The 241580-nt window shown below is 32.5% G+C and overlaps 6 protein-coding genes and 2 long non-coding RNA genes across 11 annotated transcripts; all 8 read right to left on the bottom strand.

Annotated features, from left to right (window-relative positions):
* Nucleotides 1-17306: 17306 nt before the first annotated feature.
* On the bottom strand, nt 17307-19999 carry LOC139512199 (potassium voltage-gated channel subfamily A member 7-like). The gene has a single exon (XM_071299616.1). It carries the CDS (start codon nt 19647-19649, stop codon nt 18207-18209), a length of 1443 nt encoding a protein of 480 aa, XP_071155717.1. The 5' UTR covers nt 19650-19999; the 3' UTR covers nt 17307-18206.
* A 5139-nt stretch (nt 20000-25138) lies between these two features.
* Nucleotides 25139-25744, bottom strand: LOC139513508 (uncharacterized). The gene has a single exon (XM_071302134.1). The coding sequence runs from the start codon at nt 25742-25744 to the stop codon at nt 25139-25141; it is 606 nt and encodes a 201-aa protein (XP_071158235.1).
* An 8672-nt stretch (nt 25745-34416) lies between these two features.
* LOC139513401 (uncharacterized) lies at nt 34417-69268 on the bottom strand. Its single transcript, XM_071301872.1, has 23 exons — nt 69106-69268; nt 67672-67881; nt 66281-66490; nt 64890-65099; nt 63489-63707; nt 61469-61675; nt 59881-60072; nt 57142-57386; nt 55560-55882; nt 54778-55052; nt 53657-53868; nt 50036-50198; nt 48545-49696; nt 47914-48105; nt 46950-47194; nt 45650-45972; nt 44890-45164; nt 43766-43977; nt 40427-40589; nt 38937-40088; nt 37943-38503; nt 36077-36382; nt 34417-35602 (listed from the first exon to the last, which is right to left on the bottom strand). The coding sequence occupies exons 1-23, from the start codon at nt 69266-69268 to the stop codon at nt 35283-35285; spliced, it is 7530 nt and encodes a 2509-aa protein (XP_071157973.1). The 3' UTR covers nt 34417-35282.
* Nucleotides 69269-73077: 3809 nt separating this feature from the next.
* LOC139513322 (coadhesin-like) lies at nt 73078-95409 on the bottom strand. The gene is made up of 9 exons (XM_071301749.1): nt 95379-95409; nt 94395-94517; nt 91084-91260; nt 83567-83776; nt 82140-82349; nt 77412-77621; nt 76019-76228; nt 74628-74837; nt 73078-73445 (listed from the first exon to the last, which is right to left on the bottom strand). Exons 1-9 carry the CDS (start codon nt 95407-95409, stop codon nt 73192-73194), a joined length of 1635 nt encoding a protein of 544 aa, XP_071157850.1. The 3' UTR covers nt 73078-73191.
* A 10608-nt stretch (nt 95410-106017) lies between these two features.
* Nucleotides 106018-174184, bottom strand: LOC139482136 (mucin-6-like). 4 transcript variants are annotated; one of them, XM_071265825.1, is made up of 42 exons: nt 174053-174184; nt 171628-171750; nt 164549-164601; nt 163870-164043; nt 160697-160906; nt 158698-158907; nt 158177-158386; nt 157086-157295; nt 156094-156303; nt 154897-155103; nt 152959-153150; nt 151054-151245; nt 149939-150183; nt 148350-148672; nt 147750-148024; nt 147337-147548; nt 146961-147123; nt 146085-146276; nt 144769-145013; nt 144204-144526; nt 141912-142186; nt 140940-141151; nt 140450-140612; nt 139937-140128; nt 138036-138280; nt 135729-136051; nt 135201-135475; nt 131876-132087; nt 130930-131092; nt 129671-129862; nt 129039-129283; nt 128262-128584; nt 126617-126897; nt 125921-126132; nt 125255-125411; nt 115150-116205; nt 114131-114433; nt 111980-112258; nt 109943-110218; nt 107903-108100; nt 106809-106968; nt 106018-106175 (listed from the first exon to the last, which is right to left on the bottom strand). In XM_071265825.1, the coding sequence occupies exons 1-41, from the start codon at nt 174115-174117 to the stop codon at nt 106814-106816; spliced, it is 9771 nt and encodes a 3256-aa protein (XP_071121926.1). In that variant the 5' UTR covers nt 174118-174184; the 3' UTR covers nt 106018-106175; nt 106809-106813. The 4 variants fall into 4 exon arrangements, with proteins under 4 accessions (XP_071121926.1, XP_071121941.1, XP_071121933.1 ...); XM_071265840.1 differs by having other exon boundaries at nt 110078-110218; XM_071265832.1 differs by having other exon boundaries at nt 109943-110215.
* A 15533-nt stretch (nt 174185-189717) lies between these two features.
* On the bottom strand, nt 189718-193826 carry LOC139482167 (uncharacterized). Its single transcript, XR_011654785.1, has 3 exons — nt 193277-193826; nt 191932-191979; nt 189718-189951 (listed from the first exon to the last, which is right to left on the bottom strand). It is a non-coding gene; the product is annotated as an uncharacterized lncRNA (long non-coding RNA).
* An 11201-nt stretch (nt 193827-205027) lies between these two features.
* LOC139482174 (uncharacterized) lies at nt 205028-208872 on the bottom strand. Its single transcript, XR_011654786.1, has 3 exons — nt 208199-208872; nt 206321-206362; nt 205028-205484 (listed from the first exon to the last, which is right to left on the bottom strand). It is a non-coding gene; the product is annotated as an uncharacterized lncRNA (long non-coding RNA).
* Nucleotides 208873-221447: 12575 nt separating this feature from the next.
* On the bottom strand, nt 221448-241204 carry LOC139482158 (uncharacterized). Its single transcript, XM_071265860.1, has 6 exons — nt 241070-241204; nt 238883-238996; nt 229496-229569; nt 228972-229136; nt 226547-226649; nt 221448-221797 (listed from the first exon to the last, which is right to left on the bottom strand). The coding sequence occupies exons 1-4, from the start codon at nt 241120-241122 to the stop codon at nt 229039-229041; spliced, it is 339 nt and encodes a 112-aa protein (XP_071121961.1). The 5' UTR covers nt 241123-241204; the 3' UTR covers nt 221448-221797; nt 226547-226649; nt 228972-229038.
* Nucleotides 241205-241580: the final 376 nt, after the last annotated feature.

Here is a 241580-nt window from a genome sequence, read left to right as displayed (position 1 = left end):
TCATAGGGAAGTTAAATTATTTGTAAGACTCTTAATTACTGTCAGTAGAAAGTCTATTAAGAGTACAATCTTGATATGCTTATTTTTTCTAATTCTGATCATTAAATTGCAGTGGTATTTTTAGGCATGGTGTTTATACATAATCGATCCAAAATAACTATGAAATTACCTAAACAATTATATAAACCCTATTATTTAAATGACTGTAGATTTACATTCAGCCTTAGTGGTTTGAAATGTTAGATTTTTCACCAACAAATTCTGAAAAGAACTTTAAATTTTGTTTTATTATTCTGTAAATAAAAAAAAAATACTTGATATGGTGTCAGGTCAAAATGTGGAAGAGATTTTGAAATCAACTAACTGTAAAAAAAAAATATATGCTCAATACAAATGTATAATTAAAATTTTCTTTAAAATCAACTTTAATTTAAAGAGAACTGGAGATAGAGTTATTTAAATTTCATTTTTTAGTTTAGAATAATAATGTTAAATAAATTAAAATTCTGAAATGAATATTTTGAAAAGGCCTTTTATTGATGTCAGAAAAAGAACATTTCATTTTATTTTTATTTTTCAAAATATCATTAGATAAGTAGCATACTTAAAGAGTAACTATTTTACCTCTGCATATTTTAACCATTACTCAGCTTGAAACATGATAGAAATGCTCTTCAAAATCTTGCATTCTACTTGTTTGTATAACTTGTTTAAATATATTTTGAGACAATGTATAGTTTTTCTCTATGTACTGCAACTGTTCCATAAGCAATGTTTTGGGGTGATTATTCCAACATATATATATATATTAATTTACGGTAGATAGATAGGCGTGTTGTTTTTTGTGTTTACTATTGGAGGTGTGTGGGGGGAGGGGGCATGCCAGGCAGTGAGTAATGAAAAGAGATATAGGATCACTTCAATACCCCATTTGTTTTACAATAATTGTTTATATATTCTTCAACATAAGATTGAAAGACAGACTACCCTTAAGATTTTGAGAATCCTGAACAGCTGAGGTGTAATTGAGTATAAAATTGTCTTAAAAGAGACATATATAGCATTTAGATTCGATAAAATCAAACCATACAAAACCACAGAATATCAGAGATTTTAAAGTTATTTATACTCATCATCATAAAGAACAAGTCAGGCGCAGATCCAGAGGGGGGTTCCGGGGGTTGAATCCCCCCCTTTTTTTGCATTTGAATGGGGACATGTAATTGGACCCCCCCCCCCCCCCCCCCTTTGTCCTGGGTTAGGAACCCCCCCTTTTTAAAATGGCTGGATCCGCCCCTGCAAGTTTTGTCTTTTGTGATTCATTTCTTATGTTTAAGTGCAATATGATTCGTGTTTTAACCAGATTGTTGATATTCATTAACCATGATTGTTATACTGATGTATATGTGATAAATAAAGGCAACTACCATTATTCATTAGTTGTAATTTTATTCATGGCCATGTCGAATTTCGAATTTAATTGTTAGGCTGGAGTTAAATTTCTTTAATGAACAACTAAATATTAACTTAAGTAACCTATAAATACAACCAAAAATAGTAATGTTTGTTAATTAATTTTGTAACTTCTGGTGTATGTTAATTTTGTAGATCTTGTAAATGATAAAATATGGTCAGCTTTTTGTCCTTATCACTTTACCTTGTTTTCATTTTCCTAATCCATACATTGCGGAGAATACTCATTGGAGGATCCAGAAATTTTTCATAAGGGAAGGGGAGGCACTTACTGCCATAAGAGAGGGTCTGCTCCAGTCATTCCCTAAATTACCAACGAAATTTTCCCCTTTGTACGCTTCTGATACCCATGATTGGATTTGTTCCTCAGCAGCAAGCTTAACACCAACAGTATCTTGTATGTGGATTTGCTGGTGATAATATTTGTTTTTCTCGGATATGGTAGGATTTTTATTTCAAAAGTCACTGTCAAGATTAAGCTTTCAGGATCAAGAATGTTGCTCAGAAACCATAATTATAAAATTCCCAGATATTGTGTAATTGCAGATGTGACAACTACTGATTACTGAGCAAGAACAAAACCCATACCTTATTGTAATTAGGGTCCCGCCTTTAGGGGGGTCACCCTATAGTGATCAGTCTGTCCGTCCGTCCGTCTGTCCGTCCGTAACACTTTAACTTTGTGTCCGCTTCATATCTAGAGAACCATTATGATTTCATACTTTATACTTTACATGTTTATTAACCACCACCAGAGGGCGTGTCATGATGTATGTACAACTTCCTAGGTCAAAGGTCAAGGTAAAAACACTTTGGTTTCAGTTGACAACCCTGTGTCCTGTGGTGAAGATCGTGTCCGCTCTATATCTTGAGAACCGTTATGATTTCAAAGTTAATACTTGACATCCATTTTAACCAACACTAGAGGGTGTGTCATGATGTATGTACAACTTCCTAGGTCAAAGGTCAAGGTCAAAAACTTTGGTTTCAGTTGACAACCCTGTGTCCTGTGGTGAAGATCGTGTCCGCTCCATATCTAGATAACCGTTATGATTTTATACTTAATACTTAACATGTTTATTAACCAACACCAGAGGGTGTGTCATGATGTATGTGCAACTTCCTAGGTCAAAAGTCAAGGTCAAAAACTTTGGTTTCAGTTGACAACCCCGTGTCCTGTGGTGAAGATCGTGTCCGCTCCATATCTAGATAACCGTTATGATTTTATACTTAATACTTAACATGTTTATTAACCCACACCAGAGGGTGACATGATGTATGTACAACTTCCTAGGTCAAAGGTCAAGGTCAAAAACTTTGGTTTCAGTTGACAACCCTGTGTCCTGTGTCCGCTCCATATCTAGATAACCGTTATCATTTCAAAGTTTATACTTGACTTGTAAATAAACCAACACCAAAGGGTGTGTCATAGTTTATGTACAACTTCCTAGGTCAAAGATCAAGGTCAAAAACTGGTTTCAGTTGACAACTCCATGTCCTATGGTAAAGATACAAATTTTTAATGCACATTATTCACAGCGGGGCCCACAGAGATGGCTCCCATCTCAATGGTATCTAGTTTTATTAAAGTCTGGGATAAATAGGATAAACTAGATATCATTGAGATGGAAGCCATCTCTGTGGGCCCCGCTGTGAATAATGTGCATTAAAAAATTGTATCTTTACCATAGGACATGGGTTTGTCAACTGAAATCAAAGTTTTTGACCTTGACCTTTGACCTAGGAAGTTGTAAATAAATTATGACACACCCTTTGGTGTTGGTTTATAAACATGTCAAGTATAAACTTTGAAATGATAACGGTTCTCAAGATATAGAGCGGACACGATCTTTACCATAGGACATGGGGTTGTCAACTAAAACCAAAGTTTTTGACCTTGACTTTTGACCTAGGAAGTTGCACATAAATTATGACACACCCTTTGGTGTTGGTTTATATACATGTAAAGTATAAACTTTGAAATGATAACGGTTCTCAAGATATAGAGCGGACACGATCTTACCATAGGACATGGGGTTGTCAACTGAAACCAAAGTTTTTGACCTTGACCTTTGACCTAGGAAGTTGTACATAAATTATGACATACCCTCTGATCTTGGTTTATATACATTTCAGGTATAAACTTTAAAATGATAACGGTTCTCAAGATATAGAGCGGACACAATCTTTACCATAGGACATGGGGTTGTCAACTGAAACCAGTTTTTTACCTTGAACTTTGCCCTAGGCAGTCGTTCATAAATTATAACACACCCTCTGGTGTTGGTTTATATACAAGTCAAGTATAAACTTTGAAATCATAACGGTTCTCAAGATATAGAGCGGACACGATCTTCACCACAGGACACAGGGTTGTCAACTGAAACCGAAGTTTTTTTATTTTGACCTTTGACCTAGGAAGTTGTACATACATCATGACACACCCTCTGGTGGTGGTTAATAAACATGTAAAGTATAAAGTATGAAATCATAATGGTTCTCTAGATATGGAGCGGACACAAAGTTAAAGTGTTACGGACGGACGGACGGACGGACAGACTGATCACTATGGATGGACGGACGGACGGACAGACTGATCACTATGGATGGACGGACGGACGGTACGACGGACGGACGGACGAACAGACTGATCACTATAGGGCGACACGCCTAAAGGCGGGGCCCTAACAATTCAAAAGAGAAAAAAAACGTGAAATCAGAGACATATATACACAGAGATTGGCAACTGTAACAGTGGTCAGCGATCGAAATTCGATCAAGATTTCGCGGAGTTGCCAATCTCTATATGAAATCAATCAATTATAAGCTATCAACATTGATGAACATTCATGTACACGACATGAAAGCAACCAATCAATTAACTTGGGTATGATGTGTCTCAGAATTTTTGTTATCTCTCTATCTAAAGATGTAGAATATTGCAGAGTATGGGGATAGGGATGCTAGTAAGTAATCTGGTGACAGCAACAGTATTAACCATTGGTATAAAGCTACCCATTTCGGAAAGTAGAAGACATTGATACTTCATATCTTGTATTATTCGTCTAGCATGTCTGTTGTTCTTGACCTCGTTTTTGTCGAGCCTGCAACTTTTGTTGCAGAAAGCACCACATAGGGATGGAGTTCCGGCGGCGCGGCGTCGTTAGCTAACTTCTTAAAAGCTTTATATTTTAGAAGGTGGAAGACCTGGATGCTTCATACTTTGTATATAGATGCCTCATGTTACCAAGTTTCCGTCAGTCACATGTCCAATGTCCTTGACCTCATTTTCATGGTTCAGTGACTACTTGAAAAAGATTAAGATTTTTTGTAATGTGAAATTCTCTCTTATTATAAGTAATAGGATAACTATATTTGGTATGTGCGTACCTTGCAAGGTCCTCATGCCCGTCATACAGTGAACAAAGTTAAGTTTTGGTGGTCAAGTCCATATCTCAGATACTATAGGCAATAGGTCTAGTATATTCGGTGTATGGAAGGACTGTAAGTTGTACATGTCCAACTGGCAGGTGTCATCTGACCTTGACCTCATTTTCATGGTTCAGTGACGTGGTTATAGTTAAGTTTTGTGTTTTTGTCTCTCTGTTTTTCATATACTGTATGCAATAGGTCTACTATATTTGGTGTATGGAATGATTGTATAAAGGTGTACATGTCTAGCTGGTATGTGTCATCTGACCTTAAGCTCATTTTCATGGTTCAGTGGTAAAAGTTAGGTTTTTCAGTTTTGGTCTTTTTATCTAATACTATATGCAATGTCAACTATATTTGGTGTATGTAATATTTTATGATCTATATGTCAGTCGCTCAGATTGAACTTGACCTTGACCTCATTTTCATGGTTCATTGCTCAGTGTTAAGTTTTTGTGTTTTGGTCCGGGGTTTTTTTAAAACTTTAAGCAATAGGTCAACTATATTTGTTGTATGGAAGAAGTGTTAGCTGTACATGTGTGCCTGGCATGGTACATCTCACCTTGACCTCTTTTTCATGGTTCAGTGGTCAATTTTTAGTTTTCTGGGTTAATGTCAAGTTTATGTTTAAATTGTAATAAAGCTTTATATTTAGGACTATCAACATTAATATCAAAGATTAGTAAAGAAGGCGAGACATTTCAGCGTGTGCACTATTGTCTTGGTTCAGCGACGGTTTAAAATAATCTGTTTTATGATAAGATTTTTTTCAAGTATTAGGTCAACTTTATTTGGTATATATATTCATTGCAATGAATATAGAATTTATGTCCGTCTGGTAGGGTTCATGTGACATTGACCTATTTTTTCTATAGTTCATTTGTCAATGTGTAGTTTTCGTGTTTTATAGCATAGAAATAGAAAAAGGTTGAAATGTCAGAGGTATAAAAACTTTATGAAATATATGTAAACGAAACTGGTTTATTCTCTTCAATACAATTGTCTACGGAAGCCGATAAGGGCCATTCAAAAAAATATTTTATACGACATTACGACATAGCACGTAATAACGACATCACTATGTCGTAATTTCGACATAACATGTCGTTAAAACGACATTGCTATGTCGTAATTTCAACATAACATGTCGTTATAACGACATCGCTGTGTCGTAATTTCGACATAACATCTCGTAATTACGACATCACTATATCGTAATAACGACATAGCTACGACATAGCTATGTCATATAAACGACAGCGCTATATAGAATGAAATTCAAAACAGTGTAGCTGTGGCCATTGATTGACACATTAAATTCATCCATTGACTGGGACAATTTACGTGAACGTTTGTCTGTAACGACCACTGTTCACGACGTACCTACGATAGACATTTAAACTGTGGGGTCACCAAAGGTTTCTTAACGCCTTTAATTATAAAATAATTCGAAAAATTATTCAGGAATAACCTTAATGTTTTGATTTATATAATATATATAAATTAAAACATCGTGTTATTTCTGATTAATTTTTCGAATTACTTTATTTATGTGTTGAGAACCTTTGGTGACCCCATAGTTTAAGTGTCTTTAAAAAGTACATATAGTGAGCAGTGGTCGTTACATACAATCGATCACCTAAATTTTCCCAGTCGAAGAATGAATTTAATGTGTCAATCAATGGCCACAGCTACACTGTTTTGAATTTCATTCTATATATAAAAGAATATGTATTATGATTGTCAATATTTTGACCTTTTTATGTCTTTTTTTTTAATCTTCGTTGCTTGACTTTAACGGTTCAGATTAAACAAAAGGCTCAATCCAGAACAACTTATAAAGTTTTTACACTGCAACTATCGATGGAGGACAAGACATTTGATATTGCAATTGATTATTTTGGTAGTTTCTTATTTTTATCCAGTGTTGCTGTATGTATAGAAAATGTATTAAATTTGATGTAACAATACAGTTAATGGTATGGGAGTCTAAAATAAAAATGATAGAATTTGTTCATACTTTGCCAAAACGTTGTATCTATTGATACATGTTGAAAAATATAATAAAAATGATAGGTCACCGCGCATTTTCTCAAGCTACAGGACGGGACAAAATGACACATTTTGTATGGATTATACAGGAAAAAAACACCATTTTGTGATTAGAAACTAAACAAAATGATAGAATTGTTAAATACTTCAAGAAAAGATAGCTTTCAGACACTGCTTTGAGAACATCTAAAGAAAAGATAGGGTCACCGTGCGTTTTTTTCCCGGCTTAAATACAAAATAGGAAAATTCCATACAGAATCCTTCAGAAAATGCACTTTTTTTTAAAGAGTTACCTCCCCTTAAAATGCCAATTTAAAAAAAAAATAAAAACAACCAAAAATAATTAACATTTGCAAAAATATCAATATTTAGAAGTTATATTCTTATAAATTGGTACTTTTAAATGAAAATGTACATTAAACATCTGCATTCCTGCATCAAATTTTGCTAACTTGATGGAAAATCTGGACCTTTGATTCTCTGTTTTTTACAATCCAAGATGGAGGAAGACACCCATACCACCTTAAGTCTAAGTTTCAGAATTAAAAGAGTACATAATTATTGTTTAATCTGTTCGGGATTTTCCTTTTTTCTTGGTGGATGAAGCTAAATTGTCTCAACAGTTATTGTAAAAATATCAAGTTTCAAAAATGAAAAAAGACCTGACCAATTAGTTATATAGATTTTAATTCTTCTTAAGGGATCATGGTTTAACAAACTTATTACGTCTTTTTGAAATACACATGTATATCAGTAAAATATAGTTGTGATAAAGATAAGATAAGGGGGATTATATATGATATAAGGTTGATTTAAAACCAGATAATGGTCACCGATCAGCAAAGAAACAGAACAAAAGTCAAATTTAATAATGCCACCAGATATTCATGTCAAACAGATAAAATAACAGTTTAAACAGATTAAACTAATTAATTCGTTAAGTCAACACATTTACTCAAATCTGCCATTGTGGGATCACCATTTTTGTTTATTTTTCTCATAAGGCCCTATATAATTTTTATGCTTGAGGCTCAGTCAACTGAGTTAGAATTTTTTTGTCTAGTATCCCAGGCTTTCAACGTATTGTTTGCAACAGAATTAGATCTTTTATTATAAATCTCTTTGTACGTTATTTCAATGTCGCCTAAGTACAAGGTTTCACTCAGTTGAGTGTCTGTGCGCATTCTCACAAATAAAGGCATACCAGAAAGTGACAAAAGGAAGAACAACAAAAGCGCTGTTCCTTTGATATATTGCTTATTTCAAAAAAAATAATCAGTAAACTATAGTCTCATCTAAAATCGTCCCAATATCCATAAGCTATTGAAAGGCTGATTTTGATTTTGTGAAAAATTTCTAGATATTAACCAACCTCTTTTATATGAAATAAGAAAGCTTTTAATTTGACTGATGGAAGCACAGTACCACAGGCACTTGTATCTATCCATGGGAAGGTCGACTATCCATATAAATAGAATACCATGTGAATGGGAATCCTTCAGTTGAATTAGAATGCAAATAAACGCATCATAGATACATGTACCAGGATTGAAATTTTATATTTACGCCAGACGCAAGGATAGCTGATATACAAAACTAAAACCTTGCAAAACTCAATTCGTTTTTAGCCATGGCGTTATCAGGTGGGTTTTTTTTCGACTGATGCATGAGTTTGAATGTTCTTCTGGTATCTTTTTCCTTTCTTTTAGATTCAGAGCCGATAATTGAGCTACATGTATCTGCAAATGTACTTTGGCGATATTAATAAAGCACTGGTTTACAGCGTGATGATTCTTTGGCAATATTATTGGATTCACTCATTTCTGTAGGACATGCAAACCCGACTGCTATGGTCCTGGCCGCAATATTTTATCGGTCTTGTCATTTTCCCCGGAATGTCCGTGTGGAGCCGGTATTCGCAGCCATTACTAGAACTCTAAAATGTGTTTCACATACATTTACCTTTGTACATTCTTTTGCTTTAAATATTCATTTGTGAAAAATATAAGTCGTAAATTAAACATCAAACATATAAACTGTAACTTGAATATTTTAATACAATGTCATTTAAAAGTCATAATTTAAGACGATAAAAGTTATGCAAAACTATGGACGGTCCCGATTTGTTCTACATTTTTTGACTGAGTATATTAAAACGGGTTATAAATATAATTCGCACTGCGTTCCTCAGCCTTTTACAAACAATCATCTCGAAACGTTCTCTTGGAGTATCTCTTGTAATATTTGCCAAAATTTGTTACGATTACAGGCACGGGAAAAGAGAGGGCTAAGATCCCGCACAAAACTGCTAATGTACCAACAAGTTTACCAGCGGGAGTTAGCGGATACATATCACCGTACCCAACTGTAGTCAGTGTCACAACCGCCCACCAGAAGGCGCTTGGTATACTGTCAAAATGTGAATCTTCACCTCCTAATTCCGCATAATATATAGCACCCGAAAATATCACTATACATATTCCAAGAAATACAGAAAGCATGAATAGTTCCTTCCAACTTGTTGATAAAGTTTTTCCTAGAAGTTGCAGTCCAACTGAATGTTTGCCGAGCTTTAGAATACGGGTAACACGTAAAATTCGTATGACGGAAATAGCACCTGTATTCTGTGCAACCCCACAATCATTTGTTATTAAAAATAATGTAATGAATAAAATGAACGGCAATATTGCAGCAAGGTCAATCCAGTTCAGAGTGTTTTTTAAAAATTGTACCTTAGATGGACACACTATAAAACGCAATAACAATTCCAAAATAAACCATGTCATGCAAAAGGCTTCAATCACAAACAGAGGATGCTTGAAATTTGGCACGTTAATGTATGCGGTTTCATTCCTTATTTCAATAGACGCGTTCATACAAATACAGTTTTTAAACATCGGCAATGTCTCTATACAAAAGGTTACTATGGAAACTGTTACAAACAAAACAGACAAAACAACCATTACTTTGGCGCCAACAGAACTATTTGGATATTCCATCAAGAGCCATAACTTAGCCGGTAAATTCCCAGATGGCAAAAGTGGTTCTGTTTCATCTGGTGGGAACCCTTCCTTCTCTTTATAAGCTTCAACAATTTCTTCATCGAGTTCATAAAATTTAATTTCTTGCAGGAACACATCAGATGGCACCTCTGGTGGTCGTTTCAGACGCCCACCACTCTGATAGAAATAAAGAATAGACTGAAACGTCAATCTATGACGATCAAAGAAAAATTCATTTCTTTTTTTGTCCCAGTAAAAGCATCTTTTAGTTCTATCCCCAAGTAAAGTGTTGGGATATCTATTCAATGTTTTGATTTGGGTCTCAAATTTCAGTCCACTTACATTTATAATAATACGTCGGCATTCCTCGTCAGTACACATGTGAATATCACTGTCCGTTTCATCGCTCAATCCACATGATACAGCTTTTTCGATTCCGCCAAGAAAACAAATTTCTTCTCCCATATCTTTAACACATCCGCTATCGTGATCCATTTTGTGTGTTCATACTTGTTAAGTAGACAATTCACCTGATAATTATTACCTGCTATATCCTCAATATATATTGTATGATAAAAGTGTGTTCACCCACCCATGATTAAAGATAGGGTAGCAAACAAGTTGGAGTCTTCTTATCCCGGTAAAATATTTCTTACAAATATTTTTAGTTCGTCTTATAACGAGATATACAATTATATTTAAATGTTTTGAATTGAAATACGTGTAAAGGTATAAAAATACAAAATTGTACAAAATTAATTGCTTCAGTGTATTCACTCGTATAATCCTTTTTGTAGTTCATTTAATTTAGCTCTTCAAGGCCGGTTTTCTTTAAAGGGATATAAGCTTCTATGTATTAAACAGAAATAAAGCGTGATTTTGTTTGTTGTTTCAATCATTTGTATCAGCAGATTTAAAAATAATATTTCCTGATTGGTTTGGTTCAATTGTGAAAAAGAAGAAGTGAGAGAGAAAAACCCACCACTGATGCATTATTTGCTTGCAAGTCAAAATCGACCTTATATTACTGCACGCGCTTACCTGTGACGTCTTTTCGTATGTTATCATGGTTTACATCACAGCTGTTAATATTCATAATTACAATCGGGTAACATGCCCATCGACCATTTTTTACGTTTTCTAGCATGCTTTAATCAGGGGCGGATTCAGGCTTGAGCGTGGTAGACGTGCGTCCCCTAAAATAGCATGGGTTCTCTTCAGCTCAGTAGAAGAATATATAGATAATTTTACCTCCAAAATTTTTTTTGAATGTTTGCGACCCCTTAATTGAATTAAAATCCTGGATCCGCCCTGGCATATGACTATATAGAGTTACCAATATCTTAACTATTCATTCAATTTTTCAACTATATCGCGTGGAGAACACTCAACATAATTTGAGTGAAAGATCAATTACTCTTTTCACACAATAAACCCCTTAATTAAGAAAGATCTCATACTGAATTGTTCGTTACTTACCTTACAATTTTCAAAGATTCGCTAATTCAATTATTAAAATTTGCTTGAAATCGAAATGGCTTCATTCAATTTTGGGACTCTTTAATCGCGATTGGTTAACATTTCATTCTATTCTTTATTCATTTTTCAGAGTGTTCCCGCAATAAATCAAATTTTATGCTCACGATGAAGAAATTGTGTGAGTCAGTGAGTTCATAAACATTTGTCATAATACTAGTACTCAAGAATAGTAACTTAAAGGTATAAAATTGTAGTCTTCACATGTTAGAGAAGACAAAATGAACATAATGCTATTGTAATTTTTAAAGACCTGACATTTAGGATATATAATGTGAAAAACGGAGATAAATTGAATAGATATACACACAAAAAAACTATCGAAAAAAAGTTGCAAAGCCATTTAGAAAAAAACTAATCAGTGTAACTGTTAAATGTTTTTATTTTTTGGTAATTGATGAATGTGATTTATGATGAATATGTTAAATTATGCTATCAAAACTATGTTGTAACATTCATAAGTATTAAACATATCTTTTCATTATAGATCTATCATTTATCAAAATACTATTTACTAGGAAAGAGATGTACCCATCGATGACACAACTATGCATAGTAAAAACACAAAAAGCAAAGGAACAGCTTTTTTTATTGCTGTTCTTCATCGCATAGTCACATTGAGGCCTTCAACATGGAGCAAAATAACTCTCACCTCACTGAGAGTTTAAGAAACCCCCACTTGCACCGGTATGAGCGTACGTCTTTGCAAACTGACGACCATTCCACAATTGTTAATTGAGGAACATAACCATGGAGTAATATCATAAAAAATTGAGTCTGTAAAAAAAATCAAATACATATTTACAACAAAATAGTTCTTACGCATATATCAGTATGTAAAATATATTTTGATAATAAAGGTATGAAATTAAATTACTAGCGATTTTTAATGATACAAAACTGTTTAAATGAATTCATAAATTGTGGGCATTTATTGACTGTTTCTCAGTTATAAAGACTTGGTACCACGTTTGGTGAATCCAAAGTACGATCTGATGTGTAAATAATCATGCTTTATTTAACCCGCCTGTATTAATGTTTAAAAGTGACAAACAAATAACGTAGAATTAGAACAAAGACTGAAGGACGGTGTGCGTCTGATTGAAATTTAATTACAAAAAAATGCTTCGCTGAGCGCAGCTGGATACGACCGCAGAGGTCCAACCCTCAACAGTTGGGACAAAAAATGAACACAATATTCACGCTTGATACAGGTCTGAATTTGGATTGCAATTAAATATTTGACACATAATAGGTTTCTGACACAGAATAACTGTAGTCAAAGAACTTTGAGTTGGTTATAGGATTAGAATTTAAATTCAATTTTCTGTGTTCGTGCAATACACTATGCTGTTACGAATTAACCCCCCCCCCCAAAAAAAAATTAAATAATTGTTTATTGCCCTTTTTTTTGCTTTTGTGCAATACATTATGCTGTTGTGAATTGACCCCCTAACAGCACCTGTATTGTTGACTGGGGTTATTGTTCGCGAAAATGAGATGTATTATATTGGCACAAATGTAATATGGTTTGTGGCACAATGAAAGAGGTTTTTTTTTTTTTGCGAAAATGTAATGTCAATTGGCACAAAAGCATAAAACTGCTGGCCAATCTTACTACGTTTACCTATCACAACTCGTTTGCTATGGCCGTGTCTGTAAGGATGTTATAGATTTCAATGAGCGAAATCTACATAGTAGATACCTGGCGAAAAATTAAGCAATTGATCTCGTTACCAACAATAAATTTAAACTTTTACCTTCCGCAATTTTTCCATGTCTACAAAGATTTTGTTTGGAAGCTTGTCCGCACCTGTATAATTATTTTGTTAAACGGGATATCAGAACGGTGATGTCGTTTATAGATCCCGTAAAATTAAATACGATCCACTTATAGTTTGGCATTGCATAAGTTCAAGCGTAACTCTGATTGCATATTATCTCTTTACATTGAAACCGTTGGCTGTGCTCTGATTGATACTTAAATCTGGGAAAACATTATTTATGTATATGTTGTTTTAAGCTTTAAACTAGCTTTCAGTAACTGCGAGTGCTCTTGTGTCGCCGATATATGTTTAGTGCTTTTATGTAGATAATTTTGTACTTCGTACCGATCTTTTTAGCAATATGCAACGGATTTTTACATTTTCTTCTTTTGTCGTGCTATACTAACACCACTGTAACAGGTTAGAGGAGAGTTGACCGCTCACAAACATGTTTGAAACTATCATATTCTTTATGGACCTGTCCCGAGTCAGGCTGTCACTCATTGGAGGTTCATATCTGGTTCATATCTGTGATATATGTTTTTTTTTGTGAATTGTATTATTATAGATTAAAGTTGGCAGTTTAGAAGATACTTAAATCGTAAGGCATAGAGAAATTATAAAGTAGTAAATGATTATCTCTACTTCGGTTGTTCTACCACTTAATATCTTAAGACTTTATCAAACTTCACCAGTGTCTGAGCAGAAAGTTGATAAACCAGGGTTATGTCAAAGAGCGCCTCCTCCTTTTTCTAAACAAGATCATCGGATGATACCAAGACCTTGTTGATAAATATTCCGTATCAACTTCACAAATGATTCATGATGGTCTTGGAGTACTGACGTTGCTTATCATCTTGATTACAGGTTATAGTGTTCTTTTTAATTGTCTTCGTATATTTCTTACCTTTATTAAGTCCATTTTTGTAATATACGTTTGGTGTGGCTCGGTATTTATACATCCCGCCTTGTGTTATTGTGCTATGGTCATCTTTTGTAGTCTTGTATTTTTATTTTTGCGTAAGTTCTTTGTCTAGAGTGTCTATATGCATTTTGTTTTAATTTGTTGAAATAATTATTTATTTGTATGGTGATTGTGATTATAAAACAAGGTTGATTGCTGATTTTTGACAAGTTTGTTTTGCTATCATATTGTTGTCAATATGAATTATTGGAATTCTGCGATGCGACTTTCATACAAGTGAGAGGTTTAGCTAGCTATAAAACCAGGTTTAATCCACCCTTTTCTTTATGAGGAAATGCATGTAAACAGTCAGAAATATGACAGTTGTTTGTCATTCGTTTCATGCGTTTGAGCTTTTAATTTTCCATTTGATAAAGAACTTTCCGTTTTGAATTTTTATTGGAGTTCGGTATTTTTTTGTACATATACTTTTAAAGGAACGTATGGAGAACATTCCTGCAGCCAAATTATTGACACCCTTTAAGAGGGCGAAAGATACCATAAATCGAAAATAAACTGACAACGCCATGGCTAAAAATGAAAAAGACAAACAGACAAATAATAGTACACAATAAACAACATAGAAAACTAAAGACTGAGCAACACAAACCCCACCAAAAACTGGGGGTGATCTCATGTGCTCTGGAAGAGTAAGCAGACCCTGGTCCGTATGTGGCACCCGTCGTGTTGCTCATGTTATTACAAATCCGTTAAATAGTCTAATTCTGTAACCTGTACTCATAAAGGTAAAATAAAGTATAAAATTTCTTTTGACTTTCAATACTGATTACTTATATTTTGCCATTGCACAATGTCATGCGTTTTTCACAGACTGTTTACGACTTATACACACTACAAATAAGTTGGATTTGAGTAATTGCTACTTTAGCCTAGGAGAACATTATTTATTTACAAGTTGCAATTCGCTTTTAACCTATTTTCAGTAACGGCAAGTATACTCTTATAATGGTGTTTTTTGTTCTTTGAATACATTTTACTTCTTTTTATGAGTCGTACCGATCTTTGGAGTTAATTAATACCTGGATACAGGGAATACTGAGCGTTCACAAACATGTTTAACCCTGTTACATGCTTAATGTACATGTACCAAATAAAGGCAACCGTAGTATACCGCTGTTCGAAACTCATGAATCGATAGAGAATCAAAACAAATCCGGGTTACAAACCAAAACTGAGGGAAACGCATCAAATATTAGAGGAGAACAACGACACAACATTAAAATGTAACACACACAGAAACGAACTATAATATAACAATGGCCATTTTTCTGACTTGGTACAGGACATTTGAAGAAGAAAAAATGGTGGGTTAAACCTCGTTTTGTGGCATGCCAAACCTCCCGCTTTTATGGCAATGTTAAATATAACATTTAAATGACAACATTACATGTTAAAATAGATATAGGAAGATGTGGTGTGAGTGCCAATGAGACAACTCTCCATACAAATAACAATTTAAAAAGTAAACCATTATAGGTTAAAGTACGGCCTTCAACACGGAGCTTTGGCTCACACCGAACAACAAGCTATAAAGGGCCCCAAAATTACTAGTGTAAAACCATTCAAACGGGAAAACCAACGGTCTAATCTATATAAACAAAACGAGAAACGAGAAACACGTATATATTACATAAACAAACGACAACTACTGTACATCAGATTCCTGACTTAGGACAGGTGCAAACATTTAGACTACAATTATACAAATAAATGGGAGAACTTATAGAGTGGGGCGCTCATATTCGCCGTGGACACAATTTCGCCGTTTTATGAATTTGAGGTGTTAAAACTTCAAAGGTTGGTTGAAATGGAAGAAATATGCCGGGAAATTATATTTTTATAAAAAATATGATTATTTTTGAAAATGAGACTAAATTTCGGCATTTACCGCAAAGGACCGAAAAACGGACAACGATTTTCAGTCAATTTCCTGAATGAAAAAAACGATTCAAAAGAAGTATTTCTTAGTAATTCTTTGACTGGTTGCCCTATACTTCAGTTTTTTACACCTTTCAAATGTCTGCTATTTATCTATTATAATGAAATTTATTTGATAAATATTGTTCAAAGCTGCAGTTATTTGGTTTAAATTAGATGTGTAAAAACGGCGAATATGTGTCCCCCGTTGACAAAACATTCGGAAATTTCAAACACTCTTTAAACACTTCAGATGATTTTTCTAAAACAAACACGTTTTAAAGCTAAGAATATTTTGCATGTGAAGTTATCTTCATATAGAACTATCAGTATACTTCAAAAACATAAAGACCTGAACATAAACCGAAGAAAACATGGAAAGATATGGCGAAAATGAGCACCCCACTCTAGGACAGAGAAACACACGAATAATAGCTAACAAAAGGTACCAGGTTTAAAATTTAATACGCCAGACGGTCTTTTCGTCCACACAACTTCAAGACTAACCAGTGACACTCGGATGAAAAAAGTTCGAAAGTCAGGAGCTTGTAGTTCAGTGGTTTTCGTTGTTTTACGTCTGTCATATTTGTTTTCGTGAATTTCATTGTAAAAAATCAGGCCGTTAGTTTTCTGATTTGACGTTTTTCACATCATTTCATGTCAGAGCGTTTTATAATTGACTATGCAGTATGGCTTTTCTCATTTTTGAAGGCTGTATGTATGGTTACCTCAGATGGTTACCTGTAATTACTTCAATCCCCCTTTTGGCAATAATCGGGAACTTGCATGACATAATTTACACTGTGGAGTAAAGGAGAACACCCCTGGCTTTATATAAATTCCTCGGTGAGATGGGTATATAATTCACTTTTTCTACAGTCATTAGATTTTTTGAACCATCTGAGTGAACATTCAGTCAATGCTGTCATTATCTTATTGGACTATCTTGACACATTTTGAATTTTTTACGTTTTTTTTTTTTTATCAAAATCTTACGAAAACTTTTTAAATTCGACTGTTGACTGTCCACACGGTTACTAGGTATAAACCTGTGTTGTAAGCCAAATTTTGCCGTACCTTTGTTGATAAAGCAAATAACACGGAAGGGAAATTTAAAATAGCACAAAGAGACGAAAATAATTATAAAACTTTAACCTGCAAATTTATTTAATACTAATTGGTAAATCACATTCGAGCGACATTGTAGTTTTCAATGACATTTGTAATATATATCATTTCGACATACTTCAAATCCACACATTTTCTTTTATCCAAATGTAAGTATAAAACATGTGCAGCTATAGTTATAAAAAGTTTTTCATCTGACGATAAAAATGACAATTGTCCTAAATATAATATATTGTAAAATTGCCAGAAGTGTTTAAATAATGTGTTTATCTGAAATCTTAAATGAAAATACACGAGACTCATTCATAACTTAAACAAATATAAATTTGATGAGTTTTTCTTTTTACAATTCGTGTGAAATGAAATGTACATTTCCATTTACGTCAGCACTTTAGCAGTACAAGTCATTATGTATGTATGTAATAATTAAAGCACAAAAATAAGACGACATTATACTGGTATTATACAAAGTTTTGACAAGGAAAACCTTTATTACTACTTAAATATCATTTAGCAAATAATGCCGAACAATAGTAACCATGCGTGTGACGTAATGTTTTTGAAACTTTCGCTACGAATAACAGGATTAGAATAATGTTGAAGTAAACTAATTATAACAAAATAATCCGTAAAAATTAAAATGGTAATACAGCTAAGTTTAATATACTGAAATATTAATCTTGCATAATGAATTCCTGATCAAACATGAATTAAGATAAGTTTGATGCTGGTGAATTATCTATTTTGATTTTATTCTCATGCATATTAAAGTTTCCTTATTTTGATTTTACTTTCTTATATATAAATGTTTTCGTCCAGTTTTCACTCGTCAAAATAAACAATAGATGAATTTCAAAATAAGCATTCAAATAAATTATACCATTTTAAGTGTATATATTGACAGACATTCAAATTTCAAAAGCCACCTCTACCAGTTGATGCGCGGTAATAGTTACTAAAATTTGTAACAATAACAGGAACTGGCAATGCAATTGACAGCAATCCACATAAAACTGCCAACGTGCCGATAATCTTTCCAAAAATGCCAACCGGATACATATCTCCGTACCCGACAGTTGTCATGGTAACGACTGCCCACCAAAACGATCCCGGAATGCTAGTAAAGTGCGTGTTTTCTTGAGATAGTTCCGCATAGAAAATAGCACCTGAAAATATAACAATTCCTATTCCGAGGAAAAGAACGAACATCATTAGTTCTTGTACACTGTCTCTTAAAGTTTTTCCTAGAAGTTGGAGTCCTTCAGAATGCTTGCTCAATTTCAGTATCCTTGCAACTCTTAGAACCCTAAGAACTGATATAGCACCAGTTTTTGACGATCCCTCACATTCTCCAGTTATAAACAGCATGGCTAACGATACAACAAACGGCATAATTGAAACTATATCAATCCAGTTGACGAAATTCTTTATAAAAAGTACTTTAGAAGGACAACTGATGACTCTAAATATTAACTCTATAATGAACCACGACATGCATGTTGCTTCTATGATAAAAAGAGGCTGCACAAAGACAGGAACCTCTTTACGAGAGGTTACATTTCCAGGATGAATCTGTGTTACATTTGTACACCCCATATTTGCATACTGAGGTAAAGTTTCCACACAAAAATTGACAACAGAAACAACTATAAAAATGACGGATAACAATGCAAAAATTTTAGCAAGTATTGAGCTCGTTGGGTATTCAAAAAGTTCCCAGATCTTTCTTTGAAGAGGATTCTTTGGCATTATTTCATGTCCAGTATCTTCAATTAAAAATCCTTCAGATTCCTTATAAGCAGTAATAACAGTGGCCCCAAGCTCGAAAAACTGCAACTCGGTTAGAAAAACATCAGTTGGAACTTCAATAGGTCTTAAAAGCCTACCGCCACTTTGATAAAAATACAATATAGCGGGGAAACTTGGTCGATGTCGATCAAAGAAAAATTCCTTCCGCTTAGTATCCCAGTAATATTCTCTTTTAAACTTATCTCCAAGAAGAGTGTTCGGAAGTCTATTGAGTGTCCGCAGTTGTGTTTCAAACTTTAGACCACTGACATTGATAATAATCCTTTCGCATTCTTCTTGTTTGCAATTATGACCATCCGTTAAACTGGTAGTTTCCAGGAACTCTGGCTTTTCTATCAAACAAACGGATTCATGGTCAGAATCAGGCTCACATCTTTCAGGAATAAGTTCGGACCGTTTGGAATCACATGATGCGTTCCGGCGATGTTTTCGCAAAAAATGTGGCGAATGTGGCGAATGGTGATGGTAGTCCGGCGAAAGATACCCATCTCGCCCTACTGCAATTGAACCCCTATGCTGATGTGTTTGTGTTTGGCTGATCACGTGCATTGCTAAACAAATTCTTCTTCTTCTTCCGGTAAGCGGCCACCGTCAACTGGTTGACTATTCTTCCACAATTACAACTGTTGTATCTAATTCTCCCCTAAACGAATAAGAAGGTATATAAATGTATATCACTGTATAATAAACTGTATCTTCGACGTCACGTTCACATAATAAATACTCCTTTATCCATTCATAGATGTCATTAAAAATGTATACACCAAAATTGAAGAACTTCAACTTATAATCATTGAATTCGGTATAAAAAGACTCTGAGTATTTCTATTTTGATAATAGTCCTATTGAACACCCGTTTAAAATTTGGCAATGACTGTTTGTCTTCATGTAATTTATTTCGCTGGCGGGTTTTAAATGGTTTTAAGTACACATATTTCTATACAGGGGAAATTAAGTAACCAATTCAAAAGTATGTTACGCGTATATTATATACCTTTAAATATTCATTCTCCTGGATTAAGGTTTAACTGGATTATTTAACAGTAAAATGGATTATAAATTTATATTTTACTATATGACGATTTCGTATGACCTTAAAAAAAAGCAAAAAAGTATTCTTATAGAGGAATTTGCCAAAATTAAATAACACCGTTATGTATTAAATATCAAGTTAAAATTTATCGTGAAATTATAAAATGTATATATATCATATGTTTCAACTACCGGGCAAAGTTGACCTTAGATGAATTTAAATTTTACTTTTTCCATTTTTTTTGGTATTTATTATATAGCTCTGTAACGGTTCTTGATATCATTGTTAAATATTCGGTTTTAAGCGTTCTTGCTGAAGGTTAATTCAGAAAAGCCATATGACGAATTGTTATTTTCTTTTTGAACTCCGGACAAACTATGAAGGTTTGGATGGAGAGTCCTTTTTGAATTATTTAATTATTCTATGTAATTTTCCCTTTTTTTAGTAACTTTTCCCCTTTATTTTCTATTCTTTATATTATGTTAGCGTTCCAGTATTCTCTATTCTTGATATGTTATTCTATTATTATTTATTTTTTTTATATAATTTTTATAATTTTTTTCTCTCTATTCCAAATTTAATTTTGTAACCATTCATTCTTCATTCTGCTATTGCTCTCTGTTATGTACTAGTATATACAAATGTATACTCTATCCAGACACTCAGCTATTCAGAACATTATCAAGCAAAAAAAAACTTTAATATTTTAATTCTTTTTCTCATGTAGAACATTCCTTTATTATATAATTCAAAACACGGATACTGTTTGAATGTTGATTTCTCAAAAAAATTAAATCATATACACTTGAATCAGATTTAGAAAATCATAAGTAGGGTAAACAATAGACCGTCAATAGAAAATTTAAGAGATTTGTGTTTGCCTTTGAAACTGTACATTGACTTTATGATTCTGTATACAAAATTCGTGTTAATAAGTCATGTTTTCTGTTTCAAACGTAGAACTCAATTGTTATGTGTATATATATCTATATATCAGGGATGTTTGACAACTCTGCAATATCAGAAATTATGGTATGAGGAGAATCAAACAATCTTGGTCAATAAAAAATCAATTGAATTTCTAATTATCAAGAGTTAAGATAATTATAACGATTTGAAGTATACTTTGAAATGCACGTTCAAATACAATATAAAAAGTTTATCACGGGTTTTAGAAAAATTATGTAAATTCATAAATGTGAAAGTCAGTCCTCCAAGTTAATTTCATTGTATTGTTCACACATACTTGTTATAAGTTTACCTTATAGTTATATTTATGTATGTTCTCTAAAACTATGTAATTGTAATTTTATGAGAAATAAAGTATTCGCATTCGTAAAGTATTCGTACACATTCTTATGAGTTGCGTACACAAAATGTATCTTAGCTCGCCGGATTACTAACTATAATTGCCTAGCATTACATATGTGATTAACTAGAAACTGACAAAAAGTGCTAATGATAAGATATAGATTTTATATAGAAAGTGACAAACGGATTAAAAGTACATAATGTTAATTCATGTAACAAGCACATACATGTGAATCGAAACCTATTAGATTAAGTGGCTGAACTTGACAAAAATGTCCGAATGATAAAAGTTAAAGAGTCCACAGAAAAGTTACTTTTATTATTTAACATAAGAAATACATGAACAATTATCGCTGTCACACATGCACCACTCTTTTATTCTCTAAGTAAAATTGAGAATGGAAATGGGGAATGTGTCAAAGAGACAACAACCCGACCATAGAGCAGACAACAGTCGAAGGCCACCAATGGGTCTTCAATGCAGCGAGAAACTCCCGCACCCAGAGGAGTCCTTCAGCTGGCCCCTAAACAAATATATGTTACTAGTTCAGGGATCAATGCAGCGAGAAACTCGCACACCCGAAGGTGCGTATTATTATTTGCACCAAGATGTTGTACAATGAGTTGGATACCCTGCGTTTATCATGCTTTCTAATAACAGATGATAAAATCGCTGAAAGACCCCCCCCCCCTCCTAAATTGTTGAAAACTATCATCCTGCATTGACACTGATATCTTGGTCACCAATTCGGGCTAATGACCTCAACATTTCCTTTTTCAATCTTGCCTTATTTCTTGTATTTAAATGACATTTTCTTTTTTTGGATAGACAAATAAAATTGAGAAAGGAAATGGAGAATGTGTCAAAGCGACAACAACCCGACCATAGAGCAGACAACAGTCGAAGGCCACCAATGGTTCTTCAATGTAGCGAGAATTCCCGCACCCGTAGGTGTCCTTCAGCTGGCCCCTAACAATATGTATACTAGTACAGTGATAATGGACGTCAAACTAAACTCCGAATTATACACAAGAAACTAAAATTAAAAATCATACAAGACTAACAAAGGCCAGAGGCTCCTGACTTGGGACAGGCGCAAAATTGCGGCGGGGTTAAACATGTTTATGAGATCTCAACCCTCCCCCTATACCTCTAGCCAATATAGAAAAGTAAACGCATAACAATACGCACATTAAAATTCAGTTCAAGAGAAGTCCGAGTCCGATGTCAAAAGATGTAACAAAAGAAAATTAATAAAATGACAATAATACATAAATGACAACAGACTACTAGCAGTTAACTGACATGCCAGCTCCAGACCTCAATTAAACTGATTGAAAGATTATGTCTTCATCATATGAATATCAGACACAATCCCTCCCGTTAGGAGTTTAGTATCATACTATCATAAAATATATGAGAAGAACATAACCCGTGTCATGCCAATAACTGTTTAAAAAAAAAATGTGTTTAGTTCCGATGCAAAGACCCTATAAGTGAATCAATATTAAAGTCAAAATATGCATTCTTTAATGACCTGACAACAGTATCGTAACTATATCCCTTCTTAATAAGTCTGTTTAAAGGTTTTGTAAGCTTTTGAGGTGCTTTTGTTGGGAAAATGTGGTTGATTACATAGGAAATCACTCTAGCATAACTGTAGCGAGCCTCCTCTTATGGCATTCATTCAGTGACACCCCGACCCCATTATAAAAAAATCTGGCTCCGCCACTGAACCCTGCCTAACATGATATATCTGTTTAATCACACCGAATATCAACAGAGATGGTTAAGTTTACAAACGTTAGATATTTAATTCCACCATTCTAGTGTTAAAAGGGCATACGATACAGTTACAGGGGAGGTAATGACGTTGATAACGTAAATTGTTATTTTCGCAACGTCAAACTACGACTTATCGGGAAAAGATTCAGTTTTCGACTGATTTTTATCATTCAAACTTATTGAACTTGAAAACGAGTTCATGGACCCCTCTTTTTCAAAATGCCATTTGGTTTGATTACGCAAGAAGATTATTTGTGCCAATTTTCATGAAAACGTAAATAGTGCCTTTTTTTAAATTTGATAAATATACAGCAAAAAATAATTTTTTTTTCTACATTCATGAACATTTGATGAATATGAGTTATTTCTGAATAAAAAATGTATAAATTGAGGATACTTATAAAATACAGAAATTACAAATTATTTAACGAAAAACAATTTGTGTTTATCTTTTAAAACAAAAAAGTTATGTCTTTCTTTCGAAAGGGAAAATACGGCCACAAATCCGAATTTTGAGCAAATATACAAAATTTTGACATTTTACGCAAAAAATAGCATATGAAGGTGTATTTTTTATTACATATTTGGATTCATTTTTTTTTAAAGAATTCTGCCCTTCTCCTCTCAGTTCTAATGACTGTTTTAAAAAGTTTTTTTAATACATTATACAGGAGTTTAGCTTGCCATTCACTTTTTATTCTTGGGTCCGAGACATAAAATAACGAGAAGGTAAAATAAAATTTAAATAGATAATTCCTTTTGTTAATTTACATTGAAGGAGGAAGTGTTTTTCACCCTCCATCATGCAAGTGGCATATTTTCATATTCTATCCTTTCTAGGATAAATCACAGGTCTTTTCCTATTTCTTATCCATGGTCACGACTTCTCAACAATATGAAGCATTTTCTTGAAGTAAAGTAATTGGAAGCGGAAAAAAAACTCCAATACATGTAAGGCTATGAACTAATCAAAACCTAAGATATATGCATATTCGTTGCTCTCTATTGAACTTATGGACACTTTGACTTGTCTAATGTTTCCAAATTTGTTTTTCGCAATTTGTTTCGTTATAATATATGAAGTTAGTTTTCTCAATTGACCTGTTCAAGTTCATTTTTTTCATGTTGATATGTTTATCATAGTTTAGACTGTAAGGTTGTCTTTAATTGCTTACATCCATTTCATTTGAACTTTGTCGGAAAGTTGTTTCATTTGCAATCCTTTTTTAGCTCACCTGGCCCCAAGGGCCAAGTGAGCTTTTCTCACCACTTGGCGTCCGTCGTCCGTCGTCGTCGTTCGTCGCCGTTAACTTTTACAAAAATGTTCTCCTCTGAAACTAGTACTGGGCCAAATTTAACGAAACTTGGCCACAATCATCATTGGGGTATCTAGTTTAAAAATTGTGTCCGGTGACCCTCCAAACAAACCAAGATGGCCCCCATGGCTAAAAATAGAACATAGGAGTAAAATGTATATTTTGGCTTATAACTCTGAAACCAAAGCATTGAGAGCAAATCTGATATGGGGTAAAATTGTTTAATAAGTCAAGATATATCTGCCCTGAAATTTTCAGATGAATCTGACAATGGGTTGTGTGGTTGCTGCCCCTGAATTGGTAATTTTAAGGAAATTTTGTCCGTTTTCGTTATCTTGAAAATTATTATAGATAGAGATAAACTGTAAACAGCATTATCTGTATCTGTATCGTTACGTCGAAGGTACCAATACTGGCTTTTACTCGACGGGAGAGAGAGCGCATATTGTCGGCGTTGGAGAGCTGTTTTCAAGCTCTCAACTGATTTGGCGCACACTATTTCTTCTTCCAGTTGGGTCCAGTGAATCACAGTCTTGACAAAGAATGAGTTCTTTTAAAATTGCTCAGTTTTACAGTTTGTAGTTTCAATTGCCTATGAATTGTTTTTTACTGAGTTGCTCACTATGTTTGTGTTTTCAAAGTCTACAAAGCGTGTCGGTTTGATTGTCCTTTTGGTTTTGTTTTTTACCAAAAATTCGTCAGGTTTGATAGCTGGGACCAAACCATCAACCACTTTGTACAGAAATACCAGTCTTTGGCTTGTTCTTCTGGACTGTAGGTGTTCAAGTTCCAGTACTGTTGGCATTTTGGTGACCGATCCTTCTTCTCTTGATTTATAATCCCCTATGATGAATCGAGCTGCTCTTTGGATTCTTTCTAATTGGTTGATGTTGTTTGATGTATAAGGGTCCCATACAATTGCCCCATATTCCATCGTAGATCTCACCAATGAAATGTATGCTGTTTTCTTGCAGTCTTTTGGGCAGAATCTTAGATTGCGTCTAAGAAAGCCTAGTGTAGAATTTGCTTTCTTAGTTACATTTGAAATGTGGGTGGTCCATTTCAGATCGTCCGATATCTGTAGTCCTAGGTATGGATTGTGTTTGACCTGTTGGAGTATGTGTCCATCAAGGGTATAGAACTTCTGGCTTTTGTTCTTAATGCTCAGGATGTAACATTTCTTTGCATTGAAGCGCATACCCCAGTCTTTGACCCATTTTTATAGGCTAACCAGATCTTGTTGTAACAGTGTGTGGTCCCGTTGTGTTTTTATATTTCTGTATAGCAGACAATCATCAGCAAAAAGTTGATTTAACTGAGTCCGGGAGATCATTAATATGACAGAGGAAGAGAAGGGGGCCGAGTACGGTTCCTTGTGGCACTCCTGAATCCACTGTAGCTTCTTCAGATTCCTCTCCGACAATGACAACCTTCATCCTTCTCTGAGTTAGAAACATTTCTATCCATTTATTCAGTGGTCCTCTCACACCATATTCATCTAGTTTGTGCAGGAGTTTGTTGTGTGGAACTGTGTCAAATGCTTTGAAAAATCCAGGATAGCAACATCAATTTGGTTACCAGCATCTAGTGATTTCATGAAGTCGTGCAGTGTGACTAGTAGCTGTGTTTCATACGAGTATCCGGATCTGAATCCATGGTTGAATGATTTTAGTACCCGGTGTTTGTCTAAATGGTTTAGTATGTGCTTACAGAAGATATGTTCAAGTATTTATACACGGCACAGATGTTGGTGATACCGGTCTATAATTTTCTGGTGCATGTTTGTCTCCTTTTTTAAAGACGCTCGATATGTTAGCGTTTAACCAGTCTCTTGGCAGTTCTCCAGTATTTATTGACTTTTGGTGTATTATTGAGAGTCCTGGTGCAAGTTGTTTTGAGCACTCTTTGAGGATTCTATTAGGTATACCGTCTGGTCCTGAAGCTTTTGATGGATTCAGTTGCCTGAGTAGTTTTTCGACTCCTTCATGTTTTATTTCGAGGAATGGGATTGAGTTCTTTATGTGCTTTGTTGTTTTCGGCAGTGTTTTGTCGTTGTCCCTTGTGAACACTGATTTGAATTGTTGTATCAGTAGTTCTGCCTTCCCTTTACTACCATTCACTAGTTGCCCATTGCTTTTCAAAGGTGATACTCCAATGTTGTCTTGTTTCCTAGATTTTATGTATTTCCAAAAAGGTTTTGGATTGTTGTTTTCTAGTCCCTCCATTATGGTGTTGTTGATGTATTCCCATTCAGCCTTTCGGACTTGTCTTTTGCATTCTTTTTGAAAGTGCCTGTAGTTTGACCAGTTCTTTGTTCTCTTTGCTTGTTGGTATAGCCTGGTTTTCTTTTTGAACATTTTCCTAATTTTGTGATTTATCCAGGGTAAGCTTGTTTTAGAGCGGATGAGTTTTGATGGTATGTTCTTGTCCAAATTAACGTATAGTTCGTATTTAAATGTGTCCCATAATTCTTGTACTGTGGTGTTGTTTTGGTTCATATCCCTGATTTTGTTGGAAATGTATCCAGTTCTTCATGGAGATCTTCCCATTTTGCTTTCGAGTAAATGTAGCATTTACGTGGCCATTTACTCTGGTAGTGTGGTTTTGTATCACAGTCTGTTATGATCATGTCATGGTCAGATATTCCTGGAGCATTTGTTGATGTTTTGATGAGTGATGGGTTGGTGGTTAACACTATGTCCAGTAGATTTTCACCTCTAGTTGGTGTTTCATGGATCTGAGTGATCGAGTGAGACATTAGGACTTCCATAAGGGCTTTTTGTATTTCTTTATCTTGTGCGTTTGGGTTTATTGACATTGTGTTCCAATCAATATCTGGACAGCATTAATGTTCAGCAAAGTAAGATCTTCAAATAAGTCAACATGATCAAAATGGTCAGTTGACCCGTAAAGGAGTTATTGTCCTTAATAGTCATTTTTTACCAATTTTTTGTAAATTTTTGTAATCTTATACAAAAATCTTCTCTGAAACTACTGGACCAAATTTAACCAAACTTAGCCACAATCATTATTATGGTATCTAGTTTAAAAAATGTGTGCGGTGACCCGGACAACCAATCAAGATAGACGCCATGGCTAAAAATAGAACATAGGGGTAAAATGTAGATTTTGGCTTATAACTCTGAAACCTAAGCATTTAAAGCAAATCTTACAAGGAGTTAACTTGTTTATCTAGTAAATATCTATCTGCCCTGAAATTTTCAGATGAATTGGACAACTGGTTGTTGGGTTGCTGCCCTCCAATTGGTATTTTTTAAAGAAATTTAGCCGTTTTTGGTTATTATCTTGAATACTATTATAGATAGAGATAATCTGTAATAAGCAATAATGTTCAGCAAATGAAGATCTACAAATAAGTCAGCATGACCAAAATGGTCAGTTGACCCCTTAAGGAGTTATTGCCCTTTATAGTCAATTTTTAACAATTTTCATTAATTTGGTAAATTTTTAAAAGTTTTTACAAAATGTTTTCCTCTGTAACTTAAGGGCCAAGTTCATTACAGATAGAGAAAATTGTAAGTTGCAAGAATGATCCGTAAAGTGTGATCTACAAACACATCACCATCACCAAAACACAATTTTGTCATGAATCCATCTGTTTCCTTTGTTTAATATGCACATAGACCAAGGTGAGCGACACAGGCTCTTAAGAGCCTCTAGTTTTATATACACTAGATATCACTGGAATCAGAATGTTCTCTAGTTTATAATAAAATAAAAATAAAGTGTACTTTTGATATATTTAAAAAAAATCAATCCTAAGAACATGGGTGGGGGGAGGGAAGTCTAATTTGAACATAAAAAAAAACCTGAAATCAGGCCATGTGCATACCCATGAAGACATGATACCTGCACATTTCACATAATCAAAACTGTACATGCAATTTAAAGGTTTTTACCTGGCCTTTCAAAAAAATCTTGTTTCAGGGTACAGTCTCTCCTGCTCCGAAAAGAGCTACAGTGGCTGAAAATAAGTTTTCCATTTTCACTGCCAAAAAAAAACCCAGGATGTTTACAGTTGTGTCTCCCCTAAAACATGTATATTTAATACAATTTCTTAATGATTTTAATCATTCAACCTGTTTTAATTGAAAGTTAATTATTGTAACTAATATTTACAATCAAATACAAAAAACATGATACTTTTTCACCAATTAAGTATATAAAGGGATTTCCACCATGGCTATTTTTAGTCGGGGAATAACCCCTAGTTTTATAAACGAAATAGTTTATAGCACCCCTAGACTCTCTCTCTCTCCTCTCCTCTCTTCTCTCTCTCTCTCCCCTCTCCTCTCTCCCCTTTCTCTTCCCCCCCCCCTCTCTCTCTCTCACAGACACAAAGTCACACTGTTACAGATTGAGAGAAAGTAAAAAAGAGTGTGAGAGAGAAAGTAAGAAAGAGTGTGCAAGAGATAAGTGTGAAACATAGACCATGTAGACAGTGAGAAAAAATTGAAAAATTCAAAGAGAGTCTTAAAGAATAAAGAGAATGAATGAAGATAGAAAGAGATCTGTTCCTAAATAATTTCTTCGAAGCCAGAAGAAATTACACCTTGTAAAGCAGTAACAGGTTCTCCTCCGTCGGCGCTGTAAATTATAACAGTCCATTGGCGAGAACACCACTGCCTACCAGAATTTTGGAAGAATTGACGCCGTAACCTTCAGTTCCCGTCATTAGGTCAGAGCGCACCCCTACACATTGAAATGAATCCTTTTATCTAAATAAGAATATAATGCAATTTTCGGTGTTTTTTATTTCTGAGTCTTGCAATTTAACTTTTGGGAAGGAACTCGTTGATATGTTAATTGTATTTTGTATATAAATAGTTTATCACTCTTTTGAATTTATAAGTTTAATAGAGTAAAAAATGTTTTGTTTTTCAAATATTTTAAAATAATTCAAATGAACATGATAATGGGTGGTAACTTCAGTTTTTAAATATTTGTACTACAAATAAAATATAACACGTGTTTTCCAGTCTATTCAAGTGAGATAATTGAATAATTAACACAAAACACAAACAACACTCACTTTTAAATTACCTAACTATATAAAAATGAGGAGATGTGGTTTAAATACCTATGAAATAACTATTCGCCAAAGTGCAAATGAAGTGGATGTAAACAGTTTACTATATCATGTCAAAGGGATTTTATTAGAATTACTAGAACACTTCCGTGATATCGCGGGTCCGTGACTGAATTAAAGTACATGTATATAACTATGCGTAAGACATAAACGATATAACGCAAATCAAAATGTGTTATCAGTGTACAAGCGGACAGTGACACAAAACGGAAGTTGCTGATCTGTCCGACGGCGATCGGCTCGTTGTTTTTCAAAAAAATATAGAATATCAACACAAAGTGTCCCATAATGGATTGTTCAGCAGCTCAAGGTAAGTGAATAACTACAATGATGTATTTTTGACCATTTAAAGCTTATTTTATGCTTTTAGCATCAACCGTCTTTTTAAAATAACTCCTGATCATGAAGAGGGGTCAAAATTTTGCGATTTTTCGAGTCATAAATCTTAACAAAACTCCGAAAATTCAAACATTTTCAAGATTTTTAATCGATACATAGTTGAATAATCATATTCCGCATACAGACACAAAAGTTTGGTTCATTTTTTTTTATTATATTGTCACAATTGAATCTTTTCTATTCAAAGTGTACTGTCCGCCTCGTTGCCACCGTATGTTTTCATACTGTCCGATTCGTTGGTCATATTCATGATCGATATCTTAAGCAAAAGTAAGATTGAAACATGCAATTTATCCACATTTAAACTTTATTCAACACAGATACTGTCTATGATTATATATGGAAAATATTTATAGATTATATATTCAGCTTGGATCTCGTGTCAATTAAAGGGGGACATTGGTCACTTTTCCAGAACCTTTACTCATGTCTGCTGCTCGTATTCATCGTTTGCGGACCTTGTGAAAGCGTTTTTGAGTTATTGTTCGAAGTGTGGACGACGGACAGACAGACAGACATACAGACAGACAGACGGACGGACGGACGGACGGATGGACTGACGGACGGACAGATAGACGGACGGACGGACAGACGGATAACGGTACGGCGTATACAAATGCTTACATGCTACAACCAAGTTCAACACAGCAAATATAAAAGAATAGTCTTTAAAAAAAAACACCATTAAACACTGGCGAACAATATTCCCTTATACAATGTTTCGTTGATTTTCAAAGTATTTTCAAACAGGAAATAGGTGAATGGCAAATTAACGACAGTGTAAAATTTGTTTTTAAACAGTATGTTACCGGCCCCTGTGTTAGCATGCAGATTTGAAAATAACTTACACGCTACAACTCACAAAATTAATCACAAGGTCCACATTTAATGTAAAATAATTCTTGTTTAAAGATGATCAGAAAACTTTGGTAATATACCAAAGTATTTCGTATGGTTTGACGGACGGACGGACGGACGGACGGAGTGAATGACGAAGTATAGCGGTTACGAGACTTTCTTTCACTTCGATGACGCAGGTTACAATCAAGATATAGATTTAGATATGGTCATAAAAGATTTACTTAAAGCATATGACCAATAAGAGGCGGATCCAGATTTTATAAAAATAAAAGGGGTCCCACTAATGTTTGCATCAAGAATGGAGGAGCGGACACAAAACAAGTTGACCCGCAATCTCTGTAAATTTTAAATGAAATTAAAACCGATAAGGATGGCCTGGGGGCCCACGCCCGTTTTTGTTCAGCTTATGCCATGTTGGTATACGGCGTGTAATGTTTAGAACATAATAATATTTGATAACTTCATTGATTTATATTTGATCAATCGTTCAGCATAATTATCAAAGCATTTATATATATTTTTATCACACATTTTGAACTGATATGTATGCTTTTGCATGGTCAGATAAAGCAGGAAGTTAAAGTTGGCTATTTTCCAATATCCATATCAGCCCCCGAAAATCCATATCAGCCCCTGAAAATTGATATCAGCCCTTGAAATCGATATCAGCCTTTGAAAATCGATATCAGCCCTTGAGAATCGATATTAGCTTTTGAAAATCCATATCAGCCCCAGTAAACTTGGAAATATGTGATAAATAGATCATGACATGTCATTTTACATATCGGCCCTGGTTTCAGCCTTCGACCCATATCAAGCCCTCGGGCTAAAGCCCTCTGGCTTGATATGGAAGTCTAGGGCTGATACCAGGGTCGATATGGAAAATGCCATGTAATAATTTAAAATTATCGTGTCCTTTTCTTCACAGACATTTCAAAAGGAAAATACGCTCTTACTTTGCATCCGTGATCAGACTTTAACATTTCGATCATAATGTATACTATAACATAGATGTAATCGTAGGTACATGGGGACGGGTATTTTTTGCCCCATATTTTCCATATTTGTTAATTTCACTGATATTCGTGTTTTTTAAACTTACAAAAATATAATTCAGGAGCGGATCCAGAAATTGTTAAGAGAGAATTCATACCCAGATGAAAGATTAAAAAAAAAGTAACTAGGGTTCCCAACCCCGGACCCCCGACCGCCTGGATCCGCAACTGCCTAAGCGATTACAAATACATGTATTAAGTAACGTGAATGTATTCATATTAATTTATTTAATCGATGATTTGTACATATAAGAATTGAATAATAACTCATACAGAATAAATGCAAGTTATGATAAAAAATTTAACAAGAAAGGCTTCACCGCATACTTCATGTTAAATGTGTGTATATAAGTATTCTTACCTCTACTAAGGCAATAGGAAAACAAACTCATGGACCATTCAAGTACACCGTAACTTTTCAATTGATTCTTTTTGACTTGAATTCCAAGCCATGAGATTTGTTTGATTATTGGTGAAATAAGACGCAAACTGGGTGTAAAAAACTATTGTTTTGATTTTCTGTGTCAAACGTTTATAAATATAAAAAAGAAGATTTGGTGTAATTGCCAATGAGACAACTCTAAACAAGAGAACAAATTAAATGACACAGAAATGAACAACTATAGGTCACCGTACGGCCTTCAACAATGAGCAAAGCCCATACCGCATAGTCAGCTATAAAAGGCCTAGAAATAACTTTTGTTGCATGGTTGTATTTTTCATGAAAAGTTATTACCCCTATTTATGTTTTTAAGTGATAAAAATAACAATGTTCCACATGAATGTATGAATAAATATACCATAAAAATCACCTACGTGCCCCATTTTCCTAAAACAAACTAGAGAAACGTATATTAAATTTTCATGTGCATGCATTAACAATGCTTTTTATATGTAATAATCAGTAACATTTTATAAATGTTGATATTTCCTAGGAAATCGGTCATGAATGTGGATAAATTGCATGTTTCAATCTTACTTTTGCTTAAGATATCGATCATGAATATGACCAACGAATCGGACAGTATGAAAACATACGGTGGCAACGAGGCGGACAGTACACTTTGAATAGAAAAGATTCAATTGTGACAATATAATAAAAAAAAATGAACCAAACTTTTGTGTCTGTATGCGGAATATGATTATTCAACTATGTATCGATTAAAAATCTTGAAAATGTTTGAATTTTCGGAGTTTTGTTAAGATTTATGACTCGAAAAATCGCAAAATTTTGACCCCTCTTCATGATCAGGAGTTATTTTAAAAAGACGGTTGATGCTAAAAGCATAAAATAAGCTTTAAATGGTCAAAAATACATCATTGTAGTTATTCACTTACCTTGAGCTGCTGAACAATCCATTATGGGACACTTTGTGTTGATATTCTATATTTTTTTGAAAAACAACGAGCCGATCGCCGTCGGACAGATCAGCAACTTCCGTTTTGTGTCACTGTCCGCTTGTACACTGTGATACAGATGAAAACAGCATCAAAAAATGTTCATGAAAAACCTAAACGATGGATATCAGCTGTTATTGAAATAAGTTGAAATTTTAATGGAATCCTTTGTGCCTCATGACGCAACTTTTGTTTAATTTTCGTGGTTTTCAATTTTAGTACTACAGGGCTGTAGTACTTGACTTTATATTTTGAAAGAATGGAAATTCCTGAAAAAAACGTGTTACAAATTAGAGAGCCACCAAATGTATAGTTTCATATCCACAATCAACCTAATAAGGTAATAAAGTATCTGATTATCTTTTTGGAACCACAATGCATTATTACCATCGGTAATTAAAATGATCTCATCTCAGTTTCATTACTTCGCAGTCACAATCAGAAGAAGACATTTGGTAGAAAAAACTAGAGATATTCGCATTTATTTTGTAAATACTAATTAGAATAGAAAACCAAATTCGATCCTTCAACTGTATTCTTATCCCACCTTGAATGGTAACACAAATATAGCAATAGTGTTGTATCGTAATCTGAGCTCAATAAGCATACATGTATAGTTGTAGATGTTCCTGATGTTTTAGTGTTCATAGTGTACTGCAAGTAACTTCTCATTGTGAGCTCTGTAGAGTTTGACAATAAACCAAGTGCATATACATATGCCTAGAAGCAAGAAACAACCTAAGACAAAACTCTATAAAGATGACCAAGTGTGTGCACAGCTCAAAAATGATACCATATAATCTACTATAAGGCCTAACAGTTACTGAGTACTGTATAGACTCTGCTTAGTATCATCCTATGCATTGACATATACCCCATATTTGCAAGGGAGTGCAGCTTCTCATATACCAATTTCTACATTTACATGTATGGATAGTTTAACGACGGATCTTACCACTAGTTTAGTAATAAGAAAAGTGATGTCGAATTACTATTCTGATTCTCTAATTATATCGCTCCCTAATGTAATAATTAGACAAAACTAAAGTAGTTAATAATTTCTATTAATAAAACACATAATATCAAAATATTTACATACACAATAAATCACTCAAAATTACTCTAGTCAAAAAGATCATACTATATTACATAACTTCTTAATACAAAATAACTAAAAACTTATACTTGATTTGGGTTTGGGGCAGACACAGCATTTTCTAAATTACTGACATACTTAAACTCGGTGTAGCAGCTATTGGAAAGCTTTTAGAGCATAAGAGTAGGTGTTTACTCACTGTAGCTTAGGCTACAAGATCCGGAATAACAATGTCAGTAATGCACATGGAAGTAATGCTCAACTCGGTGTAGTTAGCTACAAGAGCCGGAAGACAAGTGTGCTACAAGAGCCGGAAGAGCATTACTTCAAATTGATGTGGATGAAGATAGCAAAACTGCTAGACAATTTTAATAGCCCATTCAAATATTAATGTACATGTACTGTACATGGAAACAAATGAAAACTACAGAATTCAGACGGATTCATTTGAAAGCGATTATTCATATACAAACAACATATCCTATATGGGCAAATATCGGTACCTGTCTCAAAAAGTTGAAATGATAATGAACATTTTCGATATTGTTTATTTGGCATTATAAGCAATTAATTAAAAGACGATTTTACATAAAATGATAACTTGCATTTCTTCACGATTTCGAATTTCGCGCTTTTGCTGTTGAAAAGACATCAGGATTCAACACTTCAAAAGGGATGCGCGCAATTGCGTTTCAAACAAAACTTATCCAAACTTGAAGTAAAATTTATCTTGATTTATTACATAAAACTAATTCTAATGTACAATTGCTTTAAATGTCTTTAGAATGTAATTTTTATTTACTTCATCCGATTAAACTTAGAACTGACCTCCATTAACTATAAGCCTTGCATGTGTACTGATTTGTGTTCCTGCATCATTGGTCCCTTGACAAAAATAGTCCTGTTCATCATCCTCCACAATACTTTTGATAGTTAAATGCGGAAGAGTAGCAGAATTTACTATATTATATTTGCTTCCAATAGATATTGTTGTCAATGTGCCGCCTGTGGTGAGTCTCTTTAACCAAGACCATGATGTAGCCTGGGGAATACCAGTTATAGTACACTCAATCGTGTACGAGATGTCTCCGTAAATAGCAGTGCCATTTGACGGATTTACTGATATTGTTAGGTGCTCTAAAAAATAAAAAGAATATGTAAAACTTTCACTGGAATTCACTTTAAAATAAATTCAGGACTCAGCACAATAAAAAAAAATGTTTAAAATTTGCAGTTTTATTTTTCTCATAAAATTTGGTAAACGACTTCAAAAGTCTTAATACTCCTGAAATTTATCTGGATTTTTCAACCTGTTATAATCATTGAAAAATGTTTCTATCGAAACTTCTTTGGTTGTTTCTATCGGAATTTCTTTGGAAACCAGAATCTTGAATCATCATTTTTGTATCTTTATATTGAAAGATAAAAATGATCACTTTATGTAAGTCATAATTTCTCTTTCTGACATGATGTGTAATGGTAAAACGATAAAAGGGACAAACAAACCAAATAGATTGAGATTTCTGAAATGAGTTCAAAGTAAAATACCGTTTTTCTCGTCATATGAATTTGATATAGCACTTTACATTGACATTTCTTATATATACTCACGAATGAATCTAAGAACTGAAGATGAGCTGTTGCTTGTTCCAACAGCATTTGTAACAAAACATTCATATGTACCACCATCAGACAATTGAAAATCTAGTACCGTTAAGGAAGGATTCCGAATGGTGCCACCGGAATATTCATCTGCATTGCTTATGTTTAAGGAATTTGACTTATTAGAACCAGTTGGTGTGAACAACCATGTAATGGACGTAGCTGTCGGTATTCCAGTTACATTACATGTGATTAACTGAGATTGTCCCTCAAGGACATCAACATAAGCTGGGGAAATAGTAACATTCAGTAAATCTGAAAAGATAATGGAGAGTGTTATTAAGATACCAACACGAATTAATCAAAAGACAATTTCACATTTTAATGACCTTTACTTCTCCAAAATTTTGGCTTTGACACTTCTGTTGTTGAAAAGACCCTACGTGTCAACTCTTCAAAAGAAAGCATGTAATTGCATTTAAAAATTTGCAGTAAAGTGTATCTTAATTATTCATATAGAAGTGATTGTGTATGCAATTCTTGTATTTATTTGTAATGAGAAACTGTACAATAACATCTAAGTAATATATGGTGTCTCACATTAATTTATTTTTCTATCAATTGGATTTGACTTTGATATGGTTTTGATTATAACAGAAAGTTAAAATGTGTACCGATTTTTTTATAATACCTATCATTCTGTTCATTTTGCACACATTGTTACCAATGTAATTGAATTCTATACGAAGTGAGAGGTAAAGCTATTTATACAACTATGTTTACTAATCAGTTTTCTTAAATGGAGGTGACAGTTGCTTTGCATGTATTTTAATGGATTTGAGTGTATGATTAGCCATTTAAGAAAGAAATTTCATTTTTTAATTACCCCTTACATACACAGAAAGAGTTCCATAAAATCTTACTTGAGGAATACTAAAAAAAAATCATGATTTAAAATTCCTATGGAGATTTGCATTGAGAAGGGAGATAGCTCTGCAAAAAAGGCAGAAAATATCAATAAAAATTGATACAAAATTATAACTTTACCGCTTCAATTCTACGGAATATATTTATCCTTGATATCTAAGGCGTCTTTAGAGTATACCAAACAACTATTAAGGTGTTTTCATATCTTTTATTAAACTACAATCTAAATTTTGTAATTCATTAGTTGACCTTCAATTGAATTTTTCAACATGTCAAGGTAAAGAATCTCAAACTTAATAAAAATATTAAAGCATATATTCTTCTTTTTATGGTTTAAAGTTTCCTTTAACAAGGTAGATGCTGAACAAATATACTGGACAGATATAAACAATACCAAATTTCATATTTTTTTAGGTGGTTACCTAGCCACAAATTGGCCTTCTCTTTAAAGAAAAATGCACTAAAAAATTTAAAATTTTAATATATTTCGGTTTGTACATTTCATGAGCAGAAGATTATATAATATAGTCAAATATTTCCAACAAAAAAAAGACTCAATTTTTCGGACTTATCTCCCCTTGCAATGTTAATTTGAATTTGAAATTAAAAATGCTGTAATTGAGTTTTCTTCAAGTTAGATTTTATGAGATTTTTCTCTGTGAATATTTAGGGCTTAATGCTATAGATTAGAACTAAAACATTTTCTGTTGCAATTAGTTTGAGGTTAAAACTTAGTTTGACTCGACTATCGGCTCAAGTTTAAAATTGTTCTGTTTTAAAAGAAGCTTGTTGTGTTGAAAAGACTCAGGCGTTGTTCCAGCTACTTATTTTGAAATATTTGAAGCAATAATTTCATTTACAGATGCCATTTATTGGGATGCACATTTCTTCGAGTCGTGACGATAAAATTGATTTTACTGTTAGCACGGATCGCTTGAAAACAAGTACCTTTTTCTGTTGTTGTTGATGTTGTTGTTGATTTGGCTTGCAAGTCGTTATCTGTTAAAGTTGTTTGCATCTCCCATACATTTTCCATTTCTGTTACGGATTCATTCAAATTCTGTCGAGTTAATGCAGCTTTGGTTATGCTTTTGGGTGTAGTAATAGTTCTTTCAGCTTCTACTGTAGTGTTATCTAGAAAACCAAGTTTTCTGATTGCAGTTGTGTCAGTCGGTTCCTTCGTTGACACATCGTTAACATTCTGTGTCGATACGAAAGGATTTACGATTGCTGTCTTTTGAGGAGAGACACTCGATGTCTTAAATTCGTTTGTGATTGGCTTTGATATGGTTGGAGTGTTTACAATATTTTGATTTATTGTACATATATTGGTATTGCAATCTTCAAATATTATATCCTTATCAAGTCCGGTACAATTTTTGCCACCATGCACAGGTCGAGATTTCGTACAATTTCTATACCGGATTCTCTCTCTCGTACCTCCACCACAGCTTCGGCTACAATGAGTCCATTCTGACCATGATTTTAATGATGACCACTCGCTATCTACTATAAATAATGATCAAAGTCATATTACAAAGACTTCTGACGTTCGAGCATACCTATAATATTTACACATGTTAAAAGCTGTAAGAAAAAAACCAAATTTTCCGTTAGCTACAATTTTAGAATAATAGAGCTTTGAAAAGTGCTTGTTATTCAATTTTCGAATATCATTTAATGAGATGAATTTAAAAAAAAGTACACAACATGTATTCCATCCTTAATTAGAGCAACTGTTATAATTTTCCTTAACAAAATTAATATTATTTGATGAAGGAGTTAACGAAATGTTCCGTTTCCCATATGTCACAAGCTCCATTAAAAAAAATCATGATTTCAAAGTGAACACATTCTGAATACAAAAATGCAATCTGTTTTTGAAAAGGAATAAGTAATACAAAATAAATCCAAACTAGACAAGGGTACTTTTTCAATATACCTGATTCTGATACATCTTGGGGGATTGTAAACATATGTAGCGTAGACGATCTAGTTCTCTGTTTTGTATGGTCTATGATAAGAGAATATGGTGTTGTGTTAATTTTTGAGGCTGCGTCTATACCAGACATATCTGTCGTTGTACTCAATGTTATATTATTTGTTTTAAATGTTGACCTAGCATTAAGCTGAACCTTTTCTTTTGAACTTATCGTGGTTTCACCTAGAGTGTTTGAGGTGAAGTTATAATTTGTAATCCTAACCGAATCATTTGTTATTTCATATTGGTTTTTCTGGTTTTCATCTAGATTGACAGAGGTAGCAACAATAGTTTCTATTCGTTGGTTCTCTGTCGGTAAATTAAAACTGTGTGTTGCATTTTCGTGTCCTTTTGTATTTTTTTCCACTGGAGATTTTCTATTGACAAGAGTCGTTTTTGTTGTTATTAACTCAGTTAGAGCTCCTTCAGATGTTAAAGACGTTTGTTGAGTTGAAAAACTATTTGACTGTTGGGTCGTAGTTGCTTCTAATGTTTGATCCTCATTTATGTTTGAAAAATTTCCAGTAGTATTTTTTGCTTGAGATGTCGAGTACTTGGTTGAGTGTTCTTGTAGAATGCTTGTTACAGGGGTAAATGGCGATAACGTGTCATTCACTGTAACATTATCTTCTTTTGAGGTCGATTCTGCTTCCTGTTTTTCTGTAACTGATTTAGTCAAATTAGATGGGGTTGTTCCTACAAGTTTTGTTCTGGATGTGGTTGTGATTGCAGTGTTTCTAAAAACGTCAAATTCTCTTGTAGTAATTTTGTCTGTTGTTGCTTTTGTAGACATTTCTTGATCATATTGATTCGTTAATCTGTCTTTTGATGTGAATGGATTTGCTATCGTAGTTTTTTGAAGAACGATTTCAGATGTTTTTAAGTCGTTAGATATTCGCTTTGGAACAGATGCTGTGTTTACATCAGTATATGCCTTATTGGATACATAGTTCTGTGTGGCCTGAGTGGAACTTGAATTTGGAATACTCTCTTTTGATTTCACCGAATTATCTGGTTTTCCGAGTAACGACTGTCTTTGTGTTACTTGTTTGCGTATCACTAATAAAACATTTTGATTTTTCGACTGATTTGGTTTTGTCTCTGTATCACATGCTATAAGAAATAAAAAGGTTATTGAATAACAAAAATGCAATTGACTATTACATTTTTTGCAGTGAATGAACATTCCTGGGTTTATAAGAATTAAAAATACATTTAATATAAATATATATGATGCGTCCGATACACTTTTCTTTAAATAACTTAAAAAAGAAAAAAATATTTTTATTTACTTAATGCTATTAAACTGATTGAGACAACATTTTCTTTACAATTGGATATGTATGCATAAAAACTTTTCATATGGTTTAACATAAATGGATGAGGACCATTTATTACAATATTGTCTTTGAAGACAGAGCTGATTGTCAAAGTGCATAAAATAAACTTACTGGAATTCTTAGTACAATCATATATTCCAAAGTCGTTTACTGTACAACATTCATCTTCTTCACAGATTTGCGTTGCCTGCGTAGTTACCAAGTCAAAACTTCCATTTACCAAGTCACATCTTTGTGACACAATACAGTTACCTTTTGGATATGAATCGCCTACCTACAATGATATAAACAATGAACATAAATTCCGATTCAAAGTGGCAGCATCCACAAAATTTCGTCCTCCGAACGTAACAAATATGTTGTCAATCAAGAAATCAAGCATCTTGATAATATCAGTTTCAGAGAATTTTTTGTTCGAATCAGAGTGATCCTTTACAAAGTAGGATTTATCCCTCCCTAAGACAAGATACTTGTATCTACGTTGGCCATTCTTTTTTACGAAGCAAAGCAATACCAACTCTTTCAATTTGTCTTTTAGTTTGGAATGTGGAATACTAGTGTACATAGTAGAAAAGTCAAATGTTTTAATACTGTTACAAGATGAAAGAGAGTTAGATTGTATGTACTCTAAAAGATCTTTGGAATTTTTAAGTATCCACATCTGATTCACGCCCCCTCTAGAATAGGCAGTTTCACAATAACTTTGAAGCCCGTCTTTGATTGCTGATAATATAGATGTTAATAATTTAGAAAGAGGTTTCGTGGAGCACTTGGAAGACCCAGCAATATACCGTTGTTTGTAAGGACACTTATGTAGTTTAGGTATCCAATACAGTGATGGCAGATCCAGTTCTTCATCTTTGGTTGAAATTCCAAAGGAACACAGAACAGACCTATGATTATCCAGAATTTCTTCTTTGGTAAGTGTCGTGAGGGTATATGTTGAGTTTCCAAGTGAATTGTCAATACCTAATTCGTTTATCAAGCAGTTAATGTAATGAGTTTTACATACAAAAACGATGTTTTTTGGGGCTTTATCTGCGGGGACAACAACATAACTTTCTATCAACTAATTTTTGGCGTCCATAAAATTTGCGTAGTGATTATTTCAACTTTACTACTTGGAACTTTTGATGTCAAAAGTAAAATAACAAAAATACCGAACACCGAGGAAAATTAAAAACGGAAAGTCCCTTATCAAATTGCAAACTTCTTGAAAGCTATTACAATCCAATTTTGTTTGGATAAACAAGTGCTATCAATAATAAGGAATATGTACTGTATAAAGTTAAATCACAAAAATACTGAACTTAGAGGAAAATCAATTCGGAAAGTCCATAATCACATGGCAAAATCAAATAACAAAAAACATCAAAAACGAATGGATAAGAACTGTCATATTCCTGACTTGGTACAGGCATTTTCAAATGTAGAAAATGGTAAATTAAACCTGGTTTTATAGCGCTAACCCTGTCACTTTGATGACAGTCTCATCAAATTCCGTTATATTTACATTGATGCGTTAACTAAACAGACACAATAAATAAAATAGTCAAAATATGGGAACATCAGTCATCAACGTACAACAATTTTAAAACGAACAATTTAACAGAACAAAAACATCTATCTACAAACACATTCCTTGATTCGTGTGTCTGACGTCAGAACATTTTATACATCACATAGATTTGTCGTTCAATGTGCTTACAAACAATTTTAAAATTTACCTAGGCAATGTTAGCATATAGTGTTAAAAAATCAAAAGTATGTAACAATAAATTTCAGAAACTGTAACACCTGTGCATTTTATTAAGTTATAGTAATGAAAATACCAAAAATATGTTAACCTATTAATAAAAATATGAGTATCACAAAATGAACCATAAGGTTTACATAAATACATTTCATTCGTATTTTGATTACAAAATTTACTTTATCATTGAAAATAATGCTATATCACGGTTTTTATGGGGAAAACATCAAATTTGCCTGTTTGAAGAAAAATGTTTTGAGTAACATATGTAAACATCCTGCGTATGACAGTCGGTGAAAACAAACGAATTGGATGAAAAAAAATCAAATGTTGGGGAAGAAATGCGTCATTAAACAAAGGTAATTTTCCCTGAAAAAAAAAAGAAGTTAAATTCACTTTGAACCAATGTTGTCAAAATCATTAAAAAAGAGAGAAGATATCGAGCAGCAATCTTAAGTGATTAGTTATTTCCAAACAGACAAAATTTCAGGGCTAAATAGAAACATTAAAAAGAAGTAGAGTTTACAAAAACCTTCACAAAAAATAATAATTGGGCATTTCGGACTCTTAAAAACAAAACAATAAAGGCGCAAATTTATAGGAATTGCCAGCAGTTTGTGCTTAATTTTAATAACTGTTGATTAATGTTCAAACTATGTTTATAAGTCATAAGTCGTAAACATTGATAAGTCGATTGTTTAACACTTTAGATTGGTCACCACTGTGGTCATAAACCCTTGGTTAATATAAATAATATAACCTTAAAATATGATCTCTGAAAAAACACTAAATATTCGGTTAACAAAATAAACCAGATTTGAATGTAAAGACGAAACATCTTAAAGGGGCACTAGCTACGAGATATATAAAAAATCTAAAGTATAATTTGTTTTTGTTCAATCAATAATAAAAGTGACATAGTGAAATAATAATTCGCTTTTAGCAGCCAAAATGGTTCAATTTTGTCAAATTATGATAAATAACATTGATAATGAATTATTCACTTGCAAGTAATCAGTATTCATGTGAACTTCAGTTTAACCCCTTAACTAGAGATGGACAACGCATGCATTATACGCGTCCTGCTTAATTAAGGGAAAGAATGTCAACATTGAAAGTGAAACAAAGGTAAATCATTCAATGACTGATTCGATCCATAATTTTTTTTCTTGTACAGGTAAAAACGATGAGTTACATATACTTTTAATTTATAAAATAGAATTAAACAGACCGATAAAAGTTGACCTAATCTGTTTATATTTATATTTACATCGTTTATATGGTAATCTCAGGTCAACTCGATAGTTAATTAGATGGAGTATAGACTAAAATACACACGAAACGAAACTACATATTATCGACCCTATGCTCTGTAAACTGCTTACTTTAGACTTTTTATAGTTCGGATAATTGTTAACATTGTTATGAATAAAACATAAGAATTTGAGTCAAATCGGTGACCATGAATTTGACAGCTAGTGCCCCTTTAAACGTTTATTTTCAAATATAATATATGTCAAACAATTATCACGAGAAATTAAAAAAAAAAAAAAATTCTAATAACAAAAAAATATTTCAATATTTACTATTAACTTGAAAGGCAAACGTTTGGTTATCAGTTCAAGACCGATATATTTCTGCAGGTTTTGTTCATAGGTTCAATTTCTTATAAAAGCACTAATCAAAGTAACACTTACTGCTAATTTTGATGATATGCCTTCAATTCTTAGATCACATGACCCGCAATTGTCAATAAAAACACATTTACCGCCATTCAAATATGTTTTATCTGGACATGTGCAGCCGTCAACAGGTGGATCTTGACAATTCTGTGTAGATCTTGGGTTCTCACATGTATTGGTACAGGAAACGGACGTATTATACACAAACTCCCCTGTGCAATTTAGGGCTATAATATGCAATGGTAGATTTTATTATTAGTTGATAAATTATAAGCATAACATGTTCATATAATGCGTATAATAAGAATTCTTTGTGTGCGAAGGAACAAGCTGTGCAATCGAAATTTCACTTTCAAAAGGCGAGCTTAAATATATATATTTCTACATTTGTTTTCATGTTTGAATTTCCTCGTGCATGTCTCTGTTTGTATTAGATGAGTTTAGTTTAAACATATTTATTTAAAGTAGATTGGGAAAAATGTTTTGTAACTTATATTAATCCCTTTCAACTTTGCGGGTGCGAGTGCTGCCTTGTAGCGACATTAGCCTGCTCTTTTTTTGAAATCTATAAGGGTGTCTTTTACGTGCAAGAGATATGGCTCTCTCTTAACAAGGGTCAGCCTTTTATCGATGGACTATCATCGTTTCCTCAGGACTAACAGAGAACAAAACTGACGGTTTGAAATATCAAAAGTTACGAAAACAAATATAACAGACATGAGAGTCGAAAGATACCAGCTACCTTATAGATAGAAATCGGCTACCTACAATGATTGAAACAACTAGACCCCTTGCTCCTTTTTCAAAACGGAAATGATATACTCTTTTACGGAAATGTAAACATAATTATATTGTCTTTTATTTGACAACTGTCGTGTTCTTCATGTAAGTATGTAAGTAAAAATTTGGTGACGTCATATTCGAAAAATATGACGGCATTGTGGTCAAAAACAATTGCAATATTTCAACATGAGGGTAATTTCTGTTCTCGAAGCAGGTCTTTTTAAATCAAAAGAAATATTCGCTTTCGATTTTGAGCCTATATAATGAAAAGCTTGTCTACAGTGATGTGAAGTACATGTCTGTCTACGTCATTATTTTTTTTGGCAAACATTTTCTTTTAACAGTTAAAAACTTGCGACAAATTTTTGAGGTTCTCCATTTCACCATATATCCATGTTGACTACATTCATATGCTGTATGCTGTAATGTTGGACAATGGGCATTTTCGTGATCAGAGAAGCAAACATCAAATTCACAACTAGAGAACATCTTGGAAAAATCTACTTTCTTTGATTCTTTACAAATCTTAAATGGACTGGATTTTGACATAAGGTACCAGCAACGATCATCCTTCATAGCTCGTACTTTGTCTTTTAGCGAACATTTACTTTGGTCATAAACACCAACTAAACTGTTGAGAAGATGTAACATTAACACGATGCCAGGTACATTGTATTTAATAACTTTACCAGATGACCACTCTATCAAAATATTAAATCCAAAACTATATATACTCACTGTTTCAATCGCTTGTAATTGCTTCGTAAAATATCAAATCAATATATAATCTCTAAATATTTTCAGAACTTGAACTCTTATACGTGATGCTCACAATATTCGTTTTGTAAAGAAATATTAAGGTCCATGTTATTCTACGTCAACGAGTACTAATACAGCTGTGACGAACAATAAATTAAGAGGAAAAGTTTACTGTACAAAGTCATCAGTATGACAGTGTTTATCTATTCAATTGATGTGTTTGAAGTTTTGATTTTGCCATTTGATTAGGGACTTTCCGTTTTCAATTTTTCTCGGAGTATTTTTCTATTCTATTTTTTACTTAAACATGATTAAGATATTAAACGCCAAATAATAAAAATTCCCTGAAAATCTTACTTAATTAATGGTTGTTCACCAGCTATCGAATCTTTGAAACTTTTTGATACGCCTCCGTTGTCAACCCATTCCTTCTCAGAAACAACTGTTACGGACTTGGTCTGGTAGTCATCTTGTTTATTCCCATTACAGTTTCCACAAAGACCAGTTAACTTTCCAGCAAAAAGATTTTTAGAAACCTTTACGTTGATCATGTGATCACCATCAAACTGGACGCGTATGTTACATTTGGAATGAATTGCTGTGATGAAACTACCACTTCTCGTTATCTCTATTGAGCTGTTTATCAATAAAGTTGGTAATTTTATAGCAATACCATTTAACTGAAAAATATGTTAAACATAAATGGTGTGCATTTTTACTGAATATGAATATTCGAATATTTTAAAAGTGCTCCTTTTAGAAATTTTTGATTATGTGTTGTACGTTTCTAAATGTAAGTCTTCAGATGTTTAGCATGTTTCTTTCTACATAACTGAGTACGTTATTAGTGGCGAGCTTACTATTTATTATTCATTCATATTATAGCAATATTACCGCGAGACAAGTGACATGATTCTGCTTTTTTTTTATCAACTTTCAATTGACATGTAGCCATTTTCTAATACTAGTATAATGTGTTTGTTAACATTTTGTGGTAATGTTTGAGTAATCACTAAAAACGTTACAGACTTTGGAGTTGGTTTTGGCATAAAATCTCTGTATAAGAGTTTACCACATATTTTCCCAATTTGCATTATGGCAATCTTGTCCACACTGACTCACACGTGTAATCATTGAATGAGAATTATCAAGAAGATAAGCTCGACTTTTATGAGATAACAGCATTTTCAAGACAGCAAAAGAGAAATATCACAAACACAAAAAACAAAAATAAAAAACAATCACAGAAAGAGAATTTCTTTGCAATAATGACAAAGAGATGTTGATGTCTTTAGTAATTGACTGATCATACCAAATGCTGTTTTATAGAAACTTCTTCAAACATGTTTTGAGCGTGTCAATTCATTTTTACGCATTTATCATTTGCAGAAGTCTGGCACTACAGAAAAGCTGGCATACATATATTGATGCAGTATTGACTCTCAAAGTGTTTCTTCTATCGTATATGTTTACCGTGTGTGCATGGATTTGATCTGTAAAGGCATTAAATTGACGTTACTTTTAACCCAACATTTTTATATTTTCTCCGCCATGAAAACATGCATCTTTCTTTAAATCACAAAAAATACTAGTAATTGTGCAACTGAGTAACGTGGTTATAACATTTATATGTTGTAAATTAGAAAAAAAAACTTACTAAAGTAGTGTCATTTTGTAGTATTCGAATTGAGGTATTCCCAATAAAAAAGTCAACTAATAATGTGGTGTAATCATGCATGTAGCCATATCTTTTCTTGTCTTTCGTTTCAACTTCAAAGAAGCATGGGTCAGTAGGTATTGTAGACTCCCACATGGTATATTTAGATGTTCTAATAAAATGCACATCTGCACCATCTGAAGTGTAGTAATGGAGTCCACCGTACCTTGAACAAGTGCAAAAACCTAGAAATTGCAATAACATATTGACAGAAAATAATATAAAACAATAAACGATTACAAGCGTTAGTGTTTGATCATTGTTGAAGGCCTAGTGGAAAGCTGTAGCTGTTCACTTCCATATCGTTAGTGTTTGGTTGATATTTGTTTCTTTTGTCATTATTTTACATTGTAATAGTCAAATCGGGGAGACTGAAATCCATCGGTTGTATTTGACAGCGATTTTTAAGTTATTACTCACTAAACCAACATTTATTAGTTCATTGGTTTAATTCTTTTGAATAGTGTCGTATATTTCCCAAGCTCTCAATACTTTAAAAAAAACTTTATAAAAATGATAAGATATATGATTACCAAGAAGACAACTCACCATCAGAAACCAAATGACGAAAACTAGCAACTATAGGTCAACGTATCGCCTTCATTATGAACAAAACCGATGGCACATTGTAAGGTAAAAGGCCGAAAATAATATGTTTAACTATACGGCATTGATTTGATCATTTTTAATGGCCAAACGGTTGACTGCAAATGTTCACATTCCTTTTAATTGATTTTGAGTTCCATTTATTGTATAACCACTATACAACATTTGCAAACATTCTTATTGTATTAACCATCATACAACATTTGCATAATTTTCAAAACACAAGGAAACCGAGGGTAAATAAAAATCAAATGACCGTTTTTCAAATTATATTAAAGTTGGTTGAGTAAATACTTACTTGTACATATATTGGTATTGCAATCTTCAAATATTATATCCTTATCAAGTCCGGTACAATTTTTGCCACCATGCACAGGTCGAGGTTTCGTACAATTTCTATACCGGATTCTCTCTCTCGTACCTCCACCACAGCTTCGGCTACAATGAGTCCATTCTGACCATGATTTAAATGATGACCACTCGCTAGCTACTATAAATAATGATCAAAGTCATATTACAAAGACTTCTGACGTTCGAGCATACCTATAATATTTACACATGTTAAAAGCTGTAAGAAAAAAAAAAATTTCCGTTAGCGACAATTTTAGAATAATAGAGCTTTGAAAAGTGCTTGTTGTTCAATTTTCGAATATCATTTAATGAGATGAATTTAAAAAAAAGTACACAACATGTATTCCATCCTTAATTAGAGCAACTGTTATAATTTTCCTTAACAAAATTAAAATTATTTGATAAAGGAGTTAACGAAATGTTCCGTTTCCCATATGTCACAAGCTCCATTAAAAATTAAAAAAAAATCATGATTTCAAAGTAAACACATTCTGAATAGAAACATGCAATCTGTTTTTGAAAATGAATAAGTAATACAAAATAAATCAAAACTAGACAAGGGTTCTTTTTCAATATACCTGATTCTGATACATCTTGGGGGATTGTAAACATATGTAGCGTAGACGATCTAGTTCTCTGTTTTGTGTGGTCTGTGATAAGAGAATATGGTGTTGTGTTAATTTTTGAGACTGCGTCTATACCAGACATATCTGTCGTTGTACTCAATGTTATATTATTTGTTTCAAATGTTGACATAGCATTAAGCTGAACCTTTTCTTTTGAACTTATCGTGGTTTCACCTAGAGTGTTTGAGGTGAAGTTATAATTTGTAATCCTAACCGAATCATTTGTTATTTCATATTGGTTTTTCTGGTTTTCATCTAGATTGACAGAGGTAGCAACAATAGTTTCTATTCGTTGGTTCTCTGTCGGTAAATTAAAACTGTGTGTTGCATTTTCGTGTCCTTTTGTATTTTTTTCCACTGGAGATTTTCTATTGACAAGAGTCGTTTTTGTTGTTATTAACTCAGTTAGAGCTCCTTCAGATGTTAAAGACGTTTGTTGAGTTGAAAAACTATTTGACTGTTGGGTCGTAGTTGCTTCTAATGTTTGATCCTCATTTATGTTTGAAAAATTTCCAGTAGTATTTTTTGCTTGAGATGTCGAGTACTTGGTTGAGTGTTCTTGTAGAATGCTTGTTACAGGGGTAAATGGCGATAACGTGTCATTCACTGTAACATTATCTTCTTTTGATGTCGATTCTGCTTCCTTTTTTTCTGTTACTGATTTAGTCAAATTAGATGGGGTTGTTCCTACAAGTTTTGTTCTGGATGTGGTTGTGATTGCAGTGTTTCTAAAAACGTCAAATTCTCTTGTAGTAATTTTGTCTGTTGTTGCTTTTGTAGACATTTTCTGATCATATTGATTCGTTAATCTGTCTTTAGATGTGAATGGATTTGCTATCGTAGTTTCTTGACGAACGATTTCAGATGTTTTTAAGTCGTTAGATATTCGCTTTGGAACAAATGCTGTGTTTACATCAGTATATGCCTTATTGGATACATAGTTCTGTGTGGCCTGAGTAGAACTTGAATTTGGAATACTCTCTTTTGATTTCACCGAATTATCTGGTTTTCCGAGTAACGACTGTCTTTGTGTTACTTGTTTGCGTATCACTAATAAAACATTTTGATTTTTCGACTGATTTCGTTTTGTCTCTGTATCACATGCTATAAGAAATGAAAAGGTTATTGAATAACAAAAATGCAATTGACTATTACATTTTTTGCAGTGAATGAAAATTCCTGGGTTTATAAGAATTAAAAATACATTTAATATAAATATATATGATGCGTCCGATACACTTTTCTTTAAATAACTTAAAAAAGAAAAAAAATATTTTTATTTACTTAATGCTATTAAACTGATTGAGACAACATTTTCTTTACAATTGGATATGTATGCATAAAAACTTTTCGTATGGTTTAACATAAATAGATGAGGACCATTTATTACAATATTGTCTTTGAAGACCGAGCTGATTGTCAAAGTGCACAAAATAAACTTACTGGAATTCTTAGTACAATCATATATTCCAAAGTCGTTTGCTGTACAACATTCATCTTCTTCACAGATTTTCGTTGCCTGCGTAGTTACCAAGTCAAAACTTCCATTTACCAAGTCACATCTTCGTGACACAATACAGGTACCTTTTGGATATGAATCGCCTACCTACAATGATATAAACAATGAACATAAATTCCGATTCAAAGTGGCAGCATCCACAAAATTTAGGTTTTGAGGTGATCATTGAACATCCGTATTAAGTTATTGATAAAATGTAAATATATTGTATGTCATTGTTAGGATTCCAAAGAAACGTAATTACAAGTAAACCCATATTTTTCGGTGTTGATAAGACCATAGTTCATCAATTGTGTATGAATGTGTACTTTATTACAAAGTATATTCGAATTGAATACGTTTCATTTGTGGAACAAATATTTTCAATTAATTCACATGTGTGAACTATAGCTACCTCACGTATCTCACGACTTTACATTGCAATTGAGCAAACAAACTCTCCCCAGATTCCTAAGTTCAAAAACACATCACTCCTTCTAAAATCAACTGATATTTTTTTGTGGATATAGATATAGAAAGATGTGGTATGAGTGCCAATGAGACAACTCAATGAGATAAGGATGTTCTTATCACAAGCAGAAAACCCTAGCCGTATTTGGCACAACCTTTTTCAACTTTTGATCCTCAGTGCTGTACAAATTTGTACCTTTTTTTTTACTTTCGAACTTTTATATCTGGGCGTCACTGGTAAGTCTTGTGTGGACAATGCGCGTTTCTGGAGTATTGAATTTTAAACCTGATGCATTTTTATTATCTATTATTCATGTGGTTTTTTTTGCCTTATACTTCTCCTATTTATTTGTATTGTAGTCCTGTAATATTATGTTGTCATTTTAATGTTATATTTAACATTGCCATTAAAGTGCGAGGTTTGATAACTATGTACACCACTGGGTCGATGCCACTGCGGGTGGACGTGTCGTCCCCGAGGGTATCACCAGCCCAGTAGTCAGCACTTCGGTGTTGACATGAATATCAATTATGTGGTCATTTTTATAAATTTCCTGTTTACAAAATTTTAATTTTTTCGAAAAACTAAGGATTTTCTTATCCCTGAAATAGATTACCTTAGCCGTATTTGGCACAATTTTTGGGAATTTTGGATCCTCAATGCTCTTTAACTTCGTATTTGTTTGGCTTGATAAATATTTTGATATGAGCGTCACTGATGAGTCTTATGTAGACGAAACGCGCGTCTGGCGTACTAAATTATAATCCTGGTACCTTTGATAACCATTTGACATGCCACATAACCAGGTTCAACCCACCATTTTTATCTTTAAAAATGTCCTGTTCCAAGTCAGGAAAATGGCCATTGTTATAGCATAGTTCGTTTCTGTGTGTGTAACATTTTTACGTTGTGTTTCCGTTGTGTCGTTTGTTTTCTCTTATATTTGAGTGTGAATTTACATTACTATAAGACGTGTCACGGTACTTTTCTATCCCAATATTAAATTCATGTATTTGGTTTTGATGTTATATTTGTTATTCTCATCGGATTTTGTGTAATGCTTAGTCCGTTGCTGTGTGTGTTACATTTTAATGTGCCGTTGTTCTCCTCTTATATTTAATGTGTTTCCCTCAGTTTTAGTTTGTTACCCCGATATTGTTTTTTGTCCATAGATTTATGAGTTTTGAACAGCGGTATACTACTGTTGCCTTTATATATAACATAACTTTCAATCAACTAATTTTTGACTTCCTTTAATTTGCGTAGTGATGATTTCAACTTTACTACTTGAAGCTCTTGATGTCAAAAGCAAAATAACAAAAATACAGAACACCGAGGAAAATTAAAAACGGAAAGTCCCTTATCAAATTGCAAACTTCTTAAAGCTATAACAATCCAATTTTGTTAAGTTAAACACGTGCTATCAATATTAAGGAATAGAACTATGTACTGTAACACCTGTGCATTTTATTAAGTTATAGTAATAACAATACCAAAAATAAGTCAACCTATTAATAAAAATATGAATATCGCAAAAAGAACCTTAAGGTTTACATAAATACATTTCGTTCGTATTTTGATTACAAAATGTACTTTATCATTGAAAATAATGCTATATCACGGTTTTTATTGGAAAAAACATCAAGTTTGCCTGTTTAAAGAAAAATGTATTGAGTAACATATGTAAACATCCTGCGTATGACAGTCGGTAAAAACAAATGAATTGGATAAAAAAAAAAAAATCAAATGTTGGGGAAGAAATGCGTCATTAAACAAAGGTAATTTTCCCTGAAAAAAATCAAGAGTTAAATTCACTTTGAACCAATGTTGTCAAAATCATTAAAAAAGAGAGAAGATATCGAGCAGCAATCTTATGTGATTAGTTATTTCAAAACAGACAAAATTTCAGGGTTAAACAGAAACATTAAAAAGAAGTAGAGTTTACAAAAACCTTCACAAAAAATAATAATTGCGCATTTCGGACTCTTTCAAAAACAAAAGAATTAAGACGCAAATTTATGGGAATTGCCAGCAGTTCGTTTCAATAACTGTTGATTAATGTTTTAACTATGTTTATAAGTCATAAGTCGTGAACATCGATAAGTCGATTGTTTAACACTTTAGATTGGTCACCACTGAGGTCATACACCCTTGGTTAATATAAATAATATAACCTTAAAATATGACCTGACAGCACTAGGTACGAGATATATAAAAAATCTAAAGTATGATTTGTTTTTGTTCAATCAATAACAAAAGTGAAATAGTGAAATAATAATTTGCTTTTAGCGGCCAAAATGGTTCAATTTTGTCAAATTAGGATAAATGACATTGATAATGAATTATTCACTTGCAAGTGAATAATTCGACCTAATTCAATCCGTATTCGTGTGAACTTCAATTTAACACCTTAACTAGAGATGGACAACGCATGCATTATACGTGTACTGGTTATTTGAGGAAAAGAATATCAAAGAATGTCAACATTGAAAGTGAAACAAAGGTAAATCATTCGATGACTGATTCGATCCACCATTTTTTTTCTTGTACAGGTAAAAACGATGAGATACATATACTTTTAATCTATACAATAGAATTAAACAGACCTATAAAAGTCCAATGGCACAAGTTGACTTAATCTGTTTATATCTGTATTTATATTTACATCGCTTATATGGTAATCTCAGGCCGTTTCGATAGTTATTTAGATGGAGTATAGACTAAAATACACACGAAACGAAACTACATATTATCGACCCTATGCTCTGTAAACTGCTTACTTTAGACTTTTTATAGTTCGGATAATTGTTGACATTGTTATGAATAAAATATGATAATTTGAGTCAAATCGGTGACCATGAATTTGACAGCTACACTGTAGTGCCCCTTTAAACGTTTATTTCTAAAATATTATATGTCAAACAATTATCACGAGAAATTAAAAAAATGTTTTCTAATAACAAAAAATATTTCAATATTTACTATTAACTTGAAAGGCAAACGTTTGGTTATCAGTTCAAGACCGATATATTTCTGCAGGTTTTGTTCATACGTTCAATTGCTTTTAAAAAGCAAGAATCAAAGTAACACTTACTGCTAATTTTGATGATATGCCTTCAATTCTTAGATCACATGACCCGCAATTGTCAATAAAAACACATTTACCGCCATTCAAATATGTTTTATCTGGACATGTGCAGCCGTCAACAGGTGGATCTTGACAATTTTGTGTAGATCGTGGGTTATCACATGTATTGGTACAGGAAACGGACGTATTATACACAAACTCCCCTTTGCAATTTAGGGCTATAATATGCAATAGTAGATTTTATTATTAGTTGATAAATTATAAGCATAACATGTTAATATAATGCGTATAATAAGAATTCTTTGTGTGCGAAGGAACAAGCTGTGCGATCGAAATTTCATTTTAAAAAAGCGAGCTTAAATATATATATTTCTATATTTGTTTTCATGTTTGAATTTACTCGTGCATGTCTCTGTTTGTATTAGATGAGTTTAGTTTAAACATATTTATTTATGGTGAATTGGGAAAAATGTTTTGTAACTTATATTAACCTCTTTCCACTTTGCGGGTGCGAGTGCTGCCTTGTAGCGACATTAGCCTGCTCTTTTTTGATATCTATAAGGGTATCTTTTACGTGCAAGAGATATGGCTTTCTCTTAACACGGTTCAGCCTTTTATCGATGGACTAGCATCGTTTTCTCAAGACTAACAGAGAACAAAACTGACGGTTTGAAATATCAAAAATTACGAAAACAAATATAACAGACATGAGAGTCGAAAGATACCAGCTACCTTATAGATAGAAATCGGCTACCTACAATGATTGAAACAACTAGACCCCTTGCTCCTTTTCAAAACGGAAATGATATATTCTTCTACGGAAATGTAAACATAATTATATTGTCTTTTATTTGACAACTGTCGTGTTCTTCATGTAAGTATGTAAGTAAAAATTTGGTGACGTCATATTCGAAAAATATGACGGCATTGTGGTAAAAAACAATTGCAATATTTCAACATGAGGGTAATTTCTGTTCTCGAAGCAGGTCTTTTTAATTCAAAAGAAATATTCACTTTCGATTTTGAGCCTATATAATGAAAAGCTTGTCTACAGAGATGTCAAGCATATGTCTGTCTACGTCATTAATTTTTTTGGCAAACATTTTTTTTAACAGTTAAAAACTTACGACAAATTTTTGAGTTTCTCCATTTCACCATATATCCATGTTGACTACATTGATATGCTGTATGCTGTAATGTTGGACAATGGGCATTTTCGTGATCAGAGAAGCAAACATCAAATTCACAACTAGAGAACATCTTGGAAAAATCTACTTTCTTTGATTCTTTACAAATCTTAAATGGACTGGATTTTGACATAAGGTACCAGCAACGATCAGCCTTCATAGCTCGTACTTTGTCTTTTAGCGAACATTTACTTTGGTCATGAACACCAACTAAACTGTTGAGAAGATTTAACATTAACACGATGCCAGGTATTTAATAACTTTATCAGATGACCACTCTATCAAAATATTAAATCCAAAACTATATACTCACTGTTTCAATCGCTTTTAATTGCTTCGTAAAATATCAAATCAATATATAATCTCTAAATATTTTCAGAACTTGAAATCTTATACGTGATGCTCACAATATTCGTTTTGTAAAGAAATATTAAAGTCCATGTAATTTTACGTCAACGAGTACTAATACAGCTGTGACGAACAATAAATTAACAGGAAAAGTTTACTGTACAAAGTCATCAGTATGACAGTGTTTATCTATTCACTTGATGTGTTTGAAGTTTTGATTTTGCCATTTGATAAGGGACTTTCCGTTTTCAATTTTTCTCGGAGTATGGTGTTTTTTCTATTCTACTTTTTACTTAAACATGATTAAGATATTAAACGCCAAATAATAAAATTTCCCTGAAAAGATTACAAGCTGTATTTGTACATTTTCTTACTTAATTAATGGTTGTTCAACAGCTATCGAATCTTTGAAATTTTTTGATACGCCTCCGTTGTCAACCCACTCCTTCTCAGAAACAACTGTTACGGACTTGGTCTGGTAGTCATCTTGTTTATTTTCATTACAGTTTCCACAAAGACCAGTTAACTTTCCAGCAAAAAGATTTTTAGAAACCTTTACGTTGATCATGTGATCACCATCAAACTGGACCCGTATGTTGCATTTTGAATGAATTGCTGTGATGTAACTCCCACTTCTTGTTATCTCCATTGATTTATTTACCAAAACAGTTGGTAGTTCAATAGCAATACCATTTACCTAAGGTGGAAGTACGACAAGCAGTTGTGTGAATTACAAGGTAAACATACAAAAAAAATTCAGAGTTCGTTGCACAACTTTCTCAAATAGGGTTTTTGCCATCTTTATTGAAAACTATGTATATCTGTATATTCATTTAAGGAATGACTGTAATATTTGTTCTGTCTGTGAAGATGTAAATAGTTATCAAAGGTATTAGGATAATAATTTAGTACGCCAGACTCGCGTTTCGTCTACATAAGACTCATCAGTGACGCTCATATTAAAATAGTTATAAAGTACAAAGTTGAAAAGCATTGAGGACCCAAAATTCCAAAAGGTTGAGCCAAATACGTCTTCGGTAATATATGCCTGGGATAAGAAAATCCTTAACTTTTCCAAAAATTCAAAGTGTGGTACTAGTAAACAAAAAATTTATAAAAAAAGACAATATAATTGATATCCATGTCAACACCGAAATGCTGACTACTGGGATGGTGCTACCCTCGGGGACGAAACGTCATAAATGTAATGCATACTTGGTAGCTTGCGTATTGGGTTATTTAAAAATGTACTGTTGGGGTTATATCGAATTGACAGAAACATTAATATTATAGACAATCCTTATAATATAGTTCGAAATTACGTTTTAACATTGGTTTACCATTATGGAATATCCGTTTCAAAGATGAAAGCGGATATGTTCCTTATATCGTAACTACAATCCCGTTCCCTTTTCATGGAATTATATTTATTACCATGTTATTACTACCATGAGAAACACGACGGGTGCCACATGTTGAGCAGAATCTGCCGTCCTGCCAACTATTGGTTCGTGTTGCTTAGTCCTTAATTTTCTGTGATGTGTTTTGTGTACTATAGTTTGTCTGTTTTAAAACATGTTATCATGTGTTTCATGTCATAGATACAAAAAAGTTCATTTCCTAAAATCATTTAATTTAATATGTATCTTTTTCGTTAAATGTTTATTTATACAAAACAAATCCTTCAAAAGCAAAATGGTACGAGAACCTTCTGTTGCAAAGTACTGAAATGAAGACATAATATTCTTGGTTTTAGTTTGTAACACCGATTTGTTTTTTCTCAGTCGATTTATGACTTTTGAACACAAGTCAAGTCAACTTAATTTTACTGAATTGACATTTAAGGATGTTACATCAAACAAAACAAAACAAGATAGCCAGTTTTTATTGAGAACGTTATAAACTAGACTATCACTAAGGTATTACATTCAGATGTAATAAACAAACAAAACTTACCATAGTAACAGTGTTTTGCAGTATACGAATTGTTGTATTCACGATATATAAATCAACCAACAGAGGGTAGAAAGAAAGCAAATAACCATATCTTCTTTTGTTTTTCGTTTCGACTCTAAATGAACACGGATCATTTGGAAATGTAGACTCCCACAAAATATATTTAGATGTTCGCATGAAATGTAGATTTGCGCCATCTGGTGTGTGGTAATGGACACCGCCGTATCCTGAACATATGCAAAAACCTATAAATAAAAAAATACAAAACATGATTTATTTGAAATTGGAATATTCAGGGTTTTCGTAGTGGAATTTTGTTTATTTATACTTTCGATTTAAGAATGTTCACTTTTCGAAAAATCGAAAATCTTATCAGCACAAAATACACTGAATTGTAACGCTGTAATACATGTTTTAGTCCTTTTTACTGATACAAAAGAAATTTCCGGAGGAAAATGAAGCGAGTATTTGATATTTTATTTAACCATTACCAGAAAACACGAATTTGATGCAGTTTCGCGGTTTATGAAAGGATACCAGGTTTATAAGTTCAGTCCCATTTATAACTTAAAAAAGTTTATTATTGTAAAGATAATTTCATATATCTAAATAAATTTCAAATATAGAAATATTTTTGTGGTTTTGTACTTATTTATATCTGGGAATAGTATATATGTTCCTGCTTATATTAGAGTAACAATCACGTCTTCCCCTGTTTTTCTCTGTTAAGGGCATACGATACAGTTTTGATCCCGTATTTACAGTTTGATGAAAATTTCCATATAGGCTAATTTTGGGTTATTAGATCAAATATGTAATAAAAATATACCTTCATGTGTTACTTTTTGAGTGAAATAAGGTCGACATTTTGTATATTTCTTCAAAACTCGGATTTGTGGCCGTATTTGTCATTTCGAAAGAAAGACATAACTTTTTGTTTTAAGAGATCAACACAATTGTTTTTTGTCAAATAATTTGTAATTTCTGTATTTTATAAGTATCCAAAAAATTTATGCATTTTTTATTCAGAATTAACTCATATTAATCAAATGGTCATGAATTGAGAAAAAAAACGTCATTTTTTGCTGTATATTTATCAAAATTAAAATAATTGCACTATTTACAGTTTTATAAAATTTGTTTTTTAAAAAAGGTTTATAATCATTTCCCTGCAAAATGAAACAAAATGTCGTTTTACAAAATAGGGGTCCATGCTCTCGTTTTCAACTTAAATCAGTTTGAATGATACAAAATCAGTCGAAAAATGCATCTTTTCCCGATATGTCACAGTTTGATGTCGCGAAAAAAACATTTTACGTTAGCAACCTTATTACCTCCCCTGTACCTGTATCGTATGCCCTTAAAAGCATATCTATCTAATCATGACTGTATTGATTTCTCTGATTTCAAGGTGAATTAACCGTATTATTCGAAATACACAATTTATTCAAGAGGTAAACAAAACTTTATTCGATTAGCGTAATTAATTATAGAAGTGACATGCTAACCTTAAGTTGTAGCAATAGCTCAATGTAATTTTTCAACCATGTAAACAAAGGTTCCCAACATTTAATCTGAATATGAACCCAGCTGTTTTAATATTTGGCTGTTTTCTCCTTCTTTGGCCGGATTATTGTCTCGTGCACATTCGCCATTTCCATTCTCAATGTTATCCACTGCATGTGAATCGCCAAAAAATTTAAGAAGACCCAATTTCTTTATGATGCATACGATGTAGTTACATTTCTAACTTAATAGAGAGGTGGAAGAAACCAAATAGATATTCAAACTTCGAAAACGAACAGACATGTGACGAAAAAAACGAAAAATAACCATAAAAGATACAGTCTACTGCACACAACATTGGAAACATAAGCCTGAGCAACAGGAATCCTCCCACCAAAAATCGAGGATGATCTCATTTGCTTCAGAAAGTTTAAAAGATCCTGCTATACACGTGACATACGTAATTCATTGCAACAATGCAATAAAAGGTGAAGGCCGTACGGTAAAATATTATTGGGTTTAGTGTTATGATACCACATCTTCTTATTTGTAGTTATATAAAAAAGCAAAAGAATGGCTAAGATCGTCATTTTAATATCACCTACAAAAATTAACTGACGATTTCGATCAAGTTGATCTATTTATCAATCCTTTTTTGTTAATTATTTTTCTCATATAATTTTTCTTTCGATACCTACTTTTGTGCTGAGATAAATTATCCTTGATATGGTCATATTTATAAATTAACTGTTTACTTTTGAATTTTTGAAATACTAAGGCTTTTCTACCTCAGGATTAGATTACCTTAGCTGTATATGAAATTTTGGTTCGCAATGCTCTTCAACTTCGTATTTTACTTAGCCTTTTTAATTTTTGGAATTTGAGCGTCACTGATGAGTTTATAGTAGACGAAACGCGCGTCAAGCGTAAATAAAAAACTTAATCCTGGTATCTATGATGCGTTTATTTAGTTAGTATATTGTTATCAAAGCCAGACGCGCATTACGTCAACAGATGACTCATCAGTGACTCTCAGGTCAAAATGATAAATAAACACGAAGAAATAAAAATAGTTATTTCAGCGTAATAACTCCTATCCTAAAAGGAGTCGTCTGACGATTTCAACAATATTTGTTCCTAAAATTTTTTTTTGTAAAGGTAAACATACAACGAAAGACGTTAAGTGATAAGAATTTCTAATAAGATCAGAACGCTGGTTTAATAAATACTTACTTTGACATTTCAGTGTATTGCAATCTTCAAACACGACACTCGTATTAAGTCCATTGCAGTTTTTGCCACCATGCAAAGGTATAGGGTCTGTACAAGATCTTAATCCGCTCCTCTCTCTTAGTCCTCCACCACAGCTTTGGCTACATTGAGTCCATCCAGACCATGATTTGAAAGGTGTCCAACCACCATCAACTACAAATATCGATAAATATCAACTAACTAAGGTTCTTTACCTACAAACTTATATCTTCTAGATTATCATTCAATTGATACGATATTCCCGTGCTTGCATTTCCTATCATGATTTTCTTGATAGATGGTTGCTGCTCACAAGGAAGCTATTAAACCAAGAGTTCCAAATGGTGAAGTTGAAATCATCCCTTCGTAAATTTTACGGACGCCATCACGAGTTGGTTGACCGTTATGGAATAACCGTTTCACAAATTATATAGGATATGTTCCTGACGTCGTAACTACAATCCCCTTCCCTTTCATGAATGTGACCTACCGAATTAGACTATTTACCGGATTTGTTATCACATAAGCAACACGACGGGTGCCGCATGTGGGGTTCGTGTTGTTTATTCTTTAGTTTTCTATGTTGTGTCGTGTGTGCTGTTGTTTGTTTGTCTTTTTCATTTTTAGCCATGGCGTTGTCAGTTTGTTTTAGATTTATGACTTTGACTGTCCCTTTGGTATCTTTCATCCCTCTTTTATCAGTTCTACGATATAATTTTCTAGTCGACAAATCCTGTCTAATCTATTGAGTTCATGGAATTGTTTTTGAAAATGATGGGTTTTTTTTGTGTGCAAATATGAAACATGGCTTCGTACAAATTTTTTTACAATTATTTTAGACTTTCAGTTGTGTTTTCCTTTTTCATATAAGAATATCCTTTCGAAACGATTTTTTGGGGAATATATAAAGTCAACAGTACTATACCGCTGTTCGGAAGTCATAAATCGAATGAAAGATAACAAGACAATAACAATCAAAACCAAGGAGTAAACAAAGACGCATAAAACCAAAGGACATGTTCATCAACAGTTATAAATAATAATTTAGAAACAACACGAACTCCACTAAAAACCGGGAGTGAAATCAGGTGCTCCGGAAGGGTAAGCATTTCCCGCACCGTATACGGCACCCGTCGTGTTATTTCTTTGTTAAGTTCGGTAATGCTGGAAGGTTATTACGACTCGGGAAGAATATCAAATCCGGGTTTCAAAATAAAACCGATGGAAATACATCAACAATAAGAGGGAAACAACGAAAAAACAAAATAAACACTACTGTGCAAAAAAAATCAAACGACAATGTAACACGCACAGAAACGAACTCTAAGATAACAATTGCCATTTTCCTGTCTTGGTACAGGAAATTTTATAAACAATGGTGTGTTGAACCTGGCTAGCCGAATTGCACGCTTTTATGGCATTGTTTAATTTAACACTAAAATGACATCATTACATGACAGAATTCAATACAAATAAATGCAAGAAAATTCAGGACAGAGAAATACACAAATAAACAATACAGTAGTACATTTAGACAATATAATCACAGAATAAAATACTAATACATTACTAGGACAATATTGTCTGTTGCACTCTTCAGTTGAATTTTCTAGGGTCAAGCCGGAACAGGATCTTCCATGACATGCGGGTGATGGATAATTACAGAGCCTCTCTCTGGTTCGTGTCCTTGTTGGTGATATTGAACCATCTTCCCTACATTTTGATGAACAGTTAGTCCATTTTGTCCATGTTTCCCATAATCCCCATCCACCATGTACTAAAACAAGTAACTTATATTTTAATATTTTTATGTGAAATTTATTTTTTACTTTCTTTGACGTTACATTATGGATAGAGATGCTACTGTCAAATACATTTAAATAAATATCGATTTCTTATTAAAACAATCAAAAAGTAGTATATTTGTCGATATTAGTTATCAATTTTAGATATACATATATTTCATATAACTGGAATTGTGAATATATTTTAAGTAGATCATAGGTATATATTTCTTGAGTTCGAATTTTTTTTACTTTGTCAAAATAAAGATTTTACTATGGTTTTTTTTCAAAAATATTATAAAATTTAAAAAGTATGTGTTACAGTGCTATTTTTAAGCAAGCAGTCGTTGCTTAAATTTGGTTAGATTGTTAATAAAAAAAAACCACATTTGTGTGCATAAAAAAAATATCTATGAGATAGAATTTAGAAATAAATTGTGAAAAGATAGGTTTCATAATATTTTATAAGAAAAAAAAAAATGGTGCCACCGAACTTGTTTTCTTGCTACAAATAAAAATTAAAAATTTACCCCTATCAGTCCAGTATATAATTTTTACTAAAAGAGTTATCTCCCCTAAAATGGCTTATTTGGAAAAGAAATGAGAATAAAAACTCAAAATTGGATATAAGTTTAAATATTTTGAGTTTAACAATAAATCACCAAGTTTTCTTTATATAAATAAACAGTCTAACCAATAAATTGCAAATCTTGTCTCCTAATTTGCAGGTAACTAGACTGATTTTGTACTGTGATTATACAATCCAAGATGGCGGTATACCATAAACAACCTCTTCAAATGTTCTTCTGAAAGATCATTCGTTTGCATCGAAGTAACGTTTTCAATCTACTGGATTCGTATTGATTGGTTAAAAAGTGAAAATGCTATATGTATAAGCTAAAATCTAATAAAAAAAAAATCTTTCTGCTTCTGCGAATACTCTTAAAATTTGATAAGTGAAGTCATTTCCAATTGATTTTACAGTTTGTTCATACGCTTTGTCTTGTTTTTACAGATAAAAAGAGGGTTGAGCACTCACGCACAATGTGTTTAGCCACTGCCACATTCAACATGTGCTTGTTTGAAAGTCAGGAGCCTGTATTAAAGTGGTTGTCTATTTGTTTTTGTTAATCGTTTTGTCATAACTCATGTAGTTTTTTCGTTTGATGAATAGTTTCACAGTTTGCAATGTCGTTGCTTTTATAGCTGACAATACGAGGTATAGTGACCTATAGTTATTCTAACTAGCTTTATCTTGTCAGTTCACTTATTATCAATCATACCACATCTCTTTTTTTTGTCATGTTATCGAAATTAGATATGAATATAGAAAACATGTTCAAGTAAAGACGATTACACGATTTTTCATAATTTTCACAACTTATTCAAGAACACATGCACATGCATTACAATGTCAGGCTACTGATTTTTAAATCACCGAGGTTGTATTTCCAAGTACTGCTATTTCTACATCCTCATTTTGTGTATATATTAATCTTTATAAATGTTAACTTTATACAAACTTCTCAGCTACGAGATTTTGTATATTTTGAAAGGTATTCCCCTAATAAAGTTGACCTTAAAAAATTGTGTTGTCTCTGATTATTCAAACAATTTCGATTTTCAGATTGTTCTTTTGTGATCAAGTTTTATTTATAATTTATCTATAAAATGATTTTAAAAAAAGAAGCATGTGACGCAGCAAGACTTGTATCTTATGAAAAATATATGATCACATTTTAAGACGTGTTCATATACTTTTCCATAACCTTTTGTTGTTTCTATTTTTATAACACTGATTAATACCTATATTCAGTATGCAATATTGTGTGTTACATGTTGTTGATTCTGTGACATTCCCTGAGCCAGAACATAAACTGCCATTACACGCAGGACTCGGGTTGTTACAATCTCTGTAACGAATTCTAGTCTTGTTAGGGTCTGTGGATGATCCACATGGTTTACATTCAGCAGTACAATTGTCCCAGCTTCCCCATTGGTCCCAACTACTCCATCCACCATTGACTGTGACAGAGAGGTGGAAAAGAAAAACAACAGTTTACAAAAATCAAAGAAAACCAAAGGCTGATTAACACGAACCCACGAAAAACAGGATATGCTTAGTATATAATAAGTGGCTTACAATGTTGGTACAGTGCTAATAAACAGAACTTTCGAGAACTTCTTGTACCATCTTGGTAATAATTGGATCTTAAATTCACACCGTCAACGATGGCGATCTTGAATGAGCATGAATTCTTCACTTGGGAAAACGTTCGACTTTATACTCATATGATAACGGTATATGAAGGACGGATTATCGGCACAATGTCGTCGAAGGAAAACGTCGTTGTTCTTAATTGCAAAAACCTATGTGGTGTTCTGCAGTCCGTGGAAAATTGAAGGTATTTGTTGGGGTTCCAAGTATCATGTTCTAAAAGTGGATATACGTACAATCGTACAATGGTGAATGGGAAATCAAACACTTCTAAACGACATAGCGTGGATGTTATGCTCCTTGTAAAAAGCAATTGAGAGATAGTGTTAAAATAATCATACATTTGACGTATATAGCGACATATGTGTTTTATTGACGGGATCACAATAAGATAGATATTAAAAAGGGCAAATTCTACATCATAATCATCATCATATTTTATCATTGTTTTTATTACAAATTTCATCATTTTGTCATTTTCTCAAGTTATGTAAAATAAAAGTTACGATTATTTGCACACACTTGATATAACTCTACATAATTATGCAGTTCCACCTTAGGTCTTACCCCCAAAAAACTATTGATGAAAGATAGGAGTGAATAAATATTCCTCGGATTTTTTTTAAAGGCATAAAGGTTTAGCAAAAAAATACCGAACTCAAGGGAAAATTCAAAACGGAAAGTCCCATTTTAAATGGCAAAATCAAAAGCTAAAACACAAGCCAAATGTCATATCTATTTCGGTATGAAGAAAATGGTAGGTTATACTGGTTCTAAAGCTAGTTAACCTCTCACTTCTACGAAAGTGCCATACAATTCAATTATATTGACAACAATTTGTTGAAAACAAACAGACATATTTGTTGTCCATAGGTTGGTGTCTCTTTGACATATTCCTTAGGACATAGGAAAAAAATGTCAAAAGAAGGGATACAGCATGCAAAGTCAACATTGTGAATAGTTTAGACATATATACAATTTAAGCTTACCAATGCAGTATTTTGTGTTACATGATTTTGATTCAGAACTATACTCTGATCCAGAGCATAAACTCCCATTACACGCAGGTCTCGGGTTGTTACAATCTCTGTAACGAATTCTAGTCTTGTTAGGGTCTGTGGATGATCCACATGGTTTACATTCAGCAGTACAATTGTCCCAGCTTCCCCATTGTTCCCAACTACTCCATCCACCATTGACTGTGACAGAGAGGTGGAAAAGAAAAACAACAGTATACAAACAACAAAGAAAACCAAAGGATGATTAACACGAACCCACGAAAAACAGGATATGCTTAGTATATAATAAGTGGCTTACAATGTTGGTACAGTGCTAATAAACAGACCTTTCGAGAACTTCTTGTACCATCTTGGTGATAATTAGATCTTAAATTCACACCGTCATCACTGGTGATCCTGATGGTGCATGAATTCTTCACTTGGGAAAACGTTCGACTTTATACTCATATGATAACGGTATATGAAGGACGAAATATCGGCACAATGTCGTCGAAGGAAAACGTCGTTGTTCTTAATTGCAAAAACCTATGTGGTGTTCTGTAGTCCGTGGAAAATTGAAGGTATTTGTTGGGGTTCCAAATAGCATGTTCTAAAAGTGGATAAACGTACAATCGTACAATGGTAAATGGGAAATCAAACACTTCTAAACGACATAGCGTGGATGTGTTTCGCCTTGTAAAAAGCAATTGAGAGATAGTGTTAAAATAATCATACATTTGACGTATATAGCGACATATGTGTTTGATTGACGGGATCACAATAAGATAGATATTAAAAAGGGCAAATTCTACATCATAATAATCATCATATTTTATCATTGTTTTCATTACAAATTTCATCATTTTGTCATTTTCTCAAGTTATGTAAATTAAAAGTTACGATTATTTGCACACACTTGATATAACTCTGCATAATTATGCAGTTCCACCTTAGGTCTTACCCCCAAAAAACTATTGATGAAAGATAGGAGTGAATAAATATTCCTCGGATTTTTTTAAAGGCATAAAGGTTTAGCAAAAAAATACCGAACTCAAGGGAAAATTCAAAACGGAAAGTCCCATTTTAAATGGCAAAATCAACAGCTAAAACACAAGCCAAATGTCATATCTATTTCGGTATGAAGAAAATGGTAGGTTATACTGGTTTTAAAGCTAGTTAACCTCTCACTTCTACGAAAGTGCCATACAATTCAATTATATTGACAACAATTTGTTGAAAACAAACAGACATATTTGTTGTCCATAGGTTGGTGTCTCTTTGACATATTCCTTAGGACATAGGAAAAAAATGTCAAAAGAAGGGATACAGCATGCAAAGTCAACATTGTGAATAGTTTAGACATATATACAATTTAAGCTTACCAATGCAGTATTTTGTGTTACATGATTTTGATTCAGAACTATACTCTGATCCAGAGCATAAACTCCCATTACACGCAGGTCTCGGGTTGTTACAATCTCTGTAACGAATTCTAGTCTTGTTAGGGTCTGTGGATGATCCACATGGTTTACATTCAGCAGTACAATTGTCCCAGCTTCCCCATTGTTCCCAACTACTCCATCCACCATTGACTGTGACAGAGAGGTGGAAAAGAAAAACAACAGTATACAAACAACAAAGAAAACCAAAGGCTGATTAACACAAACCCACGAAAAACAGGATATGCTTAGTATATAATAAGTGGCTTACAATGTTGGTACAGTGCTAATAACAGACCTTTCGAGAACTTCTTGTACCATCTTGGTGATAATTGGATCTTAAATTCACACCGTCATCACTGGTGATCCTGAAGGAGCATGAATTCTTCACTTGGGAAAACGTTCGACTTTATACTCATATGATAACGGTATATGAAGGACGAAATATCGGCACAATGTCGTCGAAGGAAAACGTCGTTGTTCTTAATTGCAAAAACCTATGTGGTGTTCTGTAGTCCGTGGAAAATTGAAGGTATTTGTTGGGGTTCCAAGTAGCATGTTCTAAAAGTGGATATACGTACAATCGTACAATGGTGAATGGGAAATCAAACACTTCTAAACGACATAGCGTGGATGTTATTCTCCTTGTAAACAGCAATTGAGAGATAGTGTTAAAATAATCATACATTTGACGTATATAGCGACATATGTGTTTTATTGACGGAATCACAATAAGATAGATATTAAAAAGGGCAAATTCTACATCATAATAATCATCATATTTTATCATTGTTTTCATTACAAATTTCATCATTTTGTCATTTTCTCAAGTTATGTAAAATAAAAGTTACGATTATTTGCACACACTTGATATAACTCTGCATAATTATGCAGTTCCACCTTAGGTCTTACCCCCAAAAAACTATTGATGAAAGATAGGAGTAAATAAATATTCCTCGGATTTTTTTTAAAGGCATAAAGGTTTAGCAAAAAAATACCGAACTCAAGGGAAAATTCAAAACGGAAAGTCCGATTTTAAATGGCAAAATCAAAAGCTAAAACACAAGCCAAATGTCATATATATTTCGGTATGAAGAAAATGGTAGGTTATACTGGTTTTAAAGCTAGTTAACCTCTCACTTCTACGAAAGTGCCATACAATTCAATTATATTGACAACAATTTGTTGAAAACAAACAGACATATTTGTTGTCCATAGGTTGGTGTCTCTTTGACATATTCCTTAGGACATAGGAAAAAAATGTCAAAAGAAGGGATACAGCATGCAAAGTCAACATTGTGAATAGTTTAGACATATATACAATTTAAGCTTACCAATGCAGTATTTTGTGTTACATGATTTTGATTCAGAACTATACTCTGATCCAGAGCATAAACTCCCATTACACGCAGGTCTCGGGTTGTTACAATCTCTGTAACGAATTCTAGTCTTGTTAGGGTCTGTGGATGACCCACATGGTTTACATTCAGCAGTACAATTGTCCCAGCTTCCCCATTGTTCCCAACTACTCCATCCACCATTGACTGTGACAGAGAGGTAGAAAAGAAAAACAACAGTATACAAACAACAAAGAAAACCAAAGGCTGATTAACACGAACCCACGAAAAACAGGATATGCTTAGTATATAATAAGTGGCTTACAATGTTGGTACAGTGCTAATAACAGACCTTTCGAGAACTTCTTGTACCATCTTGGTGATAATTGGATCTTAAATTCACACCGTCATCACTGGTGATCCTGAAGGAGCATGAATTCTTCACTTGGGAAAACGTTCGACTTTATACTCATATGATAACGGTATATGAAGGACAAAATATCGGCACAATGTCGTCGAAGGAAAACGTCGTTGTTCTTAATTGCAAAAACCTATGTGGTGTTCTGCAGTCCGTGGAAAATTGAAGGTATTTGTTGGGGTTCCAAGTAGCATGTCTAAAAGTGGATATACGTACAATCGTACAATGGTGAATGGGAAATCAAACACTTCTAAACGACATAGCGTGGATGTTATTCTCCTTGTAAACAGCAATTGAGAGATAGTGTTAAAATAATCATACATTTGACGTATATAGCGACATATGTGTTTTATTGACGGAATCACAATAAGATAGATATTAAAAAGGGCAAATTCTACATCATAATAATCATCATATTTTATCATTGTTTTCATTACAAATTTCATCATTTTGTCATTTTCTCAAGTTATGTAAAATAAAAGTTACGATTATTTGCACACACTTGATATAACTCTGCATAATTATGCAGTTCCACCTTAGGTCTTACCCCCAAAAAACTATTGATGAAAGATAGGAGTAAATAAATATTCCTCGGATTTTTTTTAAAGGCATAAAGGTTTAGCAAAAAAATACCGAACTCAAGGGAAAATTCAAAACGGAAAGTCCGATTTTAAATGGCAAAATCAAAAGCTAAAACACAAGCCAAATGTCATATATATTTCGGTATGAAGAAAATGGTAGGTTATACTGGTTTTAAAGCTAGTTAACCTCTCACTTCTACGAAAGTGCCATACAATTCAATTATATTGACAACAATTTGTTGAAAACAAACAGACATATTTGTTGTCCATAGGTTGGTGTCTCTTTGACATATTCCTTAGGACATAGGAAAAAAATGTCAAAAGAAGGGATACAGCATGCAAAGTCAACATTGTGAATAGTTTAGACATATATACAATTTAAGCTTACCAATGCAGTATTTTGTGTTACATGATTTTGATTCAGAACTATACTCTGATCCAGAGCATAAACTCCCATTACACGCAGGTCTCGGGTTGTTACAATCTCTGTAACGAATTCTAGTCTTGTTAGGGTCTGTGGATGACCCACATGGTTTACATTCAGCAGTACAATTGTCCCAGCTTCCCCATTGTTTCCAACTACTCCATCCACCATTGACTGTGACAGAGAGGTGGAAAAGAAAAACAACAGTATACAAACAACAAAGAAAACCAAAGGCTGATTAACACAAACCCACGAAAAACAGGATATGCTTAGTATATAATAAGTGGCTTACAATGTTGGTACAGTGCTAATAAACAGACCTTTCGAGAACTTCTTGTACCATCTTGGTGATAATTGGATCTTAAATTCACACCGTCATCACTGGTGATCCTGAAGGAGCATGAATTCTTTACTTGAGAAAACGTTCGACTTTATACTCATTTGATAACGGTATATGAAGGACGGAATATCGGCACAATGTCGTCGAAGGAAAACGTCGTTGTTCTTAATTGCAAAAACATATGTGGTGTTCTGCAGTCCGCGGAAAATTGAAGGTATTTGTTGGGGTTCCAAGTAGCATGTTCTAAAAGTGGATATACGTACAATCGTACAATGGGAAATGGGAAATCAAACACTACAAACGACATAGCGTGGATGTTATTCTCCTTGTAAAAAGCAATTGAAAGATAGTGTTAAAATAATCATACATTTGACGTATATAGCGACATATGTGTTTTATTGACGGAATCGCAATAAGATAGATATTAAAAAGGGCAAATTCTACATCATAATCATCATCATATTTTATCATTGTTTCAATTACAAATTTCATCATTTTGTCATTTTCTCAAGTTATGTAAAAGAAAAGTTACGATTATTTGCACACACTTGATATAACTCTGCATAATTATACAGTTCCACCTTAGGTCTTACCACCAAAAAACTATTGATGAAAGATAGGAGTGAATAAATATTCCTCGGATTTGTTTTAAAGGCATAAAGGTTTAGCAAAAAAATACCGAACTCAAGGGAAAATTCAAAACGGAAAGTCCCATTTTAAATGGCAAAATCAAAAGCTAAAACACAAGCCAAATGTCATATCTATTTCGGTATGAAGAAAATGGTAGGTTATACTGGTTTTAAAGCTAGTTTACCTCTCACTTCTACGAAAGTGCCATACAATTCAATTATATTGACAACAATTTGTTGAAAACAAACAGACATATTTGTTGTCCATAGGTTGGTGTCTCTTTGACATATTCCTTAGGACATAGGAAAAAAATGTCAAAAGAAGGGATACAGCATGCAAAGTCAACATTGTGAATAGTTTAGACATATATACAATTTAAGCTTACCAATGCAGTATTTTGTGTTACAAGATTTTGATTCAGAACTATACTCTGATCCAGAGCATAAACTCCCATTACACGCAGGACTCGGGTTGTTACAATCTCTGTAACGAATTCTAGTCTTGTAAGGGTCTGTGGATGATCCACATGGTTTACATTCAGCAGTACAATTGTCCCAGCTTCCCCATTGTTCCCAACTACTCCATCCACCATTGACTGTGACAGACAGGTGGAAAAGAAAAACAACAGTATACAAACAACAAAGAAAACCAAAGGATGATTAACACGAACCCACGAAAAACAGGATATGCTTTGTATATAATAAGTGGCTTACAATGTTGGTACAGTGCAAATAAACAGACCTTTCGAGAACTTCTTGTACCATCTTGGTGATAATTGGATCTTAAATTCACACCGTCATCACTGGTGATCCTGATGGTGCATGAATTCTTCACTTGGGAAAACGTTCGACTTTATACTCATAAGATAACGGTATATGAAGGACGAAATATCGGCACAATGTCGTCGAAGGAAAACGTCGTTGTTCTTAATTGCAAAAACCTATGTGGTGTTCTGCAGTCCGTGGAAAATTGAAGGTATTTGTTGGGGTTCCAAGTAGCATGTTCTAAAAGTGGATAAACGTACAATCGTACAATGGTAAATGGGAAATCAAACACTTCTAAACGACATAGCGTGGATGTGTTTCGCCTTGTAAAAAGCAATTGAGAGATAGTGTTAAAATAATCATACATTTGACGTATATAGCGACATATGTGTTTTATTGACGGAATCACAATAAGATAGATATTAAAAAGGGCAAATTCTACATCATAATCATCATCATATTTTATCATTGTTTTTATTACAAATTTCATCATTTTGTCATTTTCTCAAGTTATGTAAAATAAAAGTTACGATTATTTGCACACACTTGATATAACTCTGCATAATTATGCAGTTCCACCTTAGGTCTTACCCCCAAAAAACTATTGATGAAAGATAGGAGTAAATAAATATTCCTCGGATTTTTTTTAAAGGCATAAAGGTTTAGCAAAAAAATACCGAACTCAAGGGAAAATTCAAAACGGAAAGTCCGATTTTAAATGGCAAAATCAAAAGCTAAAACACAAGCCAAATGTCATATATATTTCGGTATGAAGAAAATGGTAGGTTATACTGGTTTTAAAGCTAGTTAACCTCTCACTTCTACGAAAGTGCCATACAATTCAATTATATTGACAACAATTTGTTGAAAACAAACAGACATATTTGTTGTCCATAGGTTGGTGTCTCTTTGACATATTCCTTAGGACATAGGAAAAAAATGTCAAAAGAAGGGATACAGCATGCAAAGTCAACATTGTGAATAGTTTAGACATATATACAATTTAAGCTTACCAATGCAGTATTTTGTGTTACATGATTTTGATTCAGAACTATACTCTGATCCAGAGCATAAACTCCCATTACACGCAGGTCTCGGGTTGTTACAATCTCTGTAACGAATTCTAGTCTTGTTAGGGTCTGTGGATGACCCACATGGTTTACATTCAGCAGTACAATTGTCCCAGCTTCCCCATTGTTTCCAACTACTCCATCCACCATTGACTGTGACAGAGAGGTGGAAAAGAAAAACAACAGTATACAAACAACAAAGAAAACCAAAGGCTGATTAACACAAACCCACGAAAAACAGGATATGCTTAGTATATAATAAGTGGCTTACAATGTTGGTACAGTGCTAATAAACAGACCTTTCGAGAACTTCTTGTACCATCTTGGTGATAATTGGATCTTAAATTCACACCGTCATCACTGGTGATCCTGAAGGAGCATGAATTCTTTACTTGGGAAAACGTTCGACTTTATACTCATATGATAACGGTATATGAAGGACGGAATATCGGCACAATGTCGTCGAAGGAAAACGTCGTTGTTCTTAATTGCAAAAACATATGTGGTGTTCTGCAGTCCGCGGAAAATTGAAGGTATTTGTTGGGGTTCCAAGTAGCATGTTCTAAAAGTGGATATACGTACAATCGTACAATGGGAAATAGGAAATCAAACACTACAAACGACATAGCGTGGATGTTATTCTCCTTGTAAAAAGCAATTGAAAGATAGTGTTAAAATAATCATACATTTGACGTATATAGCGACATATGTGTTTTATTGACGGAATCGCAATAAGATAGATATTAAAAAGGGCAAATTCTACATCATAATCATCATCATATTTTATCATTGTTTCAATTACAAATTTCATCATTTTGTCATTTTCTCAAGTTATGTAAAAGAAAAGTTACGATTATTTGCACACACTTGATATAACTCTGCATAATTATACAGTTCCACCTTAGGTCTTACCACCAAAAAACTATTGATGAAAGATAGGAGTGAATAAATATTCCTCGGATTTGTTTTAAAGGCATAAAGGTTTAGCAAAAAAATACCGAACTCAAGGGAAAATTCAAAACGGAAAGTCCCATTTTAAATGGCAAAATCAAAAGCTAAAACACAAGCCAAATGTCATATCTATTTCGGTATGAAGAAAATGGTAGGTTATACTGGTTTTAAAGCTAGTTTACCTCTCACTTCTACGAAAGTGCCATACAATTCAATTATATTGACAACAATTTGTTGAAAACAAACAGACATATTTGTTGTCCATAGGTTGGTGTCTCTTTGACATATTCCTTAGGACATAGGAAAAAAATGTCAAAAGAAGGGATACAGCATGCAAAGTCAACATTGTGAATAGTTTAGACATATATACAATTTAAGCTTACCAATGCAGTATTTTGTGTTACAAGATTTTGATTCAGAACTATACTCTGATCCAGAGCATAAACTCCCATTACACGCAGGACTCGGGTTGTTACAATCTCTGTAACGAATTCTAGTCTTGTAAGGGTCTGTGGATGATCCACATGGTTTACATTCAGCAGTACAATTGTCCCAGCTTCCCCATTGTTCCCAACTACTCCATCCACCATTGACTGTGACAGAGAGGTGGAAAAGAAAAACAACAGTATACAAACAACAAAGAAAACCAAAGGATGATTAACACGAACCCACGAAAAACAGGATATGCTTTGTATATAATAAGTGGCTTACAATGTTGGTACAGTGCAAATAAACAGACCTTTCGAGAACTTCTTGTACCATCTTGGTGATAATTGGATCTTAAATTCACACCGTCATCACTGGTGATCCTGATGGTGCATGAATTCTTCACTTGGGAAAACGTTCGACTTTATACTCATAAGATAACGGTATATGAAGGACGAAATATCGGCACAATGTCGTCGAAGGAAAACGTCGTTGTTCTTAATTGCAAAAACCTATGTGGTGTTCTGCAGTCCGTGGAAAATTGAAGGTATTTGTTGGGGTTCCAAGTAGCATGTTCTAAAAGTGGATAAACGTACAATCGTACAATGGTAAATGGGAAATCAAACACTTCTAAACGACATAGCGTGGATGTGTTTCGCCTTGTAAAAAGCAATTGAGAGATAGTGTTAAAATAATCATACATTTGACGTATATAGCGACATATGTGTTTTATTGACGGAATCACAATAAGATAGATATTAAAAAGGGCAAATTCTACATCATAATCATCATCATATTTTATCATTGTTTTTATTACAAATTTCATCATTTTGTCATTTTCTCAAGTTATGTAAAAGAAAAGTTACGATTATTTGCACACACTTGATATAACTCTGCATAATTATACAGTTCCACCTTAGGTCTTACCACCAAAAAACTATTGATGAAAGATAGGAGTGAATAAATATTCCTCGGATTTGTTTTAAAGGCATAAAGGTTTAGCAAAAAAATACCGAACTCAAGGGAAAATTCAAAACGGAAAGTCCCATTTTAAATGGCAAAATCAAAAGCTAAAACACAAGCCAAATGTCATATCTATTTCGGTATGAAGAAAATGGTAGGTTATACTGGTTTTAAAGCTAGTTAACCTTTCACTTCTACGAAAGTGCCATACAATTCAATTATATTGACAACAATTTGTTGAAAACAAACAGACATATTTGTTGTCCATAGGTTGGTGTCTCTTTGACATATTCCTTAGGACATAGGAAAAAAATGTCAAAAGAAGGGATACAGCATGCAAAGTCAACATTGTGAATAGTTTAGACATATATACAATTTAAGCTTACCAATGCAGTATTTTGTGTTACAAGATTTTGATTCAGAACTATACTCTGATCCAGAGCATAAACTCCCATTACACGCAGGACTCGGGTTGTTACAATCTCTGTAACGAATTCTAGTCTTGTAAGGGTCTGTGGATGATCCACATGGTTTACATTCAGCAGTACAATTGTCCCAGCTTCCCCATTGTTCCCAACTACTCCATCCACCATTGACTGTGACAGAGAGGTGGAAAAGAAAAACAACAGTATACAAACAACAAAGAAAACCAAAGGCTGATAAACACGAACCCACGAAAAACAGGATATGCTTAGTATATAATAAGTGGCTTACAATGTTGGTACAGTGCTAATAAACAGAACTTTCGAGAACTTCTTGTACCATCTTGGTGATAATTGGATCTTAAACTCACACCGTCATCACTGGTGATCCTGATGGAGCATGAATTCTTTACTTGGGAAAACGTTCGACTTTATACTCATATGATAACGGTATATGAAGGACGGAATATCGGCACAATGTCGTCAAAGGAAAACGTCGTTGTTCTTAATTGCAAAAACATATGTGGTGTTCTGCAGTCCGCGGAAAATTGAAGGTATTTGTTGGGGTTCCAAGTAGCATGTTCTAAAAGTGGATATACGTACAATCGTACAATGGGAAATGGGAAATCAAACACTACAAACGACATAGCGTGGATGTTATTCTCCTTGTAAAAAGCAATTGAAAGATAGTGTTAAAATAATCATACATTTGACGTATATAGCGACATATGTGTTTTATTGACGGAATCGCAATAAGATAGATATTAAAAAGGGCAAATTCTACATCATAATCATCATCATATTTTATCATTGTTTCAATTACAAATTTCATCATTTTGTCATTTTCTCAAGTTATGTAAAAGAAAAGTTACGATTATTTGCACACACTTGATATAACTCTGCATAATTATACAGTTCCACCTTAGGTCTTACCACCAAAAAACTATTGATGAAAGATAGGAGTGAATAAATATTCCTCGGATTTGTTTTAAAGGCATAAAGGTTTAGCAAAAAAATACCGAACTCAAGGGAAAATTCAAAACGGAAAGTCCCATTTTAAATGGCAAAATCAAAAGCTAAAACACAAGCCAAATGTCATATCTATTTCGGTATGAAGAAAATGGTAGGTTATACTGGTTTTAAAGCTAGTTAACCTCTCACTTCTACGAAAGTGCCATACAATTCAATTATATTGACAATAATTTGTTGAAAACAAACAGACATATTTGTTGTCCATAGGTTGGTGTCTCTTTGACATATTCCTTAGGACATAGGAAAAAAATGTCAAAAGAAGGGATACAGCATGCAAAGTCAACATTGTGAATAGTTTAGACATATATACAATTTAAGCTTACCAATGCAGTATTTTGTGTTACAAGATTTTGATTCAGAACTATACTCTGATCCAGAGCATAAACTCCCATTACACGCAGGACTCGGGTTGTTACAATCTCTGTAACGAATTCTAGTCTTGTAAGGGTCTGTGGATGATCCACATGGTTTACATTCAGCAGTACAATTGTCCCAGCTTCCCCATTGTTCCCAACTACTCCATCCACCATTGACTGTGACAGAGAGGTGGAAAAGAAAAACAACAGTATACAAACAACAAAGAAAACCAAAGGCTGATAAACACGAACCCACGAAAAACAGGATATGCTTAGTATATAATAAGTGGCTTACAATGTTGGTACAGTGCTAATAAACAGAACTTTCGAGAACTTCTTGTACCATCTTGGTGATAATTGGATCTTAAACTCACACCGTCATCACTGGTGATCCTGATGGAGCATGAATTCTTTACTTGGGAAAACGTTCGACTTTATACTCATATGATAACGGTATATGAAGGACGGAATATCGGCACAATGTCGTCAAAGGAAAACGTCGTTGTTCTTAATTGCAAAAATATATGTGGTGTTCTGCAGTCCGCGGAAAATTGAAGGTATTTGTTGGGGTTCCAAGTAGCATGTTCTAAAAGTGGATATACGTACAATCGTACAATGGGAAATGGGAAATCAAACACTACAAACGACATAGCGTGGATGTTATTCTCCTTGTAAAAAGCAATTGAAAGATAGTGTTAAAATAATCATACATTTGACGTATATAGCGACATATGTGTTTTATTGACGGAATCGCAATAAGATAGATATAAAAAAGGGCAAATTCTACATCATAATCATCATCATATTTTATCATTGTTTTTATTACAAATTTCATCATTTTGTCATTTTCTCAAGTTATGTAAAATAAAAGTTACGATTATTTGCACACACTTGATATAACTCTGCATAATTATGCAGTTCCACCTTATGTCTTACCCCCAAAAAACTATTGATGAAAGATAGGAGTGAATAAATATTCCTCGGATTTTTTTTAAAGGCATAAAGGTTTAGCAAAAAAATACCGAACTCAAGGGAAAATTCAAAACGGAAAGTCCCATTTTAAATGGCAAAATCAAAAGCTAAAACACAAGCCAAATGTCATATCTATTTCGGTATGAAGAAAATGGTAGGTTATACTGGTTTTAAAGCTAGTTAACCTCTTAGTTCTACGAAAGTGCCATACACTTCAATTATATTGACAACAATTTGTTGAAAACAAAGACATATTTGTTGTCCATAGGTTGATGTCTCTTTGACATATTCCTTAGGACATAGGACAAAAATGTCAAAAGAAGGGATACAGCATGCAAAGTCAACATTGTGAATAGTTTAGATATATATATATATAATTTAAGCTTACCAATGCAGTATTTTGTGTTACATGATTTTGATTCAGAACTATACTCTGATCCAGAACATAAACTTCCATTACACGCAGGACTCGGGTTGTTACAATCTCTGTAACGAATTCTAGTCTTGTTAGGGTCTGTGGATGATCCACATGGTTTACATTCAGCAGTACAATTGTCCCAGCTTCCCCATTGTTCCCAACTACTCCATCCACCATTGACTGTGACAGAGAGGTGAAAAAGAAAAACAACAGTATACAAACAACAAAGAAAACCAAAGGCTAATTAACACAAACCCACGAAAAACAGGATATGCTTAGTATATAATAAGTGGCTTACAATGTTGGTACAGTGCTAATAACAGACCTTTCGAGAACTTCTTGTACCATCTTGGTGATAATTGGATCTTAAATTCACACCGTCATCACTGGTGATCCTGATGGAGCATGAATTCTTCACTTGGGAAAACGTTCGACTTTATACTCATATGATAACGGTATGAGAAGGACGGAATATCGGCACAATGTCGTCGAAGGAAAACGTCGTTGTTCTTAATTGCAAAAACTTATGTGATGTTCTGCAGTCCGTGGAAAATTGAAGATATTTGTTGGGGTTCCAAGTAGCATGTTCTAAAAGTGGATATACGTACAATCGTACAATGGTAAATGGGAAATCAAACACTTCTAAACGACATAGCGTGGATTTTATTCTCCTTGTAAAAAGCAATTGAGAGATAGTGTTAAAATAATCATACATTTGACGTATATAGCGACATATGTGTTTTATTGACGGAATCACAATAAGATAGATATTAAAAAGGGCAAATTCTACATCATAATCATCATCAAATTTTATCATTGTTTTTATTACAAATTTCATCATTTTGTCATTTTCTCAAGTTATGTAAAAGAAAAGTTACGATTATTTGCACACACTTGATATAACTCTGCATAATTATGCAGTTCCACCTTAGGTCTTACGCCCAAAAAACTATTGATGAAAGATAGGAGTGAATAAATATTCCTCGGATTTTTTTTAAAGGCATAAAGGTTTAGCAAAAAAATACCGAACTCAAGGGAAAATTCAAAACGGAAAGTCCCATTTTAAATGGCAAAATCAAAAGCTAAAACACAAGCCAAATGTCATATCTATTTCAGTATGACGAAAATGGTAGGTTATACTGGTTTAAAGCTAGTTAACCTCTCACTTCTACGAAAGTGCCATACAATTCAATTATATTGACAACAATTTTTGAAAACAAACAGACATATTTGTTGTCCATAGGTTGGTGTCTCTTTGACATATTCCTTAGGACATAGGAAAAAAATGTCAAAAGAAGGGATACAGAACTATACTCTGATCCAGAGCATAAACTCCCATTACACGCAGGTCTCGGGTCGGTTCAGGATCTGTAACGTAATCTTTTCTGGTAAGGGTCCGATGACTGTCCACATGGTTTACATGCGGCCGAATAATTGTCCCATTTTCCCCATGAACCCCAACTACTCCATCCAGCGTTTACTGTATAAAATATATATTACTGTACATAAAAGTCACAATGAAAATGTCAGCAAATATCACAATCTATTTCTTATGGAAAGCCGTTTCCGAGTACTCTTCCCATAATGACTACACATTTGCTATTATTGGTGTCAAATCTTACTTTTTTGTAGCCAAAAACCACATGCGTTTAAGAAAACCTTATCATAACATTACAACAAACAGCATTGAAAAAGATGCAAGCAAAATCGGGGAAAAGGTTGGATATTCTGTTTACATAATAAACGAGTGACCGAACAAAACATAATTCACGAACAGGTTGAATATATTTCTATTTTGGGATTCTTCGATTAGTTGTTCTTTTTCTTATATTGACTATGGTGAACTTTTTAATGGGAATAAAGTATAAAATACAAGGAACTATATCACTGTCGTTAAAATTTTGTTTAGATGCAACATCATAGACAATGTCCCATTGTTGTAGGATGTCAGAGGAATGAGGTTGTCAGATGCATTTTACATGTATCTTTAAAATTTATACAAAGCTCTTAAGGAGAACATACAATCTAAGATTCCTCATCTTAATAGTATTAAACATTTGACTTTTCTACACTATACACAAGAATTTCTCATTTCGAACTAAAATACAAAGGTATAAGGGTCGATTTTGGTCTCAAATTTCAGGTTCATTTGACGAAAGATTTTGGACACGTTTTAAACAATTAAGTGTCTATTCTAGTTGATTCAATTAGTTTATGTGAAAGATTTTAACTGATTTTATCATTATAAACGCTCCGATTCAGGCTAAAATATGAAAAATCTATCAAATATGCCAAAAATTGTCACTTTTCAGATGGTTTTTGTCAAAAATGAAAGTGGCCGCATCCGTGTTTATCCTCAACCTTCATATATGTTAATATGTATTATCAACAAATACAACTTACATTTCAATGTTAAGAATTAACACAAATGCGGCCACTTCATTTAAGACGGAAACCGACTGAAATTTAACCAAAATGCTAAAATTGTGAAGATTTCAGTACTTAAGCATGACTTAATGATGCTAGTACCCGATATATGTGTCATATATGGTAAAAAAAAAAACCAGTTCATATTTAAGTAGCAGGCGCATTCTACTTTCCAATGAATACTAAAAGTTTACATTTTAACAATTTTGTAAAAATGCTATATGTTGGGGCCAAAAAGGGGTCTTACTGGACCTACTCCTTTAAAGTATTGGTTTTCATAAAAAAACAAAATGATCAACAAAGATCTTAGGGAGAGAGAAAACATTACTTTGTAATATATCACTCTTATTCATTAAAAAAATATCTCAAGATTCTTGATTTCTGGAATAAAAATATATTTGTTACGTTTGGGGTCGAGTTTTCCAACAAACGATCGGTTTTCCAATGAAATCATACGTACTCTACTTCTTGCCGACTTGTTCTTTTATTCATATGAAGCTCATTTCATACATAAATTTCTTATGAAGAAAGTATCCTTTAAAATCACTTTCCGCTTTAAAGATGATATTCTCTCACTTAGAAATTCAAAATTTGGTGACTATGTTGAACGCATCTATCCCATCGACCTGATGAAGGAGAATTCACAGAAACATTTAATTCTGGCTTATATCTTGGCTTACATATAGAACATAACAATAGAGTTGAGTTGAAAACAAAACTACAAACGAGTTGAGTTCAGCTTCCCAATTTTGAACTTTCACTTTCCATGTAACAACATTCCAGCAGCGACTTTCTACTGAATATAAATCTCCCAATTGATACGATATTCAATGGCTTGTATTTCCTATCATGATTTTCTTGAAAGAGGGTTGCTGCTCACAAGAAAAATATAAAATCAAGAGTGCCAATAGGTGAAATTGAAATCATGCCTCCGTAAACTTCACGGACATGTCAACCGTTATGAAATATCTTTTTTATAGATGAGGACGGATATGTTCAATTTGTCAACTAGAATTCCGTCCCTTCCCCTCTGAATTAGATTATCACGTAGTATGTACTATCCTAAGCAACACGACGGTTGTCACGTGTGGAAGAGGATCTGCTTACCCTTCCGAAGGTTTAACTAGTTGTTGATTTGTATTGCTCTTTCTTCACTTTTGTTTTGTTTCGTACCATAAAATTACTTTAGCTGAATATATGGCAATTAGTTAAAAATTAAAAATAAAAAGATACATGTATACAAATATAAAAACACTTGTAATTGATCAAATCAAATGCCAAATTTTTTCCAAAAGAATTTTCATAATGATTCTGTCTAATGTTAAAAAATTGTAATGTTTAACAGCATCTGATTAAGTGATGCAAGTGGTTAAGATTTTTTTTTATTTAGAATGTCGTTTTATAGCAGTAGTATCACGAGACAACACTTGTAGAATGCTCATAATACATATATGTGATATTATAGACTATTTGTTCCAAGGAAGAGGGACAGATACTAAAGTTGTAATCAAGTAATAATTCGAATAAACATAAACAAAAAGAACAAAAACGAAATGATAAATGGTACACACATCACTAAACCTATACTCATTGCAAGAAAAGTTCTGACACATTCGCAGTTAAAGACGACACATTGATTCTAGCTATGGCAAACAAGAGACTCTCAAGAGACAACAGACGACCGACGGCAAGTGATGAGAAAAGCACACTTGTCCCTCTGACCAAGGTGAGCTAATGAACATGCATGTGTTCATCTGTGACCAAATTTTAAATAACGTCTAACAAATAATTGCGTCCGGTAAACTTCCTAAGGGATGTCTTCCTAATTTGCCATTTGTATTCTCTGAAAGAAAAAACTATCTATCATGAAATTCTTTATAGAATAGCAAACCCTGTAATATCGGATCAGCTGGCAGATACATACTCGATGTGTAAGTACTACTGGAAAACTAATACACCGAAATGAAAAGTTCAACGAAATGGAATGTTCACAGTCCTCTCTACTTCTAAACCTAATATAATTGTCTATTGTAAGTCGGGATTACATGTGTTCATTATTTATTAGTAGTAGTATTACTATATTATCAATGGGCACCAAACGCAGAAAACAGTTTTTTTTGTCTTGATTATTATGTTCCATACACCGCGAATAGTTATAGAAATATATAATACAAATATGTATTATAAGACGTCTTCGTGTAATTTTAAATAACGTTAATTATGGATTTAAGATTATAAAATAATCTAGCTATATTTACAACATCAGCTTACCAATACAATATTGTGTGTTACATGATTGTGATTCAGAGATTTCTCCTAAACCAGAGCAATCATTTCCGTTACAAGCAGGTGTCGGGTTGCTACAGTATCTCAATCGGGTTCTGTTCTGAAAGGGGTCGGTGGATGTTCGACATGGTTTACATTCAGCTGTACAATTGTCCCAGCTTCCCCATTGTTCCCAACTACTCCATCCACCGTTTACTACAAATATTTAAGAACATTCATGTGCCATACGTCTTGAAAGATAAGTATTATGAAAGTCATAGATAAAGGATTCCCACTTATGTTCCAATTAGAACAGAAATGCAGATGAAAACTTTGTACCATTTTGATGGTTATGTTTATTCATATATTCAACTTGAAACAAGTACTGTGTGGCTCAATATTATAGAAGATGAATAGAATGTTGCAATTCGGTTACAATCATATATTATCAAAGGTTCCCTTAACTAGCAATTGCTTTTTGTTGGAACCAGGTTTAATATATACAAAATACACTTTATTGATTCATCTGAAGGTTTAAAACTATTATGCTCGAAGAGGAGGTGACGACAAAATGCTTGAAATAACAAAAACATAATTTCAGCTCCATCACATTTTAAAATGCGGAAGATAAAGTAAACATTCGCAAAGATAAAAAGAATGTCTCTCGTTTGTTTTTCAATCAAGTTCTAAACTGAGTGTGACGCTCTTTGTTTATTTCTAAATGTTAGTCTAGATATAAAAGAGACTGACCTTATATCTGTGACCTTAAGTAAAGTGTATACATACAATGAATATAGCCACAAGCATAAGAATGATTTAGTGAGAAAACATCCCTTATAGTCGAACATAAAGTTAAATGATAGTGATTCTTGTCATCCTACAAAAACAGCTCATGCGTAAAGTACACTAAGTCTACATAAAAATACATGAATAAGTCGAAAAGAAAATGAGCACAATTGGTGCCTATAGGAATGCTGATAGTTTGAAAATACGTGTATAAATAATGCTATCAATAAAAAAAATACCAAGTTTTGGTAAGTTTAATAGTTTATGAGTTGCTTTTCACAAAAACATAATTCGTCCTTCCATGAATATATCTAGCTGAAACAGCGTTGCCAATTGTGAGAAGACAAATTTTGGTACCGATTCATCAACAATCAGTGATTTGGATTACTTGCATATTCATGATAATGTCCAAAAGTGCTTTTAATTCAGTCCATTAGTTATATATAATCTTATTGGCCTATAGAACGAGCAGGTAATTTTTCTGCCTCCCAACATAATGAGGGTGTTGCGTAGGTTTTTTTAAATACTCCCGGAGGTGCAGATATAAACAGTTTATGAAAGTTCTTGTCTAAACATTTATTCTTTTTTAATTTTACTTTGAAAAAAAAATCGGATATTCAAAACACGTATTTTTAAACTTGTAATACTTTTACAAAAATGCGTATTGCAATTGATATCCTTGTATTGTTGAGAAGATCCACTGCAAGAACGTCCTCCTTTACTAGGGTAGGGTTTTGAACAAGAACGGGTTCTATAGTATTTCTGTTTCGGATACTGGTATGATCCACATGATCTACATGTTGCTGAACAACCACTATATTCATTCCAAGATCCCCATCCACTCCATCCGCCATGAACTAAAGAAATGATTTAGAACTAGTACAAATCAAGTATAGAAAATCAAAATACATCAGCAATATTTATATATGTTGATAGAAGACAAGGGTGCACATACATGCATCTCTATAAAAAAAAAGAAACATAGATTATTATCCGATGTAGGCTTGGATAGCGAAGCAAACAGTATATAAATGTACACATAAACAGTGATGTCAGAATATAACTTTAAAAAAATGATTCTGATGAATATATTAATAAAAAAAACTTTTTGAAAGCACTTAGTTATAATTTTCAAAATAATTACGGATACATATATTTGTTTTTATTGTTTTAGGTTTGAAGTTAACAGGAGGTAAAGAAAATTGAATATTTAAATGATAAAAAAATTAGCATGGTAATTTCATTATCTGGTAAACAAACTAGATATGATAATATAACAATATTTATCCATCATCTATTATATACCTGGGTCATTATTAAAAAAAACATGCAAATATATGTTATTTGGTCTTTTTAAGTAACAGACATGAAAGTATAATATCAAAAACAACACTTGTATATGTTAGATATGAATATTTTGTGATACACAATATACAGTTTACAGTCTAAATGTTTTCTGAAACCCTTGGATACAGCCAGAATTAACTGTTCTATCATACCTTTCAGACCTAAAATAGGACTATTATACATATAATTATTATTAGGATTTATCTCTATTTATGGCATTTTGATACATACAAACATTTTTTTTAATGATTTGGGATGTGTACGCTGGTTTTATAATAAAAAAAAAACACAAAAAGAAGAGTCTCACTTTTATAAGTCACCGTTGTAACCGAAAGGCAAAGGGGTTTGGTAAGAGTCATCCTTCTCAAGATTTCAGCATATACAATAGTTTCTCCTTGAGCAATGTTACCTGTAAGCATGTTATGCAAAACAAACCCAAACAATCTGTGTTAAAAATTAGTGAAAAAATCTTAAAAGTAAGAAAAAGGTATATCGCAGATGAAAATAGTGTCAATGGTGTACCCTTATAAAATCATTTTCCGAAGACTTTTTTTTAATTTGAAGAAAAGATATTGAGTGTAAAAACACACACCAGGGACAACATAAAAAAATAGGTTATTTTTCAAGGTCACAGTGGCACCCAAAATACCTTTATGTTTTTCCAATAACTAGGTTTGTAGTCAGGTTAGGCCAACTAAAATTAATTAGTAGATTTTCATCCAAAATTTGGAAATAAATGGAGCGGGTGGCAGGATTTAATTTTTTAATTTTTATTTCTTATGAAACCCTCTTGTGACGTGTTCTTCAAATATGCAAGTGTAATGATAAGCTTATATCATGTATATAAATGTATTTCAAATCATAACCTGCATAAAAATCTCTAATTGGCAACCACTGTTCTACATGTAATTGCGGATTTAGAAATCTTAACAGCAAAAACAAAAAAGACTGCTCTCTTCAGTTGGACTACCTTCACCAAATTTATGTGACTTTCTAATCGACGTTTTTTTTCTCGTCTCCATTAAATGAAACAAATATGCAACTAAAGAATTACGAGTACAGAATAAAATGAAACATTTATGAAAACAATAGGGTTGGTGCTTTTATGGTTCTTCTTATAGATGTAAATATATTTAATATGTAAAACATGAACTAAACCAAAAAAGAGAAGTTGTTAAATGGCTCTATTGAGGGTATTGGGACAGAAGGTGTTTGCTGATTGTATACCAAAAAATAGCCATGGGTAAATCTAAGCGTATGTTTGTCGACTTTTTAAACTCAATATACTGTCATAAATCTAACAAGTTCGTGCTTGTGTCATTTTGTTTATACAGTGATGTTTTTGTACCAATGTGTTTCAATATTCTTGTTCTTTGGGTATAATTCACAGTCCAAAATTCCGGCCACAAAGTCATTTTATCAATAAATAAATCAACGTTTTCTAATCACAGAAATTTGTGTCATGCCGCAATTTGCCATCTTGGACAACATTTTACTTGTAACACAATTATTTCATGCCCTTCTCGATAATCAATCTCTATTCTCGGGAGACGATTTTATCATCATAGAGCTACAGAATCTTTTTTAATTACTCCAAAAAATACGACAGCCGAAATTTGAAACAGGAAGTTTTGAAGGAAACAAAATTATTGACGGTTACCGGAAACGGAGATGAACAAAATCCGGAAATCGTTAATTTTTCAAAAATAAAAAAAATCGGGGCAGGACGATTTCAGAGGGGCGGGCGGGGATGACAATCTATCAATTAATTTTAATTGACCTTACTCATGTTTTTTTGTTGTTGTAAAAATGTACTTCTAATCATTCTGATCATTTTCTGTGCTTTATTTTGTATTTCATTTGATTGTATAGGCACCATGATTGATTAATAAAATTATCTTTTCTTTTCTTATCTTATAGAATAGGGAAATGGAGCACTTATTTTGCAACTATATCTAAATGTATACATCTAAATCATTGTAGTTACTGTCAATGGTGAGACCACTTTAATAAAGAAACACTATTGACCAGTTTTGTAACTTCACTGAATATATTATAACAAGTAGCATTTTTAGTGTTCCTTTCATGTTTAACAAGCGAGACATCATAGTATTTATGAAATATAATTCTTATTTAACAATGTTTTAACAATATAATGTTTCACCTGTACTAGCATATTAATCTATTGTAATAAAAATTCATAATATCTAATAAAATTTGTAGATTTAGCTAACAAGGTCCTTATATTTGTATAAAATAACATTTGTTTATAGTGAAAGATGTTTTAACGTTAAATAAGCTACAATTAAAAATTGCTTTCTAGTCCCTCTCTGTGATTACCTGTCGAGAACTTTGGTTCATTTCCCAATCATTCTATCATGAAGGGAAGATAATTATTACGATTTTTAATCATAGTCTTTTTCAAAAATGATGAACGGTTCTTTATATTGGTATGTAATCATTTTAAACGTTTCAAATTTATGAAATTATTTTCGTACATCAATGTTTTTGATACACCAATAACAAAAACTGAAATATATTCAATTGATACATTTTGTAACTATTCAAATTTATATCAGAAACCTAAACTTAATTATAAAATAATGAACCTGTTAAAGGGAGACAATACTCGCATAACTTTTTCGAATTGGCACATAATAGAACGATATGTCACTCTTGCATACAAATGGCACATCAATATAATTAATTAACTGTGCAATCGCGCTCCACCTTCAATGATGATTCTAAATTATAAATATAACCAAAAGTTGTTAATCTATAGATAGTAAAGACTAATGAAATCTAACCCACTGTTAAAATATTTCTTTGCATTTTTTTAAAACTTCCTCAGTAAAATGCTTGAGCCACTTGACTTTCATAGCTCATAATTAACGTTTTTGCACAATATCTAAATAAAATAGCGAAAGATTATTCGCTTCTCAAAGTGTAAGACGCAATAAAAATCGTATGCTTGCACCATCTTACCCAAAAACAGATTTAATTAAGTTCTGAACATTTCGACATTTCTTCGTTAAAACCGGTTTTAAACAAATCACAAGTACGTGTTAAGATCCGACTAAATACCCATATCCCGATATCGTCAGGTTAATTTGCTACCTATACAAGGTATGTTGGTAACACCAAGGACTATGGCAAGCCGTTCTCGTCAAAACCATGTTTAAACCCTTTTTTCGAAAAAAATACACACTGAGATTTAAAAACCTAAAATAACACACTGAGAAATCGAAATTACACACTGAGATTTAAACAAATAAAAAACACACTGAGAATTCAAAATTACACACTGAGATTTTAAAAAGACACACTGAGATGAAATAAATTGAAAAACACACACGAGAAATGTTAATTACACACTGAGATTCCAAAAATACACACTGAGATTAATATGCAAATTACAAATGAATATTCATGAGATGAATAAATCAACAGATAAATATCGTGATCTCAAGAACTCTTGTCATAATAATGAAATGTGATTCCTTCAACCAACATTCGTAATAAATTTCAAGACTTAACATCGCTCATATTCATAGAATCATATTCAAAACAGTGTAGCTGTGGCCATTGATTGACGACCTTAAATTATCCCATTGACTGGGGCAGATTATGTGAACGTTTGTCTGTAACGACCGCTGCTCACTATGTACTTGTTAAAGACACTTAAAGTGTGGGGTCACAAAAGGTTCTCAACACCTAAATAAATAAATTAGAAAAACTAATCAGGAATAACACGATGTTTTGATTTATATCAATAATATAAATCAAAACATAAAGTTATTCCTGATTAATTTTTCGAATTATTTTAATATTAAAGGCGTTAAGAACCTTTGGTGACCCTACAGTTTAAATTCTATAATAAGTAAGTAGTGAGCAGTTGTCGTTACAGACACACGTTCACCTAATCTGTCCCAGTCAATGGGATAATTTAAGGTCGTCAATCAATGGCCACAGCTACACTGTTTTGAATATGATTCTAAGTTTGTTGCCTATAATTCAGATTATTACTACCAGTGTATCGGATTTTTTTTTAACTTAAAACCGTTTAAGCATGGGTCCCTTTTTAAAAGTCTTCAAACTGTTACCCTGATTTCGCAAGGTAATCTTTTATAGTTTTGTTGCGTTTATATGCTATAGACACTTGAGTAAAAATTTCACTGCATTCTTTGTTTTTTTGCAGATTGTTCCAATGTTTTCTTATAATTTCAATAAAGTTTTTCACCATTTGGTTATATTATATAATAAGAGTAAGTGGGTAATTTTTTGTTCTTGTATTTCTAAAGGTTTTTTATAAATAATTTGGAACCAAATCGAAGGACTTACGAGTTCTGTCCCCTAGTTTTGTTAAGCTTGTAATAGATTCAGATTAAGTATGCTAATTAGATATGTGCGCATAAAAAGTGCCCACAAATCTCAGTGTGTAAATTTAAATTCTCAGTGTGTTATTTCAAATTCTCAGTGTGTATTTTCAGTTTATTTATTCTCAGTGTGTCTTTTTGAAAGTACGTCTGAGTCAGTGACAACTCTACAACAGATGTATCCATCGGATCGCCATCAATGATGGTGATACATGGCTGTGTACATAATGTATATACAACTCGTCTAAACATCAACCCAACAATGTTAGATCTGTAAATTTGCTTTCGCAAATATATATATATATATATACAACTCGTCTAAACATCAACCCAACAATGTTAGATCTGTAAATTTGCTTTCGCAAATTTTTGGTTCTTCCCTCGGCGGGATTCGAACCCATGCTACTGAGATATCGTGACACCAAATCGCCTGCACTGTAGCCGTCCCGCTAGACCACCCGACCACCTGGGCTTCACTAAAATAAAGCTTTCGGTGGCCGTGTGTTACCTTTCCTCGTCAGTTTTAATATATATATATATATATATCCGTCAATAAGACAGTATTAACGCCAAATCACAGAAAGCATAAAATACTGATCTCGTTTGATATATCCAACACTAAAACCTGTCGTTAAAAGTAATACAATGTAGCATTGTGTCATGAATAAGCATTTGTAATGTCAATGTTTTTGTTTTTTAGTTATTGAATAAAACGAAAACTTCGTTATAAATACGATAACACAATTATTATACTTTCCAAATGTGCCCCTCCTGTAGTTTCGCCAGGGCGTAAAAAGTGGCAGAAGATACAAAAGGCTCACTAAAAACATTCAAAGGTCAAAGAAAATACTACCATTCCATGTAAAAAAAAAATCCTAGAGCTTCTCAAGAGCCTGTGTCGCTCTCCTTGGTCTATATGCATAATAAACAAAGGACACACATTACAGACAAGAATAGAATTCATGACAAAAATTCTTTGTTTTGGTGATGATGACTTGTCTGTAGATCTACATTTACTGAACATTCTTGCTATTTACAATTATCTCTATCCATAATGTTTTGTCCAGTAGTTTCAGAGCAAAGGATTTTGGAAAAAAATATGAAAAATTGTGAAAAATTTGCTTTAAAGGGCAATTACTCTTTATGGGGTCAATTGACAATTTTGGTCATGTTGACTCATTTGTAGATCTTACTTAAATGAACAATTTTACTGTTTACAGTTTATCTCTACCTTCATAATATTCAAGATAATAACTAAAAACAGTCCAATTTCCTTAAAAGGAGAAGGTCCGGTAAGGACTCATTTTGGCCTCAAATTTCAGTTTCATCTGACGAAAGATTTTGACCACTTTTTAAACACTTAAGTGTCTATTTCACTTGATTCAATTAGTTTATGTGAAAGATTTTAACTGATTTAGTCATTAAAAACGATCCGATTCCAGCTCAAATATGAAAAATCTACCAAATATGCTGAAAAATGTCACTTTACAGATGGTTTTCTGTCAAAAATGAAAGTGGCCGCATCCGTGTTCATCCACAACCTTTATATATGTTATGTATTATCATAAAATACAACTTACATTTCAATATTAAGGATGAACACGAATACGGCCACTTTCGTTTTACACGGAAACCGTCTAAAATTTAACTCAAATGCTAGAATTTTGAAGATTTCAGTGATTTAGCATGACTTAATGGCGCTACAACCCGATATATGTGCATTGCATAGTCAAAAACAGTCCATATTTATGTGGCAGACGCATTCATCTGTCCAATAAATAACTAAAAGTTTACATTTTAACAATTTTGTAAAACTGTTATATTTTGGGGCCAAAAAGGGGTCTTACCGGACCTACTCCTTTCCAATTCATGGACAGCAACCCAACAATGGGTTGTCTGATGCGTCTGAAAATTTCATGACGGATGCATTTTTTCCCCATGCACAATTTTATTTTAATGGTTTAGTTTCAGAGATATAAGCCAAAAACTGCATTTTACCCCCATGTTCTATTTTTAGCCATGGCGGCCATCTCTGTTAATGGCCGTGGTCATCGAATACATTTTAAAATCTATATGCCCATATTAAATAAGTTAATTCGTAAAAGGCGTGCTATATATATATATAACGTGTAAATGTGAGGCAGATCTAACTGTAACTGGTGTTTACTTATTCAGAAGAAGAAATTCAAAATTTCAATTTAGCCCGAAGAAATAAAATTCGAGAAACAGAAGTGAAACAAACTGATCACACTGACCTTTGGAGTCAGATGAAAACCGAAAAGATCACATTTTATTTTATTTCAAATTCATCCAAGTGAACCATTAGTATAAATCTGCAATTACTTCTCTATAATAATATCGTATGCCCTTGAAATATCGAAAGACCTATCTACTTGAAATCAAAATGGATAAAGCTTATAAAATTATGTAAATATACTCACTGCATTTCTCGTATGTATAAGTTGATGTCTGACTCCCTCTAGACCCACAGTAGCAACAGTCGCTGTCAGAACTGCCACAAGTTTTATATTTATATCTGTACCTGATTGGATTAGAACTGGAATCTGAACAACTTCCCCAGCTTCCCCATGATCCCCAACTGCTCCAACCCCAGTAACCTTAATATAAACATACATGAATCAACACATTATAATCAAAATTCAAAAATCTAATAGACTCCTTTAATTCAAGATGTCTTTTGAAATTCGGGTGAAAAGATCATTTGACTAACATTTATCAATGCACGCAAAACTCACATATGTTGTGATTTGATAAATATAAATTAATATGGTACGATTTGTATACTTAAATGTCTTGAGAAATATTCGCTATCATACAATTAAAGACGGGGGAAAGGAACTAACACATTGTTATGGTAGTACTCTCTAATCAAAGTACTGAAGTACTGAACATCGGATGACCGCAGGTTCTTGTGGATGGTCAAAAGCACATGTCACAGAAACAGATCACATCTCTATACCTGAAACTTGGGTTAATTTACAGAGATATTTTTTTCTGATACAAGTTCGTGCTTGGATGATGAATAAATGACAGGAAATTCAACCTCACCGTAATAACTATTATATTGTAGTGCAATAAATCAGTATACCTTGGACTATCATACTTGTATAATAATAGTCGTAGAGAATACACTGGTTTGTTAATATATATATTATTAATATTACGATTGCATGTATGTACCGATTATCAGGTTGTCTGCATGTTGATATCGTAAAATATCAGCTGCGAGACATAATATTAAGCTTTTTGTCGAGTAAGCGCAGCGAACGAGACCAAAAAGCCTTCATATTATGTCGAGCAGCTGATATTTTACAATATTAATATGCCGATTACCTGATAATCGATTTATCGGGCTACATTTGCGTCTTTTGGAAGTATTGTCTTAGTTTCACCAGCAACCGGAAGTTGACTTGATAAGTTCGGGTCAAACTTATCAACGTCGGTTCAAACATTATGACGTCGCTGATATGTCCGGGTCAAAGTTATTAAGGCCAGGTCAACGTATTTGACGTCACAAAGCCGTGATATGGAGTTTTATTAAGAGCTGAGCAGATTGATATAGACAGTTGGACGACCGATAAATATCATTTTCATCTATTTGCATATATGATAATTCTATTCTACTATTATTATAGTGCAGTGCAAGTGCATGGTGGACACTCTTCTGTAAAAAAAATCAAAGCCTTAAAGGTTGTAAAAGCAATTGCTGCCATGTTAATGTTTTGGGACACTTTTATTTTTCATCTACATATATAAGAATTAAACCTGACAGGACATGGTTGTCTAGTGAAAAGCAAGAAGGTTTTGACTTTATATCAATAAAAGACTTAAGCAGGAAATCATTTGTAATATGTTCTATATTTCACAAGGAGACAACAAGTTTACCAGGCTAAAGTTGGGGGTAATTATGGATTATCCCCTGGTAGTGTTTGTAACTGGGCGGTCTCACTAATTAGTGACAACAAGAATTTTAGCGAATAATTACTTTTATTTATTTAATTTTAACAATTTTCATAATTAATTTAAATTAACCATTCATTTAAAATATTTCACCTGTCGAGACGCTAATGTTGAAAAATGGGACAGAAATAAAATAACTTACAAGACATAAACATGTAAAAAATAATTAATATATATTTCAGCCAGAGACATATATACGTCTCTGTTTCAGCTTACTAAAAATATGTTCATAGTGTTACTTTGACATCATTTCTTAAAACTAAGTCCCACACATAATTGTTCATTTGATATGTGTCATCCTCATGCGGTACGAGAAGTTTTCATGTCGCTAAATAGTCTTCTTGTCGCTTAATTTATTCTTCTTGTCCGTTCTTGACGCTTCTTGTCGCTAAAAGTTCTTCTTGTTGTTATTAGTGAGACCGCTATTTTTAGATTACAGGTGGTCATTTACACTACACGTATAACCTGTGTAGTGATTTTTATTTTACGATAAATTTATGAATGAACGATAATTTTATGAATGAACAAGAGCACCTGACCTCTTTCTGAAACACCAATTAAACATATAAAATCGTATTTATTAAGATATAATTCAGTCAAATTTTCACCACTAAATCAACAACTGAAATGATTCCATATTTTGTTGAAACATCGTACAACCGGAGAACAGAAATCGCAGGTATGAAAATGCACTTTTTTCACTGGTGTTGAAAACCCAAAACTAATTTGACTAGAATTTATGAATGACGGAAATTTAAGCGATAACAATACATCGGAGTGACCTCAAGGTCATCCTCTGTAAAAAGTATCACAAAGGATGACACATATCTAGATCCTCCACTTCGTACGATATTTTATTTGAGAAGAAAAAAACTTACTTGGACAATCGTTGTATGTATAGCAAGTATCACTCACACTATAGTAAGTGTAGCTGAAATATGAAAAGTTATATATTTGACTGTTAACAAAAACTATCCAGACTGAGAGATCTATAATGCTTGACACGATAGAATTGATAAACATGTACATATACCAATAAAATAAATTACAATACACAGGTTTTAACTCCAATCATCATAAGATATAATAAATAGGAAAAACTGTTGGAGTATCTAAAGAAAAACATTATGCATATATGATTTAGAATAATCTCACCAAATTAGACCGTGGAAAAAACCGCGTAATTGAAAACATGGGTCAAATTTATTTTTTTGAAAAATGATGACAAAGTTTTAATTTTTAATATCGATTTTAGAATTTTAGGGTATAATATGATTATTGAAAGAAATAAATCACCAAAATAAAATGAAAAAAAAATAATCGCGTATTTGTCCCGATTTTGGTTTGGTACATTGTATCCAATTTCATTATACATAAAAAAGAAATGAAAAACGGCAAGATAAACAAACACAAATAATGATTAATTTGGAGACGTTATTTTTTTTTTAAAGGAAAACGTTATTCATGATCCACATTTAAAACAGAGCTATAAATTATTTACCTTCAAAACAAAAATAGAACTAGTTTGTCTTTGTCTGATGGATAAACATGGGCATATTAAATACAAGATAAACATGGTCTTTTTCATATTTGCATTTGATGCAGGTATATATATAACTGGAAAAAGTAAGATCACAAAAATACTGAACTTAGAAGAAAATCAATTCGGAAAGTCCATAATCACATGGCAAATTCAAATGGACAGTTTTTAATGAATAGGTATAAGTGCATAGCATTATTTTCATTAAAACTTTTTACCTTTTATACTTACCTATGATGTCTGAAACATCTTTTTTTCCAAAGCCAACCACAGTGCTGAGAGTGAGTCCACTGTGAACTTCTTTTTCTATAACAAGTATAACTACTTCTATATCTTTCTGAGCATCCTGCTTCACTAAAATAGAACAATTTATAGCGTTTTAAAGATCAACTAGTGATCCACAATATAAAAAAACCAAGATTCCTCTGCATATTACGGAAATTGATACATACACGTCTGATATATAAAAGCGATGTGGGAATAACAAGAAGTGCAATGGAGACTGCACCTTCCGAACATAATTAATTGGGATATATGTATACTCCATATGCTGGCGCTGATATAGATACACAGAAATGGAAAGTTCACAATTGAGAAGCTGAAAACACTTCTTTTGTCGTAAAGTTTTGTTTTCAACCGATTCACATTGTCATTTTATAGATGTTAGTCAAGATATGTGTAACAATTTATTGTATCTGTTGTATCTTTGATCTCAAGTACGATGGTATAGATGCATTCAATTCACATAGTCACAAATCTTTGAAATATTCAGGGAAATGTGCATCTAGTACCGTTGATGTTATTATAAACACTAGGTCGATACCCCTGTTGTTGAATTCTTAGTCACCGATAGTATAATCAGCCCTGTCAGGGGGGTCCCAACCCAGAGTAAGGGGGTCCAAATATATGCTCCCATTCAAATGCATTGATCGTCCCAAAAAAAGGGGATTTGACAGTAAAGACTATTGCATGACCAAGCTTGAATACAATATATATCTATAGTTATTTCCAAATTAGCTAACAATTATATTTCAAAACAAATTATTATTTGTAGTACAGCTTTTGCTTGAATTAGACAAATTGATAACAAAATATAGAAAAAAAATTCTTTCTAAAGGTAATTTGCTAAACGTATAATATGTAAATCTGTTGCAATAAATGAAAGCAAGAAAACAACTCACGTATTATCCAAAACAGTGCAAATTAATACCATACAAATAAAACCAATCTCTAAAAAGAATTGCATGTCTTCTAACAGAACGCAAGAATAATATGTATTTCAGATCGACTTTATTCACGTGACCAGCTTACATGTATTTATATCTTAAAGTTTTAAAATCGGTCAAATAGTAATATGAGTATGAATATACGATATAAGCCTAAAAAAGAATTGTAAACGAATGATAATTTTGACATAGAATACATATATGCATGTTTCAAGATATCTTACATGGATCATGGGGAAGAAGCCTTCAATTTGCAAATTTTATGATATATAAATGGATGTTCTATCAAAGAGCAGTATAACAGTGTAAACATGTAAAAAAATTCTTAAATCTAATATGAATGATCAAATGAAATACTACCTTTCGCACCCAAGTAAAGAAAAAAAAGGTAAACCAAAATTTAGAATAAGCGATCATTGTCTCTTAATAGAAACTGGACGATATACAAAAATACCACGAAATGAAAGAAAATGTTAAATATGTAATATCTTTTTTTTCTTTAACTTAAAATTAATAAAAATAAAAGAGAAATCTTTCTAAAATATTATATACAAAAAATGTTAGTTTTAATACACTTAATTTACTGATAAACTCGTGATTATACTAAATCCATCAACACCAAATGTTATAAAAGCAGTTGTTTCTTTTATTAAAGAGTCATTGCAACTGAGGAAAGGAGAACAATAACTGTTTTTATCATATCTATTATAATATTGTCGATTTTTCGTTATGTTTGTTTTGTCTATGTATTTGCCATAACCAAAATTGGTTTTTGTTTGTTTTGCGAATAAAGAATTATATAAATCAAGATAAATCGAAACAAAAAATGAGATTTCAATTTTTTTCTCAAGTTGTACGTGATTAAAACAAATTTGCCATATCAAATTGATATAATTACATCAGATTATGTTTCATTATAATACTTTATTCTGATTGCCTAACTGCACATCACGTGTTATTCCTTAGGCAATTGCATTACTCAATAATTACATTAGATGTATGCTTCATTGTGATACTTTATTATGATTGGCTAATTGCACATCACGTGTTATTCCGTAAGCAATTGCATTGCTCAATAAAACTTTTCAATCATGATAACACGTGGTCCCACAATAAAGTGCACAGGTGAATTAAATAAAACAATAATAAAATTCGTGTTTTCATGATCATTGCTAAAAAAAATTTGTAATTATGAGTATTGAATGCTTCTTTTTGTAACTTCATAGGGTTGTAAAAGCGTTGACCGTGCGCACATTTTTAGTATGAAGCGCTTCCGCGCTTCATACAAAATGTACTTCGGTCAACGCTTTTACACCCCAATGAAGTTACAAAAAGAAGCATTCAATTCTTAAATAAAACTTTTCATTCAAAATAACACGTGGTCCCACAATATAAAAGTGCACAGGTGAATTAAAAAAACAATTATAAAATTCGTGTTTTCATGATCATAGCTAAAAAATGTAATTATATGTATTGAATGCTTCTTTTTGTAACTTCATTGAGGTGTAAAAGCGTTGACCGAAGTACATTTTGTACAAGTTACAAAAAGAAGCATTCAATTCTTAAATAATGAAAACAACAAAGGAGAACAGAAAGCGTGCCAATATATCGCTCCACACGGGACATTGGGTTAAACATCCACCCTTCGCCTGTTAGTTACTGATATTTATACATGATATAATGATTAGTGCTTATAAATGACATAAAATCATCAAAAATCTACAGGAACAAGACGAAAATAGACCAATGAAAATACAGTAACATTGTAATATTCGAATTGAAGAAAATAACAATGACATTAGTTTATCAAAACAAAAACCAATTATCCGGATCTTTTAACTCCTTAAAAAAGGAAGGGATACATAAAAAGTGTCTCATAAAAATCATAAATGTTTAAGCTATTTCAAACAGCATGCAAAAAGGGGGGAAAAGAAAGAAACAAAACTATAAACTCATTATTTAAATGAAAAAAAGATTTTTTTAATGCCCGCGTCACACTGTCCCGATTTTTATATACGATGGACATCCGAATGCGAAAATTGTAAGTTCGTACGAAGTTGGTCCCGATCTCGTTAAAATACCAAAAAGTGACCGAAGCAAGTACGATGAATAACGAAGTCTATACGATGGTGCCGAAATTATATACGATAGCAAAAGATGGACATACGAAGGTTAACCGAAGACGGGTATTTAAGCTTCATATCTCAGCCGAAGCCTACACGATGGATCACGAAGGCTACACGATGGATTACGAAGGCTACACGATGGATTACGATGATGGTGCGATGGCCATACGATGTCTAAAAGATACGAACAGAATTTCGACAACATATCGTTTCTGTACAAGTCTGCCATGCATGGCGGGAAATCGATCTTTTTGTCTAATTCTTATAAAACTTAGTTTATTATCCCCTCGCCTACTACATGTAAGTTGCGTGTAGATACAATTGTTATGGACACTCTAGAACCAAAATACTCAAAACTTGGTATGGTGTTACTCGTTAAGAATATCTTAAGCGCTATTGACTTTAAAGTTCAAAGGTCAAGGTCACAGTGGCAGTTGTATTACAAGGCAATATCGCCCTTGTGGACACTCTAAAACCAATATGCTTCAAAAGATTTTAACCACATTTGGTTTATTGTTCCTCCTTGTAATGATCTGACATTTTTTACGTTCAAGACCAAAGGTCAAGGTCATGCAGATGGACTTGTTTTTTCTCCTTGAAATAGCATAATACACAGGAAATTGGTTGCTCATTTTTAACCTGCTGGTTCTAAAGTCCAGTTACTGAATGTTATGGTGATTTCTAAAAAATTAGTTTATGTATCAAATATGCATATTCTATTTACAATTTTCTGCATGTGTCATATACAAATATAGTGTCCATATTTGTCCCCAATATGGTACATACGAGGGGATGCCACGCTCGGCATTGCCTTGTTTGAACTGTAGAATGTGTGCACTAGTCTGAATAATCACCCATATTATGCCCATGTTTACTGATCTATCTTAAAGGTAAGGTAATGGGTTCGTTGGTCCCTTTTAAGAAGAAAAAAAAGAGCTCTTTCCAGGAGAATATCATAATAATATAGACAAAAGGAAGGATGTGGGGAAAGCAACAAATGCGGAAAAATATGACATATAGAAAACAAAATGGTTATGGAGTAAACACTTGTGTGACAACAACTCAGACGATACATAAAAAATCAGAAAAAGTTGGTTTCCCTATATACGTGTACCTGCAGTGTTGGTGTACGAGGCGCGTTTATGATTTTCATTATGTCACTTGATATGAAAAATTGACAAAAAATAATATTTTACTTGTAAAAGTAAATCCTGAGCCTGTAATAGCTGCTCTTCTTGTTCCATTTGAATTAATAGAAACAACGCTGTCGCCTTTCTTGTTCTCATAGAATCATATGATATGAGCTCCATATTTTGTGAACGTCTTTCTTAACTGTCGTATTAGACTGACCAGTGCATATCGCGGATGGCACTTTAAATGTATTTTAGCGCAAAAAAATTAACTTTTACATTTAGCTGGATTTATTGCCGTCGTAGTTCCATCTTGTCGCCTTCGTACTCTTATTCGATGGCAACACGACGGGATTACGAGGTCTTCACGAAGTCGTGTTGCCATCGTACGACCTTCGGGTATCTTCGTGATTCATTCGTATAGACATCGCAATGTCAAAACTGCCCGATGGAAACGATGGAAACACGAATGCAATACGATGTGCAAAGATGCATTCCTGGTGACATTACGATGGCGAGGATGGTGATACGAACTCAATACGAACCCTCAACATCGGACGCACCTTCGGTGATTTTTTAACATGTTAAAAAATTTAGAACCCTTCCCGAAGTTGTCCCCGAAGGCTAGAAAAAGTGGCCGATGGTTAAAGAAGGTTAAAGATGGCACTACGAATAGCCCGATCTGGATACGATCAGTCCCGATTTTGAAAATTTCCATTATCGTGTTGCCATCGGCGTAAAACTCGGGACAGTGTGACACGGGCATAATGAAAAAACACACCCCTATTTTGATTGGATAAAATCACGACCAACCAAAGCAAGAATAAAAATTCATCTCAGGATATACATGTACTGATACAAGTACTTCATGGTACAAACTATTAGACTGATTATGTTTAATTTGGACAGCGAGGTTATTTTCTTTACTAAATGTTTATTTATATCTTTAGAGTGACTCGTTTTGTTTCTAAATTTGATTCGAATGTAAGTGATACTGATTTCGAGTGGGCAGTGTAATGTTTCTGTCAAAATAACGCTAACACATATTTACAAGATTTAATATCATGTCAAGATCTTCCGTGTAGAACTATCTTCCTGTTTTATTTTTCTGTGGTGATCTTGTTTACTATGTTTATTTGCCGTTGACCCTAAACATTCAGGGAGGGTGATGATTATAACTGTTATACTGTCTCTGCCTGTTGTACGAGTGGACGTCTGATTCTGTTAGTTTAGTAGGTGACTTTGAATTGTTTTCAATAATCAAGTCGAACCTTTTTTAAGAAACTTCCAAATCAGATAACTACGGAAGTACTCGTAGTACGGAGCCCCGCTAGGGACATGCAAAGAAAAAAAAATATATTGTGCGCATAAAATGATATAGTGAGCGCACAACATAATTATATTGTGCGCACAAAATAATATATTGTGCGCACAACTTAAATATATTGTTCGCACGAAATAATATATTGTGCGCACAACTTAAACATATTGTGCGCACAATATGATATGGTGTGCGCCCAAAATTAGGAAAACAGTTTTAACTTGACCATGAACTCATTTTATTGATAATTCAACAAGGTTAAATGTTCGTGGTTTAGACGAAATCTCATATACCAAATGCAATAGTTCTTCTATATTCGGTTGTATGAAACGATTTTAATGTCTTAATGTCAACTTGACAGTAGTCATCTGACCTTGACCTCATTTTCAGGGTTAAGTGGTCTGGCAAAGTGATGGTTTTGTGTTTTGGTGTATTTCTCGGATACTATAATCATTTAGCTAGATATATTTGATGTACGGAATGTTTGTATGGTGTAATTGTCTATTTGGCAGTAATATTAATCTGACCTTGATTTTATATTTGATGGTTCGTGTTATTTGATTCTTGTTTGGTCTGTTTTTATACTATAAGGAATAAGTGAACTTTATTTGTTTTGTGGAATGATTGTAATGTATATATATTTGTCTGACCTTGACTTTATTTTCATGGTTTATTGGTCAATTTTAAATATCTCAGAATTGGTCTATTTTTTAGATACGATAATAAAGGTATAGTTTTACTGTATTTAATGTACAAAATAATTATAAGGCGCGCATGTTTTATAAGGTTTGTTTCTCAGATACATTTGGTTCTTCAATACAGCAAGAAAATCTCGCACCCAAAGACGCGCTTCAGCTGGCCCATAAACAAAAATATGTACTAGTTCAGCGATAATGGACGTCATACTAAACTTCTTAAGTGTTTCCCGTTTCCCGTTTTTTATATAAATTAGGCCGTTGGTTTTCCGGTTTGAATGGTTTTACACTAGTAATTTCGGGGACCCTTTAGAGCTTGCTGTTTGTGAGCCTAAGCTACGTGTCAAAGATCTTACCTTGACCAATAATGGTTTACTTTTATAAATAGTGACTTGGATGGAGAGTTGTCTCATTGGCACTCATACCACATCTTCTTTTATCTATCCAAGATATATAAAAGAAACCAAAATTAAAATTCATAGAAGACCAACACAAAGGCCAAAGGCTCCTGACATTGTACGGACACAAAAATGCGGCGGAGTTAAACATGTTTTGTGAGATCTCAACCCTATTTTTGTACCTCTAGCCAATGCAGATATAAAAAAACATCAATACCGACAGTAAAACTCAGTTTAAAAGAAGTCCATGTCCGATGTCAGAATAGGTAACAAATGAAACTTAATAAAATGACAATGATACATAAATTAACAAAGGACTACTATAGTGCTTATAGCAGTTACTGACATGCCAGCTCCACACCTCAATTAAACTGATTGAAAGATTATGACTGTCTTAATTATTTGAATATCAAGTACATTCACTCCCGTTAGGGGTTGCGAACCATACCATCATAAAATATATGAGAAGAATATAACCCGTATTTGTATGAGCTATGGTGTATATGTATTATGTTGTCTCATTGGTACTCGCATCGATCACGATCAATCGGGCCACAAGTTTATGAATAAATGATGCCCCAATATTTGGAAACATTGAATCATGATAATTGTTTCGTTTGTTTTCAAAAAATACCACTGAGGAATACTTTTTCATTGACTATTCCTAAATTGCTTCGTCACATTTCAGTTTCATAATGAATACGAACAATATTCTGTAAAATTGTACATGTATAATGAAATCGATCAAAAAAAGATACTATCAGTGACCTCTTGCCCTCTCTTCTTTTAATCAGAATGAATCTATAACTTGGCCTGAAACATTTGTACACAACTCTTAAAAAAATTCTAAATCATAATTAACATACTGTTCTATGTCGGAAACTTGTTATTCAGTGGTATTCTGTTTATTGGTGTGGTTCATATATGTTATGTTTATCGTTTTGTTACAGTCATTTTGGGCCTTTTATAGTTTGCTGTTAGGTGTGAGCCAACGCTCCGTAATGAAGACCGTAGTACTATTATAACCAATAATTTTTCACTTTTCATAAATTATGACTTGGATGGAGAGCTGTCTCAGTGGCACTCATATTGCATCTTTTGATTTATATATGTTCTCAGTTTTATCTCTATTTGATCACAACTTCATGGTGAATTTCTTAGACTGAACACACCGTCAAATTTCAATAACGAACAGTACATTTTTGGTCAAAACCGTACTTAATCATGAACAAACAAAGTCATCTTTAATGATAAAAAAAACTTGTGTACGTGTATTCAGTCAGACACTAAAACTTTATCATAAACTATAACCAAATCATTTACCATAAACAGAGACGGACGGACGAACGGACGTAAAGAATTATAATGGCAATCTCTATCGTCGACGGATCATAACAAAATCCAAGTCGTGAATTGAGGAACATGTCAGTCTTGTGTGAATCAAAACCAAATCTTGAGATTTTCAGAAATAAAGTATAATGCATAAGTGCAAATAGTTGTTGTATATTTGTTACAAGAAAGTCTACATAGGTTCGAAAGTGTCCTCGCTCTATTGCCAACTCTGTTTCAAACCGTTCTAATAAACTCTGATATGAAGTGGAGGCTTCCGACGCATCTGTTGGTAAAGCAAGTTTCAGACGTAATAAACGTAATTTATTCAGTATTCATGTCAGGAGTCGATACAAATGCACTGATGATTTTTTGCTAGAGTATTTCCATGTAATCTAGCCCCATTTCAAAAGAAAACCTTATGCATTTCTCCATTCTGTCACTTTAAAAAGGAGACATTGAACCCCGTACCATGTGTAAGGTCAAAGAATTTAACGCACACTATTTTATGTTGTGCGCACAATATGTTTGAGTTGTGTGCACAATATATTTAACTTGTGCGCACAATATATTTAAGTTGTGCGCACAATATATTTAAATTGTGAGCACAATATATTATTTTGTGCGCACACTATATTATTTTGTGCGCACAATTTATTTAAGTTGTGCGCACAATATATTTTTTTTTCTTTGCATGTCCCTAGCGGGGCTCCGTACGATAACAGATCTCGCATGTGTAATTAATTATAATCAGCATTTTTTTATAAGTTGAAAATGACGATGTGGTGTATCAAACATAGCGAAGGAAATTTTTCAACAAGTTTCACTTAAATACTATGAAACTATTTTTATCCGTTGCTTAACATTGTGTTCAAGCAAACCACAAATTTAAAGTTCAAACAAAAAAAAAAATCCCATACTTTAGTATCTATTTTTCAAATTTTAAATAAAAATATATGAATAAGGGGTTTGAAAACATTATTTATTTGGTACTTGAAAATTGATGCACATGTGCATCCATATTATGTAAATGGTATTTCTGTAGGTAGGCAACTTTATGTGTGATTTTGTAATTGTCTACATGTTAACTGTTGGAAGAAAAGTTTTATGCTTACATAAGAGTGCAACCTCGCTCGCAAAAATGCAATCTTGTAACAATTGTTTTTATACTAAAGTGTCGAATTGATAGATCAAGAAAAACCTTATACATGTAGTCAAAAATTATCTTTAACTTTATTATAGATCTCATCATTATTTGTCAAGATTTTTTTCGACCTTATGCAATATCGGTGTCATATATGACTATATATTTGTTCTCATTGCCATAACCACAATCCATCCCGTCGTCATCTGTTTTGATGGTGTTTAATCCTGAAAAGAACTTGTGGTCAAATTTCTACTTGCTCAGCAACACAATGAGTTTCATATTTCGAGGCATGAATGCTTACCCTTCCGGAACAACTGAGCTCATATCCTGCGTTTTATATGGTTCGTGTTGTTACATTAAGTCTCTGCTATAACATATAATATATTACTATTTTTTTAATCTTTTTTTATCAGCGCAAAGTATGTTATTAAGTATGCCGAGATCAAATGCACTGATAACTGAGCAGGTGATAATCAGAAACGTACAGCCCACCAGCAGCGGAATCGAACCAAGAGCTAGAAAATGAATAACACTGTATAAATTTGATGCGTCTGAAGCGCAATTCTGGAATAACCTTATCTATTGGTTTGTGGAGTGTGTTCTTGTTCTGTGCTATTAAACCACTGTCATGCGCGTAGCTACGTTTACGTCAAAACGCCCTGGCGTACACTTGAATTTGGTAAAACAAAATATTTTCATCTAGATATTATTAAAAGAATTGGTTAACAGTACATCAACCTCCTAATACTTTCTTCAATTGCTTGTAATTTCGAATAAAAATGACAAAATTGGTGTCATATTTATATATTTGTTCATTTTCTGTCAAAGTCTAAATCTACCGTGATTTCTATACTCGCTTTCCTATTTTAAAACAATTCCTTATGTACTTAGATTCGAAATGTGGTTTGCATTTTTTTTTATCATAACTGTGTAGATGTAGGTTCAGTATGTGGTTAAAGTTTTAATATATCAATAACTAAATTTATGTCAAACTATCGTATAATTTTACGATAGCTGGACACAACTGTTAATGGTCAAAAGAGTATCCAGTGCATCATGACGAAATTATATATGATGAATTTTCCCGTAATTTATGGATGTTTAAAAGGAATTTCTTGAAGTATATACAATCTGAGGTTATTTGGTGCATATAAATTATTTGTAAACCCGTGGTCAAAGTTAATGAAACTTTCTTGGAGGAAAACGCGTATAGCGCAAGAATAAAATTCCATCCTGGTAATTATGATGTCGAGTTAATTTACATGATTAATTTATAAACCTCCATATTTTGTAATGAAACTTGTGCAGAAATTAAATGAAAATATTTGATTTGTTTAAATCCTGTAATGGACTGATATTGAATAAACATAAAAAAAAGATATAACCATTTTGAATCTAAAGAATGTTGTTATTGATATGAGTTTTCAATATTAAACAGGAATGGTATGTCATTCTCAATAACTTTAAAACTTCCGAAGGCTTAGCACCCGCTCATCTACTACCAGCTGGTATGATTGGCCTGGATCCAATAGGGCCTTTAGGCCCTGACCGAGGTTCGGGCGTACACTTGACTTGAACTGACCTTGCTACGCCACTGACTGTCAAAGGTTAGTTTGAGGGTTTGGCCAAATTCTGTATATGCGTGTCCCAAATTAGGAGCCTGTAATTTTGTAATTTTCCTTAGTTCTGTATATCATTTGTTTTCGTTCATTATTTTGTTTCCGTTAGTTTCCTGGTTTGAATTATTTTACATTTGACATTTGGTGCCTTTTAAAGATGACTATGCGGTATGGATTTTACTCGTTGTTAAAGGCCATACATTGACGTATAGTTGTTCATTTCTGTGTCATTTTGGTCTCTTGTGGAGAGTTGTCTCATTTGCAATCATACTTCATCTTCGAATTTTGATATCAATCGGGAACGTTCAACTCTAAAATTTTGAGAAGCCAAGGATGTCTGAACACGTAGAGAGCTGTATGAGCAAAACAGAATAACTACTGTAAACCAACTTATTTTCGCGAGCGATTTATTTTCGCGAGTAGAAAAATAACGCGAATATAAATCGTCGCGAATATGTCAATCTTTGATCTTTCCTTAATAAACTTCATCAAGTAAATCAAATAATCGCGAAATTAAAAAGCCGCGAAGTGGTCAAGAAAGGGTAAAACGCGAAATAAAGTATACGCGAAAATAAGTTGGTTTACAGTAACCCCATTTAAGATCAAATTTGCTTAAGTGAATTTATAACCTAATATAGAAAAGTAATGATATGGGGTATCCATCCATGACACAAAATCATAATGAAAAAGAACAGCGACTTTATTGCTGGTCTCTATCTCAAAATTACAGTGAGGCTTTAACACGGAGAAAAAACTCCAATTTCACTTCAAGTTGAGGATAATTTCAAGCACAATTTCGAGCGGAATTCTTTGTATACTGACGATCACGTCATAACTATGAATTGAAAAATTAAGCCATAGAGTAATATCAATAGTTTATTTAATATAATTTTCAAATTTATCAACGGAGAATAAAGGAATTTATATTGTTAATCATGTCAGCAAATGAATTGATACAATTCAGTTGCACTGAATTTTATTATTGTTCGTTAGTAAAAGGTCAGTTCTGTAGTGGTTACACCTAAAAAAAGAAGAAGAGAAAAGTATCAATTATGAATTATAATCTATCAAATTCACGCATACAACTGATGCAAAATGTATGCCGAAACCAATTGAAAGTATAAATTGAATAAATGTATATGTTGAAATAGATGCAGCTAATTAATGTTATGTTTGATGTCAGATATCCGTCTGAAAAAAAATATATCTAGAGTCAAGCGTATAAAAAATGAACGGTAACACATCATCTTTAGATATTGACCTGACAACAACGGTACACTAAATCAGATAAATTTTTAGAATAACTAATTTTTTTGAATGATGTATTAATTGTAATTAAGCAATTTACTCGACAGAACGTACTTGTCATTTGTCACCAATGTAATTTGGTTTGTTGAGAAAGAAAGATATGTTTGTTTATTAAGTCACAATTAGGGTTATTTGAATACACCTTATCGGTTCAAATATTTTGAAATTTTTATGTTTTTGTCATAGGGTCAGAGTAAATACTTTGTTAAAATTTTATGAATATTAAACGAGTCAAATTAATTTATAAGAAGGTGTTGGGTACCACCTTAAACAATTACATTTAGCATAACAATTACAGAACAGCAGTATGTTCTAAACGTATTTCATAAGCTTAAGAAACACTCACTGGTTTTAACAGGATCCGTGAACGCACGTCCTATAAGTCTGATTCCATATGGTTCCCTTGGCACATGGCCGTCGTTTAGGCTTGCCCCAGTCACATTGAATAAACCCTGCACAGTTGTTTGGATCAGGATAGTATCCCCATTTTGTTTTGCATTTAAACTCTGTAAGACAAAAATATATTATTTATCTTATACCGGTATTGCAAACAAAAACATCTTCGAGTGCACTTAACGTTGTGTATTTCAATATTAATATAGATTAAAAACATATATCTATTAACACGAAATTTGGTCCAATTATATGTTAAAATATCGTTATTAAATTCCGTTTTCGAATGCATGGCATTAAAATGCAAATAAATGATTTTGGGATCCTATGAGAGTTGATTGTCTATCCAAAGAGACGGTTACGCAGTTCTTTGTTTTGAATTCAAAGATCTGCCGTATTCGATTATCTTATTCCCGGAAACAGAACTGAAATATATACCGTAAGTAAACGTACACTTGCATACGAAGTCTAACCTTGAAGCAACAGCAAATTGTAAATCTTTTTAAATTTGAAGGTCACTAGAATACACGGCATCTTGGATTCACAACTCTTCTAGTTCTGTCTTGATATATCAGTACGGTAACAATAATAGAAACTCAATTGAACGGATTAATAAATTGTTAAGGTTCTGACTGCCTCAGGCAAAGTTGTCCCTTAGATAAACTCGGCCACTCTTTAAACGTATCTTTTGATCATATATAGCTTCTCACGTATTCAGGTTTGTATGAATCCTTGGCTTTCCTATGTTTTAGTTTTAGCGTTGCTAATGAAGCTGGAAATCCAGAAAATGCTACGGACGTACGAAAATCCAATATCATAATATGCATTTTCAAAGCACTTGATTAACATCATGTAATGTCCAATAACAGTTATCGACTTGCCAAAGTGATACATTCATACAAGACATGTTGATTTGCCGTCAATAATATCAAATACATTCTCACTGAAAACAACTATACCAACTGAAATCAAGTGGGTCACTCAATTCAATCATACACGGAAAATATAACTTATAAATGAAAACTATATATATAGTATTATAAGTACCTGAGTAAGCCTTAGTTACTCCTTCAATCTTGGCCTTTGTTGGCAATATATTCGTCGGCCCTGGAGCAGTTTTGTTTGCAGATTTACTTCCAACATTTGTAGTTTTGTCTTTCATTTCCACTGTTGTATACTGATCTTCGGTTTGTTCCCAAGCTGTCGTTGTTGGTTGTGTCGAGTCAATCATTTCTGTAGCGCCATCTAAAATGTAACAAAGTTTCAAAGTAACCTTAATGAATCACAAACGTTATGGAATGCTATCCAAATCGAAGATAAAAACCTATAAGCATTACTTATTTCATGCTAGAGTAATTTTGTTAATAAATAAGACAATATAAGATAACTTTACTAGCACTTACACATTTATTTTTATATAAATAAGGCTGTTAGTTTTTTCGTTTGAATTGTTTTACATTGTCATTTCAGTGCCTATTATATAGCTGACTATGCGGTATGGGCTTTGCTCATTGTTGAAGGCCGTACGGTGACCTATAGTTGTTAATGTCTGTGTCATTTTGGTCTCTTTTGAACAGTTGTCTCATTGGCAATTACCACATCTTCTTTTTATACATTAACAATGAATGGTTATGGCAACAAATTACAGACAAACTACAATGACATATGTACAATGAAGGAGTGACAGTGGATAATTAAGAGAAAAAAATTTAAAAATATAAAAAAAGCATATAAATAAACTCATCACATATACCAAGATTAAATATTTGTATTTGCATCAGATGCACGTTTCGTCTACAAATGACGCTCGAATCCAAAAAAGTTTAAGAGGCTAAAAAAAGTGCAAAGTTTAAGTACTATTATTTGTCTGTTTGTCTTTTTTTTAGCCATTGCGTTGTCAGTTTGTTTTAAAATTTATGAGTTTTACTGGTATATTTCGTCCTTCTTGAAGAGCTTTGATGACCAAATATTCCTAAAAGTTTTGGCAAATACAGCTAAGGTAATCACTTCCCGAGGTAGAAAAGCCTTAGTATTTCAAAAGACATAAACTATTAAAGAAATCAAGCATTCATTCAAATAGTTCACTTCAAATAGATTATCAACACACCTTCATATATTGCTAGTTTTCTATGTAGTGTCTGAACTTGTTTGTCTTTTTTGTTCTTGTTTTTTTATTTAGTAATGGCGTTATCAATTTAATTATGAATTTTGAATGTATCCTTGGTATTTTCGGCCATTTTTTACATCGATTGGAAAGAGATGTACAGTAAACTAGTTGGCCAATAAATAAGAATTATATATAATTGCAGAGAAAATATATCTTCTACAGATAGAGATTGGAATCGATTTCGATACTTAAACTTTATAAACTAACATTGTTGGTGACCTTAAGTTGATAACACATACTTTTTGTGGTGTCTGGTTGATAGTTGTCTCATTAGCGCTCATAACACATCTTCTTAATTTATAGCAATCATTATTGAAGGAGATAACTCATACGTGGAGTCAACTGATGATAGTAGATCATCAGATCAGTTACTAATCAATTAGTTGGTTTTATTTTTTCTCCAACCTTCAAGTAAATTAATTAATCTAAATGACTCCAATAAGCCAGTATCTGACTATTTTGGTACAATTGAAAGTAGGTTGTTTGACTTTTGTTTGTCTTGTGTGTTTTTTATTTTAGTTTATTTATATGTCAAGGAATTTAGTATTACGTTAATTTTCATTGAACCAATACATTTTTTAAGAAGCCAGCTGTAGCCCGCTTCCGGGTGCGGAATTTTCTCGCTGTGTAAATGACCGATTTCGGCTTTTTTTACTCTTTGATCGGGTAGTTGTATCTTTAACACATTTGCATTTTCCATTCTCTATTTAATCTTTACATTCCTAACATCCCCATGCTTTTATCAATAGATTAAATGCAAAGCTTGACCTTTATTTTCTCCATTTAGACTTGGCGGCCATCTTCGTAAATAGGCGGGGCCATCGAACAATTATATGTCAAAGTTAACGTGAAATGAGGGCAAGCGATAACAATAGATCAAATTTTTTTAAATGACAATGAAAAAGTGTTTTGATTCATACCAGTAGATGTTAATTTTTTAGATATTGTACTCATTTGTGGCGAAGACAAGAAATTTGGTTGTGTAGTTTGGTCTTTAGTTGTAGTAATTTCTACTTGCTGCACCTCTGTTGTTGGATGGGAATTAGATGTTGTACCTTTAGGGTTTTCTGTTGTGGTTTCAGCAGAGGATTCTTTATTTATGGGACCATTATCCTTTGCGGTGGTTACCTCTGCAAGAATTTCATCAGTTATAACAAATGTTTGTGTCGGAACAGTATTTGATCCACTAGTTTCTGCTGAAAATATAATCTGTTTTTAGGTTTAAATTTTTTTGTTGATAACATTTTTTGTTTAGTTGAAAAGGCGAGACATAGAGATCCTACAATCCGTCGGCGTTGTTGTCGTCGTCGTCGTCGGTGTCCACAAATATTCACTCTGTGGTTAAAGTTTTTTTCAACCAAACTTGGACAGAAGCTTGTTTATGATCATAAGAGAGTATCCAGAAGTGATTTTTGTCAAAATAATATTCCATTTTTTTCTGTATTTTACTTATAATGGACTTAGTTTTTCTGTCGGGAAACATTACATTCACTCTGTGGTTAAAGTGTTTAAAATTTTAATATCTTTCTTAAACTATCCTGGATTAGTACCAAACTTGGACAGAAGCTTGATTATGTTCATAAGATGGTACCCAGAAGTAAATTTCGTAAAATATAAATCCATTTTTTATGTATTTAACTTTTATATGGACTTTGATTTTCTGCCAGGAAACAACACATTCAATTTATTAAATTTATTAAATTTTAATAACTTTCTTACATGTACACTATTCTAAATTTGTACCAAAATTGGACAGAAGCTTGTTTATGATCAAAAGCTAGTTTCTAGAAGGAAATTTTGTTAAAATTTTGTACCTGTGTATCTTTATTTTACTTATAAATGGACTTACTTTTTCTGCTAGTTAACATTACATACAGTCTGCAGTTTAGGTTTGTCAAACATTCATTAGATACATAAAGTATACTGGATTTTTACCAAACTTAGACAGAAACTTCTTACAATCGAAATATAGTACCAAAAGGAATATTTTTATTGATTTTTTCCTAATTTATGTTGAGCCTGCGATTAACAGCAAAAAGTAGGCGAGACACTGGGTTCCGCGGAACCCTTACGATTTTTTTCTTTATCTTCTAAAGTTTATACAAAAATTAAAGGAAAAATAAGTGGGCATTATTATAAATTCTAGATGTTGTCTCTCTATCTAATTTTGTTGTTTTATTATTCTCTTAATTTATTAAAAGAGCAATAGTTCCTATGCAGAGTTTACAAACGATTTCACCTTTTCATTCTTTCTTTCATATCATATGAACAAAATCTGTTAATTCTATAGACTGTTATCAAATGGTATATATTGGTATTTTCTGTGACAAAGCTCGCCATTAAATTTGAAAAGCATACCATCAGGCAGTTATAGAATGTATTAAAATTATATCCTGATGCTGTAAACTTCAAAATTACAGTGGCCAGGGAAGTTTCAAAGAGTTTTGTAAGGGTTTAAAAATACTGATTGTGAAGTCAGCTGCTCGTGAAGTATTATCTGCTCATCTGGTTCTCGTGATATACGTCATGTTGGTCATGGTAAGAACAACTCGTTGATGAATCCTATTTGGAATGTTTAAACGTCTTTTAATTGGAAATTTCTAAAAAGGCAGTCATTGGAAACATCTGGTCAAAATGGACTGTCGGAAGATTTAACCATTATGAATATACCACCCAAATACCGGATTTAAGATAATAAACAGTATTTCCATTTTACCCCTAAATTCATATATAAATCTTCGTGACCACGTTGGTATGTAATCAATATAATCAAATATTTTATGGTAAAACTAAATTCACAAAGGATTATATCCAAGTTATGTAACTTTTAGCCAATGAGTTTCAAAACTTATTATTATTCAAAGAACAACGAACGTAAAGTGATTTGAATGATGTTCAATGTTGCATGGCCTAGGTGAGCTAGGCATAATAATGCCAATTTGTATTTTGATACATACCCGAATCTTCTGATTCTTTTGGTGTTGTTATCAATTGTTCCGTTGACGACATAGGTAGATGTGTAGTTTGGTCATTTATTGTAGAAGTTTCAACTTGCTGCTCCTCTGTTATTGGATTGAAATAAGCTGTTGTACCTTTAGGGGTTTCTGGTGTACTTCTAAGTGAAGATTCCTTATCAGCGGGACTTATACTATTAGCAGTTGTAGCCTCTGCTTGTATTTTGTCTGCTATTGTAGATGCTTGTGGTGGGACAGTATTGAATTGACTCGTCGTTTCATCTATAACATTTAGAGTTTCTTCTTTAAATTTTTGCATTTTTGACTGATTACATTTTTTATTTATCTGCTGTAGTTTGAACCAAAAATTCACTTATTAATGGAAATAACTCATGTATAAGTCGACAGATGATTTCGGACACATCGACTTGATTTCTAGTATATATTTGTTAAGTTGATTAAGCATGATGTTTAATGTTTTCTCTATATCTACTACAGTTTTTTTGCAAAAATGAAAAAAAGAGTGGAAAATTGTGATTCAAGAACAACTGACGACTTCGCTTATATATATGTTATATTTGTTATTCTCGTGGGATTTTGTCTATATGTGTTACATTTTAGTGTTATGTCGTTGTTCTCCTCTTATATTTAATGCGTTTCCCTCGGTTTTAGTTTGTTATCCCGATTTTGTTTTTTGTCCATGGATTTTATGAGTTTTGAACAGCAGTATACTACTGTTGCCTTTATATATTGACTTTGTATACGTCCTGTAGCTTAGATCAGACGAACTTTTAGAGATTTTCATCGAATGTCGACAAAGTGAATATTTATTCGCAAACCAAAATATAACCAGAATCTGTGCCAAAACCTATAACTGTATTTTGAAAAAAGAGCCGAGCAGTTGATAAAAAATACATGAATATGACGCATTTTTTATTATCCTTTATCTGAAGTCTTTATTGTAAGTTAACATTGAGTTCAGGCATTTTTAACTGATATTTTGTATTTTTTACTCTATGTATGTTGTATTGTTTAACCGCTGTCCCATCTTTAGGGGCGGGTTGGACGTTACATTCTATGTGTGTCTGTCCCAAATCAGGTGTCTGTTATTCAGTTGATGTCATGTGTTGATGATATAATATTTGTTTTTCGTTAATTGTTTTATACATATATCAGGCCGTTAATTTATCTCGTTTGAATCGTTTTCGTTTTTTGTTTTGTGGCATGCATCTAGCTTATTGTTGAATGTCAAACGGCGACTTTCAGTTGATAATTTTTCTTTATTTTTTTCTCTGATGGAACAAAAAAGTAAATTCACAAAAATTCTGAACTCTGCGGAAAATTCAAATCGGAAAGTCTCTAATCAAATGATACCACAACGTCTTATCGTTATAGCGTCTCTTTGTTATCATAAATCTGACAAGATTTGCTAATGTAATGTAATTTTAATGGTTGTACTTTATGGTGAGATAAAAACGAATTATTTCGATCTTTTTTGGGGCTGTTAACAGTCTCTCGTTATCTATTATAGTTTTCAAAATAATAGACGAATTACTACTAAATGAAAAGAGGACATTCAACACTCATTAAATCGAGAGAAAAGCATATAAATGATATGACAAATAACAAAAGATGAGGAAAATGCAAAACAATTCCACATGATCATATGTAAAAAAAGACTGAACAACACAATTTTGGGTCAATATTGCCATGTAGAAGCATTTGTACTTGTTTGGTTTTATAAATATTTTGATATGAGCGTTACTGATGAGTCTTATGCAGACGAAACGCCAGTCTGGCGTACTAAATTATAATCCTGGTATCTTTGATAACTATTTGAACATTCTAACCCATTTTTTTTTTATCCATAACTGATTTTAAGATGATAAACAATATTTGCATTTTATCATTATATTCTTATTATAGCCTTTGCAACCACGTTGGTTAATAGTTGTTAAGATGTTTTTTCGAAGAATTTTTGTAATACACTAAGGCAGGATTATGGTCAAGTTAGGTTACATTTGACCTATTGGTTTTATAGATTATTTTATATTTACCCGACGATGGGAATAAAGTGATGAGAACAATTCTCGCTATTTCGAGGATCAGGTGAGTTAGATGTGACAGTGACAATCAGCAATAATTATTTATTACCTGAATCTTCTGATTCTTTGGGTATTGTAATCGACTGCGGCGTAGACGACTCGTGTAGTGGTGTAGTTTTGTCATTCATAGTAGTAGTTTCTACTTGTATCTCCTCTGTTATTGGAAGGGTATACGTTGTGGTATCTCCAGTGTTTTCTGTTGTGTTTCCACGTGAAGATTCTGTATCAACGGGAATAATATCGTTTACAGTAGAATCCTCTGCTAGCATTTCTGTTGTCTTTAAAGCTTGCATTTCTGTTGTTATTAAAGATGCTTGTGTTGGAACAATATTTGATTCACTCGTCGTGTCTCCTACAAATTTAGAATTTCGGTTTTATATCCATTTATACTGTTTTAATTTTATATTCATCTGTTGCGCAACAACGAAACAAATAGAAGGAAAATAACTCATACTTTGCGACATATCATTTCAGTCACGTTGATTTTTTTGAAAATTGTTTTATTAGTAAAAATACATGAGAAGAATTGCAATGCAAATAATAACATGAATATGATGGGTTTTTATAGTCTTTTATTTATAGTCTTTATTTTATGTTATCGTTGGGATGAGTTATGTCCTATTTAACCTATGTGCATCATATTTTCTTATGTTGTGTGTTCCGCAATTTATGAAGAGGGTTATACACCGCCACATTCTGTATGGGCCTGTCCAAAGTCATAAGTCTATAATTCAGTCGATGTCGTATGATGCTACCTTTCATATAAACTTTCTGTTTGGTGTTTTGTTCATACACATGGATATTTTCTCTGTGAATTGTTTTACATATGTCATTAAGGGGACTTTGATAGGTTCCTATGTATCATAGCTAATTTATTCAGGCCAAAGGGTATCATATAGATGTTAACGGCTATGTTATTTGGTGTAGTCCGGACATCTTCTTATATTTATTTAGTCTCGTTTTTGTCATAGGAATATATAGAAAAATCGTCATTGAATTTTATTTTTAAATTAGAAATTAGAAGATGCAAATATTATCATGAGTTTGCTGTATAGTTCCATGATTTACCTTTTTGGGTTTCCGTTGTGTGTCCACGTGTTGATTCTTTATCAACTGGACTTATATCATTTGTAGTGGTAGCATCTGTAAGTGTTTCGTCTGATATTAGAGATGGTTGTTTCGGAACATTGGTTGATTGACTCGTCGAGTCACCAGTAAAATATTGACTTTCGTTTATGTTTGAAGTCGTCGTAGTGTCAGGTTCTGTTTCAAAAACAGTATCTTTCTCGGAATCTAAAGCGTTTGGAGTAGTAATGAGTAAATCTGTATCCATCGCATTTGTAGAAGCTGGAACATTAGTTTCTGTTGAAGTTGGATCAATTTCCAAATTGTTCCCTTTTTCTGTCGATCTTTCATAAGAAATTGGTGTGGTTATATATGATCCACCTCTAGTTTTAGTGCTGGATGAGGTTTCAAGAAGAACCTGTCCACCCTGTGTGCTAGCTCTCGGGGTAGTTAAAATTACATCGTATGGATTTGATTCTGTAGTTTTTTCAGATATCGCCGTAGAATCTTCTAACAAATCACTGCCGTCAATTGTAGTTTCTTCCATATCACTTGGTAAGGTGGTTGTTTCTAAAACTGATTGTGATTCTGGCATATCAGTATTACTACTGTTTGGTGTTAGTGTTAATCCGTCGTCTTCCTGTACGACTCTCACAGTTGAGATCTCATCTGGTGTTAATTTTTCTGACGTTGTTTCAAAGTAATTTAATTTTGTAATTTTTTCAGGTTCCGAAGTACTTTGGACAAAGTTTCCAGAATTTTCTGTTGAAGTTGGCCCGGAATAATGATCTGTATAGCTTTTATCTGATGGGAAAGGATTTGCTTTTGTAGTTTTCTCCGGTATGGTTTCTGATGTTCCTAATTCGTTAGTAATGTCCTCTGGAAGGGATGAAGTGGTAACACTAATTCCTTGTTTAATTGTTTTGTATGGTGTATTAGCTGGTGATGCTATAGGTGTTGATACAAAAGTACCCGGTGCTAGTGAAACTGTGGTTAATACCTTTGAATCAGGAAGTTTTGGTTGTGTGACTGATTCCGTCTTGGTTTCCGAAGCTGATGCTATAAAACACGGAAAATCAAATTAAAACAAAAAACAAAACAAAACAGTGTTACAGGGTTTGTAATAACATGAGCAACACGACGGGGACACAGTGGTACAGGATCTGCTTACCATTCCGGAGCACTTAAGATTGTGGGGTTTGTGTTGCTTAGTCTTTAGTTTTCTATGTTGTGTCTTGTATAATATTATTTCCCTGTTGGCCTTTTTCTTTTTTATCAATGGCGTCTGTTTATTTTCGATCTATGAGTTGTCCCCCCTGGTATCTTTCGCCCCTATTTTATGAGAGTATATGAGTAAATCATTATTGAAACCGACAACACATCTGCATATACACACACAAAATTCGATAAAAACGTTTTATACTAATAATTGCAGTTGAAATGTAAAAATCACAAAAATACTGAAAGCCAAGAAAAATCAAAACGAAGGTTTTAAATCAAATTGAAAAATCAAAACGAAGGTTTTAAATCAAATTGAAAAATCAAAACGAAGGTTTTAAATCAAATTGAAAAATCAAAACTTCAAATACATCAAACAAATGAAACCCAACTGTAAATTTTTGACTTTGTACAGGAATATTAAATGGTGTAATAAACCTGGTTTTATTGCTAGCCGAAACGCTCACTTGTATGACAGTCGCATAAAATTACATTATATTAACAACGTCTAACTTGTTAACCGATTAACCATCGGAAGGACTGAATATGGAATACCAAAAACGCTAACTGGCTGACTTTTTTTCAATTCTAATAGATTTGATATAAATGTGTTTTGAAATCATCAAATAAATTAGTTCTATTTAAAAACTATCCTAGTGGTAAATAATATGACAGACCAATTATCCAGTATTTGATTGCTTTTGTTAATCCAAAAAACAGAAACTTAATTGAACTTCAACAACTTGTCTATCAGATTGGAGCAAGATCTTAAGTAAACATAATTAGTATACATGTTTTTTAAACAGTAACTTTAATACCGTAATCAGATTAAATTTTACGATTTTGTCATTATTTTATTTTTTATCTAATATTGCGTAAACCTACATCTGAATGTGCAACCTCCATCGTGCAAGGCTTTTTCATACTTTAAACGAAATTCAAAATATGCAAATTGTGAAATGCAATTCAAGGTGAATGTAAATAGAATTATCGGTTTTAGACATATAAAATTCGACGAGATCAAGAGTTTTTTTTTATATTTTTCAATCTGAAGTTATTACAAATGTCTTGGTAGATACGGTGTTGTGGATCGTTTAAAGTCAAACTCCGCCAGGAATTCTCACAGACAGGCCTTATAATTGTTGTGCCGGCCAGAAATTGGTTCCTTATTATGTCCTTTTATGATCCATAAATAAGTTAAAATGGTCTCAAATGTTATATTGTTATTATTTATTGTTGTTAAGATATTTCGTTATTCACACCCCTGTTAAATCCCATCTGGTTTCATTGTAAGTATCCGTTTGTTTACATCTGGTGTTAAAGTACATTTCTGGAATGTCACCGGAAATTGATTGTTTACATGTCGTTTATGCATGTTGAAGGGACTCCAAAATTAGTAGTTTACGCTTGTTATGCAATAATTATGACTTGATGTTGTAGAAATCATAGAATTGTGTACTTCTATATTGTTTAATTACTTATTCATGTGATTATTAGCTCTCATATTGTAGTTTTTAGTCTACTTTCACTTTTAACTTGCGGTTCAGAATGTCCATTTTTGTCGGGACACGAACCACTTCCACTGGGAATTTCACTTACTTTATATTATGTCACGACTTTTATCCTGCATTACTAACTTTGTAATACATTTATTTATCCATCTAGTTAGGTGTGAATCCTTTGTGAAGTCTGAATTATTTGTAATATTGTGCATAAGTGCCCGGAGGATACTTAGAACCACCATCTTTGCGCAAATTAGCACGTTTGCCCGGAGATTGCAAACCGAATTATTTGATTAGTTAATATTATTCTATATATAAAGCGACGTCAGCGTACTCGTGACGTCATTCTTCTCAGTTCACTTTCTTGAGACACGTTCATTTTTAGTCGCATAAAGTTTAACTTTTAAAGTATTTCTTATAATGTCGCAGCAGAATATTTCTTCAGATGTAGCGATGGTACGTTTGCGTAATAGTTTAATATAATTATGCCTTTTTAGGTATCTTTATTTGAGTGTTTCTATTAAAAGAAACCATTCTTTTATTTTATTGGCACCGGGAGTCGAGCTAAGTTGCACCGGGTGCATCAATATTTATTTAAAAGCTTCCGTGAATTATTGGTCCGTTAGAGAAAAGCTATGAATATAAATTACATTTTATATTTAGATGATTTTACCAATCAACTGATTCGTTTACTGCATTTAAACCGTTTATAGCGGTACTCAAATTTAGCGGTGCTTCCAAGTTTGGATTTGGCGCACCACATCTATTTTCGGTGTCTCTGCACCGTATACGGCAAAAATTATATACATTGCTAAGGCAATGCACCTGGATAAGAGATGACCATTTATTATTAAATTGTAAACCTTGGTGCAACAGCACCTCGTTTTTAAACTGTCACTTGAACCTCGGGTGCACAGGAACTTTGGGTGTAACTGAACCTTGGTGCAACCGCACCTCATTTATATACCTTAATTAATTGAACCTTGGTGCAACCGCACCTCATTTATATACTGTAACCTTAACCTTAGGTGCAATTGCACCTCAGGTGTTTATGCACCTCACCGGAAATACAGCAAGTTAACTATGAGATTGATAAATCTCATACCTTTTTAAGTTTTATGTATCCTCTTGGGACCTCTTCTGTTTATATAATGTCATACTAGTTTATAGTATAAATATTTACTATTGTAAAACTGCATAAATTCATGTTGTGCCTTACTACCAGAATAAACAGGGTGTGAACTTTTATTAGTTTTATGTCTCTGTAAAGCCTTAACAGTTAGAGTTATAGCAACAGATCGAACCCCTTTTAGAAGTATATATTTATATATATACACCTTGATATGTCGTCGTCCTATAAGTGGTCAATGCGCTGACTGGAGATACACGCCTGTGGTGGCGACGCAACATATTTGGCATCCTCGGTGGGATGTATAACTAACTGAGTTATCTCCCATTTAATGTATTTAAATTTTTAACCCACTGTTTTGATTGTGGTGATTAAATTTTTACCAACTGGTTACTATTGAAATTGATAGATTTTTGTGAATAATATTTACAATGGATGATTCAGAAATTATTTTTAATAACAGAATCTCAGACTCTTTGATTGAATTTGATCAAGATATGAGCTGTCCATCTAATTTAATGGACATGCATGTTGTTGATGAAGTTACTTGCACTCCTTCTGCAAGTGCTTCTACACCAAACTATAGTAATGTAGAGAGACTTATGCAAAACAAATTTGATGACTTTCTTCATCAAATAGACCAAATGTTTAAGAATACCAAAGAAGAAATGCAGCATATGACCAACAAGGCCATGGATAAAGTTGACCGAGACATTGCAGCTTTACGTGCTCAGGTCACCCCGCCTCATGTTCAAAGTTTGGGGTCAGGTGATCAAACTCATGTTACCAGGAATTCGTTGGTTGATTTTGACCAACGAATAACTGATTGCAATGGCAGTACATTTAACCCACACATGCAAGGTGAACGTACATCTCAATATTTAGAGCAGGCAACTAGCTCTAACAATATGTTTTCCACCCAAAATGTTTTATTTAACAATAATAACAATGACAATTTAGCAACTGCTAACAGATGGTCTGGTCCATCCACACTGGCTCCTAGTTTGGTAGCTGGTAGATCAAATTCCGGGGTACGTACTCCACATCAGAACCAAACGTCCAAATCAAATATCAATGGGTCCATTAAAATGAAACCGCAATATTATGACGGTACCGAAGATCTTGACGATTATCTGTCTCAATTTGAGATATTAGCAGAGTTGAACGCATGGAATTATGTCACTAAATCCCTGTATTTAGCTGGTAGCCTCAAAGGTGATGCCAGAACCTTGTTGTCTGAACTTTCCCCCATGGAAAGGAAAGATTATCAAAGCTTGGTTCAGATCCTCAATTTAAGGTTTGGATCAATGAACCGAGCTGAGATTTTCAAAGCTAATTTACAGACACGAGTCAAACGTAAGGAAGAGTCTATATCTGAACTGGCGCAATCCATTAAAAAGCTCACTCGTCAAGCGTATCCAAATGCGCCACCAGCGCTTATCTTTACTTTGGCAAAGGATCACTTTATAGATGCTTTGCCGGAGTCAGATATGAGGCTAAGAATAAGAGAGGCTCAGAGCAAGGACATTGCTGAAGCTGAAATTTTGGCACTACAGCTTGAGGCCTATAGAGTTGCAGATAAACAGAAGACCAATCGGTATCGTGGTCACCCAATAAATGCAGTAGCTACAAATGAGTCAGCTTGTCTTGATGATCCTGAGTCCTTTACAAAGACTTTCATGGATAGTTTCCGCCAGGAAATGAAGTCTTTGACGAATGACATCAAGCAAGTGGTCAAATCAGCTCAGAGTTCTCAACCTGGAAAAACAAATGACAATTATAGCACTAATAAACAATGGTCAAATAATTACCAAAATAAGGGTAATTATCAGAATAGGAATAATAATAATGGCTCTGGAAATAATAATAGGAACAATAGTTATAATGGTCAAAATAATAACAATAGCAGGAACCAAAATGGTCGCAATGACCAAAATGGCAATACCGCTCATAATTATGGGCAGGGATACTCGGGAAACCGGGACTTGTCGAACACGGGGGCCGGTGTGAGACAAATGAGTCAGGGCCCAGGATAGTTGCACTTAATGTGTCTAAGTTCGGAGATGAGGGTTTATTTGTTTCAACAAAAATACAGGACTTTCCTGTAAATATGTTGGTTGACACAGGGGCAAGTGTCACTGTAATTAATAGAAAGATTTTTGAGAAGCTCCCCCTCTCATCTCAGAACTTAGTTACTCCAGTTACTTTAAATTTAGTTACTGCTACTGGAGAAACTTCCGCATTTATTGGAAAATTAAATGTGGAAATAAAAATTGGTAGCCATATCATAAATCATGAAGTTTTGATTGCTGATATACATAATGATGGAATTTTAGGGGTAGATTTTCTTACCCCTAATAACTGTGATGTTTTGTTAAATGAAAGTTGTTTGTCTATAAATGGTGACTGGATACCGTGTTACCATTTTACTGAAAATATGCAACCTACTATAGGTAGGATTGCTGTAGCTCATGATGTTGTTGTACCTCCTGAAGCTGAAGTTATTGTCCCTTTTAAAGATTGTTGATTCTCTTGTGAATATTGAAACTGGCATGGTTAGTGCAGTTTCAAAAATTTGTTAACAAGACAGGTCTCTTTGTCTACCTGGAAATGGAGTTATTTCCCTTAGACCAATCCAAAATTAGTTCAGTATGATAAATAAAAGATGTCCCCTAGCAGCAATGCCCAAACATGGTTTAAAATTAATGCTCAAAGAATAAAACTAAAGTAGAAATACAATATTTCTTTTTAATGAAAGAAATAATGATTGTGGAAGCCTCTAATGTAGAGAATGCTCTCTTAGACGGTACAATCATATTTGTTCTGGCATCTGATTTTTTATGTTTCATGTATGATGCATTGCTGCACAACATTAAATTTTGGCAACTTATAATCAACTCGTTAAAGTAACTTTGGATTTAACATAATTTTGAATTTGGATCATTCAACATGCGAAACATCCGGATAAAGTACAGATGTACACTGACAGCAATGCCCCAACATGGCTTAAAATAAATGCTCAAAGAACTAAACTAAAGTAGAAATACAATATTTCTTTTTAACTAAAGAAATAATGATTGTGGAAACCTCTAATGTAGAGAATGCTCTCTTAGACGGTACAATCATGGTTGTTCTAGCATTTGATGATTTTATGTTCTATGTATGATGTATTGTTGCACAGCATTAAATTCTGGCAACTATATATCAAGTTTATTATATTAACTTTGGTTTTAACATAATTTTGAATGTAGATCATTCAACATATGATTGCTGTAAACATAGAAACCAATGATTGGTAATTGCTTGTTATTACTGACAGCAATTTGAGTTTATAGAAGCATCCACTGTAGAGAATGTGCTCGTGGAATGCATAAACTTAAAACTATTCATATATTGGTCTACATGTAGGCAATTTATGTATGTTAGTTAACGAAACCATAAGTTCAATATTAATGTCTTAATATTCACCTATTTTTCATTCTTCATGAGTGACCACATCAATTTCATCAGGATTATGTACAACAGGTGTACATGGCTTATAATTTCAAATTGCGGTACAAGAGAGTACCACTCCATGTGATCAACTTGTGATCTCACTAAAACCCTACTGGCCTAGACTAAGAAGACCCGGAATGAGAAGACAAGAGAAGACTTGAAAGAAAGGAACTTTTTGGACTGATAATGTGTTGTTGTTTTTCTATTCATGTATAAAATTTAACTATAGTTAGGAAATATTGTAAACATTTAATATATTGTAATGTTTTTTTTTAATATAATTAATTGGTTATGTTGTTAATAGAGTAAAATGGTATATTTTTTCAATTTTCTTATTGTATATAGTGGTCAGAGGACCATTTTAAATGTATAATTTACTACGCAGTCCTGTGTCATCCTTGGCCCTCTACTGTAAATCCTGAAGTTAAAGGTTAGGAAGTTAAATGTTAGGTAATTTAATGGTACTGGTATGTATATATTGTAAATAATAATTATTGCGCATGAGTATGTGTGATAGTGATAGACTATGTGTGTGCGACTGAGCATACAGCATGTACAGTTACAGTTACATTTTTATTTTTGTGTATAAGTGAATACCTTTATCAGGTTTTCAAGTTTGAGAAAACATTATAAATGGCTATAGGCAAATGTATATATGTATAAAATAGAATTTAATATATTCTACTTGTTAGTGATAACAAGTACAGAGATCTGATAATTTGTGATGGTAGATATTCTTTAACTTATTGTATGGTTGAAAAATAATGTACATATTTTTTTTAAATTAATAGTAAGCGCTGAGGCTTGATATAGATGTTAATATATTTTTATCTTACCTTACCATCCAATTGGAGACCAATCCATACTAAGGAGGGGGCAGTGTTGTGCCGGCCAGAAATTGGTTCCTTATTATGTCCTTTTATGATCCATAAATAAGTTAAAATGGTCTCAAATGTTATATTGTTATTATTTATTGTTGTTAAGATATTTCGTTATTCACACCCCTGTTAAATCCCATCTGGTTTCATTGTAAGTATCCGTTTGTTTACATCTGGTGTTAAAGTACATTTCTGGAATGTCACCGGAAATTGATTGTTTACATGTCGTTTATGCATGTTGAAGGGACTCCAAAATTAGTAGTTTACGCTTGTTATGCAATAATTATGACTTGATGTTGTAGAAATCATAGAATTGTGTACTTCTATATTGTTTAATTACTTATTCATGTGATTATTAGCTCTCATATTGTAGTTTTTAGTCTACTTTCACTTTTAACTTGCGGTTCAGAATGTCCATTTTTGTCGGGACACGAACCACTTCCACTGGGAATTTCACTTACTTTATATTATGTCACGACTTTTATCCTGCATTACTAACTTTGTAATACATTTATTTATCCATCTAGTTAGGTGTGAATCCTTTGTGAAGTCTGAATTATTTGTAATATTGTGCATAAGTGCCCGGAGGATACTTAGAACCACCATCTTTGCGCAAATTAGCACGTTTGCCCGGAGATTGCAAACCGAATTATTTGATTGGTTAATATTATTCTATATATAAAGCGACGTCAGCGTACTCGTGACGTCATTCTTCTCAGTTCACTTTCTTGAGACACGTTCATTTTTAGTCGCATAAAGTTTAACTTTTAAAGTATTTCTTATAATGTCGCAGCAGAATATTTCTTCAGATGTAGCGATGGTACGTTTGCGTAATAGTTTAATATAATTATGCCTTTTTAGGTATCTTTATTTGAGTGTTTCTATTAAAAGAAACCATTCTTTTATTTTATTGGCACCGGGAGTCGAGCTAAGTTGCACCGGGTGCATCAATATTTATTTAAAAGCTTCCGTGAATTATTGGTCCGTTAGAGAAAAGCTATGAATATAAATTACATTTTATATTTAGATGATTTTACCAATCAACTGATTCGTTTACTGCATTTAAACCGTTTATAGCGGTACTCAAATTTAGCGGTGCTTCCAAGTTTGGATTTGGCGCACCACATCTATTTTCGGTGTCTCTGCACCGTATACGGCAAAAATTATATACATTGCTAAGGCAATGCACCTGGATAAGAGATGACCATTTATTATTAAATTGTAAACCTTGGTGCAACAGCACCTCGTTTTTAAACTGTCACTTGAACCTCGGGTGCACAGGAACTTTGGGTGTAACTGAACCTTGGTGCAACCGCACCTCATTTATATACCTTAATTAATTGAACCTTGGTGCAACCGCACCTCATTTATATACTGTAACCTAAACCTTAGGTGCAATTGCACCTCAGGTGTTTATGCACCTCACCGGAAATACAGCAAGTTAACTATGAGATTGATAAATCTCATACCTTTTTAAGTTTTATGTATCCTCTTGGGACCTCTTCTGTTTATATAATGTCATACTAGTTTATAGTATAAATATTTACTATTGTAAAACTGCATAAATTCATGTTGTGCCTTACTACCAGAATAAACAGGGTGTGAACTTTTATTAGTTTTATGTCTCTGTAAAGCCTTAACAGTTAGAGTTATAGCAACAGATCGAACCCCTTTTAGAAGTATATATTTATATATATACACCTTGATATGTCGTCGTCCTATAAGTGGTCAATGCGCTGACTGGAGATACACGCCTGTGGTGGCGACGCAACATAATGCCAAAGAACAAACTGTATACCCCAACAAAGAAAATAAGTATGCTTTTCAGTAATTTTTCTGAATTTATCATACATCAGTCCCTCCTTCGATTTTACTTTGTTACTTACTATTGTAGGTTTTGCAGTAGTATATTCCAAAGTTATTTTTCTCACATTTACCAGAACATGGCTTTGCAGCTGGAACATTTACCAATTCCAAATTACCGCTGACATTATCACATCTTTGAGAGTCAATGCAGTCTCCTTGAGGATAGGTATCGCCCAACTGAAGAATATTATTGTTCATTCTTTTATTTGTTTGAGTATAAACTATGAACTCAAAAGAATCTGCAATGTTTCCTTGGCGTTTTAGCAAGAAATTAATACTGATCATTTCGATTTTTTTAAGCAAAACATGTCTTTTAGAGGTAACGACTCTTATAAGGAAAGAATCTACTGACGATTTTCATGATGATGAATTATTTTTAGGACCTTGAAACGTTAACCAATAGTATTTCTTAGTAATTTGTAATTTTAGCACACTTATTTAATTTGTTTATCATTCGTATATCCGCATCTTTGTTAGGACATACTGTTAGTTGAACTGACCTTTGTTACTACCCTAATTTATCTTTGTCGTAGAATTTATTTCCAATGGTTAATATTTCCCCAAACCCTATGATATAGGAACACAATTTCAAATCTTTGTGAAAACGATGTTAAATGTGTAATATTTCTTTTCTAAATTGACACTGAAATTACATATTTAAAAGTTTTTCTATAAAATTGACATACCGACAGACTGTTTAATATATTACTTCCACCTATTCTACAAAAACCGCATTTATCTTCCGTTACACACTGGTCTCTACTTAGGTATGTGTTTTTGGGACAAGCACATCCATCGGTTGGTGGATCAAGACAATTCTGGTCTGCATATTTATTCATACACGTATTTATACATGAAACAGATGTGCTATAAACCATGCCATCTTTACACGTGAGTGCTACGAAAAAAAATCAATGTCAAATATATTAAAAAAAGTTTGACATTTACTAGGAGCAAATACCTGTCGAATGTTAAACACAAAGGCTGTATTAGTTTTAACAATAAATAACAAAGTCTTAAAGAAGTAAACAATGTGTCATTTATAGATTTAAATATTATTTAGAGCCATTAATGAACCAGTTACAGTGTTAAATTGTTGCTATTCCTAGTGACCTAGTGTCTGTTTCTAATTTTTTGTTAGGATATTTCAAGTCTCGTTAACCACAAAATCATAATCAAGACGTACTTAAACAAAAATCAATACATCGTATGAATCAAGAATGCAAAATTGACAGTGATTTACAAAATTATATCTCGTTGAAATAAAAAGATGCAATATACAATAATAATTTTCAGGGTAATTAAAACTACAATATTTAAACTTTTTTTAATATTTTACAATCAAATATATTCGTTCACGACATTATAAAATCTGCACTTACGGCAAAACTTTTCCGTCCTCCAGTTCACCAAAATTCCTCTTTGACTGCACGCTAAAGCAGCAGCTTCCAAAGTTTGACAACTTGCATTTTCCGCATTCGAAACACTGACATCATACTCGCAGCTTTGGAATAGTTTGGTAAAGTTAAGGGATGAAGACTCTCGACATATCTTGAATGGACTGTTATCATTTGTTGGTGATAAATATCCACACTTATCATCCTCTTCCGAAATTTTCTTGTCCCCTTTCGTTATATTTTTCAAAGGTTTTGCATCAGCACATCTGCAATTTTTCATATCAATTTATATCATAACCAGTTCAATATTTAATTAATGTTTCAAACTTTTCGAGATATTCATGTGTAACTAAACATAGGATTCAGTTACACATTAACATCTCTAAAAGTGAAAATAAATATCTTAATATCAATTCAAATTATTTTATTTCGTCGATTTCAATGGAGTTAAAATAAGTTAAAAATGAACCATAAAAGAAGAGATGATATCAAACGTTATCCAAATGACATTTAATTGTTAAACCTTTATTTAATGGTAAACATTTTTTTTGTGATAAATATAAAAATCCACCATTACGTTTTAATACTTTTTGTAGGCTTCAACATGAAATACAATTTAACAAAGGAAGGATTTGCGGGGAAAAGTGTGAGCATTTTGTATTTCACTGAAGAAACTCGTGTCTTTGTTGCCATTGAGGAAACAAATTTACATCCCTTTGACCGTTGAAAATAATACTAGTTTGTATTCATTTTTTTCGTGGGTATCAGTTTTCGTGGATTAAGTAAATATTGCATTTTCGTGGGTGTTTAGTTTCGTGGTTTTGCCAAAGTCTACATACAAGACTATAGGACATTTGTATTTCATTGAACATCTAAATTCGTGGTTCGCCTTTACCAATGAAATCCACGAAAATTGATAACCAACGAATAAAAATTAATCCACAGTAAATGACCTTAAGAATAACCCATAGAAATGTCACATAACGTTTCATGCTACTAGATAGGCCAATGAAATTAACGAATTTTCGTATCACTTAGTTGTATTGCAAAGCAATGTGATACGAGAATTATCCATTTATACAAGAAAAAGATAATGATCCACAGCCATAAAAGAAAAATACTTATTATTTTATTTCTGAATATGCTCCTAATAAACCTTTCTATGAAATACCTACTTGCCATTCAATAAATAAAATTGTGTAATAGAGCTATTTCTACTAGGACTGTTCCAATGAAAGATCTTGATTTAATAGAAACAAGAATGTGTCCATAGTACACGGATGCCCCACTCGTACTATCATTTTCTATGTTTAGTGGACCGTGAAATTGGGGTAAAAACTCTAATTGTGCATTTATATTAGAAAGATCATAACATAGGGAACATGTGTACTAAGTTTCAAGTTGATTGGACTTCAACTTCATCAAAAACTACTTCGACCAAAAACTTTAACCTGAAGCGGGTCAGACGGACGAACGAACAGACGAACGAACAGACGGACGGACGAACGAACTGACGCACAGACCAGAAAACATAATGTACCTCTACTTTCGTAGATGAGGCATAATTAAAATGGAAATGAAAACATGTGGAATATATCAAAACTTGAAACACATATAACATTAGACTAACTCGACGCCTGGCTGGTCGGAATCATCAAGTATTTTATAACTATTTCCAATATCAGCATGTCCATTTCTTCCTAGGGAAGAAACATCTATTCCATCCTTTGTCATCAGATCATCCATGTATAATCCATTACAGTTCCCACAGATTCCAGTCAAGTTACCACCAAAGTAGTCTTTAGAAACCTTGATATTAACAAGGTGTATGCCATCAAACTGAACCCTGATATCACAATTACCATGAACAACAGTTATCAGATTGCTAGTTTTTGAAACTTCAATTTGACCGTCTGCTGATTCAAATGGTACTCGAACTGCAATTCCATTCACCTGAAACATAATTTTGAAAATCATTGTAATACAAAGTCTTAAACTTTTACATAATGCAAAGATATAATTGCATATACAAAGGTAATGTGCGCCAATATACCAACCAAGAATCGGTTTAAAGAACGGTCTAGTTCTGTTTACAGTGAATGATATTCATCCACTTATTCTTATCTTGATTTCTACATTCAAAATGAATTAAGTAGATTTTAACATGTGCAAACCCTATTTACGAAGAGTTTCCTAATTTATCATACATAATTTTATGATAGATGTATTTTCCCTACTCCTGTCTTTCCTATTTCAATTGTCAGCAAAAGGTAAGTACAAAAAATGTACAAAATGTAATATTTTTAGTTTTTTAGTTTTAGTCTGATTTTACGCTTGATTTTCAACTTTTTTTGTTTTTATTTTGTATAATTTGAAATAAACAAGCATTGATACTTAGATTACTTACTAAAACATTACCGCCTTTTAATACCCGAACTTTATATCCGCCTGCATATACATCTATCATTCTAGTGTAGGAAACTTCAGTGTTGCTACTACGTATTTCATTTTTAGTCTCTACCCTGAATTTACATTTATCATTTGGAATAGTTGATTTCCATAGTGTGTATTTACATGTGCCCATAAAATGTATATCTGCACCATCAGGTGTGTAATAGTGTGGATCGCCTGCTCCAATACAGCTACAATAACCTGCAATATAGTTTGCACTTAAATAATATTTTATCACAAAGAGGCGGAAGTTACCAACGGGTGAATCAAAAGTCGAAACAGCCCAAGAAAACCATGATAGATAAAATACGACAAAAAGACAAATCTTAATAGGAAACTAAAGAATGAGCAACATAAACCAAGGTCTTTAAGGTTGAGCGGACTCCATATGCAGCACACGTGAAAAAGTATGATACTTAGTTTCGTTAGCACGACACATATTTCTGGAATAACTAATCAACAGGTGTGCTCGAGAACATAAGACAATTTTAATGAAAATATATTGGAGCTCTCAAGCTTAAAAATGCTTACATAAACACAATGTATTATATCCGTAAACTTAATAGAAACGGACTGTATTTTGCTTACTTGGACATTCAAAATCGTTGCATATTTTTGTTGTCTTTTCTATACTAGATCCGACACAGTTTTTTCCACCAAAACTAGGACTAGGATCTGTGCAAGTTCTCGTCCGTGATTTAGATCGCATTCCAGTATTACATGTTTTACTACATTCAGTCCAATCTGACCAAACACCAAACGATACCCATCCTCCATTAACTGCAGTTTATTATAATAATATCTTATTAAATACTGAAATAACTATTTTGATTGAGGTAGCAATTTTCCGACAGATAACGTGAATACACTGAGGTAAACAGATCTAGAAGACATCTAGATGTCAAAATACAGATTTGAAACTAAGCTACTTGTTGCGTGATATATCAAGCTGTAGATTTTCATGAATCTGAAAAACTTTGAACACCGCATAAAAAAATGTCTTTCTATCTATTTCAATTTTCAAGATGATAAGTGAAAATGAAGAAAGTAAAAACAGTTCGTAAAATTCATCATTTATCTAATCCTATTTTAAATCATCTGACATTTTTTTTTTAAAGTACATGAACAATGGGCATATCTGAATATTTTGAACATTTTCGCATCAGTCACACTGCATTGCACAATACGTTCATCCGTTTCTAACTTTAGTTTGCTTGAACTAAATTATATAAAACTTATACACAATGCTTATTACAATAAAACTCAAACCAAGTTAGAATTGCGTGGCGTCATTTGTAGTCGATTTTTGACTATTGAACAACGGTATACTACTGTTGCAATTGTTTACCGTTCTAGAGGTGTGCCCTTCATAACGTTATATGCAAGCAAGGATATCATATTTGTCTCTTGGAAACACATTCTCAATAAAAACTGGTTGTATGTTCTGTTAAGATAAATTTTAAACGACATGTACTACAAGCGTCTGTTCATCAATTAAATTCACGCTCATTTATTTTAATATAAATGTGACAAACTTTCATATTTTTTTATGACTTTTATGAGTTTTTAGAAAACACGAAGAACATCCAAGAAACTAAAAAGGTGTCACACGGCATTGTACAATGGGATTTAGTTAGATAACATATATCCTGTTACGAATATTGACAAGAAAGTTTTAATAATAAGCCGTAAATATATAAATCATCAATGGTTTTTGTTCTGTAAAAACTTGCGTCTTCTAATATATAATCTAATATATTCATCTTACCGAAAAATACTAATCTATCAATTGTTTTCTTATAATGCAGCAATATCTTGCTTTCTAAAGTATAAGTATTAATAATTACCAGGCTTCATTGCACACTCATATATTCCAAGCTTATTTGGTTTGCACCATTCATCCTCCAAACATGATTTTAATGATTTTACAGATGCTAATTTGAATATTCCATTATCTTTTTCACACTTTTGTGAGTCAATACAGTCACCTCTAGGATAGACATCGCCATACTGAAAAAAAGTAACCAATATATTTAACATAAAATTAAGAATGAAAATGGGGAATGTGTCAAAGCGACATCAACCCGACCATAGAGTAGACAACAGCCGAAGGCCACCAATGTGTTTACAATATAGCGAGAAATGTTTGGTTTACCTCCAAAAGTGCTAGCTAGTTGCTCTAATTACATTAATGTTTGATCAATTTCAACAGTGTACATTATGGTATATCAATTGCAATCATAGTATGACATTGTTGTAAAGGCATATCAGAAAGTTAAATCGAACTTTTGTTGTTCAAATCTATTTTTAAGCTCTGATTTTTACATCCAAAGAAGGCTAACGAAAGATACTTTTGCAAAATTTTCAAAATCGTCTCGATTTCAACCAAATTAAAGTATAGACCACATGCGTCAACAGCTAAATATCTCAAATATTTAAAATGTTATAACAAACATCACAGGAAAAGACTTTTTAGTACTTTGCTTCATGACCGAACTCTTTTAAAATGGACATTTACATATTTCCATTGAATTTTCGTTGAAAATCAAAATGAGTGTTTTTGTGATGTCATATTCGTTAAAAAAGAAATCCTTATTTAAATTTGTAGCTAGAGGGCAATTTTAGGGTTTTTCGAATCACTCCCATACAACATGTATCTACGGCTTGCTTACATAATTACCTTAATAGTAATTTGCAATATTTTGTTTTCTTCCATATAAAAAGAAGAAAAAAGAAGAAAAATATATTTTTTAGAAATATTTTTCAGAATGAACTCAAACATGTCCTACATACTGCAATATTTAGATTTCCCATTTTAGTATTTAGTCTGCAAGATCCACATTTGTCTATCGTTACACATTTATCACCATTTAAGTACGTATTACTAGGACAGGTACATCCATCTATAGGTGGGTCTTGACAATTTTGTTCCGCTGTTGGGTTATCACATGTATTGATACAAGATATGGCTGACTTGTATACAAAATCACCATTACACTTTAACGCTTAAAGTAAAGAATAATAATATTTATATTGAAATAAAATAATGATCGTAATATGAGTGATAACAATTGCAATAAAAACTTGAAATCTAAATAAAGGCAATAGTATACCGCTGATAAAAAATCATGAATCGATCAAGAGAAAACAAATCCGGGTTACAAACAAAAACCGAGGGAAACAACAGAAAGACTGAAGTGTAACAAAAACAAACGACAGTTCAACATACATAGTAACGAGGCTAATAAAAGAATACCATATCCACCCCTGTCCCTTAAAAAGAAATACACATTCAATGCACATGGACAGACAAACAGACCAAAGTTAGTGATTTTTTTATTTCACAAATAGGGTTGTTTTCAATTGCTTATTGTTAAAAAAAGTATCATGGCCTATAGTTGATGAAACCTGCTCATTTGGATAGTTGTCTAATTGGCAACTATACTGTATCTCCTAAGTCTATATATTGAGCAGATAACATTTCAACTTTCATTAGGTGTATTTGTAAACTGTGATTAAAGTGTTTGTAAATATCAAATAGAATGTGTGAAATAGTCAAAACAAATAGTCAAAGACAACACTGTTTTTTTTCAAAAAAGGAACCCATGAGAAAAAAATCATAAATATATAAAAATCATAAAATGTAGTATTAGACAAATGCCAATACAGAAACAACGGGAGTAGGGCAGGTTGGGTTTTCGTTTAGCCAGTGGTAGTTCTTTGAATGGTCTCAACAAAAGCATTGAACGAATTTCGCCCATCTATATAATATATACATATATTTTAAAGCTGTCAAATCATTTTACTTAAACACAACTAATACATTATATTAAAAGTAATTATTACAGTTGATATCGACAAACAAAACACAAACAATTCAATTTGATATCTAATATAATATTACTTGTATTAAGGATTTTATATAAGGATCTTAAAACGAAAAATGACCAAAATCACTGTGCTTAAACGGCTGTGGGTAACTTAAGTTACCCACAGCCCAAGATGGCGGACTTTAAACTCGTTGATATTTAATTCATACAAAATGTACCTTTTGCGACGTTTTTCATGCAGAATGTAAATATTTATAGGATTATTGAATAAAGAAATGACTAACAATTACCATAAATTTGTTAATATAGAGTTCACTAAAGCGCAAGGTCAACTTTAAAAAATGCATAAGATGTCCGTAACTTTTTGATCGAAACTAAGCAGACTGTCCGTAACTTTATTTTTAGATGTGGGTAACTTTTGATTTGAAATTTTAAGAATTATAATTTCAACAATTAGAAGACAATTAACATCATATTTGTAACCTTCGCGGCCGTTTATACTACGCATTCACCACCAAATGTGATTTTATCAACGCATCATACTTACACCACAGAAGTTTTATGTGGGGTTTGTGGTACTCCATTCTGGTTATGGTTTGAACTTTTATTTACTGATGTGCGTCTTATCGACGTTTTTCGCTTGTCAGACCAAGGCTTTTCCATACTCTTTAATGTTTTGAGTTTAATTATATGTTTGCGGTTTACCTTCACCTCTGTTTCTTTCTATGTGTATTTTTGATGAATACTCTTTGACGCGGCTCGGTATTTATACATCCCACCAGTTAGTTATAGTGTTATGATTTTTTGAATATGTTTCCTAGTATGTTTTTTTTTTCTCTCTTTGTATGGTATCAGGGGTTGTTAGACTATTAAATTACCCTGTTGTCCTACGTAGTTATTTATATTTTTATATACTATGTCGAATTGTTACACTATGTTGACTGCTCTTTTCCTTTTATTGTCACTGACTTTTACCTATTGTGTCTTTTAGTTTTATTCAGTTTAATGAGATTTAATGCAACTTGCATACAAATGAAATATGCAGCTAGCTGTAAAACTAGGTTTATTTATTTATACAAAGTGTCCTTTTTAAAAAAAAAAGTTTTCCCATTTACTGTAAATCTTGGCCAGAGTGCCGCAATATCACCGTGCGCAACGTCCCAGTGTGTCCAGATTGACACCCCTTTTATTTTACTGTCAATGCTGATGGTATTTGTTTTTGTGGAGATGAGAGAAAAGTGTTTTTGGCTTTTTCAAAAAGACGGGAAAAGTTTGTGCACTTAAGTCTCGTATAGTCTATCCACTGCATGCCTGGGCAATTTGGGTTCCCCTCCAAAATCCCGGATTCACGCTACCCTTGTCGTTGCTGGCAGAAAATCAGTAAGTGTATACATGCTACATGTATGTGTAAAAAATACTTGTGTAGTCTACTTGTCCAAAAATAAAAACGAACAATGATGTTTCAACAGTTTATCTGCTATGATCGGAAACAACCCTCCGAACTAGGCGATTCGGGTACCCCGACGTTATACAAAATGAGACCCGCGTTTTGCGGATTTATCGTGATTTTTTTCATATTTTTCCCAATTTTGTCTTCCATCGATACAATGAATTATATCATACTAGACATCTACTTCGTTTTGTGAATATGTATTCGATGCAATCTTTATCATCAGTTTAAACATTACATCCGCGTATGTCGATTCTTTGAAAGTTATGGACATCTCTATTGGTATGATGAAAAAAGTTACGGACAAGTTGTTTTGAAGTTACGGACAGCCTAAGTGTTTTTTTTTTAAATCGTGCTGTGATCGTTTATTTTGTAGAATTTAATCACCTTTCCAGTTTAGGGGTTTCCCTAAACGATTAATACAACTTTTAAATTCAGTTGTTTAATTGATGCATTCGTGGTATTGTTATTCTATAGAAAAATTGTATCTAACCGACGCAAGGCGGCTCCATCTTGGGCTGTGGGTAACTTAAGTTACCCACAGCCGTTTAAGCACAGTGAAAATTAGATTTGATAATACGCTTCAAATCGACACAGTCTCAAGTATAAGTCATTTCTAAACAATTACGTTTAATATCGAGGAAGAGGTTCAGCTTTACTTGTTTATTCAAGAATTTCGGTTTGTTGGCAAATCTTCTGTTGCTTGTAAACTTATTGTCAGGTGATCATTGAAAAGATGTTTCATAATAATTTATTCAATAAACACAAATGCACCAATCATCTTAAAAATATTACTAGAATGCAACTAAAATGAAAGAAACCCAAAAGCAACACTTACGACAGAATGTAGATGTCCGCCATTTGATTTGAAATCCATTCTGACTGCATGCTAAAGCAGTTGTTTGTAGTGTTTGACAATGTACATCAAATTTGTTCGAATTACAGAAGTCAACTTCACAACTACTATACAACTGGTCAAAATTAACCTTCTTAGAGTCCCTACATGCTTTAAAAGGACTGGTATCTGATGTCAAAAAGCCACAATATGTTTCTTTTCTGGCCATTTCCTGTTTGTCTTTTGGACAGTCTTTATATATGGAATCATCTTCACAGCTGTCAATAAACCGATATTTATTAGGAACACAAAGTCTCTTTTAGTGTTAATGAAAATGTAGTGAAAAATGTAATTTGAATTAAGAATCTCTTACAAAAATGTTAAATAATACTTTATAAACTTAGTCTTAATTGCTACTCTAGATTTACATTTTATATGATATCTGTATAATGATAACAAATGCAAAACAACAAGAATTGAAAAAAACACATAAACAACAATTTATATAACATATAGTTGTTGTTGGCATACCTTGCATCTTGAAGGTCTGACTCATCTGTAACTTTGTAACTTTTCCCGATGTCTGCATGTCCTGCTCTTCCTTTAGAAGAAACGTCGATTCCATCTTTAGTTTGAAGATCGTCCATATAATTTCCATTACAATTGCCACAGATTCCAGTCAAATTTCCGCCAAAATAATGTTTAGATACCTTAACATTAACCAAATGGTAGCCATCAAATTGAACTCGTATGTTACATTTAGCATGTACAGCCGATATAAAACCTCCACTTCTTGATATTTCAATGTTTCCATTTTCGGTTTTTACAGGCAAACTAACTTGTAATCCATTAACCTTAAACGAAGAAATATAAGAATAAGGATAGAACTTAAATCGTCATGGAATAATGTCAATGTTTATATAAAATGAAAAAAAAATTCAATATCAGAGGAAAAGTTATATTGATTTTAGTTCAACTATCATGAAGATATCATTTTTTTTTATATTTCTTAGTGTGGTTTGTTAATTTATAAATTTACTGTTAACAAAATTTAGAATTTTTTAAATACTAAGGCTTTCTACCTCAGGCATATATAACTTTAGTTGTATTTGGCAAAACGTATAGGAATTTTGGTCCTCAATGCTCTTCAACTTCGTACTTTATTTGGCCTTTTTAACTTTTTTTGGATTCGAGCGTCAATGATGAGTCTTTTGTAGACGAAACGCGCGTCTGGCGTATATAAAAAATTAGGTCCTGGTATCTATGATGAGTTTATTGTTATTTATTAAGCATTGTTTTTCTCTTAAATTTATGGAGTATAATTAAATATTGTAAACTAAGGAAGAAACTTTTGAACTTTCAGATCACAATATTGTTCACTGGACCTTTAAGATTAAAGAAACAACAGACACGGCTTCCTCCGCCTCATTTTTAGACTTATATCTCGAATTTGACTTACACAGTCATCTCAGTACCAGAATCTATGACAAACGAGACGATTTTAATTTGAAAATTATAAATTTCCCCCACCTTAGTAGCAATATACCAACTTCACCTGCATATGGGATATATATTTCCCAACTTATTCGATATTCAAGAGCTTGCAGCTCCTACTCAGACTTTGTAAAACGTCATCAGTGTCTGAGTAGAAAGTTGATGAACCAGGGGTATGTCAAAGAACGTCTCGTTCTTTTTCTAAAAAAGTTCATCGGAAGGTACCAAGACCTTGTTGATAAATATTCCGTATCAACTTCTCAAATAATACACGATGGTCTTAATGTATAGATTCTGCGTACTGATGTTGTTTATCATCTTAACAACGTGTTTTATAGTTCTTTCATTTGTCTTTGTTCTATTATTAATACTTCTTTTACTGTTGAATGGTTTTATGTAATATCCGTTTCACGTGGCTCGGTACTTATACATCTCGTCAATGTATTGGCTTTCATTTTATGGTGGTTTGTTTTGTAAATGCCACTTTTTGTATTTCTTTGGTTCTTATAACGTGACTCTGTACTTTAAAGGATCCCGTCAGAATGATATTGTTCTATAATATGTCATTATGATATATTTCTATTATGAGTTACAATATACGTTGAACCACAAACGTCAAAATCATTCAATCGCGTAGTGGAATTAACTATTTTTGGATTCTTATAAATTCTATATATAACTTTTGGACTAGTTAAAATCTCGGTCTATTTCTGAAATTTATTCTTACATACTTTTGATTTTTTAACCCTGTATGCTAACATTCCTATGTAAATTTTATAATTGTTTGTATGCACATTGAACGACAAATTTATGTGACGTATAGAATTTTCTGACGTCAGACACTCAAATCAATGAATGTGTTCGTAGATAGTAGATGTTTTTGTGTTTTGTTAGATTGTTCCTTTTAAAATTGTTATATGATGATGACTGATGTACCCATATTTTGACTATTATATTTATTGTGTCTGTTTATTTAATGTATCAATGTAAATATGTCGTAAATTGATGAGACTGGCATTAAAGTGAGAGGGTTAGCGCTATAGAACCAGGTTTAATCCACCATTTTCTACATTTGAAAATGCCTGTACCAAGTCAGGAATATGACAGTTCTTGTCCATTCGTTTTTGATGCGTTTTGTTGTTTTATTTTGCCTTGTGATTATGGACTTTCCGAATTGATTTTCCTCTAAGTTCAGTATTTTTTGTGATTTTACTTTTCACTAAGGCAAACTGTCCTTTTTATCTTTTTAATCTCATAATGTCACTTATAAACATTCTGAAATAGACATTGTCAAGAGATATTTGACAATAATCAAATTTAAAGTAATTTATTAAAGCTGCTCACCAGTGTATGGCCACCTTGAAGAATACGAATGGTCGAATTACCAAAATAGAAATCAATCCTTCTTGTGTAGGAAACCTGTGTATTCCCACCACGTCTTTCATTCTTTGTTTCGACTTTAAATTCACACTTGTCATCTGGTATCGTCGATTTCCATAGCGTATATTTACAAGTTCCCATAAAATGGATAGCAGCACCGTCTGGGGTATAATAATGAGGATCTCCCGATCCCTCACATGAACAAAAACCTAAATCATTAAATAAAAATTAGCCGTTGTTATAAATCTTAATCCAAGTAAAAGATAGCTGTTTTTTTATAAAGATAATAGTCATTTACCTTATAGACAACTTTGTTGATTAACTTTAAATGTAACCTTAATATATTTAAAAAAGCGTTAAAGTTCATAATTCATCAACATTATTGGTAAGATATACATATAACCGATGGTTTATTCATTTATTGATTTCCTAATTGTAGATAACAATCATATCACACCAATTGACTAACAGAAACACTAAGTAAATGTAAAGAAAAAAAGAAAGATATATAGGCATAATGAGATATAATTGCAATTCTAGTATGACGTGCTTCTTTCGCTTTGTAAAAAACTCCGTGGTAAAATTCTCGATATATTTTCACTTAGCGAAAACTCAGAGATGTGCATGATAATGGCTGTAACAATATACCTGCAACGTAAAACCACAAGTATTGTAACCTATGTGCAACCGCTATGTCTATTTAGCTTCGTTAAAAATGTTGTAATTGAAATAAAAACTACAGAACCTTTATTCATATTCTGAAGCATAACAATAGAAACAATGCATTAGAGCTCGGTAATTAACAAAATCAAAATTAGATATAATTCCGCGAAATTAAATAGTTGTTTTTTGTGCAGTAATTTCAAAAGTCATTCAAAAGAAAACGTCAAAGCTGAAGATTTTTCCGTTGTGTTAACCCTCCAAATTCGGACAATATTGCATTAAAATGAATTACGAAGTAGTTATTATTTCATTTTCTATTCTTTTGCATTATTCAGTCATTTACTGATTTCAGCAAGTCAACATGGCTACTCCTTAGTTATACATTGCCAACTATGGCTTTCAAGTTAGATTACAAGATAAAAATGTAAATTAATATGGTTAACGTTAGGGTTGAGAATTAACAGAACTAAAAACATTTTTCTTTTAGCAATAATTTAGACAAAAATGATGCAAGTTAAAGATTTATTATAATTTTTAGCTTTAAATAAGCGGGGGTCTACCGCTCCTGATAAAATTCGAATATCACGATCAAGGCCACGTGTAAATTTACAACAAATATTAATATATGGCTTTTATGAATTATTAAAAAAAATACAGAGTCTAGATAAGATGGATGTAGTTACTTTTCTATTTAAAAAAAAAATCAGTTTTAAAAAGCTTCAAAATATGAATTATGAGGGAGAGGACAGGGGGGTACCCTTCTCCCTTCTCCCACCCCTCTTCTCCTTTCTCCTAACCCGTTCTCCTTTCTCCCATTAGAATAAAACATCTCCTTTTGAGATATTTTTTCTTGAAATATTAGAAAATTTTTTAAAAGGAGAGATATTTAATTTTTTCTCCTTTCTCCAACTTTTTCTCCTTTCTCCCAGCCTTCCTCTCCTTTCTCCTACCCCTTTCTCCTTTCTCTTACCCCCTTTCTCTTTTCTCCTACCCCCTTTCTCTCTGTCTCCCTTACCCCTGTCCTCCCCCTCAATTATATATTTTGTCACTTATTGTGATCTGGATTTTTAATATTTGATTTGTTTCTTTTAAACAGTAATTTTTAGTACTTTTTTATAATGTTCTTGTTATATCTGTTTGTTTAATCAAGTTTATTCCACACCTGAACACATTAGATGAAGAGAAGTCCTCGAACAACTTACTAGGACATTTAAATGTGTTGCAACTTTCAGTTTCAGTTTCTATAGTTGATCCTACACAAGATTTGCCTCCATACTGGGGCATTGGTTCCGTACAACTTCTTATACGTGTTCTTTGACGAGTTCCGCCATTACATGTTTTGCTACACACGCTCCATTCTGTAAAGGTACTAACTATTTTCCAACCACCATCCACTAATGAAAAATATTATTCATAAATGTGTAGATAATTGAAGTGGCAAATTAACATCAATAATAATTCTCTAAGGAATTATCTGATTTTCAAATAACAAATAACAAAAACTTTGAAACAAAAGATATAAAAGTACATATTCCTTGACATAAAAGGTTACTTCACAAAAGTTACTTTATAAATAGCGTTGTATGATGATGCCTGACCAACCAAAAGTGTAAGTAAATCTTTTTGAATCATATTCAAATTATTTGAAGGACAAATATTTGTTTATCTACTAACGTGGAAAAAGGCATATTGGCAGCATAACTACAAATATTTACCAGGTTTCTTTGTACACGTGTATACACCGAGCTTATTTAGCTTGCACCATTCATCTGATGCACATGATATGGACGCCGGTACTGATACCATGTTGAAGGTTCCATTTTTCGAAATGCATTTCTGTGCTTTGATACAGTCACCTTTTGGATAAACGTCACCTAACTAAAGAAAAAACGATAGATAACTGTGATTAAAATTGAATTTACTAAATTACAATATGTAGCTCATCGTTGCAAGTCCGTAAACGGATGTCGATTAATTAAGCTAAATATTGGACGTGTAGGATAGAATTAGCTATCCATTTGGAATCTTATTTCATTATGACATCAGATTTGAACGTCGATTTGAGGAATGGACGTCGATTAAAGACAGGGCATCGATTTTAGTTTTAAATATGTCTTAGATATAGGTCTATATTTGATTACCAGTTATACACGGAAAATTCTATAAAGACTTAGTTCAGAAGGCAGTAAAAACTAATATGCATACAGCGAGCTTTAGAGTTCCTCTTCCAATGTTCAATCTACAAGATCCACATCTGTCAATCGTTACACACTTATCCCCATTTAAAAATGTATTATCAGGACATGTGCACCCATCTACTGGCGGGTCTTGACAATTTTGATCGGCTGTTGGATTGTCACATGTATTGGTACATGATATTGCCGATTTGTATACGAGTCCACCATCACATTTTAATGCTAAAAGTTAGAAAACTAATTTTATAAACATTACGAACAGTACAACATAACAACAAAATCAATAAGATTAATTTAATTTAGGTTATTTTTGTTAAATATTTTCTGTACAGATAATTTGTAAAGACTCTGTTTATCAGTTGGTCTAGAAAACGAAAACGTTTCAAAGTACTTAAACCTGTTAAATACTTTTATTGAAAATTTAAGCAAAACAAATTACCTTTGATGGATACCCAAGTTTGTATCTACTGTCACATAGAACACTAATAGGAAAAGTACTGTTTTAAAAAAAAAATATGTTAACATGACCACAAGCTCAGAAACGTAAACATTGTGTTTGCCAGAAAATTGATAACGATGTATTCCGTTAATTGAAAAAGAAAAACGATTATTACATATATTTGCAATCAGATATTTCGGCCCAGTTTTTATATTGTTACTTTTATTCTTTAGTTTCTATTATAATTAGAATATGCATAACACTACAGTTATTAAAATCAAACAAAGAAGCATGTTACTGTTTTAAGACTGTAAAACTCTTTCAATACATGCACACGCATTCAAATATTGTGACTGCCTTCATATGTTACTGCGAAAGGATTACCAGAAATTACGATAATAGAATAAACCAATTTATTATGAGCAATTATTATTTGAATTGTCATGCCATCATACCATATTGTATGCTCCTCATAAATACATTTGCTAGAAGTTTTACAAAGTTTACATATTGCGAAAATGCAAGACTTCATTAGAAACTTACGACAGAAGGTGGGTGTTCTCCATTTTGTTTGAAATCCATGCTGACTACAAGCTAAAGCAGCAGTCTGTAGAGTTTGACAATGTACATAAGTTCTATTTGAATTACAGAAGTCAACTTCACAACTACTGTATAACTGGTCAAAATTTACTTTCTTTGAATCCATACATGCTTTGAATGGACTAGTATCTGTTGCTAAAAAGCCGCAATATTTATCTGATTTGGCTAATTTCCGTTTGTCCTCTGTACAATCTTTTAATGGAGGGACATCTGCACAACTGTAGATAACAAGTAAAATGAAAAAAATATGCAGAATGCTTTGTATTTCATTAGATATATGTCAAAATATATTGGACTTTCCCAATTGATCTTCCTCTAAGTTCAGTATTTTTGTGATTTTACTTTTTGCCTAACATATTATTGAAAATATTGCTTAAAATTGTTAATTCAAATATGACGTGCTTTTTTTCGCTTTTGTGTGATAAAATTCTCGATATATCTATACTTACCGCAGACTCAGATGTACATATAAATGGCTATTACAAAATATCTCCCACGTAAGTCCACATGTATCGTAACTTATGTACAAACGCTATGGCGATTTCGCTTCGTTAAAAATTGCAATCGATAAGAAACCTGCAGAAACTTTTTTTGTTATTCTGATGCATAACAAAAAGAATTAACGCGTTTAAGCTCGTAAACGTACCAAATTAAAAAATATTAATTCTACAAATGTTCGTTTAAGCTTTAAATACATTAAAGTTATTTCAAAACATCATGTCATACGAATGAAAACGCTATAGATGTAGATTTTTCCTTTGATTGAACCACTCAAATTCAGATATTTTTGCATGAAAATGGAGTTTGAATTAGGCTTTATTTCAATTATTTTTACTACCGCATTATTCGCGCATTTACTGATTTCAGCAAGTTTACATATCCTTAGTTACGAAATGTACTGTTGATTTGACGGTAGATTGCGAGGGAAAAAAAGATAAATAAAAAATGGTATATGTTAGAGTTAAGATTTAAAAAGATTAAACACATATTTTTCTAGTTTTAATAAAAGAAATAATTGATACAAGCTTCAGATTTATTGGAAATATTTAAGCTTTATCTAATAGGTGGAAAAAAGAACAGCCATACACACGGAAAACCCACCCTTGCTTCAGTTTTAAATTACCGTATTTTCCTTTTAGAATTGAAATAATTCATGGAAGCCATAGATTATTTCTTAGATATTACTTTAAACATATCAAATGTTTTGATTCAACCATGTCAGACTTCAATGAAATTTAAGTCGGTTAACATTCGCAGGTATGTTTTTGTCTGTGTAAGCTTTTTTCTATGACGCATATGACGAAAATTTTAAATTCAAGCATGTCTCGAGACACCTTCACATCATAGTTTTCATTAGATTTGTGGTTGTGACAGAAAAAAATTGTAATGAGTTTCCTCATAGGTTGTGTATTTGTTTTGTCAGGAGCACACCCTTGTAAAAGAAGTACGTTAAGTGTGAACATGCTTAAGCATTATGTATTAAAGTCCATGATATGGTGAGGGAGAAAACGATAACGATAAGAAATAAATAAATTGGGTGTGCACAAAAGCATTACAATGAGAAATAGTGAGACGAAAAATGAATTGTAACAAGGATTTTAGGGGAAGTATTTCCTCCTTCAAAATGAGTTAATCTAAACAAAAGAAATGGCAAACTGAATGCTTTGGACAAATAAATATCGGCAAGTACAGTTTTTTCATTAATTTATAGTAAGGGGTTTAGGTGTAGCTTTTGATACTAAGTTGTACCCCAATTAAGGCAATGGTGAAATCAATCATTTGGTTAAAAAAAACAAATTCGAACAAAAACCATATGCAGAGGCAACACAGGATTATAAAAGAAAGATTCTGAGATGTCCTCGTTATGTACTAATTAGAGGTTTGGAAGAAGAGAGGATCACAATGTAGCATAGTATCCAATTATGACGAAGTCCATATCATCCCATAGCTAACCAAAAAATCAGTGAGATGAGTAAATAAAAAAAACATATACATCATTTGATTAATCTTTGAAAGTCTCAAAAAACTTGCCAGGCGGTTCAACAGCCGTTGCAAAGGACAAACGATAGAAAAGATGAACAAACGGACGCACAGTCGGACAAATTTCCAATCGCTGCATACCGCTTGCTGCAGAAAACTTGTGTTAAATAAATATAAAATCTCAACCTAGAAACAGTAATGCTCTAATTGAACAACACTTGAAGGTTCCACTACTGGTGATTTTACACGTCTTACTTTTTATCCGGTAGGTCTGAATCATCTGTTACTTTGTAACTGTTCCCGATGTCAGCATAACCTTGTCCTCCTTTAGTTGAAACATCTGTTCCATCTTTGGTCTGAAGATCGTCTTTATAGTTTCCATTACAGTTACCACATATCCCAGTTAAATTTCCAGCAAAGTAATCTTTAGACACTTTTACATTCACCAAATGGTAGCCATCAAACTGAACACGTATGTTACATTTGGCGTGCACGGCAGATATAAAACTACCACTTCTAGATAACTCAATACTGTCATTTCCAGTTTTCACTGGCAAACTTGCTCGGTAACCATCAATCTGATGACAATATACAAAGATAATCAATTAAATCATACATTTTTAACTTGGCACTAATATAAATTTAAACAAAAATACTCTACTGTCATGGATTTTGTCAAAACCTTGTAACATAGTTGGTCAAGCATGTGAAGTGTTACCTTTAATGTCCCAATAGCTTGATTTTCAAGGACAAAAATGCAGTTAAAATGTTGTTATGTTAAACTGAAAACGTTAATATTATAAATATATAATCATCTTACCAGCACGTTTCCGCCGTGCAAGAAACGAATTTGTGTATTTCCCATGTAAAAGTCTATCATTCTTGTGTAGGAAACATGCGTATAGCCATATCGTCTCTCATTCTTAGTCTCGACTTTAAATTCACACTGATCGCTTGGAATTGTTGATTTCCATAAAGTGTATTTGCATGTTCCCATAAAATGTATAACAGCACCGTCTGGAGTGTAATAGTGAGGATCTCCCGAGCCTTCACACGAACAAAAACCTATATAACAAGCAGATTCATTATTGTCTTTGACTTCTTTTTCTGATTCATTTGCGCCTGGCTTGTAATGTTTAAATCATATTTGGTAAAATATTGTATAGCAAAATAATCTTATCATTCTTTACTCTAACCAGTTGTTAAAAATGCTTTTTATAAAGTCTTCTGTTTTACTGATTGTTTGATTCCTTCATGAGCAACGAATGGTAGATACTTAAAAGTTTTAGAATAATGAACAATTTTCTTTATTGTAACAAATAGACTCGCACAACATGTATGAACAAAGGTATACAGAATGGCACATTCACAGTAAGGAAGTGTTTAATCAAAAACAACAATTTATTCTTGTTCTTTCTTGCAATATTTATTTGTGGTGTTTAAAATAAAATTCGACATTTATTAATTGATCTATAATCGGGGCCTAGTTAATTGTGTGCATTTCTTTTTCTTTTTTTTTTTTATCAATATATGCAAATATACGATAGATGCTAAACAGCCAGTCATCAATCATCGATACCATCAATAACTTTTAACAGTGTAACATACTTTTTGCTTAAAAGTATAGAAAAAGTCGGCAGCTTTTACTCCAAATATTGCTAAATCAATGTGATTAATTTAGTTTCCTTGTTCTTTTGTCAACTGCTTTTAATCATCATTGTCTAATGTGTATGTTGTTAAATCAACACAACTTTTGGTTTCCTCGCACCAACGGATCTTCTCTAGTTAATTGCATATTGCTCAATGAATATGTTAAGGTGACTTAAGACTCAACTCCCTAATGGATTCTTATTTCCGACACTTTTCTAATTCGACTCAATTGCCAATTTTTAGGGCAATGTATTGTGCGCAAAGCTAGACAGCATGTTTTTTTGTCAATATGGGTTGCATGCTTTCACTTTCATTTAGATCTTGTTTGCCAATATTAAGGGTTCCGTGTTTCCTGCTAATAGCAAAGCATAAGTCGAAAACGTTATGTGTAGGTATTTGTATTTTTTCGTTTGGTAGAATATTCACGTCTTAATTGTATTTCATATTTCCTTAACTTTCTGCAAAAGTAGTCAATCTTATACTTACTAGGACACTCAAGAGTGTTACAGCTTTCATACGAGGTTTCTTTAATAGATCCAGAACAAGATGTGCCTCCGTACTGCGGTTTCGGGTTTGTACAACTTCTGCCACGTGTTCTCTTGCGAATTCCACCATTACATGTTTTACTACAAGAACTCCAGTCTGACCAGTTGACAGTTATTTGCCAACCACCATTAACTGATAGAAATGCATGAATTTTATATTTATAAGATAATAAACTATCTGTTAGCACATGACAGCACAGTTCGGTGTATGAAATATTCCACATTCATATGTAATTGCGTGTTTTCTTTTTTGTAAAAAATATCCGTTTTTCAGGCAAAAGACAAGTCGAATAAAAAATCCTTAATAGATACCAGTATTTGATTCTTGTACGCCAGACGCACGTATACGCTCGAATAAAACAATTTAAAAATGCCAAAATGAAGAGAAAAGACAAAGAGCACAAAGAACAACCTTACAGCAAATATAAGGTAATTTATTCCTGGTGTAGAAAATCTTTTTTTTTCTTCGAATGTGTTGTAAATAGTAATTCATTACGGGCATATTTGCTCTCATCAATGATTTTCTGCCAATTCGTACGTATTCAATGCAAGAATGTAATGTCATACAATAGACATTTTTATGCGTAATGGGATCTGCTGTTTTTACGATTTAAATCCTTGTCATCACAGAGATGAGTGTTGGCAAATTTATTTACGCTCATCTTTGCCTTGATAATGGAATGACTTGTGTTCTAATTTATGAGCATCATATTTAACTAAGTTTTTATCGTAATATTTTTTCAATTTCGTTCTATTGTTCCCTTCCGATTCTCTTTCACATCGAAATGTCTACTCCATCATGCACTTAATTACTTACTTGGCTTCTTTGTACACTCATACATGCCAACATTGTTTGTTTTACACCATTCGTCTAATGCACAGCTTTTTTTCGCTGGAATAGTAACTAGTTCGAAGGTACCATTTACCAAGTCACACTTTTGTGACAAAATGCAATCACCTTTTGGATAAACATCGCCTAACTGCAATGATTTAAGAACATCAAATAATTCTTAATTCTTATAAAAAACCAATTCTCACTTGTCTTTAAACTATAGACTGTAAAAAGAATATTTGACTTTAACATCAGCATGAGAAACAAGATAAAAAGGCCAAATGAAATCAAGTCTATTGTATCATTCAGATGAGCTTTAATTCTTTAAACAAGTTAAAAATTTTATAGAAGTTATACTTACTGCCAATTTTGATGATATGCCACCAATTTTAAGATTACATGATCCACATTTTTCAATTGTCACACATTTACCACCATTCAAATAGGTTTTATCTGGACATGTACATCCATCGACAGGTGGGTCCTGACAATTTTGAGTTGCTGTTGGATTATCGCATGTATTGGTACAAGATACTGTTGTTTTATAAACAAAATCCCCTGTGCAAGTCAAGGCTACAAAATACACAGTAGTTTAATCAAGTTCATATGAAAAAGGGATAAAAACAAAACCACCCCGAAATATGTCTTTTAAATATGCCTCCGTTTTTTCACATACGAATAAAAATTTATGTAAGTTAAACCATGTATCCACATTATGTCTTGCTAACATGAAATAATTTGTTAAGCTATTCCTAAATATAAGTGAAAACTTACGACAAAATTTTAAGCTCCTCCATTTAACTCTATATCCATGTTGACTGCAAGCAAGTGCAGTACTCTCCAACGTTTGACAATTAGCATTATTTTTATCAGAGGAACAAACATCAAATTCACAGCTGGAGAACATCTTGGTGAAGTCTACTTTCTTTGAGTCTCTGCATATCTTGAATGGACTTGAATCTGATAAAAGGTACCCGCAATTATCACCCGTCTTGGCTAGTTCCTTATCTTTATCAGAACATTCACCTGGGGCTTCAGCATCAGCACAACTGTTGATAAGAAAAAACATGAAACTTTTATATTGAGTCAGTTCGATCATTTTTTTTATTAATCATCTTCCATAGATTGTAACCCAACATAGATCGAATACATTTAAAATTTATGATACTTCGAATATTACAATATTTTATTTAACAAAATGCTTAACAATTTTACTGAAACGACGTTAATGTAATTCAAAAAGTTAATTTTAAATTAATGCTTAAGCAATAATATATATATTGGAAATATTATATAAAAAAATACATCAAGTATTTTAACCAAATACACATTTATGAGTACAAACAAAATTAACACCATCAAACTTTATCTTACTTCAAATCTGGTTGATCAGAATCATCCAATACTTTGTAACTATTTCCGATGGATGCATAGCCGGCCCAACCCAACCCGGAAACATCTGTTCCTGACTTGGTCTGGTAGTCATCCTTGACATTCCCGTTGCAATTTCCACATAGTCCAGTTAAATTTCCACCGAAGTGGTTTTTAGAAACCTTAACGTCAATCATATGAGAACCATCAAACTGGACACGTATGTTACATTTGGAATGAATTGCTGTGATGTAACTTCCACTTCTTGTAATCTCGATAGAGTTGTTTGCTGTTGATGTCGGTAATCCTACAGCTATACCATTCAACTAAAGTACATATGTATATATATGTGAGAAGGTGGATGCATTTGAAAGTAAATTTGAAGTATGTTGACCATTTAATTTTTAATAAACTGATATTATTAGAAGTATCGATTATTTTAATTCTTTTCTTTCTTTTTTCTAAACCAGATAATAGACAAATGTACTGTCTTCTACATCAGCTGTGAACAAAATCAAGTATATGTTAAGGGGAACATAGAACATATGATGCGCACAATGTTGTAAGCATTGGATAAATATTCAGGTAAATATTTAATAAATTACAATAAGGAATTTAGGTAAAGTTTGAGATACAAAATGGTTTAAACAAAAATAATTAAATGTCAAAAGAACATCAATAGCTAAGAGAAATTCTTAAATAATCTGAATAAAAGAATACAGCAGAAGTACATAATCGAACTATGATGATTATGGGTAAAATTTCATGTGACCATAAATGTGGAGATATGACAAAGCTCTTATGACAAAGTGGATCCCCAAAAATAATTCAGAAGAATGATATGAAACAGGACATGCAAAAGACTATAATGTTTTTGTTTTAATTCTAAAAGAGGTTCAGGAGCAGAGTTTGATATTGAAGATGAACTAATAGACAAACAGACGGACATCTCAATCAATATGTATCACAAACTTTAAAAAAAGATGTTTACTAATACATGGTCTAACTGTCATTTTCATTATTATGTATCCTTTGATCAAATCAGTGACGTGACAAAGAGTCACTTCATTTGTGTGTCCTTTTTTCCGACTATGACATTTCGATTGAGTTGGGTTTCGCAGGGCGGGTTATGCAAGCAAAACAGGAGACGCCTACCCTGGCGACGTATTCAGTCTAGCTCCTCTTATTGTTCATGTGGCTCCCTAAGGTGTTTTTTTTATATATATACAGTAGTTATTTTCTAATCGAGTAACGATTTTAGATCATCGGTTAACTGTTTTATGCTCTCTGGTACGATTGCTATTTGAAAAATTATCGGTTTCCATTCTCAATAGTATTATGTCGCTTTTATTTGTAAATTTGATCTTGAAGGAAAATTTAGGAAGCTGATTCACAGCGTGTATGCATGCAATTATACTGCAACAGTTCAATAATATTGGCTTAATCTATGGAGGGAATATTTCAATCAAAAAACAAACTTTCAGCCACCAAAACCTGACCTTTCTTAATTGTTTCACAAATAAGTAAACTTATTTACACTACTTCATATGAGAATTAAAAGATAAGATAAGATAAAATATGATATTGCTCACCAAAGTAATACCACCTTGAAGAATGCGAATTTGGTTTTGTTCAATGAAAAAATCAATCATTCGTGTGTATGCAACGTGCGTTTGACCATATCTTCTCTCATTTTTCGTTTCAACTCTGAATGAACATGCATCATTTGGTATTGTAGACTTCCATAATGTATATTTACAAGTTCCCATAAAATGTATCTCTGCACCATCTGGTGTGTAATAGTGAGGATCGCCGTATCCAAAGCATGTGCAGAAGCCTAAACATTTTAAAATCAATGAAACACATACAAATTATTTGTGATTGAAAAGATAATGCATGTTAAGAGTTTATTAGGATAAACAACATTAAGTATACATGTGACCATGTTTTGTATTTTTAACAAGGAGACTCAATCAAGATCAAAATAATACTGCATATGTCTTACTACATGACACCCAGCATTTGCACTCTCGTACTCATGAATTCAGCGTGTTTTGCGTAAAGCAAGAAATATCAAAATTTAGTTCTTTTTTACCAACTACATCACGTAAAAGCACTATAATGATTTCTGATCAATAATGGTTTTCGAATTGAACTGAAAGAGATACTTTTAAATTTTACAACAAGCTTCTCATTGAGATATTTTTTTCTAATCTGTGCGATTATTTGTCTCAAGACATATTAGATATTTAAAGAAAACCTTATATCAAATAATTCACGTCCCTTATTTTGGCAACAAAATTTGCATGAAAGTAGCACATACAGTAAAGAATAAATTCCATTTGATCATTAATTTCCAGTGAAACAGCTTTCTGAAGAAAAAAAATATAACCTTCTTTTGTGATAAGCTTGGTTCCCCAGTTTTTTCTGCATTTATAAGTACATTGTAACTATAAAAGGAAACGAAGGACATCTTCATAAGATTAAAAAAAATCAATCTAAAATCAAGTGTTGATAAAACAAAATTACAGGGTAATGGCAGGTTTTGCTTGCTACGCGGTATATGTTTGTTTAAAGTCGTACTTCGACCTATAGTTGTTAATTTCTTCGTCATGTGGTCTCTGGAAGAGAGTTGTCTTATTGTCAACCATATCACATATTCTCATTTTTTTGTTTTAATGTAAAATTTCTTTCCATAAGAACTTACTTGGACAATCCAGGGTATTGCAATCTTCAAACATATCATCATTATCTAGTCCTTCACATTTTTTGCCACCATGTAAGGGTCGAGGGTTTGTACAATGTCTATATCTTTTCCTCTCCCTTAGTCCTCCTCCACAACTACGACTACACTGTGTCCATTCCGACCATGGTTTGAAAGATGCCCATCCGCCGTTCACTACGAATATAAGTAAATGTATAGAAAACTGCTATTACATTTCAAATGTGTAAGCGTTTTACGAATGTGATGAAAACAAGGCTTTTAGCGATTAAACCTAAAAGTTTACTTCTGGAATTGCACTGTTTAAGACTTCCATGATTATTTGTTAAGATCATCTAAACAAATACAATTTAATTTTTTGTTTTCTAAATTTTCATAGTTTTGACATAACATAATTAGTCGTCATTGCATTCTATTTTATCTAGGGATGTCAACTCGGTAAAGACTCACTAATCGATTAGTTAAACATTTACAAAATGGAAACACAAAATTATAAATCATAAAATTTATCGTAGGTCGTTTTCTTATGATCGTAAAAACCTTATCAGTACAACCTAGGACTAAATAATAGTCCAAGGAATTTTATACCATAAAAATAACATTAGATGTATGTTTTATTATAATACTTTATTCTGATTGTCTAACTGCACATCACGTGTTATTCCGTAAGCAGTTGCATTGCTCAATACAACTTTTCATTCATGATAACACGTGGTCCAACAATAAAGTGCACATGTGAATTGAATTAAGAATTGAATGCTTCTTTTCGTAACTTTATAGGGTTGTAAAAGCGTTGACTTTGCGCACATTTTTAGAATGAAGCGCTTCCGCGCTTCATACAAAATGTACTTCGGTCAACGCTTTTACACCCCAATAAATTTACAAAAAGAAGCATTCAATTCTTAAGTAAATAGCTCATTTACTACATGTGCTTATTAGGTAAAATGGTAATAGTCATATCAAGTAATTAGTAAATATCTATAATAGAAAAAGTATTACTCAAACAACAGTATTTGAAAACCGTAAAATATCACATTTAATGGTCAACAAAGGGGAGGTAATCATAATTTACTGATGCCCTTAATCATTGTCTGCGGGTCAATACAGGGTACAATGAATGAGTTCATAACATAAAATTATTATCTTGTCAACATTTTCTGGGACGAAGCGATCTCAAATTTTATAGGTAACTAACAGCCCTGCTGACGAAATATATGCCTTGACGATATAGAGGTGGGTGAGTGACAAAGATTAGCTAAAATTATAAGTCTTGGAAAGATGATCTTGTTCATATACCCTACATATATATCTATTTTAAGGAATTTTAAATGACAATTAAATGCAAATAAACTCATCATAGATACCAGTACTAAATTTAGTATATACGCCAGACGCGTGTTTCGTCTACAAAAGACTCATCAGTGACGCTCGAATCCAATAAATTTAAAAAGGCCAAATAAAGTACGAAGTTGAAGAGCACTGAGGACCAAAATTCCTAAAAGTTTTGCCAAATACAGCTAAGGCAATCTATGCCTCAGGTAGAAAAGCCTTAATATTTCAAAAAATTCAAAATTTTTTAAACAGTAAATTTATAAATATAACCATATCAATGACAATTCATGTCAGCAATCGAATCGTATTCTAATTTTTATCAATTTTAAATAATATATAATATCCCAGGAGGTGCTCTCAATTAAAATATGTTTTGTTTAAACTTAAGAAAGCAACAACATTTTAAAAAGAAACCGATCAGTCGAGTATCATTTTGGTAATCGATACTTATAGTACTACCGAACGATACGCGATTACTCAAGAACTCGTTGACATCCCTAATTTTATCAGTTGTTTATGGTCTGTCCTAATTCACACACTTATTTTTCTATCACATACCTGGGCAAGGAACATTCCTATTGCAACCACGGTGATATGTGTGTGTCTTTGTTACTTTTTTGCTACAAGGTTTTCCACCATATTTTGGTCCAATACATTTATTGTATCTGATTCTTTTATGCGATCCACTATCGCAAGTTTTGGAACATTCGTCCCAAGCTCCCCAATTACCCCATTCCCAATAGCCGTCAACTGAAAAATGTTAGGTATTTAGTCAAATGCATTTTAAATACATTATATCTTTATTCTCAATTAACCGGTATAGAGAAGACAGTTTTGCCCAATATTTACAATAAGACATACCAGACGAAACAATTGTTCAGGCAATATATGAAGTACATTTTAGCCAGGAGCACATTTACCTGTGTTGATTATCTTTATAAATTAACAAAGTTTAATCAGTTCTGATTTGTGTTTTGAAGACATAATCTGCTTGTATTTTAACATTATTTGCATTTTTGAAATAATAATGTATCATACAGTATTTTCTGTTTTCTTCAACGTATTAACACTCTAATGTGTAAAGAAATTCATCACCAATGTCATTTTTGTTACATAGTTGACATAGTCTATTACTTTTAAGTATATTATTCCACCTATCTTGTTCAATATGAGCTTGTGATTTGTTGTCCTAAATATACATAAATTAATAGAAAGTTTGTTCCCAAGAATTTCAAAATAAACTTTTTTTCCAAAAAAATATTTTTTGTTAAACTACTGTCCCAGATAAGATAGACGCTCGCTTACATGTTTCACAACAGCATTCCTATGAGCTTAAAATGCGTTGATATGTGTGGGTTGATTTTGTTTTACAACAGTTGTCGTTTATAGTATCACGGTAGTATTTGCATTCCAGAATTAATATTGCTCTTGTGCGTATCCTTCCTGAGTCAATGTACCTGAACAGTGTGATTGGAGAAAAAATACAGTATCAACTGAACATACTTTCCCAAACGGAGGGATAAATCAGGTGTAGAAAAATATGAAATAATTTTACATACAGATGAAAATGAATTTTGAGTAGTCTTTTGAAAGTGGAGAGAAAGATACCAGAGGTACAGTCAAACTCATATATCGAAAATAAACTGACAACGCCATGGCTAAAAATAAAAAGACAAACAAACAAACAATAGTACACAGAAAACTAAAGAATACGCAACATGAACCCCACCAAAATTTGGAGGTGATCTTGGGTGCTCCGGAAGAGTAAGCAGATCCTGCTCAACATGTGGTAACTTTGTGTTCAATGCACAATACACGACTTACAAAGCACTAGTTGACTTAGGTTTTTTAAAATAGCCAAAAAAGTAAACAGTTATGATACACATTCAAATTAATTTCTAAATAGTAAAATGAAGGTACTTAAGTTAACTGTGAATGTAGAATTGTTGGCAGTGTCAGAAAGTAGTGAAAATTATAAAAGGGCTATCATTATCCTTCATGGGTCAGGAAATACTACCGTGCCACCTTAAGAATAAATAAGGCAGTTGTTATTCCAGGTGCCAGTTTTATATCTATATCTTTTTTTTGGTATTTTTTTTAATTGGTCACATGTTTGTTCATTGAACATTGATTGCTAGTTGTCTCATTTGCAAATCAATCGTGTCTTTAATCTTACAATAAAGATACAATGTATACAAATATCTACAGTATCTACACACCAGGTGAATACCAATTACTTCATTTTATAAAAGATGGTGTCATTAAATTTTAGATGTGAACAAAGTTCGAACCCAAAAACAGGTTTTGCAACGAATTGTTCTATAAACTTTAAGTGTAGAAATAATCCATTTATATATATATATATATATATTAGTGTAGAAATAATCCATTTTTACACTTAGATTTTAAAGGTATAGGTCAACATTAGAGACGTTTTATTGCGTTTTTTGTAAACATAACAACTTTCACATCACATATTAAACAAAAATTAGTTACTTGGACATTTTTGTGTGTTGCAATCTTGGACAGATTTTTTCGAAGGTGACCCAGAACAGGATTGTCCATTACAGCTAGGAGCTGGGTTATTACAGAGCCTCTTTCTGGTTCGTGTCAGTGTAGGTGATACTGAACCTTCTTTCTTACATTCTGCTGAACAGTTGGTAACTTTTGTCCATGATTCCCACGATCCCCATCCACCATTTACTGAAAACAATTTCGTTTTACATTTTCATATTAGTAATTGAATTGTATAGTCAGTGTAAAATTTGTTTTCAATCTTTATTGCAAAAACAGTTTTAGACTTCATTCGGTAATATTTTCTCGGCAAAACATCTTTGTCAAGTGTTGTGTCACAAAAAAGTAACAGGGAAATATTTAAACTTTTATAAAGCTGTTCAATAATATAAAGGCACACTAAATGTAATTGCTGTTTCTGTAAAATGTTTGCGCGTGTGAATTTTTTTTTTTTTTACCATAATCAGCTGATAATTTCGAGGAACGTCTTGCCTTTTCATTATAAACGGTGCACACAATAATGCAAATGTCATATTTTCCGGCAACGCATAATCTTAGGTTTACAACCATTAGTTCTTTAAACAACACCTCACTTCTTTCCATACATAGAAGTTTCAAAACTCTTGTACATTTTAAACATGGAATTCAATCCATGATTAGCAGAAGAAATAACAATATGTACCAACAACAAAACATTGTTCTTTGTTAATAATATTTGCAAAGATCGTGAATAGTTAAAAACATGAGAAGAACTAGAAATTTCACGCGAAATTGCGATATAATTGGGATGTGTTGAAACAAAAAGTTCGTAAATTTCGCGGGCAGAAGGCAGAATGAACGTGCGCGAAAGCATATAAGATAGGGGTCGATAACGGTTTTAAAAAATGGTGTTTTCTGCTTTAAAAAGATTGTTTCAAAGACAAATTTATGTTCAAACTCAAAGTTAGTAAGTACAAAACACTACATTTATTCGTCATATCACAAATATTTCTGACTTTTTATGGTTTCAGAGGAATTGCGGCTCATTGAAATCGGTCAAACTTTAGTAGTATAGATAGTTTTTAAAGTCTTTCATTCATTCTGCACTTTGCGTTTTGTGTGATGAAGATCAATACAACATTTAAAATATTTTGAAACAAACCAAATCGATAATATCATAATATTCAAATATGTACTCACCTTTACAGTAATGTGTGTTACATGACTTTGATGCGGATAAATACGATCGACCAGAGCAGGAATACCCGTTACATGCAGGTGTCGGGTTGTTGCAAGCTCTGTATCGACGCCTTGTCTTGGTAGGGTCTGTGGAGGATCCACAAGGTTTACATACAGCCGAACAACTGTTCCAGCTTCCCCAAGGTTTCCAACTACTCCAGCCACCATTTACTAAAAACAGTAAACAAATATAGTCCCAAAAAGCTCAAAATTAATATTTGATTATTAAAATTCTGATGACGTCAGAGTAAAACACTAAATTACTCCCAGTTGTTTAAAAACATCTAACCAAATAATGATTCAATCTATCGTATGATTGTATATCCACAAAAAATAAAATATGATAGTGTTAATTTAATAGAAAAGCAATTGCAAGAACTTCTTGTCTTTTACTTCGTACTATTTGTCCTTTTGATTTTTTGTATTCAAGCGCCACTGATTAGTCTTAAATAAAACACAACCTTCTGGGGTACACATTTATAAGCTTGGTAGCTAAGCTGTGGTTTATTCTATTAGCTTTTACCAGGTAACGAAAAATATCAAAGAAAAAAGGAGATGGCTATAGTAAAAGGTGGATTGTTACCAGTGACAACAAACAGCCAATCGTGAGCAAACTGACATTAAAACTCACATTTCGAAAGAAACTGACCACAACATGGCTAAAAAAGAAACAGACAAACATATACACAATAGTACACAACACACAACATAAAAAACTAAAGATAAAACACGTACTCTAACACATACTGGGGTGATATCAGGTGCTCCGGAAGGGTAACAAATATCAACATGATGGATTTAAGAATCCTTTACACATGCTATAAATGTAAATTTCTCTGTCATAACTTTCATCTTACAATTGTCTGGCTTTATTTTCATATGAATCGGACATATAAATGTATATAATTATGTTAAATACATAAACCTTTTGTTGAAAAGTTAAGATAACTCACCTTTACAGTAATGTGTGTTACATGATGTTGATGATATGATATACTTTGAACCAGGGCATGCATTTCCGTTACATCTAGGTGTCGGGTTGTTACAAACACGGTATCGACGTCTAGCCTTGTAAGGGTTTGAGGACGATCCACATGTTTTACAATCCGCAGAACATTTCCCCCAGCTTCCCCAGGACTTCCAACCACTCCAACCACCATTTACTATGAAGAATTAAAAAAAAATGTAGATGCCAAGGTTGTTCAAAATAATATTTCAAAAATCAAATAAACATTCAGACTCAAATTTCCAACCAATTCTACAGCAAAAGTTAAACGATATTTTATGATTGAATATACACAGAATTTGTAAGATGCAATCCTGTTGATTTGATAGGGAAATCAAAATGTTTTTCTCCTCTTTCGTTTTTCTGAATCGAAATTTCTCCGCTTGTAACAAGTGACAGTCAACAGCTATAAGTTGACAAAGTGCATACACATAAAAAAAATTAGCTTGGCCTAAATAAAATAGTTTAACTGACACACAGATGAATATCAACAGTATAATACGGAACTCAGTTTGAAGCAAAAAATAGACAAAAAAATGCTGACTCATGTACACCGTATTGGTAAGAAGTCCCTGCTCAACTATTGCCACCTGTCGTTCTGCTTAAATCGACAAATGTATCAGAAATATTCCTATCATAAAGAGTTGATTCATTCGGATGACTTTCTTTTGCATTTTGTTCTGTTAAGAATGTGATATAGTGTCTGTAAAATGCACACTCAATTCTGTCTTGACACAGATATAAAATATCTCACATAAAGCCGATTTCATTGAGTGTGTAGCTAAAGATAATATCTTTAGTTGGCTTGCTTGCTAACTGAGCCACTAAGTCATTATAAGATAAGGTAAACTACCCTCCTTTCGAAGTAGCCTAGTCTTACAGACAGATAGATTGGTTATAAGTCCGACAAGTATATCCTTAAAGGAGGGTAGTTTACCTAACCTAATAATGACTTCACGGTTCAGCTAGCAAGCAAGTTAACCAAATATATTACCTTTAGCTACACACTCAATGAAATCGGCTGTAAATCATAACTACCTTTGCAGTATGCAGTATTGCAATAACGAGAGGTTGTTGAAGAAGATGAACCGGAACAGGAACGTCCTCCGCAGGCAGGCGACGGATTGTTACAAAATCGTCTGCGAGTCCGACTTTGTAGTGGTATGACAGATGAGCCACATGTTCTACATGATGAAGAACAACTGTTCCAACTTCCCCATGAATACCAACTACTCCATCCACCATTAGCTACAAAACAAGCGTACAATGTGAACATTTGTTTACTTTTTGTACAAGATAAACAAACTCCACCATATCTAATGCCCTTTTTTGCGGTTTTTGAAATCACATTCTTTGTTCTGCGTAATTTAAGTTTTTTGGTGCGTTTGAGGTGGGCGGTTGGTTTTTTTTTATTTTTTTTTTTTTTATCAAAATTTGTTTTATATGGTTTTTTTTTTTTAGGGTGAGGTAGTGATGGCTGTAATTATGAAATCGAGTTTCAAGTATTTTATATGTCATCTAAAAGACTGATTAATGTTGACACAATGTGAAAGACTTACTTTTGCAATATTGTGTGTTACAGTTTTTGTTTGAGTACACGTAACTAGATGATCCTGGACACGAGCTTCCCCCACATGCTGGAGATGGATTGTTACAATATCTGTACCGACGTAGGGATTGTGTCGGGTTAGTATTAGAACCACATTTCTTGCAAGATGCTGAACAACTTCCCCAATTTCTGAAAGACCATCCACTCCAACCACCATTTACTGAAACAAAACATAATCGGATCTAGAACAGATATGAGAGTATTTAAGATCATAAAATGAGAACATCTGCAATTATTTAGAAATACTGAAAAATATCTAGGTTTGAAACTAAGCATTTCATATCAGCAACGATACTGATTAATATTATACTATTAGTAATTTTCTCGATTTCGTTGATAACCTATGGTTAATTTTCTCTCCAGTTTGTATAACGTTTGAATTCAACAATCCATTTTATGTGTTTTGTTCTTAAAATTTACTGTTTGATATCATCAGAAGATCAGTCAGCGACAATAACTTAACAATCTCCTATGGTTGCAACATGTTATCGTTTTCCATCACGAAGAGATATTTTTCGTAATATATTGACCGAAAAGTGATATGAATAAGTGATATCAAACATGCATTAATGTGGTTCGTCTATCCTGCAATTATTAAAAAATTGCAATATTCCCATTGGCTATTCTTTAGGTTTATGAAAGATTTTGAAGATGATTTTTTTCTCCTCGATAAAATACAAAATATCACATGTTTCACATGAAATACTTTGTTTGTCCGATTTGAATCTATTCTGAATCATACAAAAGCTTCAATGCAACCAATATTTACGATACTCTGGCCAATCTTTTAAGTACAGTAAAGGGACTTGTTTTGAAGTGAAGTGAAATCAAAAATAGTTCACCCCTGGAACTAAGATGACTTTTACCATGCTTGATCGTGAGAATTGAATATAGCTGGAATCAACTCTCGTTAAGTGATTTTGAAAATAATGATAAACTCGATAACGTCTCGTTTTTTTGTAATACTAAAAATCAAACAACTCTAGTTGATATCAAGCAATGATCAATTCTAACTTGTTTTGAAATCAATAATTAGTTTAATTCATAAACATTCAGTTTTATCAAGGAGGTTAGATGACATCTCATATAACCTTCTTGGTCTTTTTGACAATAATCTACTAAAGTTTTGATTTATTTTAGATATGTAGAGTCAAATAATCAATCGATAGGTCTATTTGTGATAATTATCCTATTTTCAACTTTGGTGCAGAATTGCTTGACCTTCGATAGTATAGAATTAGTTGACCTACGATGCCATACGTAAGAAAAGATCACTCAAATATTTAGATTTACAGAAAGCAGATTCATCATGTACATTATTTGAAAACTGCTGAATATAGACACAGACAGAAAATCGATTCAAAACCGTTTAAAACTTGTATTTTAAAATTGACTGTAAAACAGAGCAACGGTACAGATGCTGTTTCACGTTTTAAGATTGAAAAAGTGTGACCAAACTGACATTCATTTGTGTTTCAAAGATTTTGAAACCTGGATGTTTCGTTAAATTTCATTAAAAGTGAAATAAATATATCGGGTTAGTTTGTGTTTACATGACGCATTTGCCGATAAGGACTCTCATTTGTCTGTATAATCATAGAAATGTATTATACATAATTATGTTCAGATTAGAAGTTATAAACGAGGGACCATGTATTATTGAAAGACTTATATTGTATAATACATAAGAAATCTTTCATTGATACATGATCCCTCGTTTATAATTCCAAATCTTATTCAGAATACCTTCGCATATAAAAACAAAAACATTACTAGTGTTTATTCTTTCATTTCTAAGATTATAGTAGAATTCCATGCCCTTCTAAAAAAAATTTTTATTTCTGACTTGTTATTAATCATTATCAAAATACAACTATTAATTTTAGTCTAAAAGTAACATTTTTTTTATTATTTATGAATAGGTATACATTTTTCTAATGTAGGTATACCTTTACAAGCCTGTGTATTGCAACTATAGTACGTGTATTTATAAGCAGATCCACTACAGGAACGTCCCCCATTACTAGGACGTGGACTTGTACAAGTTCGGTATTTATAATATCTCTGCTTAGGATACGTGGATGATCCACATTTCCTACATGATGCAGAACAACTGCCAGTTTTTTTCCAAGATCCCCACGAACTCCATGAGCCATCAGCTGAAATAGTTGAGAACAAATAATTACATTACGTGTATGTTTCATCAGAATCCGTAATGTTGATTGGCTAGCAACAGTCTTAAAGGGCTGTGGGTACATTGAAACTTAAGTTACCCACAGCCCAAGATGGAGCCGCCTGACGTCGGTAAGAAAGTTTGCTCCTATAATAACAATACCACGAATACAACTGAAATTTTTAGTAATTAAAAAGTTATATCAATCTTTTCTGGAAACTCCGCAATGTTAAATATGATTAAATACTACAGAATAAACTGTTACAGCACGATTTCCCAAAACACTGATGATGTCCGTAACTTGAAAACAACTAGTCCGTAATTTTTTTCATTATATCAAAAGGGATGTCCGTAACTTTAGCATGATTTCCGTTACTTTCATAGAATTGATATTCGTGTATGTTATGTTTTAAAGAAATGATAAATAACAAAAATACTTAAATCCAAGAAATATTCAAAACGGAAAGTCCTTTATCAAATGGCAAAGCCAAAAGTTCAAATTAACACACCAAACGAATCGAAAACAACGGTCATATTCCTGACTTAGTAGTACATGCATTCAAAAGTAAAATTAAAAATACTGAAATCCGAGTAAAATTCAAAAAGAAAAGTCTACTACAATGGTATCAGTAGAATCTACTGCTGATTCTTTAATCGGTCCTTCTAATACCTGCGTCTCACGATCCATTGTAATGGCTGAAGATAATTAAAAATAATAACGGTAAATCCGTGACACTCGGGTCTACTTTTTTATAGCTGTGTTCTTTTTTCTCTTATTTAGTTTGAAGCATATCATAATTGTATAAATCTAGGTAATAGCTAAGGGGTTTGACAGTGTTTATTGTCCTTTGGTTGTTGAAATTGTCAATCTTATATTTTTTTTCTTCAAAAAGTCACCCACATCCGAAAATAAAGTTACGTACAATCTGATTAGGTTTGACTAATAAGTTACGGCTATCTTGTGCATTCTTTAAAAGTTGGCCTTGCTCTTAAGTGAACTTAAAATTAATAAAATTATGGTGATGGTAAGTGATTTCTTTATTCAATAATCCTATCAATTTTTACAAAGAGCATGAAAAACGTCGCCAAAAGTAGATTTTGTATCAATTATATATCAATGAGTTAAGAGTCCACCATCTTTAGTCCAGTCATTCTAGCTCAAAATTTACCCGACCTCAAAGTAATTGCAACAGAAACTATTTTATGCTTACAAGGCAGTATCACCCCATATCTTTGACATAGAAAAAATCGGCAAGTGTCAGACCATGGGAAAATTGTAATTTTAGGGAAATATTGGCTTTTTGATGAAAAATCGCTGAAAACCGGAAAATATATTTTTTTTCTTATCTGACATAATTTTTGAACACAAGTCTCGTAAAATTTGCAGAATAGAGTTTTCTATGATATAAAGAACGATAAACATCAATTTCGTTAAGAAAATTGTAATTTTGGGGTAAATTGAGACTTTTTTGGTGAAAAATCGCTGAAAACTGGATTTTTTAAAAATTCTCTTTTAATCTGACATAATTTTTTACATGTGTCTCGTACAATTTGTAGATTAGAGTCTTCTACGTTTAAAAAAAATGATAACATCAAATTCGTTCAGAAATTGTAATTGTTGGGGTTTAAAATTGAACACTTTTAGTTAAAAAAATACCAAGTATAACAGATGTTGAACAATCTTGTCTTTTGAGCAATATAATAATGTAATAAAAACGAACTTTGATATCAATTATAGTTTTATTCGTTTTGGTCTTCTTCAAATACTATCTTTTCTGCGTTAGTACATAAATGTCCTTTGCACTCAGAACAGGCGATTGTGCACTCTAGACCGTGCTTTCGACATGTACACCTACGTGTGCCACAATTTGTTTTACACTTGCATCTTATTATGTTTAACAGTTTATCCGGAGCTGCTGGAAGGGTAGTTTTTATAGGTGTCAATCTGTCATTTGTGATTGACCAACCCCAGTCCAAAGGATTAAGATTTGTTTCTTCTGTCCACTCTATTATTTGGTAGAACCCTCTCTTACAGTGTTGTTCTGCTGCAGCTGATGTTGGTGGTAGCGTTTGAACTTGTAGAAATGTAACTGAGTTCGACAGTACTTTGTTTGCAAATTTTCTGTAGCGAATGTGGATAACTTAACTTATATGACAGCCCTATTTTATTGCTTTTTGTCAGCAGCTGTAGAGGCTCTTTCACCAAATATGTTCTTGTCTATAATAATATTCAATATTGTCCATTGACGGTACGGGTGTCAAAATTTCAACTAAACAAAATGAGAGGTTCAAGTTTCGCCATTTTTTTTTATTGTGTATGTCTGCAACGGAAATCACAGCTGTTGTTTCTGTGTTATGTTCCAAGTAATTCACGATAAAATGAATTCAAATATAACAATAACGTCATTTTACCTCTTACTATGAGTTATATAACTATATACGTATCCAATATTAGTTCAATATCTGCAAGGAGAGTCGAAAGAAGAAGCCAACATTTTAAATTACAGAGGATGGATGGGGTAGAGGAATTTGTTGAGCCATCATACGTACAGAGGTGATAATAACCTTTTCCTTTGCCTTTTCGTTTCATATAAGTAGATATAAGAAGATGTGGTATGAGTGGCAATGAAACAACTCTCCATCCAAGTAACAATTTTTAAAGTAAACCATTATAGGTCAAGGTACGGCCTTCAACACGGAGCTTTGGCTCACACCTAACAGCAAGCTATAAAGGACCCCCCAAAAATACTAGTGTAAAAGGTACATTTTTTTAATTCATCTTTAACAAATTCTGATAGGCTGCGACCTATAATATTAAGGTTTTACATGATTAAATTATATATGATATAACAATGTTGATATAAGAACAGCTCTCGAGCACTTGAAATTTATTTAGTAATACACAATACATCAAAAACTAAACTAAAAACACCTTATTAATATACTTACTGCATTTCTGGTTTGAATACGTCGAAATTGTACGCCGAGATCCACAGTTACAACAGTTGCTATTAGAATAGTTGCATACGTTGTATCTATATCTTTTCCGATATGGATTAGAACGGGAAGATGTACAACTTCCCCAGCTTCCCCATGATCCCCAACCACTCCAACCATAGTAACCTTAATATATACACACACTAATTATGAGGACCCGGTGTCAATGAATAAAAGAAATGAATTGAAATCAGAAAGATAAGATCACTTGTGCTACCTATTCTCAAATGCAAAACAAATAATTATTTTCCTCCATTTTTGGGGGGAGGGGTGTTCTTTTATACCAGTAATATGGTTGACACTGTATATTGTGTTATCACAGATTTTGTGTGTGTCACTCCCTACGATGTGAAGTAAAAGTTTTAGTTTATTTTATTGGCATCAGAGAAAAATTGAAAACTGTATGGTGAGTAGATTTTAATACCGGAGTGTCTATACTCAGCAAATATTTAGTTTAAATTATTTTTCTTACATTTGTTTTCTCTTTATAATATTGTGTAACCATCGCTATACACGTGGACCAAGAAATGGTAATATATCATCTGGTACATGGTCCATTATTATCAATTAGCCTTAAATAGTAATAAATGAAGAATAGTCCTTTACTTTGATAGAAAAAAAACTAACTTACTAGGACATGAAACATACTTGTAGCAAGTACTCTTGATATATTTGTTGTAGTAGCTGAAATATCAAAAGTCATAACTTTCAATAACTATTAAAAAAAAACACAGATTATAAGAGTAATCCGGTGTCAGACCAACAACTCACTCCCTGCAATTTCAAAAATAGCCCTACTCTGACACATAATAGTGTTTTTGATGTCAATGTCAATGTGTTGCATTTTGTCGGGTTATGTAATGTATTTCGGTTGTTTCCTGTAAATAGCTAATACTTCAGTTTACATCTTTTGTATAGGCATTTTATAAAATGTACTGTTTGCAAACGTATAAATTGTTCTAAATAATAGGGATGTTCTGGTACCTAACAGAAAACCCTGACCGTTATTGGCACGGCTATTTTGAACTTTTGGTCCTCGATGCTGTTCAACTTTGTACTTGTTTTGGCTTTCAAACTTTTGTTTCTGGACGTCACTGGTGACTCTTGTGTGGACAAAATGCACTTCTGGCGTATTTTAAATTTTTAAACTTGTTGCCTTTTGTTAGCTATTATTCGTGTGTTTCTTTGTCAATTGTGTTCTCCTATTTATTTATATTGTAGTCCTGTAATGTTGTGTTGTCATTTTAATGTTATATTTCACATGGCCATAAAAAAGGGAGGGTTGGCATGCCACAAAACCAGGTTCAACCCACCATTTTTTCCTTTAAAAAATGTCCTGTACCAAGTCAGGAATATGGCCATTGTTATATTATAGTTCGTTTCTGTGTGTGTTACATTTTAACGTTGTGTTTCCGTTGTGTCGTTTGTTTTCTCTTATTTTTTAGTGTGAATTCACATTACTATAAGACGTGTCACGGTACTTATCTATCCAAAATTCATGTATTTGGTTTTGATGTTATATTTGTTATTCTCAAAGGATTTTGTCTAATGCTTAGTACGGTTCTGTGTTTGTGTGTGTATGTGTTACATTTTAATATTGTGTCGTTGTTCTCTTATATTTAATGCGTTTCCCTCAGTTTTAGTTTGTTACCCCGATTTTGTTTTTTGTCCATGGATTTATGAGTTTTGAACAGCGGTATACTACTGTTGCCTTTATTTACTTAAACTAACCAACAAACTTGCAAAAATTAACTTTTGGTTAAAGAGAAATACATTTAAACTATTTTAAGCAACAATTTACTTGTCTATCTTGTGATATTACATTACTGTTTCAGATAAGGGTGAAGGTTGGTACCCTTTAAAACGGTAAAAAACAAATACCGCTGCATTTGTTTGCACCTGTCCTAAGTCATGAATCTGATGTTCAGTGGTGGTCGTTTAATTGTGTGGTTTATAAGTGTTTCTCGTTTCTGGTTTTTTATATCGATTAGACTCTTGGTTTTCCGTTTGAATAGTTACACTAGAACACTAGTGATATTTTTGAGCCCATTTTAGCTTGCTGTTCGGTCTGAGCCATGCAAGGCTCCGTGTTGAAGACCGTACTTTGACCTTTAATGGTTTACTTTTTCAAATTATGACTTGAATGGAGAGTTGTCTCATTGGCCCTCACACCTCATCTTCTTAAATATATTGTCTATGAGTTTGCATTAACAAATGAGGATTAATCCGCTCCATCTATACTAATTTTAGAAATCTAGAAAACTAAGGGTTATTTTTGTATTAGTCTTCCCAAATCTCGTTCTTTCTTACAAGACTTTCAACATGGTTTGAAAATTAGCATCTAGGAAGATGATACATGTAGAATTTAGGATATATACCTGTTTTATATGAACCTAAAATTAATGTAGAATATAAAGAAAGCTGTGGGAACTAAAAAAAATGGTTAGAAAGGTAGAATAGATATGGATTTTGAATTGGTGGTCTGACACTTTATACTTGGTAAAATGTACGGATTTGTATTAACGCCACACAAATATATTTTCTAAAGTTTAATTTGCGTTACACCTTTGCAAAACTAACGCAAATGTTTGTGTTTAAGAAATGTATAAAAAAAAAAGTTTAAGCTGCCGTAGAAATGCGAGATTTTGGTATAAATTTGAAGGATTACTAATTCTTGATATGATTCAGAAATAATGTCAAACAATTGCCCCTGATTTACCACGTTAAATTGCAAAAAAAACAAAAGCATGAAACGTACATGTTTTCCGAAATTTGATGCATGTCGCTTCTCTAGCCGCCTCAACAAATTAAAGACAGAAATAAAGTTATCATGACACTGAAATAAGTGGAAAACGTTTAATTGTCAATGACTGTCATAATCCTATATATATATATATGATTCGTTCATCCTATATTGACTCTTAAAGTTCAAGAGTCTATCTAAAAATGAGGGTACATTTTATATGGCCTTCCAAAAACCGTTTCGATCCCTAACAACACTGAGGAGACATTTATTGTCGAAATCCGGATCTGTTGTGCAAAAAAATATTAACACCTTATGTTTGTGGCATAACATTGTGGCCACAAGTTAATTGTTTTCTGTTTAGTATTAAATTTATATTAAGATCCATTTTGTTACATCTTGTGATCAATTTTATTTGGCAATCGCCAATGGCAGTCAGCAGGGTTAAAGAACATCAGTTGTTTGACCTGTAAGTCAAATGCGTTTTGTTTAAATATACTTCTTCACTTTTTGGGTCTTTTGGAAAATGTTGTTTGTGCTGTATTTACACCCTTCTACAACGAAATTTGTTTTACATGCACACTTATAAAAATTGCGGTTTTTATCCAACGCAATCATAGGTTTGAACGTAGTTTTCAATTTAGACTCGTTTATATTTTTTCGTTTGGGCTTGTATCATATTTTCCCTCCGGTTTATATGATCCGTTCATCCTATATTGACTCTTAAAGTTCAAGAGTATCTAAAAATGAAGGTACATTTTATATGGCCTTCCAAATACCGTTTCGATCCCTAACATCACTGAAGAGACATTTATTGTCGAAATCCGGATCTGGTGTACAAAAAAATATTAACACCTTATGTTTGTGGCATAACATCGTGGCCACAATTGAATTGTTTTCTGTTTAGTATTAAAATTTATACTAAGATCCATTTTGTTACATCTTGTAATAAATTTTATTTGACGATCGCCAATGGCAGTCAGCAGGGATAAAGAACATCAGTTGTTCGACCTGTTAGTCAAATGCGTTTTGTTTAAATATACTTCTTCACTTTTTTTGTCTTTTGGAAAATATTGTTTGTGCTGTATTTACACCCTTCTACAACGAAATTACATGCACACGTATAAAAAATTGCGGTTTTTATCCAACGCAATCATAGGTTTGAACGTTGTTTTCAATTTAGACTCGTTTATGTATATATATATATATATACAAATAGGATAACAACCACCATCATCCGACCCACTAAACGCGTAACTGTGAGGTATAATGTAATCTGGACACAATTTAAAAAGACATTTGCCCTTCACCACATAAAAATGTTCGACCTTTGCAAAATGCTGATATTTGTTACAAAATAATATAATTTCACCACAAAAATCTATGACAAATGTTGTTTTACAAACATTAACTATCAGATAATAAAGAAACGAAAATACTGGAGAGGAACATCAAAGTCTAAAGATAGGATCAGGAATATATATAAAATTGAGAATGGAAATGGGGAATGTGCCAAAGAGACAACAACCCGACCATAGAAAAAAACAACAGCAGAAGGTCACCAACAGGTCTTCAATGTAGCGAGAAATTCCCGCACCAGGAGGCGTCCTTCAACTGGCCCCTAAACAAATATATACTAGTTCAGTGATAATGAACGCCATACTAATTTCCAAATTGTACACAAGAAACTAAAAATAATACAAGACTTACAAAGGCCAGAGGCTCCTGACTTGGGACAGGCGCAAAAATGCGGCGGGGTTAAACATGTTTGTGAGATCTCAACCCTCCCCCTATACCTCTAGCCAATGTAGAAAAGTAAACGCATAACAATACGCACATTAAAATTCAGTTCAAGAGAAGTCCGAGTCTGATGTCAGAAGATGTAACCAAAGAAAATAAACAAAATGACAATAATACATTAATAACAACAGACTACTAGCAGTTAACTGACATGCCAGCTCCAGACTTCAATTAAACTGACTGAAAGATTATGATTTCATCATATGAACATCAGGCACAATCCTTCCCGTTAGGGGTTTAGTATCATACCATCATAACATATATGAGAAGAACATAACCCGTGTCATACATGTATTATGTTCTAAAATATGTGCAACATGCATTTATCTCTGTCGTTCATATTTCTGAGTTTGCCGTAGATAGATTTATGACAGATTTGGAAAAATGAAAATAGCGTATGTGGGTCATTATTAAAAAAAACGTGCAAATTTTGATGAACGAATATTTGGAAAATGTTACTGTTTAAAACATTTAAATGAGTTCCTCTGTTCTATAGTATGGTAGCAACTATATTCAGAAATATACAATGTGAAAAATGAAGAGTTCCTTTAATTTTAACAATTTTAGTTCATCCTTTGAAAGAATCGTGTCAATGGTGTTACCAATTTAAATCATGCATGTAGGTACTAAATATTATTGTTAAATATCAAACAACTGTTCCAATTTGTTGTTTAGGTTTAAATTACGGCTTATTGACATTATTCATATACCTATGCATTCTATTTGAAAATAAGTTTTTAGAATAAATTGTTGTATAAAAGTTAGCTGTCCTAATTATTGCCGTTTTTTTTTATATTAAAAAATACCCTTTAACTGAATATATGTAAAATGTTGAAGACTGAATGATTAAATAATATCTATCCTCTGTATACAACCTGAAAACACTTTTATTTGTTAATAAAAAATCAAAATTATTGCATTTTTGTATAGTATATGTAAGCCGGGATGGGGTAATTAAAAATGTAATGGTAATTAAGTGTAATGCATTACAATTTTCCATGTAATTGAATGTAATGTGTAATTGAACATGTTTTTAATTAATTGTAATGGTTATTTAATTAATTACAATGAAAAAATCATGTAATGCTCAATTACTTTTGAATTACATTTCAATTACATGTACTTTTATGGTGTAAATGATAAGGATTTATGTTTAATAATATAAATTGTAAAACTATATTTATTTTTCAAATATTGATATCACATACTTTCTGTTATTTATTCTAAAGTTTTAATTTTTTTTCTGAATAGTCTTATGATTTGAAAAAATACATATGTTTTTAAGAAAGATCTTTGACTAAATAGATTGAAAAGTAATAAATCACATGCTTGTTAAACAAAAACAAAAAAATGTGTGAAAAATCTTTATGAGAGTTCATTTGGAATTTAAATTTACTGCACACAATCATTTTGTCAAATTAGTATACACAAAAGGATTATAGAGATAAAAATTAACAGCTGTACAGTAAAAACAAACAGAATTAATCAGATTAAAATGTCCAGGGGCAATGCCACTATTACATGTATTTTATCTAATTAGCAAAATATTGCTAAGATATAGACATTATATACATTGTTTGTACTACAAATTATTTTCAATGTTGTGACAAGCATACCTTTTAATAATTATTAAGTGTTTTTTTTTTATTTATAATTTCTTTATTCATGCTATGTTTTATTTAAATAACTTCACTTCTGAGATGTCAAAATACCCCTTAATGTATTGGCAAGTTAATAGGAAGTAATTTCCTCTTCTATCAACACATCTACTGATTATGGAAGTATAATACCTCCATGATATATGCCAAATTAGCTCCTATTGAAATACTTTTGAGAATGGCTGTCGAAGTGTACAGACCAGAGAGATGCAGACAAAATGACAAAACATTAAAATTACTCATGATTATCAAATGCAACGCTTAAACTATGATTACATGAATATTTTACACATACATTATACATAATTGATAATATTGGTTAACAAATATTATGATGGAATGTAATGTGTAATTTAATTAATTACTTTAGTAAAGTAATTGTAATTTAATTAATTACATTTCAAAAACTGTGTAATGTTTAATTAGTGTAATTGACCATTTTTGCAAGGTGATGTGTAATTTAATTAATTACATTCCAATGTAATTGACCCCAAGTCTGCATGTAACACCACTGACCCTTTAGTAACTCCAATGACACAAAAGTATTACCATTGACAACACATTTCTAATTTTACTTTTATTAAGAACTGAACACAAACCAAGAACACCGAGAAAAAGAAAAAGAAAGAAAAATAGTTTTTGTCATAAATGATATGATGTTTTGCTTGTTAAACATGAAAGAAACACAACAAATGCTGATTGTTAAAATATATTCAATGGTGTTACTAAACTTGTCAATGGTTTAATTTTTTCAAAGTGGTCTCACCATTGACAGTAACACCAATGATACAGGTGTATTTTAAGATTAAGGTACAGAATAAGTGCTCCATTTCCCTATTTTATGTGTTGTTCCTGGTGTATGTTTCTACAATCAATATATTTTATAATTCAAAGTTCAGGAAATTTTACAAAAATATGAATTACATAAGGGTACACCATTGACACTATTTTCATTTAAGATATAGCTTTTACTTATTTTTAAGATTTTTTCACTAAATTTTCAACATAAATGTTTGTTTTCTGTTGCATAACATGCTAACAGGTACCATTGCTAAGGGAGAAACTATTATAAATGCTGAAATCTTGAAAAAGATATCTCTTACCCTACCAATTTGTCTTTTGGCTTCATTATTGACTTAAAAAATGAGACTTTTACTTTTGTATCAAAATGCAATAAATAATAATAAAACCTAATAACAAATGATATGAATTATAATATGGTCCTATTTCAGGTCTGAAAGGATTCATAGTAAAAAATAACAGTTAATTCTGGCTATATCCATGGTTTTGAGAAAACATTAAAGATGTGTTTATAACATTTCATATTATAAACTATATACAGTGTATCACAAAACATTCATATCTAACATATGTACGTGTTATTTTGTTATATTTTCATGTCTGTGAGTTTAAAAGACCAAATAACATAGTTTTGCATGGTTATTTTTTTTAATGACGCATGTACATTGTCATCACTTATTTGAAATTATAGCTTTCTGTAATGCTTACGTCACATGTCTCGTACATCTGCGACGCCAAAGCCAACCACATTTACGGTAGTGTGTCGTCTTCCATTGCTGAGGTTTGTAACAAGTATAACTAGATCCGTATCTCGATGTGCATCTTGCGTCACTAAAAAGAAGAGCCCATTACAATGATCAATTTTTAACCAACATATCTATAGCGGAGAAGTTACTAAAGTTGTATCCCTAGACAAAGTAAAATAGCAAATAATATAATGCTAATTGACTGAGGTTTTTTGAAGTCCGAATACAGAATTTTTATGATAACAAAATGTCATTATGGCATCATTAAGTTCAATAACATTTATAGATTGCGTGAGATTGACATTTTGACCAGTAACGGGCAAAGTCATAGATTTATAATATGCAATTTTGTACATTAATAAGGCCGTAAGTTTTCTCGTTTTATTTATTTATCATTTGTGATTTCGGGGCCTTTTATAGGTGACTATGTGGTATGGACTTTGCTCATTGTTGAAGGCCGTACGGTGACCTATAGCTGTCAATGTCTGTGTCATTTGGTCTATTGTGAATAATTGTCTCATTGGCAATCATACCACATCTTCTTTTATTATATACAAAATCGGAAAACGCTAGGTGCTTTCTGGCTGAAACAGACATGAAATAAATAGCAAAATTCGTTAAAGATCAACTTAATCTGAAAGAGTCGGATAATTAAAACGTTTCTTAATACTAGAAATTGTCTTTTTGTCAACTTAGAAAACAAAGTCTGATATAAATATAGAAACACGGAGGAGTATTATTAGGAAGGTAATGGTGTCATCGAGGACTTCGGGTTCATCAATTGTGATAACAAAGCAGCGCTGATATTTCAAATAAGATTGCGAATGGAAATGGGGAACGTGTCAAAGCGTCAACAACCCGACCATAGAGCAGACAACACCCAAAGTCCACCAATTGGTCTTCAATGTAGCGAAAAACTCCCGCACCCGAGGCGTACTTCAGCTTCAGCTTAACAAATTTGCATACGAGTTCAGTGATAATGGACGTCATGTCATACTTAACTCCGAACTATACACAAGAAAATAAAATTAAAAATCATACCAGACTAACAAAGGCCAGAGGCTCCTGACTTTGGACAGGCGCAAAATTGCGGCTGGGTAAAACATGTTTTTAAGATCTCAACCCTCCCCCTGTACCACTGGCCAATGTAGAAAAACAAACGCCCAACAATACGCTCAGTAAAACTCAGTTAAATAGAAGTTCGAGTCCGATGTCAGAATATGAAACAAAAGAACACATTTAGTGCGTACAACGCGCTTTTCTGGCATTACCTTCATGAAAACTCACAAACTTCTAAAAGTGTGCATAATAAAGGAATGTAGGGAGGGTTTAATTTAGTGGTTGTTAAAATGCATTCAAAGTTGATTGGGTTGATATTTCTTTTCTTTTCTCTTCTTTTAAATTAAGTTAGAACGGTTTTTTGTTAACATAATCCAGTATAACTCCATTTTATTATTTGATTGAAAAAAATCTGCAGTCATTACAACATTTTTAGTTTATAATATATTCGATTTTTTTAAAATATATTATTAAACAAAATTGACAGTGCGTGTAATAAAATATGGAAATGGAGGCACGCAAGAATATCATCTGTAACTATATACCATATCAGGAATAATATCCAACGTTTTTGTATCATATTGATTTTTGTTGACATTCATGTTTTACTTTTTTCCAAATATTCATTTTGTCAGGAATCACAACTGACAGTTTGAATAAAAAAAAAACAAACATTAAAAAAAAAAACCAAATAAATAAATAAAACAAAAAAAAAGCTTACAAAAATTAAAATCACAAAAATACTTAACTCCGAGGAATATTCAAAACAGAAAGTCCCTAATCAAACGGCAAAATGTAAAGCTCAAACAAATCAAACGAAAGGACAACTGTCATATTCTTGACTTTGTACAGGCATTTTCTTATGTAGAAAATGGTGGATTAAACCTTGTTTAAACAGCTTAACAAATACTGTTATATACTTTTAAAATATTTCAATGTAATATTAACCTTTATGAATTACCAATTAAGTTTGTAAAATCATCTTCATGTGTCTAACAACAGGTGAGAGAGAAATGTACTCTTTAAACATATAGAATTATATAACATTAGAAACCATAACGATGCAGTTTAGATGTGTTAGTTTTGTGTCTGCTGAATTTGATACAGTTGCCGTAATAATAATTTTATTCACTTATCTCGTATGCTTTATCAATAAAACAAGCATTTTATAAAAAACAAAAAAAAATTGAATGGTCGCACCACTTATGGAGCCGTAGAATAATTGATTAATGAAAATAATACAAAAAAAGGATGAACTGAATTTCAGTAAATTTTTGAAATGTCATAAAAGTATATATGTAGCAATTAAACAAGGAAAATTAACTCACCTGTGTTGGATTGTAATTAGAAAAAATACCAAACCAATTACCAGGAATTCTAAAAAGCACCGCATTTCTTCAATCGGAACGCAAGAATGACATGTGTTTCAGTATTGACTATATAAACGTCACAAGCTAAAATGTACATGTATCATATATTCATTCAGTCAATATAGTTATATGAATATGCATTATTTGTCTAAAAATAGAAACATTTGTAAAACTGCTAATTTTGAATAGAATCCATGTAATATTGACTATCTTGCTTACATTGAAATTAAATATACTGAGGTCATAACTACCTAACGAAACACCACTTGATAGATAATTTTAGCTGTATTTGTTGATATTCGGACGACACATTTTCTATTCGAATTCCAGTTATTTATATACATGTATACAATTAAAATTATCCATTTCCTTTATGATCTAAAGTTTATGTTGGTTTTTATTAACTTTCTTTGTTTAAGAATTTCTTTTAGAATTTTTGAAAAAACATAAATAATAAAGATAACAAATTTTGATCCCTATTAAGACTTTCATTTTTCTTGATTGTAATTTTCAAGTTTCTCCTTCTGATATTGTGAACATAACTCAGGTGTGTTTATATGCACTCGTTTCAGCAAAGCCTTATATTTCATTTAACATTCTATTTTGCTCTAAAAATTATTAATAACAAATATAAATTGGTCAAAACATGTACTATAATTTGACAAGCATATAATGAACGGAAAAGAAGGCAAATTGAAGGACGACTTTCAAAATTCAACTTAAGGTATTGGCCTGTTATTGAAGCTTATTTAAAAGTTATCAAATATGAATACCATTATTGTATTTATATTTTCATATTTGCGATGTAAACACTTATTCCGGTGTTAAAAAATTAAAAACAACACGTTTAATAATTCTATGCGTCCGAAGCGCTTTTCTGGATTTACCTTCATCAGTAACGCTCAAAGCCAAACATTTGAAATCCGAAGATGTATAAGTACCAAAGCCGTTGTAGAGCTATATGACAAAAATACCTAAAATAAATAGCCAAATTCATCTAAAGTCATCTTTGCCTGAGGGAGTTAAAACCTTAGTTTCTTAATAATTTCAAAATTTATAAACGGACAATTTTAGTAAAGTTTGTTAAATCATGTCAGTACCGAAGTACTGACTACTGATCTAATGATAACCTCGGGGGCTGATAAAATATACGATATTTTTCAAACTATAAGATATATTACTAAAGTTTTAATCCAACTGTAGGAAATTTTAATGACCAGTTTATCAAAAGACCAACATACTGTTATATTATTTTTTGGGATAACATACTGATGGTGCTGATGATACTGATTACATTTTACTTGTTATATGCGATTTAAGCTTTTCTGGGGTAACATTTACAAGGAAAACTCAAAACAATTTAAACAAATTGAAGGCAAAGGATTTGCAAACACGTTTATAGAACTATGTGATCAATAGTTACATTAAAAGTATAGATTATATAGATAAGGGTAACTTTGTTTAAGGGAGTTTGAATCTTTGTTTCTTGAAGATTTATTACTTTATGAAGGAAAACATATGTATGTTGTTAATCACGTCAGTTGCGAAACAATGAATAATTGGCTCAAAGTTACAATATCATGCAATTATTGTTCTTTTTTTTGCATGATATCATAGAAATACTAATGCTTTTTTATTGAACCAATACAAAGTGTTTCTTTCACCTGTTCTGCATTAAAACTCTGTTAAAATGTATTCTGGATCATGCATAAAATGTTGTTCTTCAGTTCTCCTCAATACGTTTTTCCAAGATATCATGATATTGTTTTTACAATCCATAATCGCGGTGTTAACATTAATTCCGATCATGTAAAACTATGCGGTATTTTCAGAGTATAAGATATGTTTCTAAAGTGTTAAAGCAACTTTTTAAAGACCATATTATCAAATGACTTACGGAAATACTATTTGTAAGGATAAGGAATTGTCCTACTTTCTTTTGGAACAACATACTCATTGGTACTGACGAATTACACTGTACATAAACCATTTGCGTCCAGAGCACTTTTCTGAGTTTACCTTTGCAAGAATTTTCAAACAATTTAAACAAATAGTGAATTGAAAGCCGAGGTTGTGCAAATATTAATAGGAGCAATGTTAAAAAGGTTACCTTAAAATATCGGTAAGGGCAACTGTGTTTATGGGATAAAATTCTGAATGGAAATTGGGAATGTGGCAAAAAGACAACAACCCGACCAAAGAGTAGAAAACAGCCGAAGGTCACCAATGGGTCTTCAATACAATGAACACACCTAAAGTTTGAACCTTAATTTTTTAAGGATTTTCTAATTTATAAACGGAAAATTTATACAAAAATGTATGGTATTAATCATGTCAGTGGCGAAAACTGAATACTGGGTTAAAAGTTACGATAGCGTGCCATTATTGTTTAATTTTTGCGTATGATATTATATAAATTTACTAATGATTTTGAATTGAAACAATACAAATAACAATCAAAAATACCTGTTCCGCTTTGAAATTCTATTCAAATATATTCTGTACATTGAATAAAATGTTGTTTTCCTGCACAATTAGTACGTTGGTTTTGGTTCACTTTTTCGAGTAAAACCTCGCCTCCTAAGGTGGTATGGGAGTCTAAATTAAAAATGATAGAATTTGTTCACTTTTTGCCAAAACGTAGTATCTATTGATATATATTCAAAAATATCATAAAATTGATGGGTCGCCGTGCATTTTCTCAAGCTACAGGTCGTGACAAAATGACATATTTTGAAGGGATTATACAGGAAAAATTACCTTTATGTGATTAGAAGCTGAACTTAATGATAGAATTGTAAAATAAAATACGAGACGATACCTTTTCTTAAATGCTTTGAGAATATCAAAAGAAAAGATAGGGTCATCGTGCTTTTTTTCGGCTGAAATGCGAAATAGCAAAATTCCATGTAGATTCCTTCAGAAAATGCACTATTTCAGAGTTACCTCCCCTTAAAATGCCAATTTAAAAAATATTAAAATTCAAGCAGAACTAATCAAGACTTTAAATTTGTTCTTCCTGCATCAAATTTTGATTACTTGATTGAAAATCTGGACCTTAGATTCTCTGTTTTATACAATCCAAGACGGCGAAAGACACCTATACCACCTTAAAGATATTTAATCGTAGTTCGGCATAATTAAAAATCAGCAAACTAAATTATTAACAACGTTTAGATTATATATGTGCCTTTCCTAAGTCAGAAGCCTGTGACTATTGGTTGTCATTTGTTCATGTCTGTCGTAGTTAACTTTTACAACAAGAGGCTCTCAAGAGCCTGAATCGCTCACCTTAATTCTTTTGGTTAAATCTCTCATCAATGATTATTTTGGCTTTTCAATTTATTTAAATGTTTTTTGGATCGTCCTATTTTCTTCAAAAGCCAAAAAAAATAATCATTTTCTCCTATGTTCTATTTTAGCCATAGGAGCTATGTTTCTTGACATACAAGGAAATAAAATATAAAATTTATACTAGATACTCTGAAACTCATTTAGCCTAAGTTTGGCTGAAATTGATACAGCAGTTTCAAAGGAGAAAATTTTTTAAAGTATAAAGTCAACATGATGAACAAATTGTGAAAAAAGTCTTTAAAGGGCAATAACTCCTTAAGTGGTCAATTGACAATTTTGGTCAATTTGACTTAATTGAAGATCTTACTTTGCTGAACATTATTGCTGTTTACAGTTTATTTCTATCTATAATTATATTCAAGATAATAAACAAAAACAGCAAAATTTCCTTAAAATTATCAATTCAGGGGCAGCAACCCAACAACAGGTTGTCTGATTCATCTGAAAATTTCAGGGCAGATAGATCTTGACCTGATTAACAATATTACCTCGTCAGATTTGCTCTAAATGCTTTGGTTTTTGAGTTATAAGCCAAAAACTGCATTTGACCCCTATGTTCTATTTTTAGCAATGGCGACCATGTTTGTTGATAGATCATAACTTCGGATACAATTTACAAACTAGATACCCTAAAGAACATTCATTTAAAGTTTGGAAGTATTTGGCCCAGTAGTTTCAGAGGAGAAGATTTTTGTAAAAGATTACTAAGATTTACGAAAAATGGTTAAAAATTGACTATAAAGGGCAATAACTCCTAAAGGGTTCAATTGACCATTTCCGTCATGTTGACTTATTTGTAAATCTTACTTTGCTGAACATTATTGCTGTTTACAGTTTATCTCTATCTATAATAATATTCAAGATAATAACCAAAAACAGCAAAATTTCTTTAAAATTACCAATTCAGGGGCAGTAACCCAACAACAAGTTGTCTGATTCATCTGAAAATTTCAGGGCAGATAGATCTTGACCTGATAAACAATATTACCCCCATGTCAGATTTGGTCTAAATGCTTTGGTTTTTGAGTTATAAGCCAAAAACTGCATTTGACCCCTATGTTCTATTTTTAGCAATGACGACCATGTTTGTTGATAGATCATAACTTCGGATACAATTTACAAACTAGATACCCTAAAGAACATTCAGTTAAAGTTTGGAAGTATTTGGCCCAGTAGTTTCAGAGGAGAAGATTTTTGTAAAAGATTACTAAGATTTACGAAAAATGGTTAAAAATTGACTATAAAGGGCAATAACTCCTAAAGGGGTCAACTGACCATTTCCGTCATGTTGACTTATTTGTAAATCTTACTTTGCTGAACATTATTGCTGTTTACAGTTTATCTCTATCTATAATTATATTCAAGATAATAACCAAAAACAGCAAACTTTCTTTAAAATTACCAATTCAGGGGCAGTAACCCAACAACAGGTTGTCTGATTCATCTGAAAATTTCAGGGCAGATAGATCTTGACCTGATAAACAATATTACCCCCATGTCAGATTTGGTCTAAATGCTTTGGTTTTTGAGTTATAAGCCAAAAACTGCATTTGACCCCTATGTTCTATTTTTAGCAATGGCGACCATGTTTGTTGATAGATCATAACTTCGGATACAATTTACAAACTAGATACCCTAAAGAACATTCAGTTAAAGTTTGGAAGTATTTGGCCCAGTAGTTTCAGAGGAGAAGATTTTTGTAAAAGATTACTAAGATTTACGAAAAATGGTTAAAAATTGACTATAAAGGGCAATAACTCCTAAAGGGGTCAACTGACCATTTCCGTCATGTTGACTTATTTGTAAATCTTACTTTGCTGAACATTATTGCTGTTTACAGTTTATCTCTATCTATAATTATATTCAAGATAATAACCAAAAACAGCAAACTTTCTTTAAAATTACCAATTCAGGGGCAGTAACCCAACAACAGGTTGTCTGATTCATCTGAAAATTTCAGGGCAGATAGATCTTGACCTGATAATCAATATTAATCAGATTTGCTCTAAATGCTTTGGTTTTTGAGTTATAAGCCAAAAACTGCATTTGACCCCTATGTTCTATTTTTAGCAATGGCGACCATGTTTGTTGATAGATCATAACTTCGGATACAATTTACAAACTAGATACCCTAAGGAACATTCAATTAAAGTTTGGAAGTATTTGGCCCAGTAGTTTCAGAGGAGAAGATTTTTGTAAAAGATTACTAAGATTTACGAAAAATGGTTAAAAATTGACTATAAAGGGCAATAACTCCTAAAGGGGTCAACTGACCATTTCCGTCATTTGACTTATTTGTAAATCTTACTTTGCTGAACATTATTCCTGTTTACAGTTTATCTCTATCTATAATAATATTCAAGATAATAAACAAAAACAGCAAAATGTCCTTAAAATTACCAATTCAGGGGCAGCAACCAAACAACGAGTTGTCTGATTCATCTGAAAATTTCAGGGCAGATAGATCTTGACCTGATAAACAATATTACCCCCATGTCAGATTTGGTCTAAATGCTTTGGTTTTTGAGTTATAAGCCAAAAACTGCATTTGACCCCTATGTTCTATTTTTAGCAATGGCGACCATGTTTGTTGATAGATCAAAACTTCGGATACAATTTATAAATGAGATACCCTAAGGAACATTCAGTTAAAGTTTGAAAGTATTTGGCCCAGTAGTTTCAGAGGAGAAGATTCTTGAAATAGTTTACGACGACAGACGACGACAGACGACGGACGACAGACGACGACAGACGACGGACGACAAGTGATGGCATAAGCTCACTTGTCCCTTCGGGACAGGTGAGCTAAAAATCTTCTCCTCTGAAACTACTGGGCCAAATTTAACCAAAATCATCATTGGGGTATCTAGTCAAAAAAATGTATCCGGTGACCCAGCCAACCAATCAGGATGGCCGCCATGGCTAAAAATAGAACATAGGGGTAAAATGTAGATTTTGGCTTATTACTCTGAAACCAACGCATTTAGAGCAAATTTGATGGTGATTGAATTGTTTATCAAGTCAATATCTATCTGCCCTAAAATTTTCAGATGAATAAGACAATTGGTTGTTGGGTTACTGTCCCCCAATTGGTAATTTGTAAAGAAATTTTGCCGTTTTTGGTTATTATCTTGAATACTATTATAGATAGAGATAAACTGTTAACAGAAATAATGTTCAGCAAAGACAGATCTAAGATCATCTAAAAATAAGCCAGCATGATCAAAATGATCAGTATGATCAAAATGATCAGTTGGCCCCTTAAGGAGTTATTGCCCTTTATAGTCAATTTTAAACAATTTTCAGTAATTTGGTAAATTTTTGTAAATTTTTACAAAAAATTTTCCTCAGTATCTAAAGGGCCAAGTTTATTATAGATAGAGAAAATTGTAAGTAGCAAGAATGTTCAGTAAAGTAAGTTATTCCATTTTGAAAAAAAATTAGTAGGTTTTTCTATATGAATTGGATTTTGAATGAATAAGCATATTCACCTGCCAAAAAGGATATTCACCGCGCAAAACGGCATGTGCTTTTACGTGCATCATTATGTTAAAAAATGTTTGATGTACAATTGTTTTTGGTAAATAATTGCCATTACATACATTTATCTCGGGATATGGAATAAAACAATTACTGTCTTTTGTTTCGGTAAATATGTGGTTTAATTGACTTTTGAAAAACTGATATTCATTTCGGCCGTTAGCCTTAATGAATATCAGTTTTTAAAAAGTCAATAAAACTACATATTTACCTCATCAAAAGACAATAATTGTATAATATACAAACACATCACCATCACCAAAACACAATTTTGTCATGAATCCATCTGTGTCCTTTGTTTAATATGCACATAGACCAAGGTGAGCGAGACAGGCTCTTTAAAGCCTCTAGTTTTGCAAATGGTTGTATTATGATCAGGTCGTAGATTTTTTTCATATTGTTTAAGGCCGTACGGTAGCCTATAATTGCTTACATCAACTTACTTTTAATTAATTGTTGTCTCTTTGGCAGTCATACCACATCTCCTTATTTTTATATTTTAGATCGATTACTCTTTGATGAGGTATTAAAAAAAGGAAGAGGTGGCATGATTGCCAATGAGACAACTGTCCACAAGAAACCAAAAAGACACAGACATTAACAACTATAGGTAACCTTCAACAATGAGCAAAGCCCATACCGCATAGTCAGCTATAAAATGCCCCGATAAGACAATGTAAAACAATTCAAACGAGAAAACTAACGGCCTTATTTATATAAAAAAAAAAGAACGAAAAAACAAATATGTAACACATAAACAAACAACAACCACTGAATTACTGGCTCCTTACTTGGGACATGCACATACATAAATAATGTGGCGGGGTTAAACATGTTAGCGGGATCCCAACCCTCCCCCTAACCTGGGACAGTGGTATAACAGTACAACATAAGAACAAACTATAAAAATCAGTTGAAAAAGGCTTAACTCATCAGATGGACAAAAATACATGTGGACGTGGCCGGGTACTTATACATCCCGACACAAAAAGACACAATGAACAGATCTGAGAGTACTCGCAGTTATCTGACAGCTAGTTCAAAGCCACTAACAACTAATGAAAAAATCATGCATCAAGGACTAAACGATTTTGAATGCTTTTGAAATTTGTAAGTACATAACACCGCTATACGTATTCGTCTGCTAAATTATATGCTTTTCTTTTCATATAAAACTGCTTTTTTCCACAAACTATTGTTTCGGCCATTAGGATAGGAATGTCACGATTCACATGTTGAATCACGCCGTATTATATTCATTTTATTTGTTTATTTGTTCAGAAATTGTTCATCAGTTGTTTTTAATTACTCCCGTTGTAAACATATATTACTTTTGTTTTTATATTATCAGAAAATGAGAACGCTTCTTCACAAAATATGACCAGAAAAAGACAGACTGAAAATATTTTGCGTCTATTGTAACGCTGGGTGCTTTTTGTGAGTTTATTATATTGTGCCTTCTTCTATATAATTTTGTATTTTAAATTCTAGTAATGAATTAAAGAAAAATCACATTTGTATAGCATTTCACAATGAATTGATTTGAAATTCTGTGAAAATTACACATCATTATTTGTTAATATTATTAATCGAAGGAGGAGTAATACACATGCTTTAACAGTACGAAAAAGATATGTTTGTTATTCTATAAAATTTAAAGCGTCTTGAAATCTTTTGACAGCTTCCGAAGTCCTATATTTCAACCTTTTTCACCTGGACCAAATCACTACTTTCCTTTTAAATTCGGGACCCGAATTTTTTTACAGTGTAATTTCACCCCCCTACTTACAATTTGAGGCATTAAACATGGATAAATTAATTTGGAAGGGTTATTAAAATTAATGGCAAGTAACCCACTATTAACACTAGGGACTTAATTCGTGAACAACGAAGAACAACGAAAATCAAGGGACGACAATTGTGGTCTCGAACCATTTGTCTGTCTGGATTGTTAAAACCACAAAATAAGATAGTGATGAATATGCAAGTTTTCAACAATCCTGAAAAATACGAAAAATACACCTTATCGCTATTTAATCCAATCTGGGAAAGACAGTCAAATGTACAACTCCCTGTTTGGGTCATGTGGCTGAAAATAGAGGTTTTTTAGTAGAGAGATGAGGGAGTAAAAACTTTAGAAAGCGATCATCAAGAAACTTTAAGGGGGTGGCGGGTCTAAATCATTTATATAGGATTTCTCTATATTTTTCTATAAATGAACTTTATATTATAGTTAATAGAAAAATAAAATAAAAAAAGTGGGGTCACCATTCATTTGCGCTCATAATCAGTCTTCCAAAGAAGCATACATTTATGTAAAAGTGTTTTTTTTCTGTTGAAGTAATAGGAGAAATAAAGTTAATATCGAAATAAAAAAAGAAATTTATTACAGAAATCGCTCAAATTTTACAATAATTTAGTTTAAGTACAGCTTACATATGGAAATGATATTAAAAAATATAGGTCACAGATGAGTTGAAAAAAAAATTTCAATTTTAAAGCAAAAAAATGGCATTTACCCACCAAAGGGAGATAATTTGGAACTTTTTCAATGATGAATACATTCTAAAACAGGGACAAAACTTAAAGGGGGCGCAGTCGCCCATGGCTCCTAGATTTTGAGCTGGGCCCCTAAACTTTCAGTTAAATTTTAGTTGAACATATACAAACTAATCATGAAATATCTGGTCTGGGCTCCTAGCTTGAAATTCCCAAGTTTAGTCCCTGTAAAAGTCATCTGGGGCCAACACAAATTTATTGTTTTGAATGATTTTTGTACCATACGATAAAGTAACAACTACAAAAGGTAACAAATAAAATTTGTAATGAAAAACAAATGTTTATTTTTTTTCTGAAAATTTTATACCCTCGAGGCTCCTTAATATAGTATGATCCACTTTTTCGAAATTAAAATTGAAGTAAAAAATTATTTTGTTTAAAGTTTTTACGGTAAGGGATGGTAAGGGACGACATCAAAAGATCAATGTAAGATAAAAAAATTAATTCAAATAGTTTGGGGGTTGAACTGCTGCAAAATTTGGTTATCTGACATTGATTTTTACATATATCCATATGGGTCAATCAGTTTTTCCCAAATTAAGTCAAGAAGGGGTAGGGGGGTCAGTGAAAAAACTATGTGAATTAAGTTTTTTATCCTTCATTGAACTTTTGGTGTCGTCCTTAAGTTAAAACAGGTCTCATAAAAAAGTATTGTGCATCAGTGTAAATTTCATGAATTCTTAAATCACATGTATATGAATCAGGGACTATAATTCTTTATAGCAATATCTGTTAGCCATTTAGGAGTCTTTTGCATTTAAAGCTCAGATTAAGTGGGTTTATTTTGCGAAAAATGACCTCAATTTAAAGGACAATATATATATAGACAATTATGTAGACTCAAAAAATGGTATATATCAAACAGAAGACAAAAAAGGGAAAATATAGTGATTTTTGGAGAATTTATATTATTAAATGTACATGCATTTGAAATATTTAAGATCCATGGTGACCTAGCTACCAGTTTAGAAAACAGTGATTTAAATGCTAGTCTATTAGAGGGATATTTCATTTTCATTGGTAGTAGATATAGAATCTTATTTTATCATGAAGTCCAATTTGAAAATGACTTTGGGGAGGGTTGGGATCCCGCTAACATGTTTAACCCCGCCACATTATTTTTGTATGTGCCTGTCCCAAGTCAGGAGCCTGTAATTCAGTGGTTGTCGTTTGTTTATGTGTTACATATTTGTTTTTCGTTCATTTCTTTACATAAATGAGGCCGTTAGTTTTCTAGCTTGAATTGTTTTACATTGTCTTATCGGGGCCTTTTATAGCTGACTATATATGTGGTATGGGTTTTGCTCATTGTTGAAGGCCGTAGGGTTACCTATAATTGTTAATGTTTGTGTCATTTTGGTCTTTTGTGGATAGTTGTCTCATTGGCAATCATACCACATCTTCTTTTTTATATTTGGGAATGAAGATGTAGTAAAGGCTGAATGCCAGTTTTAGTCTTATATATGTACTTTATAATTTTAGTCTTACATGTATATTATTACATATACATGTGTATGTATAAAGTGCATATATGTATGTGTACATATATCACTGATTTAGTGGCAATGATAACTATACACTGACAAGTCTTCAATGGTGGATCCAGAACTTTTCATGTGGGGGGGGGGGCAGTCATGCTTCAGTGAGTGATTCCCTATATAATCAACCAAATTTTTCCCATAAAAAGGGGGGGGCGGCCCCCCTGGATCCACATATGGTCTTAGATAACATTTTATAGTTAAGAATATTTTGTCAGTTGACTAAAACTAGATGGAGGTGTGTGTGTTCTTATTTCCAACAGAGGTACACTCAACATATATCAATATGTGCATTAAGCAAATTGATAGTTGCTAGATACTGAATGATTATACCACAAGAAAGTTTTAACCTGTGGCTGTGCATATTTATACTTAAAATACGATAAAAAAAATCATGTCTTTTTCAGGACTTCTGAATCCAACCATGTAGTATGGAATGTTCTTGAGATATGGTTTTGGTCGATTGATGTTCACAAAGGACCTGTAGTACAAAGTATATCACTGGATTTAGCTCTTTGTCTAAGTGTATTATTAAATTACTTTGCTTTGAGCTCAGTTCATTGTTATGCAATTCTTTCTTTGTAAAATAAAGATTTGACAAGACAACTCTTATGTACAAGGATTTGTCAAAGTAGTATCACCTCTTATGTACAATGTAAGTATTAGGGAGATAAAAGCATTCTATTTTAATTTGAACCAAACATATTATGTTTGTTCAATTATGTTAAAAAAATGATAAGCTCTATCTAGGCTTATCGATTTCTTAAACTATATTTCATTGTTGATGCTTGAAATTTTTATACAACCACAGAAATTTTTGCGGTCCTAAATAGGTATCCTGTCGTCGTCGTCCGAAGACAGTTGGTTTCCATATAATAACTTAACTATAAGCAAAAAGAAATAAATCAAATTATAACACAATGTTTATAACCACAAAAGGAAGCTTGGGATTGATTTTGGGGGTTATAGTCCATAAGGTTTAGGTTCCAAATTAAAGGTGCCCAAAACAAGCATTAATTTAGTGTCAGTACAAAAAGTTGTGTATAAGTATTTCAATTGCTCTGAAATTGTACCATAATGTTTAATACCATAAGTAGAAGGTTGGGGTACCGGTATATTTTAAGGGTTATTGGGGCAAACAGTCGAGGAATTGAGGGCCAAAAACAAGCATGTTTGTAGAGTCGAGACCATAAATTGTCCAGAATGGTTGTTGAATTACCTAAAACCAATGCTTCATGAAATCTTCTTTGAAAATTAGAGTTGTCTTTCTCTGTCCAGAATAGTAGTTTAATCATCTTAAATTAATGCTTTATACAATATACAATGCAAAATTCACTTTACTGCCAACTGATAAATTAAAGCAGTCTTTAATAACCATTCAGTGATTACAAGCACTTTAATTATCATTCTAGGGTTATGCCCTTTTACAAATGGAAACATTGAAGAATTATTTAGTCTTAACTTAAGTTTGTTTTAACTAAATCTAGTGAACCATACCAATAGTAAGCAAATACATATGAAAAAGATGTGGTATGCTTTCCAGTGAGACAGTTCTCCACAAGAGACCAAATGACACAGAAGTTAACAACTATAGGTCACTGTACGGACATAAACAATAAGCAAAGCCAATACCGCATAATCAGCTATAAAAGGCACCGAAATGACAATATAAAACAATTCAAACGAGAAAACTAATGGCCTTATTTATGTTAAAAAAAATAAACAAAAAACTTATATGTAACACATAAATAAACGACAATCACCGAGTTACAGGCTCCTTATATCATGTTCTCAAATCTAGATATCATCTCCCATATAGAAAAAAAAACGCGTGAACAAATTAATCTATCATGTGTTGCTCTCCTGGATACAAAATGTATCAAAAATCAGATGTAGAACATGTTCTATCATAATCATTCGGTAACTAGTGTTATTACTGTCTCCTCCATGCCTGTCTTGAACATTAAAAAAAAATATTAAATAAATAACAGTTCTAATGCTCAGGTTGGTTGTCACCGTGCAACACAGTTAATAATATAAAAAAGAAGATGTGGTATGATTGCCAATGAGACAACTATCAACAAAAGACCAAAATGACACAAACATTAACAATTATAGGTCACCATACGGCCTTCAACAATGAGCAAAGCCCATACTGCATATATAGTCAGCTATAAAAGGCCCCGATAAGACAATGTAAAACAATTCAAGCGAGAAAACTAATGGCCTCATTTATGTAAAAAAATGAACGAAAAACAAATATGTAACACATAAACAAACGACAACCACTGAATTACAGGCTCCTGACTTGGGACAGGCACATACAAAAATAATGTGGCGGGGTTAAACATGTTAGTGGGATCCCAAGCCTCCCCTAACCTGGGACAGTGGTATAACAGTACAACATAAGAACGAACTATAAAAATCAGTTAAAAAAGGCTTAACTCATCAGATAGACAAAAAAATAACAGCATAACGGAAAAACATAGAACTCCTTTTGTCATAAGGCACTGTCAAACATCCAAACATACTATCCACACTCATCTGTGTCCACACTTGTTATTCTATACAAATCAATTATACGTCCGTTGTTGGAATACTCTAACACAGTGTGGTCACCATATTCAAAGAAAGATATAAGGAACATCGAAAAGATCCAGCGACGAGCTAACAAACTAGTACCTAGTATAAGAATGTTAAGTTATGTAGAAAGATTGAGAGCATTGGGCCTTCCAACACTTGAATACAGAAGAGAACGTTATGATATGATACAAGTATATAAAGCTTTACTTTGGATAGATGATATTAAATGGCAAAATATGTTTGAGTTATCTACAAATTCTACTAGAGGACATTCTTGGAAATTAATTAAAAAGAGGTGTAATTCAACTCAACGTCTTCATTCGTTTTCAAAAAGGATAATTGAACAATGGAATAGTCTTTCGAACATTAAAGATGTATTTTATATACAATATTTCTTAAACAATAGAAATATAACCTTAACGCTAGAAATTCTTAAAAAATATAAATAGACATATTTACGGAAAGCCCTCACCTCTAAAATATTGTAAAGTAAAAACCTACCAACTTTGAACCCGAACAATTTCCAAATGGGCCTAACTCCCAAACTTTACCGGTTCAGAGATGCTGTTAAGAAAAAAAATATGTATACACCATATTCTCTTTCGGTAAGCCTCGCTAGCGCTGTACGATAATGATCGACACCGGACATGGCTCAAATGAAAGGTAATAACTTGGGGAAGGCCACTTTGAAACGATTTTTTGGGAGTTAGGCCCATTCGGAAATTGTTGGGGTTCAGAGATGCTGTTAAGAAAAAAATATGTATAAACCCTATTCTCTTTCGGTTAGCCTCGCTAGCGCTGTACGGTAAAGTTCGACACCGGACATGGCTCAAATGAAAGGTAATAACTTGGGGAAGGCCACTCTGAAATGATTTTGTGGGAGTTAGGCCCATTCGGAAATTGTTTGGGTTCAAAGTTTGGTAGGTTTTACTATACATTTTTTGGGAGTGGTGGGGGCTATCCATAAATATTTCTATTGATAATTTTTAAATGTTTCTAGCGTTAAGGTTATGTTTCTATTGTTTTAAGAAATATTGTATATAAAATACATCTTTGATGTTGTTTTATTGATAAAAACTATACTTTACATAAAGACAATTATGCAACTGACATAAGGGATTATATTCGAGGACACCGAGAATTTACGACAGCTTGAAGGGGTCATAAAACGATTTCTTACGTATTTTTTCACTCCTCTGAACGCTTATTTTTTTTCACAGCTAGTTGGATATATAATAGCGAACCGGCGGCTAACTGCACATATATTAGATATGTAAAAACTAGATATTTCTATACACATTGACGCCAATATGACGGATGTAGATATCAAGCTAGTGAGTGCTTTCAGGTACTGACGTCATTTGTGTTGGTTTGTTCAACGTTCACTTTTAAGGCTGAACGTCTGTGGTCATTTAGACGTTAAAAATAATAAATATCGTATTGGTAGCTAGAATTTCGAAAAAAGAGGCTGCTATCATTATTGGTATTTAAAACGGACTGAAATCATTTGAAATCACTACAAGCCGTGAAATTGTCGAATTCCGCTCTTAAATTACATTCAACTTTTTTTGGAACGTTCGAGTCTGTTAACGTTTTTGGGTTTTAAGACATATTATCAAAATTGGTTACTGGAAAAAAAGTGGCTGCTAAAAGTGGCTGTCAGCTTGAGTCTAGTTCTTATTTTGTGTGATAGGCATATACAGGAAGTTGCTGTACACGTATTTTCTTTTTTAGTTGTTAATAAATATAACGGTTCTGATACTTTCATAAAACTATTAAAATTGGACGGCTCAGAGTTCACTTAAATACATATCATAGGAGATGATATCAGAGTATTCTATTTTCATTGTTTTTAATTCTATGTTCATTCGTTTTAGCATATTTTGTTTTGTTCCTACAAAACGATATGAATGAACCATAACTTAAACCAACTTCTCTGAAGGAGATCTCGAAGCAAGTGTTTTATTCCATCTTTATAATCAAACGAAACTAGAGCTTGCATGCACTAGATATATTTTATTTAAAAAAATAATTAAAAGAATATACTCATCGGAAGAAATACAGATTTCATTGGAAGTTATAATATAACATTTTAAAAGTCCAATTCTTTTCTTGTCTTGATAGGCCTTTTGGTTGTCATCTTTTCTTTATTCCATGCAGAGGATATTTTCCTTTTGTTGCGCTCTTCTGTTGAAAAATTCAAATTTGTGAACCAGCAAAACTTGAACATCAATCCAAGAATTAGGCAGCTTCCAAATCCTACTAATATCCAAATCCAAAAATCTGTAAAAAAAAAAATCGTTTTAAAATTTAGATAAGCCTTGCAATGATTGATAGTTTTTCCTCACTTACGTGTATATATTTGATTCTTGTATTTCGTTTGGATCTTTTAGCAGTCATTGACACCGTCGATCTGCTACGAATCTTGTATCATGTAACTTGAACCTACGAGTGGCTATTACAAATTTATCATAAAATATATTTTTGATTGAGAAACGTTTGTAAAATCAGAAAATTGGTTAAGTTCCAAATAAAATACACAGATAACAACTACAAAGATTGTGCATTTGAAAGATAAGAGTGTATTTTCTGTTAAGTGTTGTATTTTGTGGTGCCAATATTTTTTTTTTATTTTTCTTATTTTCTTTTTTGTCCTTGGTGTTATTTGTCTATCTACGATTTTTGTTATACGATATTCTCATTTTATAATTTGATATACAACCTTACTATTAAATTATATCACATTGTGGTTATGTTAGGTGCTGTCAATTTGTTAAACACATATTAAGGTGTAACAAACAAGCATTAATTTTCTAGATTTGCATGACTTATAAATTGAGCGAGAACAGTTGCGTCGAAAGAGTAAACGTCTCGTGCTATGCATACCAAGTCAAAATGACAGAATCGTTAAATATTATTAAAAAAAAAAAATACTCGATTTATTTCACTTGACTGGGCGGATTTAGCCGGTTCGCTCGTGATAAAAGTCTATCTATAGATAGGTGTTTGAGGATAAACTCATCAATGAAGCGTCCAGTCATTCTTTTGTAAATTCCTTTGATTTTACTGATAAGTGATTAGAAATCAGTAATATTTATAACGGTCATCATCCTAATCACACACATCTTGCAATAGACTGTCCTTATGCAAATTAAAACGCAAGCTCCGCCAGATCAGTTGAAATAACATTGGTAATGCAGTTCAAACGACTTTACATGTATTCAAAGATCTGAGATCGCGGAAAGTTGTCGCTAATGAGTTGCGAGAACGATATATCGTTCGACCAATTAACGAGGATGACCTTGAACTAATGTAAAGTTCATTTCAGTCATTTTCCCTCTTATAATTCTGTTGCAACGGTCGGTGTAAAAGGACTATTTTCAACTTAGTTCGTGCTTATGTTGTACTGTAACACCTCTGTCCTAGGTTAGGGAGAGGGTTGGAATTCCGCTAACATGTTTAACGCCACCACATTCTGTATGTATGTGCCTGTCCTAAGTCAGGAGCATGTAATTTAGTGGTTGTCGTTTGTTTATGTGTTACATATTTGGTTTTTTTTTCGTTCGTTTTTGTACATAAATAAGGCCGTTAGTTTTCTCGTTTGAATTGTTTTACATTTGTCATTTTTGGGCATTTTATAGCTGACTATGCAGTATTGGATTTACTCATTTTGAAAACCGTACGGTGACCCATAGTAGTTAATTTCTGTGTCATTTGGTCTCTTTTGGAGAGTTGTCTCATTAGCAATCATATCACATCTTTTTTTATACACTCTATTGATGAAGTCTGTGTAGTCTGAACATAACCACGCAATTTATATAATAATCAAGCAATGGAACAGAGGGAATATAATTATGTCACTGCTGCAAAATTAAAAATAAAAAAGTGTGAAAATCTGTGTTTAATATACAATATAATAGTTGATAATAACTTTTTAAAAGTTTAGATGTAAGAAACAGCCATACTGACTGCAACATAGATAATATCATTTGCTGAATGGGCAAAAGACACCATTGAAAAATTAAGAATAAAAAAGTGTGAAAATCTGTGTTTAATATACAATATAATAGTTGATAATAACTTTTTAAAAGTTTAGATGTAAGAAACAGCAATACTGACTGTAACATAGATAATATCATTTGCTGAATGGGAAAAAGACACCATTGAAATGTAGACATCCACAGAGCATGTACATGTATCAATATTTATTTAAAATTCAAATGTTTTCATGAATATTTTCAAATTAAGTGAATTTTCACCTACCGATTTTGCACGATGAATGAAGATCTGTACCCTGTAGGGTATCTGAAACTGAAGATAAAACAATCAATTAAGGAATAACAATCATTCGATGCATATGGCATTGATTTTCCTACGTCTACTGCATTTTAAAGTAAATACATACCGGTCAACACAACAAACGGTGCCAAAATCCTTTAATCCTTATGTTTTTGTTACATCTTTTCACTTTGTACACGTAAGTTTAATATGATATATCATGTGTATGCATTAAATCTTTGCAGTAAATTAATGCATTTTACCCCCGTTCCGCGCAGTTTTTATCTCTTCATCCAGTCTATAAGGTGTAAACATTATTAAAAAATCCAAAAATGTAAATGAAAAAGGAAAATCCATAAAAGCAACAAACCAAAATGCAAGCCAACCAATAGAACGATTGGTAAACAACAGATATATTTCTGACTCGGTACAGCCTTTTTCCAAATCTCAAGTCGGATAGTTATAACTTTGAATGGTAATCTATGCATGCAATTTATGCGAGTGCCTATTTGAAAATAAGGCAAGTTCTACTTGAAATACCCTCTTTGAATAAATAATGTTTTTATTATTTTTATGTGACAAGACTCTATCACTGTTGTGTTGATGCTCTGCTGGATACATTCATTTTTCTGACCAACTGAGGTTTGTGTCCAGTCAACTGTAAAAATGAAATGATATTGTCTTCCTAAATCAGGGACAGCATAATGTTAATTTCAACAACGAGAAAATAGGATAATAAAGACAGGCAGAGCTTTACTGTTATTCACAGAATTTCAAGACGTTTAAAGAAATGGAATTTTTGGAAAATAAATCAAAAGCAAGGCCTTATAATTTTGAATGTATAATTAATTGCAGGAAAAATCTCCTGTTGCATTCAGTTATTGATGATTGCTTGTGATGATATAGTCATCACCTGTGGTATGCATTGTCAAATATAGATTTGTTTAACATAAATTAAAGGCGTACGATACAGAAGAGATCTGGGATTCATTTCTCTAAATGATATATGCATCATTGCTAATTACATTAGAAGGACCATTGGAACGGATAGCCTATATAAGTTTCTCTGATTATAGATATAAGAAAATGTGATATTAGTACCAAGGATACAACTTTCCATCCAAGTCAAAATTTGTAAAAGAAAAACAATTATAGTTCAAAGTACGGTCTCCAACACGGAGCATTGGCTCAAACTGAATAGTAAGCTATAAAGGGCCCCACACCATATTTAAAATGTAAGCCTTAATTTTTGAATTACATCATGTACATGCTAGAATTTTGGATATTTACAATTGTGAATTAGTTTACAATAAAATATATTGTATTTTACCTGATGTCTGCTGGCATGCAACATATTGAATTTTCGTTTCAATGGTCTTAAGTGCGTCAAAATTTTCAACATGAACTACATACTGTTTGTCGCTCGCAATTTTCTCTAGTTCGAGTATGTCTGTCCCAGAACCAATTCCGACGGAAATCACCTGTGCTCTTAACAGATGAAGATCTTCTGCTGCTTTTTTGGTCGCACTTTGATCATTTGACTTTCCGTCTGTTAAAATGATTACGATTTTTAAAAAGTTAGGCCGTCCACCATTTGCAGAAAGAAAAGAATATTGTCTTACAAAGTCTAATGCTAAGTGCGTATACGTGTTTCCTTCTTTGTACGTAATATTTTTTAGTGCATTCACGAGGCCTTGTTTGTTCATATATTTATTCAGCCAAAATTCATTGTTAACTGCAGTTGCAAATGTAACTACACTAAATTGATTTTTAGTGGAACCGATGGAAAACCTGTTTACAAAATCTTTAACGAAGTCAATCTGCTTTTGGAAATTCGATTTTCCAACACTTCCAGATGAATCAATTAACAACACTATATCTGCTTTAATTGGACAATCTGTAAACAGTAAACATTCAATAGAAACACAGTATGATAAAATTTGTTTTGACTTATTGTCTATTTTTCATATAGGTGAATAATAGATGAATTATATATTTAATAATAACATTGACCTTCGTCGAATATACAAGTTTATTCTGACAAAACATTTTGAGGATATTCCGTCGGATTGAAACGATAAATGGCCGACCCGTGTTAAGAGAGAGCACTGTTTTCTGTTTCTGTTTAATTTGTCTGAAATATTACTGCATTGATTCTTTCAAACATTTATATAGAAAAACAAAAAGAATAAACGAACAAAACCTCCAATTAGCAATGCATAGATGTTTCAATAAAACTGATACGTTCTCAAGGCATACGTTAAATAAATATACTTTCGTTGACCTATATTGAAGGAGTTCATTTTGTCATATTTCACGATTTGTGCCCATAATTTTACGAACAATTCTTTTTTTACCTAACTCTGTGACCAAGCCCAGTTACTGTAGGTATTGCTTGACAGTTGAACATATATTGGTACAGAGCATGTTGATAATTATATTTTGGCACTGCAAAGGGTCTTTCTTATCTGAAGTTATTGATATTGTCTTTACACTTATTTCATTGGATGGATATTTGTTGATATATACGTTTGGTAACACATTCGGTCTTTAATTTTAGAAAGTCGTGACACCTCTCGTTGTGTTATAAAACAAGAAAATTCTTCAAATTATGCAATATTTATAACCAAACGGAAGCAATATTAGTCATTGCAACTCTTGGGTTAGTTCTTATATAACTAAAAATCCGTTATATCATAATGCAACATTTATTTCGTGCATCTTATGGTACAGCTTCATATTTTAATGATATCGTCTTTTTGTTATTTAAGAAATAATTCATGGAAGCCATAGATTGTTGGAAATTTACACATGGCCTGGGCCGTGATATTCAAATTTTATCCGGAGCGTTATTTCGATTCTAATAGGAGAAATACGGTCATAAAAAAACTGAAGCGAGGGTGGGTATGCTGTGTATGTGGCTGTTCTTTTTTACTCCCTGTTAGATAAAGCTCAATTATCTTTTTAAATATGTAACTTGCGTAGGTTATTTCGAGAATAACTGCTAGAAAAAAAAACTTTTTAATTCTTTAAGTTCTCAAACCTAACATTTGTCATTTTTTGATTTACATGTTTTTCTCGTAAGCTTCCGTCAAATCAAAAGTTGACATTTTCTAACTAAGGAGCCGCCATGTTGACTTGCTGAAATGGGTAAATATGCGAATAATGCAATAGAATAAAAAACAAAACAAAACCTACCTCAAAAAATCAGTTTTAATACAATATCATACGAATTCCGATGGTTCACGTAACAGAAAAAGTTTAGCGGTTTCATTTGTATGACGTCATGTTTTGAAATGACTTAAATGCGCCAAAAAGATTAATAGACTTTCGTGGAATTTTATTTAATTTTTATTTTGTTGATTTCTCCGAGCTCTTGTGCATTACTTCTTTTTATTATGCATACGAATAAGAATAAAAGTTATTTTGTCTTTTTTAACTGCACTTTTTAAAACAATAAAATCGGAAAAGGATCTGCAAATAGGTTCCAATACATGTAGATTTACGTGGGAAGTAAATTGTAACAGCCGTTATTATGCATATCTCTGAGTCTGCGCTAAGTATATTATATCGAGAATTTTATCACAGTGTTGTTTACAAAGCTAAAGAAGCACGCCATATTAGAATTTTCTCTAGTCTAACGAGTGTCACAAAAGAATATGAAACCAAGTCGTATTTGAATCAATAAGGACCACCTCCAGTCAAAGCAATGCATTGGATATGCATATATATTGAGAGAAATAACGAATTCGCCATCCAAATTAATGAGATAATCTACTAAAGTGAAAATGCAAAGAACTTGTATTTAAGTTTTACTGAAAGAAATAAATATCTCATTTTAAAAAGAAATTGGTGGCACTGCTCTCATTAAAGCTATTTATTTAGTGGAATCTTACTTTGGACGCATTAAATTATTAAACGTGTTGTTTTCATTTTTTTAACAATAAACCAGCTATAATCACTATATATATATATATTTAAATTTCATCCATGCTCTGACGAAGTCCATGAGTATTTTTCAAAACTTGTGAAAACTATTAATACGGACCAGAAAGATCAAGCTAAAACAATTATTATCGATATTGAAGACGTTTTAAATCATGAATACTGTATATATGACTTAATACTTTAGTTCTGATTAAATAACTTACATGTACTTTGCTCTGCAAAATGTAACAATACTGTCGAAATCAAAAATGTAAACATCCACATGCTTGCTTTAAACGAATATAGGAAATGGTGTTCGAAATGAAAAGTAAGCATGTATATTAGAGTTCTGGGGAAGAAAAAACGTCTTCATATCTATAGTAAATATATAAACGATTAACTTTGAAGCTTCGGATTTCAACTAAGGCCGTTTTTTTTCATACTAGGGTTCTCAATATCCTTGGCACTAATGTTAATTCTATTTGTTTAGATAATTTGAATTAATCATTTAAAAAAAATATATATATAACATTGAAAAACATTGAGATTGCAGTCTATTACGTATTGATTTTATTTATTATGACATTTATCTTAAGAGTTATCAAAAATTGAAGTTATGGCACGGGTTAACATAATTCTAACTTTTCTATTTAAATGAAAGTTATAAGTAAGTAACTTTGAAGATTTGGGTTTAACTTAAGAATATTATTTCCTATACCAGGTTTCCTTATATCCATGGCATTGATTTTACTTTCATTTGTTTTGATAATAAGAATTAATTATTTTTAAAAACATGTATATCATTGCAAAATAGAGATTGAAGTCGTTTAGATATTGATTTTTATTTAATCTGAGTTCGTCTTGAGAGTTATTGAAAATTGAGATTATGTTACGGGTTGACCTATTTCTAACGTTCCTATTTAAAAGAAAAAAATTGAAGGCTTACGGTGAACTAATTTAAAATATATAATATTCTTTAAATCTAAACTGAGCAATTTTATGAATGCGATGTTTCGTTACCAGACTTAAAAATAAGACAAAAAAAAAAACGAAATACGAGGGAAATTCAAAATGAAATGTCTCTAATCAAATGGAAAAATCAAAGTTTAAACATATCACACGATTGGGTAACAAATGTCATATTCCTGAATTAGTACAGGCATTTTCATATGAAGAAAATGGTTTTTTATTCTTGGTTTTATAGCTAGCTAAACCTCTCATCTTAATGACAGTCGTATAAAAAACACCATTATATTGACAGCAATGTGTGAACAAAAAAATATTATGATCTAAAGTTGATTATTTCTGTGTCATTTGATTCTTGTGGAGAGTTCGGCATGGTTATAGTAAGGCTAGTATTATTCAACCAGTTAAGTTTTCGCTCAAATGGGTTATGGAAAATACAGGTTAACAGATTAATTCGGCGCTAAAAATGGGCTCTAATGTCGGCGCTAAAATGTCCTCTAGTAGTTTATTTTTTTTCGCTCAAATGTCCTGCGACCGGAGAGTTGTCTCATTGACAATCATACCACATCTTCCTTTTTTATAAATCTTCTTTTTAATAAACAGACATAATATTTATAAAATTAGGGGTACAGCAGTGTTATTATCTGAATCACTATGAAAACTAACTAACATGTCAACAAAGAAAAACATAAATGTATATAGTCAAAGCAAACGAGCAAACACGAATGACAAAAATACAAAAAATACCATAGCAAAATCATACAACGACGGAAAGTATTAGTACCGAGCCGCGTCAAATAGGAATTATAAAAAATAAACAGTAAAAGTAATACTTTACAAAGACAAATAAAAGAAAACTATAACACGTACGAAGTTGATACGGAATATTTATCAACGAGGTCTTGGTATCTTCCGATGAATGTATTTAGAAAAAGGTCGAGACGTTCCTTGATATATAATCCAAGTTCATCAACTCTCTAATCAGAATCTAGCGACGTTTAACAAAGTACGAGTAGCAGCTTCAAACACTTGAATTACGAATAAGTTTGAAATTGTATATCCGATATGCAGGTGAGGTTAGTATGTTGCCAAAAAGGCGGGGGAAAATAATTTCAAAATTAAAATCGGTATGGTTCAATCTCATGAGATTGGGTATGGTTGTCATGAATTCTGGTACTAAGGAATTGACCTTCTATGGAAAATTAAAGGTAAAAATTTAAATGGAAACCGTGGCTGTTGTTTCTCTAATTTCAAGTTCTAGTGGACAAATAAATGGAACCCAATCACAAACGTTTTGATGGTTTATAGAAAAAACATCACCAATATACCTGCATGCGAAACTAAATTGTCAGGCATGTTTTATCTTCTCGTTTTCGACAACTGTCTGAAGAAACTCCGACTCTTAAGAAAATAAAAAGAGTCAAGAGAGAAGAGGCGCGCAATTCGTTCCCATACGAATGCCGACAATTTGTTAAAATGTTCTCCCTCCAGATTCAACAAATATGTTGTAAATACTAAATTCCAGTATTCTGATTGCTTGTTAATATGTTACTATACTATGTAAACTATGTTTTACCTTCTGTTCACTATTTACCAAATATGCCGTTTGGTATCCCAAATTAATAGATTGATAACGTATGCTACTATTTGTATGTTGGAAAGCATGGAGAATAATTTATTTTAGACCTTCTTTTACAATTTCACATGGGGAATTAATATCAGCGAAAGATCGAGATTTAGAGTTTTTTTCGAACCCACATGTACATATATTCATTACCACATATGTAATAGAATGGAGAATCTACAGGTATAAAACACATACGCCTCTCGCTGTGCCCTTTGAATATCCGAAACATGCTGATTAACAAGTTAAGTGGGACTTCCGATTCTTAAACTGAGTACACAGAACACTGTATTATCATAACATATAAGTGCATGACCAAAAGCAAAAAATGACAATGTAAGTCGCTGAACAAAAACATTTTCTCATTAATCAAAGTTGATATCGAATTTTGATGTACATAAGATATAATGAGTATGTATGTTTAGATATTAAAGATAATTTATATATAAGAGGATACATAGAATAATCAATATACAAATATTTGTAATGATACACTTTTCAAAAGTATTTGGCACAAACTTTATTTATTGTCATACTGTAAAAGATTCTGATATATGAACCTTTTGTGGAACAGACAAATTAACAATGCAGACGTGCATATGGCTGATATTAAAAAGGCTTATTGTACATAGTAAGTTGTTTTAGCATGTCTCAAGTCAGGAACCTGTAATGCAGGAATTCTATTATATTCGTTTTTCGTGGGTTTTGTCTGGTGTACTAAACTATAATCCTCATTCCTTTGGTAACTATTTACACCACTGGGTCGATGCCACTGCTAGTGGACGTTTCGTCCCCGAGGGTATCACCAACCCAGTAGTCAACATTTCGGTGTTGACATGAATATCAATAGTGTGTTTTTTTTGTGTTTTTTTTTTATAAATTTCCTGTTTACAAAACTTTGAATTTTTCGAAAACTAAGGATTTTTTTTTATCCCACTCATAGATTACCTTAGCCGTATTTGGCAAAACTTTTTTGAATTTTGGATCCTCATTGCTCTTCAACTTTGTACTTGTTTCACTGATGATTCTAATGTAGACGAAACGCGCGTCTGACGTACTAAGTTATAATCCTGGTACTTTTGATAACTATTAAGGCTTTTTCGTCAAGTCATCTGCAAATATCGTATTGATATGTGATGGCTAGTTTGAAAGCTGAGACATTGAACACTTGTGATTTAACTTTGAGGAAGGAAATGTCATTAACTTTCACATTTTTGTACTCACCAAAAGACTTTGTGTACTGCCTTTTCGGTAAGTAAAATATCCCCTTTTCACAAAGTTAATCATGGAAATGTATTAACAAATATTAAATCACTCCCAAGTTTTCATATTTTTATTCTATGATATTTAGCCTCTAGAGAAGCGCACATTGTTTAATAAACAAACAGAACACTTACACTGGAGAACGAGAAAGATTACGATAAACAAATGTGAATATAATTTACATTTAGACAAACTGGCTTTATAGTCGCCGTCACGTAACATTGGTACCATGTTTTTGGTTGAAAAATTTTAAACTTACAACCGCATTCATTCGAGATGACGTTTTTCGATTATGCCCGCGTCACACTGTCCCGATTTTTACGCCGATGGCAACACGATTATGGAACTTTTCAAAATCGGGACTGATCGTATCCAGATCGGGCTATTCGTAGTGTCATCTTTAACCATCGTAGAACCATCGGCCACTTTTTCTAGCCTTCGGGGACAACTTCGGGAAGGGTTCTAAATTTTTTAACATGTTAAAAAATCCCCGAAGGTGCGTCCGATGTTTATAGTTTTGAGTTCGTATCACCATCCTCACCATCGTAATGTCACCGGGAATGCATCTTTGAACATCGTATTGCATTCGTGTTTCCATCGTTTCCATCGGGCAGTTTTGACATTACGATGTCTACACGAATGAATCACGAAGCTAACCGGAGGTCTTACGATGGCAACACGACTTCGTGAAGACCTCGTAATCCCGTCGTGATGCCATCGAATAAAAGTACGAAGGTGACAAGATGGAACTACGACGGCAATAAATCCAGCTAAATGTAAGTTAATTTTCGCGCTTAAATTCATTTAAAGTGCAATGCTTGATATGCACTGGTCAGTGTAATACGACAGTTATTATATGAGGTCCATGTTTTGTGAACGTCTTTCTTAAGTTAAGAAAGACGTTCACAAAACATGGACCTCATATCATATGATTCTATGAGAACAAGAAAGGCGACAGCGGTGTTTCTATTAATTCAAATGGAACAAGAAGAGCAGGTATTACAGGCTCAAGATTTACTTTTACAAATAAAATATTATTTTTTTGTCAATTTTTCATATCAAATAACATAATAAAAACCATAAACGCGCCTCGTTTACCAACACTGAAGGTACACGTATATAAGGAAACCAACTTTTTCTTCATTATTCTGATTTTTTATGTATCGTTTGAGTTGTTGTCCCACGAATGTTTACTCCATAAACATTTTGTTTTTTATATGTCATATTTTGCCGCATTTGTTGCTTTCCCCACATCCTTCCTTTAGTCTATATTATTATGATATTCTCCTGGAAAGAGCTCTTTTTGAATTAAAGGGATCAACGAACCCATTACCTTACCTTTAAGATAGATCAGTAAACATAGGCATAATTATGGGTGATTATTCAGACTAGTGCACATATTTTACAGTTCAAACAAGGCAATGCTGAGCGTGGCATCCCCTCGTATGTAACATATTGGGGACAAATATGGACACTATATTTGTATATGACACATGCAGAAAATGGTAAATTGAATACACATATTTGATACATAAACTATTTTTTTTAGAAATCAACCAAATTATTCAGTAACTGGAAATACCCACGGTCTTCCGTCTTATGATTAAACCAAAAATTAAATGTACAATATAATATATATTCAATATTGATCAAACAATTTAAAACGCGTGAAGCCTTCGGCATATAATTTAAATGCATCGTAAGCTGTACACGACGTCTTTTAGACATCGTATTGCCATCGCGTCATCATCGTAATCCATCGTGTAGCCTTCGTGATCCATCTTGTAGGCTTCGGCTGAGATATGAAGCTCAAATACCGTCTTCGGTTAACCTTCGTATGTCCATCTTTTGCTATCGTATATACTTTCGGCACCCTCGTATAGACTTCGTTATTCATAGTACTTGCTTCGGTCACTTTTGGGTATTTTAACGAGATCGGGACCAACTTCGTACGAACTTACAATTTTCGTATTCGGGTGTTCATCGTATATAAAAATCGGGACAGTGTGACGCGGGCATTAACGGAATCAAATATCATTCCCAAAACAACTACTGTTTCACCTTTTATTGTGTTTGCACTGTATAATCCTGACCTTCACATAATCATAGATTACTTTGTGTGATGGAATCCGACATTTGTTATTACCGGAAGTGTTGCCGTGGAGTTCCACGTGCTGTCTATTTTCTTGTGTCTCTCGGAGCTTTTCATCATCTTTATGCAAAAAGCGCGGGAAATTGTATCATCAATGACAAGGATATTACCGGAGAGTAAGGAATGTAATGTAAATGAGAGGTCCTCATAGAAATCAAGAAGGCGGTTTTACAATGTAAATGATCTTGAAAAATGTGAAGGTCAGGTCTATACAGTGCAAACAAAATAAAAGGTAGGACAGTAGTAGATATTTAGATAGGATGTTTATTCCCCTAATTGAAAAACATTATCTCGAGTGAACGCGGCTGATATATAAAAAAAATTTGACAAAAACAATTGTGCCAATTTTACGTGACGACGACTATATAGGTCATTCAACACGGAGTTTTGGCTCACACTGATACGTTTTGTTTTATTTAGTTCTTGGCCATAAAAATACAATATTGTGACAAAAAGGGTTTTTGATGCAGTAAATAAAGACAAGTGCTTTGTTTTTTTAAATATGTTGATATAAATGTCATCATCTGTTGTTTTCTGAAGTATTGTTTGTACATTTTACCTTTAAAACATATGAGATCAATATATAAGAGGGTTGTGTAGCCGTTAAAACTTGTTTAATCCATATATGTTTAGTGCCTTAAAATGCAAACAATTCTCATTTTTTTCGTGCACACATTACTCAAAAATAATGTGAAAGTTGATAAATAAATCTAGTGATTAAATATGTAATTTTGTGCATAAAAGGAAGATCTGTAAAAATCATTGCTGATAAGTAGTCAAAAGTTAATCGATCTTTCTTTTCTTCATAAAAGTCATAAAAGTTTGATCTCATATTACTATTTTATTATTATCAAAATAAATTATGCAATAATTACAACATAACATCACAGAAGACATTCGATTTTTTGGAGAAATAAAATAACATCGCAATACGTAATATAATCTGACAATATAGACACTAAATAATATCATCATCTGAAATTTATACAACAGATTTTCTATCATTACAGTCATTGATTTAAGTATCGCTTAAATTTTGAATTTAAAGAAAATCATGGAGCAGATGTTAAATGAATTCAGCAAAATGCTTCAGTAGTTTATTTTGACTTCTTAACCTCTGTTATTCTCTTAGAGAAACATTCAAACTATTGTTTAATTGGCGTATTGAAGCATGACATAAGCAACACGACGGGTCCCACATGTGAAGCAGGATCTGCTTACCCTTCCGGAGCATTTGAGATCACCCCTAGTTTTTGGTGGGATTCGTGTTGCTTATTCTTTAGTTTTCTATGTTGTGTCATGTGTTCTATTGTTTGTCTGTTTGTCTTCTTTCATTTTTAGTCAAGTGTTGTCAGTTTATTTTCGATTTATGCGTTGGACTGTCCCTCTGGTATCTTTCGTCTCTCTTTTACATCACTAGGGTTTTCAGAAATTAAATTAAGCTTCAGATCTATTGATGAGGCCTTTTCAGAATGTATCAACATATTTATATCTCTATATTCGTTATTATTAGTGCCATGTTCCTGTACCAAACAGTAAATTTGATATTCAAAAAAGACATGTTATTGATAATGGTTATCCAAAGCTTTATTTTATTTAAAAAAATCATTATAAAAGTTTATTATTGAATTTTGATTCCAACTGTAAGAAATCGACATATGACCTATATATATATATTCAGTGGTCAGTGCTTCGGTACAGATATAATTAATTACATACTAGCATTCGTTTTCAAAATTCTTCTTTCATAAATTAAGATATTATTAAGAAACTAAAAAAAAACCTTTGACAAAGGAGAACCGAACAATAGGGACATCCAAACTCATAAGTCGAAAATTAAATGACAACTCTATTGCAATAAAAGAACAAGACAAAAAGATATCAACAGTATTATGAACACAACATAATAAACTATAGACTGAGCAAAGTTTAACTAAAATGAACATGCATATTATGTTTAGGTTCTTTGTGATCATATTGTTGATTACGTTGTATCGTATTTACGCTTTCTTTGCCTCCAAACGTTTTTCATTTATTGACATTGTCGATCTGGTAAGCATCTTGTAAAAAGGGTCGACAGATACCAGAGGGACATTCAAAATCATAGATCAAAAATAAACTGACAACGGCATGGCTAAACAATACAAAACACAAAAGTTCACAAAACATAACATAAAAAATTAAGACTAAGCAACACTTACCCCTCTAAAATTGGGGGTGATCGCAGGTGCTCCCGAAGGGGAGGGCATATCCTACTCCACATGTGACGCATTGTAATCCATAACTCATACCGGTCGCTTTACAAGTTTATCATAGAAACAATAGCAACAATTGCATGTTCATGACACGGCCATATGTATTTATCTACAACAATAGTTTGCTATATTTTTCAAACAAAACTATGTTTTGTTTTCTTTCAAAAAGTATTCTAAGGCTTTTCAATTGGATCTTAGCAATCCATATGTTGAAAGGCTCATTTCTATTGATATATAGTCTGGATAAAGTTTGTTTATTTGGTAATAGATTTCACGTCGGTTGTCTTTTTTTCTCTCCAATTGTGAAAATATATAACATTTTTTAACATTTTAATGTAATTAAAATATATAACAAGTTGTTGGACAAAACAAACCTTTTATATCACCAGAAAATGAGAACGCTTCTCAACAGAATAATGCATAAGAAACCTATAGCAGTTCTGTGTCTATCGACGCAAAGTTCATTAAAATACTACCAGAAATGTGCAGGTGACGACCACTCTCCTATGTACCTTTCGTAAATTCTAAAATTGTATGAAACAAAACTGGAAAAAAATCACATTTTATTGTGTGGATTCCTGTGAAAACGACATATGATGATATGTTTATAAGATAATTATAAGGAGGTAAAATTATTAAAATATTAACAGTACGAACAATGTATTGCAATGTGAGTTTGCTTGTTACACTTTTCCACATATTTTATATTTCAACTCTTTTTATACAGTGTGATAGTCATATGAGCTTTGCTCCTCGTTGAAGGCCGTGTGGTGACACTATAGTTGTTAATTTCTGTGTCATTTTGGTCTCTTGTAGAGAGTAATCTCATTGACAATCATACCCCACCTTCTATATAAACTGTTGGTTGGTTTTTCACTTTTAATTTTTTTTATAACTAAATAGTTAGGTGTTTATTCTTTTGCAAAAGCACCACCAAAATGGACGGCTCTAATATCACATAAATATATAATAAGTACATATCTATCTTTGACATCATGACTTTTGATTTTTTTTACTAGTATATCTTCTTTAATCTTACTATGATATTTTATTTCTATTTATGTATTTCAAATATTCAACATATAATGATTTCTGCAGACAAATTGGAGCGCACATGCATATTTAATATACTCATCGGAAGTAATACAGAATTTATTAAGTTATAATGTAATATTTCAAAAATCCAGTTCATTTACTGTTCTGATAGGCTTTTCTTTATTTAATGTAGAAGATACTTTTCTTTTCTTGCGCTCTTCTGTCGAGATATTCAAAGTTATATACCAGCATAATTTAAACATGAACCCAAGAACGAGGCAGCTCCCAAATCCTATTAAAATCCAAATCCAAAAATCTGCAAAAGAGATCGTTTTAGATATACATGTCAATAATTGAAAATTAGGAACAAATTAGCGCAGAATGGTATCACACAGTCAGTGGTCAAAAACGAAAGAACATATTTCTCATGATGAAATGCTTCGAGTTTTCACCCATGGTTTCACTCAATATCTAATATTTTAATTAAAGGGGATCATTTATACGCAGAACTACAGTTATCACAAAGTATTAATTACAGTTTTATGACGACTCATATCTTCGTGCCTTTATCTAACTAATTGGTTGGTTTTTTTTTACATATTTTGTTTGTTCATTTGCTTTTGTCGTTCAGATTACACGTACTAGTACCAATTTGCTAAACTTGTCATTCAGGAGCATATTCATTTATTTTCCTATTGATCTTTAATCCATTTGGCAAATTCGATCGAGTACGCATCATGTATCTGTCGCTATTAAATTCTATATAGAAAAAAAAATGCTACAAAGAACGGTCGCTAAATCCAAAACTAAATTATAGCCTTAAGTACAAACGCAAATAAAGACAATAAAAACTTACACTTTAAATTATAGAGTGTATTTTCTGTTCAAAGATGTGTGATTTGGTTTGAACATGTGTTTCTCACTTCTTTTGTGTTTATGTTATGAACTAAGGCAACAGTAGAGAACTAAAAATGTTATTGTACTATATATAATGTTATTTGAACAAACATTCATTCTATCTAAAGACCTAACTGCACTAGAAATTGTAAAAAAATCATTGCTTTAATGGACAAAAAATAATATTAAAATGGACGATATACACTCAATGATAAATTATCCTCAATTATTTCATATTAAGTAGTTTTCGCTTACCGATTTTGCATAATGAATGAAGATCTGTATCTTCCCAGGTATCTAGAAATAAAGATAACGCAAATACTTATGGTAGAACGACCTTGATGATGTACAAATTTCACCATGTAATGCATGTAAAAGTTATATCATATTGGAAAAATCTTCAAATATTAAAAAAAATCATCACTTTTAAAAAATCTTTTTGTGGTCTTTCATTTTTGTGCATATAGTTTAGGGGTAAATTAATGCATATGAACCGTTGATTCGAAAAAAAAACATGATTAATCTCAATATTCAAACTATCGTGTGCAAACAAGTTTTGAAATTTTCCTGAAGGTTATTAAAAAAGGGGAGATTCAAAAACTGGCCTGGCAAAACCAATTGCTTGACTTTATCAATTTGTTTTAACGGAACTTGGTAAAGCCATTTCCCGAACATCCCTCACACGAACGTATTTGCATGTTGTAGCTGTATTATAAAAGTAGACTTTTGGGTACGCTATCCTCCGTAGAAAAGGAGTACTGTATTGGCTCCATATTATTTACATATCGATCAAACTTATCACACCTGGTGAACAGTCTAGTCGAAAGAATCCGATTTATTATTTGTTTTTACATTTTTCATTATTGTAGAATAACGTTACAAATGGTTATAATAAAAGATAAGTCACATGCAAGGAATCGAATTTGAATATTGAATTATAAATTGCCAGGAAACTCTAATGTTAAATTCAATTTATTATAATGCGTTCGTGATTTGTACCCGTCACCTGCATCATGCATTGCCAAATAGAAATTTTTGATACAGAAGACAAACTTATATTTAAAACATCCGCTATCTCACTCAGCACACGGGTTAACGTATACGATGCCGGAGATATTTTTATTGAAATGTCTTTGGTTATTGAAAGCAAATTTAAAGCTTTTTATGTATTCCTAAATTGTGAAAAGAGAAATATACCTTCGTGTATAATTGCTGGCGATATTTCAATTTGATTTTCGCAAGCTAAAACACAACATTCATAGATATAAAACGATGAGGTATGTGTGACAAGTCATAATTAGTAAATGTAACCAATTTTAGGTCAAAGCAAGGTCTTTTAAAAACACTGACCCTTAGCTCACACCAAACAGCATGCTATAGAAGACCCCAAAAATGACTAGTGTAAAACCATTCAAACGGGAAAAAACAACGGTCTAATCTATATAAAAACGTTAAACGAGAAACACTTATGAACCACATATCAAACGACAACCACTGAACATCAGGTTCCTGACTTAGGACAGGTGCAAACAAACTCCCCTGGTTTAAACGTTTTGATAGTTACCAACCTTCACACTTAACTGTGAAAATAGTGTTACATCACAACATAGAAAGACACACTATAAAATATCAATTGAAATGGCTTATTATATGAATGTTCATTCGGAAAAAAAATAATAACACAACAACGAAATTAAAAGAGAAATGTGTACCCATGTGTTTTTGTAAAGTGTTTCTCGTTTTGGCCTGAAAATAATTCTCTATTAATAGTGACGTTTGAATGCGATTGAAAATGAAAATTATACTGGTCATAAGATTGGTTATATGAAAAAAAATCGTAGTCAATTGTCTTGCCTCTACAAATTCATTCAAAAAAAGCGTGTACTACAGATACAGCAATCTGAAAGCAGAACAAAGCAGTTTGCAACATGAAAATATAATTGCATATTTTCTTGTTATTTAAAATAAAAACATAAAAAAAGTTTGAAATTGTGAAGTTTCCATTCCCGTTTGTTACATCGCCGTGCAGTTATTCACGAAATTCCTAAAAACTTCTACAAATTTCTGTCGTAAGCTGTAACCGATAAATTGAATCCCACTAAAAAAAATTTACATGCTTAAATATAATGTTACCTGATGTTTGCTGACACGCAGCATTTTTAATTTGCGTTTCTATCATAGCAAGTTCGTCAAAATTTACAACCTTAACTACATTCTAATGGTCACTTGCGATTCCTGTTAGTTCTAGTATGTCTATCCCAGAGCCAATTCCGACCGAAATTACTTGTGCTCCTAACAAATGAAGTTGTTCTGCTCCTTCTTTGTCTGATCTGGGATCTGTGACTTTCCGTCAGTTAAAATGATAACGATTCTTTTTATGTTAGACCGTCCACCATTTGCAAAATGAAAAAAATGTTGTGTTACAAATTCTAGTGCTAAGTGAGTATTCGTGGCTCCTGGTCTATTCGCAATATTATCTATAGCATTTATGAGTCATTGTTTGTTCTGATATTCATTTAGACTAAATTCATTGTTAACTGTATCTGAAAATGTTACAACACTAAACTGAGTTCTAGTGTGACCAATAGAAAACCTGTTTACGAAGTCTTTAACGAAGTTAATCTGTTTTTTTGAAATGCAAAAGTCCAACACTTCTGGAGGAATCAAGTGCAAAAACTATATCCGCTTTGAGGTTAGCTTGGCAATCTTTAAAATAGAAACACTCCATTAAAACAGATAATTATAAATATAACGTTCAAATGATCATCTTTCTATATATAGAACTTCAAAAACATAAAATAATTTGCAACAGGTTTAATACGACAAAATCCGGTTGCATACAAAAATAGCTCGAAAAAAATATTCCCCTAACAGTTGTAGGTAATTGGACAGGATGAAACTTTACTCATGCTAAGTATTTCTATATTCGAAACACAAATGAATTATGCACTAATAGGGGAAAATCAATATTGGTATCAAACCTAATATGGGGAGCTGTAGTTGCACCTTACACCTTGTGAGTACTCTCATGTGTTAAAATTTCTTTCTATTTAAGTGAAATATTACCCAAAAAAAAATGAAATATTCTGAGTGGATTGAGTCTTCAAAACACATTTTATGAGAAAATATATAGAGACTATACCATGAATGTTAGTTGACAGAACAAGCCATACTTAGTATTCTGGGAGTTTTTCTCCTTATTTCTTATATTCTGCTATAATAGAAAAAAAATTCCTAAGAAATACTTTAAATTAATATATATAGTTATAAGAAAATGAAATTATTTTTAAAGCAGTAACAACAAATTAATCACTATCATAAATGAGTGAAATTACCCCATTATATTTATTTGTCGGCATGAACAGCTGACATTTTGAGGAAATGAGAGGTATGAATAGATAAAAAAAAAAAACTTATAAAGAAGACATAGAGGTCCATTGGTGTAATACCACCAAATAATGTTACGTCACATCTGGTTGCATTGGAAACTAGGTCGACAAAAATATTCCCTTGAATTTGACAGTAGTTGGTAATTACTGCTACATTTTATTGCAGTAAAACATTTCTGGGTCATACACATATATCTTGGGTATTTCAAAGCACCATTGATATTTTTATTTGGAGTTTCTAAAGAAAATTTTAAAACTTGATGTTACATGGTTACTTAAGATTGTACACAGGTTAAATAAGGAGGGAATTTGATTGGTTAGTTTACAGTGATGGTTATTTTCTTATATGCAATGAAATGTTTTGTGAATTTTTTTCTATAGTACTGGACAGTTCAATTTAAAAAAAACTAAATAAATACAATTCACGAGGAATTAAAAGTCAGCAATCATGAAGCTGCAACACAAATATATGAGATCAGCGCATGAATTTTTTAAAACAAAATGATGTTTGAATATTATAGACAACTTAACTCTTGAAAATTATATTCATAATTAACTGCTAACTGCATAGATAAACATAAATACTGCTAAAATAATTTACTTTGTTCTGCAAAACGTAAAAGTGTAAATAAAACAATAATTGGAAATGTCCACATGTTTGCTTTAAAACAATTTAAGAATTAATATTTGAAATATCAAGCTAGCATATTTATTAAACTATGGGATAAATATGTCCGACCTCATATTTGTACGAAGATATATGTAAGCAACCTTGAAGCCCCGGATTTATCTTAAACCCTTAATTACTCATACCAGAGTATACTGAAGCCGTAGCATTATTGTTAGTTTATCATGTTCGTTCGATTAAAAATTACTTTGTCCAAAATGTGAAAATTAATGAAAAGGTATGTAAAGTGATAACATTCAAAATGATAAAGTATTGATTTCAACTTATTTTGAGCCTTGTCCAGAAAGTAATTGGACTTTCAAGTTATGTTCTATATACTTTTCGACTATATATGACTATTAATCATTTACTTTCTAAATAGGGAGGCATAACAGAGATAAGAATTTTCAACAGTATTGATTTCAACTTATTTTGAGCCTTGTCCAGAAAGTAATTGGACTTTCAAGTTATGTTCTATATACTTTTCGACTATATATGACTATTAATCATTTACTTTCTAAATAGGGACGGCATAACAGAGATAAGAATTTCAACAATAAAAATGTTCGTGACAGTGAGTTAACATATCCAAATTACAATTACAAACAAAACACGCAATAAAAACAAAAATCAATGAACGTATTATACAACATTCTACACATTATAATTTATAATTGGTCAAATAAATGTCCTGTTGAATCTACTCAGTGAACATGTGTAACAGCAAACAAAATATACAAGTATATTAGTAAGGCTCAACTTAACATACCACATTCCTTGTTTGCATGCAAAAAATAATCGGTGGTGGGGGTGGGGTGAGTTGTAACGGTTAATCGAAACAAAGGGAACAACAAACAGCATTTTGTAAAATTAAATACCGAGCCTCTTACTTACAGGGAAAATCCCTTATGATATACATATACACGATAAAAAATTGGCTTCAAATATTTGACCACTTCAACTTGTATAACTTAAATGTTCTTATCTTGGAAATTTAAGCAGCTGCTCATTGACGTCTACAATTTTAAAACTTAATCAATGATGGGCGAAAGATACCAGAGGGACAGTCAAACTCATAGATCGAAAATAAACTGACAACGCCATGGCTAAAAAATAAAAAGACAAACAGACAAATAATAGTACACAAGATACAACATAGAAAACTAATGACTAAGGCCGTGTTCACACCAAACGCTTTGTACATTAAACATATTTATAATTAGTTTAATTTAATGTATTACTTGATTTATTTCACTTGACGGGGTGGGTTTTAACCGGTTCGCTAATAAAAGACAAGTCCATCTATAGACCGGTGTTTAGGGATAAACTCAACAAGGAAGTGTCCAGTTATTCGTCCCGTATCATACAATCAGTTCTTTTGTATATCCGTTTGATGACACTGATAGATGAACAAAAATTAATTTATAATTGTAACGGCAAGCGTCCTTATCACACACATCTTTAAATAGATTGTCCTTATGCAAATTAAAACGTAAGCTCCGCCCGATCATTAATAGTTATCCCATAAGGACGTGGTGTGTCAGTGTAAGATCACCCCGATGGCCGGAGGCCAGAGGGTGATCTAACACTGACACATCAAGTCCGAGTGGAATAACTATTTTACATCCCAGCTGTTTTAGATTAGACGAAAAACCATTTACAATTCATAAAATCTGGTTTAGAACGCCACACAACCATTACAATATACTTTATATCTTACTATATGATGTATACCCTTTATGACCCCCAAACACGATGAGTAGATATCAAACAATGTCAACTCGCCCCACTTGCCAATCGGCCCACACTATATCGCCACTTTATAAAAAAAAATCGCCCCACTCTTGTTTACCGACTCGCCCCACTTTTGAAAAAGTGTTAAATCAAATTGAACAATCAGTCTGAAAACTAACCTATTAACGAAAAAGGTTTAAACCCAACTGAATAAAAGTCTGACAACTCGCCCCACTTATAAAAAGATCTTGCTTCCTTTAAGTATGTCAAATTACTATTAGTTCGTATCCAGTCATCCTGGTGTAGTGGTTTGTGTCATGCCTTGATATGCTAAAGGTCTTGAGTTCGAATCCCAGCATATACACTGGATTTTTTTCTACGTGAATTTTGATAGATAGTCTTTACCGTATAATTAATTATAAGTTTCCCGCCAAAATGTTACAGAACATTAAAGGAAAGCATACATAACAAAGAATCTCACACATTCTACTGGGGTGATCTGGTAGGTGTGATCCGGCTAAGATCACCCCTGTTAGAACAAAGGAGCTGGGATGTAAGTTGAAATAACATCGGTAATACACTGGTTTCACATTAAAATTGTTCACATCTATACACCTGGTTTATGTACCTGTGCATCAGTTTTGTTCACACTTATAAACTATATGTCATTTAAATGTTCATTACATAGAATCGAATTAAAATTTCTTGGACATCTTTTCTAGCAGTGATAAAAGCCATTTTGATGATTTGCACCTATTTTAAAGATACTAAACATGTCGTGATTATCAGAGGCGGATAAAGGCATTTTTTTAAATGCATTGGGTTCCAAATATTGATCGTCCGAAAAAGGGGGTTCCAACTTCTGGAAACCGCCACTAATCACGCAATAAATTACGTAGGCTACAAACGAAGAAGAAGGATTGAGATGTTTAGAGTGTTTTAGTTATGTATTTATGAGTGAATCGTTAATTGACCAGTGGCAAATATTTCTGTATACGTCCAGTCAATTCGGGGAGACATTTTCAAATAAATTTTGTGTTTTGCCTTTGATGATGCTTTGAGTCTGGATTAGGGGTTCAGGGAATGACCATTCAACTAAAAAAAAAGGGGGTGTTTTTTTTTCCATAAAAAATATTCTGATTCTAAAATTGATCTTAATCCAGATTTTCCACATACCTTTAGTTATAGCTATGCGCGAAAAAAATTCTGTGTCGAACATGAAACCATAGCCCCCTTTCCGCGTGTGGTTAAATAGTTGCTCCCTAATAAGGATACTTCAAAGCTTTTTTGTATAAAACAAACCAATTAATATATCCAGTTTAGACAAATAATTCGTTAAAAAAACTACACAAATAATTGTTACAAATAATAATTTGATTAAAAAAGCGTTCTTCCTTAAATATACATGGTAAAATGCATGTTCTAAATATATTGTTTTGAGTACACTAACCCACACAAGTTCTACATTGACTATCGACTGCATGTAGACAAAACATGATTTAAACTACATGTAAACATTGAGTTTTATCAATTTGAACGTAATTGTGTTATGTTTACGTATGAATTACACTAACACAACACCGAGTTTATGTCAACGAGAAGACAGCCTTAGCAACACGAACCCCACCAAAACCTGGGGGTGATCTCAGGTGCTTTGAAAGGGTAAGTTGATTCTGTTCCACATGTGGCACCCGTCGTGTAGCTCATGATGTTACAAACCCGGTAAAAAGTATAATTTGGTAGGTCACATTCGTGGTGAAAAGGGAAGTGGATTGAAGTACGACATAAGGAACATATCCTACATCATCTGTGAAACGGATATTGCGTAACGGTCAACCAACTCATGGTGGCGTCCGTAAAATTTACGAAAGGATGATTTCAACTTCATCATGTTTAACTCTTGGTTTATTAGCTTCCTTGTGAGTAGCACAACCCTCTATCAAGGAAACATGACAGAAAATACAAGCACGGTAATAATCCATAGTAGGCATGTTAATCCTTTAAATTTTTATTGAACAAATGACCAAAACTAAATTCGATTTTATAAGATCAGCTAAAAAACATTTCTCTAAATATTCAAAAGAGACCCTTAAAATAGGGAATAATGGGATATATGGGTATATAATAATGAGCGTCACGAATTAGTATGATGTTTATCTTGTTTACGTCATGTATCTATGATGAGTATTTGACACAGAACGTTCAGAAACCAACAATCAATCAATCTGTGATGGGTTTTTTAATGTCACAGCAATCGAATAACATAAAAGAGGGGCGAAAATTACAGAGGGGTATTCAAACTCATATATAGAAAATAAACTGACAACGCCATGGCTAAAAAAAAATACAAACAGACATATACTAGTAATACTAAGCAAGACACAACATAGAAAACTGAAGACTAAGCAACACGAACTCCACCAAAACAGGAGATGATATCAGATGCTCAGGAAGGGTAAGCAGATCGATACTACTATACATGTGACACCCGTCATGTTGCTCATGTTAATACAAACCCGGTAAATAGTCTAATTTGGTCGGTCATATTAGTGAAAAGATAACGGGATTGTAGTAACGACATAAAGAACAAATCCGATACCATCTGTGAAACAAATACTCCGTAACGGTCAACCTGTGATAGCGTCCGTAAAATATACGTAGGGCGGATTTCAACCTTTACCATTTGGAACTCTTGATTTAATAGCTTCCTTGTGAGCAGCAACCCTCTATCAAAGAAATCATGATAGGAAAAACTTATGAACCACATAAACAAACGACAATTACTGAACATCAGATTCTTGACTAAGGATAGGTGCAAACAATTGCAGCGGGATTAAACGTCTTAATGGCACCAAACCTTCTCCCTTTAATGAAATAGTAGTTTAACATAATAACATAGAAAGACACACTATAAAATATAAATTTGAATGACTTAACTCAATCAAAATACGAAATGACACAAATAAACATACAATGAAGGAAGTTCGAAATTGGGAAACTGGAATCATCTCTTTTGTCATAAAGTTTTGATTTCAACCGACCCGCATTGTCAATTTTTAGATATAGGTCAAGATTAAGAGAGACGAATCCTTATAAATTTGAAGAAACGCATATACTCCCCACGGACTTTTTAAAATCTGATTCCACAAAATTTTAAGTTATTTTGTGTTTAAAAGGAGGAGGACATGATTGGTACAACAACAAATGGAACATATCTGTTGATTCCTTGTGCGGAAACATTTAGTACACAAACAACCTAAGACAACGACATATAATGGAATTTGATACCACTGTCATACAAGTGAGAGGTTTAGCTATATAAAACCAGGTTCAATTCATCATGTTTCTACATTTGAAAATGCCTGTACCAAGTCAGAAATATGACAGTTGTTGTCCATTCGTTTGATGTTTTTTATCATTTGATTTTGCCATTTGATTAGGGACTTTCCGATTTGAATTTTTCTCGGAATTAAGTATTTTTGTTATTTTACTTTTGACGGTTGAATGCTAGTAAAAGGTTTATAATATTCTGAATCTTTTTGATGAAAATTTTTATCAGTTTGCTTATTCCACTGAAAATTTTAATTCAATTGTCACTCAAATGATTAAAGCTCTTTCTGAAGCGCAAATGTTTGGAAGAATGGAACCCAACGTGACCGTTGGCCAACTTTTCGTGTTATTATTTTTCGTTTATGGCGTGAATTCAAATTTAATAAACAAATTGTACCAGTTAACATTTTCTGCCTTCAACTTTTAACTTTAATTTGAATTTTATCAAGAAAATTACATTTTAAGTCGTGAAATAAATATATCAGATTACACTTTTGTGTATTTGAGATATTATAAGCATTTATGTATAAGCTATGAAAGGTCATTAATTTTAAAATGATAAACAAAATATTTACCTTTATATAAAAAAAAAAATAATACATATTTTCAACTAAATTAGGTGTTACCTTTCCTTGCACTAAAAACTTTTTCTATATCATAATTCAAAGTTAGCAAAATCATTAATACTTTTTTACTATAAACCTTCAGAATCATACTTTAATCGATAATTGAATCTACGGATGCATTCTATCGTCGGCTTGATATAGTGTTGTAAAACAGTACGTAATGATTGGTGGCATGTAGATGGAATACATACCTTGCATATCACCTATTTGTGTAGGTCGCAAAGGATGATTACCATGCAGCCACTTTAAACGTTTTTTTATTTTGTACATCTAATCTGTGACAAGTAACTTGTCGCTTAGAACACGGCTTCGATATTAATCATTCGTGTTATTGGCTCTATACAATGTTTTCATAATTTCTATGAGCGTCACTGATGAGTCTTATGTAGACGAAACGCCCGTCTGGTGTACTAAATTATAATCCTGGTACCTTTGATCACTATTCTACGGAGGCGATTCGGCATGGTACCAATAGGTATATTCAGGCTTTGCTATAACCACGGGTTATAATAATACATTAACTTCTTCATTGTACAGGGAATTACTGTGAACCTTATAATCAGCTTGACTTTACCAAATGACAATACAAATTCTAAAAATACTGGCTAAAGAAATAAGGCGTATGTTTTTTTAATTGAGGCACGGAGCCGCGATGTAGCGGGTATCTGTTAGTCTCTATAACGACCTCCATAACCTATCAATATGTTTAGCTTATTTTGATTCCTAACTAATGCTCTTTCGACTTAAGGTGGTAGCCAACACTTTCAGTAAAATTAATTTGGCTCGTTTAATTTTCATAAAATTTTGATAAAGTATTTACTTTGACCCTTTAACAAAAATATAAAAAATTCAAAAAATTTGAACCAAGCGTTTTATCAGAAAAATTACACAGGTTATAAAGCAGTTTGACAAACACTAATTTTGATCATTGAGAAGCTTTATATTGCCTTCACAAGGCAACGTAACATTCTGAAATAGTTTTTAAAAAAGGTGGGATTTTTTTTCAAAAGATGCAAGATCTAAAAACAAATCGGTATATTTTTTTTCATGTGATGCCCAATTTGTAAAAAAAAATACATTTTTCAAAATCATTTATTTTATTGTAAAACATTATTTGATACATTTCGTGCTTTAATATTCCTCGGTAAAAGGGTACCAGATCTTTTATGATCCTTTTCAAGATCATAAAAAATAGCACCAGATGTTTCATGATCTGATTTTTTTCTTGTACCAATATTTCCATTTTGCAAAGTTTTTTGATGACATAAAAACAAAATAAACTTGTAACAACCATTTTGAACCGTAAAATTGAGCGATATTTTAAAGAGAAAAGTAGTTAGTGCATTCAAAATAGGAAAACAAATCATGTTTGTATACATTATTTCTTTGAAAATTTCGATGAGCAATTGCCTTAGTAGTTTTGTAAATAAAGGCAACAGTAATATACCGCTGTTTGAAAGTTATAAATTGATTAGGATAAAACAAATCCAGGTTACATACTTAAACCGAGAGAAACTCATCAACTTAAAAAGAAGACAACGAATCATCAGAAACACTGAAGTGCAACCAAAAATAAACGACAATGCAACACACTCAGAAACGAATTATAAAATAAGAAATGCCATTTTTCTGTCTTGGTACAGGACATTTTAAGAAAGAAATGGTGGGTTGAACCTGGTTGGTTTTGTGGCTAGCCAAACATCGCGGTTTTATGGAAATGTTAAATATAACACTAAAATGACAATATTGCATGGCAGGAATACAGTACAAATAAATGCAAGAACATTCACGACGGAGAAATACACAAGTAAATATTAGTATATTTCGGCAGGCTAACCACAGAGAAAAAACGAAAACGTACAACAACCTAGAACAGCACACATAACAGCACGACAAAACCACGAACAATCCGACAAAAGTGACGTCACAGCTAAATGTCTAAAAATTGATAAAATTAAGAATTGAAATAGGGAATGTGTCAAAGATACAACAACCCGACCATAGAGCAGAGACCATACAAAGGCCACCAATGGGTCAATCAAGATTAGGTTTGTAATTAAGTTATTTGATTTTTTTATATCAATTACAAGAATATTAATATAGAAATGTGTTAGTAATTTGATAATTAATTGTATTATTTAGCTATGTCGGCATTTCTTCTAAATCAAACTGTAAAACAAATATATCGTATACATATAGTTGCTTTAAACTAAAATCTTATAACTTTAATGTGATTAATTATCTTTACTTTTACATACGAATAGAAATTTAAAAAAAAATAGAATTACAACTACAAACAATAAGACATTGAACTATAGATATAGAAAGATGTGGTGTGAGTGCCAATGAGACAACTCTCCATCCAAATAACAATTTATAAAAGTAAACCATTATAGTTCAATGAACGGCCTTCAACACGGAGCCTTGGCTCACACCGAACAAAAAGTCCGATTAGAATTACAAATACAACATAATAACTAATTACATGAATGTTAGATAAACAAATACCGTGAAACGTCTTATAACAATGCCAATTCACACTCAGCAAAACATATTCAGGAATAGGTCATGTTCGGTTTTTAAGAGACCATACGACGTAAATATTAAACCACAATCTAAGACGTGGTAAAATGTCCTTAGTTAGTTTAGACACAGACTCTCGTATGGGTCAACCAATTCGTGATGGTGTTCATAAAATTAACGGAGTGTCAGTTTTGATCTTTCCATGAGCTCTTCATAACTTTGTTGATTTTTCCTCCTCATAACATATGCATGCAGAAATTATTTCATTTACAATCCTCTACCAGATCTTTCATCGTTCAATCGCAATACGTGACAACTGTTAGTTTATCTTTCATGATCTATTTTCTCGATATACCGAAAGACAAAAGTAAAGATAGCAATTTTATCAATTTAGTCTAGAAAGCTTTTAAAGGCATGTGGCTTTTATAAGTCGTTTAACATATATCCATGCAGACATATTTACTTGAACATATTTTACAGAGGCAGAAGCTTGATATGATAATGTTTTTTGCAATTCAAAGCCACCTTTAGTAATTTTGTATTGAATCAATAAGTGAAGTGTCGCTTGACCACATACCGAAAATAACCAAACATGTCTCATAGTTTCGAGTACTGTTCACTTAGAAAAACTAAAATAGTCGTATGCTATATGGAAATACAAAAAGTTTATTTCCTAGTAGAAAAATACCAAAATACTGATATTTTCTGCATTTTTTATTTTTACTAAGCGATTTAGGTTGCTCATTTTTTTTATTATTCATGAATTGAACCAGTCTAAAATTTATATCACTGCTACTTCATATAACCAAATATCGATAGTCCACAATGCTGTTACATCTTTGGAATCCATTTTGCCAATGTAAAATATAGGAAGAACCCGATCAAAGTTGTGTAGATATAATAACTTCGTTGTCTTACAGTGTTCGAAATATACAACCACGTTTATTTCACATTTGCGATTATCGGGTTTTATTTCACTGGAAAATTAAATGTATTTAATTCGAACCAATGTAATAAATATTTTATTTCACATCCTTCAGGAAATGTGAAAATGGCACAAAAAGTAGAGAATAAAATTCACCATTATTTTTTCATGTCGCTTCTTAAGAAAAGACTATGGTTGACTTTAATTTGACTTTAATTCAGTTGATCGCAAAAAAATATAAATAATAAAATAACATTATTAAAATGTACATATTTGATAAAATCATAAAAAAATATTCCTTTTTTCTGATTTATTTTATATGAAAAATAATGTTGAAAAAAAGCATTTTGCAGCTTAAAATCATGGTTAAGAAGTAAGGGTTAAAATGATCTGAGGTTGCTATGGAAATCGATGTGAATAGCACCAAAGTTTTGCTACTCTTTGTTTCTAAGTTTAGTAAGGGTGTGAAGTTGGAAGAAAATCCATTACCAAGTGTCTCACACTCCCTACATGTATATGTAAGAGTTAAAATAGTTACAGAAAACCAGTATTAAACGTAAAGAATGTGCATTTAAGAGATTTTGGTCAAAGACGCACTGGGTTTTTTGCATGAAATTTTCCCGGCATGGATAATTTAAAATACAAAAGGAGAATGATAATTATATGTAAAACCGAGCCTATCGTAACCTAGCTTCGACAAAGACAGAAATTAATAAACAGCTGCGCGATCAGCGCATGATACGCCCGACGTCTTGTGTGGAAGTTTTATGCAATAATCATAAAGAGTTTCTGAGAAAGTTACAAGCAATTACCGTTTTTTTTTTTGAGACACGGCGGGACATGTGAACCCCCCCCCCCCCCCCTGTTTTTTTTTTAACAAAAAACTTAATATCACAAAATAAATTTTTTAATCAAATCAAAAAGTATACAGATCTTAAGATTAATATAACAAAGAAGTATGTACAGTTTCAAGCAATAATCATAAATTGTTTTTGAGATACCGCGACATGAAAAAAAAAACATCCCTTTTTTGACAAAATACTCAATAATTAAAAAATAAAATTTTTAGCTATCACCAAAAAGTATACAGATCTTTAGATTAATATAACAAAGAAGTGTGTAAAGTTTTAAGCAATAATCGTAAATCATTTTTGAGATACGGCTCGACATGAAAAAAACCTCCACCTTTTTTACAAAATACTCAATAACTCAAAAATGAAATTTTGAATCATCACCAAAAAGTATACAGATATTAAGATTAATATAACTAAGAAGGGTTTAAAAGTTAAAGCATTAATCAAGAATCGTTTTTGAGATACTGTGCGACATGTGAAAAAAAATCACACCACTGTTTTAGTTACAAAGTGCCGTAACTCAAAATCTTATTTTCACCAAAAAGTATACAGATCATTTGACCATCATAAGAAACAACTATATTAAGTTTCGTGAAATTTAGATAAGTCGTTCTAAAGTTACGGTGCGACATGTTTACACCGGACGGACGGACACCGGACATTTGTATACCATAATACGTCCAGTCAAAATTTTGACGGGCGTATAAAAACCAAATGAGTCTATGAGCTACACAAACATATATAATAGAACTCGAATGTTTTCATTGCAAATTTATTAAAAAAGTCCAGACATACAAATATATGTCTCAATTTTATGTCTTTCATTAAACATTTACAATGTTTGTGGCAAGTTTAATTTTGTTTATTTTCTTTTGTTACATTTTCATACATCAGAAGCGGATTTTTCTTGAACTGAATTTTAATGTGCGTATTGTAATGAGTTTACTTTTCTACATTAGCTAGAGGTAAAGGGGAGGGTTGAAATCTCATAAACATGTTTGACCCCGCCGCATTTTTGCGCCTGTCGCAAGTCAGGAGCCCCTTTGTTAGTCTTGTATTATTTTTAATTTTAGTTTCTTGTGTATAATTTGTAGTTTAGTATGGCGTTCATTATCACTGAACTTGTATATATATTTTTTTTATGGGCCAGCTGAAGGACCTTTCCGAATGCGGGAATTTCTCGCAGCATTGAAGATGTATTGGTGACCTTCTGGTGTTGTCTGTTCTATGGTCGGGTTGTTGTCTCTTTGACACATTCCCATTTCGATTCTCAATTTTATTAAACAAACAAAAAATAACAAAATAATAAAACAAAACAATAACAATTCTAAGGATGAAGTGTAAGATGCATTTATTTCATGTTTCCTGTTCCACAATTAACATATAACTAAACTAAAAAATTGTTGAACCCTTTGTCGTTCATATAGTTTACGTTAAAACAGATGTGTATTAACACCCCATTTATAAACGGTTAGTACATTAGATTTTATATATTTCTATTCTAGTTCATTTGGCAGTGAATGTGAGATGTTTCGTCGAATGGTACTCCACCAAATGTCCTACACGAGTTCATATATTCCTTATTTCTTGTTCCGTATTGACCTCTGATACTTATATCTGCAGCTCTTCATTTATAATGCTTAGACTAAGAAGTGGTATGACACACACCAGCAATTTCATTCACCTTCAAATTAATAAGAGTTTATTATTTATTTATGAGCTCAAATATTATTTTAAACCGGAACAATTTAGTCAGACTTGGATGTTGTTTCTATATAATTAAGGACGTAAGTATCTTTAAACCAAAACGTCAAACTTGTTTTTAGACAAAATTTCTTCTCTTTATAAATATTCACTGCATTCGACAAGACATTCACCTTTTTATTTGTGATCTGCCAATCCATATTTTAGAGAGCCATTTTCATGAATGCCAATGGGTTTGGTTAAATTTGACATACAACCTTGACTCGTGAAGCTTTAAAATAAATAAAAGGATGCCGTAATCTCTTCTTTTTTTTAAAATAAAACTAAATCAGTTCTTTCTGAATAGATGCAGATTTGTATACAAAGCACATACAACCGACAGAGAACGTTCTGAAATTTGTATATAAATCATCCATTCTCTCATTTCCGGTTGTTCAACTTAATTTAAAGGCAAACGATACAGTTTGAACCCACGGTGAATTTTTGACGAAACCTTGCATACAATCATTTGTTGACCTAAGCAGTTCAAACAAGCAACAACAAAAAAAAACTTTCATGACGTGCCTTTGGCTTTGGATACACATACCTATTTTGTGTTTTGCTTCAAGAGATACATACTAGCAGATTTTGTTAAAAAAATCTATTTTACACAAGTAAAATTTTAAATTTGTTTTACAATTCCTTGGAGATAGTAAAATTTTATAAATAAAAAGTCAGGAATAGAAAAAAAAGACTTTTTGTGCTGTATATTAATTTAATTTTTAAAAAAATCATCAGGGATTTTTTTTTTTCATTAAAAAATGGTTTATATAATCTTCATACGTAATCTAACCTAATGTCATTTAAAAAAGAGGGGTTCATGAACTCGTTTTCAAGATATATAAGTCGGAATCATTAAAAAAAACAGTCGAAATGCATTTTTACCGCTGTGTCACAGTTTGACGTCGTAAATATAACATTTTTCGTTATGCCCGCGTCACACTGTCCCGATTTTTATATACGATGGACACCCGAATGCGAAAATTGTAAGTTCGTACGAAGTTGGTCCAGATCTCGTTAAAATACCAAAAAGGGACCGAAGCAAGTACGATGAATAACGAAGTCTATACGATGGTGCCGAAATTATATACGATAGCAAAAGATGGACATACGAAGGTTAACCGAAGACGGGTATTTAAGCTTCATATCTCAGCCGAAGCCTACACGATGGATCACGAAGGCTACACGATGGATTACGGCGAAGGCTACACGATGGATTACGATGATGGCGCAATGGCCATACGATGTCTTAAAGACGTCGTGTACAGCTTACGATGCATTTAAATTATATTCCAGTTACTGAATGATTTGGTTGATTTCTAAAAAAACTAGTTTATGTATCAAATATGCATATTCAATTTACCATTTTCTGCATGTGTCATATACAAATATAGTGTCCATATTTGTCCCCAATATGCTACATACGAGGAGATGCCACGCTCGGCATTTCCTTGTTTGAAATGTAAAATGTGTGCACTAGTCTGAATAATCACCCATAATTATGCCCATGTTTACTGATCTATCTTAGTGGTAAGGTAATGGGTTCGTTGATCCCTTTTTATCAAAAAGAGCTCTTTCCAGGAGAATATCATAATAATATAGACAAAAAGAAGAATGTGGGGAAAGCAACAAATGCGGCAAAATATGACATATAGAAAACAAAATGGTTATTGAGTAAACATTCGTGTGTCAACAACTCAGACGATACATAAAAAATCAGAATAATGAAGAAAAAGTTGGTTTCCCTATATACGTGTACCTGCAGTGTTGGTTTACGAGGCGCGTTTATGATTTTTATTATGTTACTTAATATGAAAAATTGACAAAAAATAATATTTTACTTGTAAAAGTAAATCCTGCGCCTATAATAGCTGCTCTTCTTGTTCCATTTGAATTAATAGAAAGAACACTGTCGCCTTTCTTGTTCTCATAGAATCATATGATATGAGCTCCATGTTTTGTGAACGTCTTTCTTAACTGTCGTATTAGACTGACCAGTGCATATCGCGCAAGGCACTTTAAATGTATTTCAGCGCGAAAATTAACTTACATTTAGCTGGATTTATTGCCGTCGTAGTTCCATCTTGTCGCCTTCGTACTTTTATTCGATGGCAACACGACGGGATTACGAGGTCTTTACGAAGTCGTGTTGCCATCGTAAGACCTTCGGGTAGCTTCGTGATTCATTCGTGTAGACATCGTAATGTCAAAACTGCCCGATGGAAACGATGGAAACACGAATGCAATACGATGTTCAAAGATGCATTCCCGGTGACATTACGATGGTGAGGATGGTGATACGAACTCAATACGAACCCTCAACATCGGACGCAACTTCGGGGATTTTTTAACATGTTAAAAAATTTAGAACCCACCCCGAAGTTGTCCCCGAAGGCTAGAAAAAGTGGGCGATGGTTCTACGATGGTTAAAGATGGCACTACGAATAGCCCGATCTGGATACGATCAGTCCCGATTTTGAAAATTTCCATAATCGTGTTGCCATCGGCGTAAAAATCGGGACAGTGTGACACGGGCATTAGCAACGTCATTACCTCTCATGTTACTGTCTCGTATGAACTGAAATATTTGATCAATAAAACAACTCTCCATCCAAGTCACAATTTTTAAAAGTAAATACCATTTTAGTACTAAAGGAAACAAAAGCAGATTTGGTTTGGGGATGTTCCCCTTATGTACGAAATATTGTAACTCTTTAATGTGAACTTTAACTCAATGAATAGCGACACTCATCCAAAACACATTAATCAAACGACATATGGATATCGGTTTAAAAATAGGATAATTTTTTTCCAAAATGGTCACGTTGTCTGAGTCTGAGTGTCTAAGTAAAAAGTTGATGAACCAAGGGTATGTCAAAGAACGTCTCGTCCTTTTTCTAAAAAAAGTTCATCGGAAGGTAGATCTACCAAGACCTTGTTGATAAATATTCCGTATCAACTTCACAAATAATACACGATGGTCTTGATGTATTGATTCTGCGTACTGATGTTGTTTATCATCTTAACAACATGTTTTACAGCTCTTTCATTTGCCTGTGTTCTAATAATAATATTACTTTTACTGTTGAATAGTTTTATGTGATATCCGTTTGACGTGGCTCGGCACTTATACATCTCGTCAATGTGTTTGTATTGTCTTTCATTTTTTGGTGGTTTGTTTTGTATATGCCACTTTTTGTATTTCTTTGGTTCTTATAACGTGACTCTGTACTTTAAAAGATCCCGTCAGTATGATATTGTTCTATTTTATGTCATTATGATATATTCCTATTATGAATTACAAAATACGTTGAACCACAAACGTCAAAATCATTCAATCGCGTAGTAGAATTAACTATTTGTGGATTCTTATAAATTATATATCTAAATTTTGGACTATTTTACATCTCGGGTCTATTTCTGAAATTTATTCTTACATACTTTTGATTTTTTTAATCCTGTATGCTTACATTGCCTATGTTAATTTTAAAATTGTTTGTAGGCACATTGAACGATAAATCTATGTGACGTATAACATTTTCTGACGTCAGACACACAAATCAATGAATGTGTTTGCAGATAGATTTTTTTGTGTTCTGTTAAATTGTTCCTTTTAAAATTGTTATACGATGATGACTGATGTACCGATATTTTGACTATTTTATTTAGTGTGTCTGTTTAGTTAACGCATCAATGTAAATATAACGGAATTTGATGAGACTGTAATCAAAGTGAGAGGGTTGGCGCTATAAAACCAGGTTTAATTCACCCTTTTCTACATTTGAAAATGCCTGTACCAAGTCAGGAATATGACAGTTCTTGTCCATTCGTTTTTGATGCGTTTTGTTATTTGATTTTGCCATGTGATTATGAACTTTCCGAATTGATTTTCCTGTAAGTTCAGTATTTTTGTGACTTTACTTTTTACCTCATCAAGTAATGTGATAACCATATCAATGAATGACAGGACCAGATTAAAAAGTAAGAAATCGTCAAAATTTGAAAAAAATATTATGTAATGTTAAAGACATATAACAAATTAACAAATCACCAGTAATATATAACAAAACCACATCATGTGATAAGAAACAACTGCACTGATAATGTTGACCCACATACACATCAAGTATTGTTAAAACCACATTACCTAATGACACAAGCACATTAAATAATGTTGAAACCATAATAAGTTTTGACAAAACCATATTAAGTAATGACAAAACCATATTAAGTAATGCCAAATCCATTTTAAGTAATGACAAAACCATATCAAGTAATGAGAAAACCATATTAAGTAATGACAAAGTCATATTAAGATTTACCAACACACCTTTATGTAATGGCAAAACCATATTACGTAAGGACAAAATATCATCAAGTAATCATTAAACCACATATCGTAATACCAAAAAACACATAAAACAGCAGTTACGTTCCATAAGAAGCTCTGGTTTTCATTTCCTGAAGATAAAAGATTAAACCAGGTTTTATGGGAAGGACGGATAAAAACTTATTTTATTGGACGGACGGATGGACGGAACACAGATATACGTAAACCAGTATATCAACTTCTATGTAGGGGAAGTGTAATAATCCACAAAAAGACGCATTTGTTTTTTTGTTTTTTTGTTGTTGATATAAAGCTGAATCATTGACGTTTATCGAATATTTTCTTTTGTTTAATACTCACTTTAACATTTCCTCTACTTCCTATGACATACATATATTTCAGCAGATTTAGATGAAGGCAAACAGACCCACCAGGTGACCAATGTCCATTATGACAATCATAGCTACAAATGCCAAAAAAAATCATTTCTGCTTTCTTCTTCAAACTTATACGCATGATTTGAAAAAGTACACAACTATCAAAATAAACATGTAACTGTGATCAAAATTATCCATGTATTATGATTTTGATATGTAAGATTAGAAAAACGTTTGTAATCCTGGTACCTTTGATAACTATTGTAGTACGATGCAATGGAAAAGAAGGGATAATTGTATCACTTCATCACACGAGTTTGACAAAATCAAAAGCAAAGGAACAGCACTTGTATTGCTGTTCTTCATATTTAACATAGGGCAATTTAAATCTAACACCTCACTAGAAGTTTCAACCGGTCTCTAGGTTAGGCTGTCTTTGCTTGATGTCGATAACACTAGTAATGGGCCTTGAAGATCATAGATGAATGGTGATATCAACAAACAATTAGGAGCAACGAAATAGAACATATAAAACAAATTTCGAATAGTTTGACCAACAATGTCATTTACACTAACATTTATTCATCAACGGTACAGATCAACATATGTGTTACATAACATTGCGAGATATAATGTAGGTATATAGCAAAATTTCAAATGGACTACAAATTGTTTTGGTAATTCGCCTAACCTGAGAGGAAAGAGAAATATAACACATTAAGGTGGATATCCAATTGGTATTAAACAAAAGAAATAAACTTCTTGATAACAGAAAGTAAATATATCCAAGTTTGTATATTTAACTTGTTTTCTTTGGCCTTCAATTTAGAAGTTAATGTATAAACTTGTTTATACTCAAAAAGTGAAATTATAGTATGGAACTACGAGATATTAAGAAAAGCCAGTAGAATTAAGTATGTGCAATAAGGGCAACATTCTTATCGCAAAGGGAAAAATCATCATTTACGTTCAGAGAGCTCGAATAAATAAAAAACTTTAAAGATTATTATACAAATAATAATCTCGTTTCATATTCCATTAATTCAACATATCAATTTAAAGGCTAGATGTTGATACAATATCACTACAAATTCACAATCCGTAGTTCTAAATATCAAATAGAATGGGCAAGTACAATGTAACATAAGTTTGTAATGAGTCACCACAGCAGATAACGCGTGTGTTAAGTGTATTTCTTCCTTGTTTTTTTTTTTCTTTGATTTTCCGAAAAAATTTAAAGTGGAATTTGAGAGTAAAACTATTATTTCATGAAAATGAACTAGAAAACGAAAAGTCAATCCATTGTTCACGTACACACATTATTAATTTTGTCAGATACCCTTGACGATACACTTAACCTTAAGCTTTTGAAAATGTATAACTTTTTTTTTATAAATCTAATTTTATGCATGTTGTAAAGGGTTATAAGTCTTCAATCTTTGCAGATTCTTATATAAATTAACTCATCATAGATACTAGGATTAAATTTTGTATTTACGCCAGACGCGCGTTTCGTTTTCAAAAGACTCATCAGTGACGCTCGAATCCATGAAAGGTATGATAGTCAATTATACAACTATCCCTTTATATAGTTGACCTTCAACTTTAAAAAAAAAATCAATACTGTATAGTCAGATATAAGAGTCCTCGTTGTAACTGAAAGTTAGTTCAAAGCCAATTTCAATTGAGTAATGATCCACGTTCTCTTACACATTAAGTATTAATAAGTCGCTTCCAATGGGTTTAGTGTAACAGTCTGAAACACATTACGCAATGCAAAGATATTAGTGAACAGTATGGACAGGATGTAAGATCATGATTACTAATAACTGTACATGTATCGTTATATATATTTGGTTTAATTTAAATTTTTCAAAATATTAATGTAAGTATCGACATTGAAGTACTAGTATTATATTGACATACCAATATGATACTTCCATGGTATCGATAAAAAATACTTTCAAGATTTTACTATGGTGTTTAAATTGACAATGTTTAACAAAAAGATTATTCAAATGAATGGGTTTTCATTGATCGTATTTAATTTTTATTTTATCATACATCCTGTTATTAATCAGAAATATACGGCCACAGTTTTAACAAAATCTGTGTATCTTTTTTGTATCTATCTTTCACAACATAGTCAAATTTATACTTTTAGTATTGCACTGTCGGAAATTTGAACTGACAATCATTCAGAAATAATTTTAACTTGACAAAAGGCCTAAAATGTATAAATGATGCTTATAAGCTAGAAGAAATATTATGGATAAGAGTAAGAAATAAAGACAGAAGGACGGACTATAAATTTGAGATATTTGGAAGAGCGACGAAGAAAAATTAAAAGAATAAAGAATTTACATGCAAGGGATCTTAATCCCCACCAATGAAACCCCGTTACTTACGATGATCTTTTAGCTTTCCATCCATTGCACATGTCAAGGATGTTTTTTTCTGCAAAAGCATTGTCAGTCACTCGAGAAAATGATCAGACGCTAGTGTTATCATCCCTTCTTTATGTAGCTTTAAAGTATTGCAAGCAAGATCTTTAACTTTTCTTCCGCATTTATCTGAATGAAACATATTATTTTATCTGTTTTGTTAGAAATGAATGAAAAAATACATATCTAAGAAATTTAAAAAGACAAAAATAATACGGGATGTACATGATTCTTGTAAAATAACCCCCTCACCCATTTTCTCAAAATTTTGACTAAAAAGACTGATTTGATTGGTCGTAAAATTTGAAAACTGGATTATTCAAAAACTATTTATTGTAACGTTTACACAATTTTTTCACAGAGTTATGTTTGATTATAATATTTTCAAATTTTATTGATATTTTCACTTGTATTACATTTTTTGGAAATAGTTCCAGAACGAGATTTCAACTAGACTGAAACGTCAAAATAATACATCCTTAACTTACTTGGACTCCTTTTCATCTGACTTTGGCACGATTTAAATTTGTAGCAAGTGCGCATGACATATTTGTTGATATAGCTGAAATATGAAATGACATGTATTCAATGTTAACAAAAATTGTGCTAGCTAATGGTTTATGACTGGCAAAACACGAATAAAAAATTATATTCCGATTGTCCTTATTAATCAAGTTGTACTGTATTTATATCTAACAGAATCAATAATAAAACTCATTTAACACAACAAGAATACCTCTAATATAATCATCTAGTTTTTATTTCAAATATACCCTGCAACTAGAGAAAAAAAACGTTCGTATCAAGTTTGTTTTCTTGGAATTTGCTCTACATTAAAAATCAAAATATATTCTATTAGATGCTTATAAGTTCATTTTTCTGCTGCCAACTTCTTATTCTTATATTTTAGATTACTTTCTTATTCTTATTTCAATTAATGCAATTTCACTAGCAGATCTGTATTCTTACCTAAAAGTTGTTAAACAAAGTAATAAGGAAAAATACTGACATAGTCCCCTCACAAGGTATAAACATTACAGGATGAATTGAAGTTATATGGTTAATTAACTAATTAATTCATGTACAACATATAAATCAAGATATAAAAAACTGTTGGTATCGCATCAACTCCAAACTGAATGAGTCCTGGAATGTCGATAGGATAAATGCTTCTTTCTTTACATGCATGCTTGTCATGCCAATCCACACTCACCAAAAAACGTAAAAGTCTAGAGTACGCCAAAATCGAAAATGTTACCCATTCGACCGTAATTTACACTATAAGGTCACAAGATTTTGAACTAATGGATCTTGGGCTGAATTGCTTCAATTTTCTGAATTTTGTAATAATAATCTTATCAAAGAATCTTGGCTAAAAATTTAGTTCGCAACGTATGAACACTTCGTCTACACAAGACTCGTCAGACTAATCTAAATAGTAAGGAGGACAAATCAAATACGACAGTGTAGAGGGCAGTACACATATTGAAGTATGAATAACGTCTGATTTTTCTCAATATTCAGACTTTCAATTCAAAAACAAAAGGACGATGTCATGGCAAAAAGACTAACAATAGTACACAAAACACAACATAGAAAACATTAGGCTGTGTAAAACGGAGATAACAAAAACCGGGGTTATCTCATGTGATCAAGTAGTTTTAAAACTAACATTCGAGAAATATTAATTTCTGTTATAGATAATGATTTAAGATAATTTGATATATTTTGCATTTTAGATGACACTATCATCAACTTGAATAAAACGAATAAATATTTTACCCGCAATTTATATTTGGGGAAAATTATGGGAGTGTCTAAGTACTTACAAATTTTTCGTCTATTATAAAAAAAAATCTTTTTTCAATAAAACTCAAACAATCCTTTTTTATTCATCAATTATGACTAATTTATTTTTTTAATTCACATTGCTTTTTTCTACTTTATTCCTTACGTCATTAAATGTTATTTAACTTCATTATTATAGGAGAAACACACGCAAACCTCAATTTATTAAAATTATTTTTCAATAATTCAATAATTACACAATAAACATTAAACAAGAAAAAGAAACTGGTTCACTGTATAAAGAGAGCACTCATATTGTCATGCAGATATGAAAAAACGAATAGTTTTTTCTCAGAATGATATCACGGATTCTTTCATAATCAGAGTTTAGATAAAAGTCATAAAGAAAGTTTTTAATGAAAAGTAATAAAGAAGGTTTTATATAATAAGTGATAAACGTATACCAGGTTTGAAGAAATACATCTAGTGTGAATTATACGTAACAAACAAATTATAAACAAAACGGGTTGTTGCATTACGAAAGTGAAAGAAGAAATATGGTTAATTGATTCAACACAGTAAGCATCTTTTTAAACGGAAAAGTATTAAATGAAAAGGTAAGAATTGAAAAGGGAGATTAGTAATATTCAGGTTTTCCAACAGCAAATTTGTTTTTTCTACTTTATTCCTTACGTCATTAAATGTTATATAACTTCATTATTGTTGGAGAAACACACACAAACCTCAAATAATAAGACAAGAACATGCATTCGGGTTAATGATTTGTCACATATTATTTTAGTAGTAGTATCAGATTGCACATGGTAAGAGAACTTCTTATTTCATTAATATTTACCTGCAATTTATTTGCTTTATGTTGGTTAAACCTAATCTGAGTCAATCCCATGTTTCAGCATTTCTCCTATACCCACATGGATTTCTTACTTTTAAAAATAACCGGGAGAAAAGTCTCAGATTTGGTTGGTAAATAAACTCATCATAGATGCCAGGACTAGATTTAGTATATACGCCAGACGCGCGTTTCGTCTACAAAAGACTCATCAGTGACGCTCGAATCCAAAAAAATAAAAATGCCAAATAAAGTACGAAGTTGAATAGCATTTAGGACCAAAATTCCTTAACGTTTTGCCAAATACAGCTAAGTAATCTATGCCTGTGGAGGAGTCTTAGGAAATGAATTAATAATGCCCATTTTTGTACAAATGTTAATTAAAAAAATGCATTCTTTCTCTTGTTTTAATATTATTTAGAACTTTTAAAGGAAATGACAGCAACCATTACAAATATTACTTTAAGGTTTTAGGTGTTTAATCTGTTCTGACATTTGACAATTGATAGAAAATGTATAGTAAATTGAACCCAATTAGTTGATAAACGTACGATGAATTGTAATGCAATTTTGACGTTTTTATGGGGACAAATTAGTTTTTAATCTTGTATATTTGTTTTTCATTTACAATAAAAACAAACATAATAAAATACCACAGCTCTTTATTCCAATATGTACAATGTTGAAATGTTCTCAACATTTATACAATTTGATATGAATAAAATTAAAATGAAAACATGGAATGTGTCAAAGACACAACATTCTTTGGCAAAGATCAATAAACAAGCGAAGGCTATAATTAACTACACATAATTTCGATTAATTTCCTTGTGACCTTTTCTGTACATTAGAGTCATATAATACATATATTTGTGGCTACCCATATATAGATAAAAGTTCTATATTAAATTTACTTCCTTTTATTTTTGTCATTGTAATTTTCTTTCCTGTATTTTTATTTCCAGCGTCCCATATCATTTACTGGATTTTGAAATGATGCAGTAGCAAGAATAAACCTGGAATGTTTGAGTTTTTTAATGAAAATGTAAGAGTAACTGGTTTTGAATATGTCTACGATTCGTGCGTAAAACTGATATGCCTTTAGCAAATGTTTAGTATTGTTTAATATTTGAATATCTCAATAGGACAAATATACCCAATTAAATTTAATAATGATCTTGTTTGGACGAGGCGCGTTTTTGACGTAATGAATTTTAAACCTGATGCCTTTTCTTATCTATTATTCATCTGTTCCTATGCCTAATACGTTCTGCTATTTATTTGTATTGTAGTCCTGTTTTATTATGTTGTCATTTTAATGTTATATTAAACAATGCCATCAAAGTGCGAGTTTTGGCATGCCACAAAACCAGGTTCAACCCATCATTTTTTTTCTTTAAAAATGTCCTGTACCAAGTCAGGAAAATGGCCATTGTTATATCATAGTTCGTTTCTGTGTGTGTAACATTTTTACGTTGTGTTTTCGTTGTGTCGTTTGTTTTCTCCTATTTTTGAGTGTGAATTCACACTACTATAAGACGTGTCACGGTACTTTTAACACGTTCTCATCTAAAATTAGAAATTCTCATTAACGGTAATTTGTCATAATTCGTACTCAAATAGGTCGAATTATTGCTCATAAGACAAACTTATGCAAAAAGAGAAAAATAAAGGAAAAAACACATTTTTATTTTATCGAGCACTTGGAAATCGTGAATCTGGCATATTAACACCTGGTGTATGCTGAACTGAATTGTAATAAATTAACTTGCATTTCTCAGGCCTGTATGCTAGCATACGTACCTGGTGTATGCTAATGTCTACATTTAATTAATACATTGTATTTCTCAGGTATGTATGCTAGCATACGCACCTGGTGTATGCAGAACAGCAAATATTGAATCAGATGTTGTATTTCACAGGTCTGTATGATAGCATACGAACCTGGGTGTTTAAAAAAATCCTTTACGTCAGTATAGTTGTGGTTTTACTTTATTGCCGATTTCAAGTTTGTTTTTTTTAAACTAGGCTACCACTGACCTTTTTATTTTCTCCCGTTGGTAAACAGAAAAGCGCCGGTTAATTTGCAAGGCAAACCGGTAAAGCGTTCACTGTTGTAAATCTATAAATGAAAACCAATTCTTAAGTTCCATGACTATGATCGATTTATTGACCTAGCAGTTATCTGTTTTGTTTGCAAATTAAAATTTCGAAGTTGTTGACAAAAATTTATATGACGTCAGGGACCTTCTGACGTGAGGCGGAGGGATTTGGACGGATAGCCTTGACTTACACAAGTTACTTAGCAGTACTGATGTTAGAATAATAGCAATTGATTACAAAACAACCGGTTTTGTTTATACTTGGTATTGGTAATTATTAAAAAGTCAAAGAAAAAGGACTATTTATCTGCGGAGTCACGCACTCCATCTAGATGACGTCATTTATAAATGTAAACAATTTGAATGATCAATGAAGGAGTTACCCTCACGGAGAAGAAAATGGACAAAAATACGCTCTATTATCTTGATTTGAATAAACCAGAAGCAAAACAGAATGTCGGATATATTTATGGTAAGTAAACCTAGCTGTTTTTGTACATTTTTCACGATTTCATTTAACCGTTGTGGTTATTTTTATACATTATTATTTCTTATTTTTCATGTTGGGTCCCATAGGCGGATACAAAAGGTACCTGTCCCCCTTTTGTGGGAAAAATTTGGTTGATTATATAGGAATTACTGAACCTTGGCTGGAACCCCCTCCCCCTTTATGAAAATATATTAATCCGCCACTAGACTGTTTAAATCAATACTGTAACAGGGTAATTTATGAAGATCTTTTTTAAGATATTTCAGATACTTTATTTCACTAATACATAGGCGTAGCAGGCCCATAAGTAATGGTACGTTTTTTGGCAAATTCAAGGCCGTAACTAGGCATCTTATTTCAGTGAGGCAAAAAAATTGAGCCGAGAGAAGCGAGGCGAATTTTTTTTTTGGAGGGTATGAAATGAATGGTGCAAAATCCTGCAAATATTTTAGACATAGGGACACGGAAGTGTTCCGCCAGCGTCTTACGGCAGATGGTATGGGGGCCACTCAAGGCCCCCAGAAGCTCTGGGGTTCATAGCGTTAAAATCCTGCATTCTGCGCGTTTCCTTGCACTAAAGATCGTTTCTGAAAAGCAGCATTTTTTACTCGACAATTTGAAAAAAATTAAGTATATTAATGTCTGTGTCTTGCAGGTTTTGTAGTTTGTTTCCATTTTTGTGTCATTTACAAAGCATGCAATTATTGCGCAAAATTCATTATAAGAAAAAAAAAAGGCCAGAGGTTCCTTGCTACAAGTTAGGACAGGCGCAAAATTGCTGTAATGTAAACTTTTAAGACAACTACTTCGTCAGTAGGGTGTCGTCTTGGCCTTGTAAGTTATTTTTTTTTTGAAAATCATGCAGCGACTGTCAAGATGAAGTACTTAAATAAATCACTGACTATGTTCTTGCAATAATTTGCATCTTGTCTATTTGTCAAGAGTGTTCAAATTGGAAAAATGAATGTTACTAAGGAAATGACATATTTCATTGATCTTCAATCAATCACATGCATGGCGACAATTTGTTTTTCAAGGGAACGAGTTCAATTCAACCACTATAAAGAACCCTTAGTTCATATAAACTTTAAAATCAGTAATTGTGATATAAATGTAACGCTAAACGGGTCTTTGTTCTGTGTATTTTGGACAGTCATTATTTTGGATATATGTATCTGGGATCTAATCCTTCTTGCCCGTTTACATAAGGAAATAGCTATTAAATATTTCACCAAATATATATATATATAGACACACTACCGTCTATATACTAGTAACGAAGTCTGTTTAATGTTCACATGTTTAATCACATGTACATGTATATACGATATATTTAACAGGTTCACAGCCCAGGTTCACAGTTATAAATTCCAATACAAAACGTTACTTAGTTCCAACTCTATAAAACAACATGTTACTTCATTATAATCTATATCGCAACTTAATTGATACTTCAAGCTACTACACCAATATAAGTGATCAATGCAAAAAGTTTCTTACAAAATCGTGCTATGAACCACTGTCCTTAAATTACAATAAACCTTGCTTTGATAAACGTCCAAATGTTATTACAATTCTACTGTGCAACTAATGTACCGTACATGCAAACTGTCACATTTAATAATCAAGATGAAAGATCATTCAACAAATTAAGTATAATTGACCATCAAATCTTTGATGTAGTTGACCACGCCACATCAATGTTAAATTTGTGAAGTGTAAAATATTTACTCGCATATGTATATAATATGTAGTTTCCATTTCTCGTTTCAGCATTTTTCAAACATTGGCTATACCTTTCATGTAACTATTTATGTGTTGCTTATGAATTTAATTGTAACACTTCTTAGTGACTGGATAGGTTAAACCAATGCCTTCCTAGAAAACTATGACACCAATGAACAACACCAGTCTTTTTGCTGTTCCTGCTAATAATGTATGCATGGCTTCACTTGAAAAGGCATCAATTCTTTGGCTTTCCTAGTTGAAGGATTTGTTTTTACAACTCCAGTGTATACACAATTGTTACCATAGTATATAGTTGGTTGACCGTTATGGAATAACCGTTTCACAGATGATATCGGATATATGTTTCTCACGTCATAACTACAATGCCCTTCTCTTTTCATGAATTTGACTTACTGTATAAAGCTAGTTATCGGGTTTGTAAAAACATGAGCAACCCGACGGTGCCACTGTTGGACATTTGGAGCAGTATCTGCGTACCCTTCTGGAGCACATGAGATCATCCCCAGTTTTTGGTTAGGGTTCGTGTTGCTCAGACTGTGTTTGTTTTCTATGCTGTTTCTTGTGTACTTTAATTTGTATATTTCATGTCATGGTGTTGTCAGTTTATTTTCGATTTATGAGTTTGACTGTTCCTCTGGTATCTTTCGCCCCTCTTGAAGTCTATAACTTAGAGAATGATGAAAAATGATAGTTTTGCAATTCAAAATATGAATACAATATAAGGCTGGTTAGAATGCAAACCATTCAGCTTGCGTAATATCTAATAAGTGCCACCAAATATGCAGACATTTAAGACTGGGGCAAACCATACACAATAACACAAGCTTACTGAACACCAGCTTGGTTTGACAATACTAGAATGTATGTAAAACTGCAATTCAATAAAACATAGATTGGTATACAAGCAACCAATAAAAGCTTGTATGTATCCATGCAAGAAAAATAAGCTTTCACCGTACACCAGTGTTGTATGCAAGAATACCGTGAACTGAAAATGTCAAACACATATGCAAACTTTTATGTTCCAATGTGTATAGGATTATATGTTGGTATGCCGACAATCAAATCCATAAACTCCATTGTTTTACAAGAGTTTATTGAAAAGCGGGTTAGTATACGGGAATAAACCCCTGAGTGTTGCAGTTAAGAATTAAGAGCTTTCTTTCAAATTCAAATGAAGTTGAAGGCTATACATAAGTAATTCCTTACATCCATGTAATTCGACCTTTTCATTTCACAATCGCACACATCTCCTTATTTTCTAAGGGAGGTATGCAAACATAATTAAATAAGAAATGTTACTACTCAGTAAATACTTAGCATTCAGGCATACAGACTTGCCAATACAAACATGAATCCAGAATAAAATTTTAGAATCCATGCAGGCATACAAGTACCTAGCAGAAAAAAAACACAAAAATAAATTGGTTTACATATCCCAGGTTCGTATACAGGCATACAGACCTTAACTATGCCAAAATAAATATATTAAAGGTTCTAAATACACAAGATTTGTATGCAGGAATACAGACCTGACAAATACTTATATACGCAGAAAGTTAGAGTTCAACATACACCAGGTCGGTATGCTAGCATACAGACCTGACAAATACTTGGATGTGCTTAGAGTGAGAGTTTTGCATTAAGCAGGTCGGTATGCTAGCATACCGACCTGAAAAATGCTAGTATATGCATAGAGTGAAAGTTTAGCATTAACCAGGTCGGTATGCTAGCAAACATACCTGAAAAATACTAGTATATGGATAGAGTGAGAGTTTAACATACACCAGGTCGGTATGCTAGCATACAGACCTGACAAATACTAGTATATATGCATAGAGTGAGAGTTTAACATACACCAGGTCGGTATGCTAGCATACAGACCTGACAAATACTAGGATGTTCATAGAGTGAGAGTTTAGCATTAACCAGGTCGGTATGCTAGCATACAGACATGAAAAATGCTGGTATATGCATAGAGTGAGAGTTTGGCATTAACCAGGTTGGTATGCTAGCATACAGACCTGAAAAATACGTTTATATGCATAGAGTGAGAGTTTAGCATTAACCAGGTCGGTATGCTGGCATACAGACCTGACAAATTCTAGTATACACATACAGTGAGGTTTTAGCATACACCCGAGTTGTATGCAGGCATACAGACCTGACGAATACAAGTAAGAGAAAAAAGACTTAATTTAGCATACTTTTTATTGAAACATCTGAAATAAAGATGGGTAAATGCTACGTTATGTATATATTTCTAAAATGACATAAAAGTATAACAAAAATGCAGAATGAGTATCTTTTTAAGGTTTATTTACTTGAACTATTTCCTTGGTGTTAAAATAGTTCATTCTAGCATCCTATGAAAAAGGTTTATGATAAAATGATGAAATTTTGGTTCGCATTTACAAAGAAAGATCACAAATCTTGCCAAAAGATGACAAACAAATATTGTTAATGCTATACAGTGAGTTTTTAACGCGAAATATATCAATAATCCCAAATGTTGTAGCCTTTTCACACAAAAATAAGTTAAGTGGCATATGAGAATTTCTAATTTTAGATGAGAACGTGTTTTTTCTATCCCAAATTCATGTATTTGCTTTTGATGTTATATTGGTTATTATCATCGGATGTTGTTTAATGCTTAGTTCGTTGCTGTGTGTGTTACATTTTAATGTTGTGTCGTTGTTCTCCCCTAATATTTAATGTGTTTCCCTCAGTTTTAGTTTGTTACCCCGATTTTGTTTTTTGTCCATAGATTTATGAGTTTTGAACAGTGGTATACTACTGTTGCCTTTATTTTTGGTATATATTTTGTATTTGCCGTATTGAATTTCTAAGTATATAGATTTGAAGAATTAAAATGCATGTTGTACTTCATACTTACGTCACATGTCCCTGACATCTGTTTCGCCAAAGCCAACTACATGGACGATATTGTATTATTCTCTGTTTGTGTGGTCTGTAACAGGTATAACTAACCCTCGTACATCGTCCTTCACTAAAATAAGGAATATGAGAATAATGTTGCTCACATTGTTGTCGACATTAAACAAATAGATAAAGTGAAGCAGGTTTTGGTGTCGTCTATTTGCGCAAATAGAATCCATATAATATCAGGACTAATGAACAAATAGTATCGTCAAATTGAAAGGATTTTGAAAAGTATTCTCTTCCCAAATTTTTATGGGGGATAGATGCAAAATTTTTATATTTGATGTATATTTCCTATCAACACCCGAATAGTTTCGGAACGTGCAACGCTGTTGTAAGAGATCAATTATTCTGGAACGATATAGGCCTCCACTATATATATTAGTGTTGGGATTGCGACTAGCTCATGAACAAAAACACATCTTTACATAGGAAAATATGTCGTCAAATTGTTTCCAAACTATACATTTTGTTATAAAAACATATGCACCATTTTGTTTTAATTTGAGGTTTCATATGACTTTAATTAAAAATATTTAACCTTGTAAATATTGATTTTTACATGCAGCGTAAAGATGACGTTGAATACAAAAACTACTTTTTATGCAATAATTTTTTTTCACTTATAAAAAAAAAAAACAAGTTTTTTCATTAATGTTTATAGTAATTGTTTCAACTGTCGAACTGTGAAAGGTTAGGGGATTGAGCACCTGTAAAACTTTTAACCCCTATATGCCTGTTCAAGCCTATGGAGAGTTACTCAAGTTGTTCGTGTGCACAACACTCCAGAGAGTTAGAAAATATATTTAGTGAGCCAATATTTCACATGTTTCAATATATTATGCATTTAAAAAAAAAATCATAGTGAAGTTTTGTAAAAAATCATGTTGAAGATTAGTTAAAAAATAATCGATCGATCTTTCTTTTAATCTTTTTATCTGCAATATTCATGCAAGTGTGATCTCAATTTTAGTATTATTATTATAATTATTATTATTAAAATAAATTACGCAACAATTTCAACATTTTATCGTAAAAGATGTTTCATTTTTTGGAGAAAAAAAATAAATGGCAAAATGTAATATAATCTGAATATGTAGACACGCAAGAATATCATCATATGTAACAGCTGACAACATCTGGATGAAGTTGCACATTTAATATCGAAATCTGGTTCAGTAAAATTGGCAAGGCTTATGTTTCTCAATATATAACATTTTAACTTATTAATTTGTGTTAACGCTGAATGTTACTTTATATAAAATTTATACGAAAGATCGTCATTGACATATATTCAAGCAGAACTCCAATTTTGAATAAAAAATATTTCCAACGGACATGAATACTAACATTTACTCATATAATATTATCATACTGGGCTTTTTGATGTATGAAATCATTCTCATTCAGCCAAAAGGGTGTACATCTCTTTCAACTAAAATTGCTGATTTCACAATAGTACATTAGTTGCAGGTGTGATAGTTTAGTTTATTTACTCAGGGCACGACGAAGAACATATAAAAAAAATGATAAACATGGTGACCCGAGCTGAACGAATGGTCAAGAAGATGGCTCTTTTAATTATTATGAGACAGATTTTTGAATATGCATCTGAGGTGTGGGATAATTGTGGGATAAGATATGCTTATATGCTTATAAAATTGAAATTCTGCAGCTTGAAACTGCTAGATAAAGAAAGGCAACAGAACTATACCGGTGTTCAAAAGTCTTAAATCGATTTCCGGGTTACAGACTAGACCTGAGGAAAACAATTCACTATAAGAGGAAAACTAAAATAGTTACTGATTTGCCTATATTTACCAATAACTTTGAAAATCTGTATGCGGAAGTTGGGTGGGAAACTTTAGCTCACAGAAGTAAAAGACGAAAATAACAAATGTTGTGTTACTTTGATACAAATGGCATGGCTCTTTACATCACGTCATTGTTTTATTATTCTATGATAATTTTTGTATTCTTGTCTTTTACTTGTATGGCAGTCGCATAAAGTCCATTATATTGACAACGATGTGTAAAGTTGAAAAGGAAGAATAAAGAGTAAAAAAATAAAAAAAATAATTGAGGGTTATCCATTTTAGTGGTTTAATAAATGTAAGAAAAGTATACGAAAACAACTCACCTGTATAAAACCAATATCAAACCAATAAAAACAAGCTCTAAAATGAACCGCATGTCTTCCAACCGAATTGCAAGAATAACATTCGTTGCAGTATTGACTATATTGATGTAAGCAGATTACATGTTCATGTATCACATATTCAGTTGGTTGATATAGTTGCATGAATATGCATTATTTGACTAAAATAACTTTTGGAAAAGTGGTAACGTGCGCATAGAATCCATTGAATACTGTCTACATGTATCATTGGAGGATACAAAATATACATCCGTTAAATTTTGATTTTTATCATCAAGTGATGTCTTAGATTTAAAATTTAATTACAAATAAATAGAATGTAAATATATACGCACATTCTATAGCATGCGGTAAGGGGTTTGTGTATTGTTGAAGGCCGTACGGTAACTTATAGTTGTTAATGTATGTGTCATGTTGGTCTCTTATGAAGAGTTGGTTCATTGGCAATCATACCACATCGCCGTTTTTTTGTATTTTTATTTATAATGGATAG

The sequence above is a fragment of the Mytilus edulis genome, chromosome 1, assembly GCF_963676685.1.
Source record: "Mytilus edulis chromosome 1, xbMytEdul2.2, whole genome shotgun sequence".
Taxonomy (NCBI): Eukaryota; Metazoa; Mollusca; class Bivalvia; order Mytilida; family Mytilidae; genus Mytilus; species Mytilus edulis.
The sequence above is the reverse complement of the archived record's forward strand: the minus strand, read 5'-3'. Positions and strand labels throughout refer to the sequence as shown.

Coding starts and splice junctions, on each gene's coding strand:
- LOC139512199 (XM_071299616.1), bottom strand. CDS start 19,649: ATGCACGTGATCAGCCAAACACAAACACATCAGCATAGGGGTTCAATT.
- LOC139482136 (XM_071265825.1), bottom strand. CDS start 174,117: ATGCGGTGCTTTTTAGAATTCCTGGTAATTGGTTTGGTATTTTTTCTA. Junction 150,184..151,053: donor CAATACCCTGGATTGTCCAA/GTAAGTTCTTAT, acceptor TAAAATGTTTAG/GCTTCTGCACATGCTTTGGA. Junction 128,585..129,038: donor TAAAAGGCGGTAATGTTTTA/GTAAGTAATCTA, acceptor ATTATGTTTCAG/GTGAATGGAATTGCAGTTCG.
- LOC139513322 (XM_071301749.1), bottom strand. CDS start 95,409: ATGCAATTCTTTTTAGAGATTGGTTTTATTT. Junction 91,261..94,394: donor AGATGTTTCAGACATCATAG/GTAAGTATAAAA, acceptor GTTTATATTAAG/GTTACTGGGGTTGGAGCAGT. Junction 76,229..77,411: donor TAACACAAAATACTGCATTG/GTAAGCTTAAAT, acceptor TCTCTGTCACAG/TCAATGGTGGATGGAGTAGT.
- LOC139513401 (XM_071301872.1), bottom strand. CDS start 69,268: ATGGTGGATGGAGTAGTTGGAAACAATGGGGAAGCTGGGACAATTGTA. Junction 57,387..59,880: donor CAATACACTGAAATGTCAAA/GTAAGTATTTAT, acceptor TTTTATTTATAG/GTTTTTGCATATGTTCAGGA. Junction 36,383..37,942: donor ATCAACAACAACAGAAAAAG/GTACTTGTTTTC, acceptor TTATCTTTTCAG/ATTTACTGAATGTTACTATT.
- LOC139482158 (XM_071265860.1), bottom strand. CDS start 241,122: ATGCGGTTCATTTTAGAGCTTGTTTTTATTGGTTTGATATTGGTTTTA. Junction 238,997..241,069: donor TTGATATTGGTTTTATACAG/GTGAGTTGTTTT, acceptor TCCTTATTTTAG/TGAAGGACGATGTACGAGGG. Junction 229,570..238,882: donor AGATGTCAGGGACATGTGAC/GTAAGTATGAAG, acceptor TTCATATTTCAG/CTATATCAACAAATATGTCA.
- LOC139513508 (XM_071302134.1), bottom strand. CDS start 25,744: ATGCGCTTCAATGCAAAGAAATGTTACATCCTGAGCATTAAGAACAAA.